The 262114-nt window shown below is 35.4% G+C and overlaps 3 protein-coding genes across 4 annotated transcripts; 1 reads left to right on the top strand and 2 right to left on the bottom strand.

Annotated features, from left to right (window-relative positions):
- The first annotated feature begins 24002 nt into the window (after positions 1-24002).
- Positions 24003-109340, top strand: LOC150096291 (heterogeneous nuclear ribonucleoprotein D-like). 2 transcript variants are annotated; one of them, XM_090409471.1, is made up of 7 exons: positions 24003-24317; positions 74251-74291; positions 80982-81109; positions 86887-87039; positions 92441-92681; positions 101104-101289; positions 109132-109340. In XM_090409471.1, exons 1-7 carry the CDS (start codon positions 24118-24120, stop codon positions 109209-109211), a joined length of 1029 nt encoding a protein of 342 aa, XP_090265597.1. In that variant the 5' UTR covers positions 24003-24117; the 3' UTR covers positions 109212-109340. The 2 variants fall into 2 exon arrangements, with proteins under 2 accessions (XP_090265597.1, XP_090265598.1); XM_090409472.1 differs by having other exon boundaries at positions 101104-101299.
- Positions 109341-111136: 1796 nt separating this feature from the next.
- On the bottom strand, positions 111137-161551 carry LOC150096290 (uncharacterized). The gene is made up of 4 exons (XM_090409330.1): positions 161426-161551; positions 132820-133361; positions 120395-120460; positions 111137-112008 (listed from the first exon to the last, which is right to left on the bottom strand). The coding sequence occupies exons 1-4, from the start codon at positions 161532-161534 to the stop codon at positions 111832-111834; spliced, it is 894 nt and encodes a 297-aa protein (XP_090265456.1). The 5' UTR covers positions 161535-161551; the 3' UTR covers positions 111137-111831.
- A 29078-nt stretch (positions 161552-190629) lies between these two features.
- LOC150096289 (small ribosomal subunit protein RACK1-like) lies at positions 190630-258847 on the bottom strand. Its single transcript, XM_090408819.1, has 7 exons — positions 258636-258847; positions 236489-236660; positions 224437-224584; positions 209141-209236; positions 205470-205580; positions 197068-197208; positions 190630-190846 (listed from the first exon to the last, which is right to left on the bottom strand). The coding sequence occupies exons 1-7, from the start codon at positions 258742-258744 to the stop codon at positions 190670-190672; spliced, it is 954 nt and encodes a 317-aa protein (XP_090264945.1). The 5' UTR covers positions 258745-258847; the 3' UTR covers positions 190630-190669.
- Between the last annotated feature and the right edge of the window lie 3267 nt (positions 258848-262114).

Raw genomic sequence — 262114 nt, 5'->3', positions numbered from 1 at the left:
TACATCAGCTTGATTAATTATTGCCCAACTTTGCATCATTGGCAACTTTGGTATCTGTCAGTTATCTAATTTTTGGTATTTTAGTTATCTTATTTAGAGTATCATATTCTTATCTACCAATTCCCGAATTATATCTTTATCCAACTTTTCTAATATTTTTAGCACGATTCCTGAGATGGTGATTTTCTACTGTAATTTTCTACTGCAGGTTTAGACCCACATTTATGCAAAGGAATCGAGCGGATACACCATCCAAATTTACAGCAGTATTTGCATTTGAATTCTGCAATATCCTAAGTACCTCTGATTCATTAACTTCAATTCTCATGTCAGTTATTGCTACATGAGTCACAGAAATATCCTCAATCGGGTGATAGGCTTTTGAAAAGTGGTCACTCAATAACTCTACTATTACATCTGACAGTCACCTCGATACGTACTAAAGTTATTCCTCCAAAGTCATTCTTCCTTTTACTTGCCACTTAGCGATAGAATTATTTGGAATTTCCTTTGCCTTACTTGGCTATGTTTTGCTCATAATCTGATCGCCTTTCTCCTTGTAAATCCTCCATAACATTTTTTTTTTGCAGATCACGCCTAATACTACTACTACTCATCCATTCCACACCTATGTTATTTATCTTTCTGACCACTGGAATACATTCCGATATTGCGTCCTTCAGATACCCGTTAATTATAACCCATGTACTGCTAACATCTTTCCTCTGCAATTATATGCCAAGAGGCGGTTATAAGCTGCCTCCGAAGCTTGTTATAATTACCTAAACCTGTATTTTGGTATATACCCTTTCTTAAGAGAGAAATCCACAAATTTTGCAGCCTCCCAAGTCAATAGCACATGATCATAATCACTCCCACTAATCGGAGGTAACATAGACCTATGACCAGATCCACCACTCTCACACCGTGTCCCTTCAGTTATTATAAGCTGTTTCAAGTATTTATCTCTTAGAAGGAATATGAATTCCATTTCATTTTTGCCACGTGATCCTCTTTCAAATCGATATCACAATAGTTAAAATACCCCATAATAATTACTCACCCTGCACTTATTGCGCTATTTCGCTGATGCATGGCTTCTGCATCACCCCCCAGACCTATAGCAGCAAACAACTGTATATTCCGTTCCGGTGGCTATTATTTCATGCCAGATCGCCTCAAATAAACTAACATTCACACGTCTATCTTCTTAGTAACCTATGTTTTTGGCTGTAGCTCTTCAACTATCATCAGTAGTACTCCTTCCCCTGTTCTACCTTCTCTATCCTACCTGAAAATACTGCACCAATCACATTCAATTCCAATAACAACATCTCCTGTCAGCTAAGTTTCACTAATGCCTATACCTTTTAGCGCGATGGCACTTGCTAATGCTAAAACCCTCCCCTCTTATTTGGAATGTTATACTAATGCTTCTTGCATTAGTATACAAAAATTGTAGATTCCTTTTATACCCCCTTTGCGACTGATATACATTCTACTAATTCAGTATTCACAATAACCCAATACCGATTTTTATCCGGTCTATTCTGTAAATTATTTCGCTATAAACAATCACCAAACACACATTCCCTACATATGCACCTCTCTACGACTCTCGACCTTTTCAATTTTAGTTTCCCTGCCCAAATACATCAACGTGCTCCGAAGACAGCAACCTCTTCAAACGCTTATGGCCTTCTATGTTCAGATGCAAACCATTTCTGTCATACAGCTCTATTTTGCTTTCAAACACACTCCAGACATCAACATATCCGAGACTTCTTTTTGTGCATATTCTTGCAATCATGACATTCATTATTATCGCTCATATCACAACAACATTATTATCGCTCCTCTACTTAATATTCATAATTATCAAAACGGGGCAGCACGCACGCACGCACGCACGCGCGCGCACACACACACACACACACACACACACACACACACACACACACACACACACACACACACACACACACACACACACACACACACACACACACACACACACACACACACACACACACACAATCTTCCATTTGACACTTTTCTATTTCACGATATCTAGCATTGATCTTAAATCCTTTGCCAGCCGATTAATATTACTCTCAGGTTATTTGTGCCCACCATCACTATCATCTCTTCTACATCTTGCCCTATCTTTATCACTAAAGTTACTCTCTATCTCTATTGTTCCACCAGACAAGTACTTTTCAAACATTCTACTGTCCAAACTCTTATTCATTGAATCACCATATATTATACTACTATAATATATAGTGATTCAATATAATCCATTCTAACATATTATACCACTAAACTTAATTCATACCCAAACAAACGTCTCTCACACCCTCCTTTTCTACACTCTTCTGCGTCACTCCCCCAGATTCACGACTTTCCCTCATTATTATTTTTCTTACTCCCACACTCTCACATCTCAGTTTCTCTCGACTTCGTGTGCTTTCATTCTCATGAATTCTTATCACTTCCGTTCTCTTTATTACTCTCTCATTCACAAAATCCTCTCTCTTACATAATCCTGTTCTAGTTATATCAGCTAAAGTAATCTCAGTGATCCTGACTACTCTATTGATAGCTCTGAATACAGTCTTTACACCATGCATCTTCTTACTGAGCACTTCGAGTTTCTCTTGAAGGAGATGAAGTTCGTACATTTTAGAACCTGAAAAGAACGGTAAGGTCTTCTTACTGAAATCTCGATCTCTGATAAAAGTTCGAGAAGCAGAAAAATCAGAACTTGCTGAAGAGTTAACTGGTACACCACTTTTCTTCAAGCTAGAAAGCAGAGTAGACACGATAACTGATTTGTGACCAAGTATCAATGATTACGCCTTCTCTGTGCCAACATCGAATTCGTTCCAGATGCCCATTAGTGGCACGTGGGACTGAAGTTGCTGCTTGTTGAACTGACGTTCACCGGAACGAGGTACAGAAGGCAATCCATGTATATGTATTATTCTTTATCTTAGAACGAGCACCATGTGAAGAACAAGCAAGGGAGATGCAGGAGAATTTCCACCAAATGACAAGGCATCATTGATATCAGTTATATCTCGTGTAATATTACATAACGGATGCCTGGGATGACATAGAACTATCAATCAAAGATTATGCATCATCACTAGAACTTGGTATTCCGAGCAAAGACTAAGTGTTGAATAATCCAACATTCGTAGAAAGGGATAAGCGACTGGTAACTGGAGCTAACGTAGGACCACGGCACGATTTTTTATGGGATATCGGTATTATGTCTGTTACTGCAGATTGCATCTTTTTAAATATCGGATTATCACACAGTAATTATGACACGTCCGCTGTCGTCGTATTCTGTATACATGGAGCGAATTCCCGAGATATAGTATGATGCTCACTTGATTGAGGAAATGAGTTTGTGGATGAGTTGGTGCTGATAACATCCACTTAAATTGATTTCCGTACGACCTTATTTCCCTACTAATATCTTCAAATAACGATGACACTGGATCTCTGATATCCCACAACTGGTTCTCAACGTTACTCAGATTTAAGTTACCAAGAGATCTTTTACGGACTCTTCTCTGTAAAAGATCTCTTGGTAACTTAAATCTGAGTAACATGTGGCATTATTGCCCTACTTTGATAAATATTGATGATAGCACAACGACTCTTATTATTATCCTATCACAGTAGATCAGAAACACTCCAGTCGTTGCCTATGACCTCAATTAAACGATACACAACTTTAGGCCCTTGGCTGTTGTCACCATTGTACATAAAGCTTACAATTGCTTTCAGATCACTGAATGCCATATGCAAAGTAACAATGAAATGTTTCTAAGGATTTTCAAGAAATAAGCTAAAAAATAATGGACTTGACGCAGTCTATACTATTTATGAGCCTTCAGAATAAAGCTCTCAAACAATAATGTAATGTTACATCCATTATAGTTTCATTAGAAAATAATTGTGCAAATATTGCTAACATATTCGGTTGATGACTAGTCCGTTTGAAACTAATTTGCTGCAATTCCATATTTTTCGTTTAAATTCAATTAATCATTTCCTTCTAAGTAATCTTTACAAAAGATACAAATACTTTAAAGCTCATATCACCATAATCAACATTGGGATAGTGAGGTAAAATTCACCAAACTTGTATAAAATTACTTACAACTCAGCAAGATGCCTATGAAATTCAAATGTAACAATTTTTAATAAATCAGTGCCGATTAAACCATTATTTTTATTATTATTATTTGACACCTTCAGGGAGTCCAAGGACTCGTCGAGGGAGGGCACCTGCTCTACAACTCTGTCTCCACCACTCAATCCACCAACTGACCGCAACTACCCCAACGCCACATACCGCGGACCACCACCACCACTACTATTTCCACAGACAATCACAAACATCCATGCCCATGGCGGGATTCAAGTCCGCAGCCCTTCGGCTGTAGAGCGGATACGCTAACCACTCGGCCAGCCAGTCTTGCCGAGTGGTTAGCGTATGATTTATTATTAGCGGGTGGTTTATTATATTCACCAAAATATCAAAGCCTGAAAATTCGCCACTTTCTTCAAACACATATCCGGGAATTCCATATCAGGGAATCCCAGGTATCCAACTTAGTAAATTATTCTGAATGTTCACTCAAGAATATTTGTTTTCTACTTATATAACAGTACATCAAATATAAACGAATTAACATGCGCAATCTGAACGCGCTTATAATCTATTTTCATAGTAATGCTTCTACTATGGAAGGTAACCCTTTCATTAGCCCTTTTATACTGTGACTGGTATGTAATCCTTTCAGATAAAGCCAATATCATGTTGTGTGTCCGTATGTATATATATATATATCAAAATCAGCTAACGCCTTTTTATTCCCGTATACGGGGAGTGGGCGAGGCCATTTAGCCCTATCTAACTTGGAGATTGAGTGGGCAGTGCAATCTCCACTGGTACCAATCAGAGATAGATGGCCCAAGGCTATCACTAATTAAGCGGTACTCAGTGAAGAGAGACGGCTCAAATGTGCCGCCATCTCGTGGTCCCTAACCTTAACAGAATATATTTAATGTCTGAAATAATGTGGGTTCTACGGTCGATTTTCTTGAGTTTACAGGACGAAAAACCCGAGTTTCCGGGAGGAAAAACCTGCTTGCCCGTGCCAGAGATCGACTAACTCGGGAACCGGTCGAAAAAAGGCTTAGAAAAATTTCCTCTAGTCGCCGACTAGACACGAAACCAAGTCTTCCTTCGTGCGGCCAAGCGCCGTGGTTGGTAAACGCCACATCTTTTCCTTCGTTTTCGACATGTAAGAAATGGGCTGCCGAGTTTAAATGTGGCCATACCAGCCTTGAACATGATCCATGTGAAGGACGCCCAAAAAGTGTAACAACACCAGAAATCATTGATCAAGTGCACGATATGGTATTATATGACCGTTGAGTCAAGGAGCGTGAAATTGCTGAGACTATAGGCATTTCAAAAGAACATGTAGGATGTATTTTGTATGAAGAATTGCAAATGAAAAAGCTTTGCGCAAGACGGGGCTTGCTCACAGCAGATCAAAAACGCACTCGCATGAAAATCTCTGAACAGTGCTTGGAGCGTTTTATCAAGAATAAAATTGATTTTGGGCGTCGATTTAATACCATGGATGAGACTTGGATTCACCATTACGCACACCAGAATCGAAACAGCAGTCAAAACAGTGGAAAGAAGCCGGTTGTTCAGCGCCCAAGAAGACAACATCAGTTCCATCAGCAGGAAAGGTCATGGCTTCGGTGTTTTGGGATGCTAAAGACATTTTGTTTATTAATTATCTTGAAAAGAGTAAAACAATAATCGGGGCATATTATTCCGATCTTTTAACCTGACTAGATGAAAAAATTCGTGCGAAAAGACCTAGATTGCAGAAGAAAAATAGTCATTTTTAATCAAAGCAATGCACCTGCTCACAAAGATGTTTTGGAGCGTTTTTCTTTGAATCAGGAGGTCATTAGAGCTGTTTAGATGTATTTTGCAGATCTTCCTGAGAACCACTACAGGGACAGCTTAATGGCGATGGAGCTTCGCTTGAATAAATGTATTAGTCTTAAGAGAGATTATGTTCAAAAAGAAAAATAATTTTAAAATGAAAAATTCGTTTTTTCATTGTTAGGCCGAGAACCTTTTAGACCACCCTCGTATAGCATATCATATAATACTTAAATATAAAAGACCCAATAGGCTTCACTTCGGCGATATAACATTATTTAAATTAAGGGGATATTAAATCCAACATTATTTCAAAGCCGAATAAGAAACTCAAAGATCGGAATCAAAGAGTTTCATGCCGAATGTAGTAAACTATAAAAATTTTGGCGGATTGTAGCATAAGCTAAAGCACATAGTTCACTAGGGCAACTCGTTGCAAAGGTGCGTAAAGTTCTGTTCACTATTCTTAGTATTACCCATAATATAAAACACATCCCTAGGAGATGTATGAGGTTATACATTATGGTGGAAAGTTACTACCCAGACCGGTTTCGACCATTATTGAGGTCTCATCAGAGTTAGAATTACCAGAGTATTAACAAGAATTACCAGAGGAGTTTAGAAGATCAATTTTTTATCCCCATTCCAAAAACGATGGGAGTTTTAGTCTGTAATTATTTTAGAATGGTAAGTCTTATAACTCACACAGCAAAAATTCTGGCACAAATCAGTTTGGAGAAAATTAAGAGTAAAATAGAAAATGAAATGAATGAAGAACAGTTGGTTTACAAACCAACAGAGGAACTAGAGAGGCTATAACTTGTTTATGAATTATTGGGGAGAAAACATTAAACCATGGTGGAGAGGTGTTTTGGGGGTTTCTAGATTTTGAAAAGGCATACAGTGAAACATAAAAGACTTTTTGATATTCTAGCAAATATTGATATTGACTTGTATGATTTGGAAATCTTAAAGAGAATATATTGGACACAAACTGCGTCAGTATGTGTAAATGGAGATGAAACAGGAGAATTCCCGGTGGAAAGAGGAGTTAGACAAGGATGTAAGTTATCACCATTATTATTATTTAACCTTTATGGAGAACACATGCTTAGAGAGGCACTTCAGAATGTAGAAGAAGGAATCAAAATAAATGGAAGAATCATCAATAACGTAAGGTATGCGATGATGTAGTGGTGATGGCAGTAACGAAAATGGATTACAACAAATCGTTCAAAGAATTGAAAACTCCTATAAAGGGTACGGACTAAGGATTAACACAAAGAAGACCAAGATAATGATAATGAGAAGATAAATAGGAGATAATGCAAAGATAAGATGTTCAGGAAAAATTTCAATATTTATGTAGTTGGAGCTCAAAGAAAGGAACTCAGATTTGGGCATTAGAAATAGAATAGTTAAAGCTAAATCGGAATTTATGGAAATGAAGAGAATTTTAATAAATAAGAATATTAAAATAGGTGTGAGAATTGGAACAGTTAAAACAACAGTCTGGAGTATTGCAAGTTATGGAAGTGAGTCATGGACACTCAGAAAGAGAAATATGGAAAGAATTAATGCATTGTAAATGTGGTGTTATAGAAGGATGAGAAAGGTTAACTATACAGAGAGAATATCAAATCAAGAAGTTTTAAGAAGAGTTGGGATGGAAAGAACCCTGCAAAGAAAGACCACATTTGCAGGATATTCTCTGAGAGGTTCCTCAGGACATCTGACAAGAACTATATTACTAGGGAAAGTTGAAGGGAAGAGAGGACGTGGAAGGCCAACCAAAGAGTGGTTTAATGACATCGTGGAATGGACTGGTTTAAGAATGACAGAGGCAACAGACCGAGAGAAATGGAGAAGAGCTGCTCATCTGCTGCAACCCTCTTTTTAAGGATACTACCGGACGACGACGGGTTTCTAGGGGACTGGGAGGTAGTGGAGGGAATTCAGAAATCAGTGACCAAGCTGGTGAGAGGTTTGTGGATTGTTCCCTATGAGGCTAGACTCAGGATGTGTAGGTTGGCAGAGTTTAGCTGACAGGCAAGGGGGGGGGTATTATAGAAAGTTATAAGTTACTAAAGGGATTGATTCTATAAGATTGACACAGACGAAATTTTTGAATGCATTGGTAGGAGAAGGAAAACAAACGGTGGCAGGTGAAATTTTCTAAGTGTGGTTAGCTAGGGTGTGCAGGCTAAATTTTTTACTTCCAGAGTGGTGAATGAGTGAAATGAATTGCCAGAGGTGGTTTTGAGTGCCCTAACAGTGAATGAGTTTGAGATGTATGATAAGTATTGTGTTAATGGATAGTCTGGTTCTCCCACGATTAATCTTTTGACTGCGTGGAGTACCCGTATAAATAAAAATAATATTCTTCAATTGTGTAGCTCAGAGGAAGTGGCGTTTGCACTCTATGTCGCTTGACCTCACGACGAAAAGCTTTGGTTCGAATCTGCTTGCTGACTAATGGAACATTTTCTAAGCCTTTTCTCGACCGGTCCCCTAGTTAGTCGATCTCTGGCATAGGCAAGCGGATTTTTCTCTAAAGGAAACTCGGGTTTTTCGTCCCGTAAACTCAAGAAAATCAGCCGTCGAACCCACACTATGTTCAGACATTAAAAATATTGTGTTAGAGTTAGGGACCACGAGATGGCCACACTTGCTAGTCGCCTTCTTCACTGCATACCGATTAATTAGTGATAGCCTAGTGCCAGATATATCTGATTGGCTACCAGTGGCGATTAAACTGCCTATTCAGTCTCCAAAAGTTAGATAGTGCTAAAACGGCCTCACCTACTCCCTATGTGGGAACAAAAAGGCGTTAGCTGATTTTTTGATTCTGAATTTTATCACTTCTTACTATTATCATCTATAGATTTTGGTCTGTGGATGATAACAAAAGATAAAACTTATACCGACTTAATCAGTGTCGTTTATCTCTCGATGAGAAATCAACAGTACGTTTTGTGGAGATTGAACTGCCCACTCAGTCTCCAAAAGCTAGATAGGCCTCGCCTACTCCCTATAAGGGAATAAAAGGCGTTTGCTGATTTATTTATTTATTTATTTTTTCTATACATGATTTTCAGATGTCTCTCTATTTTGCTATCACGGAGATAGGATTGCAGGCATTTCTACCTTATAGGGATATTTGGAATTTAGCGTATGTAAAAATAGCGTTTCTAAATTTGGAGGCATCTCTGTTTATCTATAACGGAGATAAGATTGCTGATATTTCCATCTTATAGGGATATTTTGAATTTGGTCTGTGTAAAAGAGTTATTTCTAAATTATAAATCAATAGAATTATTTGTGCACTTCACAAAATTTCCTGTGTATTTCACAGGAGGCTGTGTTGCTCAGTGGAAGTGGCATTAGCACTTCACGATGCTTGACCGCAAGAAGTGAGTCGGGTTCAAATGTAGTCGCCGACCAGAGAAATTTTCTAAGCCGTTTTTCGACCGGTTCCCGAATTACTCGATCTTTGGCACGGACAAGCGGATTTTTTGTCCAGTAAACTTAAAAAAATTGACCGTAGAACCCATACTATTTCAGAGATTAAAAATATTGTGTTAGGTTAGTGACCTCAAGATGGTGGTACTTGTTAGCCGTCTTTCACTGCATTCCGATTAAATTAGAGATAGCCTTGGGTCAGTTATCTCCGATTGGCTACCAGTGCAGAAAACTACGCACTCAGTGTCCAAAAAGTTCGAAACGGCTAAAACGGCCTCGCCTACTCACTATAAGGGAATAAAAGGCGATAATTTTTTTTTAATTATTATAAATTATACATTAGATATACACAGATTAATAATTTCAAGGAGCCTGTGTAGCTCATTGGAAGTGGTATTTGCACTCTTCAGCGCTAAACCGCCTGAACATGAATTTAAGTTCAGGTCTACTCGAGAACATTTTTCTAAGCCTATCCGCTACCGGTTCCAAAGTTATTCGATCTCTTGTCCGGACAAGCGGGTTTTCTCCCCAAAAAACTCCGGTTTTTCTTACCGTAAACTCAAAAAATCGACCGTAGAACTCACATTATTTCAGACAGTAACATATTCTGTTAGGGTTAGGTACCAAGAGATGAAAGCACTTCTGTGCCCTCTCTTCGGGCACAGAAGTGCTTTCACTTCTGTGCCCGAAGTGAAAGCACTTCTGTGCTTTCACTTCTGTGCTGTCTATAATTAGTGATAAACATGGGGCAGCTATCTCCGATTGCCTACCGGTGGAGATTGAACTGCCCACTCAGTGTCCAAAATCTAGAAAGGGTTTAAAGACCTAGCCCACTCCCTATAAGAGAATAAAATGAGTTAGCTGATTTTTTTATATATATAATTAGGTCAGTTAAATGTCTAATTGGCAGTCCGTCCTCGTTCATTAAGTTCCCAGTAGATACATAGCAACAACTTATACCGTGAGATTAGGATTGGACTTTGTTAGAAGCTGGAATCTGTTATCATTTCCTAAACCTCTCTAATGTGTGTTAGTCTCATTTCAGTTATTCAGCGATTACCCTTAAGTGACCACTTAAAACAAAATGTTGCTTAATGATGCTGTTCATCTATGTAAATAATAAAATGTACCGTTCTTAATTTGAATAAATTGTTTTTTTATTTTATTTATTGGTTTTTATTTTTATTGATTTTATTAGTTTTAAATTGATTTGTGAATTACGTGTTATACTACGGATTAACTCGCGCTTGGCATAGGAGGTTGGTAATCGACATATGATTATATTCGTAGTTGGCTTCTGAGGCACACATATAATATGCTATATTTTAGTTGAAATTATTTCCCTTCTACCAAGTCCCCAGACATGCTTTCCACTTTATTCAGAATACAAGGGTCCAAATTAAAGTAATTGTATAGTTCGCCCACCATTTCTAGATCCATTCTTGGCTTGGTGCCAAGAATAGTCATTCATGCTGAAGGGGAGAAAGAAATGAAGGATATACGAATTTCGCCAACATGCGAAATCACGTGCTTTCTTGTCTGTCGCTGTACTATTAGCTTGATTTTTGTTGTTCTCTTTTTGCATTACTTTTTTATTATTAATTTGTATGATGGATCCAGTACAGTCAACAAGTTATATTGTTACACGTTTCAGTAGCTCTTGCAAAAGAATATTGAATAATGTGCTGACATTCTGCGAAAAAGAATCGTCAGAAGGCCGTCTTCTTGTTCCCCTTTCTCAAGTCATAAAACGTGCAAGTGCAATTGCGGACGTATCGGGGTCGACTGTTAAAAGAATTCTTAGGGAATCAAAAGGTGAAGGTAAGCCAAAATTTAAATCTCCTAAAAAAAGCGCCAGAGAAAGATAACCATAGAAACCGTAGCTTTGAATGATTTTGATGTAGACGTTATAAGAAAAGCTATTCACGAATTTTACGTTTTCGAGAAAAGAGTGCCAACTGTTCCGAAATTGATTCCTGTGCTTAAAGAAAAAATTAATTTTCCTTGGAAAAGAGAAACTTTAAGGAAAATACTTCATGAAATCGGATTTTGTTTTAAAAAGTCCCAGAATAAAAGGAAACTTATCATGGAGCCAAGTGACATTGTTTTATGTAGAACGCAGTATTTGCACGTATTAACACTCTACGTACATTTTTCCAACTGTGATACAAGCAAAATAGTTACACTTTAAAAACAGCAATGTTCGTAAAAGAAAAACTAAATTTTCCGACCTGTAATAATAAACAAACTCAGTTTGTTTATTATTACATCCCAGAAGACAGACTGATTACACTATTATCGGAATGGATTCTCCTTTTTCTGATATGCGCAGAAGTGTCGAGGGACCTCAAATCGGTGGGCGAACTATACTAAGGGTAAACTCGTGTTTGGCATAGGAGGTCGGTAAATACATACGAGTATACTCGCAGTTGGCTTCTGAAGCTCATATACGAACTACGAGTATACTCGTAGTTGGCAGCGAACGTGTTAATTATCCTTTACCATTGCTCTGAAGACCATGAAATGCCAACATCTCTTCCCACAAACGTCTATGCCAGGACACTGCTGAAGTTTGGACTCCTCAGCTTGTCATAATCACCAGTTTTGTAATTCCACATATATCATCTCGTAAGAAAAAATTCTGCATGTCTAGCCATCTGATAGAACGCATCAAGACCACATGATCCTTTTCTCCATTTGTAGGCAGTTTGAACAGATTGGTTACTGCTAAGTTTTTTGACTCTGTGACCACATCCAAACGTCTCGAACCTCATGTCCATTCTATTTCATATGCTGGTCAAGGTATTTTCATCTTTGCTGCTGTATAAATTTCATTCCCTTCCTTCTCTCTGACTATTCCTTCTTCAAGTCTATGTTCTCATATCCGCATACCCCTATAATAATTACTCCACCTGCACATGTCGTGCTCGTTTTCCAGTGCATGCCATCTACATTCTCATTTATTACCCCTAGCATATAGCAGTAACTAACTATATATTTTATCCTCTTAGCGTTTGAATCAGATAGCCTCACATGTACTGCCCTCTGCATGCATGTCCTCCTGATGTTCTGCTCCTTTTTGGCTTCGATTCTTTTGCTATCATGAACAACCTCCACATTCTGTTTTCTATGCTCTCTCTCTCTCTCTCTCTCTCTCTGAAAATACTACATCCCTTACATTCTATCCCAAGGAGTATATTATCCTCGGTCAATTCTTACTAATGCCCATAACATTTGGTAATGTTATGCTCACCAATACGAAAAACTCCACGCTCTTATTCTGAATACTTTCGTCATTAGTATTTATAAACTGCAATATCCTCTTCATCGTGCAACTTCCTTTACACCTTATGCTAATTATCCCACAAATGTTGATATTCTTGGACACTACATTCAGCATCATGCGATCATTTGCTAACACTTACATAACTCCTACATTGCTTGGATGTACATTCAAATGCATCCTTCTATCAATCAAATTATCAAACGCATCCCTCTACCATTTGTAAAAATACAAATGATTAAGGAGAGAAGCATTTAAAATTGAATCATTCTTTCGGAGCGCTTAAGCACTGCCACAATCACTCTCATGAAATAAACAAGTCACCACTTCACGGGTGCATATCTCACAGACACTGTTAACAGCAACTTCCAATATCCCTGTGGATATCAGAAAAATTGCTCATTGAAAAAATATGAATGTAATATATCACATTATATTGCTATTTTCAATAAATATATTTACGGAACTTTATGTACAGGGTGATCAAAATTAAAGTATCCTTGTTTAAGACCTTGTGGAGCGCCACCTAGCGATCCCAATGCTAGGAAGCTTTGCAGGAATATATTGTGTGGCAAGCACAAGCAATAACTGAGGGATAAAAGAAGTAGTTACAATATTCACCAAATGAAGGCATCGCAAACACAGAATGCATGGAATTTGTATATCACGCAACTTGTCAGGCGCCGAAAGAGTTTAAAAAGATGGAAATGGGATTTTTTTTACTTAAGTATAAAGAGCTAATAAGCTTCATTTCGGCAATGAAAACATTACTTAAATTTAGGGGATATTAAATCTCACATAGTTTTAAAACCGAATAAGAAACTCAAAGATTCTCTGATTCCAATCTTTGAGTTTCTTATTCGGTTTTAAAACTATGTGGGATTTTTTTTTTTTTTTTACTTTATTCTGGATATTAATAACGACCGCAGTGATCGCACTAACCTTGCTCTGACGTGCTTTGCTGGCGAAGCTGAACTACTTAAACAATTGCAATGCTGTTGCTGCACTTCGAAGACGCAGAGCAGACGACGAAGTCCTCTGCTCTCCGATGAATGAATAGTCGTTTTGAAGAAACGTGATCATTGGGAATTATTTAGCTATTTATTGTCTGAAATAGCTAAAGAGTCGGTTCTACCTCAATTTTCTTGAGTTTACGGGATGAAAATCCGGAATTATCGGGTGAAAAACCCTCTGGACAAGTGGTGGAGATCGACCAACGCGGGAACTGAGAGAAAAAGGCCTTATAAAAAGTAATCAGCGACTAGAATGGACCTTAAGTCTTACTTCGGACGGACTATAGCTCTAGACACACGCGCTACTTCCACTGAGATACAATTTAAAAAATGAAGAGCATGAAATTCGTTTCCATTTTTCATTATTTATGTATTTACTTTTGCAGGGGGATATGATATATCTCGTATGTCATATCATACCACACATCTCAGCAATATACAATATACGTGTATGGCTGCAGTACCTATCAAGCCATCAGTCAAAATGAAGTGCATTTCTGAATTATAAATGATAATAATAAACAGCTAATGTATTTTATTCCTTTATAGGAAGTAAGCGAGACGTTTTAGTTCTGTCTAACTTTTTGGAGACTGAGTTGGCAGTTCAATCTCAAACCGGTAGCCAATAAGAGATAACTGGTCAAAGACGCTCACTAATTATAAAGGCAAACAAATGTGGTAATTTTTTGGTACCTAACACTATCAGCATATGTTATTGTATGAAACAATGTTGGTTCTACAGTGGACTTTCTTGAATTTCTAGGGAGAAAAAAAAAGCGAGCATCCGGGATAAAAAAAAAAAAACCATTTGCTCGTGCCAGCGATCGACTATCTTGTGAACCGGTCGAAGATATGCTTAAAAGCAGTCGACTTGACTTGAACCCAAGTCTACATTCGGGCGGCAGAGTGAAGAGGATGCAAGTACGACTTCCACTGAGCTAAAGTAAGCAACCACTTAGTTAATCGCTTTAATCAGAAGCTGCTAAAGGTAAATTAGTGCATAGCTAGGGTTATAATGTTTTAAGAATATGCATATATATATATATAGCTTAGTGGTATACTCTAGGCATACCAGATGTGTCTGTTTTCTTTTCTTTTAGATGTGATATTTTTTTTTTGAAAATTATTGTTTATCCATAAAAGTGGAAAAATAAAATGTGAATTTAGGGACAAACTAAAAGAAGACTATAAGTATTTGAAAAGTCAAGATGAAACAAGAAGTCCCATGCACTATACTACTTTAGTCTAAGTTCTGATTATTTAGGTTGTGATTATTCAACAGAATACAAAGGAAGACATTCAAGATTTAAAAAAAAAAAAAAAAAAGCGTGCACACTGCTATGCTCAATATGCATCCTGAATAAGCTCAGGTCATATGTGATTGTGCGTTTTTGAGGTGTCAGAATGGACTGTTTTTTTAGGTTAGATTATGCTATTTTATAGAAATTTAAATTCTACTTCTCACATTGTTTGAAACAAATGATAGTTTTAAAATTTCCTAGTCATTTTTGATCAGTGGCGGCTCGTGGGAGGGGGGGGGTGCTGCAATTTTCGAAATATACGTAGACACTGTAAGTACAGTGTATGCATGTTTGGATAAAATATCAAATTTATGGTAAAAATTTTAAAAAAATTAAACATAAAAAATATTGTTTATTATCGATAAAATTATACAGTTTAGTATAATTCAAAATTACTTAAAAATTACTATAACAAATGTTATGTCTTTAATTGTAATGTCCAAATATTTATAGAGACGGACTAAACACGATAAGCACTACGAACACTCTACTACTGGCGCAAACTGCATATAAACAACAGTGGAACTGTGCGACGGACAGTGCCGCATTACGTTAATAGCTCGCATCTCACTATGACGTGCATATGCTTGCGCGCTTAGCAATATTACACTGTGGAAAACACAGTGCCGCTAGCGTTCTTTGCCTTGCTAAGTGCTACAAGATGGATTATTATTATTATTTTTTTTACAAAATAAGAGAATTGTATAGGATTGTTGATGATAAAATTAAATATATTACAAGCAAATATAAATAAATTAATAAATATATTTATATATCGAGAAAAATTGGGAGTGCTGCAGTTCTGCAGTGCCTATGCACTAGCCACTCCCCCTGTTTTTGATTATTTTTATTTTTTTGTGTCTAGATCTTTCTAGACTACTTCCGAGCGTTACATTGATTGAATATTGATTCATATCCTCCATCCGTAGCAAAACAGTTTAACACAGAACGGTCAGAGTACTGTCTCCATATGCTAATCCAGTTAACAACATTGTTGTACTATCACAGTAGTAAAGCTGCTATCATGGAAAATTTAACAATACATAGAGTTCTAATGGGCATGAAGGTTTTTTAACTCGCACATGTACTTATATTCTAAATTTATTTAAAATTAATTATAAATAAATTTAATTATTTTATTCAGTAGCGCCTGTTTAGCTCAGTGGAATGTGGCATCTGCCGACCTTTAGACCACCCGAAAAAAGGGAGTTGTAATTTCAATTCTAGTCACCAACTAGAGGAACTGTTACTAAGCCTTTTTTCGACCAGTTCCGAGTGTCAATTTCTGTCAAGTTCAAGGGAGTTTTTCTCCGGAAACTCGAGATTTTCATCACGTAAACTCAAGAAACTTACCGTAGATCCCACACTATCAAAACGTAGTGTTAAAATTAGGGACCACGAGATGGCGACACTTGTCAACCGCATCTCTTCACCGTGTATAATTATCTTCAGCCAGCTATCTCTGATTGGCTACTGGTGCACACTGAACTTCTCTCTCAGGCTCCATAAGTTAAATAGGGCTAAACGTCCTCGCCTACTCCCTGTAGGAGAATAAAAGCCGGCAGCTGATTTTCTTTTGTTGTATTCAGATTTTATTGACGTTTAAATTAACAAAACCACTACGCACAATTTCGATATGCAAGATGATCAAATCGTTCAGATAATGATCTCCCGTATGACATTGTACATTTATACAAAACTTGTTCCAGGTTATAAATAAATGAATCAAGTAACAGCTTTGATTTTCTACAGGGAGTAGGCATGACCCTTCAGTTTTCACTAGAGCGTCATGTGCTGGGTTATATACCGTTAATGTAATTGTTGTATCTTTTGGATATGCAACATATTGTAAACTTGGTTGTGATTTTCGCTTGGATTTCGTTTAGTGTAAAGATAGTATTCTTCAAAGAAAATGCATGTGCACCACGTTTTATTTCAATGTAGAAAACTTATTGACAATAAAACTTTTAAGATATGACATAGAACAATGAACAGATCTCGGTAGCTATCTGCTATCTACAACTTAGCTATCTCAGTTGGATTATGACAAAGAGTTTTGATTGGAGATTTGGTTACACCTAACCATTCCATTTTATTTATTCAGAAATTTCTAGCTGAAAACTATCTTATTCCCAGGTTTTGCACTCTTCAGCTCTCTCTCTCTCTCTTTGATTCTTTTCAAAACTGATCTTGGTTGAAGGAATGATTTAATTAATTCATAGCAGTAAAAACAACAACACATAATGCATTTGTTCTTAGTTCAAAGCACGAAAGCATATTACTGCAGATGTTATTCACGATTGGCATGCTGTCTCGTTGTAACAAGTTGCAAAAAAACTGCTTAGAAATGAACAATATGGACTAGCTGTTGCGTATTATTATGTCAGAAAAAAAACATAGATTTATTAATTATGCTTTGTAGTTTGTTGTACCGAGGTTAAGAATATCCTTTGAAATTAAAGAAGTAAGTATCAGCTTAAGCATAAAATTGCAACATAACTTGAATTCTGGAACTCTTCATAATTAGATTCTTGGCCAACACATTCTTAACTTCGAGGGACTGGATAATTTTTTTAGGTCATACTTCATTTTTCTGAATGGTGTTTCAATTCACAAGGAGGGTTACGAACATGCTCTATATCAAAATATATACTTCCTAAATATACCTCACTGTTTGTCTCTGGTTATCACAAAGAAAAAAGAAATAAAAGAATTCTTTTGTGTCAATTAAAGACAAAATGGAGTTGTTTATATCCTTTTCAAAATGGAGATAATGAATCCCATTTTATCTCTTTTTTAAAGTAATGATGCACCTTCCAGTGTTACTTTATTTTATGATTTGTTGGCATAAGAGACCACGTTAAATGTAACATCTGTAAATATATCTGTTATCTGGTTAACGCTTATTCAACTTCAAAAAATTACTTTTCAGATATGAACACTCTCTCCCTCCCGTTCTTCTCGAGATAATCAGATTTCTGAATAAGTTCTAGGTATAGTATCATGGACGTAAGTAAATAGGTCCTAATCCAGTCCAGTATTTTATGTGTTGAGAGTTGAGATGACAATATGAGATAATTTTTTATGGATATAACAAGGGAAAATTTTATAACTGCTAAGATTTTCATAGATGTCTGTGTGGCTCAGTGGAAGTGACGTTTGCGTCCTCTACGCTTGGTCGTTAGAAATTTGACTTAGGTCTAGTCGTCGACTGGAGGAACTTTTTTCTATTCCTATTTTCGACGGTTTCCCGAGTTCGTCGCTCTCCAGCATAGTCAAGCGGATTTTTTTCTCCCGGAAACCCAAGAAAAGCGAATCTAGTACCCACATTATTTCAGACAGTAACATATCCTGTTAGGGTTAGGTACCAAGAGATGGCAGCACTTCTTTGCCAGCCTCTTCATCGGTGGCTGCCCATAATTAGTGATAGACATCGGCCAGCTATCTGTGATTGGTTAGTTCAATCTGTGACTGGGTAGTTCAATCTCCGCTTACCAACGGAGATTGAACTACCCAGTCAGTCTCAAAAAGCTAGATAGGGTATAAAGGCGCCTCGCCTACTCCTTTTAAGGGAATGAAATACATTAGCTGATTTTTTATCACCTTATTTATTAAAAAAATAAAAGATCATAATTCTTAATACACTTCCATAATATTCAATTAATATATTTAACGATTTTCATTTTATCATTCTTCGGTCACATCTAAAAATTCATCCATATCCTCTCTCATACTGAACTTATCGCTAGTTAGTCGTTCGTACCTGTTAGAATTACGAACAGTTTTACTTTCTTTTCTGATTTAAAGTGTGTTCTATGTGCTATATTTTTAATTTGTATTCATTCCAGGAATACCTGAAGTTATAATGCGGTTACTAATGGCATATTTTATGAAGAAGTCACGAGAACAACTGGCATTCCTCTTTCTTACAATCGATTTTATCGATCTGATCCTTATGCACTAACTTATCTGATTCCATGATTTTGTTGTTTCTCATTTGCTGCTTAACTCTCCATGACTATATTCCTCTTGACTGTAATTATAAATAGTTATAATAATGGCTAGTCTTGTGTAGCTCAGCAGAAGTGACGCTTGCCTCCTCTGCGGTAGGCCGCCCGAAGAGACTCATAGTTAAAGTCGAGTCGCCGATTGGAGGAACTTTTTCTAAGCCTTTCTTCAACAGTTTCCCGAGTTAGTCGATCTTTCGCAATGGCAAACGGTTTTTTTTCTCTCTGAAACTCCGGTTTTTCTTCCCGTAAACTCGACAGTAGAACCCACATTATTTCAGAATGGTAACATATTAGGGTTAGGTCCCAAGAGATGGCAGCAGTTGTTTGCCAGTCTCTTTATCGGTGGTCGCCTATAATTAATGAGAGACATGAGTCAATCATCTCTGATTGACTACCTGTGGAGATTGAACTGCTCACTCAGTCTCCAAAAACTAGATAGGGTTTAACCACCTTACCGGCCATTATGGATCAAATACGCATCCTCGTATGCTTCGTATCCATCATATATTTCCTTAGCGTGTACTGTAAGACCACTCATACAGGTCGTAACCTGCATTTCTCGTCATTGCACTGTATATCACAAAAATAGGTATTATAATACCCTCAATATAAGGGTGATCTCTATTATAAGAGATGAAGAAAAAAATGATAAAAGCATTACAGTCTCTACTCCAACTACTGGTGAGTAATGGGTATTTCTAAGAAAATGGTATAAAGAATACTATTCTCTACAACTGTTCCACAACAAATTCCCGCCATTCGCCACAGAAGCTAAATCTCATGAATTAAGAGTAGCTTTCAAACGCACTATGACTATACCAGCTTTATTCCGTTTACCTAATGACCTACAACCCTTTAAACGAACATCCTGGAGTTATAATAGTACATGTTCTTGTGGCCCTTCTTTCTTTACATATGGCTGACATCTAAACGTTTGGCAATAAGAGAAAAATAACATATTTGAGATGTGAATAATATCAGAGAATACAGCTCGCTATCTAGCTTTTCATTCCTCAAGCTCACATCATAACATTGAATGGGACAAGAGCTCAATTCCTTACATGGAGGCTAACTTCAATTCCCGCAACATCAAAGCATCTACAAAGGTTATCCACTCAAAAGACACACTAACCAGAAACCAAGAAATTATTCTATCTGATATTTGTGGAGTCTCTTATTAGTTTTTCCGCAAGTCAGACTTTTCACTTTTTTGCCAACTATCGCGCACGCTTAATGAATAATTACTGACCCGTGCCAACTTCGAAAGTTCACCTGTTTTCTGTTTTTTTTTTAACTTTTGCATAATGGTTTTCAACATGTTATGTTTTTCAGTTACCTTTACTGTAGTTCACCTTTACCCCTTGTACTATTTTTTTTTGTTCTTCCTAACCCAGAAGAAGCCACTAGCATATGTATCGAAACTAGTCATCATAAACATTTATACTATTATGGCCTAATAAAACCCAATGTTAGTTGTTTTACATCACATTTTTTTTTTGGTCGAAAATTTTACATACTGATCATAAAGTTCTGTATTTGGTCTTTTGAGCAAGGTCTCCAGATTACCTATTCCCCTCTCCGCCAATGCTACTAATATTAATGTACGATACATTGATTTTCCATGGGTAGAATTTGCATAAATAAATGAAGACACACACTCACGCGCACGCACGCACGCACACACACACACACACACACACACACACACACACACACACACACACACACACACACACACACACACACACACACACACACACACACACACACACACACACACACACACACACACACACACACACACACACACACACACACACACACACACACACACACACACACACACACACACACACAGAGTCAGAATATTTTGACCACGAAGTGCGTTTCTGGCCAAATCAGACTGCTGGCAGTTGATATAAACAGGCTGGTTATGGATGTATTCTGTTGTGAGATTAGTTTCATGTAGATATCTCAGCCATAGGAGGTTAAGTACACAATTTGCTTGGTGATTATCATGTTCTGGCTAATGAGTGTATGTATAGTATGCACTCCATGATATTTATTATTATTATTGTATGAGCATCACCATGGAATCCGAAGACTCATCGCATGGGATCCTTGAAACCCATTAACACACAAAGGGCTAGCAAGTGACACTGGTAACACATTCCTTTTATCCACAAGCCTCCAAGCAAAAATCTAGTCCTCACATCCCAATAACCACACCTTTACTCAAATTTTAGGGTTTATCCCTTGTTCTGACCGCTCCAGCCAATTGCTGAAACATTTTCCCTGCATCAATCCTGTAAAATCCATTAAGCATTTTAAACATTTCTTTCACATCTCTTTTTCTCCTGTCAACTAACTTCGCAAATCTACACACACACAATTCATCTTTGTAGGGAATATTCCACAGACCACTCATCATTTCGGTCACTCACCACTTTCTTATCCCCCCCCCCAACAAACCCAGGGAACCAGACTTGAGTACAGTAATCCACACGTATCACGAAGAATAACAACTTCCTTATCTCTACTTGTTAATGTTTCCTTCAATAACTTAGTAATGTTATGGGCTACATTAGCAACCTTTGGAATATGCCTTCTAAACTTTAACTCTCTATCTACCGCCATCCCCAAATTTCTAGCTTCATCTCTTTTCAGGAGACAGTGCCATCAAAGTGATACAAAGCTTGTAATCTATTTAACCCCAAATGCTTAACTTTACATTTCTCCACATTAAATTGATACACATTACCTTTTGCCTATATTGACATCTTATTTAAATAGTCCCACAACTATCCACATCGCATCGATTAACTATTACTTTACTTAATTTCACATCATCATCAAACAAGGCAAATGTTTCCTTTCAGGTTATCATTTATGTGCAAAATAATCAGCAATGGTCCCACCATTGACCCTTGCTGCACCCTACTAGTTACCGATTTTCGCCTTGACACTGCCTGTCTATACATCACTTTTTGGTATCTGTTCAGCAGCTCCTTACTCAGTGTTATGTCCATCCCCTTTTGTTCTAATTTCCGTAACAGAGTACCATGTAGCATTTTGTCAAATGCCTTAACAAAATCCAGAATAATCATCGTGCAGCAATTTCCTTTATCCACCTGTGCTGTTACTTTATTATAAAAAAGATAGTAAATTACTGAAGCAACGTCCCTTCACAAAGCCATGTTGCCCCTCATACACTATCATATTTTTATTCATTCATTGTTGAATTCTCTTTTTGACTAATTGTTCCAGTACTTTTTCCAAAACCCCGAGATACTGATTTGTCTAGAATTTTCTACTGCAGTCTTAGAACCTCCATTCTGCATGGGAATTATTTTGTCCTCTTCCCACTCCCTTGGAACTCCACCACAGCTGACACATTAAAGCGCCTAGTTAGAGGCATTACCATTTCCCTTGCAAATTCTCGTAAAACCCCAGATGATATCCCATTTGATCCCACAGCTGTATTTACATCGAGATTCTGCAATAGTCTAAGCACCTCCAATTCATCTGTTTCCACATTAGTATCTGGCACATATGTTAAAGCAGTTACCTCATTAGGATGATATACTCTTGCAAAGTGGTCACTCAGTAAATCGACTATTTTATCTGCTTTTCTCACCTCATTACCTTCATCTCTCCTTAAAGTTAATCTTTCATAGTCTTGTTTCTCTTACTAGTCACAAAACGAAAGAACTCTGTGGGATTCCTGTGGCCTGTTCGTTTTCCTCTCTTAATCTGATTTAACTTTCCTTGTCATGCTGGTCATCCCTTTTCTTACCTGAGCTCTCTTATCTACTGTTCGTGAGTTTTCTGGTCACCTTTCTCTTTATATACTTCAACAGCATTTTCTTCTTCTGCAACTCATGCTTAATGATATTACTCATCGATCCATCTTCTATCTGATTAATCCTCCTCACCTAAAGGTATACAATTTAATACTACTCCATCTAGATAACCCACAGGCAGTACGAATATCCTTAACCATGTAGTGTTTTATGTCATAATATCCTGCCTTGTAGTTCCACATATATCCCTTCTCGATAAAATATTTCTCATGTTCTACAATCTCAAGACTGCATGGTCACTTTCGCCAATCGGAGGCAATGTGGTCACCTTGGTTATAGATAGCTCTTCTGAGTCTATAACCAGATTCAACACCCTCCATCACATGCTACCTCAAGTAATTATCTCTCAGGAGTTCCATGAATTCAAATTCCTTCCTGTCGTGTGATCTTTCTTCTTTCGAGTCTATATCTCCATAGTTGGTGTACCCCCATAATAATCAGTCAGACTGGATTCATTGTACTAATTTGCCGATGCATTTTGCCGATATTAGTATAGTTCCAGGGATGATCTGAATTGCACTGAATTGTACAACAATCAACTGTATATTTTGTCTTACTGGCTTTAATCTCACATCAGACTGCTTCAAATGAACCGCCACCTCTCGCCTATTTCCTATTCGTTTGGTTGCAGTTTATCCGCTATCATCCCTCTCCTCATCAGCATCCGTCTCCCTATCCCATCTTCTCTATTTTACCTGAAAATATTAAACGCTTTACATATTATCATTCTCACGCTTACTCTCCTGTTGGGGCCTTTTCACAAACTCACCTGCTTCTACCTTAATTGCTTAAGTTTTCCTGAATTTGCACTTGGTATTCGGTGAGTATGCTTGGTAGTGATTTCTAAAAAAATAGCTGCACTTTAAAAGATGAATTTTATGTAAGGAATTTAATCCACACATATATTAAATCTACGACGTAATTTTTAATGCATGCCTGAATTTGAACAATAAGCCTAAACAAAAGGAGCCCATTTGGGGATTTTTTTTTATTTGGCACATTTAGAATGTTCCTTTCTTGCTAAAATCTAACCAATCACGTCTTCCTTCGTCTCACGTGATTAAAAGCTATATTAATGACGTCCATACTTGATGTTTCCCTCCGTTGTCTCACTGTGTGACAAGAGTTCTAGAGTATTTTTGTTTTATTTTCAGTTTATTTTTTCTTAGCGATATCTGTGTTGTCTCACAATGGCTGAAGATCAGCAGCACTATGCGGATGGTGATTATAGCGAACAGCAATTTTATACCGACGCAGATTATACAGAAACCCAATATGCCCAAGATGGAGTGATGGAAGAAGCTTCTGAAAGTAATCTAACCGCTATGAATGGTAGTACCGGCACTAGCGATCAGTTGAATGTGGTGAAAAGTACTACTGATGAAGACAGGTAAGCAGCCAGTTTCTTTCTTTCTTTATTATTTTTCTTTTTTTTAATTTGTATGTTGTTCATTTTTGGACATCACGGAATATTTAACGTGATTATAATAGTATGAATATTAATTGGTAGCATATTCGGTGGAAAGATGCTTGAATATTCTAGTATAAGTTCCCTAATTGTCTCCTGAAGAAGAAAGTTATATTTGAAAAGATTACACGTGGGCTAAAATAACTTCATGCACTTGCTATGTATTATGTTGCGTATTACTTACTCTTCGATAACTCATTTTTTAAAATTTTTTTTTTTTATTTCTGTCAGCAGTATTATAACATAATTTTAATTTTTGATTATTGCTTATCTTGATTTTCTTTAAATATTTAAGTTATCTGGATCTTTTTAGTATTGGAATGTAAGCGAAGTAAAAAAAAAAAAATTAATTTTTTTTAAAGAGAAATTAAAAATTAGTAGATAGAACAATAGATGCTATTTACATGATGGCATCTCATCAAGAGAACTAGATTATTATCATTCCTAATCTTCTATGGAGTCATACTCATCGTGGAAGCCCCCTCCCCAAAACACACACACACACACACACAGCTCATCACACTATACTTTAAATACATTCACGTTCTCTGCATACACCACACTCAGGCTGTACATTCCAATCGTTCATCACTCTCTCCATGCAAAAATCCTGCTCCCTCCTTATACAGCTTCCAGTGATCACCTCATATTCTCCTTCCTTCTCTCAGCATTCTAAGAAAAACCTCTTAAACATTAATTTGATAAGAATCTGTAACCAACTTATATGTTTATATCATATCACCTCTTGTATCCTCTAGATTATAAATTGCATCTGCTCAATCTTTCTTCATACCCAATCTTCCTGAAACCAACTTAGTCAATTGCTTCTGGACCCTTTCGAATACCTCTTCATCCTTTTGAAAACCAGGTGACCAAATTTGTGCAAAGTAGTCCATTATGATAGTGCTACATGAAAAGCTTACACCATTACTAACTTCTGATCAACAATTTTCCTCCAATTTAATCTGTTATCCATGTGTAGAGGCTTAAGTGCTGTGAGACTTCATGTTGGAGGCTTAATGGATTGTATACAGCACTCAGAAAGGATTAAAAACAATTTACTTTTTCCTATATTTTGTCTCAGTCCATGAGACATCTTCATGGATTACAAAAAAAACTAATGTAACATAAATTAATGTAACATTTTATGTTACATTAGTTTTTTTTGACTAAATTTAACAGGTGAACCACAGTAGTAGGTTTTTTTTATTATGTAAATATTTCGTCCTAGGCATCTTTTAGGACATCAGTACAGTTCATTAATACTAGGAATGACACAAAGGATAGGGCGCGTACGAACAATGGAATCCAAATTGTTTGCCGTGGCGCATTGTGGCCTGAACTTAAATTAGATTAAATTGAGTTAAATTAAAATTAAATTACAATTAAGTTATGTTTACACATTTTTGTATGACAATTTCCCATACTTTAGGGATAGCAAGAACATCATTGCAGTTTAGATTTGGTCTGTGAAATAGGGCTTCAGCACTATCTTTATATAAGTTCATATTTATATGAAGATCTGTGCAGGAGTTTCCCAGTGGATCTTGTGGTTTGGGTTTTCAACTCCGTGTTGAGCGAGGCCTGATTTTTGTGGTTTGATGAGGCGGATATGGTCTTGATGTTCTGAAATAAGTTTAAAAACTGATCTGCCTGTCTGCCCATAATAAGAGAGAGTTTACAGGAGCATGGAACCTTGTATACACCAGGTAGTAGCATAGGTGAAAGTTTGTCTTTGGGCAAAGGTAAAAAGTTGTGGATCTGGTTGATGGGTTTATAGGTGACAGCGAACTTGTATTTCTTCATAATTTTCAAGAGCCGTTTGGAGATGCCTTTGATATAGGGTATTGGAATCCTATGGCCTTGTTCTTGTCTAGGTTGTGTAGAGAAGTTGCTGATGATTTTTTGAGTTGTTTTGAGATTGTATCCATTTAGAGTGGATGTGTTTTTGATTATTTCCAATTCTTGTTTTAGAGAATCCTTGCAGGAGCAAAATCTGTGCGCTCTGGTTACCAATGATTTAATGATGCCAAATTTTTGAGAGGGATGATGAGCAGAAGTATGGTGAATGTAGCGATCTGAATATGTCGGCTTGCGATAGACAGAGGTGGAGATGGAACAGTCTTCTTTTCTTTGGATATGTAAATCCAGAAAGGGGATGCCCTGTGGGGATTCCTTTTCTAATGTAAATTTGATGCGTGGATGAAGAAGGTTGATTTTATCTAAAAACTGAAGTAGCTCTTGTTTGGAATAACTCCAGACTGCGAAGATATCATCGACAAATCGAAGCCAGAGTTTTAGTTTTGGTTTAAACGCAAGAATTTTTTCTTCAAGATGTTCTATAAACAGGTCTGCCAAGTTGGGTGACAAGGGGGATCCCATTGCTGTTCCCTCCTCTTGCTTGTAGATTTTTCCTTTCCATGTGAAGTAACCAGAAGTGATAACAAATTTGAAAAGTTCAACAATATCCAATGGAAATTTTTGATTTAACAGGTCTACAGTTTCTTTATGGGGGATATTGGTGAAGAGAGAGACAATGTCGAAACTAATTAGCATGTCAGTTTTCAGCAGTTGAAAGTCTCTTATTTTGGCATGAAATTCTGTGCAATTTTTTATTGAAGAGGTTGAATGGCCTATGTGGGGACGGAGAAGGTTGGATAAGAATTTTGATAACTTGTAAGTCGGGCTGCTAATTGAATCAACAATAGGTCTGAGTGGGACGTTTTTCTTGTGAAGCTTGGATAAACCGTATGTTCTCAGAGGTCTAGCATGATATGTCTCGAGTTTTTTTGAAGTTTCTTCATCTGAAGACTTTGTTTCATTGAGTAACTTGTTCAGTTTCTTCAGCTGTCTTTTTATGGGATCATAGTCAAGTTTTGCATGAGTATTTCGGTCTTGGAGTAATAGATTTATTTTTCGGTCATATGAAACAGTATCAAGAATCACTGTGGTATTTCCTTTGTCAGCTCTGGTGATGATTATGTTTTAAGGAAATAAGAGCCTTCAGTTCTGAAGGTGGAATGTTTAAGACTGAAGATTTGGCATCGAAAATTATTTTTGCTATTTCAAAACGAAGTTTGTTGGCTTCAATACTGGGAACGTGGCTGATGTTTCTTTTAATGTTGCGTTATTATGGACAGACAGGCAGATCAGTTTTTAAACACATTTCAGAACATCAAGACCATATCCGCCTCATCAAACCACAAAAATCAGGCCTTGCTCAACACAGAAAACCCAAACCACAAGATCCACTGGGAAACTCCTGCACAGAACTTCATATAAATATGAACTTATATAAAGATAGTGCTGAAGCCCTACTTCACAGACCAAATCTAAGTCGCAATGATGTTCTTGCTATCCCTAAAGTATGGGAAATTCATCCAAAAATGTGTAAAAATAACTTAATTGTAATTTAATTTTAATTTAATTAAATTAATTTAAATCATTTTAATCTAATTTAAGTTCAGGCCGCAATGTGCCACTGCACGCAATTTGGATTCCATTGTATGTACGCACCCTATCCTTTGTGTCATTCCTAGTATTGTTCTACTGTACTGATATCCTAAGATACCTAGGACGAAATATTTAAGTAATAAAAAAAGCCTACTGTTGTGGTTTTCATGTGTGTTAAATTTTGTCATGAATTCTCCACAGGTTTCTCTATATAATCATTCGTTTTTTTTGTAATCCCTGAGATGTCTCATTGACCGAGACGAAATATAGGAAGAATTAAATTCTGTTTTTAATCCTTTCTGAGTGCTGTATACAATCCATTAAGCCTCCAACATGTTAAACTGTTATCTCTCAAGGTTCCAACGTTTTCAGATCTTATATTTCTGTCTTTTAACGCACTTTTTACTGCATCAATCCATCTACAGCTTCCTCTGGGTCTTTTTCCTGCCAACCTAGCAGAGAACAAGTGTTCTCTGCCAACCTTTCTAATCGCCATTCTAATCTCAGATGGTATGGTCATTACCATACCATCTGAGATTAGCTCTACTAACAGAGTTCTGAATGCTAACAATGGCAGGTTATTTCTTAATATCCTTATTTTTAATGTGATACTGCCACTGATGCCATTTGACTTCAGATCTTTCTCAGAACTCACATCAGCAGTCTCTAGTCTTTGGTCAAGTGTTTTATTTCTAACCTAGCTCTCTGATCCATAAGTTGAAATTGCTTTGAACGCTGTCTTGTATACAGCTAATTTAGTTAGTTGACTAATTTCTCTCTTATTCCATATAAATTTATTCAGCTGACTTCCTACCATACTGGCTTTGTTGATTCTGTTGTCTATTTCCATGTTTAATTTTCCATTTTCACTGAAAATTGTGCTAATAGCTGAAATGTTTTAAAATTTTTTTTTTTTTCTACATGTTCACCCATTCAGGATACAGTTGATGTTTTCAATATTTCTGCCTATTTTCATTGTCTTTGTCTTTTTATTGCTGATTTTCATACCAAATTTATTACAACAGTTATTCAGTGTAGTCAGGAAATCTTGCAGACTTGCACGGTTATTCTGAAGTATAACATCTGCATGAAGTGAGATTAACATCACCAATTTTGATATCAGATTTAATACCAGTTTCCTTCATAATGTGATCCATATGGATAGGGAATAACAGTGGAGATAACATGCACTCCTTGTTGCACAACTGATTTTATACCTCAAACCATCTCTCTGCATCTCCTTCAAGTCTAAATAAAGACCTATGTATTGTTTGATATTTTGTCTATCTGCCTAATTCTGGGCCATCCTTTGGATCTTTTACCTTCTATCGTTGTATTCAGGGCTTTAGATGGTAGTCTTTCTCTTCCCATTCTGGTCACATGGCCAAACCATCGCAGTCTTCTTTCTTGGATTTTGTCTTGATTACCTTGATGGACCCGTGTTTCTCTCAGGATTTCTCCATCAGTGCAGGTCACAAAGATGCATCTGACGATCTCGATCCTCTCCCATGTTATACCTATAGATTTCACTAGTGGATCTTCCCGTCTTATAGGTGGTCTTTCTGGTTTTCTCTTTATTTTTGGTTGCCAGTTGAGTATTCTATATGTCCATTTGTTACCCTTGAGTTTGGCTATGTGACCTGCCCATCTCATCTTGCTTTCATATACTGCAGTTACCACATCTTTTATGCCTGATCTCTTTCTTAGTTCCGTGTTTCTAATATGTTCCATTCTGCTGATGTTACAAATCCTGTGTTCTATTGCACGCTGAGTTATTTTGAGAGTCTCTTCTTCTTTTCTTGTCGTGTTCCATGTTTCTGATCCATATGTGAGTGATGGTAGAATATCACTATTAAATAGTTTTGCCTTTGGAAAGATGTCAAGATTTGGATCAGTGTTTCTTTTAGTCTGTTGAATGATAGCCATGCAGCTTTCTTTCTTTTTGCTAGTTCTTCAGATAAATTGTTATTCATTTTTATTGTTTGTCCTAAGTACTTGTATGAGTAAACTTGTTCTATAGGGATGTTATCAATACATAGGTGACTGTCACTCGTGTAGATGTTTTTGATCCATTTTGTTTTTTCTAGATTAATTTCTAAGCCTATCTTACTGCTGTGTATACTTTTTCACCCATTTCTTCTGAGTCTTTTGGGTTGTGGGATATCGATGATCTAGCAAACAAATTCTTATTTTTGCTAGATCATCAGCAAACATAAGAATTTGTAGCTTTTCACCATCTATGCTTATTCCTTTGTTTAGGTCTATTTCTTTTTCAGAATGTATTCTAAAGTGCTGGTAAATAGATTTGGGGAGATAACATCGCCTTGGCGGACCCCTCTCTTTATATCTATATAGGTTGATCAAATAGCGTTATTTGTGTAGTCTGATTTTTGTTAATTTCTTTTATCATGTGGTTATAAGTAGGATCCACATTTATTTCCAGTAAGGCACTGATGACTGCATTGTGTTCTATGGTATCAAATGCTTTTTTAAAATCAATAAAGAGGAAACATAAAGGGATTCGGTATTCTCTGCATTTTTCTGTTGTGAAATGGCCTGGATATGATCTATTGTGGAGAAGCCTCTTCTGAATCCTGCCTGCTGGAGTTTTCTTCTAGAGTGTTTTGGATTCTGTTCATTATTACTCTGTTCATGTTTATATATGTGAGAGAGTAGACAGATTGGACGATAGTTTTTTATGTCCTCTTTGTTCCCTGTTTTGAATAGAAGTATGGTTTTTGAGGTTTTCCATTCCTCTGGAATCTTTCTTTCTTTGAAGTACCACGTGAATCTGGCAGCCAAGGCTTTGAAAATAATTGGTCCACCTTGTTGGATTTCTTCAGACTTAACATGATCAAGTCCTGAGGCTTTTCCTTTACTCATTTTCTTAAGAGCATGTTCTATTTCTTCTGGAAGTACATCTGGTATATTGCTTGGTTTTGGAATGATAGGTTCTGAAACTTGGCACTTAGTTGCATAGAGATCATTATAAAAATTCTGCACAATTTCTTATATCCTTTTTCTATTAGTATGTTTTTCTCCATTTTGATCATGTAAAGCAGATGGGATTGACTGTTTAAAATTTAAGTCTTTCTCTATTTTTTTTCAGGCTGGTTTTTGCCTGCACTGCTTCTCTTAATTTTTGTATCCTGAAAGCTTTGTAGTCTTCTGGAATTCTTTCCTTAATAACTTACAAATAATTTTGTATTCTAGAAAATTTTCTTCAGATTTTTTCAGTTCTTTTCTTTTTTTCAGTAGTTCTATAGTTTGAAGTGAGAGTTCTCTCTTTTTTTTTTTTTTTTTTCCACAGGAATTTCTGATTTTTTTCTTGCACTCAATTGAATTTATTAATAAAGTCAATATAGTCATCATTTATGTAACAGTTTTTAATAGTCCATTCGGTTGTATTTCCTGAACTTGTGGTAGTCTATTTGTTTGGGTTGTCTTTTATAGTTTGATGTTGCCCTGATATGTTGTTCTTTTTTGTTGTCTGTTCTTATAATGGCTCTGAGGAGTCTGTGGTCAGAATCTATGTTGAAGTATGTTTCGCCTATTGTACCAACATTTTGTACCAGTCTTTTACAGTCTGTTAAAATGTAGTCAATTTTATTTTTTGTCTCCATTTGGTGATTGTCAAGTCCATCTTCCTAGGTGTTTGTTGAAAAAAGTGTTCATGATGTTCAGCTGCAGCAAATTCAGCTAATCTCTCTCTCTCCTCTTCTATTTCTTTCTCCTAGGCCATGTGGTCCTATAAACTTTTCATCTTCTTTTCCACATCCTATTTTGGCATTAAAGTCACCACCAACGAATGTGTATGTTGACTTGTAATTTAATGCCTGTTCAAGATTCATGTAAAAATTTTCTGTTTCCTGATTATCAGCTACAGATTATTGTTATTTCTTGTTTTAGTCGTTTCCTTACGTCTTCATTTCTTAGTCGATCCAGCAGAGATACTCCAAGTAATCTTCTTAGCCAACCCATTTCAGTAACTAATAATTTTTTCTTCAGCCTTTTTGAGATTCCAGCACTTCCATAGAGGAGTATTGGGAGGACCATTGTTTCATAGATTCTTACTTTTGTTACTTGTTTGATGTCTCTTGACTTCCATATTTTATTAAGTCGTCCAAAAGTTTGGAATGCTTGACTGATTCGTCTGTTTATATCTTTTATAATTTCACCATTGTACTTGATAACTCCTTCAAGGTAGGTGAAGTTTTCTACCTGCTCTAGATTCTTACTATCAATTTCAATTTTCAGATTGGTGCTTCTTTTTCCTATTTGCATAATTTTTGTTTTGTCTATATGTTTAATCCAGATTTTATACACCTTTATTTTATCAGAAATTTGCAGATTTTCTTCTGGGCTTGCAAGTAATGCAATGTTGTCTGCAAATTTTAAATGTGTCACATTTTCCCCATATATTTTGATTCCGGAATCTTCATTGTTTAATTGATTGTTGCTTCTTCCAGTGTAAGATTGAATAGGTCTGGTGACAGATTGCATCCCTGTGTTACTCCACTCTATGTGGAACCAGTTGGTTAAGGTGTCCTCCATTCATACTGCACTTTTCAGATTTCTCATACAGATTCTTTATTATTCTTATGGTTTTGTTGGGAATTCCAAATTCTTCTATAGTTCTCTTCTACAGATTGAATCAAATGCCTGATGAAAGTCTATGAAATTTATGTAGCAACTTGGGTTGTACTCTAGTGTCTTTTCTATTAGCTGTCTTAAGGTGAATAGTTGATCAGTTGTGCTTTGCTCTGGTCTGAAACCTTGCTTGTTCTTCTCCTAGTGCCAGTTCTATATGTACGGCGTAATTTGTTTTTGGAGTACTTTTGTAAAAACTTTACTTGGAATACTGAGGAGGCTAATGCCTCTGTAATTATTGCATTCTGTTTTATCTCCTTTTTTGTATATAGGAGTTATGCCTGATTTGGTCCAATCAGTAGGCACTGCTTCATTTTTGTAGATCCTTTCAAATAATGTTTTTAATGGTTCCAAAAGTTGTTCCTTTCCTGCTTTTAAGAATTCTGCATGTATTTCATCAATGCCAGGTGCTTTCCTAGTTTTGAGTTTTTCTATGCTGTGTGCTATTATTTCTTTGGTAAAGATATTTGTTTCCTCTTCCATTTCAGTGGCTGGAATCGTAATATCCTGAGAGCTGTTTTTATTATATAAATCTTTGAAGTATTCTTCCCATCTGGCCATTCTTTTTGTTTTACTTTCAATTAGTTGTCCCTCTTTGTTTTTGATCATTATAATTTTTGTCTGTATCTTGCTAATTTGGTCTATTTGTTTATATAATCCATGAAGGTTATTTTCTTTTGATAGCTTTTCTGTCATTTTGCATTTTTCTTCTAACCAGTTATTCTTGTCTCTTTTAACTAGTTTTCTAATTTCTCTGGTTAGTCTATTATATTCATTTCTGTTATAATTCTGTTTTAATTTCATGCTTTTCCTTTGATCGCTTAACCTTTTTATTTCATTCGAAATCCAATCCTTTTTACTTTCTCTTTCTGTGTAACCTATTGTTTTTTCTGCTGAATTTAATATTATTTCCTTTAATTTGCACCAATGTTCTTCGATGTTTATATTCTGTTTTGGTAGTTCCTTCAGGTTTTTATCTAGTTCTAGTTGTTTTCTTAGAATATTGTTGTCTTGTAGTTTTTTTACATTCAGTCTCCTTTTGACTAAAAGTGTTTCCAGATTTTAAGTTTATTCTTAGGTTTGCTAATACTAACTTATGGTCTGATCCACAATCTGCAGAGAAGGATTTGCAGTTTAGGATACTTGATTTCCATCTTTGGTTTACAATAATATAGTCTATCATATTCTTGGTTTGTCTGTTTGGTGATATCCATGTCCATTTTCTTTGGGGTTTTGGATGTTTAAAGAGAGTGTTGGTTATTGTTAATCTATTATTTGAGCAGAAGTTTAGCAGTCTTTCGCCACGTTCATTGCTTTCTCCATACCCGAACTTTCTGATTATTCTTGGCCAGGTAACCCAGTCTTTGCCTACTTTTGCATTTAAGTCTCCCATTACAATTAGGAGATCTTGACTTGATGTTTGCTGTACTGCTTTTTGCAAATCTATATAGAACTCTTCAATGTCTTCTGATGATGTCGAAGTTGGTGAGTATACTTGAATAATAGTTAGTGATCCGATTGATGTTTTAAATCTATATAGAACTCCTCAATGTCTTCTTCTGATGATGGCGAAGTTGGTGAGTTAATAGTTAGTGTTCCGATCGATGATCTTGCTTTAATTATCCTAGGTGAGATAGGATTGTAGGACAATAGAGTTTTGAGCCCTTTGGTTTTAATATAAGTGCTACTCCTTCTTGGTGTTTGTTGTCCTCCCTGCCGGAAGTTAGGATTTTGTACTGTCCATGGTGGAATTCTCCTTTCTAGTCCATCTGCTTTCACAGAGTCCAATCACTTCCCATCGGTAGTTGTCTAATTCATGCAGTAGTATTTCCAATGCTCCTTCCTTCCTGGTGAAGAGTTCTTACATTTCATGTTTCTTTGCTTGTTATGTTTTTCCTATCTATTAGGTGATGTTTTGTTCCAATAGCATATTTTTTGCCTTCACTATCTTGGTTCCCTAATAGTGGGTGTGACCCTTGTTTGACTGGGTGACGGTTGAGCTGGCATGTATCTTTAGGTTGGTTAGAGTTCAGTTTCAATGGTTAAGTTTTAGTAGATAGTGGAAACTACAGTTTGAGAGGAAAGAGTCGCCCTCTCACCCTCGAGTTGCTCTAATAGCACTTGGGGGGGGGGAGTAAGAAGTAAGAGAGTAGAGGGAAAGAAGAGTAGAAGACCAGTCTCCAGATGTGATATACCAAGTGTGTATTGTATGAAGTAAGATCAGGTCTAGCTTGGGTATCTTGGGTTTGCCATGCCTGTACTTGCCAATTAGTGTTGAATACTATGGCTATTTCCTCTTTTCCCTAAGGCTGGCCAAGTAGTTAGCTTATCTGCCTCTCCAGCCAAGGATCTGCAGGTTTGAATCCTGTAAGGGCATGGATGTTTGTGATTGCCCTACTAACCAGTTACTATATGTACTGCTGTGGCCTGTGTCATGGTGCAATATTGTTGCGTCATCCTATCTTGCTAATTGATCCATTTATGTTGGTTAATTGGATCTATTCTTATTTCTTTAAATTCTGTTTTTATTTTGTTAGATGCTGAATGATACTGATCTGAATATAGAGAAATTTATATTATCCTGCGACCCCCTATATTCAGATTAGTCTATATAATATAGTGGAATCAATCAACTAACTTTAGCAATCTCACTTTTCTACAGGCCAAGTTTAAAATAAATATTTAAGGCTTCCGCAAGGTCTGATAAACTTTATGAGCAGTGCAATGAAGAAAAATCAGGCAAACAACAAATTGAATCCAATAAAATAAACATTTAATACAGGATTATAGAACATGTACATTTAAGTAAAACTTTAAAAACAAGATAATGCAAATCAGCTTAGTCCAAATACTCATAACAAACATAAAACATTAGGCATCGCACATTCAGCTGTCAATACTATATTCATCCGAATAATTGAAGATAGTCCACACAGTTCAATGTTACAGAATCTCACAGTAATTATTCTTAAAGTAGAATTCTCTAATTCTCTCTTAGTCAACTAACAGTTAATTTAATTATGAGACAGTTATCACTTCAGGGGGGGGGGAACACTTTAAAGCTCCATACTTCGGCTATTTTTAGTAGAACGCCACAGTTAATGTTAAGATATATCAGGTGGAGCTAACTCTTAAATCTTCACACTGAAATATAAAAAAAAAAATGGACTGCTCTTACTGGGTTACACATTGGATTCACTATAGGCACACTTAAATCTGTAGTTAACTATCACTCTGAAGTAACACTATTCAAAAGAAATATTCACTATAATAACTGAAATGTTAAACATAGAGCTTCATAAGTCATGATGCACTCGTATTAGGTAATCTGCATATTCCTTATTTATTACTATGCATTAAATTCAGCCTTGCACTATTCTTCCTCAAAACAATTGGAATTCGACGTAATTTTAGAATTCCATAGAAATATTCCTAATTGCCTACTAATTTCCCGGTCCCTTCTTAATTTATTTATGGCATTTCTAAATTCCCGTTACTTCACTCCATGCTGTCCTAAATTTTCTCCCCTTTCTTTCGTTTTCCAATAAAATACCTCCAATCTTCCCACCAAAATCCAGTTCTAGCCAGTTAAGCTCATATCAACTCCTTCTCCCTTCGAATACCATAGCTCACACTCCACGCATGTACTATTTAAAATTAACTCTGTTTCCTTGACAACAGCCAATCAAATGCATTCAGAAGAATTAAATAAAATTACTTTCTCTTTCAGTAATGTTAATAAAAAATATATATATATATATATATATATATATATCACAGTTCATAATATACATTTAAATTTACTTACACACAGTTTCTTACAACATTTACACAGGAATTAATAAAATAAACTGAATGATATTTTAATACAGAGTCCTATCAGTACCAATACATATTTTAGATTAATTAATTAAACAATAATAATAATAGACTCCAAGTAATTATATGAATAATAATTTATAAGTAAGAGACTAACAACAAATGATATTTACAAGTCTTGCTTATAACATGGTGGATTATGTTAAATGTGAATGAAGAATTAAAACATACAAAATAATTTCATTCACAATTTAACAATATGACTCTTGATGTCTTTGTGCCATATAAAAAATAAGATCTTTTCCCTGATTGTTATTGCTAGAATATAACATTCTGTATTTGTTGCTTTTTAAGATCTTGTCTATTTTTTGTCTTCTTTGTTTCAGTCATACCTATTATGTTTATCTAGTATTTATCCATTTCTTTTCCATTGACAGTAGTTCATATGTGGCCTAAACATGGCCTTATAGAATGGGACCGGAATCTCCTTACTTCTACAAGCCTGTCCTCAGCATCGTTGCCAGATTCATTGTTCTCCTCACAATTTTAGAAACGTGTCCACTAAATTTTGGATCCCTATCTACCATCACACCCAGATGTCTTATTTCCTCAACCTCCTCCAGTATATATATCCCTCATCAAGTGTGCTTTCCACATTTTAAAACTTTATACTTTGCAACATTGAACTAGCAACCCCACTCCTCTAACCATCACTCAGTCTAATAATGCTCTCTTGTAAAGCCACATCTCCTCTACTTCTCAGTTTTTTTTCCAATTTTACATCATCTACATAGCTGAGTATCCATATTCAAACCTTCCCCAATATCATGTTAAAAAGCAATGACCCTAAAACAGACCCTTGAGGCACACTAGTGACTTTCCTCTTCTGGAATTTCCTTTCCCTTCTCCATACACAATTTGCTAATACCTGTCAGAAAGCAATAATCGACCCTATCTGTTCTGTTTAATTTATCATGTGGCACTCTATCAAAAGACTGTAAAAACTATGTATACTACTGTGTATCCATCTCTCTTGTCCAATGCATCTTCACTTTATTGTGATAAGTAGATTACTAAAAGATAACCATCCTTTAGCAAATCCTTGCTGTCCATAAAAGAGCGTCAATCTTGCCAATACAATTCCAGATCCTGGTTCTCACTAACCTTTCCGACACTTTAACCACCACACTTGACACACAGATTGGTGTATAATTTGAAGCTCGAGTTGTCACCTCCCTCATGAAGTGGTACAGTTTTGCATTATTAAGAACCTCCAGTAAGTCATAACTCATTGATATCGTTTTAAAAATTAGTATGCGACTTGAAGTATTTTTTGCTTTGCAGACTTTTTTGAAGTCAAAAGATTAAATGGAGGAGATCAAACACTCGCAGACTACAATAGCTATTGCACCTTGCCTTGAAAGTATTCAGCATTGGAACATTCACCATCCACTCTGGCAGTGCATTCCACTCATTCACCTTTGCCATTCTAAAAATACGTATCACTTCCACGTGTGGCATTTATAGTTTCCAGGAATGATCTATCATTCTCTCATCACCTATTATGCTGTGTAGTTATTCTCATATATCAATCTGATAGGCTCCTCTCTCACTAACTTGTGTCTGTCATATTACCTCAATCTGCACTCATTCTCAACATTTCCAAGGTCTGCAGACAGTTATTTGCTTTGAACTCAGTTCAGTTTGAAGTAAAAGTGCAACAATTTTCTGGATAACTTATTACTTATGAAGATAAACAATAAACCTAGTGTTGTAGGTTCTGTGACCCTTCATGTGGGGCACAGTTTTTAGTGAAAATGGTTAAATATGGAAATAGACAACAGAAATAAGCAAAGATAGTATGGTGGATAGCCAACTGAATAAATTTATATGGAATAAGAGAGAAATTAGCCAAAACACTAAACTAATGGTATACAAGTGTTTAAACCTGTTTTAAGTTATGGATATGAGAGTTGGGTTAGAAATAAAGCACTTGATCAAAGTTCTGAGAAAAATTAGTGAACAGATGGCATCAATGGCAGAATCATTAAAAAATGAAGATATTAGAAAAGAACTTGAGATTATTAGCATTCAAGAATGTGTCAGCAGAGCTAATCTAAGGTGATATGGCCACTTAGAGAGAATGGGTGAAGAAAGGTTAGTAAAACAGGTATTTGATGTCAAGATTGCAGGAAACTGACCCAGAGGAAGACTAAGGTCTAGGTCAGTGATGGTGAACCTATGACACATGTGTCAGCACTGACGCACCTTGGATGTTGAAAGATATTGGCATTCTGATGATAAATCGTGTAAGATCGCTCTCAGTTAAGGCAAAGGTCGGTTTCGGTTCATTGAAAGAATTATATTTTATAGTTAGCCTATTTCTATTTCATTTTGTAACTAGCCTATAAACAATGAGCGTTTTAAGTTTACATTTTCTTTCTTAATCATTATAAATTCCGCATAGTCATATGATATAAAAACTTATAAATACGTGCTTTATATATTATACAATTAAAATTTTCATTTGACTTCTGGGAAATTCCTTCATACATGCATTCCAAGTCTCTCAACTGAGTAATACAAGTTCTAAACATATTTAAAACCACTTTAGCAGAAAATATAATTCACAGCATTAAATATTGAATTTATCTGTGTAAATAATGAAAACATTTTTATAGCTGCAATAAATTCAATAAATTTTGTTAAATAATGCAAATAGTAACAACTTACAATGATGTTGCAACAAAACCTACTAAATAGCTGCTATTTAGTAGCATGATAGAGAGTAAAATGTAACAAGGTTGCAACGAACGTACCGGTAATAAATCTGGCAAACCAGCTGAAAGAAATAGTGGTAGTCTTGCATGGTCTGCAACTTAAATAATTTGAGTTGCTGGTGTATAATTCATTTCCAGTAATTTGAGTTGCTGGTGTGTAATTCATTTCCAGCCGCTGTATATAATTGTGCTCTCTTTTTAATTTGTGAACCCTTTTACAATGGCAGCTAGCACTAATAAAAAACTAAAATTATCATAGAATCATCATCAAATTCCTGACATGTACCCTCAAGCAGTGTACAGGATATGATAGTACATGAAAAATTTACATCATTACTAACTTCCTATCTACAATTTTTCTCCAAATCAGTCTGTTACTTGTCAAGATTCCAACATTATCAGATCTTATATTTCTATTGTCTAAGGCACATTGTACAGTATCAATCCACCTATATCTTGGTTTTCCTTTGGGATGTTTTCCTGCCAACCTGGCGGAGAGCACTTGTTTTTGCTAATCTTTCCTCGCCCATTCTGTCTAACTGACCATACCACCTGAGATTAGCTCTGCTAATGCATTCGTGGATGCCGACAATGTCAAGTTCTTTCCTAATATCCTCATTTTTAATATGATATTGTCATTGATGTCATCTGTTCACGCCTCTAATCTTCTCAGGACTATTGTATCTGCAGTCTCTAGTCTTTGATCAAGTGTTTTACTTCTGATCCAGCTCTCAGATCCATAAGTTAAAACTGGTTTGAACACTGTCTTGTATACAGCTAATTTAGTGTTCCGACTAATTTCTCTTATTCCATATGAATTTATTCAATTGACTTCCTACCATATCTGCTTTGTTGATTCTGTTGTCTATTTCCATATTTAATTTACCATCTTCACTAAAAATCGTGGCTAAGTAGCTGAAATGTTTTACTTGTTCCACACGTTCCCCGTTCACAACACAGTTGTTTTCAACAATTCTACCTATTTTCATTGTCTTTGTCTTTTTAATGCTGACCTTCATACCATATCTATTACAACAGTTATTCAATTTAGTCAGGGACTCTTGCAAACTTGTAGTGGATTTATTTAGAAGTATAACATTGCCTGCATAAAGCAAAGACTTGACATTAACATCTCCAATTCTGATATCATGTTTAATACCACTTTCCTTCATAATGTGATCCATATAGATAATGAATAACAGAGGGGATAATGTACATCCTTGTCTCACACCAGATTTAACATTAAACCATCTTCCTGTACTTCCTTCAATTCTAACTGCCGACTTACAACTCAAATACAGACTAAGTATTGCTTGATATAATGCCCCATTGACACCATATAACTGTAGGGTATTGAATAGCTTCTCTCTTGGCACCTTGTCATATGCCTTTTCCAGATTGACAAAACTTAAATACAGATCTTTGTTATATTTCCATAATTTCTCAACTATTTGTCGTAAAGTGAAGATCTGATCCTGACAGCCTCTATTTGGCCTGAATCCAGCGTGTTCTTCACCAAGCTTTTCTTCCACAATTCTTCTCAACCGTTTCTCCAGTATGCTTGCATAGATCTTGCCAGGAACACTCAGTAGGGAAATACCTCTGTAATCTTCATATTTAGTTTTATTTCCCTTTTTTATATATGGGTACTATTAGAGCTCTGCTCGAATCATCGGGAATTCGTCCCTCTGTCCAGGCTTTCTGAACTATTCAGTGGCAGTTGCTGTAAGACTTTTATACCACCATATTTCAGCATTTCTGGTCAAATATCATCTACTCCTGCTGCCTTTCCACATTTCAAGCCTTTGATGGCTTTTTCTACTTCAAGTATCGATATGTATTCCTGACTGTATGCCTGTTGAGTGTTTTTTACCCACTGTGCTATCACTACTTGTTTCATTTAGCAATTTTTCGAAGTAATTACTCCATTCTTCAAGGATATTTTTTCTCCTGTTTTCATGTAACCTTTATCATCTCTAACTCCTAAGTGTTGAATACTATGGCTACTCCTTCTTTTCCTTGATTGCCATTGCCTGAATATAACATTTTGTATTTATTGCTCAAAAAGGTCTCGCCAGTTTTTGCCTTTTTTGTTTCAGTGCCCCTGTTATGTCAATCTGGTACTTATCCAATTCCTCAGCTAGCTCCATTTCTTTGCTATTCAGACTTCTTATGTTGATAGTACTGATCTTTAACTCTGGTGACGTTGAGCTAGGGATGGTTTTAGGATTTGTTCCAGTATCTGACTTTTCGCTGGTTACCTGGCAAAAACAATTGGGGGACCTTGTTTAACCAGGCGACCCCCCCCATCCGGCATGACATTGTGTCATGTTGTACCATCATTTTTTATTTTGGTTTAAGCGAATAAGAATACATACAATTTGGTTTGCTAAATCCCAAATTGCCAGCCCATCCTCGTTCATTCAGTATCCAGGTAGATACTGAATGAAATAAGATGGTGCACACTGGATATTAATTGGACACGAGGTCAGAAGCCATGATTGGTTTGCTGCATTCCTTTAAAGGCTATGTGGAGGTCTCCTCTCAGTTTTATAGCTTTGACCCGTTTTATATATTTCTCAGTAAGCAATAGCTAGGAAATACCAAATCTCTTCTGCTATAATGACATTGTTAAGTAGCATGAAATTTACTTTAAGAGAAAAGCAACAAAATCCATATCACTAGCAAATGCTTTTGCTGAATAAAATGACAGATAATGCATATTCTAATTACATTTATAGAATTTTGAGCACTAAATAATTATTTTGTATCTATTTTTGAAATTTCCCAATCTCAAAAACATTCCTGGTGATATTATACTCCTAAATAATAATCATTCAAAAATATTGCTATTAAATTATGATCTCAATTTTGGTGGAAGAAAACACTCCATGGACACAGTTGCATGTTAAATTTACATTATGCCAATAGTAAAGCCCTTGCTCTTAAAATGCAGTTCTAACAACATAATGCAGAAAAGAAAGTTTTTTTTTCTTATGTGCTCTTTGGCTGTTTATTTAAGCACCTTATCTTATGTTAAGAATTCATTAATTTCATTTGAACAATATATTTAATTAAAGGTTGCAATAAGAAAACAGGTATAACCAGAATTTTTGATGCTCAATACAAATACATACTTCCACAGAAAGGAAGTGGAAAAAATTTCTAAGATGCTTGGACTGAACAATATGGTGTTATTGATAGAGGCGATAAAGTTCTCTGTAAATTGTGTGGTGAGCTATCTGTGAGTAGAACTTGGAATGTAAGAAGACATTTTGAAACTAAGCACAAATGGCTCCTAGAAAAAAACTTTTGAAGAATGCAAAGAATACATATCACAACATCTAAAACTGGCAGAATCACAATCGGGGACTTTAATTAAATTTGTTTCAGGACCTTCAAATTTAGTAGCCGCAAGTTACTGTATTTCACATACTATTGTTGAACATGGGAAACCACTTAATGATAGTGATTATATTAAAGAAGCTTTCGTAAAGTGTGCACCATTTTTATTTGAGGACTTTCATAATAAGGAAGCTATTGTAAAGCGCATGAAAGAGTTACCATTAAGTAAGAATACTATTAAAGACAGAGTTATATCAATGAATGCTAGTATAGAAAATCAAATACAACCAGACTTGAACTCATGCCATTGTTTTTCCATTTGTCTCGACGAAACTACAGATATTACATCATCAGCTGAATTGGCTATTATTACAAGGTATGTTCACGGTGATTCAATGCACGAGGAATTGATAGTTAGAAAATTTATATCAAAACACGACATGCGACTGTGTTGTTAAAGTGTTCTGTGAGAAACAGATTTATCAAAAATATTTTCGATTACAACTGATGGCGTGCCTAATATGGTTGGCCGTGATGTCAGTTTTATCAAACAATTTACAGAACATGTTGGTCATCCCCTAGTTTGTTTCCATTGTATTGTACATCAGGAGACACTGTGTGCGAAATCAGTCTTAAAGGATTTGGATGATGTGATGAGAATTGTGACAAAGGTAACTAATTTTATTGCTGCCAGGGCTTTAAACAAAGAAGAATTTAATTCACTTTTAAGCGAAGTTGAATCGGTGTACAATGGTCTGTTAACGTACAATAATATTCTATGGTTGAGTCGTGGCCAAGTAGTGGAATGGTTTGTTGAATGTTTAAATGAAATGAAATTATATTTAAATATGAAGCTCATGGAGCAGAGCACGAATTTTCTCAGTTGAACGATTCTGCTTGGCTCAGTAAGCTGATGCTTTTCACAGATTTTTCATTGCACCTGAATGAACTTAATATACAATTGCAAGGTTTTGGAAAATCTGTCGATGTTATGTTTGAAATGATCAAGAGCTTTGAGAATAAACTCAAAATCTTTCCAAGTGATTTAGAAAGTAACAATTTTAAGTATTTCCCAAGAGTGAAAATTTTTTTAAACGAAACCAGCCCCAAAAATCGTGAACAACATATCAACCAATCTATCGAAGTTCTAAAGTCAGTAACTGAGCAGTTTTCTTCTAGATTTGAGCAATTTCGAATGTTGGAACAAACAATCCAATTCATAAAGTATCCTGATGAAACAGGATTCATGGATCTTAAATTGGATGGCTTTAAGTGGTTGGATTTAAAAGATCTAGAAATGCAACTAGCCGACTTCCAGTGTAATCCTATCTGGAAAAGAAAGTTTATTGCTCTTAGAAATGAATTAGAATAACTTGAGCAGGAACGTCTGCATGAAACCGCATGTAAAAATTCAGACTGTGAAATTCTAAGCGTGTGGGATTGCCTTCCTGAAAACTTCCATGCTCTTAAAATCTTTGCTAAAGCTCTTCTAACAATTTTCTCTTCTACACACCCTTGTGAAACTATTTTCTGCCTTAAATAATATCAAATCGAAAGGGAGAAATAGATTGAGCAATGATTTGAGCGCTGCCTGTGTAGCATTAAAATGTACACACTATAGCCCTTCTATAAAGCAACTTTCTACCAGTACTCAGCAACAGAAAAGTCATTAAATGTAATGTAAGTTTGTAATTTCAATTGTATAATATGAATTCATAGATTTTATATCAATGTCCCATTAAATAAATAGCCTAATATGATGTGTGTAAGTCACCATCTATGATTATGTAGTTAAATCTATAATGCATGTATGCAAGTGGCACATCAACGTCAATATTTAAAAAAAAGATGTTTGACACACCTGGGTAAAAAGGTTTGCCATCACTGGTCTAGGTGGATTGATTTGGTCAGAAGTACCTTTAGAAGGCACAAAATGTTAGATACGACAATATTGGAGTGCTTATAAGTAATAAATTGATTTGGAGGAAAATTGTTGATAGATGAATAATAATGTAAACTTAATCATGTAGTGCTGTCATAGTAACCTGGACCCTGGGGGGGGGGGGGGGTACATATCAAGAAATTGATGATTATTGTCTAGATTTGCATGGTGAAAAGTATCTTTGTGATGAGTCCTTGGACTCCTAGAAAGTGTCATTAATTAAAAAATGTACTTTGAATCGTGAAAAGGAGTTGGAGACTATTAACAGGCTGCTTGCTTATGCACCAATACAAAGAGTATTAGGAATACGGATGAAGAGTTGTGGCCTATTAATAATTAGCCTGCAAATCATTGGTGTCAGTAAGACATTAACAAAGAGCAGCAATTTTCTGGATAACTTTTAACAAAGAATGGTGTAATTCATCGTTTCCCAAATTTTTCCTATGATGGAACACTTCACAAATCCTGAAATTTTAATGGAACATTTTGGTTAGAGTCGAGTATCATCGGTCTCGTATTCAATATAAAGCTAAGCACACGCTATTGTCGAAGCAGTCTGTATCGCATTGCCCTTGCTTGTGACCGCACGTTTCCTAGAATAGATGCCTCTGTACTTCACTTGTGCTCGGAGGTGTCGACAACAGGGGTGGCTTAATCATCTTTGATTTCTTTTACAGTACTCTTTCTTCCATTTCTAAGCTTTTTCAACAGCCTCCAGAATATCTTGCCACCTTCTTGATATTTATTTTCTATGTTTTTATCAAAGTCTTCCCATGACTTTTGTTTAGCTATTTTTACACATAGATTAGCTCTCACATTTTTGCTCTATTCTTTTAAGGCATCTGCCAACTTATATGCTAGGAACTTTTGGTATGCTTTCTTCTTTTCCAGGCTGCTTCTTTAACTTTTTGTATCTACCATGATGTTCTTATTTTTCTATCCTTGTAGACAACTTATACCTCTGTAACGTATACCTCTCTAGCTGAATCAATCAGTGTCTTCAGAGTTAGCCAGACTCCAAGGTTTCGTTCTTGCTTTCAGTTTGTTTCATTTTTTTCTTGAATAATGTTTGTATAGTTGAGTTTACAATTGACTTGTAAAAAATTCCTCAACTTTAATTATTTTAAAAACTTTCTTACATACTTTTCTTTTCAATGTGATATCCACTTTTATCCTGCTTACTACTGAGTAATGATCACTTCTTATTTCAAATTCTCTGTATGTTCTTCTAATGAGATATACGGAGACTTCCTCTAATCTCACAAAAATACTTTTGATTCCCTCACAGCGAAATCCTGAACAAGCATGAAGATATCACTATCAATGATGACAGTCATGAGGCTTTTCTTATTTCTTGTATATTTATTCTCTCCATGTAAATTGTGTGCATCTTTATGTTGAAACATTGTATTAGTAATGACTAGTTCTCTTGAACAGAAGTCCAGTAAATACTTACCATTATTATTAACTTTGCCCTTTTCTCCAAGTTTTCCCAAAATGTTCCTATATGTCTTTTGGGAAGTCAGCTTCAGATAAGTTGCAGTAATTTTTCTTAATTACTGCAACTTATCTGAAGCTGACTACACTCAAGTGCAGGATCCACTCTCTTCCCTCTGTTCCAGCCACTTACAAGGCTCCTTGTTCCTACAACTTATATTATGGTCACACTAGGAGATCTGCCAACATCTACTGCCACAATTGTTGCAGGCACAAAACTGCATCAATGTAGCAAGTACAAACTTGAAGACTTTTTTGAATCATCAGTAGATTTAAAAAAACCACCTGAACTAAATAATATATTTGTGTTAATCCAAGATTTGAGAAACTTTAATTCTTAGGCCTCCTGCACAACAACGTTCATAGTGGGCACTCCTTCATAGGAGTTCAGGCTTCTAGTCTAAATTCTTCCACTTATTGTTTGGTGTGTTTAATATTGTATCCCTAATGATATCTCTGTGACAGAGACAAAATATAGAATCAATTAAACTTGTGATTATTTTTCTCTGCTGTATTCATTCTTTTGAATTTTATTATGAGAAGTAATAGTGTAGTTTTTTCTCTTTCACCAATTAATGCAACTCTGATTTATATATAGTGTTCAGTTCAATATTACTGTTTCCAGATATTAGAATTTTGAAATTTAAATAAGCAATTTAACAGCATGTGCAGCAGAAGATTCATCAGAATTTAATGAACGATATGTGGGTTTTACAGTTTATATCATTCTCAGTCATTTAGAAGAAAATTCAGATTTCAAATTATAAATATTCACATAAATGCAAAGTTCCAAGAGTCAGTGTTATCTTACTGTTCCAAGAGCCAATCAGTGTTATCAGATTCGTTGTGATTTGTTATCTTCTGCAGATTGTAATTCATTATCAATTGGATATGAAAATGAAATAAATCATGTCAGCTGTGCCAGTTACATTAAAATTCTTACTAGCTGCACCATTTATGTTAATCTTTCTGAAGAGACTTTTTTTATACTAAGTAAATATACAAGAGTTCAATCCAACTGGTGCAGTGACTTAACTCTATTCCCTTTAGAAACCAGGAAATGATCGATTCGAGACAAATAAATATATATATATATATAAAATCATTCTCTCACTGACTTCTATCAATAGTATGCTTTACGAGCTTAATCAGTCTACCAGACTGAGCAGTTTGTTTTTCACAACAATTTCCTACAAAACAAATGTTCATTAGTCAGTTCATTTTCAGATCTTTTCTCAAAATATAAAACTTCTTAACTTCCATTATGCAGTGTTTGCTTATTTAGCATATATTTTTCCATTCATACTCACTGTTTCACTGGAGTATAAATATTATATCAGTCAATTTTATTATAAGCAGCACAAATTCTTGACCAGAGAAAAACTTTCTTTTACTACATTATAAACACTGTATTAAAGTAGTGACTCTTCATTAAGGGCACTTTATAGTTTCAGATTTTGCTAAATCCTTGTTTCAATAAAATAATATCACTGGCATTCTTGAGAAAGAAAATGAAACTTTCCAACTTCAAATTCTTCAAAGATTAAAATAGGACAGACATTTACTTAACATCCCCTTTTATTTACTATTCATTTACCATCATCACCAGGGTTTCTGTTCCAGGAATTCCACATAAATTTTCTAATCTTTCTTGAGTCCCAGGAAAAATAGCTTGAGACGTGATACCTTTTCATAACTTTAAACTTATAAATCTGAAACAGAAAAGTTATCGTAGTTTATAATTTTAATAAAACGAGTATTGTATTAGATTATAGATGATTAAAATTTTATTATGAATGAATGAAACTTTAACAACTGCAATAAATATGTTATTTGTTATTTTATACATCTGTTTCTTTTAAATATAATACAATATCATTATGATTTATGTTACTATAAATCAAGTGAAACAAAACAGCCACATGGAACATACATTTTTATTATACTTAGCTACAGCTACTCTGAGTCAGTTTGCTTGCAGGCTGTTTGTTAAATGAACACACACACACACACACACACACACACACACACACACACACACACACACACACAGTCAGTCACTACCTGTAGCCAATGGACTTACTTTACTGTTCTGTAGGATGTAATTATTTTTCATTTTAAAATTTGGATCTTATTTGCTAACTTGTTGGTGAATAAAAATGATTTTCTAATTTTAATTTTTCTTAATTTTATAATTTTAACATTTTCACTTTAGATTCAAAATGAAAACAAATAAATCCATAGTTTTGAACCACTAAGAAATGTAAAAATTAGGAAGCAAGTCAGTACAGTTATTCGAAACAATTTCACGTAAGGAGTTGAACACTAGTAGACTAAACTTGAATGATGAATCATTTTCAAAAGAATGGATGAGGAAAATAAACCTTTAAATAGGTTAAAGAATTCAAGCTGATAACTTTAAAATGAGAAAATAGTCAGATTGCATCTAAATTGGCTACCCATAGATGGCATCTTAATTCGCACGGTTGCTGATAGTTTTTTTTTTATACACAAATAAATTTCAAAGCAGAATTATGTATTACCAAAGAATGAGACATACTTAATTTTGCACTGCTTTGAACCTAAAAAAAGAAGAGCATATTTCAGTATTGTTGTTCATTCAGATCATGCAAAAATTTTTAATTGAAGATAGTTTGCATACCCGGAAAATGTTCTTAGTTGGTATTTCAAGTGTTATGGACTTATGAATGGAATAATTTTGAAAAATATATTGTGACTATAACAACTGATTTAGTGAGGTGATGGACTTTATGATGAGATAAGAGTTCATTCAAAAATTTACTATGCCTTAATCATGTCATTCATTTAGTAGTTGTTGATGTATTTTATAACATTTTATAAAACCATAATAAATATATTATGGTTTTATAAAAAATATATAATTTTTCATGAATGAAATTGTATAATATCAGAAATTTCCCCAGACATTAGAAAAAAATGTCTGAATCTCAAGAACAGAGAAATAGCAGATACTCAGAAATCCTACTACTCGTCTTGAAAATCTGTTCCTCACTCTTGCTATGTTCATACATATTCATTTCTAAGGATGGTCCTCCAGTTATCCTGCATAATCCTTTGAAGAATGAAGGGATTATACAAGATAACTGAATTATGGAGACAAAAACTCATGCTGGAATAATTGTTTTACTTATAATTAAGAAAATAACATTTGATGTTTCGATCTCTGTATTAAGGTCATCATCAGGAAAACATACATATGCACAGGAGCTACGTGACACTACACAAAAGTAAGATAAATATAAATGCTTTGTTAATCGTTTACCATAGGCTGATCTCAGGTGGAAAAAAATAAAAATATTACTAAATAAAATATATAGAAAAATATAAATTCACAAAATAAAAAACTTTCATGCATATTAGTATAATAATATACAGATTATAAAAAAATAGTGGAACTACATTAAACAATTTCTATAGTCCTCTCCTGTTAAGGTTTTCTAATGTTTGGGGTTCTGGATGCTATATGATGGATCTTCCAGATTTTTGGAATTATTAATTCATCATTCTTGTTTAGATTCGAATGATGTTTCAGCATCTCACAGGCTTCTTTGAACTTTCTTTCAAAGCAGGTTTTGGTGTGGTGTAGGGACTTGGTGCCTTTCCAGTTGATCTTTTTTCTATCTACAAAAAGAAGGTATGGCCATGGGCTCACTACTTTCTCTCAATAGCTAACTTTTATGTGGAAGACTTTGAGCAATGAGCGCTAGATTCAGCAAGCCTAAAGCCCAAAGTCTGGCTCTGATAGGTTAATATTTTTGCTATTTGGTCCCACAGTCACTAAATGTTAAATATGTTCCTAAGCCACCTGAACAAACAACACAAACATATCCAATTTGCTATCGAGATTAAAACCAATTCTTCCTTTTCTAGATACACTCATCATACATCTTCCCTCGGGCTGCCTTTCTTTCATAGTCTGCAAACCTACACACAGGTCAATACATATATAAAAATTCATACCACCATCCAACACAAATTTAGAGGTCATCAGCATCCTCATAGTCCTAACAATTTGTTCCAATAAACAGCCACTGAATAAAGAATATGAAATTATTAGCCAAACATTTATAAAAAAAAAGAAAAAAGGCTACAAGAAAAAAAACAGTCCACAAAAATATCATTAAAAGTAAAAAAGATTACATGAATGTCATAGCCATACCATACAGTAGGGGCATATCAGAAAAAAATAGAACAGTATATAAATCCAAAAATAAGGCAACCTTCAAACCTGCAAAATTAAGAAATGTACTCAGCTCATCCAAAGATCCCTCTTCTATACATTGCCCACCAGGGGTTTACAAAATTCATTGCACCTTCAATCTACCCTACATAGGGGAAATAGAGTGCACCATCCCAATAAGAAAAGATGAACATAAACACAACATTAAATTCTTCTACAATGGTAAAACAGGCCTCTCAGATCATACACTTCAAACATGTCACAGAATCAACTGGAAAGGCATGAAAATCTGGTCGCCTGAAAGAAAGCTCAAAGAAGCATGTGAGATGCTGAAACATCCGAAACTAAAGAAGAATGAATGGATTAATAATTCCAAGAATCTGGAGGACCCATCTTCAACCCATACAGCATCCAGAACAAACACAAAACCTTAACATGAGGACTACAGAAATTGTTTAATGTAGTTGCTTTTTTATTGTTATCATTTGTATATTATTATATTGATATGTATAAAAAGTATTTTATTTTGTGAATTAATTTATAATTTCAGGCTCCGGTAAATGATTAACAAAACATTTAGATTTGTCTAACTTGTGTAGTGTCATGTAGCTTGTGTCCTGTGCATGTTTTCCTGATGATGACCTCAATACAGAGATCGAAATGTTGAGTTATTTTTTAAAGTAATTACTCCAACACATGTTTTTCGTCTCCATAAATTCTTCACGAATACCGACCATTGTAATCTTAAAAGAAAGAACTGTATAATCCTTTAACTTACATTACTATCATTCCTTCTCTTTTGCTTTCATCCCACACACATTTCAATCTTTTGTTTAACCCTATTCAGCATTCCGTTGTGCTAATATCATTTTAGTCATTTATCTCGGCATTCTCCTGATTCTACACTTCTGAAATCCAGGCAATCAGACTTATGCACAGACCTAGACAAATTATGCAAAATCCTACTTGCCATGAAAAAATAATATACCCACATAAGACCCTTAGTTATTATCTCCAATGAGCCAATGGGAGTTCTACAAAGAGATTACTGATGCAGTGTGTTGTTGTTTGGAGAACATTTCCTTTGACCTTTTCATGCCATTCCAAGAAAGGAAAGTCAATAAATAATAAGAATAGGAATTCATTTCAGTAAATTATGGAGACTACAACCGTGTTAAGAATAATTACTTTACATTAAATTTAATAATTATGGTAAATCTTGCTTTTCTGATCATGCCCTGAACTGCATAGAATTGACTGGAAAGGCCACTGTTCTTTACATCACAATGTTAAGAATCACGTCTGCTTGAACAGTTAAAATTCTATCAGCTGCGTCATTTATGTTGTATCTCTGTAAGGAACCTGTTTTTACACCGAGTGTTAAGTAAATATACAAGAGTTCAATCCTATTGGTGCCGTGATTTTTAACTACATTTCTTTTAGAATCCAGAAAATGATTGACGCGAGACTCGATAATATATATTTAATAAAACTATATACATCATAAATAAAATTAAAAAATAAATGTTAGGCAGTTCTTTATCAGGCTTTTTCTCAAAATATAAAACTTATTGACTTCCCTAGGACTGTGTATGTTTCTTATTTAGCATTGTTTCATTCATCCTCATTGTTTCACTGAATATAAACATTCTTACCTAAGGCAATTTAATTACAAGACTCACAATTTATAACTTCTTTACCAGAGAGAAGTTTTTTTACTATATAAAGGTGTAGAGACAGTTGAAGATGTCCTCCCGCGATGAGTCTTCGGACTCCTTGGAAGTATCAGGAATAATAATAATAATAATAATAAACGCTATCAAGTAGAGCCTCTTCATTAAAGCCACTTTACTGCTTCAGATTTCACTAATTCCGTCACTTGTTCTGATATAATAATTAATATCACGAGCATCCTTTGAGACTTCATTTAGCGTTTCTTCGAACGTTGAAGTTAAGATTCCCTTTTCGGAATCCTCTATTAACATATTCCAGCTGTCAAGTTTTCTTAAACCTTTCTAAAACAAATATCTCTGGTCTGTGTTCTCAAACTTTCAATTTCCTCCTTTATTTTTTCCCCGTTACCCCGGTACCGAACCCCCTGTCAACCGCCAATCTCCTCCTGAGCATGCGTACTTGTTCCTTTAAGCCGCAAGCGAGAAGCTATTAATGGCCGACATGTTGCCGTCGTTGGCGAAAAGAGAATGTCTTTTCATGAACAACAGATATCGCCACATTTAACAGTTATGAATTACAATAAGGACATTGAAATTATTATAGCTATCAGAATATGGTAAGGACATCAATCTTAAATGGTTTGCATTTCATTTTAACATAAATATCAATATCGGCATATTGGAAGTGCTGTCAATTATGTGGTTACGAAACCAAAACTAAAATACTAACATAGAGAAACAGTTGTAAAGATTCATAATTGTACAAACTGAAACGTGGCATGAGTGCAAATTCAAAGATGACTGAAATTCTAATCTTAAAATTGTCCTAATTCCAAGAATATGAATGGCACATACTCTACCCACGGAACCTTTTTGTTCTAAGAGTTAATTATAAATAGAACTGTATAATCTAGGATCTTAGCTTTACTATAACAAACACTTATGTTAAATTATTGATTAGGCCACCAGTATTACCGTATTAATATGAATATTAATATAGCTTTGTAGGTTTTTTTCCACCAGAAATCAGGCCAGTAGAATAATGGTTGATCAAATTGTTGTCACTTTGGCATACTCGTTGAAATGTCATATAGCTTTTGTGTGTGTGTGTGAACATACTCCAGATGACGACCTTAAAATGATGGTTGAAATGTATTTCTTACATGGTTGTACTCTACCCACTGAATCTTTTTGTTCTAAGAGTTAATTATAAATATGACTGTATAATCTAGGATCTTAGCTTTAATATAACAAACACTTGTTAAATTATTGATTAGGCCACCAGTATTGCCGTATTAATATGAATATAGCTTTGTAGGGTTTTCCCACTAGAAATCAGGCCAGTAGAATAATGGTTGATCAAATTGTTGTCACTTTGGCATACTCTTTGAAATATCATATAGCTTTTGTGTGTGTGTGAACATACTCCAGATGACGACCTTAAAATGATGGTTGAAATGTATTTCTTACATGGTTGTACTCTACCCACTGAATCTTTTTGTTCTAAGAGTTGATTATAAATATGACTGTATAATCTAGGATCTTAGCTTTAATATAACAAACACTTGTTAAATTATTGATTAGGCCACCAGTATTGCCGTATTAATATGAATATAGCTTTGTAGGGTTTTTCCCACTAGAAATCAGGCCAGTAGAATAATGGTTGATCAAATTGTTGTCACTTTGGCATACTCTTTGAAATATCATATAGCTTTTGTGTGTCTGTGAACATACTCCAGAACGACCTTAAAATGAAGGTTGAAATGTTGGGTAAATAAAGTATTTCTTACATGGTTGTAATCTCCATAAATTATTGAAATGAATTCTGAGTATTGTGTAACATTAAAAGAATAAGAATAGAGGAAAGAACTGTAAAAGCATCATTTGATTTTTTGGAAAATATGATTTGTTACATTAATTTTTGTTACCAGAATGGCTTCTGTTATGCATATTCTCTTGTGTTTTGTTAAAGATAAAAAAAAATTGTTTAGAAAGGCATTTTTCATTAAATATGAAAATATTCTATTTTGTCCAATTTGCAGCTACTTGCCACCTGGCAAAATTACTTGCCCCATGTGAGTGGGCAATCATATCTGTTGAGCCCTACTTATGCACGTTAGTTTAGGTGAAGTCAGAACAGGTTTTCTTCTCATAAGGAACATTATCCTATTCCTACTCATTTATGTCCTTCTCAACATAGCAGTTATCTTATCCTTTGTGTGATCTTTATTACTTCATGATCTTCACCTATTCTTTGATTTCCTCTCTATCACCTTGATCTCATTCTTTGGTCTTTTGAAGCATATTCTCATTCACTCTAATGCAAGATCTAAACTTTGCAACATTAAACCTGCATCCATTTTCTTTATCTGCTCTGCCAATCCATTCAGCACTTGGAAGTAATACTATGTGAAGTGTCATTTCTTATTGTTCCTCCTGTTTTGCATCATTATTAGCAAGCAACTCTATATTCCTTTTGAAACTACAGAATATCATTAATAGCAGTGGCCAAAGGATAGAATGGCAATTTATGTTGTATATCACTTTAAATTCTCTTTGGATGTTCCTCTGTATAATTTAATAGTGCTGATGCGATTGGCCAAATTTCTAACAGCACATTTCAAACCTGCATTAGATTGGAATTCTGGTATGGAATGGAGATTTAAGATTCTCTTTGCTTGGTGGTGGTAATATTTCTGGATGCTGTAAGCTTAACAATGTTAATCTATCATTCTGAAAACTGACATGCCTTTAAAAGCTTCAGTAAGTCAACTCTTCCCATATTCAAATCCAAAAGCATGTGTTATTACTGTTGCTCTTTTTGAAGACTTTATTAACTGTTCATATGTTCATTCATGACCTATAGACCAAATTTGTCCACAGTTTTGCTTGTGATAGCACATTCCATTCCTCCTGCTTGTTTAACAAAACATGCAGTGCTTGAATTCCCCACGCTTCAAGATCTGTAACCAATGCCTTAAATGGATTCCCCCCCCCCCCCGGTAGCTCTACACCTCTGTATGTAGTTATGCAGGAGAGGTGGTGTGGAGTGAGTTTAATGGGCAAAAGGACTTATACAAGAAGGTTTGCATCTGAATGGATTTGATGTTCAGAGACTGGAAAAAGTTGAAGTGAAATTGGATGTGCAGAATCAGAGAAACGAGCTTTTTTGGGGGGGGGGGTAAGTTGTTGAGTGGACATGCAGACATCAGTGAGGTACCTGAGTGTAAGAATGTGTATAATATGCCAAAGTTAGTACCACTGGTTACAAACCAGAATGGGATAGTTAGAAAGTGACAGGATAGCAGTGGGCCTAAGGGGCTTTTGCACTTTATGTACACTAATGCCAGGAGCATTTAGAACAAGCAGGGGGAATTTTTCATTGGTTGGCTCAACTTTGCCAAAGGTTATTGGCATTAGTGAGACATGGCTAACAACACTCCTCACCTCATTCTTTTCTCTCTATCCCTGAATATGAAGGGTATAGTGTATTCAGGGAGGATAGAGAGAAAAGAATGAGGTGAGGAGTGTTGTTGATGATAGCGATGAACTGCAACCAAGAGAGTTGATCAACTGCTGGACAGTGGAAATAGCACATTTGAGGCTATCTAGTGTGAGATTGAGGCCAGCAGAACAAAATATAGTTGGATGCTGCTATAAACCAGTGGATGGAAAAGGTGATGGAGATAGTATGCATCTGCAAATAGACCCAATGAGTTGCAGAACAAGCAATTATAGGGGATTTCAACTATGGTAACATAGATTGGAAGGAGGAGGAGAGGATACATGGGAGGAAGGAAATGGATTTTATGCAGTTACTGTGAGATAATTACCTGAGACAGCATGTAATGGAATATACTAGGAGAGTGCCTGATCTAGTAATTGCATCTGAGGATTTGTCTATAACGAATATGACAACTTTGCCACCAATTGGTGAGAGTGATCATATGGTCTTGACCTGGGAGGTGGCTAAATGTGTGGAATTTTCAGTTAAGACAGGGTATATGTGGAATTAGAGGACTAGTAAGTGACAAGCTTAGGAGAATGCTTGTATCAGTGCTATGCATGTAAAACTGCAAGGACTGGATGTTGATAGTGAGGTAATAACAGACTGCATACCTAGAATCAGGAGAGTAAATTGAGTGGGAGTTAAATGGATGAATTTCATCAAGCTGGAGCTGGAAGAAAAAAAAATTGTGGGGGGGATTTAAGGAATAAGGTGAGCTGCAGGCACAGGCTACAAGGGTAACTAGTGTGGTAAGAAAGGCAAAAGCAGATTATGAAAGGAAGTTAGCAATGCAGGCTAAAGAGAATCCCAAACAGTTCTTTTGATATGTTGTAAGCAAAAGAAAGAATGTATATGGCAGAATGATTTTACGGAATGCCAATGGTAGGGTGGTAATTGAATCAGTCGAAATAGTAGAATTACAACACTTTGCAAGTGTATATCATCCAGGTGGAATGAAGTGAAATATTGCAGTCAAGAGAGAGCCAAAGGCTTATATGGGAACTGAGGTAATGAAATGGATGTTCATAGCATACTACAGAACCTTAATGTGAACGGTATACCGTCTCAAGTTTTACCTGTAGCAGTGAGGGAATTGTTAGTGCGCATGACCATATTGTTTAATCTCAGTCTCAGCTTTGGTCCCAAGGGGGATTGAAAGAGGAGAAAATAGTTTAATTTCATAAAGAAGGCTTCAAGACTAATGTAGCAAATTACCAACCAATCAGCATATCAGGAGTTGTTAAAGTATTGGAGAAATTGGTCAGAAGCAAAATACAGGAATGTATAGATGGAAATGAGATACTGTACGGGGGAAGCATAGTTTTGTGAAGGGTACGTGATGCTTCAGTAACTTGCTTTGTTTTATAATACAATGAGATCTGAGTTGGATGAAGGGTGTAATGGGTTTACAGTGATACTGCTGGACTTTGCAAAGGCCTTTGACAGGATACCACATGGAATTCTAATCAGTAAACTGCAGCACATGGGAATGGATATAGGGCTGGTGAGGTGGATAGGAGGGTGGTTGATGGAGAGATTAGAGTCCAAAAGAAGGCCCATGACTAGTTATCTTCTTGAGCTGTTACTGCTTATTTTGTTCATTAACGATATAGGAAAGGATCGGAGAGGAATTGTTCAGTTATTTGCCAATGATGCAAAGTTGGGTAAAGCAATAGTTAATACAGATGATGTCAAAATTTTCCAGGATGATTTGGGATAGATTGGCAGACTGCTCAAAGGTGAATAGATGTTGGTTTAATGTGACAAAGTGTAAGGTTATGCATTTTGGGTTGAAAAGATTACCGACTCTATACCACATTGGTGGAACAGTACGAAAGGAACTTAAGACGTGCACTCAGGCAATACATACAGTAAATGAGGACGAAGCAGGAAGCTATCATTTCTCCTAAAAGTCCTGATGTTGCTCCCTAGCAGGCTATGTAGGTATTCTTGGCCATTGGGCTGAAGGTTTTATGATGTATGTCTCCCAAATTTGAGGCATCTCATGCAACCAAATTTGTTGAGGTTTGACATGTTTCTTAGGACTGGGGCTGATTCCATGAAAGGTCTTTCAAACTTGAACTTGCTACGGTGTATTATTGTGGCCTTCTTCCACCGTATTTTGTAGCATGTATACAGAGAATGGTCTGCAAGACCAGAGTGGCTATACTGGTGAAAATGGATGTAGTCCTTGTGTTCTGATATTCGCTGTCCTGCCTATTTGGCCAAAGTAGGACAGCTTACAGCTGCAAGGGACCTGGTATATACCAAGTAGGTCTAGGAGAAGTGGTTTGGTCTATAGTGGAGCAGATAAGGGATGCCAATTTTCTATATGGTCTGTAACAAGTGGTAAAGTCATGTTTTCTTAAGATTTTGGTAATTTTTTCCAGGGTGCCTCAGATGTAGGGAATAGTGATGGATTTAGAATCCTTGTTGTGAAGGGGGTGAGGGTTGTGGTTTACTGGTTTCAATATTTTTTGGATTTTTTTGGGGGGGGGGGGGTAGCCATTGGCCAAGAAAGTGTTGAGGATGTGATTTAGTTCCTCAAGGAGAGGAGTGTGTCAGAGCCATGTGACCAAATAGCGAACGTCATCATCAACGTAGCGAAGCCCTATGGTTGGTTTTTGTGGGTCGGCATATCAAGAAATTTGAGAAATTAAAAAAGAGCTTGACCTCCGAACCAAAACTAGTCAACCTTTCTTCGTTTATGTTGAAGTCCGCAGCACTCATCGCACTATCACGTGGCTACAACTTCGGCATTGCTCCCGGGAAAATACCAGCCGAGGATATAATGATCCAGATCGAACGCGGGATCAGCCACCTTCCATACCACATAGCCAACAATATTAGACTGGATGTAGCTTGTGTTCTCACCAAAGCAAGACCACCAAAAACCAACATATTCAATAGTGAATATAAAGCTCTGCAGGAATTGAAGAGAAACAAAGAAATAGTAATCACCAGAGGGGATAAGGGGAAAACGCCACTGTAGTACTCAACCAAACGGACTACAGAGGTAAGTTTAATGCTCTATTATTAGATCATGCTACTTAACTTCCCCATTGAATACAATCCCACTAACTCACAAATTAGAAAACTCCATAGGCTCCTTAAGAAGGTCATTTCGTTACTGACAAATTAAAACTCGACTCCCCCCCCCCCATATATATGGACTCCCAAAAATACATAAAGAAAATGTGCCATTACATCCCATAGTGGATGGCATTGATTCCCACACATACAAATTAGCTAAACATTTGGCCAAAGTGCTCACACACTATAATGGTAACACATCATCATCACACAAAAAATTCAGTCCACTTCAAAGCGAACATAGAAAACATTACACTCCAACATACTGACATAATGGTCAGTTTTGACATCTCCTCCTTATTCACTAATGTCCCACTCAAAGAAACATTAGAACTAATTCAAGCTAAATTTCCTCCCGATATCTCAGTCCTATTTCAGTTCACAATGAACTCAGGCTATTTCGTTTGGCTGGGAAAATTCTACAAACAAATAGAGCGGACAGCCATGGGTTCACCAATCTCCTCACCCTTGGCCAACTTCTTTATGGAGACTAAGTGAAAGCCTTAAACTCTGCCCCACAAAAAACCAACCATATGGCTTCGCTACGTTGATGATGTGTTCAATATTTGGCCACATGGCTCTGACACACTCTTCTCCTTCTTAACACTTAAACAACTAACACCTCAGAATCAAGTTCACCCTGGAGAAAGAGGAAAACAACAGCCTCCCTTTCTTAGACACTAGTCACCCGCCAGTCTGATGAAACCTTGGTTTTTCTCTGTTTATAGAAAACCCACACATACAGGCAGATACATTCACCAACAATCCCACCACTCCTCCTCACAACAATATAGAGTTATTAAGATACTATACAACAGGGCTAAACTAATCTGTTTCAAATGACAATGCCCTAACCACTGAACTAAATCACAACACTTTCTCAGCCAATGGCTAACTCTCCCCCCAACAAAAAAAAATCCAAAAAAATATTGAAACCAGTAAACCACAACTCTCGCTCCCTTCACAACAAGGATTACTCTAAATCCATCACCACACCTTACATCTGAGGCAACTCAGAAAAAATTACCAAAATCTTTAGAAAACATGACTTCATCTCTTGTTACAGACCATATACAAAATTAGCATCCCTTATCCACTCCACTAAAGATCAACCACTTCCCCTAGACCTACCTGGTGTTTCCCAGGTCCCTTGCAGCTATAAGCTGTCCTACTTTGGCCAAACAGCCAGGACAGCGAATATCACAATTTCAGAACACAAGGACTACATCTGTTTTCACCAGTATAACCACTCTGGTCTTGCAGACCATGCTCTGATACTTGCCACAGAATACAGTGGAAGAAAGCCACAATAATACACATAGCAAGTTCAAGTTTGAAAGACTTTTCATGGAATCAGCCTCAACCTCTAAGAAACATACCAAACCTCAACAAATTTGGTTGCATGAGATCTTCATCCCAATGACCAAGAATACCTACATAGCCTGCTAGGGGGCACTATCGGGACTTTTAGGAGAGACGATAACTTCCTGCTTCATCTTGATTTACTGTATGTAGTGCCTGTGTGCACGTATCTTTATTGCAAGTTCCTTTGAAAATGGCATCGTGATGTTGCCGAAATATTGGATATATATATTAAAGTTTAATTTCATTTATATTCTATTGTACGTTGTGAATTTCTTAAGTCAATTAATAATTATGTATCACTAGTGTATAAGCCTTTCTACAAGAATGTACTAAAGGAAATTGCAAAAGCCAGAAACTTAGGAGTGTTAATGAATAGGGAGTTAAAGTTTATTAGGCACATAGCAAAAGTGGCTAAAACAACTCATCAGAGCACTTGGTTACTGAAGAATACTTTGACGAGTAGAGACAAGCAGGTTATTTTTCTTCTCTTTTTGAGCCTTGACAAGACCCCATCTTGACTACTGCATGCAGATCTTGGTGCCAGGGTTTCTTGGTGATGAGGAGGAGGTGGAGAGGATCCAGAGGCGAGTGGCAGGGCTATGGAATGAACCTGATGAGAACGGGTTGAAGATTTCTGGGTTAAGAAACTGGTTGATAAGCAGAAAAGGGGTGATATGATTGAGACATACAAATCACTGAGAGGTTTTTACACAATTAATTCAGAGGAACTTTTTCAGAACTAGGGGCCATCCATGGAAATTGAGTAAGAGTTTAGTTAGCAAGGGTGTTAAGAACTAGGTTTTTTGCTTGGAGAGTAGTGAATGAGTGGAATAGGTTTCCAGAGTCTGTTGTGGGTGCTGTGACTGTGAATTCTTGAAATGATATTTAGGGCTTCCCTCAATGAGTCTAAGGACTCTTTTCAGTTGCTCATAATAATAATAGATTTCTTCCCTCTCTCTCATGTTTGGACACACACACACACACACAATAATAAAGAATGGAGAAGAATAATAATAATGCTGGGATTTGTAGAACTCCACCGTCACACATGGTAGTCCTTACATAAGTCAGGACAATTTATTTGCATTTTGTGCCAAGCTCCCTTAAATGTTTTAGAGATCAATCAAGCACAACCACTTGAGTATTCCCTAAACTTTTGCATGACATTTGTTCTAAGATAGGTGACAGGGCACAAATTTGAAATTTGATTCTGCTGTAGTCATTCAGGCGAATGACTGTGGCGTAATCCATACCGGAAGTCATTTATTGGTTAAGAAGTTTGATTGTTAATGGTTACTTTACGAGTAAAACACACCCCAACTCAATATCACCAGAGTTGAAGATCGGTACTATCAACATAAGAAGCCTGAATGGCAAAGAAATGGAGCTAGCTGAGGAATTGGACAAGTACAAGATTGACATAATAGGGGTGACTGAAACAAAAAAATACAAAAACTGGTGAGATCTTTTTGAGCAATAAATACAAAATGTTATATTCAGGCAATGGCAATCAAGGAAAAGAAGGAATAGCCATAGTATTCAGCACTAAATATAAGGCTAATCTTCTTGAATGGCAGGCATTCTCTAGTAGAGTGATGTGGGCAAATATCAGAATGGGGAACTGGACAATGAGACTTGTGCCTATGGTCCCACAGAAGGTTCTTCTAAGGTAGAAGTGGAGGAAGTTTTTGAGGCTTTACAGAAAGCAACTGACACAATGGAAAAGCAAAAGTTCATCCTTGTTGGGGATCTAAATAGCAGAGTAGGAAATGATTGTTAGACAAAAATATTTTAGGAAAATTTGGAGAAAGATCAAAGCTAATAATAATGGGAAAATACTTGTTGGATTTCTGCTCAAGACATGGATTAGTTATTACTAACACCATGTTCCAACATAAAAATATGCACAAATTCATATGGAGAGAAGATGCAAGGATTAAGAAAAGAATGTTATTGATGATAGTGATGTTTTCTCCCTGGTGCAGAACACTAGCGTGTACAGAGGATTTGAAATTCGAAGTAATCGCCATTTAGATTTGAGTAGGATAAAATTGAATTTTTTATTGAAAAGAGCATGTGAGAAAATTTTAATGCAAATAAAAGTTGAGCAGCTCTCAGATGTGAACTGCATATACAAACATGATCAAAGAAAAAATGAAAGAGTTTGAGTACAGGAATCCAACCTTGGAGATTCAGTGGAAAGCCCTGAAAAAACTGATTGAGTCAGAGAGGTATGTGGTGACGTCTGCAAGAATAGAAAAATCAGAACTCCATGATGGACAGAAGAAGTTAAAGAGGCAGTGAAGGAAAAGAAGAAGCATATCAAAAGTTCCTGGCAAATAAGTGAGCATGTGCTCTTAGAGAATACAGAGAGAAATGTAAGAAAGCTAAACACTGTGAAAGTGGTATTAAACCTGATATCAAAATTGGAATTGTTAATGTCAGCTCTTTGCTTTATGCGGATGATGTTATACTTCTAAATAAATCCGCTACAAGCCTGCAAGGTTCCCTGATTAAATTGAATAACTGTTGTAATAGATATGGAATGAAGGTCAGCAATAACAAGATAAAGACAATGAAAATAGGCAGAAGCATTGAAAATATCAACTATATTGTGAATGGAGAACCTATAGAACAAGTAAACATATCAGCTACTTAGGCACAATTTTTAATGAAGATGGTAAATTAAATATGGAAATAGACAACAGAATCAACAAAGCTGGTATGGTAGGAAGTCAACTGAATAAATTTATATGCAATAAGAGTAAAATTAGTCAAAACACTAATTAGCTGTATACAAGACTGTTCAAACCACTTTTAACTTATGCATCTGCCAGCTGGGTCAGAAGTAGAACACTTGACGAAAGACTAGAGACTGCAGATGAGTCCTAAGAAAAATTAGGGGCATGAACAGATGGCATCAATGGCAGTATTATATTAAAAACCAGGATAATTGGAAAGTACTTAACATTGTCAGCATTCAGGAATGCATTGGCAGATCTAATTCCAGGTGGAATTGGATCTGCTTTCCTTGCCATCCTCACAGAATGGCAAGGAAAGATTAGCAAAACAGGTGTTCTCTGCCAGGGTGGCAGGAAAAAGACCTAGAGGAAGACCAAGGTTGGTCAATTGGTAGAGCCTCTGCTACTAATGACTTAAGCAAGTTTGAGCACGGTAGTTGATGGGGATCAGTTGTTCAATGCTATTGGCACACTCTCCATCGATGAGTCTTTGGACTCCGTGGAGGTGTCTAATAATAATAATAAAGATATAGGTGGATTGATACAGTAAAAAGTGCCTTAGAAGATAGAAATATAAGCTCTGATAATGTTAGTCTTGACAGGTAATAGACTGATATGGAGGAAAATTGTAGATAGAAAGTTATTAATGATGTAAATTTTTTAGTATAAGTAACCTTTGTATAACGCGGATGTTAGATTCGATAGAAATGCCGTGTTATGCGAGACTCAGATGACATACAAGAAGTAGGGTAATGTTCCGAAATCGTTTTTTTTTTTTTTTTTTTTAATTATATTAACAACAATGACATCCAAAAAAAATATTTTTTTCTTTAATTTAGGTAATTGATGTAAGTTAAGAAAACATATAAACTATGAGACAAATACATAGTATAAAATTATAAAAATTACAAATTGTAATTAAGCTTCATTGGGCATAAATGTTTTAGTCAAATTAAAATAAAGTGCATATTTTAATCTTTCATAGGACGAGAATTTGAGGATTGATTAATAAACATTGGTTTTGTCATGTAATCACCTGATGCATTACTACAAAATAGTGAAGTAATTCTATCTTTGAATCCAGGAGCTGATCTTTCATTTTTCGAAATATATATTCAAAGTCCTTGCAACAACTGTTTTTTCTCCATTTTTCATCCGATCCATGATTTTAATTTTTTTTCTTAGAGAGAAATTTTCTTTTCAATATTGATTTTTTCCTTTTCGATGCAGTTTGTGGCCATTACTATAAAATTTTTTTACATAAAAAAAAGCATTACATATTAATTATGTAACTCACCAGAAAATAAAGTGCTCAGCTTGAGATTAACATACTTATGATTTTTAATGCGCCTTCCTGGCAGAAAACGAAGACAATTTTCAACAGTAAACACTTTATACGGTATACATTTGACGTACATGCATGCTCAAGGGTATATCCCTTAATACAAATTCGCTACTTGTAACGCGTTACTACATGCATGATACGAGCAGAGACAAATTTAACGAAGATAAAATTTGATTTTTAAGTTGCGCACTGAAAATTATATGAAAAGATAAAGGGTTTCTACAATTTGTAGACTGTTTTTATCAAAACCACATTGTATAAGTACTGCATTATATCGAAACTGCATTGTACAAGTGCCGCATTATACGAGGGTTACCTGTACATCCCTTGAGGGTTCATAGCAGCAATTTGCTGGTACTCCTCCAATTCTTGTGCAAATTCGATTTCCTTTCCATTTAATACTCCTTATGTTGATGGTTCCTATCTTCAATTCTGATGTTGGGTTTATTCTTCTTCTAGATGTTGAGTTGGAGCTTGTTTCAGTAGCTGACTTTTCACTGTTTGCCATGGTTCCCCGATGAAAACAGTGGGGACCTTTAACCGAACGATGCTCCAGCCGGCATGAATCGCGTGTACCATCATATGCATTTGTAGTTTAGGCCAATAGTGAGTAAAATTTGGTTGGCTAAGTTCCAAATTGCCAACCCATCCTCATTAGTTCAGTAACCATTAGACACCTACTAATGTGATGTACCACGTGCAGGTGAGCTTTGGTTAGGTCAGAATCCCCAGTTAGTTCTCTGGTCTCCTCCCTGTTAATTGATTTTGACCCTTAATCAACCTCACCAAGTTTAATTAATATGTTTAAAAAAAAATAGTTTCTCATCACTTGGAATATATGTAAAGTAACATAGTTATGTGAAAATTTTTTATGAAAGTGCATTATTGAGATAATTAAAAACATTCATTTTATCTAAATTCTACAAAAATAAAATGAAATAAAAACCTAGCATCCTGTAAATATCAGTGAATTTGCAAAAATGATCATGCTTGCTAGCCAGTATATGTGATACATTGTTCAGTGTTAAAGTAGACATGTTTATTGATAATTCTACACAGCAAAATGTATGTGGCCTGGAAATTGAGAAGGAACCTGCTAGTGTTTTTATGGAAAGCTGCATGTCAGTTTTTGCAGGACTGTGTAGCAGTCCTGCAAAATTGTTACACAGTCAATTCCATGGAGTCTGTAGACTCATTCAGGGAATCCCTAGACATTATGCCAAGCAATATGCAATATCCATCATACTTTGCTTTGAATTCATTCACAGCTTCTCGAGCAAATAATCTAGCCCTCAAACTTTTGTTCACTTTTAAAGGGTATTCCTAATTCACCCACCACAAGATCAGTTTTAAAAAGTTTCCTTTGTATTAATCTTTTAATAATTTGTTTCAATCATATCATCCCTTTTCTTTATATCAACTAATTTCTGTAACCCACGAATCTTTATCTACCCTTAATGATATAATCACGTAATCACAAGAAAGATATTTATTTAACCAAATATTTCGGTCTGGAAATAGCAGACCATCGTCGGTGGTATTACAAGAACAGTTTAAAAAATATACAAGCTAGAATACTAACAATAGATCGTTGAAATTAGAACATGCCGCGTGATGTTATATCACTAAGTATGAAACGAAATATTTTGAAGTAGAAACATGATTGAATTTGCTATTAAAAAAAAAAAAAAAAAAAAAAAAAATTAATGAGTAATCTTGATTAGGCTTTCCCAGATTTTTGATATAGATATGCAGTCATTACGATTCAGGTTGGGATGATGGAGCAAGGCCTCCACGCTTTCCTTGAACAAACGTTCGAACCTATAACGGGATCTATGTAAGAGGCGCGTTTTGGACCAAAGGATGCTGTGGTCAGTTTCAATCCCGTGTTGAGCCAAACCAGACTTTTCAGGTTTATTGTGAAGAATGGATGATTGATGTTCTTGGATTCTTTTTTCAAGAGAACGTCCAGTCTGTCCAAAGTAAGAGAGATCACAGTTGCAAGGAATTTGATAAACTCCAGGAAGAGATAAAGTTGAGCGTTTGTCTTTAGGAGAAGGAAATTGAGAAGACAATTTGTTAATAGGAGAATACGTAGCTGTTAAATCATATTTCTTTAAAATTCTTGCGATAGGTTCTGAAATACCGGAGATATAAGGAATAGGTACTCGACGTATTGAATCTTTGTTGTTTTGTGGAGGATTATAAGATGTAAGAAGACGTTGAATACTTTTTTCAGAAAAGCCATTGAGTTTCATGTGTTGCTGGATAGTAGAAAGTTCTTTCTGTAGATAATCAAAAGTAGAACAATTAGTTTTGGCTCTTTTGATGAGACATTTTATAATTCCTGTTTTATGACATGGATGATGGGCTGATTCTTTCAGAATATAACGACCTGTGAATGTTGGTTTCCTGTATACTGTAGTTGTAAGAATATTTGAAGATGATCGGATGAGGAGAACGTCTAAAAAAGATAACTGGTTGTTTTCTTCTAATTCCATAGTAAACTTTATGCGATGATGTAAGGAATTAATACTGTTTAAAAAGGAAGATAAAGTGTTTTTACTGTGAGGCCAAATAGCAAATATGTCATCTATATATCTTACCCAAAAAGATGGTAGAGGGAAACTAGATGTGAAGAGGACTTTTTCTAAATGTTCTAAATAAAAGTTGGCTAAAGCTGGAGAAAGAGGACTTCCCATGGCTGTTCCTTCTACTTGGCTATAAAATTTGTTTTGACATATGAAATAACTAGAATGTATAACGAAATCGAATAGTTTTATAATATCTTGAGGAAAGATGTCAGCAAGTAGTTTTAAAGTTTCCTTAAGAGGTACATTGGTGTATAAAGATTCTATATCAAAACTAACCATAAGATCTGTAGGTTGTAATGAGACATCTTTTAATTTTTCTAAGAAATCTGAGGAGTTTTTTAAAAAAGAACTCGAGTTGCCAATGTAAGATTTATCTTTATCTTTATCTTCCAAAAAAGATAAACACTTTATCTTCCTTTTTAAACAGTATTAATTCCTTACATCATCGCATAAAGTTTACTATGGAATTAGAAGAAAACAACCAGTTATCTTTTTTAGACGTTCTCCTCATCCGATCATCTTCAAATATTCTTACAACTACAGTATACAGGAAACCAACATTCACAGGTCGTTATATTCTGAAAGAATCAGCCCATCATCCATGTCATAAAACAGGAATTATAAAATGTCTCATCAAAAGAGCCAAAACTAATTGTTCTACTTTTGATTATCTACAGAAAGAACTTTCTACTATCCAGCAACACATGAAACTCAATGGCTTTTCTGAAAAAAGTATTCAACGTCTTCTTACATCTTATAATCCTCCACAAAACAACAAAGATTCAATACGTCGAGTACCTATTCCTTATATCTCCGGTATTTCAGAACCTATCGCAAGAATTTTAAAGAAATATGATTTAACAGCTACGTATTCTCCTATTAACAAATTGTCTTCTCAATTTCCTTCTCCTAAAGACAAACGCTCAACTTTATCTCTTCCTGGAGTTTATCAAATTCCTTGCAACTGTGATCTCTCTTACTTTGGACAGACTGGACGTTCTCTTGAAAAAAGAATCCAAGAACATCAATCATCCATTCTTCACAATAAACCTGAAAAGTCTGGTTTGGCTCAACACGGGATTGAAACTGACCACAGCATCCTTTGGTCCAAAACGCGCCTCTTACATAGATCCCGTTATAGGTTCGAACGTTTGTTCAAGGAAAGCGTGGAGGCCTTGCTCCATCATCCCAACCTGAATCGTAATGACTGCATATCTATATCAAAAATCTGGGAAAGCCTAATCAAGATTACTCATTAATTTTTTTTTTTTTTTTTTTTTTTTTTTTTTTTTTTTTTTTTTTTTTTTTTTTTTTTAATAGCAAATTCAATCATGTTTCTACTTCAAAATATTTCGTTTCATACTTAGTGATATAACATCACGCGGCATGTTCTAATTTCAACGATCTATTGTTAGTATTCTAGCTTGTATATTTTTTAAACTGTTCTTGTAATACCACCGACGATGGTCTGCTATTTCCAGACCGAAATATTTGGTTAAATAAATATCTTTCTTGTGATTACGTGATTATATCATTCAGTCTTATGTCGCAAGTATCCTTAAAACAACAAATTTATCTACCCTTATAAGGTGCATTACATAAACCTGCCACCATCTTGGTTACTCACCTCTTTGTATATCACGAAACTCGATGACTGGAACTGTACAACAGTCAAGATGAGGTCTTATCAAGGCTTTATGAAGTATAATGAACTGCTTATCTCTGCACATCACTGTTCTTCAGTAATCAAGCAATCCAATGAGCTGTTTTATAGACTTCTGCAATGTGCCCTCTAAACTTCAACTTCCTATCAACCAACACTCCCAGATCCCTGTCTTCATCAATTTCCTGGAGTACAGTTCCATTAGTGTGGTACGCAGCTGGTAATCTTTTTACTCTAAAATGCATAACCTTTTGCCACATTAAACTTGTATCTTTTCTCCTTTGCTTGTACTTCCAGTAGTCTGTTCAATTCATCCTACAAAATTTTATCTTTGACTATTGATCTACTCAAGTTTGTATCATTAATATACAAATTAAATAGTAATAGTCCAAGTACAGATCTTTGGCATGGCTGTAGTCACAGGTCTTCTGCTAGCCTCTACTCCTGAATGAACTATCTAATATCTCTCCATGCGGTTTCTTCTTGCCCACTTCACTATCTTCATATCTATCCCTGTTGGTTACAGTCTATTTATCCGAATTCCATGCAGTATCCTGTCAAAAGTCTTTGCAGAGTCCAGTGGTATTACTGTATATAACCATTATTGCTGCTTTGCTCTTGCTATGCTATAAAAGGTAAGTTACTGAGGCCTATCCTTCACAAAGCCAAGTCCCCCTCCTGCCCACACACACATACAGTACCCTATTCCTCTAGCCATTCTTGGATTTTTTCCTTAACCAACTTCTCCAATATCTTGATTACCACTCTGAAGTGCTGACTGGTTAATAATTTGGCACATTGGTTTTGGAACATCCTTTATGAAATAGAAATTGCCCCTCTTTCCAATGCTTTGTGACAGTCTAATGCTGAGACTTAAACATTGTGTTCAAAGGTATTGACAATTCCATAGCACTTTCTCACAATACTTGAGTATTATTAAGAGAGACCTCCAGGAAGTCAGAGACTCATCGAGGGAGGCCACATACTACACACACACATACTACACACACACACACACACACACACACACACACACACACACCATCATACTTATTCTTGAATTCATTCGCACTGCTTGCACTCACAACATCCAATGGCAATCCATTCCAGTCATGCACCTAGATTTTTCTCAGAGAAAAATCTAGCCCCCACACCCTTCTTGGCCGCCTTCATTCTTAGCTTCCAAGGATGCCCTCTCGTCCTTTCCCCACCTTCCATAAACTGAAAAATTCCATCAACTGAAATCCTGTATGACCCTTTCAGAATTTGTAGACTACATCTCTGTAGTCTACAAATTCTCAATCTGTCTTCATAATCAGTATTCCACAATCCTGATATCATTTTTAACACTCCTTTGTACTCCAATATATCAGAATCACAACAGAAACAAGGAGACCAGGCCTGCACACAATAGTCCAAGTGAGATCTTATCAAGGCCTTGTAAAGAGGCAAAATGACATGTGAACATTCGTTTCAGCATTGCATTTCTCTTTTGAGTTGTATTTCGATCTTTGCCGCATGGCCCCTGAACTTAAACTTCCTATCTATTAACACTCCAAGATCCCTAGCCTCATCAGTTTCTTCTGGCCTAATCCCACCAATATAATATGACATTGGATATCTAATCATGCCGAAGTGAATGACTTTACATTTACTGACATTGAACCGACACCCATTTTCCCATGCCCACAATTCCAGCCTATTCAAATATTCTGCAACAACTGCACATCAGCAGCATTCCTGATTACCCTACCTATCTTTGTATCATCAGCAAATAACTGTGTCACTCGTCAAATCCTTCCCAATATCATTAATGTACAGATTGAATAACAGTGGACTAAGCACTGATCCTTGTGGTATACCACTTGTTATTATATATATATATATATATATATATATATATATATATATATAATATATAGTATATATAACATACACTAAGGGGCTCTGCCCCTGATGCCTATGCCCCCCCCCAGTTCCTATGGCACTCATATACCCCCCCCCCCCCATGTTTCCGGACTGGTAGGCCAGTTCTCCTTGAATTCCGATGACTCGAATTTTGAAGGCTATACTCAGGGTAGCCCCCGAGTTTCAAAATGTTTCAAATAACTTGACAAAAACATTACAGCCAACGTCGCATCTGTTTCCAATTTCAGCTTATTTTATAGTATAGAGCAGAATCTTTGTACTGGTTATGGGCAGTACTACCCTTACATTACGTCCAGACTTGATATAGGCCTAAGCCTTTAGAAGTGTTTTACCCTATGCCTGTTCTAGTTATCATTGTGGTCAATCTCTGGTGGCAACACCATGCCACCAGTGTGCCTTGTAAGGTCCTCAAGGAAAGAACTTTTATGTCCTTCTGCATAAGCCCAAGCTGTTTTAAGTCTTTATAACTATCTGCGCTCCATGCGCCATGTAAAGAGATGGTGGCACCAGTAAACCTCTGAGTTGCCCCATGCTCCTCCCTTATCTTACTAACTAGATCTTGGTTATTCTTATAATAGTTTACCTTATTACTATGGCTATAGGCTAGTGGTCGCCCTGTTCCTGCCACCTGGGCATCAACTACCCAACCATCACCATCTTTATTAATCACTAAGTCTGGCTTACGCAAACCCGTGGAAGTCCTATAATGTGGATTCCACCGCGGTCTTGCAACCTTTGTTCTTAAAGTGGTTGTTCAGAATGGAGACCATTGCGTCATGCCTCTGCAAATGACCCCATGGGTGCGGAAGCAACACTGGGCTATATGAGACAATGTCTCGCTGTAATGGCAGCCAGCCTTACAGTTTGAGTCGTCACTACCCCATCGGGCTATGCGGGCTCGAGTGGGTAGGGCATTGATTGTTGTCATGATAAGATCAATATACTCAAACCCAGGGAGGAGTCTGGTGCCATCCCTTACCCAATCATGCTGGGGAGACACCAGATACGACTGCATAAGCATGCAACAGCCTTCCGTGCAGGGAAAACGCTTTAGTCTCGACCTTGAGCTTCTTGTCACAACCAGAAGGGACAAGAGCTAAAGAGCAGGGCTTCTCTACATTAATAGAAAGGCCTTGAATAGAGAAAAAGTGAACTGCCCGATCAAGGAGTTCCTGCAAGCTACGTTATTAGAGGCTACGAGAATAAGATCGTCTGCAAAGGCCATAGCATTAAAGGAAGAAGCGCCTAGAGAGTAGCCTATATGACTGGGAAGAGAGTGAAGAAACTCATCTATGACACAGTTAAAGAAAAGGGGAGATAGAGGATTTCCCTGGTGAACACCCCACACTACCGGAATAGAAGTTGCACGGGATCCTGTAGTGATAGTGATGGAGCTCCATGACATAGGAAAGAAAGGGTTCTGGACATCCAGCAATAGACATCGCTCGAAGAAGAGCAGGAAAGAGACTCTATCAAAGGCCTTTAGGTCCAGCGATGCCATATATAGAGGCTTAAGGCGGCATTGGGAATCAGAGAGAAGAGAAGAAAGAAGATATATATTCTTGGCACAGCCGTCCGAAGGGACAAAAGCTCTCTGTCTATAATCACATTGTATATGTTGCTGAAGTCGTTTAAGATTTTATGATAGAGTCTAAGTAACACAGGGGAGATGGTAATAGGTCTAAAGTCTGATGTACAGCTTGAAGTTTCTTTCTTCGGAATGAAGATCTTGAAGTGCGTAGGTATGGTGGTATTGCTTTACTGGAAAGGAGAACGTCCAGTAAGTCTGATTTTTGTTATTTCCTGACTTACCTGTTTACTTGCTTTGTTGTTTCTTATTTCCTGTTCATTTTTCTTTTTCTCCATATGCTCATTTAAACTTCTCTCAACTTTTTGCAATTCCCATGTTGTCTCTCTGATGATGTGCTTCAACTTTGCTATTTTAGCGGTTAATTCATTTTCATTAACCTCCTCCATGTGCACAATAACCTGGTTGGCAGGGCTAACTTTGTTCTCGCCTGTGGTGCTTTTTTTAGCATTATCTTTCTTGCCCTGTTTTGGTGCCATTTTAAACGTATACTAAATATTAAAATATCTTAATAAAAATATATGATAAAATATTAAATTCTACAATAGTATACTTCAAAACACTAATTTTTTAAGGGAAAACACACACACACACATACACACAAAAAAAAAAAAAAAAAAAATAGACCAAAATCATCACCAACTTTACAGGAGCACTAAATTTGCTGACCTATGTATCCTCGAACCAAAATTCCTATGTTGGTATTCCTAATATCCAAAATTCCAAGAGCTATGAAATTAGATGGTATTCCATCTAATTTCATAGCCCTATTCATATCAAGGATCTGTAATATCCTATTCACCTCCAGTTTATCTTCTTCCTTTTCTCTAGTGAAATACATGCTCACTGCATTTAAAAAAGCGAGAGATTGCTCTCAAAAATAAATTATATAAAGACATCTAAATTTCTTTTTAATGTTACATGCCGAAATCAGTCATAAGAAAATAAGATATCATATACAGTAAATGAATACAATATTTTGAATGAAACAGATCCATTTAATTTTGATATGTATGAGCTGCAAGGAAGGCACTGTTGTTGCCAGTGGACATACATTAGTATTATATTAAGTCAAGTTATATTGATTTGAGATAATAACTTATGAAACAGTAGTCATGGGCAAATAAATAAGCTAAAACAATTAGAAAACAGAACTGTATGTTAAATGATTTCTACGTAAAAACTTCTATTTAGGCTTAGGAGCTGGTTTAAGCTTATCTTCAGGTATGGAATGAAAACGGCACAATTAGATAATTAAACACGTTTTCATCTGTCACAGAAACATAATCTTGGATACAATATAAAAATCAATAAATATCAACAAAAACACTTAAGTGGAAGATGTTAGACTAGAAGCCTAGAATTGCGAAGACTACTGGGAAGTCCAAACATTTCTGTTTCCAAAATATTGAGAACTTTTGCACAACACATTTATTTAGACTGGGCTAGTTTTTAAATCTGCTTGGGGGGGGGCTTCGAAGTTTGTATATGCCAAACAGTGAAGCATAGGTTCCCATGCACCTGATTCTGTGCAAGGTATGGTCTTGAAGAACACATACATGTGCTTTGACTTACGGTTGTATGTTATTGCAATTTTTTTTTTTTTTTTGCATCCCAGGTGTTGTCTCTATGACAGCTGAAATATTGGAACAATTAAACGTGTATATTTCATTACTTTGAGCTATTTTCGTTTCTAAACCAGAAAATTAGATTTTACATGAATACAAAAATAAAATAAATGACTGCATGTCCCTTGTAAGTTCAGTATTCTGATTTCAAAATTTTAAATTTAATTGCACAAGGAAGGGCAAAAAAAAAAAAAAACTAATTGACAAAGAAGAACATAATTGAAATTCAGGTTTATTTTCTTATCTTATCACAATAAAAATTGGAAGCATTTTAACTAATGCTATTTTATATATATGTTTGGCCAATCTCAAAACTCACAAAAATACATTCTTGGGTTTATTTTTGCTTATTTTAAAAATATGGTTGAAAAAAGTTGCTGTAAAATTACTAATGTTTTATATGTTTTATTTAATATATATATATATATAGGTCTATGTTACCAGCTATAACTTGATAGTGAATCAGAAGAATAAATTTAAAATATATTAATTTAAAATGGATTTTCAGCAATTAGAGTATCGTAATATTAAATTATTAACTTTTACAGATCTAAGCCTTCAGGTTCTCAACATAAGTTCTTATTGAAGAATAAACAATAACCCATCTAGGTGATCTATTCTTTAAAATATTCCTTTACTTATGTTGGCTTTATTTTCAACAGGTTACTCCCTGTCGCCTTCCAATGGACTTCAACGCAGCTGAAAGCAATGGTACATGTGCCAGGCTTTTCTTTATGTGATTATTGTGTACCACAGCTTTTAATGATTACATCAAATTATTGTATTTTAAAGTAAAGTGCTATTATCTTAATGAGAAATTTCATATAGCAAAATTCAGTACTGATTTGTTTTCTTCCGAAAGAATCTTAATTTTCAGATTCTATCTTAACACTTAAGTGCAGAATGTGGTTCTTCTTGAATAATTGCAGTAAAGGTAATGTGATTAAACTATATTTTTGTGAAAGACAGTATGTTCTGTTATTGTATTTTCTACTCTAATGTCTATTTTATTTTTAATAGAAAGTTGTTTATTGGAGGTATCAGTTGGGATACAGAACAAAGTAAGCACTTTAAATATTCTCTGTACTTTTTTTGTATATTAAATTGTGTATGAACTTGAACTGTTTTAACATGCTTTGTAAAAGAAATTATTGTAGCTATATAATTGGTAGATGAATTTCATTGATTGGTATAAAACAGTCTTGCTTGTTTTGGAGATATATATACTGGCTTAAAAAGTTCCATGCTTAATGTTTAGAGCAGGATTTGCAAATTATCTAATCCTTACCCCATCCACACTATCAGTACTAGTGTGCTAGAGTTTATCAACATATAGTGGCTAGCATTTCAAAAACTAGTAGGCCAACCAACATTTAGGATATCAGAAAATAAGGTATATCTTTCTGATATACCTTATTCTCAGGTTGCTCAATTCTTGCTGACCAAGCTGCTATGCATACTCATAACAGAGAATGTGAGAAAAACTATTACTCCACTAAAGTGAATATAAGTATGAAAGACTTTCTTGAATTCATCTTAAGAATTTGTCAAAAAAAAAAAAAAAAAAAAAAAAAAAAATGCAGAACTTGCTTAAATGTGGATGCATTAAACTGACATCACACTTCTGGGGAAACACTTATCCTTAGGTGTTTAAATCCTTAAATGTTTATTCTTAAAGGTTTCATTCATCCTAACAAGGTGCACAACAAGGTGAGGATTGGACATTAGGTCTAGAATGTTTTTTTATGTTAATGTTAAATATCATAATCTGAATCTTGTATTTATATTAACCTTCTTAATATTCATTGTCTTTTATCCTTATTTAAACAGTCAGTCTGTTAATGCCAGTGGACACATAAGCTGCTTTATAGATATATATTCCCAACCTTTTTTCACTTGCATACCCCTTTAAAACCCATTTCTATAAATTGTACCTCTTGTTTTTAAAATAGCTATTTTTAAATACTGACACTTTTGTTCAGTGCCTATCTTAATGTAAAATAGTTTACTTTACTTGTTTTTCCGCCATTAGTGATTATTTTTTGTGTGCCCCCTCAATGGTCCAGCACGTATCCCCAGGGGGTATGCATACCACCGGTTGGTAACCGAATCTAACCTGAATGATTCCATAATCCTATCTAATACAATAAAAAAATTTATATCAATTGATTTATAGTATTTGCTAATCAGGTTCCTGATACACATCCTCGGGTGTGTACCAGGATATTATAATAAAACCAGGACTACATGGAAAAGTTGCATTATTAGTAATGTCTGATTAACAATTTCCTCCAAATTAATCTTATCTGTTAATTCCAACATTATCAGATCTTGTCTTTCTGTAAGACAGAAATTACATTTCTTGCAAGACACTGTTTTACTGTATAAATCCACTTATATCTTCGTCTTCCTTTTGTGCCTTTTTTCCTGCCAACTAGCCAAAGAAAACTTGTTTTGCTAACATTTCTTCTCATTCTGTTTAAATTATTGTACCATCTCAGATTAGCTCTGCTAACAATGACAATTATTTCCTAATATCTGTAGTCTATGGTCTTTGATGAAGTGTTTTACATAGAATCCAGCTCTCAGATTTAGATTAGATCCATGATATAAAGTTGGTTTGAACACTGTATATAGCTAATTTAGTGTTTTGACTAATTTTTCTTATTCCATATAAATTTATTCAGCTGACTTCTTATCATGCAAGCTTTACTAATTCTGTTATATATTTCCATATTTAATTTGCCATCTTCACTAAAAAATCGTCTAAATAGCTGAAATGTTTTACTTGTTCTATAGGTTCAGATAGAGTTGATGTTTTTAATATATCTGCCTATTTTCATTGTCTGTCTTTTTATGGCTGATTTTCATACCAAATTTATTACAGCAGTTATTCACTTTGGTCAGGAAATCTTGCAGACGTGTATGAGATTTATTTAGAATTATGACTATTTACTTTATCTCTATAAAGTAAAAAGCTGAGATTAACATCTAAAATCTTGATAACGGGTTCAATACTTTCCATCGCACTGCAAATATAGATGATGAATATGAGTCTAGATAATATACACCTCACCTGATTTAACATCAGACAATCATTCTGTACATCCTTCAAGTCCTAAGTTACAACTGTAATATACACTAAGTATTGCTTGATATGATGTCACATTTACAACAGAAAACTTTAGTATTTTGAAGAACTTTCCTGTTGGTACCTTGTCATATGCCTTTTCCAGATCTCATCATCAAATTCCTGACATGTACCCTCAAGGGGTGTACAAGATATGATAGTACTACATGAAATGTACATCGTTACCAACTTCCTATCTACACTTTTCCTCCAAATCAATCTGTTACCCATCAAGACTGAACATTATCAGATCTTATATTTCTATCGTCTAAGGGTCTTTTTCCTGCCAACCTGGCAGAGAACACTTGTTTTTCTAATCTTTCCTCTTCCATTCTATTTGATAAGTAAGTGACCATACCACCTGGAATTAGCTCTGCTAATGCATTCCTGAATGCTGACAATGTTAAGTTCTTTCCAATTATCCTGGTTTTTAATATGATATTGCCATTGATGCCACCTGTTCATGCCTCTAATCTTTCTCAAGACGCTCATATCTGTGGTCTTTGGTGAAGTGTTTTACTTCTGACCCAGCTCTCAGATCCATGTTAAAATGGGTTTGAACACTGTAACTAATTTATTGTTTTGACTAATTTCTCTCTTATTCCATATAAATTTATTCAGCTGACTTCCTACCATAATGGCTTTGTTGATTCTGTTGTCTATTTCCATATTTAATTTACCATCTTCACTAAAAATCATGCCTAAGTAGCTGAAATGTTTTACTTGATACACCCTCTGTCCAAAAAGAAACCAAACTTTTCAAAAATAGAAGAAATAGTGGTGCCACCTGTTGTATCTTTTTGTTGTCGAAAGCAGCAACCTTCATTAGTTTGTGTCAACTGTTTGACATTTGTTTCATTAGAAGTCGTTATAGTGCCAGTAGAGATAGTGTGTTTTGACGAACGGTCGGTCATCACAATATTCATGCCGTCCGTGACAAATTCTCGTTATCAATCTCTTTAAAACTTCAAGATAAAACTCACCATTGACCGTTTGACCAGGTGGAATGAATTCTTTGTGGATAATGTCCTTAGAATTGTAGAAACAAATCAGCATTGTCTTTACTTTTGACTTCTCCAATCGATTTTTTTTGGGTTCCTCTCTTCTGAGAGGAACTCAGCACCCTGTTTTGGGCTCATGCTCAAAACACCATTTCGTTTCAAGGAAGTTTGAGTCCTCGAACGGTTTTAATGAGGTCCTTGAAGTGTTCAATTCGATACATTTTAGGTCATCGGTCAACTTGTGGGGAACAAATCACAAATTCAATTTACAAAGGTCCAAACTCTCAGTCAAAATGTTGTGCACAGTTGATTTTGGAATCCGCAATTCATCTTCAATCAATCTCTTGGACGATTTTGTTTTCTTTGAAATCATGCACTTTTTGGGTATTAACTTTGCTCAGTCCGGCTTTTCGTCGTCCTCAAGCATCTCACGACCACTTTGGAATCGCTTAAACCACTTATAAACTTCAGAATGGGATAAGCATTCATCACTGTATGCTTTTTGAAGCATTTGATGCATTTCGATAAAACCTTTACCAAGTTCAACACAAAAGTCAATCACTGTTTGAGAACAACTCATTTGAAAACAACTCATTTTCCAACCGTTCGTCAAAACACGCTGTCACTCTTGGCACTATAACTCTGCTTCTAATGAAACAAATGTCATAAACAGTTGGCACAACACTAGTGAAGGTTGCTGCTTTCGACAACAAGATACAATAGGTGGCGCCACTAGTTTCTATTTTCGAAAGTTCAGTTTCTTTTTGGACAGAGAGTGTATTTTCAATGTTAATCACTATTTCATTGTCTTAGTCTTTTTAATGCTGACCCTCATGCCATATCTATTACAACAGTTATTCAATTTAGTCAGGGAATCTTGCAGACTTGTAGTGGATTTATTTAGAAGTATAACATCATCTGCATAAAGCAAAGACCTGACATTAACATCTCCAATTTTGATATCAGGTTTAATACCACTTTCCTTCATAATGTTATTCATATTGATAATGAATAACAGTGGGGATAATGTACATCCTTGTCTGACACCAGATTTAACATTAAACCATCTTCCCGCACTTCCTTTAATTCTAACTGCTGACTTACAACTCAAATAAAGACGAAGTATTGCTTGATATTATGCCCCATTGACACAATATAACTGTAATGTTTTCATTAGCTTCTCTCTTGTCACCTTGTCATATGCCTTTTCCAGATCCACAAAACTTAAATACAGATCTTTGTTATATTCCCATGATTTCTCAACTATTTGTCGTAAAGTGAAATCTGATCCTGACAGCCTCTATTTGGGCTGAATCCAGCTTGTTCTTCACCGAGCTTCCCTTCCATAATCCTTCTCAATTTTTTGTTAAGTATACTTGCAAAAGGTAGAAGTAGAGAAACAGTTGAATACTATAGAGAAATGCCTCTATAATTCTTACATTCAGTTTTATGTCTCTTTTTATAGTTCAGAAGGCCTGGAATTTGTCCCTCTGTCTAGGCCTTCTGAACTATGCAGTGCACCCACTGTAAGACCTCCATACTTGTGCATTTTTGGTTGAATATCATCTACGCCAGTTGACTTTCTACATTTCAGGGTTTTGATGGCTTTTTCTACTTCAAGTATGTGGTCCTCATTATATATCTGTTGAGTGTTTTTTACTACTGTGCTGTCATCACTGCTTGTTTCATTTAGCAATTTTTCAAAGTAATGACTCCATACATCAAGGATATCTTTTTCTCCAGTTTTCATGCCACCTTTATCATTTCTAATTTCTTTCACTACACTCTTTCCGTCATTTCTGAGCCTCTTCTACAACCTCGGAACATATTGTTGCCTTCTTGATTTTTCTATATTCTTAACAAAAGTCTTTTCTTGACTTTTGTTTAGCTAGTTTTACACACCGTTTAGCTTTTTTACATTTGTCTGTATTCTCTGAGTACAAGTTGACGTATATGCCAGGAACATTTGATATGCTTTCTTCTTTTCCTTTACTGCCTGTTTAACTTCCTGTGTCACTCATAGAGTTCTGATTTTTCTCTCCTTGCAGACAACCTCACTACGTGCCTCTCTGGCTGAATCAATCAATGTTTTTTTTCAGGGCTTGAAATTCAATCTCCAAGATTTGATTCCTGTTCTCAAACTTTCATTTTTTCTTGAATAATGACGTTTGTTTATTTTAGTCTATAGTTCACATATGAGAGCTGCTCAACTTTTATTTGCTTTAAAACTTTCTTACATGTTATTCTTTTCGATATGAAATTCAATTTTATCCTGCTCAAGAATAAATGGTTTATCACTTCGAATTTCATATATGTCAATTCCAATTTAATATATAAAATTCAGTTTTATCTTGTATTTAAAAGTATTTGCTAAATTTAGTAATTTTACTGTATTACCATATTTGTCATTCCTCTCAGACCATATCCTTAGCAATCATCATCACTCATTTCATAGATTTTGCCTAGAATGGCCTGCTCTGCTCATAGAATTCATCATTGAATCTCTTTACAGGATGACCTGGTTTTCTTTTTCCTGGTGGTTTGTAATTTAATACTTGGTTTGGTAATCTTTCTGTTTTCATTCTTTCAACGTGTTCCATGAATTTATTCTTATATTTTTTTTTATTAGTGATTCCTGGTTTAATTCTTTTATAATTTTTTCATCTTTTTTTTTTTTTTTTCCAAACATTTCATTTGTTATTAATCTTTGTCTTTGTTTTATTTTCCAAATTTCACTTCCATACAATAGTACTGGTAGGGTTAGTGTATTGTATACTTTTAGTCTGGTTTGTTTTTGAACTAGGTTAGGTTTAAATATAGAGTTAATCACACCTGTTATTTTAAAATATTTTGCAATTTTTGGGTATATATCATTTTCATATGTAATCATACATCCTAGGTGAATTCACCTGTTCTAAAATGTTATCTATTACTATTTTAGTTGTTATTGGATCTTGTCCTTTAAAGGCCATTGTTTTTTGATTTTTCTGTTCATGTTATCATTCCATAATTTGTGGCTGTTTCATTTAAATTTAAAATATCTTTCTGTAAGTTATCTTCAGAATTTGTAATTATTATTTGATCATCAGCAAAAACGAGTGTCTAAGTTCACTGCGGGAGAAAGTTTAATAAATTGATGGAAATTTTTATTCCATTTTATTATTTCATTGAAATAAATGAATATTAAAAAGTTGCTGTAAGGGAAACATCCCTGTTGGACTTCTTGATTTATCTCAGATATGATAGACGAAGAATTTCCACAATAATTATAGAACAATATTCCACGATCATTGCTGTAAGGATTTTCACTTCCATATGTGTGAGAGTAAATTTCCATCTCATTCATATTTAGCTTGATCAGTGTTTCCAAACTTTTCATAACTGACTATAAAAACATTCTGACCATGACTTAAGTGTAAAGGGGGGGGGGACAACTGTCAGTCTGTTTACTAGCATAGACAAATTGGTTAATAGTAGGCTAGTTGACATGGCCATGTAATGTGCAATGATCCGGCATTCAAAAAGCCTGAAATGCATAAGTGTTTTGACATTGTTTATTCTTTTTATTATCATTATTGCTATTACTGTTTTTAATTTATGCTTTATATCTTTGTTTTCAGAGGATCTTAAAGAATATTTTACTAAGTATGGTGAAGTTGCTGATGTAACAATTAAAACTGATCCAAATACTGGAAAATCCCGTGGATTTGGATTTATTACATTTTCTTCAGAAGAATCTGTCGAAATAGTGAGTTCTATTTGTTTATGATTATATTTTTAATTTCTACTTAGAATAGTTATGAGAACACAATCAGTTAGTCTCCTTGTTGCCATTGATTTTTGCATTAGTTTTGCTTCATCATTGATGAATTCTGTGAAAATTTGTTCTGGATTCGGCTTGAGATTTGTGTGTATACATGTAACAATTGCTGACATAACACAAATTCCTACATCTGTGGTCACTAATTTTGCATGGATCGATTCATTTAGTTTATTGGATAGTGTAATGTTTTAGGAAGCTTGTGGTTCATCTAGTAAATAATGTTATTTCTATTTTTGCTTAGAGGGAGGATTAGTAGCAGTGTGTAAAGGATAGGACTGAGACCATAATTGTTGAGTTGAGTGAAATGCTGTATGCATATGGTTCATCAAAATACATGCATTACTACATAATCCATATCCCTCTCAAGTTTCATATTAGTTTATCAAGGAAAACTATAAATGTTAAAAAAAAATTAATTGCACATGAAATTAATAAAACTATCATTTTTAGTTGTAACCTCAGTGATACCCATTCCATCTCCATTCTTCCAAAAGCATACCTATTTTATTTTAGCAGTAAAAATTCGACTTTATTCAGTTATTCACGTTCCTTTTTCCTCGTTTTTTTTTTTTTTTTGTCTTAAAGGTTGCTATTTGTGCATATATTCTATGTATCTCATGTCAAATGTTCAAACTTAAAATCTCCCTTTTTTGATGTGTCAGACCTCTGGCTCATTCTGTTCCTGTTCTCATGTCACCAGTCATTTTGATTTTCTACATCCTAGGTTTCTTAATAGTGAAGTAAATCTCGGTGATCTCATTTGTGTATATGGAGTGAAACCACTGAGAATGGATTAAAAATGTTTAATTCTTCCAAAATTTCATCTGTCATTAAGGTATTGCCAAGGAGTACAATATGAGACGTAAAACACACACAGACACAAAAAAAAGCAACACAAAACTAAGTGAAATGTGAATAAAAGACTAGTCCTAATTAGGTTGCTGCCCTCTGTGGGCACCTGTTGATGGCCTAGGCTGTAAACTGTGATCTTCAAATATTAGTAGTGTTTCCTATATTTTAGGAAGTTCCTCGACCTTCTCTCCAAGAAGCATTTTAGTAATGAATCGTCATTCACTGTGTCTGAGGCACTTCAGAAAAAATAATCAGAACCTTAAAGATCTCTGCATGGCTTTCAAGCCCCATTAAAATTTGCTACCCCTATACATTCTACTAAAGATCAGGTTCCTCTCTTTGTGTCTGGAGTATATAACATGCCCTATTGCTGCATTGTCCTGTTATGGATGGACAAGATCAGCCAACATCCTGGAAGAACACAAAAAATCATATCTGCAGTCATTGACTATGGTTAATTGGGCCTTATGGACCATGCTTTAGATATGGCTCAGAGAATCAGTTGGAAAAAAGATTACCATGCTCCACCAAAGTAAATTTAGAAGAGGAAAAACTTTTTAGAACCTGCTGCTGCTGCTCTTAAAAAATTTGACCTCATCTGAATAAATATGCTTGGTGAAACTTCCTAAAATATTTCAAGATCCCAGTTTACATCGTAAACCACCAACAGGGGCCCACAGAGGGCATCAATCTAATTAGGACCCTAGTCTTTCATCCATATGTTTCGCTTAGTTTTGTGTGTGTGTATGGTATTGTGTGATAATCCTGACCATTCTCCAAGGTCATTGAGTAGTGCTGAATGCTGTGTACCCTTGAAGCAATTCAACTCACAATGAAGTATTGATCAGAAAACATTCACATAATCATTCTTACTCTTGTATTGACTGACATGAGAATGACAACTAGGATTCTCTTTGTGATTTATTTGTTCACCATTCCACTTGAAATTATTGTCACTTATCTAAGCTTTAATTCTCTGGCTGTGGAGAAAAGAAATCCTGTTTCAACTGCTTTTCATCAAATCTGTTTGCATTTTCTGTGTTTTAAATTTCATAAAGTCACATTCAGATTAACATATCTGAAACATAGGACCAAACGTAGGAATCCTTGATGCCCAAATGAGTCATGTATTTGTCCTTTCCACTTTAGTAGGCCTAAATTTTTTTCCAACCGTGAATCTGCTGCTTTGTACTCTGGAAAGAAAAGCATTTATCCAATTTCCTATTCTTTCATTGCATTGATGAATTCAGTAAAATATTCTGTCTTATTTGCAGTGTTCAGAGTGTTCTCTTTAATTTTTCACAATAGAGACAAAATAGTCTTATCTGCTGTGCATACTAAGAAGCCATCCCGTTCCTGGTTTTTTCAATTATTCTGAAGAGTTGACTTGTGTTTTGTCATTTTTTTAAACTTTCCTATTACTCTGCTGTTTATTCAGGTAATTTAAAATTTAGCCTGCATTCAGCTTATTCTTAGAAATAATGATGCCTTTACAAAGTATTGCTCCTGTTGTTTTCACTTTAGTTTTTTCTAAAGTAATGCAGAAATCTAAAATTTTTTTTTTTAAATGTGTATACAATTTACAATATGTTATGTTCCACAATATTTTTAAATTCTCATCATGTGGTCATGCCGGAATTTGGAAGAACACCTTCTGTCTGTCACTCACCATTTTGCTTAGCTATTTTAACTTATACACAAAAGCTTCTTTTATCAATTATTTGATAAAGATTTTTCAATTTTATCAATTGAAGATTTGTAGAAATGGGTACAATGATAATATGCAAAATTCAAAAAATAATAAATCCAAGTGAATTTACAATGTAGTCATCAGCTTAAACAAAAGTAAAGGGTAGGTGAGTGTTGGGCGATATGTAGGAAAATAATTTGGTAGAATAATTGGTAATAATTTAGTAGAAATAATAGATACAGGGGATCTCTGTATTAATACTTCTGTATAAAACTTGATTTTCCTTGGTATATACATAAAATAAGTATTGCTTCTTCAGTATCCAATAAATCAGATTTCTTTTTTTGCCTTCTGCTCGGAGTGAAAGAGGTGGCCTAAATTGTGTTTCATAGGTAATGGATATACTACACACCTACAAATCATGTGTTGTTTGACAATCCTAAGAAGCTACATATCACCTTATACTGATAAACATTAGATTCTCATATCCTCTACTCAATACATAATTGAATAGGTTTCAAATCAGAGTATTAAAATTGGAATTTCTTTCTCAAAGATAACCACTTTTCAATTTCCTGAATGGTAAAAAGTGTAAGGATGCTATAGCAGACATAAGTAGAGTGCAGCAAAGATTTGCATCCCACTTAAATCATGGGCAGTTAAAATTTGTTGCCTTGTGGTCTTGATTTTGTAGTATTAGGTCAGCATGGTATTGCACTGTGAATGTTATGTTTTTTCCAAGGAAAGTCAGACCCCAAAACAAAGGTGAAACTTGTGTACAAAGTTGAGCTTTATCAGGGTGAGGGAAGGAAGTGCCCAATATTTCCATTGCTTGCAGACTTATTGATATTTAAGATCATAGTGATATAGGCAGATTTCTTCACTTAGCCACAGATCCAGAAAAAACTTATTTGAATCAACAATAAAGATGAGAATTGTAGATTCTTACTTGTTTTTTACTTCAACATTTGTGGAACCTAGCACACTGACACTTGATTCATGCATACTTGGTCATGTGAGATGGAACTGGTCCAGCAGCTGTATGTCCACTAATTATTCAGTGATCTTCCATCACAGACTTCTGCATGTGATCAACCATTTCCTCATGGGCTGACTTGCTTTCCATTCATTGTATATGTTCATTGATCAATCTTCCATTTTATTTTCAGTACAGTTTCACAAACTTAACACGAAAGAAACTATAGTGAATTAATATGATGAAATTTAGTACAGATACTGCTACAATTAGGTTGTTATACAAAATTCAATTTATCATAAATTGGGAAATATTAATTTGAACATAGAGAAATTTCAGAAAAGAAGATCAGAGAACATAAAGATAAACTTCTGAAATGGTGATATGAGCAAATTTCAGAATGGGAATTTATACTTATGGTTTCATGGAAAATTCTAGCATGGAAGAAGTAGAGGTATTTTTCCAAAAGAGGACACCTGACATAACAATGGAAGCTTTGTCTTATTCAAGAGACCTAAACAGTAGAACAGGAAACAATTCAAAAAGATATAGATATGCATTGCAAAAGCTTAGCAAAAAGTGCAAAAGTAATAATAATTAAAATAAAAAAAAAAGGCACCTGCTGGGTTTCTGTTCAGAAAGTTAGTAGTTACTAGGTATTATGTTTCAATATTAAAAGTTTGCATAAATTCATATGGCAAGAATGCATAATCTCATGTTAATAGTGATATCTTTGGTTCAAGATTTAAGAATACATAAGAAATTTGAAACAGAAAGTGATTTGGTTTTGAGTAGGATAAAATTATCACATTGAGGAGAGCAGTGTTTTACATGTGAATTGTAAATGCAAATATACAAATTTAAGAGAAGTTTTTGAAAACAAAAGTTTAGACTAAGTGGCAAATCATTTACTGAAGTAACCATTCAGTGAAAGCATGTGATGAGTTTTTGCAAAGATTTAAAAAAAAAAAAAAACTTAACTCGAAATCATACTGATGAAAGTTACTGACAAGTAAATCACCATGTATACTTAGAAAATTAAGCTATATGTAAAAGTAGCTAAACATCAGATTAATATCACAAAAAATATTAATCAAGATATTTGTTGACTACTAAGGAAGCTTAGAAATGGATTAAGGAGTATCACAAAAGATAATATAAACCCTGCAAAATAATGATATTCTAGATATCTAAATATAAGCAGTGCGTTTTATTTCCATCTGATTTTTAGAGATATTGTAATACCTATCTAAAAAAAGAAATGTAAGAATTGTTAGCAAGTTTCCTGCTGTGTGTTTAAGGTATGATTCAAGTATGCTTGAGAAAGAGGCTAAGGAAAATTAGAAGAGAAACTTGGGGAATAATTTTCCAGGTTGTTCAGACTAAATAGGATATCAAAATCAGATGTTTACTTTAAAACAAATATTCAAGAAATCATGAGAATATTGAGAGGTGCTCTATTTAAATTTTATGGGTCTGGTAATGGCATATAAATACTAGCAGTTAGAATTCCAGGAAGATGGTTTGAAGAAAAAACAAGTCTAAGATAATTGGGTTCGTGCTATCTGTGTGGATCTTATGGAAACTAGCATGAAAATCTGGATTCAAATTATATAATATTCAACTTATCTGTTTATTTTATGCCCTGAAGTAAGTCCTCTATTTCCAGAACACTGACTGAATCGAATAATTGCTTTAAAAACTTGGTAATAAAAGATAAATAGGCAAGAACATGAAAAACATCAACTGCATTCTCAATGGAGAACCTACCTATAGAAAAAGTAGCATTTTAGCTTAAAAAAAAAAAAAAATTACTGAAGATGGCAGAAGAAAATTAAATTACAATTAAATATGGAAATAAATAATAGTATAATAATATCTGTGTAGTTATAGAAAAAGTATTAATTCATATATTTGATTGTGACAATTGAATGATCAACTGAATTTTGAGTATATGAAAGGATGAGACCTGAAACAATTAGTGTAAAAGAATAAATGAGAGTACTTTTGTTTTAAGTTTTTCCGAATTCCCTAGACTAAATGTGTATTTTTGAAAGAATAGTTATGTAATTTTTTTTTTTTTTTTTTTTTTTTGAAATATGTGATATTGGCTAGTTTTTTTGTTTGATATGTGTATTAAATGTCAGAGATATAAAATTGTAAAGAAATGTAATTATTTTAAAGGTTTTAAAGAATATCCCACATACAATCAAAGGGAAACAAGTTGATCCCAAACGAGCAAAAGTTAGACCAGGAGTGAAGAAAATTTTTGTTGGAGGACTTGAGGCAGACTTGCCTGAAACAGACATCAAATCTCACTTTGAAAAATATGGGAAGGTAAGTATTTGAAAGTGGGTAAAAAAAAAAGTGTGTATTGGGATGGGAATTGGGGAGGAATCACTTAAAAGAAATATATTCTAGTAGTATATTATATTCTAGAAGTATATCAAAAATTAAAGTCTTGATTAATAATGGGTTGTTCAAATTGACATTGTTCATTATGAAGTTTGAGGAGTGCAGTTGTTCCTGCAATGTTATATTCCTCTCCATTTGGAACTTGTCATAATTCTCATACTTGATTAACCATAATAGATAATAGTGCTTAAAATGTTTTAAAGCAGTTTTGAATGCATATTGTTTATAGAGTCAATTTCTTATTTCCTCGTTTTCCCTTTCAGTCGTTTCCGACCGTACGTGACTTTGTAGGCATTGCCTACAATTCCTGTTGAGATTTTTACAGGTGGTTCGCCAATTCCCCCCCCCCCCCCCCATTTTATCCGGGCTCAGGACCGCCACATGGCTGGGAAGTATTGATGACTGTAATCCATGTGTGTTCATGGGGCCAGTTTACCTGTTCTGGGAGACGAAAAACCAGTTACCAGGTGAAAAAATCCCCTACCTCCATATGAGACTGGCTAACTGAATGAGACCAGATAAAGGTTCCTCACGTCACTGATGGGAATCGAACCCAGATCTTTCCAATCAGAGGGCTTCGTTTATACTGACTGAGCTATGGAGGCTCTATTTATATTTCTGAGTATTTTAAACTTTCTTCATAACTGTTACCACTTTTGCATGGCATTGCAAAAGTGGTAAGATTTGGGGCCCACTCTCAACAGTGTATATCATAAGCAAAAGATTTAAGCAGAGATTTGATGCAGTTATCAGCCTGAAAGATTTCAGTGAGTGCTAACTTATGCATATACCAGTATAGCTTACCTCATTAAAATGACTGAAGGCTGGACAATTTATAAAATTGTGAAATAGAAAACTACTTGATATGAAGTGGTGGAAATAGAAAATTAAATTTTAAGATGTTTTAAATATGTTTTTCTTTTTTTACAGAATTTTCCTTCCTATAGTGTACAAGTCGATCATTAAGGCAATAGTTTAACTTGAATAAAACATTATACATAAACTGCATTATGTATAATGGTATTGGCTCTCAGTGCCACAAAAACAAATAATTAGATATTGTTTCTAGGAAATTTTCCATGTTACTCCTCTAAATTAGTATTAATTTTTATGGCTATTTTGCCTATTTTTCTTTGGGAGTACCCTTTTATGATGTCATTGGCTTTTTACTCAATTTTTAGGCCATTACTAATGTTTTAGACAATAGATACATGGAGAATGTAAGGAAGGATTAATTTTGGATGTATCTTTGTAGGGTATTCATGGTTGTCTTCTTCTTTTGGAGTGACATCAGTAAAATGCAAAGATGGGAGCAGGTATTTAAGTAAATATGTAAGCTAGGTTTCAGATGGGTAGGCTAATAATTGGTAATTTTAGATTTAAAAAAAAATGCTTAACATCTTTACTACCAGAATGATTAAAAAAAAAAACAGCTACACAATTTTTATTGAACGAAATATAAATGTACATAAAATATACAAGGGCTTCCATAATTCATTCTGTATAGGTGATGCCTTTCGGTTGGAAAGAACTTGGGTTGAATCTGTCTACGATATTGTTATTATTATGCGACACCTCTAGGGAGTCCAAAGACTCATCGTGGGAAAGTGTCCCAACAGCATCGAACGATGCTGTTGGGACACTCTCCCACTTCCAACTATTAACAGCTCTCAAATTTGCTTAACTTTTTGCTGAGCTGTTAGTAGCAGAGGCTCTACCGATCAACCAACCTTTAACAGTGTTTATCTCAGCCTTTCAACTGAAAGTGCGTTAGCCTATTTCATATGGAAGTGGCAGGGTTTTTCATTCTGCAAAATAGGCCAACATATCATAAAACATGATCTACAGACAATGCAGACAGGATTTGCCCTGTTATGTGGCATCAGGTTTCTAAAAGCCAAGTTCTTGGCTGTGATAGGTCACTGAGACTAGCATGACAGAGAATATGGGAGAATATCAGATTTTATATTTCTATCTTCTAATCAATCCACCTATATCTTGGTCTTTTTCCTGACAACCTGGCAGAGAACGCTTGTTTTGCTACTTTTTCCTCTCCCATTCTGTTTAAGTGACCACACCACCTGGGATTAGCTCTGTTAACACATTCCTGGATGCTAACAATGTTTAGTTCTTTTCTAATAACCTTGTTTCTAATATGATATTGCCATTGATGTTATCTGTTCATGTCTTTAATCTTTTGAAAGACAGATATCTCTGGTCTTTGGTCAAGTGTTTTACTTCTAACCCAGCTCTCAGATGCATAAGTTAAAATTAGTTTGAACACTGTCTTGTATACAGCTAATTTAGTGTTTTGGTTAATTTCTCTCTTATTCCATATGAATTTATTCAGTTGACTTCCTACCATACCAGCTTTGTTGATTCTGTTGTCTATTTCCATATTTAATCTACATTAAAAATCGTGTCTAAGTAGCTGAAATGTTTTACTTGTTCTATAGGTTCTCTATTCACAATACAGTTGACATTTTCATTGTCTCTGTGTTGTTATTGCTGACCTTCATACAGTATCTGTTACAACAGTTATGAAATTTAGTCAGGGAATCTTGTAGCAGATTTATTTAGAAGTATAACATCATCCGCATAAAGCAAAGAGCTGACATTAACGTCTCCAATTTTGATATCAGATTTGATACCACTTTCCTTCATAATATGATCCATATAGCTAATGAATGACAGAGGGGATGATGTACATCCTTGTCTGACACCAGATTTAACTTTAAACCATCTTCCTGTACTTCAATTCTAACTGCTGACTTACACCTCAAAGACTAAGTATTGATTGATATAATGACCCATTTACACCAACAACTATGGCATTTTGAATAGACTTCTCTAGATCTACAAAACTTAAATAGAGATCTTTGTTACATTCCCATGATTTCTCAACTATTTGTTGTCGAGTGAAAATCTGATGCTGACGGCCTGTATTTAGCCTGAATCCAGCTTGTTCTTCACCAAGCTTTTCTTCCACAATCCTTCTTAACTGTTTCTGAAGTATAGTTGCATAAATCTTACCAGGAGCACTCAGTAGGGAAATACTTCTGTAATTCTCACATTCAGTTTTTATATCCCTTTACATGGCACCATGAGCGCTCTATTCTAATCATCTGGAATTTGTCCCTCTGTCCAGGCCTGAACTATGCAGTGCAGCCACTAAGACTTCTACACCTCCATGCTTTCTATTTCTGGTCAAATATTATGTATTCCTGATTACATATCTGTTAAGTGTTTTTTTATCACTGTGCTGTCATCACTACTTGTTTCATTTAGCAATTTTTCAAAGTAATTACTGCATACATGAAGGATATATTTTTCTCCAGTTTTCATGTCACTTTCATTTCTTTATCATCTCTAATTCCTTTCATCCTGCATTTCTGAGCATCTTCAATAACCTCCAGAATATCTTGCCACCTTCTGATATTTATTTTCTCTGTTCTTACCAAAGTCTTTCCATGACTTTTGTTTAGCTAGTTTTACACAGCATTTAGCTTTCTTTCACATGTCTCTGTATTCGCTAAGAGAATAAGCTGACTTATTTGTCAGGAACTTTTGATATTCTTCTTTTCCTTCACTGCCTCTTTAATTTTCTGTGTCCACCATAGAGTTCTGATTTTTCTATCCTTGCAGACAACCTCATTACTCAGACTGCCTGCCATTCAAGATTAGCCTCATATTTAGTGTTGAATAATATGGCTGCTCCTTCTTTTCCTTGATTGTCATTGCCTGAATATAGCATTTTGTATTTATTGCTCAGAAAGATCTTCCAGTTTTTGCCTTATTTGTTTCGGTCACCTATATTATGTCGATCCTGTACTTATCGAATTCCTCAGCTAGCTCCATTTCTTTGTAATTCAGGCTTCTTATTTTGATAGTATCGATCTTGCACTCTGGTGATGTTGAGTTGGAGTTTGTTTTAGGTTTTGTTCCAGTAGCTGACTTCGCTGTTCGCCCTAGTTCCCTGGCGAAAACACCAGGTCCTTGTTTAACTGGGCAAAACCACAACCGACATGAAATTGTCATGTTGTGCCATCATTTTATTATTGAGATTCTTAAAATTAATAACTGTGTGAGAAAATGTGGAGATTGTCGAAAGTTAAGAGTATAAAAATTAGAGGAATAAGTTAAGTTACGAAATTTACAGTAAACGTTTGAATAAAAGACTTGGACATATTGCAAACAATTTACTCTCAGAAGAACAAAATGGTTTTAGTATTGGAAGATTGTGTATAGACAGTATTTGTTTTAAAACAAATTATTTTTTTAAAAAAAAGTTTAATTTAGGAAGTCATTTGGCCTTTTTTGGATTATGATAATACTTTTGACATAATACACAGAAAAATTATGGAGTATAATGAAAAAACTAGGATATCCATTACATACACAAGTTTATATAAAGATACAAAAATACACTTAAGTAGGCAATAAATTAACAGAAGGGATTGAAATTAATCAAGGTGTTAGACAGGAATGTACTTTATCTCCAGCTTTATTGACTATATATATTGATCAGATTATAAAATGTTATCAATACAATGCTGTTTGCAGATGATCGGATTATATTACAAGACAATGAATATGACCTTCAAAAATAAGATTATAAATTAAAATAAGCCAACAATAAAATTTCAAAATTTTACAAAAGAAATCAAAAGTCATGCCATTTAAAAGTTAGATCATGTTAGATCAATAATAGTCATAGAAAATAAAATAATAGAACAGGTAACACAATTTAATTATTTAGGCTGCATAATAAAATGATATATTCGATGTTTCAGGGAATATAACTGAAATGAAATGTTACTGGATATAAATTTGTGATATAAGTAATGTTTATTTATTTGATAACACTTCTAAATCTTTAACATAATTATTTTCATTGCAAGCTTTTGAAAACAGTGCAGAAATAATTTCCTTGTGTCCTTTAAAATGAAAGGATCTGGATAAAATATCACATTCTGTTGTATTGATCTAATATCACATTTTTGAAGTATAACAGACTTTTTCTTCTCATATACTTTCAAAATGTATAAATAATGATATAAATTCGTTTTTACATTTGTTGTGAACAATGTTTAGCAAAAAATTAAAAATATTATGAGTGTTTCTGATACGTGAATTTTCTCAGTAAAGGAGTTTGCTTGAAATCAATTAGTCTTAAAGGTTAATCTCTGAATCACACTTATGCCATTAAGTTATAATTTATTTTCTTTGAGAAGTTTTGTAAGAAAGTTTTCATAAAAGGTATGAGAAATTTCATTGCATAAATAAATTTTATATCGTAAATTTGTCTTTATTTTTGCTACAGGTAGAAAATGTGGAGTTGCCATTTGATAAAGTCAAGAATCAGAGAAGACAGTTTTGCTTCGTTACATTTGAGACAGAAGAATCTTGTGATGAGGCATGTAAACAAGCAAAACAAAAAATTGGTAACAAGGAATGCGATATTAAGAAAGCTACTATGAAATCTGATCCCCGTTCTGCACGTGGTGCTTGGGGTGCTAATTTGGGTACTGTTCATGGAAGAGGAAGGGGACGTGGAAGAGGAAGTTAGTATTAAAATTTTATGAATTAGAATAATTTTTGTAACATACTAGGAGTATTTCATTTGGTAATAATATATAATTAACAGAAAACCATTTGCATGTGTTATGAGTAAATAAATCAGAAGGGTGGGGTTTCAGTTTAATCATAGTCATCAAATTCCTGATTTACCCTACCCTTGTGGTGGTGGGGGAATTGTACAGGAAAATTATGATGGTGCTACATGAAAAAGTAACACCATTACAAACTTGCAATCAATAGTTTTCTTCCGAATTAATCTTATCTGTCACTCCAACATTATCAGATCTTATATTTCTCCTTTGAAGACACTTTTTACTGTATCAATCCATCTACATCTTGGTTTTCCTGTAGATATTTTTCCTACCAACGTGGCAAGGAACACTTGTTTTGCTAATCTTTCCTCCCATTCTGTTTAAGTGACTACCATACCATCTGAGATTAGCTCTACTAACAGTCCTGAATGCTAACAATGGCAAGTTATTTCTTAATATCCTCATTTTTAATGTGATGCTGCCATTGATGCCATCTGTTCACTCCACTAGTCTAGTGTCACTAGTGTCTTTGATCAAGTGTTTTATTTCTAACCCAACTCTCAGATCCATAAGTTAAAAATTGGTTTGAACACTGTCTTGTATACAGCTAATTCAGTGCTTTGACTGATTCTCTCTTATTCTGCGTATGTTTATTCATTTGACTTCCTACCATATGAGCTTTGCTGATTCTATTGTCTGTTTCCATATTTAATTTACTATCTTCACTAAAAATTGTCTAAATAGCAGAAATGTTTTACTTGTTCTATAGGTTGTCTATTCAGGATGCAGTTGATGTTTTCAATGTTTTTACTTATTTTCATTGTCTTTGTCTTTGCAAATTTTGCATACATTTTTATGGAAATTTATTGCAACAGTTATTCAATTTAGTCAGGGAATCTTGCAGACTGTACTGGATTTATTCAGAAGTATAACATTATCTACAATAAAGTAAAGAGCTTAGATTAACATCACCAATTTTGATATCAGATTTAATATCAGTTTCTTCATAATGGTATCCATATAGAGTTTAATCATTAGTTTTTTTAAGGGAGTCCTGAAGCACTTACTCTGCCCAAATTTAAATCAGAATGACGCTGTTGCCCAGATAGGGAGATTCCTTCATTAATGGCAAGCAGTGGTGTTCCTCCTCCATTTTAATTATTTTTTAAAAATTTAATTTTATTTCAAATCACTTAATTTTAAATTTTGGCCTTAACTGTAATATTTTATTGTACCCACCCACCTAGGTGGCATTCTGCATGTGGCTCAGCTCTGTAAATAGGATTAACATTCTTTGTTGTATCTTCATCTTGCGATTATACTGATGATGATGATGACTGCTTAGTTTCTGATCAAAATATTTGCAGTAATAAAAAGACTATATATTCTTGTGAATATGTATGTCTAATAAACATTATCATGCCACTAGTACTGTTAAAAAAAAAAAAAAAAAAGTCATCTAATCATTGGTTTTATTTACATAATGCTGATTATGTGACATTTTTTAAATGTTGTAAATAGTTCATTTTACTTATTGCCTTTGTTGGGGCATACCAGTTATTACAAATGCCTGCATTATTGTTGATTTTGTGGTTATTCAGATGTTTTGTGTGTGTGTGTGTGTGTGTGTGTGTGTGTGGTGTTCAGGTATACAGTGAAGTAGCCAATTGTGACATTGTAATCTAAAATAGATATGCTGCAGATAATGGTAATTGGCTTATTTTGTACCCACTGAGGGAATCTGCACGATTTGAACCATTATTTAAGGGATATGAAAATTTAATATTTATCTACATAATGTTTCCTGAGAGACCAAACATTGACTTTATTTCAAGTCACTTCAGGCCTTCAAGTAGCCATAGTAGTGATGTTGTGCTAGGCATTGAAATTCATCTCCCTCCTGGAACCAATCAGAAACAGCCCTTTCCTCATCGGGATTCAAGCCTGCAGAGAACAACTAGACTAGCTACTTGACCAACCAGACCCTCAAATTTCTTATGGTCTTGTGTCACTCATGAAATGAAAAATATCATGTCGCATAATAAACTGATAAACATGTTAATGATGATATGTATATATATATATATCATCATTAGCAATAATCATCAGTGTGATGATTTATCATCGCACTGATATTTATTAAATAAAATTTAGTCATATTATTTAACAAAATTTGGCTGTATTTTGAGTAAAAGTGATCAGTTAGTATTTTTTTGTTTGGAAAAAAAATAGAAAAAATGATAAGATGGAAGAAGTATGTTACAGAACTTTATGGAGATGAAGATCATCTGGAATGTGATCAGATAGAAAATGATGATGCTCTAGAAATTAAGGATTGGGAAACTGAAGCAGCCATTAAAAGAATATAGGACAGGAAAGTTCCAGGAGTGGATGATATTCAAGGAGAATTACTGAAGGCATTGGAAAAGGAAGGAATAAAAAAACTTCTATCCATGATCTTTAATAGAAGTCTAGAGGAGGATATAATACCTAAAGACTTTGTGAGATCTATTTTTTATTCCTATTCCCAAGACTACAGGAACAATGGATTGCAACAAGCACAGAACTATCAGCTTGATTAGTCACATTGCAAAAGTCCTAATCAACATAGAAGAATAGAACAGGTGATAGAATGGAAATTAAATGAAGCACAATTTGGTTTCAGGGGAACCTATCACAACACTACAGAAATTGGGGGAAAGAATGATCGAGTGCAATAAAGATTTATATCTATGCTTTGTGGACTATGAAAAAGCTTTCAATAACATTAATCACTCTGTTTTATTTGATATTTTGCATAAAATAGGAATAGATAAAATTATGAGAATTTTGTTCAGAATATACAAAACTCAAGAAGCCAGGGTCAGGTTTGAAAGAGGGGATACTTAATGGGTCCCCATAAGAAAGGGTGTGGGATGTCCCCACTCCTTTTTAATGTCTATAGTGGATGGATGATGAGGGAGGCCTGGAAGATCTGAAGGGTGGAATAAAGATAGACACCTGATAAATAATATAAGATATGCAGATGACATTGTACTTATGTATAAAATAGAGGAAGGCTTGCAAAGAATTTTGAACAGACTGAACAGGGTTGGAAATGAGATCATCATCATCATCATCTTCCTTATACCCTCTTTTACCTTGCGGTGTCGAGGGTCAATTGATCATCGGACCTCACTCCGTTTACAGGATAAGGTGGTCAGCCTTATGCCCCGGTGTATCCTATGGCCTGTAGTGTTGAGTTCTCAAGGCCAGTTTGCCTGCTTTGCGGGATGAAAAACCCCAGAATAAACTGGGGAAAAAAACCTGCTGTCCACGCCGAAGACTGGCTAACTTGGCTATGGCTGAGGAAGATCCTTCAGCTCCTCACGTCACCGATGGGAATCGAACCTAGGACACTCCTTCCCCAGGCATATGGTTGCGAAGCGCATAGCCACTAGGCTAACTGCGCGGACTGGAAATGAGATATAAAATGAAAATAAACATTCAGAAGACAAAAATGATAAAGATTTCAAGGAAAGGAAATGATGGGATGGAATCACTTTGAACGGACAAAGAATGGAAAATGTAAAAAGTTTTGAATACCTTGGGAGTGGATAACAGAAGACGGTAGATCTAATTATGAAATTAAGAACAGAATTAAAAAAGCAAAAGCAGCATTTTTCCAAATATGCCACACATCAGGAAACAGAAATCTGAACAAACAGTTAAAAGTAAGAATCCTCAAGACAATGATCTGGAGCTTGGGAACGTATGGATGTGAGTCCTGGACGATCAATAAAGAGATGAGTGACCGATTGAATGCATTTGAAATGTGGTGCTTGAGAAAAATGGATCATATCAGCTGGACTGAAAGAGTGAGCTACGAAGAGGTTCTTATAAGATTCAAAATGAAAAGAGACTATCTCTAGTATCCCAAGAAGAAAAATAGCGTTTGCAGGACATTTGATGTGGGGGATTCTTCTGGAGAGTTTCCCAGAATAGTATGGCATGGGACGGTGGAGGGAAAGAGAGGAAGACCCCGACTGCGGTGGAAAAACAACATCAAAGATTGGATGGGGAAGAATCTTACAGAAGCAAGAGATAGAGAGGCATGGAAGCAGACTGTTCATCAGCTGTAACCCTCTTAAAGATGAGGCCACAGGATTAGATTAGATTTGACTGATACTGTGATATGTACCATATTGCTAATTACCCATATGTGTAATGCCTATTCATATCCCTTTGCAAAGAAACAAACCAATTTCATGTTTTTTTTTTAAGTAATTCTACATGTTTCATAAAATTTTATAGTAACTATGACCTGAGAATATATTTTGTTCACTCATAAATTGACCAGGTTGAATATGCAAATGTGATATATAACACATACAGTTAACAAACACTATTGGCGAGTTGTGTGGTATAGAGTGCCTTCCCATGATGACTCTGTAGAGGTGTTTTATGTAATATTAGACATTTGTGATAGTGTTGACTGACACCTGGCTAGGGAGATATTTCTCTGACCAGTGAGGACAAAAATTTTTCAATCCTTATATATGTAATACCAAATAATTCATTTAAATGCAACTCATCATTCCAAAATAGTTTTTTTTTTTAGGTTCAAGAAGAAATGTAGTGAAGTGACCTTGTATTTTGATTAACTTTTCTTTAGTCACCCTGTTAGCAGATATCCACCTAGATACTAAATGAACAAGGATGTGCATGTGCTTAGCCAAATAATTAGCTAACCAAATTCTAAAAGTACTCGAGGAAAAACAGGATTCATGCCAAATAGCAACTTAAGCGTTTATTTCATTTAGATTTGGAGTGGAGGGGGTTATAAAACACTAAGAAAAAAGCTATTCAAAGAAAACAGGTTATTCTAACTGCTGACCTTCCCATAGCAATCTATGGGAAGGTCAGCAGTTAGAACTAAAAGATATAAAATTTCAGTAATAAAATGAAAATCTGTAAACATAAGCAGAAACATGAACTGTATTCTCAGTTGAGTCTTACGTTATAGAATAAGTAAAACATTTTCGTTAGGCACAGATTTTAGGGTAGAAGGAAAATTAAATATGGAAATAGATGACAAGACTCAAAGCTGGTATTATAGTAATCTACTATTTATCCACCCATATTTGGAAGGCAACTAGCCATTCTAATAATTCAACTACAGTTACCTGGTGCTGTATCAGAAGTCTGTTGACATGCAAGAGTCAGTTAATTGAACGATTGTTGTTTTGAAGATTGGATAAATTGTAGATTACTGTAGTGCGAAGAGTCTTCAAACCATTTTAAATTATGGCTCTCAGCATTGGGTTAAATATTTTTAACCAAGCAAGTGATCAGAGACTATACCACATACATGGAAAATTCGGAAGGAAATGAGGAAACTGAACAGATGACATCAGTGGAGAATCTTATTATCCTCATAAAAATTGAATGAAGTCATCCCTCAATTTACGTTGAGGTTCCATTCCATCCGGCAGGGTGTAAGTTGATACATCAGTGATTCCCAACCTTTTTCCACTTGTATACCCCTTTTAAATCCATTTCTATAAATTGTACCATGTTTTTAAAATAGCTGTTTTTAAATACTGACGCTTTTGTTCAGTGCCTGTAATTAAGATAGGCACTGAACAAAATTACTGATTGTTTTTCGTGTACCCATGAATGGACCAAAATTACTGATTATTTTTCGTGTACCCCTAAATAGATCAGTATGTGTAACACCCGTCGGGAACCGATGCATTAAATCAAGTTATAGAGGTTAGGGACTTAACTGTAATAAGTTTACAGTCATTTTAATTTTTAAACTTTATAAAACTGTACTGTGTATTACTGTCACTATAAGATAGGAGAATAATGACCCAAATCTTCCTCCATGATTAGCAAAGATTAGCGAAACAAGTGTTCTCTGCCAGGTTGGTAGGAAAAAGACCCAGAGGAAGACCAAGATATAGGCGGATTGATACAGTAAAAAGTGCCTTAGAAGATAGAAATATAGGATCTGATAATGATAAATTTAGTTTAATCCTTTATCCAAGTGTGAGCAAACAAAGTTTGCGCCTGAAAGTATCTTCAGAACTGGGTAAGGTGGTTCAACACCGGGCAACTCGTTGCAAAGGTGGAGCAAGCTAACATCACTCCTGTCTCAGTATCTCCCATAATGCAAAACACGTCTCCTTGCAGATATGTATAATGTTATGCATTAAGAGAAGGGCCACTAACCAGACTAGTTTCGACCTTCATTGAGGTCTCTTCAGTGGGAGCCAGGCCCAGTGGAGATATCAGGCAGAAGCATTAGCAAGGTCATCTCTACCTATAGGAGTTGCCAAACGGTGTGCCACCTTTTTATTAAATTACTGTAGATTTAGAGAAAGATGTTGAAAGTTTATTTTTCACTTGGTTAGACTATAATAAATTTAGTTTAATCCTTTATCCAAGTGTGAGCAAACAAAGTTTGCACCTGAAAGTATCTTCTGGGGTAAGGTCATACAACACCGGGAAACTCGTTGCAAAGGTGGAGCAAGCTAACATCACTCCTATCCTAGTATCTCCCATGACCCACCTTTGCTACAAGTTGCCCGGTGTGCTCATAGGGAATACAGAGAATAATGTAAGAAGGCAAAGTATTGTGTAAAATAGCTCAACAAAAGTCATGGGAAAACTGTGGTAAGAACATTGAAAATAAATATCAGGAAGATGGTAAAATCTTCTGGAGATTATTGAAGAAGCTCAGAAAATGAGGAAAGGGTGCTGCAAATGGAATTAGAGACTATAAAGGGAGACATGAAAAGTGAGAATAAAGATATCCTTGATGTATAGAGTAATTACTTTGAAAGATTGCTAAATGAAACAAGCAGTGACAGCACAATTGTAAAAGCCTGAAATGTGGAAAGGCAGGAGAATAGATGATATTTGACCAGAAATGCTCAAGTATGGAGGTATAAAATCTTGCAGTTCAGAATGCCTGGACAGAGGGTCGAATTCCAGATGATTGGAATTCGAATAGCTCAAATTTCCTTTGAGCTATAATATGAACACTCGTAGTACCCAGCTATAAAAAAAAGGGAATAAAGCTGAATATGGGAATTTCTCTGAGTGTTCCTGGTAAGATTTATGCAAAGTATCCTTAAGAAAAATTGAGGACAAGCTGGGTTCAGGACAAAGGTTGTCAGGATTGGATTTTCACTTTAAGACAAATAGTTGAGAAATCATAGGAATGTACCAAGGATCTGTGTTTTTGTAAATCTGGAAAAGGCATATGACAAAGGTCCCAAGGGGAAAGCTGTTCAAAATGCTAGTTATGTGATGTCAATGGATCATTATATCAAGCAATACATAGTTTCTCTTTGAGTTGTAAATCAGCAGTTAGATTTGAAAGAAGTGCAAGAAGATGGTGTGATGTTGAGTCAGGTGTTGCAACAAGTGTACATTATCTCCATTATTATTCACCATCTATATGGATCACATTATGAATGAAAGTGGTGTTAAACCTAATAAGGTATGCATACAAGCAAAATTCAATTCTGTACACTTGATCATTATCTGATTTTTATTATTTAAATTTTTTTTTTTTTTTTTTTTTTTTTTTTTTTTTTTTTTTTTTTTTTATGGCTCCCACCCACACAAGACGATTGTAAATCTATAGTATTTTGTATTATGAGTGGGCTGGTTTTTTTTTTTTTATTTATTTATTCCAGAAATCTTGTTCTAGAGATCAAACATGAAACATTTTCAAGCCACTTTAGACTTCCCATGTGGCCTCCCTCGGTGAGTCTCTGACTAGAGGTCTCTCTTAATAATAATAAGTTGTGATGGAAAGAAAATGAGAGTGGAACTGCTGCTTGGTCTAATACTTGACTGGAAGATGATTATGGCGACAATACAATGTAGGTTTCATGTTAGGAGATCTGGAGATATTGAAGAAGAAACAAATTTAAAACTTTTCAGTAAGCTTTTCATTTAGTTTAGAGTATGTTTGACAAATGAAGGTTCAAAAATAAGCATGTATCTTGTACTCATTCCACGCATGTTTTGATGGTAATCCTACAATGTAGGATAATTGCAGATCTGGTTTGTACCTGCCAAATACGAGTGGTTAGAATATTTGGTATTATAAATCTATGGTATAGAATTGAGGGGGGGGGGCAATGAGTGTCAACTTTAGTTTCCATTGATTTTCACTAGAAAAGCCTGGAAGATATATGCCTTTTCTACTAAGACAATGCATGAATCCACAAATTTCCTTTGAGCTATAATTAAAAATTGACCTTTGAAACAAATTATCTGGGAAAGGAAAAAAAATTACGTGGTATAAATCATATTTTATAGTTTCACAGAGATGGGCATCTCTTCATTTATGTCAAATATTTTATTTTTGTAGGTGTCTATCCCCAGCCCCAAGGATATAGTGGTTATAGTCAAAGTTATGGCTATGATCAGGCTTATGGAGGCTATGGTAGTTATGGTTATGACTACAGCAGTTATGCTAGTGGGTATGGTGGAGGCTACAGTGGCTATGACTACACTGGGTGGAATTATGGTCATAGTGGATATGCCAGTGGTTATGGTAAGAAGTAGTAAGTTAATATTAGCTATGATTTTTGATAGTTTTGTTTAAGATTTAGAAATGTTAGACTTGTTTCTACAAATAATGAAACTACTATATATTTTAAAGTCATAAGAAAATTATCTATTAGGGATTTTCATATTTTAGCATGCTTGCAAATGTCTCCCGTGTGAGTGGGAGAGGTGTTTTTATAAAATGTTTTTATCGGTCTCATATAAAAGATTACCATCAGACCAATGAAATTTTTTCTGTACTTTTATATCATGTTCTAAGAATGAAGATAATTTTATGAAACTGCTCATCTCTAAAATTAACCAGATATCCTTAATAGTATAAAAGTTATAATATATACCTTGTATATTGGTAATAGTATACAAATTGCACCATAGCTTGAATTGCTTAAACACTAATATAGCAGTCCCACTCAAAAAGTTGAAGATTTATAGTATATTAATACCATGAGTGAACTATTATGTAAAATATTTTATTTTTGTAGGTGTCTATCCCCGGCCCCAAGGAAATAGTGGTTATAGTCAAAGTTATGGCTATGATCAGGCTTATGGAGGCTATTATTTTATTCTGTCTGGTACCATATTTAATTTGCTATCTTTACTAAAAATTGTTCCTAAATAGCTGAAACATAACTATCACCATATAATCTGGATGCTCTTGGAATCTCAGCAGAATAACTAGTTGGTAATTGGCAAGAGCAAGTTACTTGATTTACTTAAACAGCATCAATTACGAAGATAACATTAAGGTTTCTGTTTGCTTGACGTCAAAATAACGATCTCTGATGCGATATCTTTATTCATCATACATTACTTTTCATTTCTTACAAGATTTCCCAGAAGATAGTCCATTGATTGTAAATATAAATAAGTGGACTTCTGTTTCAATTGGCAGAACAAGCTAAAAATTGCATTTTTTCGTGTTTTCTGTTTTCTTGATTTTCCTACACGCTGTTGACAATGCAAAGGTATGGACTATTATTCACTAGGAATTGCTTATATCGCTACGTTGATTTTTCTGTAGCTATCCGGCAGTGCTAATTATCAAACTGTGCAAATAAGAAGTTAATCGGGCAACATGCAAATTAATAAAAAATTTAACATTTGTTCGATCTGAGTGCCCTCTATTGGCATACTGTCAAAACACCGTATAATTCACGTATACTGTGTTCTCTATCAATCGCCCATTAAATTATGCTCTATATAACGAAAATTACTTTAATTCACGCAAAACACTCCAATTGAAGCATTTTTGTGTAAAAAAAAAAACACACGAAAATAACGCGCTTGTGCACTTTGGCTAAAAATTGCATTTATTCGTGTTTTCTGTTAGGGGAAAAAACTTCCATTTTCCCACATAATGTCGAAACACTGTATAATTCACGTATACCGTGTTTTCTATCAATCGCCCATTAAATTATGCTCTATATAACAAATTACTTAAATACACTCAAAACACTCCAATTGAAGCACTTTTGTGTAAAAAAACGTGAAAATAATGAGTTTGTCCACTTCTAGAGTGTTTTACCATTTTATTATCATTGTTTTCTTAATCTCACATATGGTTTTGTTTTATGGATGATATCTTGAGAATCTGGTAACACTTGGACTGAATTACTAGAGTTAAAATAAAATGAACTCCATGTAACAATTATATCAAATTGAACACTGAATATGAATCAAACAGCCACTTTCCTTTTCTGGTTACTTTAATAATGAATACTTCTGTTGGTTCCATTCAATTTTTAATCAGTCAGAAAGAGAATTGCCAATAGATTGAATTGAAAGTTGAAAATAGAACTTGGTCTATTAGATTTGATATTCCTTTAATTATTACGTTATTATTATTATGTTATTTGATGCTTTGAACACTAATAGTGTTTTGTCACGTAGTTGTGACTGAGAATCAAGACAAAATAAAATGTGAGAGTCATTATTTTACAAACAGGTCTGGCAAAAGTCTCCTTAAACTGTAAATTAACCCTGCAGAACGTGCCACTGATCTGACAGATACAAATTTTTTAATATAAATATTCTTACATATATCCAATGTATAGCTTGGAGGCCATGACTAGCTACACGTGTGTATATTACGAGTGATATTCCACACTGTTTATACCGTCAGTTTGGCTTAACATGTTATGTAAAGGTGTGTGATATTTGATAGTAAATTGTATCTGAGAGATACTGCAAACTCCGATGTCAGTATAGTATATGGTTTAGTTGTTTTTTTTTTATTTACCGTTGAAAATGGCTGGGAAAATATATCTTGGATAATTCATCAGATGTTCAAGAGATTCAGCGAGTGATAGTCGAATGCAAAGATGAAAGTGATTTAGTAAATGATTATGTGAAAGTTCATTCAGAAGATTCGGATACCGAAAAGGATATTTTTAGTGAAGATGAATTAGACACGAATGAAGAGTATTTTCTTGGAAAGGATAAAGAATCAAAATGGATGGAAAATCCAATAAGAAGACAGCCACAGAATATTTTGTGTCAACTTCCGTGAGTTCAGCCAAACACAAAAAATGCCAAGACAGAACTTAACTTGAAATTGCTTTATCACAGATGATATTTTAGATCTAATCTTATTATATACAATAAATACATCAATTCTATTTCGAATTGGTATTTCAAGAGAGAGATGCTAAACGAATAGACAAAACAGAATTTGAAGTATTTTTAGGCCTCTTATATCTAGCTGGTTTACATCTCCAATCGTTCAATAATTTCTAGATCGTAACTGAAAATGAACCATCAGGATTATATTTCCAATGTTTTTTTTTAAAGTTTTATCACATTTCATCACATACTAGTAATGAATGTATCGCTCAGATTCATGCAACCTAAGCTGCAATTTTTTTGACCGTGAACCTGCAAGGTTAAGAATTTATATGTAAGTTCTGTTTCTGTCATTTTGCACTATATTACATGAAGATATTTCAAACTGCAAACATTTCTTGCTGTCTGTTAAGTCAACAAATACTCTCACTGTCAGTCTCTCAACAACTGTATTTCTGAGATTGATTCTGCTCATGCATTCGTAAATGCTGACAATGTTTAGTTCCTTTTGTAATGTGCTTCTGATATTGTTGGTATCTGTTTACCCCCCCCCCCCCATCCTAATTTTTCTTAGAAATCATGTTTCTAGACTATAGTCTTTGATCAGCTTGTTTTCTTTTAAGCAATGTCTCAGATCCATAAGTTAAAATTGACTCTAACACTGTCATGTACACAGCTACTTTTAGTATTTTGACTAATTCTTATTCCTTATGAAGTTATTCAGTTGAATCCCTATCATCTCAGTTTTACTTATTCTGTTATCCGTTTCTATATTTAACTTGCCATCTTCTAGAACTTTCTAATTAGTTGGACAAATTTTTTTAGTGTTTCATAGATTTTCTGTTCATGTTCTGTAGTTTTCCATTCATGAAAACTTGGTTAAGATGATGAAGTCATATCTGCAACTGAGGACTGGTTTGTGGAACAAGGGAAAGACTTTTTTTCTCAGTGGATTGCGAATGATGTAACAGCATTGTAACAAGTATATAACACCTCATGGGGAATATGTAGAATAATGTGTAAACTGCGTGGATCTGCCTCGATTCCTTCATGGTGATTATCACAAATTTTCAGCACACCTTTGTACAGGACGGTATTCAAACCAGTTTTAAGTTATGGATCTGACAGTTGGGTTAGCACTTGATCAAAGACTACAGATATAAGGGTTCTGAGAATAATTAGAGGAGTGAACAAGTGGCATCAATGGCAGAATCATTAAATATGCAGATATTATTAAGAGACCTCCATGGAGTCAGAGACTTAATGAGGGAGGCCACATATATGCACACACCGGCTATTATACTTATTCTTGAATTCATTCACATTCATTTGCACTCGCAACATCCAATGGCAATCTATTCCAATCACGCACCACCCTATGAGAGAAAGAAAGTAGCCCTCACTCCCCTTCTTAGCAGTATCCTTGAAAGCAGAATGAATACCCTCTTGTCCTTTCCTTAACTTCTATAAATTGAAAAATTCCATTAACTGAAATCTATATGACCCTTTCAGAAATTTGTAAGTCTCAATCATATCACCTCTCTGTCTGCAGTCTACAAATTCTCAATTTGTCTTCATAATCAGTATTGCACAATCCTGATATCATTTTTAACACTCTCTCCAATATATCAGAATCATAACGGAGACCAGACCTGTGCACAATAGTCCAAGTGAGGCCTTATCAAGAGGCAAAATGACCTCCTTATCTTCACATGTGAACGTCATTTCAGCACTGCAATTATCCTCTGAGTTGCAATCTTTGCTACATGGTGCCTGAACTTCAACTTCCTATCTATTAATACTCCAATATCCCTAGTCTCATCAGTTTCTTCAAGCATAATCCCACCAATATAATATGACATTGGATATCTAATCATACTGAAGTGCATGACTTTACATTGAACTGACATCCATTTTCCCATGCCCATAGTTCCAGCATATTCAAGTAATTCTACAAGTACTACTCAGCAGCATTCCTGATTACCCTACCCATCTTTGCATCATCAGCAAAAAGCTGTATGTTGCTTATAAAATGCTTCCCAGTGGTGTACCACTGATTACCTTAAATCTTGCAGACTCACATCCCTCATATACTGCTATTTGATATCTGTCAATAAACCATCCTCTTATCCATGCTAATATTCTATAATCCAAACTCATTCTCCAATTTATGCAACAGTCTGCCATACTGTATTCTGTCAAAAGCCTTAGCAAAATCCAAAAGTATCATGATGTATCCATTCCCCTCATCTAGTTCAATGGTTACATTTTATAGAATCTGAGCAAGTTGCGAAAGTAAAGCCATGTTTCTCATTACAAAGTAGAGATTCACTGTCAACCTATTTCTGAATGAGAAATTTTTCCAGAATCGTCACCATCACCCTTGTGGAATGGAATTATCATACATTCTTTCCATTCCTGTGGAATCTTCCCTGTTCTGAGACCCATATTAAACAGCCTGGTCAAAGGAATAGCTAGTTCAGCTGAACACTCTTTTAGCTCATGTGCTGATAACCCATCAGTCCCTATTGCTGAATTCTTATTCAGTTTGTTGTCCTCGTATACCTGAGTTTCTTCATCTGGTGAAGAGGTAGCATATTAGAAAGGAACTCAATATTATCAACATTCAAGAATGTGTCAGTAGAGCTAATATAAGGTGGTATGACCACTTAAATGGAATGGGTGAGAAAGGTTAGCAAAAACATGTTTGCCAAGATGGCAGGAAAGAGACCCAGAGGAAGACTAAGGTCTAGATGGATTGATTCATTCAGAAGTGCCTTAGAAGTATGAAATGTTAGCCATAACGATAATGGAGTGTCTGACAAGTAATACTTATTTGGAGGCAAATTGTGGATAGGAGATTAATAATAATGTGAACTTAATCATGTACTACTGTCATAGTAGGCTGAACACCTATTATGGGAAATTGATGATGATAAAATTTAGAAATCCTTGTTTAATGATAGCTGATGAACTGTAACCAAATAGAGTAGAATTTCAGCTGCAGGCCAGTGAAAATAGCACATTTTGAGGCCAATCAGGTGCGAGATAGAAACCAACAGAGCAAAATATAATACGGTTGGATGCTTCTATAGACCAGAGGATGTAAAGAATCATAGAGATAACATGCATCAGCAGATAAGCTCAATGAGTGGAGGGCAAGTTGTTATTATGGGGGACTTCAACTATGGGAACATAGATTGGAAGGAGGAGAAGAAACATGGGAGGAAGGAAATGGAATTTATGCAGTTACTAAGGAATAATTACCTAAGGCAGCATGTGATGGAATGTTCTAGGAGTTTGAGAGTGCTAGATCTAGTAATTGCATCAGAGAATTCGTCGATAACAAACGTTGAGCACATTGCCATGAATTGGTGAGAGTCGAACTGGGAGGTGGCTAAATGTGTGGAATTTTCAGTTAAGAGAGGTTATATGACAAACTTAGGAGATTACTAGGAGAAATAAAATAAAGTGGGAGTTAAATGAATGAATACCATCATTAAGCTAGAGGTACAAAACAAAATTGTGGAGGGAATTTGTCTTATTGAGGCTTATATCTATTGTAATTATTCTTTTGAAAAAATAATTACAATAGATGTAAGCCTTAAAAAACAAATTATTATTAACTAGTTGCGACCATCGGATGATCCCCGTTCTCACCACACAATCTTTCTTTGGCAATTTTTTAAAAATATCTTCTTCTATCTGGTAAGAGACTTCCATACAACAGTTGAAACTCTTCTAGCCTGCTCATAATTTTGAAAACTGACATCCTTATGCAAGGTATTCCTGATATATTCAAGACTGGAATGAATGATATCCATGTGAAAGATGCAACGATTACTCACAACAGGCATTGTTATGAGGGTTAGAGATTAGTGGTGTGATGAATTAAGAAAGGGGAAAAAAGAAATATGAGGTTTGTTTTCTGGGAGGTAGAATTGTGATTGGGGCATTGGATATGGACAGTAAGTAAGCTTGTAGTGGTAATCAGATGACTTGATTGGAATTTATTTTTGTACCAAGCCACTTCACAATAACTTTTTTGACTGCTTTAATATACTTAAAAAACCATGATTTGGATACTTAAGTGGGAATTTTGAACAGTGTTAAAAAAAGGAATTCCAACATTTTTTATAACTCCTGTGTTGTCCGTCTCAGGTCTCTGATAAGTGGGGTTGATGGTTTCACACTGGGTGATAAAATTCATCACACGAGACAATCATATGTATGCCATGGAAGGAATTCAAGCCTGCAGTCTGTTGGTTAGAGAATGGATATGCTAATCACTTGAACCAGGCACACACAGATATCTGGCTGATGAAAATAGTCATTAGACCATAGAAAGGAGGACAAAAGTTTGTGAGTAGCCAGGCAGGAGGACCTCAACCTTGTAAGTAGCCGGGGTTATGATAGTTAGTGGTACGTGATCTGATTTGGCCTGCACAAAGAAGTCTATGTTGTGTTTAGTTTTATCTCTCTCCCAAGATTATTAAAAAAAAAAGTATGGTGTTAAACTCCTCCTTCTCCACTGGACTACCATGCATTTATACTTTGAAGCGTTTTTGGAGGAGAATCTGTAATGGCATTTTTTTATTATTAAAAAAATTCAAATTTAAGTTAAAAATTAGAATACAGTCTACTCTAGGTATTAAACGGATTTGTTCCCTATATCAAACCAGAAAAAGTCTTGATCTGTGAGATCTTTGTGCACTGTATGCTAGTTTCCTTGTAAATTAACAAGGAAACTAGCAGTCATATGAGGACTTCTGGTAGTGGGGGGGGGGGGGTAGCTTCACTATACACAAAGAAAATTGCCTATCACTTCTTGGAGCATCCCATGCTCTATTGGAGTTAAGCCCCAGCTTATTTGGTTGTAGAACTAATGTGATATCTACTTGGCTGGCCAGGCCCAGCTGCTTTAATAAATTCTGTTTAGTGATTTTGTATGATTTCATGAAATTGCTATATGCCTCACTAGGGGATGTACATACAGAAAAAATCCATAGGTTTTTATTTTAAGATATAGTACTACATGAAAATATACTTTCTGTTGATAATTTTCCTCGATGTTGATCTTATCTGTCAAGACTGTAATATCACCAGATATATTTGTCTTTTTCCTGACAATTGTTATAATTCATCTAGTACATGATTTATAGTATTTTTCTCTAAATAAGTATGTATTTCGGTTAGAAAATTTTAACACAAATTAAATGGAATTGTTTAATTCATATTAATTAATTTTCTTTCTTTTAATTTATAGGACAGCAGCCAAGCAGCTATGGTAAAATTCCCCGGCGCGGTGGTGCTATTACGGCTGGATATCACCCCTATACACAATGAACACACACTTGAACAGTCATGGATAACTCCATACATACTGTGAATTAAGTCATCCATAATACATGTGCATGCTGTGTTCACTGTATATATTATATATATATGTTGTCTCTCAATAAACGTTTCATAGTATGTCGTAGAAATGATTTCTTCAAAACATGTCACCGTTATTGCATTAATAAGTTTGCATAAGATTTATTTTTTCAAAAAAAAAAAAAGCCACATGTTTCAATTTTTTTAAGACCCATTCTTTAACCTGTTTATTTTTGCAAGGGGAAAAAAAAAGCTTGGTACTCCTTTTCTAACAATATTTCTCTTCTCACATTTTGATAATGCACCTTAGAGTGCTATGATTATATCCAGAAGACAGCTATTTGCTTGATAGATGATCCCTCTCTCACTGACTCCTTCCACTCACTTTTCTCATATGTGCTTTTTCTGCATTTTTTAGCTAATGCATTTTTATTCCCATATATATAGGGAGTAGGCAAGGCTGTTTTAGCCCTATCAAACATTTCGAGAATGAGGAGGGCAGTTCAATCTCCACTGGTAACCAATCAGAGATAGCTGGCCTAAAACTGTTTTACTGTCTGAAAATAGTGTGGGTTCTATGGTCAATTTTCTTGGTTTCCAGGAGGAAAAACCCCACTCACCCATGCCAGAGATCAGTCAAAAAAAAAAAAAAAAAAAAAACTTAATAAAAGTTCCTCTAGTCAGTGACTACAATCGAACTTGCAACGCTCTCTGCATTCTTTTCTATATTTCCCTAGGTGCTGTTCACCACCACCAGACAAACATTTCTTAGCAGTAGCTGTTTCGTCATTCAAACAACCTTTGAAATTACCACTATTTTAAATGATTTGTGTAACATTTGAAATGTTACAAAATGAATTAAAAGTAATGCTGTTCTGTGCACATGAACAGTAGTGGATTTTGGAATTATTAAAAGTTTACTCAACATTGTGTTAAAGTGTGACAGAATATACACCAGTGCAAAGAAAAAAAAAAAGGGGGGGGGGTATTTGTCATTTATAGGAATAGAATAAATGAGATGTTTTATTGGCTTAAATAGGAACTTTGTAATTATCAGTAAAAACATGTCAGAATGAAAAATTTAATTTTTATATAATGCATGTAAATTTCAACTCAAAGTGGGAGGAAGGCACCTATAACCAGAGGAATTTATCATTGGATATTGATTCCTGAGAACATAAAATTGTCTAATAAATAAGTGTAGCTAATTTAAAAGTATGCTGAAATGTTAACTTTGACCTGAAAAGAGTGCATTACTTGTTAAAAGAAAAATGTTGTTGGAATACTAGTCCAAAACCATAAAGAAGTCCTATTTATGTGTAGCTGACACATTATCATTGTTAAGTATTTGGACTTGAAACATAGTGAAACAGCACTTGATAATTGGGTGAAAATTATATATTAAAATTCTAACAGAACTGATCATTGCCTTAATTTTTATGCGCAGTAGTCATGACATTTTTCTTGGTCTTCTGTATAATGATCACTGTAGCTACATTGTGTGTAAACTGTTTCAGGAGATCTTCCCAACTAACTTTGACTGCTCTAAAAAGCAGCAATGAAAGCTATTTTACATATCCACTTCAATAACAATTCATTACTTGTTTTTAAGAACTGTTTCTAACACTTAACTGGCATTTTTATATTTAATATAGTGCAATCAATTAATTTTATACCAGGTGGTATAGCTACCACTAGTACATTATATTTTACTCGAGAATTAACAAAATTGAAAGTTAAATTACCAGAGAAGTGTTATCAGATATATATTTGATAAATATAGGTAAAATGAAGAAACAGTCTCTTTATTTATAGGAAGAGTTGAGCTGCAGTGTGGAAAATTAGGACTGATTACAAAAATACTTAATTTATGACATCCATTTGGAACAAATATCTGATGTTTAAAATTTCATTTTTATTTCTGATTTTATACATAGAATACTTAGCAATTATAAAAGAATATTATTATCTTTCATTCTAATTCACCTTACTACTCATTAATCAAAATCATTTTAAAATATGTACCATAAAATATTAGAGTACATATTTTCTGTTGTGAATAACAGAAGCATCTATTCTCAAGTGAGCATTCCTCTGTCCTAGAAAAGGTACAGTACAAACTTTTGAAATGAAGATATAAATGTATTCCATTTTTCAACTAGCTTAAGTTTATTTCACATTGTTAAGTCTTAGAGAAGGTATAGTAATACATAGCCCTACTTAATGTTCTCAAACAGTATTTCAAGATGCAGAAAGAATAGATAAAGGGAATTTGAAAAAAATATATTTTACAAGTTAAATATACAAACAGAATATCAGAGATAGAATTCATATGCAATGGGTGGGGAGGGGAGTATCAACACAGGCACAAAACAGGATAGCATAACATTTGTTAGAGTAATAAGAAATAACAGCACCCAAAATAAAAACTATCTTGTGAGTTATTACATTCACGAAAAAAGAAAAACTAATCAAGGCATCGATCACATTGTTGGAACATCGCAATGTTTCAACAAGGGCAAGATTTTTCCCCCCCAAAGGAATTAATGGATGCCATTACTAGATTTTCTCATTATTACATATTTCCATCTCATCCTTCACTGAAAACATAAAATATAACTAAGCAAAAAAGATATGTTGCAAAATCTCTCCCAAGTTCACAAAAAATATTCCATAATGTTGTTATCCTTATAACAACGCATGTTGGAATCCCGCAGAGAAGCAGACTTGTGTAAAATAATGTTTGGGATGGGGGCTTGGCAATGATCTGCAAAGTAAATGAAAGTAATTAGTTACTATAATATGGAAAATAGGATAACAATTTAGAAAAACATTGCATAATATTTTAATACCTTGGGGACATCACCACCATCATGAATCAATAAATTTAAAACTGATGTACCTACTTACACATGGACTAGCTGGCCAAATACATCTCTTATGTTTAATAATAATATAGTCATTGAGGTTCATAAAGTGTCTTTAGATAATCAGCTTTGTAAATCAGAAATATTAAACACAAACTTAAGTGAAATAAATTGATTAGCTATATAATTAATGAAGCACAGATGATTTCTACCTACTAGGCAATCAAAAGTTTTTTTGGTCGCCAAAAGCACATCAGATATATATATATTAGGGCTAGTATCTCTACTCATATACAACTTATGCAAAGAAATGATTGGCCTTATTAAATATCGAAGTCAATTCTCTTTATAACTCCATTTCTGAACTTGTAAACATCTTTTTACATATATTTTTGAATTCCTATAAGAGTTTAAAACTTGCAACTCTTTACAGAAATTTAATTTACTAGTCAACCACTTTATATCATTCTAGTAATATTACAGACATGGAGAAATTAGTAAACTTATCAGGATGTTTTCTTACTCTTGGGACGATTCTCAGTTTTGGCTGAAGGTCATAAATATGCCCTATTATGGACTGTTTATCTTGTAGACAAAGGCTTATGTTAATTTCCTGCTGACACTACTAACAAAGTTCATTTTCAATCAGCCATGATTCTTTTTAGAGTAAAACTACCACCTTCTAACTCCATCAGATTCTCTAAAAAAAGAATAATTTTATCATTACTCAGGAGGACAAAGGCAAAACAGTAGTCCTCACATCAAGAACTCCTTAGATTTTAAAACAAAAGTCTGCAATCTACCTTTAGAATCTTCAGACATTTTATTTACAATGCTTGGAAAGAAGTCAATGAACACCATAATGTGAGGAACAAACAGCCAATGGTACTCATCTTAATAAGAGGTAGGATCTCCTTTTGCTGCAATAATCCTATAGGATGCATTTTTCACAAGCATAAGATATCAATGGGAATTCTGGACCATTCTTACTGCATATGTGCAGGAAGAATGGTCCAAATGCAATGAAGTTGTAGGGCAGATCCCTTGACCTTGTCCAACACTCTGTGGAGGCCAGTCAAGGAGTGACATTCATATCCACAAACCATGCAGTATCAGCATCATCATGTTGAAAGGGACAATGGTCAGTTCTGCAGAAATGCCACAAAATAGGAAGCAATGCATTGTCTAGATACCTTGAAGTTCAATGTTCATGGCACCACAAACAGCGGTCCAAGGCCAAAGCAGGATAATACCATCACACTGCCATCTCCAAATTTTATAGCTGGGATGCATTCTGGTAAGAGACGTTCAGTAGAGGATATAGCGTGATTCATTGCCCTGATATACAACACAGCTTTCCAAGCTTCCACTTTTATGAACATTGTAGTTCTCCCATTGCCACTGAAGATGACACTGCATGTTGGTTCAGGTTTGGTTGTTTCTGTGATGGGTTGTCCTGTAGGCAGCACTTGCAGCTGAGTTCCCATCTCAATATGGTATCATATTGAGATGTCATTTTGCTTGCTCTCTACAATTTTCCTCCAAATCAGTCTGTTACCTGTTAAGACTAATCTTATATTTGTCTTCTAAGGCACTTTTTACTGTATCAATCCACCTATATTTTGGTCTTCGTATGGGATTTTTTCCAGCCAACCTGGCAAGAGAACACTTGTTTTGCTAATCTTTCCTCTCCCATTCTGTTTAAGTGACCATGCCACCTGAGATTAGCTCTGCTAATGCATTCCTGGATGCTGACAATGTCAAGTTCTTTCCTAATATCGTCGTTTTTAATATGATATTGCCATTGATGCCATCTGTTCAGGCCCCAAATCTGCGTTCTCTAGTCTTTGGTCAAGTGTTTTACTAATGACCCATAAATTAAAACTGGTTTGAACACTGACTTGTATACAACTAATTTAGTGTTTTGACTAATTTCTCTCTTATTCCATATAAATTTATTTAGTTGACTTCCTACCATACCAGCTTTGTTGATTCTGTTGTCTATTTCCATATTTAATTTACCATCTTCACTAAAAATTGTGCCCAAGTATCTGAAATGTTTTACTTGTTCTATAAGTTCATCATTCACAATGCAGTTGATATTTTCAATACTTCTGCCTATTTTCATTGCCTTTGTCTTGTTATTGCTGACCTTTATACCATATCTATTACAACAGCTATTCAATTTAGTCAGGAAATCTTGTAGCAGATTTATCATCTGCATAAGTCAAACAGCTGACATTAACATCTTGATATCAGTTTTAATACCACTTTCCTTCATAATGTGATCCATACAGATAATGAATAACAAAGGGGATAATGTACATCCTCGCCTGACACCAGATTTAACATTAAACCATCTTCCTGTACTTCAATTCTAACTGCTGACTTACAACTCAAATAAAGACTAAGTATTGCCTGATATAATGCCCCATCAACCATATAACTGCAGTGTTTTGAATAGCTTCTCTCTTGGCACCTTGTCATATGCCTTTTCTAGATCTATAAAACTTAAATTCAGATCTTTGTTATATTCCCATGATTTCTCAACCATCTGCCGTAAAGTGAAAATCTGACCCTGAATCCAGCGTGTTCTTCCACAATCCTTCTCGACCGTTTCTCAAGTATACTTGCCAGGAACACTCAGTAGGGAAATACCTCTGTAATTCTCACATTCAGTTTTATTTCCCTTTTTATATATGGTACCATTAGAGCTCTACTCCAATCATCTCGAATTCGTCTTTCTGAACTATGCAGTGCAGCCACTGCAAGACTTTTATACCTCTATACTTAAGCATTTCTGGTTGAATATCATCTACTCCTGCTGCCTTTATACATTTCAGGTATTGGATGGCCTTTTCTACTTAAAGTATGGATATGTACTCCTGACTGCATGCCTGGTCAGTGTTTTTTTACCACCGTGCTGTCATTTAGTAATTTTTCGAAGTACTTACTCCATACTTCAAGGATATCTTTTTCTCCAGTTTTCATGTCACCTTTATCATCTCTAATTTCTTTTACCACACTCTTTCCTCCGCTTCTGAGCTTCTTCAACAACCTCCGTAATAGAGCTGGCCTGGTTGGCAGAGTGGATAGCATTTCGGCTCTCCAGCCAAAAGGCTGCAGGTTTGAATCCCGCTGTGGGCATCGATGTTTGTGATTGAATAGTGGAGACCGAGTTGTAGAGCTGGCGCCCTCCCTCGATGAATCCTTGGACTCCCTGGAGGGGTAAATAATAATATCTTGCCACTTTATTGATATTTATTTTCTATGTTCTTACAAAATTCCTCCAATGACTTTTGTTTAGCCTTCTTACATTTGTCTCTGTATTCTCTAAGACCACAAGCTGACTTATTTGCCAGGAACTTTTGATATGCTTTTTTCTTTTCCTTCACTGCATATGTCCACCATGGAGTTCTGATTTTTCTATCCTTGCAGACAGCCTTCCAGCTTGCCTCTCCTGGCTGAATCAGGGCTTGCCACTGAATCTCCAAGGTTTGGTTCCTATTCTAAAACTCTTTCATTTTTTCTTCAATTTGTGTATTTTAGTCTGCAGTTCACATCTGAGAGCTGCTCAACTTTTATTTGCTTTAAAACTTTCTCACATGTTCTTCTTTTCAATATGAAATTCAATTTTATTCTGCTCAAGACTAAATGGTGATCACTATCAACAATAACATAGTCAATGAGACTTTCCTATTCCTTGCCTCTTCTCTCCATGTGAATTTGTGCACATTTTTATGTTGTAACACGGTGTTAGTAATAAGCTGTCCATGTCCTGAGCAGAAATCCAACAGGTATTTGCCATTATCATTAGCTTTGCTCTTTTCTTCAAATTTTCCTGAAATATTTTTGTATGTCTGACAATATTTCCTACTCTGCTACTTAGATCCCCAACAAGGACCAACTTTTCCCTTTTCATTGGGTCAGTTGCTTTTTCTAAAGCCTCAAAAAATTCCTTCACTTCTACCTTAGTGGAACCGTCTGTGGGACCATAGGCATAAATAAGTCTCATTGTCCAGTTCCCCATTCTCATATTTGCCCACATCACTCTACTCCTTCTTTTCCTTGATTGTCATTGCCTGAATATAACATTTTGTATTTATTGCTCAGAAAGATCTCACCAGTTTTTGTCTTTTTTATTTCAGTCACCCCTATTATGTAGATCTGGTACTCCATTCAGGCTTCTTATATTGATAGTACCGATCTTTAACTCTGGTGATGTTGAGTTGGGGTGTGCTTTCAGATTTGTTCCAGTAGCTGACTTTTCGCTATTCGCCCTTGTTATCTGGCAAAAACAATAGGGGCCTTGTTTAACTTGGCAATGCCCCAGCTGTCATGTTGTACCACCATTTTTCATTTTGGTTTAAGCCAATAAAAATAGTTTGGTCGGCTAAATCCCAAATTGCCTCACCTGTGCAGTATCCAGGTAGACACCTAACAGGGTGCACCATGAGAAGGTGAGGATTGGACATTAGATCAGAAGCCCTGGTCGGTTCTCCACATTCCTTTAAAGGCTATGTGGAGGTCTCGTCTCAGTTATATAGCTTTGACCCTTAAGCACCCTCCCCGTAGATGTCACTTAATAATAATAACTGCTGAAATTTACAGGTTATTTTTGATTTTAATGGTAAACGCCAAAAATATTTAGCCTAATATGAAAATTTAAGATTAGAGTAACCATCCAATATTTAAACATTAATTCTGCATTTTCTTATGTTTAACATTAGTGTTAGAATCTACTTTTTCTTGTTGCTGTTTTTGTCCTTTGTGCTTAGTTCCTGCAATGTCCCTTGCATTTCGTTATCATTGTATTATTTCCTGTAATTTCCTTTGTTCTATTTCTCACCATTCCCTCTGTTTTAGGAATTGGGGGGGGGGGTCAATATTTTTCTCTAAATTCACTATAGTGAATTTTGCACTTTCTCTGGTCATTAGAGGGGGGTTAATAATTATCATAAATTAATATCATTTTAAGTCATCAGTAGTTCTGATTTTTTTGGGTTAACCTAATATTATTCTTGCAATATCAAGTTCAGTCACACAATTTTAGTTATATTTTTACAAGCTTCCTTTCTCTAAAATGACATAATATGAAAATGACTACTAAATAAGCCAAGTGGAAAAAGCTACTAAAGAATCGCACTTAGATATTTTGCTTTATTTTCAGTCACTTGAATTTGGAAATGTTAAAAGTGGCAATGAGCAGGTTTTTTTTTTTTTACTTCAGTTTCTCTCTTTCACAACATACTTGGTTTCATACTTGTCTTGCAGGTAAAGAATAAAGATAAGCCAGAAAAGAGCAAAGATTTTTGTTCCCACCCACACACTCTGAAGAAAAAACTTTCAGAGTATCTATAAGAGCCCCCCACACCCACACAAAAGAAAAAAAACCTTGGGGTGATTTGAAATACTGCTACAAAAGATAGTTTCTTCACAAGGTTGCATAAATTGGAATTGACTAAAATATGAACAATGGTGATTTCACCTTTTCTATGTATTCTATGGAGTTTAAAAAACATTAAAAAGGACAAAAGCATTTAATACTGAGAGCTAACAAAAACTCAACGGTTATTTTGAACTCCACAGAATACATGGAAAACATGAAATCACTCCTAGAAGACACAAACAGTTATGGAAAGCTAGAACAAGATCCCACAGTATGTTTCTATAATAAAACTAATAATTTAATAAAAAAAATATGCTGAATTGGTCTGAAGAAACAAACAAACATGGAATCAAGACATCCTCTTGTACCTAGAATATATGGAGTCCCTAAACTGCATAAAGTTGTAGTTGGTGGAGACAGAGAGTTGTACAGTAGGTACCCTCCCTTGATGAGTCTTTGGACTCCCTGGAGGTGTTACATAATAATAATAAACAAAACTTTGCCATTGAAGCCAATTGTTGATGCAAAATTCTCTCCAACTTCTTTATTATCCAAACATCTGGCAAACCTCACATCAGGCAAACATCCTCTTATGTTAAGAACACCATACACTGCATAGAAAATATCAAAAGCATCACATTGGCTCTTACTGATATAATTGCAACCCTGGACATAGTAAATCTTTTCACAAATGTTCCAAGAATAAAAATTATACAAATACTTCAGGAAATTTTCCCACTCGACACAGTGAACCCTTTTAAACATTATGTTAAGAGCACTGTTTTTTCAAATTTGAAGAATTTTTTGAACAGAAAGAAAGATTAGCTATGGCTCTCCCTTCTCTCTTATTCATGGAGTGGTTTGAAAAAATAATCCACCAGTATCACGGAACAACCAAAAATACACTGACCATATTTTTATCATCTGGCCCACTTCTCCTACCCAATTAGATTTTGTTACCTTCCTGAACAACATTCATCCCGAAATCAAATTCACAGTTGAATTAGAAAGAATAGGTTTTTGGAACATTAATGAGATATTTGAGCAAACACACTCACCTTCTCAGCCTACAGGAAACCAACTAACACAGGATGTTATCTTCGCACAACTGCTCATCAGCACCCAGCACAAAAAATAGGCATCATCCATTCTTTACACAATACAGCCTACAGAATTTCCATGAATACAGATAAAGGAAACCAACAGCTACAGTAGTTTAATTCTGTCTTTCCAAAACAAACAGAACAACAAATAAACCAAGAATATAAAGGAGCAGTGATTTTGCCATATATACAATCAATCAATCACGGATAAAAATAGCAAGATTCGCCAAAAAAAAAACTAAAAGTTTTCTTCTCAATCAACAAAATCTCCAATCATCTGCCACTTAAAAAATCAAGTGTCTACAAGATCAGTTCAGTGGCGAATTCTCCATGCTTGCTGCACAAGCTCATTAATTGAGAAAGAAGTAATATTTATTTGTTAATAAATGCATTCCATTTAGGCTTTTATTTTTGTAGACAGAAGTCTTAAGCTTGTGCAAAAATAATTGAGCTTTGCGTTGTGTATTGAAGGCCAATTGCTTGTTTGTCAAAGCTACCTTGGCTTGCTTGGTTGTAGGAGTTTCCAAGTCCTCGCTGCAGCACTGTGATTTCATGTGTGCACATAGCCATATCTGCTCCCTTCACGTTGTCTTAAACATAAGGCCATATGCAGTCAAAGTAGCTCTAGCCAGTGAACTTCAGCCAGCCTTTACAAATGCGCGTGTTGCTTAGAAAATTAAGTTACAACTAACTTTTTATGACGATGTTATTCCAGTTCCAATTCAAAAAGAAGAACCGTAGGGTAGAATTTGTATTCAAGTAGCTAAACTGAAAAAGACAGATATCATTTGTAAATTAAATGTTGTATTTGTATGATTAAATGTACATAAATTTCTAAATATATAGTTTTAAATGGTCAATAATTGATTATTCTGCTAATCAGACTTCAATCACACCTGTCACTCCCTGAATGATAACAAGATCAAGCGTGAATTTCAAGACCAGCATTCGCCCCTGGATCAGTTGCAGTTGTGGGCCACACTACATAGGACAAACTGGCAGATCCGGGGATATGGAAACATATCAAGGATGTTGAGAATGAAAGAAAGCACAAATCAGGGCTGGTAGATATAACAGATACAAAGCAACAAACTGAAATGCTCCACATTGATTACTGCTTTTACTCAAGGGCATTCAAAGAATCAGCTAAAATGATGAAGTATCCTCTGCATTGTATCAAAAAAACAAGGAATGATTTTACATCAAATCTGGTCATCCTTAATCCATCAAGACACACTTGTATCTACCAGCAGCATACAAACCCACAAGCCAGCGTAACAGCGAATGCATGCTTTCCATTTTTTAAATGTTTTCAAATATACTTAACTAGAAATGTTAACTGTTATTACTTTGCTTGTAGCTTAATTTATTCATGCTATTTTCTGATAAAGTGAAACAAATTTTATCATGCAAGTTGAATTAAAACATAATTTCTTTTTGACTTCTCTGTGAGTGGTTTAATACCAGTGATTCTAATATGTCCTTTCTCCAAAGAAGCTTACACAATGAGATAACATGACAAAAGCATGATGGTCGCCTGCCCTGCTCATCATCCATAGACTACAAACTGTTAGTAGCTATGTACTTAGCTACCAGTGATGACAACAGATTTCAGCAGTGCACTGATATCCAAAAGTATAGCTAAGAGTTGTGTTCCTGTGGGGAATAAATGGAATTTTTTTTACATACATTTAACATGGCAATACTTTATAAAGCAAGAAATGAGCAAACAGATCAGAGGATTATAAATTTATTTAAATAAATTATAAATTAAAAATTATAATATATGCATACCTGTGAACCCCAGTTCAGCCACAGGTGAACACCAAGTTCAAGCAATAAAAATGGAAAAAGTCTATTCTGAAATATAAAAAAATAAAAAATTAATCTGATAAGATTGGGAACCTCTAGAAACTCAATGTGGATGAATCAATAATATAATAATTAACCTACATATTATGTGTGGTTGAAATATGAATTTTATAAAAATTCATATTTCAACATTATGTCTTTCTTCTAGCATAACTATATTAAAAAGTTATGCTAGAAGAGTATTAGCAACTGTAAGACTTGATTTAATATCAAAAATATATATCCAATAACATTTCAGTAGAATCACAGTCGCTTTCATCTTTAGTTTTAAACTGCAAAGATGATTTTTTTTTGTTTAAATTTTTGTAGAATTCCAGTAAAATACTGTATATAGAATCTGCTTCAGAAAGTGGATTATAAATTACTCCATCTCATTTTCTACTGGCTTTAAATATTTCACAAAGCATATATTTGAAATTTATTACTTCTTTTTATTGCTCTGAAAAAAGAAAATAATATTGCTTCTAAAACTGGACTATTTCAGCCACTACCTTCTTTTCCATGAGATGCTCAGCTATTTGCGGAAATTAATTTAAATTTTACAAATACACAGGTTGATCAAAATTAAAGTATCTCTTTTTAATGCAGCTGTGTTCTGCTGCTGAACACACACTGTGCAAAGGATGTAGTTTGTGGCATACTGGGAAGGATAGCACACTGAACAGTACAGCCTGTGAATGCATAATGAAAATGAATAACATTGTGTTATTTATGCTTGCGTCACCGCGCGGTTAGCCTAGTGGCTTTGGGCTTCGCAACCATATGCCTGGGGAAGGAGTGTCCTAGGTTCGATTCCCGTCCATGACGTGAGGAGCTTAAGGATCTTCCTCAGCCATAGCCAAGTTAGCCGGGCGTGGGCAGCAGGGTTTTTTCTGCCAGTTTATCTGGGGTTTTTCATCCCGCAAGCAGGCAAACCGGCCCCGTGAACACACAGGTTACAGTCATAAATACTTACGGCAAGGAAGGCAACGGGAAACCACCTTGCTCATAATCATCTCTCCCTAGAATGGTAGCATATAGCTACCCTCCCGCGGCCGTATGGCAGATGGGAACCAGAAGAAGAATGCTTGCGTCACTTTTCTCCTTCTTACATATGCAAAAAACTTACATCTACATTCAGTACATCATACAGTGCCCCTAGTGGTGAATTTTGGAACTACTTTTTTCTGATATTGCTTCCGCATGATGCACAATGCATTCCTGCAAAGTTTCACAGCATTTGGATGACTGGGTGGCACTCCACAAGGCCTTAAACAGGGATACTTTAATTTTGATCACCCTATATTTCCATGCTATATTTTCACTATATAAAAATGATCTATATTTATGCCACAAAGGCATGTTAGAGTTTTTGTTTTTTTTTAAAGAAAAAAAAATCAAAGTCCTGAATTAAATCAAAAGCAGTTAGTAGCTGGAAGGGGACCAATCGTTCGATGCTGTTGGCACTCTCCCCCTTGATGAGTCTTTGGACTCCCTGGAGGTGTCATATAATAATAATAATAATAATAATATGACTACTGATTGCAATTTCTGATATAAGCTATGCCTTAGAAATATCCTAATTTCCAATGTTGATGAAATCAGATTTCCATATAGTATAATGCTGCTATACAGGATTCTTTGAGTAATTTATACTGTATAACTGCATTCTATTATATGGAATGGAGATAGGATACAAAAGTTACAGAAAGGGGGGGGGGTGATAACAGTGCTATTCTTTGTACTTATTTAAAATTCTCACAATTGACTGACTAGTTTACTGGGCTGCTATACATGGTGTCTATGTGATGTGCGCTTGCTTAATTATTTATATCTGCAGTTGATGGTCATCCCTTGATTTTGAATTACAGCAATCCCTCGATTAGTGTGCCATTTTTTTTTTCCTATACCTAAATTTGATTAGTGCGCCTATATACATTATTTTTTAATGGCATACCACACTATTTGGTGGTATGCTATTAATAAGTGTGGAATTTATATCGTCTACTAATTACATAGCATTTTGCTGATAAAAACAATTGCAAAGGAGGCATGAGATTTCCTTATTTTTTTATTATTTTAAACGATTTTCCCACCTTTCATCATGAGTAAAAGAATTAGTGAGCAAAAAAGTGGAAGCATGAAAATGATTCAAAAAGTAATCTCATTGGAAGAAAAACTTGAAATAATAAAGAAAAATGAATAAGGCAAGTCCAAAGCAAAGATAGCACAAAAACACACAAATGGATGACTCAACTATAAGAGCAATTTTAAGCAAAGCTGCTGATTACAAAGAGAAAGGCTGCTTCAAGTTCATCCTGCACGCACTCAAAATCAAAGTATTATAATGACTGAATTAGAGAAATTTCTTTCTACATGGATCAAAGATTGTAACCAAAAACGGATCCCACTAAGAAAAGAAGAATTCCATGCTAGTGCTGGGTAGTGTGAGTTTCAAAAAGAGAAACAGCCCTAATCAAGCTGCAAGTGCAGATAAGGAGGTGGCCACAAATTATGCAGAGATTTTGAAGAAAATTGTGGAAGAAGGGGGCTACTGTGACCAACAAATATTTAATATCAATGAAACCAGCTTTTTTTTTTGGAAGCAAATGCCTTCCAAGACATTTCTGGCCAAATCAGAGAAATCTCAGCTTGGTTATAAAGTTGCAAATCGAATGAAATTACTGCTAGCAATATGCGAGCCATTTTGAAGCACATTGTGCAAATGATTTTAGAGGCTTTTCAAATGAATCTAAGTTAATTAAATCTCATTCTGAGAAATTGAGTGATTCCGAGCTGCTAAATTTAAATGCACAGCGGGAAGATCCTGAAGAATATGATGAAAATTTAATCACTTCCAAGCCCAAAGAGATTTCACAGAGATAATTTGAAAATATTTTACAATTGAAGTTTTTAAGCAGCAATGCTTAGAGGCTGATCCTGATGAAGAGAGAAGCAGTAAAATTTGCAGAAGCAGGAGAAGCAGCAATAGGGCCATAGTATCAGTCGTATGAAAAAAAAAAAAAAAAAAAAAGAATTCCCACCAAACTACGTTAGCTCAATTCTTTGTTAAGAAGTAGAATAATAAATTTATATTCTGAATATGTTTTATTGTCTTTCAGCTTCATGTTTTCCTTTAACTAGGCCCTGAGATATACCCTAATTCTTTTATAAAAAAATTAAAGGTCAAAAAAGAAATTTGAGGAATGAATTATACTTTTTCCCATAGATTATTATATTTGATTAGTATGTTTTCAATTAATGCGCTTGTTTTGAAGAACGTGTTAGGCACATTAATCAAGGGATTGCTGCAGTCTTATTTTCTATTTTTCTTGGCTTATTTTAGTTGCATTTAATCCTATCTATGACTTCTAAGCAAGGTCCAGTTCATGATGGCAGTGTCAAGTACAAGCACTTCATATTAATACAAGATAAGGTAGAAGTGTTGAAACAACAACCATTGTATTTCTGTGTAGAAACTATGTGATATGTATTAGGTCATTGTATCGATTTGTCAACTGTTTATGATATAAAGAAACAAAGGGACAAAATACTGCAATTTGTTTTACAGACAGCAACTCCAAGAAACAAATGAGTTAGAAAAACTATGAAAAATGGTAAGAGTATCAAGCACGTTTGAGTTATGATGAAATGGTTTCAACAACACTGAAGTGATGGTGATAGCATGTTAATAGACCAGGCTAAGTTATTCTATAAAGAACTTAAATTAGAACAAGATGGCTTCAAAGGTTTAAGTGTAATGGAATTTTTATCCATAAAGTATGTGGTGAAAGACAGTCTGCAAATGATGTAGGAGCTAATAATACATAAATGGTTAAACTTATAGCTGAAAAACTGAAGCAAAGCGACAATGTCCGCAATGATTACACATTTCAACCTGTGTAAGCATCATCATCATCATCAGTTTTCTGATATGTATCCACAAGGGATGTTCAGGTTATAATGACAGCACTACATGATTAAGTTTACATTATTATTAATTTCCTATACAACTTACCTCCAAATCAACCTATTATTTGTGAGCACTCTAATATTGTCATACCTAACATTTTGTGCTTCTAAGGCACTTCTGATTGAACCTACATCTTGGTCTTTTCCTCTGAATCTATCTTTCCTGCCATCATACCACCTTTGATTATTTCTGCTGACACATTCTTGAATGCTAACAATGTCAAGTTCCTTTCTGATAACTTCATTTTTAATATGATTCTGCCATTGAGGCCATCGGTTTACTCCTCTAATTTTTCTGGGATCTCTAGTCTTTGATCAAGTGCTTTATTTCTAACCCAACTCTCAGATCCATAACTTACAATTGATTTGAACACTGTTTTGTATACTGCTAGTTAGGTGTTTTGGCTAATTTCTCTCTTTTCCATATAAATTTATTCAGTTGGCTATCCCATGCCAGCTTTGCTTATCCTGTTGTCTATTTCCAGATTTAACCTGCCATCTTCACTAAAAACTGTATCTAAATATCTGAAATATTTTATTTGTTCTATAGGATCTCCATTCAGAATGCAGCTGAAGTTTTCTATTCTCCTGCCTATTTTCATAGTTTTGGTCTTTTTATTGCTGAATTTCCATGCAAAATTTATTGCAGCTGTTATTCAGTTTAGTTAGACTTGCACTAGATATGTCAGGGGTAGAACATAAACTGAATAAAGTAAAAATCTAAATTTGACATCTCCAATTCTAATATTAGGCTTGATGCCACTTTTTTTCATAATGTAATCCATATAGATGAGGAATAATAGTGGAGATAATGTGCATCCTTGTCTACCCCTGATTTTACATCAAACTATCTACTATTTTGAACCATCTACTACGTATTTTCTTCAATTCTAACTGCTAACTGACAACATAATATAAACTATGCATTGCTCTGTACAAGGTCCAGCACACACAAAAAAAGAAACTAGCCCTATAGCTGTGGAACGGAGAGTGGGAGGAGAGAGAGACAAAGAGATGGTAATAGAGCACGTTTTAACCTGTCACCAAGAGACAAGGCTCAACTCCATTGCTTTACTCAGTACGAGTAGATGCATATTAAAATATAGACATTTTCTTACCCTCGGTCGGAAAATATTGGAGTGCAAGAGTGAACAGTAAGTTAACATTGTTTCTTGTGAAACTGAAGAATTCTGCAACAGAAACTTTTCAATTTTTGACCGAGGCTTACGGTGAAATGTGCATGTCCTGTGCATATGTTTTTGAATGGCACAAAATTTTTGGAAGGCAGAGAAAGTGTGAAAGATGATGATCGCCCAGGCCACCCATGCACAGCAGTTACCAATGACAACATTAAAAAAGTGCGAGACGTGATTCGAAAAGACAGAAAGTTGGGTGTTCAAGCTGTAGCTAAGAAAGTTCATTTGGAAAGGGGAAAGTGTTCGACGCATTTTAATGGAAGAATTGAACATGAAAAAGGTTTGTGAAAAAATGGTTCCAAAAATGTCATCAGATGAACAAAAAGAACGTCAAAAGGAACTGTGTTTGGATCTTTTGCAAAGATTAAGGATGAATTAGATTTGTTGAATTTGGTAATTACTTAAGACGAACCTTGGATATTTATGTATGATCTGGAAACCAAGTGACAATCAATGCAGTGGAAATCAGCAACATCTCCAAGACAAATAAAAAAAAAAAAAGCATGCACCAATCGTTCGAAGTTCAAAGAAATGTTGATCGTTTTTCTTTGATATCCAGGGTATTGTAATGGTAGAGTGGGTTCCCAACATCTAGACAGTAAATCAGCAGTATTACCGTGAAGTCTTGACGAAATTGCACAAACGTGTGAGAAGGAAATGACCAGAATTGTGGAGAAGAAGTTGGATTTTGCACCATCATAACATGCCAGCCCACAACACTTTATCTGTGAAACAGATTTCAGCTAATCACAACATCACTGTGCTTGAGCACCCACCCTATTCACCAGACCTGGCTCCCTGCACTTCTACCTTTTCCCAAAGATCAAGTTGGTGCTCAAAGGAACCCATTTTTTGTTGGTAGAGGATGTGAAAGCAAAAACGACAGAGATCCTCAACAGCCTTTCAGAAAATGATCTGCAGAATTGCTCAGAAATGTTGTCAGCATCGTATGCAGCTGTATGTCAACTCAGAAGGAAACTATTTTGAAGGAGATCATAGTTGATTTTCTCAATTTATTAAATAAAAAGAGACACAGGCACAGTCTCATTTTTTCTGTGTCAAACCTCATATAATCTTGCATTCACCCTAAATAATTGTATTGTTTTGAAAAGCTTTCCTCTGGGCACTTTGTCGTATGCCTTTTCCAGATCTACAAAACTTAAGTGCAGATCCCTGCACTTAAGTTTCCCACGATTTCTCAATTTCTATGTGTCTTAAATTTTTTGTCTAAACTTGTTCTTCTCCAAGTTTCTCTTCCACAATCTTTCTCAACCTCTTTTCAGGTATGCTTACATAAATCTTACTTGGAACACCTAGTAGAGAAATTCCTCTGTAATTCTCACATTCAGTTTTATTCCTTTTTATAGATGAGTACTATGAGAGCTCTAGTCCAATCATCAGCAATTCGAGCTTCTGACCAGGCTCTCTAAATTATGCAGTGTAGCCACTGCATAATTCAGAGAGCCTGGTGACTCCACTCCATACGTAAGCATTTCTATATAAGCACTCCGATCCAATTCCATTTTCATTTGCACATTAGGCTCAATGGTCATGGGTAAGTAACTTGTCATCTTAGAAACCTGATCATTGTTTTCTGATAGGACAGGCAATTGTATTTCAGCACTGTCTGCAAACTGGATTTCTTCTGATCTGTTTGATTATTTTGCAAGATGAAAAACCAGAGTTTCCAGGAGGGGGAATCTTGCTACCTCTGTATGAGACTGGCTACTTCAGCTTAACTTGAAAATTCCTAATAACAGTTCTTTGTGCCCTAAATGGGATTTGAATACAGGTTATTCCAACCCAAAGATATCTTGAAAAGATTGAGCTACTGAAGTTCTTTGTGTAAATACTATCACAGTGTTATTTTGCCAATCTGTTTGTAAGTTACCAAAAATTACGCTAGAATTACACAACAATTTAATAAAATTTGATATTTGAAGTATTTGACAAATGATCAATAATTTTGATTTAAATGAGACTATTTCTTCAAAATTAGGCAAAACAATTTGGAATGATAAAAAAATTATGTATCAAATGACAAACTAATGCTATGGTACAAGGACCAAAAACAACTTGATGTTTTGCTGTGGACAAGGAAGCTATTATAATGTTTGTTAATTCAGCTGAACACACAGGGTTTTCAACCTATCGAATGGGTAACTAGCCAGCAGAACCCACACAATTAACTGACATAATACAGTGGCCTCATAGCTTCAGCTGCTCTGGCCAACAATAGCATCACAATATTATCTCTATACAACTGACAGGTTTTCTCCATCTTGTATGTGTTACACTATAACACTCCCATATCTCACCTATTCCAAAAAAAATTCCCTTCCAAATAATCACTTCTTGAGTACTCACATCTACTCTCGAAACCATCATCTATACTGCTCACATAGCATCCTCCAGTGTACAGTGACTCCACCCGTTTCCCTGTCCATCTCTCACTCATTCTCTTCACTCTTATCGATCAACTCTCCTACCTCACTTTCATAATATCTCTTGCTTCCTCATGCCTTCCATTCCATTCAGTCATTAATTTCTGTTATAGCAATAGTTTCTCCAGTAGACTCACACCAAATTCATTTAAATGTAGCTCATTTCATTTATTCAGCTCTATCCATCCTTTAAATTCATCACACACATTCACAAAATGAACTCATTTTTCTTCACCCAACTCTGCTAGCATACTATTCATAATCTTTGCTTCATTATAATACCTAGGCAACATGCTGACTATCTTACCTACTACACTCTTATCTTTCACTCTCCCTAACAGCATCATGACATCCGGCCTTATGTTCTCCTAGTTCCAGTCAAATTATTTGTGCCAACTACCACTACCAACTCTTTTAGTCGTCTACTTCTCTTATCCAATGCTTCAATCACCCTGCTCATTCTACTTCCTGGAAAACAAACCTTATGCTCCTTTTCACTCATCACACATCTAATCACCAAATCCCAATACACTGCTACTCTCAAACCATTTGATATTTCTTTCAAATCTTTCATCCCATTCTTCCTTATATTTCCATGCAAATCCATAATTCTTTTGAGTTCATTCCTCATATATTTAATCTCATACTGCATCTTTATCAACTCTGCTTTTCATCTCTTCAATTACTTTTTCATTGCCAATTATGCCATCCCATTTTAACTAACCTTGCATGTCTGCTGTCTTACTGCTCACTGCCACTAACTCATTGCAAGCTATGCTTGCACTCTTACTGCTGCTAACTCACTACCAATGCTTTCGCCTGCTGTCTTACTGTCATTGCTCAAGCACTGAACTGTATCATCAACTCTGCTTATTCCCATAGCTACATCCACGATCTTTTGCCCGTTACTGCTCACATTTAATGATATATCATAATCCATAAGCATGCCACACTGCTTGCACACCCTAACTCTCTCTCATCTCTCCTATTAATCTTCTCCACATAAATATCTTCAATATCTCCCTAAGCATACTGCATTCATGGCACTTCACCGTTTTTGAGAAATCGATGCCACTTGCATTCATTTTTCGCACTGGCCTACATCTCACTGACATTTTACTCATGCTCAAAGGCACACACAAGAAACACAAAGAAATTCAATAAATACAGAACTTTAACTACACTGAACACCACTTGCCAATCACAGCTATCATACATCAATATTTAAATAACAAATTATCACTATTGTCACACACAGTTTTAAAATTTAAGCTTATCTTTTCACAGTGATCTCAACAAAGATGGCTTTCTCTGTCTTGGGCAACCTAGTGGCAATCAATTTGCATTCATTTACTCATTTTTATTAAATTATTACCATAATTTACTGATATTCCCCCCCCCATCCCAATGTATGTGTATCCTTTCTTTCATGCTTACACGGTGATCAGAATACATTATGAAACGTATGGATACAACTACCGACATATGTGTGGTGATGCAAAAAATTTACTTCTCATTCCCAAGGAGACTAAATAATTTGCACATGGTAGTCTCTAATAGGCCTTAAATGGCAAAACAACTACTTCTTCATTTTGTTTATCAATATTTTGTAGCAATTTTGTCTGCCATTCTCACAGCCTTTAATGTTCTCCCTCTTCCAAACTTCATTAGTTTATTCATTAATGCTTTTCAAAACTTATTCATCATCTGCTTCTTGAAGAGTAATACTCAAATATGCTCAAAGCAGTGTCCTACCATTTCATTCCACAAAATAACATCTTGCATTACCAATATTTACTTGATACTTACTCCCACTCATCCTCCCAAACTTAGAGAAACCACTGAATAACCTCTTCACTTGACATTCACATTAAAGTGGAGTTTCCACTTATCCTTTTCTAAGTACTTAATTTACTTTCTCATCCAACTTGATACTTATCATATCCAAATCTATTATTAATCCATAAGTATTTCTAATATATATATAAAAAATAAACATAAATAAGCTAACACTCTTTTATTCCCTTATAGGGAGTAGGCAAGGTCTTTAAACCCCTATCTAGCTTTTTTGGAGACTGGGTGGGCAGTTCAATCTCCACCTGTAGTTAATCAGAGATAGCTAACCCATGTCTATCACTAATTATAGGCGCACTGATGAAGAGATGAGCAAACAAGTGCTGCCATCTCTTGGTACCTAAGATACTCAAGAAAATTGACTCTACAATCAATTTTCTTGAGTTTATGGGATGAAAAACCCAAGTCTCCAGGAAAAAAAACCTGCTTCCCATGCCAGAGATCAACTAACTAGGGAGCCAATCGAAGAAAGGCTTAGAAAAAGTTCCTTCAATCAGTGACTAGACTCAAATTTATAAGTCCATCTTCGTGCGGCCAAGCACAGAGGATGCAAGCGCCACTTCCATTGAGCTACACAGGCCTCTAATATATACTGTACACACACACACACACACACACACACACACACACACACACACACACACACACACACACAGTAAAACCCCTTTTTTACACTTTTCAGGGGACTGATGGAAAAAACTATAAATAGCAGGAAATGTAAAAAAAAAAAACATTTAAAAAAAAGGCTAAAAGATGACTTGCTGCTAGTATGTGAGTCTACATACTTGATTACAAAATTTAATAACTGAAAATAAATGAATTTAGAATTACTTGCATTTATTTATTTAAAAAAAATCTTTAATTGTTGATTGTTTGTTTTTGCTTTTCATTTTTTTTTTTTTTTGACATAGCACCAGATTGCTTTGCATTGAGTTCAATGCTTGACCTGTTTTCTACTATCGTGTTCAAAGTGGACACGGAGAGTCCAAGATCTTTTGCTAAATGCATACGTGTTCCGGCATGCCAATCTGCATGACGCAGAATTGCCATCTTTTCTTCTACCGAAATACATTTTCTTTTTTTTCCCCCTCTATGTTACTAACATGGATAATCCACCACCGCAACTTGAAAGCAACTTTCAGATGCTAAATTACATAACAGAAATTCTGCAAGATCAATTCATACTGTGACTGAAAAATCACGGTATCGCTCATCACTACATTACTGCTTCAAGCATGCAAGTCACTGTGATGGCGAAAGCGAAACTTACAGCTGAAAGCAATGCCATCTGGGAACAGAAATGCGCATATTTCTGCAGAAATCGATTCGAAAATCAGTATTGCCACCGGAGAAAAAAACGCAAATCGGGAAATAACGTCCACATCAAGTTGTTAATGGCGGGAAAACAATATATCGTAAGAATAGGCCTTACGAAGGGACCAACGGAAAATGACGTATATGACAGGAAAACGTAAATTGTGGGAACGTAAAAATGTAAAAATATTACAGACCAATTAGTATCTCTGGAATGGTGGTACTGGAAAAGTTGATTAAAGGTAAAAATCAGGAATAGGTGGATAGGAATATGATACTCTATAGGAGGCAAGCATGGCATTGTAAAAACTAGGTCCTGCTTCAATAATTTATTCACATTTTATAATAAGGTGACAGCAGAATTGGAATAAAGTAAATGGCTACACTATGATACTGCTGGACTTTGCAAATGCATCTGAAAGAATACTGCATGGAAAACTATTACAGAAGTTAGATCAAATGGGAATGGATATCAGGCTAGTGGAATGGATGGGGCTGATAGACATCAGAGGGTAGTGTATGGTGAAGTGGAATCAAGGCAAATGAGGATGACTAGTCAAGTGACCCAGGGCTCTGTACTAGGACCATTACTCTTTAATTTGTACATTAATGATATAGCAGAAGATTTGAAGAGGAACATTCAGTTGCTTGCAATGATGTAAAACTAGGGAGGCAATAGTTGATAAAGGTGATGTAGATATCTTACAAGATGATTTAAATAAATTGACAGTGTGGGCAAAGGACAATGGTTGTAAAATATATGGTAATGCACTTCGGGATGAAAAGCTCATACACTTCATATCATATTGATGGTACTAATTTACAGGAAATTGATGAGGCTAGGGATTGGAAGGTGATGGTGGGACAGAGATTTGAAATTCAGAGAACATATTGCAAGAGTTGGCAAGATAGTTCAGACGATTACTTGGATGCTGAAGAGCACACTGACAAGTAAAATTAGGCAGGTTATTATCCCTCCTTATAAAAGGCTATGATTCGGCCACATGTTGACTGTGCAGAGATTTGGTAACTGGCATTTTTTGGGGATCAGGAGGTGGTGGAGAGGATTCAGAAACGAGTGACCAAGCTGGTGACAGGTCTGTGGAATGTTTCCTATGAGGACAGATTGATGATGTGTGGGTTGCAGAGTTTAGCTGATAGAAACTTATAATTTACTAAAGGGATACCGTAAGATTGATACAGAAGAAATTTTTCAATACATGGGGGAGTAGAGGGAAAACAAGGGGGTCACACTTGGAAGCTGTGTAAGAGAATGGCTAATAAGGGTATGTGGACTAGGTTCTTTTCTTGAAGAATAGTGAATGAGTGGAATGGATGGCCAGAGGTGGTTGTGCGCAACCCAACAGTGAATAGGCTTAAGGAGATGTATGGTAGGTATTGTGTTAATGGATAGAGTGGGTCTCCCGCAATGAGTCTTTTGACTCCATTTAGTGCCCAATAAATAACATAATATTAAAATCTGAGTAAAATAAATAATTTATTTTTATACATTTTTATAAATATATCAGCCTTCTTTGTCATTAAGAAATTTTCAACAGCATGTACTAGAAAAACAAAAGCACAATACCTGAGGTAATGGCAAGCTGCAACCATTGCCTAAAACAATGCACACAATAACTGCACCCATAATGACAATCCAAGGACGAACAGTTGCCTTGCTTAGTGATGAAAGTTGCAGTGTTTCTATTAACTGTGTGCAGCTACTACTACGACGGGTGTCAACTCGAGTTCGGCCATACGAACGTGTCTCAGCATCCGATACTTTCTTAGGAAAGGCATAAATGCTAGAGGCACTTGCCCGATGTTGTACTGTTCCATTAGTTGAAGAGTTTTCTATTTTATCCCCACTCAAGTCTGAGCTAGATTTCACAATCCTGGATTTTCCCACAAATTTAGCTTGATTTGCACAGTCAAGTGTAGGTGGCAAATTTTCTAAACTTTCAAAACATTCATTCTGTTCATTCTGCAATGTAGGTTCCGGTACACAGTTTAATGTATTAGAAAGTTCAGAGTCACTGAAAACAGAACGAATCTTAAAATTATGTTTTACTTTCACTGAACAGTCTTCAGAGGTAAACATTTCAGATATGGATGATCTCTGCTCTATAACTAAAAGAAAAATAGAGAAAAACAAAAAGCATTTATAATAATTACACTGAGCAACAAATTGAAATTTTTTGTTTTGCTTTGAAATAAAAATAGGTGAATTGAACATTAATTTTAATGTTCTGAATATGAGCTTAAAATTAGCATATCACCCATCCATCAGTATTTTCAGGAATCAGAATTATATTTAAAATAGAATAAACTTTGACCATGCACATAAAAGGTCACTGCAGATGTTTCACCTGTGTTCATCATAGTTAATTATTTAAGAAGAAAAAGCCATATTCTCATATTATTCCTCCATATGGATAGCATATGGAGGAAGCGAATGTTGTATAGAGATTCTTTAGTAAGAGGTGTGATAGATGAGAGTTTGACAAAATCGTACCAACCAGATGCGAACGTTAAGGATGTAAGCGAGTCAATAAGAATGCAAAAGCAGAGGGTGAAAGAATTGATAGTAGTAGCGGGAACGAATGATTTGAAAGGAGACAAAATGGCTATGAGAGAGGATTTGAAGGAATTACTTGAGGTAGCAAAAGAGAAGAGTGAGAGAGTTAGGATGGTGAGTCTGTTTCCGTGGTATGACAGTGAAGAGTATAGAAGGAGGGCCAAAATTGCTAATGACTTTATGCGTGGATTATCCAGGAGGAGTGGTGTGGAATTTGTGGATGTGTGGAGTGAGTTCGATGGGCGAAAGGATTTATATAAGATGGATGGTTTACATTTGAATGGATTTGGTGTACGGAGACTTGAAAAGTTGTTAAATGAAGTGGAAGTGGATGTGCAGAATCAGGGAAACTAGAGTCACTAAGGGGGGGGGGGGTAGATATGCAGACTTTAGGGAGACAGTAGAGTGTATGAATGTGTGTCATATGCCTGAGTGAGTATGAAGGACAACAAATCAGAATGGGATAGTTATTATAAGGCATCAAAATAGGGATGGGACAAATGGGCTTCTGCAATTCACGTATACTAATGCCAAAAGTATTAGGAACAAGAAGGAAGAATTTTTGGCCTTGGTTGGCACTTCCAGGCCACAGGTTATTGGCATTAGTGAAACATGGCTGACAGAAGATGATATAGCTAGTGGGATTGAATGTGAGAAGTATGGTGTGTTCAGGAGTGACAGGGTGAATAAAATGGGGGAAGGAGTATTACTGATGATAACTGATGAGCTGCAGTCAAGGAGAATAGAAGTGGAACTGCAGGATAGGGAAAAGAGCACATTTGAGACTATTTGGTGTGAGACTGAGACTAGCAGAACAAAATATACAATTGGGTGCTGCCATAGACCAGGTGATGGAATAGATGATGGAGATAGTATGCATAAGCAAATAGAAGAAATGAGTGGAAGGAGGGAAATTATTATGGGGGATTTCAATTATGGTAACATTGACTGGAAAGAGGAGAGGGCACATGGGAAGAAGGAATTGGATTTTATGCGGTTATTAAGGGATAACTATCTGCAACAGCATGTAATGGGGAATTACTGAGCGAGTACTTTGCACGAGAGTATCATCCAGGTGGTGACACTGCAGTAATGAATGAACCAATAGCTTATACGGGAATTGTGGTGAATGAAGTGGATGTGAATAGTCTATTACAAAACCTCAATGTCAATACATCTGTGGGATTGGATGGTATACCAGCTTGTGTCGTACGTGAAGCGGCTAAAGAATTGTCAGTGCCCTTGACCATTTTGTTTAACTTGAGTCTCGGATCTGGGTTAGTCCCGAGGGGGTGGAAAGAGGGGAAAATAGTTCCACTGCATAAAGGAGGTTCCAAGACTGCTGTTGTAAATTACCGACCAATCAGCATATTATGAATCGTTGTCAAGGTCTTGGAGAAAATAGTCAAGAGGAAAATACAGGATTGGATAGATGAAAATGGGATACTGTATGGGGGACAGCATGATTTTGTGAAGGGTAGATCATGTCTCACTAACTTACTCACGTTTTATAACACAGTGACGGCTGAACTGGATAAGGATAATAGGTTTACAGTGATTCTACTGGACCTTGCTAAGGCCTTTGACCAGATACCACATGGAATTCTAATCAGTAAACTGCAGCATATGGGGATGGATATAGGGTTGGTGAGATGGATAGGAGGGTAGTTGATGGAGAGATATGAGAGAGTGGTTTATTCAGGAGTAGAGTCCAAAAGACGGCCTGTGACTAGTGGTGTGCAGCAGGGTTCTGTTCTTGGACCACTAATATTCAATTTGTTCATTAATGATATAGGAAAGGATCTGAGAGGAACTGTTCATTTGTTTGCTGATGATGCAAAGTTGGGTAGAGCAATAGTGAGTGCACAGGATGTCAAAATTTTGCAAGATGATTTGGATAGTTTTGGAGGACTGAGCTAAGGAGAATGGATGTCAATTTAATGTGGCAAAGTGTAAGGTTATGCATTTTGGGGTGAAAAAATTAGCAGCAGTATATCATTGGTGAAACTGTACTCTGGGAGATTGACAAGGCCAGGGATTTGGGAGTGTTGGTGGATAGGGAGTTGAAGTTTAGGGGGCACATCTCAAAAGTGGCAAAATCAGCTCATCAAATCACTTGGTTACTGAAAAATACTTTAACAAGCAGAGACAAACAGATTATTATTCCTCTATATCGAGTCTTGATAAGACCCCATCGAGACTACTGTGCCCAGATATGGGCACCAGGGTTTCTTCTTGGTGGGGAGGAGGTGGAGAGGATCCAGAGACAAGTGACCAAGATGATAGCAGGTCTATGGAATGAACCTTATGAGAACAGGTTGAAGATTTGTGGGTTGCAGAAATTGGTTGATAGGTGGAAAAGGGGTGATATGATTGAGACAATCAAATTACTGAAGGGTTTCTATAAGATTAATTCAGAAGATATTTTTGAGAATAGGACTGGTGGTGGGAGGACTAGGGGCCATCCATGGAAGCTGGGCAAGAGTGTGGTTAGCAAGGGTGTTAGAGCTAGGTTTTTTACTTGGACAGTGGTGAATGAGTGGAATAAGCTGCCAGAGTCTGTTGTGGATGCCATGACTGTGAATGTTCAAGGCGAGGTATGATAGATACTGTGCGAATGTCGAACAGTTGTTCTTGACATGATGTTAGGGCCTCCCTCGATGAGTCTATCGACTCCTTGGAGTTGCCCATAATAATAATAATCATCATAATAATATGTTACTGGAATAGAGGAATACTTATTTCCAGTCCATAGAAGTATGGTCTTCGAAGTAAGGTTTGATGCATCAATAAACAAGGGCCATTTCATCAGAATTGTTTCCTTTCCAGTGTTTTCATGAATTCATTAATATCATTGCAAAACACATGATCATTACTCATTGAAAAAAAAAAATTTTGAATTCTGCTGATGCTTTTGAAATCAGGTGATCATCATGTCCTGTATGAGGAAGTTCTCACCTTGTAGTCTAAACCAAACTGTTTGAGTTACCAAATGAGTGATTTGCATATCTGGCATCTGAAAATCTGAATCTGGCTCACAAGAATAATGCTACACTTGTGGCTGTATCAAGAGAGCTGTCTTCATCCATGCTTCAGGTGGTTTACAAACTGGAAGCTTAATGGAGTAAAACAGCAGTGAGAAAGAATTAAAAATAATATTTAATTCTTCCAATATTTCATCTCAGTCACAGAGACATCTTTAGGGAGTACAATATGGGAATTGTAACACACACACACACACACACACACACACACACACAAAAAAAAAAAGACAATACAAAACTAATTGAAACATGTGGCTGAAAGACAAGAGTCCTAACTAGGTGGAGAACCTCTATGGACACGTGTTGGTGGCATAGGATGTAAACTCAAAATATTAGTGTTTTTCATATTTTGAGACGTTTTAAACAACCATATTTATTTAAATTAGGCTGATTTTGGAGAGCAGCAGCTAAAAACAGTGTTTCTCTTCTAAGTTTACTGTGATGGAGCATGGTCATTTTCCAATTGATTCTATGAGTCATATTCAAAGATAGTCTGCAAGGTCCAATTAATCATTGTCATGATTACAGATCCATTTTTTTTTTATGATCATCCATGCAGATGGTGGCTGACTTTACTGCCTATCATTAGTAGACCAATTTACAGGACCAGGAAACTCTATATATACCAGAAACTGAAAGAAGAGGGAGTTGGTCTTTAGTGGAGTGGATAAGAGTAGCTAGTTTCAAGTGTGGGGGGGGGCTTGAAAACTGTGTAGAGGTTGTATTTTTTTAAGATTCTGGCTGTATTTTCTGATGTGCCTTGGACACAGGGAATGGTGGTAGCATTACTAAAATTTTTCAGAAGAGGTCATGGATTAAGCAAAGGACCATTTTTTGACACTATGGGAACTGTACCCATTAAACAGAAACGTGTGGTATATATGAGTGAATTCTACTGGAAGAGAGGCCTCACTGGAAAAAAGATTATAGGCTCTATTGGTTAGTGTTTTAATGATACCAAATTGTTCGGGGTGGGGGGTTGTGAAATGTATATGCCTGTGTAAATGAGTTTCCTGCATTCTTGGTATTAGATGTTACCAAGTTGCCTAAAAAGGTCAGACTACTATTTTTCTTTTCCACTGTAAACTAGATTCTAAAGTTCAGATTACTGAGGTAAAAGAGGAAAGAGTCTAATATGTTGAGGTCATGAAGCCAAATAGAAAATACATCCTCCACATATCTTAGCCAAATAAAAGGTTTCAGAGGAATTGAGTCAAGAGCTTGTTTTTCAACATCTTCCATGAAAAAATTGGCAAAGGAGGAGGGGGGGTGAGAGAGGAGAACCCACAGAGATACCCCTCTATCTATTTATAAATTCATTTCTTCCAAGAGAAATATCAGGTATGGATTGCAAAGGAAAAGAGACCTGTGATATCAAGAGGCAAACTTTTTTTAAAAGTAATAAAGTGTCATTTAAGAGAATGTTGTGAACAGTGAAGTGATGTTAATTAGGAAAACTATATTATTAACAATTAGATTTTCAATAGAAATTTTAAATGGGCAGAGTTTTTTTACAAATGATATGGTATGGCCAGTAAGAGGACAAGAGATTTTGATGATTTATAGCATCTACTATGAGTCTTAGGAGAGAATTGAGTTTGTGGATTTTAGGCAAGGTGTATATGAGGGGGGGGGGGAACTGAAAGATTTAAGGGTTTTTTTTGTGATGTCAGGAGGCTAAGAAGAAACTTATTTGAGTAAACTTTTTAATTTCTTGATAAATTATCAAGAAATCAAGTGTTACAATTCCCATATGGTACTCCATGAAGTTGTCTTTGTGACAGATGAAATAATAGAAGAATTAAATATTATATTTAATTTTTTCTCAGTGCTGTCTTATTCCATCAAGCTTTGAACATATTTCTCCCAGCACTTAAACCTTAACACACAAAAACTGGGAGCATACTAACATGAGATACTGGTCGGCTTAGTAAGTTTAGATATTTCAACTGACTGCTTAACCAAGAAAGATGTTGTTTAAACAGAAACAATCACCTGCAAAGTACCTGGACTCCTATAACATTAGAAAAGCAAATAGCATTGACTGATGTGTGCTCATCCATCCTTTTAAATAACATGCAACCTGCCGCTCTATGTGAGCTTAGCCAAGGTGGGGTTGTTATCTCCCACTCTTTACAGATCAAGTTAAGTATAGATGATCCAAGTGAATGTGAGTCCTACTTGGCAGAGTGGTTAGCATATCAGCTCTCCAGCCAATAGGCTGCAGGTTCAAATCCTGCCATGGGCATGGATGTTTGTGATTGTCCTAACTCTGTGTGGAAAGAGCATCTGCAATCATATCACTTTCTAGTAAAAGTTTCACCTCTCAAACCCTACGGGGTATGGGAGTGACCATACAGCATCTACAGACGTCAAATGTGTGAATAACTACAACCTAGAGGAGTGAAAGCATGTTATTATTATTATTATTAAGAGAGACCTCGAGGGAGTCAGAGACTCATCGAGGGAGGCCACATACTACACACACACACACACACACACACACACACACACACACCAGCTACCATCATACTTATTCTTGAATTCATTCACACTGTTTGCACTCACAACATCCAATAGCAATCTATTCCAATCATGCACCACCCTATGATAGAAAAATCTAGCCCTCACACCCTTCTTGGCGGCCTTCATTCTCAGCTTCCAAGAATGCCCTTTCCCCACCCTCCATTAATTGAAATCCTGTAAGACCCTTTCAGAAGTCTGTAAGTCTCAATTACCCCTCTTTCTCCTGTTTGCTAGTGTCTGCAGTCTACAAATTCTCAACCTGTCTTCATAATCAGTATTCCACAATCCTGATATCATTTTTAACACTCTCTATTGCACCTCTCTCCAATATATGAGAATCACAATGGAAACAAGGAGACCAGGTCTGCGCACAATAGTCTAAGTGAGGTCTTATCAAGGTCTTGTAAAGAGGCAAAATAACATCCTTATCTTTATATGTGAACGTTCATTTCAGCATTGCAATTATCTTTTGAGCTGTCTGCAATCTTTGCCACATGGCCCCTAAATTTCAGCTTCCTATCTATTAACACTCCAAGATCCCTAGCCTCATCAGTTTCTTCTAGCCTAATCCCACCAATATAATACGACATTGGATATCTAATCCTGTCGAAGTGAATGACTTTACGTTTACTGACATTGAACTGACACCCATTTTCCCATGCCCACAATTTCAACCTATTCAAATCATTCTGCAAAGACTGCATATCAGCAGCATTCCTGATTACCCTACCTATCCTTGCATCATCAGCAAATAACTGTATGTCGCTTGTCAAATCCTTCCCAATATCATTAATGTACAGATTGAATAACAGTGGACTAAGCACTGATCCTTGGTACACCACTTGTTACCTTAAACCTTGCAGACTCAGATCCCCCGTATATCACTTTTTGATATCTGTCAATCAGCCATCCTCTTATCCATGCTAATATTCTATAACCCAAATCCATTTTCTCCAATTTATGCAGCAGTCTGCCATGCTGTATTCTGTCAAAAGCTTTAGCAAAATCCAAAAGTATCATGGTGTATCCATTCCCCCTTTGTCTAGTTCAATGGTAACATTGTTATAGAATGTGAGCAAGTTGCTAAAACATGACCCATGTTTTAGCAACCCATTAATAAACCCATGCAACTCATTTGCATGGGTTTACTCATTGCAAAGTAGGATTCACTGTCAACCCATTTCTGAATGCAGGTCTAACCAAATTTTCCAAAATCTTCACCACCACTCCTGAGATACTAATTGGTTGATAGTTGGATACATCGGTCTTTGCACCACCCTTGTGCAATGGAATTACCATACATTCCTTCCATTCCTGCAGAATCTTCCCTGTTCTGAGACTCATATTAAACATCCTGATCAAAGGAATGGCCAGTTCAGCTGAACACTCTTTTAGCACACGTGCTGATATTCCATCAGTCCCTGTTGCTGAATTCTTATTCAGTGAGGCCAAGGTATTAGAGCACAGCTCTAATACCTTGGCCTCACACATGCGTGTCTTCATCTAGTGAAGAGGTAACAGTGAGCTAAATGTTGCGTTCACCAGGTTGATAGCTTTTAACGAAATGGGCACGCATTAACTGAACAACCTCTTCTACATTTGTAACCCTCATGCCATCTGGATTTAGAATAGTTATTCTTTCATATTCGTTCTTTCTTTTACTTGCAGCATATCGATAGAATTCTTGGGTTGTCTTTAGCATGCGGATCCAGTTTATTTTCATAATCAGACTTTGCTTTCCATACAACAGTTGTGACTATTTTAGCCTACTGCTTATAACGTTCATAACGGACGTCATCCTTATGCAAACGGTATTCCTTCCACATTGTCCTTTTCTTACGAATCTCTTACTTAATAAGATTACACATCCATTTGACTCCTACTCTATTTATTCTTTGAACTCCCGGGACACATTCTGATATCTCATCATTTAAGTATTGTTTAAATGCTTCCCATGCACTATCGATATTCTTTCCATCCGGCAACCGATCCCATTCCACTGAACTCAGTGTACCCTTCAGTTGGTCATAATTTCCTGCTTTGTAGTTCAGCATGTAACCTTTTCTGAATGGAACATTCATAAACTTAGTCACTTCCCAAGTGAGCACCGCATGATCACTGTCACCAACTGGAGGCAGAATAGTACGTCTTTAACTAAAACGCCTTCTGCCACTATAATCAAATCTAACACTCTTTGACCTCGAGTTCCTTCTATCACATGCTGCTTGAGGAAGTTGTCCTGCAACAGCTCAATAAATGCATTTTCATTCTTCTCAATAGATTCTACTGCTACCCAATCAATATTTTGATAATTAAAGTCTCCCATTATGATAACTTTTTTTGCGCTCACCTTTTCTATTTGGTGATGCATTTCTTCATCATCGGCAACTGATCCACCAGGTCTGTAACAACACCCCACTATATAATTTGTCTTGTTAGATTCCACCTCACACCAGATGGCTTCAAACTTACTGCCACACGAAATATTGTTAGTAGTATTACTACATTCATAGGTCTCAACTCTAACTGGATTTAAGTCATCCAATATCATTAGCAGCACACCCCCCTCCTCTCCTATCCACTCTATCCTTCCTAAAAATACTGTACCCATGACACTCGATACCAGTTAGTATGTCTGATTCTGATAGCCAGGTCTCACTAATTCCTACAATATGAGGCTGCAAAATATGTACTAAGGCAACAAACTCTACCTTTTGTTTCTGATACTCCTAGCATTCGTGTACAGACATAATAATCTACCTGCATGTTCTTTTGTATACTCTTGTTTGCACTCTGCCTGACACAATTGTCCAACTGTGTCAGGCACTTAACACACCAAACAATGACCAAAATCATTTGTGTAATAAGATCAAACACGAAAAACGGCAAAATCTCTATTCTTCTCTAATAGAAGGTTTCACCTCTCAAACCCTACGAGGCATGGGAGTGACCATACAGCATCTACAGACGTCAAATGTGAATAACTACAGGAGTACATGCATTCACTCCTAGAGGAGTGAATGCATGCTTCATAGATTTTAATGTCATGTTACCATATAAATAACAAAATAAATTTGCATTATTTGTACACTTAACACACCAAACAATGACCAAAATCATTTGTGTAATAAGATCAAACATGAAAAACGGCAAAATCACTTTAACACACCATAGTTAAGAGGAAAATATGCCAAAAAAGAACTTTGGTGAGCTGTTCCTCTTTCCCCTTTTTCCAGACAATCAATATCTTTCAGAATGCTTATCATTTAGCATTTTAAAGAAAATCCAGTTAAATATTCGCAGTTGCAGTGCTAGTATTGCAACAATGAAATTTTTTTCTCTTTACAGTAGTTGATAAGCATATGAGTGAAGCTATCATTGCAGACCTGGAGTGTCAACTTTCAATAACTTAATGTTTCCTTCCTTTTAATCCAAAATTTCCTAAGCAAAGTGTGAGTAAAAAGAATATGGATGTTACTTAGCCCATACAATTATGTTAAAATAACCTACTTTTGCCTAAAGTCAAATTCTACTGTTGTACAGTTACACAAAATATGCAACTATTATTCTATACCAATATAACAATATTGTGTATATAATAAATATTTTAAATACAGTTAAGTGAGATATTTATTTTTGGTGGCAATGATTGCAGTGATATATTAATTAGCAGATTTCCATCAGACTCATACAATTCCTAAAGACAAAGCTGGCCTGGTTGGCTGATGATTAATTAGTGCTTCTGTTCTTCAACCAGGTTGTAGGTTTGAAATTCTACTGCAGACATAGATGTTGGTGAATGCCATTAGATGGCAGATGAAGCTGCTGCAAAAGAAGACCACTGAAGCCTGAAGTGGTTTGAAAAAGTTCCATTTTTGATTTCCATAGCAGAAGTCTGAATTATTAAAACTATTCATCCATCGTCAGTCCTAATGCAATGTAATGTACAATATATTTACAAGTGGGAGTGAGATTCATATTTAAAAAAATGTATTGTGGAAGTAACGTTCTTTGTAACCACTGCTTAAAAAGAGCAAACTGTATACATTTCAATAATAAGTACACTGTTAAGTTACTTGCAATTGAAATGACAGGATATTTTCAATGGGAGTTGGTTATGCTTCTTGAACAAAATATTCCATGTCTGTAGAATCCTGTGTTAAGCACTCATCCCTTTTCACACCTAACCTAGGGGATACCATATTTCCTCTCCAACCAACAGGCTGTGGGTTTGAATTCCAGTGTGGGCATGGATGTTTGCAAATGTCTTTAAGGTAGGAGATGAATTTTCATTGCATAGCATAAGTCTCAATTATTGGAGGCCTCAAATGACTTGAAAAAGTTCAGTGTTTGATCTTGAAAACAGGGTTTCCTAGACTGAATGGAAAACAAATAATAAAATAAAAATTAAAAAATACCATTGTTCAATTTGTATATTAATGATATTGGGTTGGGTTTAACTACTGATATCCAGCTGTTTACAGATGATGCAAAATTGGGGAGAGCAATGCACAGTCAGGCCGATGTTAATGCCTTACAAGAGGACTTGAATAGATTGCATGAATGGACAGGTAAGTGGAACTGTCAATTCAATGTTGCCAAGTGTAAGGTTTTCAGATTTGGTAAGCAATTATGGGATGCAAAGTATACACTTGGTGGGGAAACTTTAACAGAAGTAGAGGAGATGAGAGATCTAGGAGTGATGGCAGACAAGGATCTGAAATTCAGAGGCCACATTGCACAAGTTGTGAAGACATCACATCGAATAATGGTAATGATGTGGAGAACCCTGGCATGCAGAAATAGAGAGGTTATGATTCCACTGTATAAGGCCTTGATCAGGTCTCATGTGGATTATTGTGCACAGATTTGGTGGCCGGGTTTTATTGGTGACTAGGATATGTTGGAAAGGGTACAGAGAAGATTCACAAAGGTAGTCACTGGTCTTTGGAATGTGGAGTACGAGGACAGATTGAGAGAATGTAAGTTGCAGAGCCTCGTGAATAGGAGGAAGGGGGCGGGGATATGATTGAGACATATAAGCTGGTCAGGGGTTGTTATCAGGTAGACATGGAAGAGATTTTTCATAGAATGGGAGAGGGGGGGGGGGTCGAACAAGAGGCCATTACTGGAAACCGTATAAGGAGAGTGTGAGCAAAGGAGTGAGAAGCAAGTTCTTTGCATAGAGGGTGGCTGGTGAGCGGAATGCATTGCCTGAGTGTGTCGTGGATGAGCATTGTATGCAATAGTGAGTACCTCCCATGATGAGTCTGACTCCATGGAGTCAAATGTTAATAATAATAATACTTGACCCACCCATATATGGAACTAATGTACTATAGGTTTACAACCTTTCATGGGTGGAACTCGCATAAAAAAAAAAGAACTTTGATGAGCTGTTCCTCTTTCCCCAGACAACCAATCTTTCAGAATGCTTATCATTTAGCATTTTAAAGAAAATCCACTTAAATATTCACAGTTGCAATTTGAAGAATAAGAAAAATGCAATTTTTCTTATTCTTCTTATTATCACACCCTCCATGGAGTCAGCAGACTCATTCTTCAACTTCGTTGTTGTAGTTCAACTTTGGAACTAATGTTTCTGATCACTATTATACCAGCAGGGATCTGCCAAGATTGACAACTCCCAGAATTCACTGTTATTACCATATCTTCCTCATGGTGAAGAGGCTCATAATAGGAGGTCTGCTCTGAAAAGCATTCATACTACAACTTGACATTTAGCTGCACGCATCACACTTTCTAAAATGGCATTCCCATTCCAATCACCTGTAGTTTTTTTTTTTTGATGGGTTATGAAATAAAATGTACTCGACATGTTTGGCAAGAAATTCTTGTTTTTATCTAAGTCACAACTGTGACATTTATATATGAAGGCAGATGACATCACACCGATAATATATAGCACAGTTCCTTTTGGATGTAAATACTGCCATGCATTACGAGAAGTGTCACTAACCAGAATTTTCAATCTTTACTGAAATCTCATCTGTGGGAGCTAGACCTATGGAGTTACTGAAACAAAATCAATGATAGAGATCATATTTCCATATAGATGTAGGAAAATGGTATATCACAATATCAAAATCAAAATTAGAAATCAGAAGACTCACTGTGGGAGATTAAACACTCACATACCACAATAACTATCATTATCTTCCCTTGAACACATTCAGCATTGAGCACTCGCCACCCATCCTGGCAAAAAATTCCACTTATTCACCACCCACCATTCAAAAAAAAATCTTTTCACTTCTTTACTCACATAATCTTTGTATGGTTTCCAGGAATGATCTCTTGTCCCAACATCAATTACCCTATGCAATCCCAAGATCAATCTGATAAGCTCCTTTCACCAACTCATAATATCACCTTTCCTCTTATCTTCTGCATTATCTTCTTTCTCTTATCTTCCATAATGGTGGCAGCAAATATATTTAAGTTCTTCAAGACAGATGTTAGTAGGGCTTCCAGTTTCTCCATAACACAAGCTGCAAGAACAAGGAACCTTGTAATACAGCTGGAACTGACAGGAAGGGAGCTGTTCTTTAGGAGAGGGGGATAAGGGCAGGCAGCTTCATATGGATTTGAAAGCATACAGAGATATTTCTTTAAAGTCCTAGCTATTTTTTCTGAGATGCTCCAGATACAGGGAAAAGTAATAGCATTATTATAATCTGTATGCTAAGAGAGATGAAAAAGGAGAGAGAAAGAGGAATAAGCGATTTGTAATTTTTTTTTTTTTTGGCATAGTAGCCACTGGTTAATAAGATGCAAAGAAGAAAATAAGCTCAGCTGTGGAAGAAGTCTGGTTGGAACAGAGAGTGGTGAATTTGTTAACAAGAGTTTTAATGATACCATATTGCTAAGAATGTGGGTAGGTTTTCTGCAAACTGAGAAAGAAAAAGTACTGTTAGGAAGATGTGTGATTCAAGTGTCTAAAAATAAAAAATACTTTTATTTTTTATTTTTATCCCAGAATCCAGTTCACTATAGGAAAATAATAGTGAACTGGAATCTGGGACTGACTATTAAGGTGAAGGAATGACTAATGTGTCTAAGCCATGTGCTAAATGGATACATCATCAATATGACCCAGATAGAAGATTTAGAATGGAAATATTAAAAACATGTTTTTTAATATTTCCATTCTAGAGAGGAGCCCATTGCTGTATTCTCTGTTTATATTGTGTCCAACAAAGTGAAGTAACCTGTATGAATGACAAAATGGAAGAGATCAATAAATGTTTGGGGAGGAGATTTAAATAATGCTAAGATAGTCAGATAAAGGGGGATATTGGTGAATAATATGAGTTTCATACAGCCTTAAGTCTAAATACATAATGGACACTAAGATAGGAATATAATAAATTTAGTTTAATCCTTTATCCAAGTGTAAGCGAACAAAGTTTGTACCTGAAGTATCTTCAGGACTGAGGCAACTCATGGTAAAGGTAGACCAAGTTCTCATGACTCCTTGTCTTAGTATCTCCCATAATGCAAAGCACATCTCCTTGTTGGATGTTGGATAAAGAATTCTTGGATAAATGATTAAACTAAATTTATTATAGTCTAACCAAGCGAAAAAACTTCCAACATCTTTCTCTAAATCCAGAGTAATTTAATAATAAAGTGAGACACCTTTTGGCAACTCGTATAGGTAAATATGACTTCTCCATTGCTTCCACCTTAGTATCACCATCTCTGGATCTGGCTCCCACTGACGAGACCTCAATAAAGGTAAAAAAACAGGTCTGGGTAGTGGCCCTTCCCTTAATGTATAGCATTATACATGTCCACAAGAAGATGTGCTTTGCATTATGGGAGATACTAAGGCAAGGAGTGATGAGGGCTTGGTCCACCTTTACCACGAGTTGCCTTATTCCAGAACATACTTCAGGTGCAAACTTTGTTTGCTTACACTTGGATAAAGGATTAAACTAAATTTATTATAGTCTAACCAAGTGAAAAAAACTTCCAACTAAGATAGGAAGCTGATCAGAAATAAGCATGCCCTTCCTAAATCAAACATCTTGGTCAGTTGCCCTTTGTTTGGAAAGATATAGGTTCAAATCCTCTCTAGGACACAAAGATCCTTTATTAGGGATTTTCAACTAAAGGTGAGCTGGCAGGTCTCATATTACTATTACTATTATTACGGCCAACTCCAGGGAGTCATTAGACTCATCGAGGGAGGCCCCAAATCATATTCATCACAACTATTTGACATTCATACAGTATCTATCATACCTCGCCTTAAACTCATTCACTGTCACAGCATCCACCACAGACTCAGGGAGCGCATTCCACTCATTCACTACTCTAAAAGTAAAGAACCCAGCTCTAACACCTTTACTAACCACACTTTTGCCCAGTTTCCATGGATGTCCCCTAGTCCTCCCACAACCAGCCCTGTTCTCAAAAATATCTTCTGAATTAATTTTATAGAAACCCTTCAGTAATTTGAATGTCTCAATCATATCTCCCCTCCTCTGCCTATCAACCAATTTTTGCAACCCACAAATCCTCAACCTGTTCTCATACGGTTCATTCCACAGACCTGCTATCATCTTGGTCACTCGCCTCTGGATCCTCTCCACCTCCTCCCCATCAAGAAGAAACCTAGGTGACCAAATCTGAGCACAGTAGTCTCGATGGGGTCTTATCAAGGCTCGATACAGAGGAACAATAACCTGCTTGTCTCTGCTTGTCAACGTATTCTTCAGCAACCATGTGATTCGATGAGCTGATTTGGCCACTTTTGCAATGTGTCCCCTAAATTTCAATTCCTTATCTACCAACACTCCTAAATCTCGTGCCTCATCAATTTCCTGGAGCACGGTTCCACCAATGCAGTAAACTGCCGCCAATCTTTTCACCCCAAAATGCATAACCTTACATTTTGCCACATTAAACTAACATCCATTCTCCTTAGCCCAGACCTCCAATCTATCCAAATCATCCTGCAAAATTTTGACGTCATCTGCATTCACTATTGCCCTACCCAACTTCGCATCATCCGCAAACAAATGAACTGTTCCTCTCAGATCCTTTCCTATATCATTTATGAACAAATTAAACAGCAGTGGTCCAAGAACAGATCCTTGTGGCACACCACTAGTCACAGGCCGTCTTGTGGACTCTACTCCTGAGTAAACCACTCTCTGATATCTCTCCGTCAACCACCCTCCTATCCATCTCACCAACCCTATGTCCATCCCCATATGCCCCAATTTACTGATTAGAATTCCATGTGGTATCCTGTCAAAGGCCTTGGCAAGGTCCAGTAGAATCACCGTAAACCCATTATCCTTATCCAGTTCAGCCGTCACTGTGTTATAATACGTGAGCAAGTTACTGAGGCATGACCTACCCTTCACAAAACCATGCTGTCCCCGATACAGTATCCCATTTTCTTCTATCCAATCTTGTATTTTCCTCTTGACTATTTTCTCTAAGACCTTGATAATGATTCCTGTTATGCTGATTGGCCGGTAATTTTCAACAGCAGCCTTGGAACCACCTTTGTGCAACGGAACTATTTTCCCCTCTTTCCACCCCCTTGGGACTGACCCAGTCCTGAGGCTCAAATTAAACAAAATGGTCAAGGACACTGACAATTCTTTGGCTGCTTCACGTACGACACGAGCTTTTATACCATCCAATCCCACAGATGTATTGACAATGAGGTTCTGTAATAGACTAGTTACCTCTACCTCATTCATCACAATTCCAGTATAAGCTGTTGGTTCTTCCATTTCCACAAAGTCACCACCTGGATGATATACTCTTGCAAAGTGCTCGCTCAGTAATTCCACAACATCGACTGATTCAGTTACCTCCCTACCCTCAGCATTTTTTAAGATCATTCTACCATGAGCATTTTTCCTTTTACTTGCAACATATTGAAAAAACTGTTTGGGATTCTCTTTAGCCTGCATGGCCAATTTCCTTTCGTAATCTGCTTTTGCTTTTCTTACCACCCTTGTTACCATCCTGGCCTGAGCTTTATACTGTTCCTGCGCCTGATGGTCACCCTTCTCCTTAAATTTCCTCCACAATTGTTTCTTTTTTTGCAGCTCAAGCTTAATAGTGTTATTCATCCATTTAACCCCTAATTGATTTATTATTCGGACTCTTGGTATACAGTCAACCATTGCCTCCTGCAAACAGTTCTTAACCACCTCCCATGCACTATCAACATCCAGCCCTTGCAGTTTTACATGCCATGGCATTGAGCCAAGCACACACCTAAGCTTGTCATACTTACCAGCCCGGTAATTCCACATGTACCCTGTCTTAATTGTAAATTCGACTCCTTTAGCCACCTCCCAAGTCATGACTTTATGGTCACTCTCACCAATTGGTGGCAACATGGTCATGTTCATTACAGCCACATTCTCGGTTGCAATTACTAGGTCCAGCACTCTCTGCCCTCTGGTATTTTCCAATACATGTTGCCGTAGATAGTTGTCCCTTAATAACCGCATAAAATCCAATTCCTTCCTCCCATGTGCCCTCTCCTTTTTCCAGTCAATGTTACCATAATTGAAATCACCCATAATAATTACCCTCCTTCCACTCATTTCTTCTATTTGCTTATGCATACTATCCCCACCATCCACTCCATCACCCGGTCTATAGCAGCACCCAATTGTATATTTTGTTCTGCTGGATTGTATCTCACACCAAACAGCCTCAAATGTGCTTTTTTCCCCATCATGCAGTTCAACTTCTATACTCCTTGGCTGAAGATCATCAGCTATCATCAATAACACTCCTTCCCCCTTTTTATTCACCCTGTCACTCCTGAACACGCTATACCCGTCGCATTCAATCCCACTAGCTTTATCATCTTCTGTCAGCCATGTTTCACTAATACCGACAACCTCTGGCCTGGAAGTGCCAACCATGGCCAAAAACTCTTCCTTCTTGTTCCTAATACTCCTGGCATTAGTGTACATGAATCGCAGAAGCCCATTTGTCCCATCCTTACTTTGATGCCTTATACTAACTATCCCATTCTGATTTGTTGTCCGTCGTACTCGCTCGGGCATAATATACTCATTCATACACTTAACTGCCCCCCTAAAGTCAGCATATCTACTCCCCCCCCTCTTAATAAATCTAGTTTCCCTGAGTCTGTACATCCACTTCCACATCATTCATCAACACTCTTTCAAGTCTCCGTACACCAACTCCATTCAAATGCAATCCATCCATCTTATATAAGTCCTTTCGCCCATCGAACTCATTCCACACATCCACAAATTCCACACCACTCTCCATGCATAACCCATGCATAAAGTCATTGGCAATTATGGCCCTCCTTCTAAACACTTCACTGTCATACCGCGGTAAGATACTCACCATCCTAACTCTCTCACTCTTCTCTTTTGCTACCTCAAACAACTCCCTCACATCCTCTATCATTTCCATTTTGTCCTGTTTCAAATCATTCGTTCCTGCCACGATTATCATCTCTTTCACCCTCTGTTTTTGCAGTCGAATAGATTCGCTGACGTCCTTTATGATCGCACCCGGCTGGTACGACTTCGTTAAACTCTCAATTATTACGCCTCTTAATAGCGAATCCCCATACAGCACTCGCTCCTTCATTTTATTGACGTTTGCAAACATTCTATTATTTGCCGTCACAGACTTTCGCCGGTTATTTGTCGTTACGTTCAACACACATTTTTCCATACGCTCCAGTTGTCTTTTAGCTCTGTGTATGGCACCATTCAAACGGGCAATTTCGCTACTTGCATTTATATAGGGGCGACCAAAACAAAAAAGGCAAAAACTGGTGAGATCTCTCTGAGCAATAAATATAAAATGTTATATTCAGGCAATGACATATGGAGGTGGTGGGGTTTTTCTTCCCAGCAAACCAGCCATAAAATGCACACAATTAAGAGAAAGTGTCTCTTTTAATATACTGACCTCATAGCATGAGTTGCTTCAACATTAATCCAAAATAGCCTAAGTCAAAAACAGACTGACTTTAATGCTCGTGGTACTTTTGACACTCAGGTATGCCAGTTTGTGCTTGGATGAAATAATAATAGTTGTTACTTTCATGTAAGGTCTAAAAGTGATGTGTGAAAATTATAATTATGAATTAGGGGATGTGTGAATATACATCACTTATGTAGATTTACGAATATAAGGGGCAAAAAGAGTACTCAATATATTTTACAGAGTTGGTAGCCACTGGCTAAAAATGTGGAACAGGTAACTGAGTTAAATGAAAAATACTGCTATGCTCAATGCATTAAGAATACCATAGTGATGGACTTGATGGTGGGGTTATTGTTTGTATTATCTAACAGCATCAATGAGTTTCCTGCCAGAATAAGATAACTGCATATTGGGAAATAATATGTTTTTTCACGATATATTAGAAACTAATAATTAAGGGAAAAATCTGAAAACACACCGCAACTCAACATCACCAGAGTTAAAGATTGGTACTATCAACAAAAGAAGCCTGAATGGCAAAGAAATGGAGCTATCTGAGGAATTAGATATGTACCAGATCGACATAATAGGGGCGACCAAAACAAAAAAGGCAAAAACTGGTGAGATCTCTCTGAGCAATAAATATAAAATGTTATATTCAGGCAATGACAATCAAGGCAAAGAAGGAGTAGCCATAATATTCAACACTAAATATAAGGCTAATCTTCTTGAATGGTAGGAGGTCTCAGTAGAGTGACGTGGACAGATATCAGAATGGGGAACTGAACAATGAGACTCATTTGTTACTATGGTTCCAGAGAAGGTTCTACTAAGGTAGAAGTGGAGGAATTTTTTTTGAGGCTTTAGAGAAAGCAACTGACACAATGAAAAAGGAAAAGTTGGTCCTTGTTGGGGATCTAAATAGCAGAGTAGGAAATGATTATCAGACATACAAAAATATTTTGGAAAAATTTGGAGAAAAGAGCAAAGCTAATAATAATGGCAAATACTTGGATTTCTGTTCAGGACATGTCGGAACATGGTGTTATTACTAACACCATGTTCCAACATAAAAATGTGCACAAATTCACATGGAGAGAAGAGGCAAGGAATATGAAAAGTCTCATTGACTAAGTTATTGTCGATAGTGATGTTTTCTCCCTGGTGCAGGCCACCAGAGTGTACTCAGGATATGAAATTGGAAGTGATCACTATTTAGTCTTGAGCAGGATAAAATTGAATTTTATTTTGAAAAGCAGAAAATTTAAGAAAGTTTTAATGCAAATAAAAGTTGAGCAGCTCTCAGATGTGAACTGTAGATTAAAATACACAAAGATTATTGAAGAAAAAATGAAAGTGTTTGAGAATAGGAACCAAACCTTGGAGATTCAGTGGTAAGCCTTGAAGAAAACATTGATTGATTCAGCCAGAGAGGTGGTTAAAGAGGCAGTGAAGGAAACTAAAATAACATATCAAAAGTTCCTGGCAAATAAGTCAGCTTGTTCTCTTAGAGAATACAGGGACAAATGAAAGAAAGCTAAACACTGCGTAAAACTAGTTAAACAAAAGTCATGGGAAGACTGGTAAGAACATAGAAAATAAATATCAAGAGGGTGGCAAGATATTCTGGAGGTTATTGAAGAAGCTCAGAAATGGAGGAAAGAGCATTGTAAAACGAATTAGAGATGATAAAGGAGACATGAAAACTGGAGAAAAAGCTATCCTTGAAGTATGGAGTAATTACTTTGAAAAATTGCTAAATGAAATAAGCAGTGATAATACTGTGGTAAAAAACACTCAACAGGCATACATTCAGGAATATATATTCATACTTGAAGTAGAAAAAAAGCCATCAAAGGCTTGAAATGTGGAAAGACAGCAGGAATAGATGATATTAGACCAGAAATGCTGAAGTATGGAGGTATAAAAATCTTACAGTAGCTGCACTGCATAGTTCAGAAGGCTTGGACAAAGGGACGAATTCCCAATGATTGGAGTAGAGCTCTCATAGTACCCATATATAAAAAGGGAAATAAATCTGAAATGTGAGAATTACAGCTGTATTTCCCTACTGAGTGTTGCTGGTAAAATGTATGCAAGTTGAGAAACTGTCAAGAAGGATAGTGGAAGAAAATCTTGATGAAGAACAAGCTGGATTCAGGCCAAATAGAGGCTGTCAGGATCAGATCTTCACTTTACGACAAATAGTTGAGAAATCATGGGAATATAACGAACATCTGTATCTGGAAAAGTCGTATGACAAGGTGCCAAGAGAGAAGCTATTCAATACGCTACAGTTATATGAGTTGTAAGTCAGCAGTTAGAATTGAAGGAAGTATAGGAAGGTGGTTTAATGTTAAATCTGGTGTTAGACAAGGATGTACATTATCTCCTTTGTTACTCATTAACTATATGGATCACATTATGAAGTTAAGTGGTATTAAACCTGATATCAAAATTGGAGATGTTAATGTCAGCTTCTTTGCTTTATGCAGACGATGTTATACTTCTAAATAAATCTGCTATAAGTCAGCAAGATTCCCTGACTAAATTGAATAAGTGTTGTAATAGATATGGTATGAAGGTTAGCAATAACAAGACAAAGATAATGAAAATATGCAGAAGCATTGAATATGTCAACTGCATTGTGAATGTAGAACCTGTGGAACAAGTAAAACATTTCAGCTACTTGGGCACGATTTTTAGTGAAGATAGTAAATTAAATATGGAAATAGACAACAGAATCAACAAAGCTGGTATGATACGAAGTCAACTGAATAAATTCATTGGGAATAAGAGAGAAATTAACCAAAACACTAAATTAGCTGTATACAAGACAGTGTTCAAACCAGTTTTAACTTATGGATCTGAGAGCTGGGTCAGAAGTAAATCACTTGACCAAAGACTAGAGACTGCAGATATAAGAGTACTGAGAAAGATTAGGGGCATGAACAAATGGCATCAATGGCAATATCATATTAAAAACGAGGATATTAGGAAAGAACTTGACATTGTCAGCATCCAGGAATGCATTAGCAGAGCTAATCTCAGGTGGTATGGTCACTTAAACAGAATGGGCGAGGAGATATTAGCAAAACAAGTGTTCTCTGCCAGGTTGGCAGGAAAACGACCCACAGGACGACCAAGATGTAGATGGATTGATACGGTAAAAAGTGCCTTAGATGATGGAAATATAAGGCCTGTTAATGTTGGAGTCTTGACAAGTAACAGACTGATTTGGAGGAAAATTGTAGATTACTATTATTATTATGTGACACCTCCAGGGAGTCCAAAGACTCATCGAGAGAGAGTGTGCCAACAGCATCGAATGATTGAACCCCTTTCAACAACTAACCGCACTCAAACGTGCTTAACGTTTTTGTGAGCCATTAGTATCAGAGGCTCTACCAATCGACCAACCTTCGCTGGCAGAGGAAGATAAGAAGTTAGTAATGATGTAAATTTTTCATGCAGTACTATCATATCCTGTACACCTCTTGAGGGTACATGTCAGGAATTTGATGATGATGATAATTAAGGGGAAAATACTTGTATATTTGATTGGTGTATTTAAATTAGTAAAAGCTGTATATATGTGAACCATACAAGAATGACTGGCAAAAGTAAGGGAGGCAAGAATAGAGTGTGAATAGAAATAATTTCATTAGAAGCATATGAATTACTAATAATTTATCACATCTATGTCTAATAAGCTGTGGGGCAGAACAAATTATGTCATCTTATAATTCTCAAATAAATAAATTCCCAAATAAATGCATTTGCATTTATTTGGGCATAATTTAAAATAAAAAAATAAAAAAACTTATTGGGATAAAGAAAAAATATCTGTTTGCAAAATGTAAATAATTAATAATAAACATCACCTGTATATACTGGTAGCTTAGTAGATTATAGGAAGTGGTATACGTATTGAACTACCAATGTTAATTAGATGATTCTATAAATTAAAGATGCCAAGAAATTATATTCTTGGTTTAATCCTTTATCCAAGTATAAGCAAATAAAAATTTGCATGGGAAGTAGCATCATGAGTGGGCTACTTGTACAGGGTGTCCCAAAATTCACGCAAGAAGTAATTTTGATAGAAAACACAGGGTTTTTAATTAAAAATTGTAATTTCTTATTGATTCATAAAGTATACAGTATAGGGTTATGCATGGAATAGCATATCGGGTAAATGGCCTCCACGGCTTTGCTGGCACATACACACTCTTTTGTCGAAATTTTCCATGACCGTTTTGCATAAATGTGGCTGAATTTCATTGATACAGTGCTCAATTTCCTCCTTCAAGGCGTGGGTGGTCGTGGGCTTGTTGGCATAAACCTTAGATTTCAAAACACCCCAAAGAAAAAAGTCCAAGTGTTAAGTCACATGATCTGGGCGGCCAATTCTGATCACCAAAACGGGAAATTACACAACCAGGAAATGACTCATGCAATAATTGAATTGTTTCTCAGGCTGTATGGCATGTGGCGCCGTCTTGTTGAAACCACATGTCATCCACATCCATATCTTGCAATTTAGGCACAAAAAACTGGATTATTATGTCACGATAGCAAGCACCATTAACTGTCATTGCCTTACCAACCGCATTTTCGAAGAAGAATGGACCGATGATGCCTCCAGCCCAAAATCCGCACCAAACAGTGACACGTTGTGGATGCATTTGTTTCTCAACAATCACTCGTGGATTTTCTGAACCCCAAATGCGACAATTTTGTCGATTAACGAAGCCATCAAGATAAAAATGAGCCTCATCGCTGAAGATGATTTTGTTCGAAAAATAAGCATCCACTTGTTGTTGTTCCATAATCCATTCAACGAACTCTCTTCGCTGTGTGTGGTCAGTAGGCTTCAGTTCTTGAGTCAATTGAACTTTGTAAGCATAAAGATGCAAATCTTTCGTGAGAATACGCTGTAGAGAGCTTCTTGAAATGCCCAATTCAAGACCACGGTGCCCAACTGATGTTCCTGGACTCTCAGCAACACTCTCACGAACTGCTTCGATGTTTTCTGTTGAATGACTTATTGAAGGAAGGCCAGAGTGTATAAGATCACTAATTGATTCAGTTTCCTTGCATTTTTTAATTAATCTTTTCACAGTTGAAGTTAAATCACTATTCCGACCATATTTTGTACGAAAATTGCGAACTGTAAATGCCAAACCTTCATTATTTTTAAAATATTGCTCAACAATGAAAATGCGTTGTTCTTTCGTGTAGCGCTCCATTTTTAATAACCCTGAATTGTCAGCTGTCATGCTGTCTTTTTTTCCTCGTTGGCAACACTTTACCACACAAATGGCGCTAAATTTAAATCTTGCGTGAATTTTGGGACACCCTTTATATAGAGGCTAATGACTTCACATTAATTGCCTTAGTATCCTATAATGCCAAGCACATATCCTTAAGGAAGGGCCACTACCTAGACCGGTTTTGATCTGTATTTAGGTCTCATCAGTGGGAGCCAGACCCAGGGGTGATACTAAGGGTGGAGTAATGAAGAAGTCATATTTTCATATATGCATTGCCGAAAAGTGTCAGACCTTATTATTAAAATATTCTGGATTACAGAAAGATGTTTGAAGTTTTTTCACACGGTTATAGTAGAAATTAAAGATGCCAAGAATTGATGTTCTTGGTGTAATCCTTTATCCAAATGTAGGCAAACAAAGTTTGCACATGAAAAGAATACAATTGAAGATGCCAATAAATTGACATCTTCAATTTATAGAATAACCAAGTGGGAAAACTTTCAACATCTATCTCTAATCCAGAATATTTCAGTAACAAGTTGCACCATCTTTTCGGCAATGTGTGATTCAAACATGATTCGAAAATAGTGGGATTCGAACCCGCAGCTTTTTGGCTGGAGAGCAGATACACTAACCACTCGGCCAACCAGGCCAGCACAGCATTATAGATGTCCATAAGGATATGTGCTTTGCATTATGCAATACTATACTACAGCAATTAATGTGATATTATTAGCCTCAATATACAAGTATGCTTATTAAATAATTTAAGGAATTTACAACATACACAGGATATAAATTAAATTAAACTTTAATCTATATTTCCAATATTTCAGCAACGTCACATTGCCATCTTCACAGAAACTTAAAATAAAACACGTGCACGCAGGCACTACACACAGTAAATGAGGACGAAGCAGGAAGCTATTGTTTCTCCTAAAAGTCCTGATCATGTCCCCTATTGAGCTATGTAGGTATTCTTGGCCGTTGGGATGAAGGTCTTCTATGTAAGTCTCCCAAATTTGGGGCAGTCTCATGCAACCAAATTTGTTGAGGCTTGGACTGTTTCTTAGGGCTGAGGCTGATTCCATGAATAGCCCTTTCAAATTTGAATTTACTATGGTGTATTACCGTGGCTTTCTTCCACCATATTCTGTGGCATGTATCCAAAGCATGGTCTGCAAGACCAGAGTGGTTGTACTGGTGAAACCGGATGTAGTCCTCGTGTTCTGAAATTCTGATAATCGCTGTCCTGCCTGTTTGGCCAAAGTAGGACAGCTTACAGCTGAAAGGGACCTGGTAAACACCAGGTAGGTCAAGGGGAAGTGGTTGGTCTTTAGTGGAGCAGATAAGGGATGCTAATTTTCTATGTGGTCTGTAACAAGAGGTCAAGTCATGTTTTTTTAGGATTTTGGTAATTTTTTTTTTCCCAAAGATGCCTTGGATGTAGGGAATGGTAATGGATTTAGAGTAATCCTTGTTGTGAAGGGGGGGGGGTTTACCGGTTTCAATATTTTTTTTGAAATGTGAGTAAACCAAGGATTACTCTAAACCATTACTATTCCCTACATCCGAGGCACCTCGTAAAAAATTACCAAAATCCTAAAAAAATATGACTTGATCTCTTGTTACAGACCACAGAAAATTGGTGTCCCTTATCTGCTCCACTAAAGACCAACCGCTTCCCCTAGAGACCTACCTGGTGTTTACCAGGTCCCTTGCAGCTGTAAGCTGTCCTACTTTGGCAAAACAGACAGGACAGAGAGTATCAGAATTTCAGAACACAAGGACCACATCTGGTTTCACCAGTACAGCCACTCTAGTCTTGCAGACCAAGTTTTGGATACACGCCACAGAATACAGTGGAAGAAACCACGGTAATACACTGTAGTAAATTCAGATTTGAAAGGCTATTCATGGAATCAGCCTCAGTCCTAAGAAACGGTCCAAACCTCAACAAATTTGGTTGCATGAGACTGCTCCAAATTTGGGAGACTTACATCAGAAGACCTTCAGCCCAACGGCAAAGAATACCCCCTATAGCTCGATAGGGGGCACCATCAAGACTTTTAGGAGAAACAATAGCTTCCCGCTTCGTCCTTATTTACTGTGTGTAGTGCCTGCGTGCATGTGTCTTTATTTTAAGTTCCTTTGAAGATGGCAACATGACAGTGCCGAAATATTGGAAATATAGATTAAAGTTTAATTTAATTTATATCCTGTGTACGTTGTAAATTCCTTAAATTATTTAATAAGCATGTTTAATGTCAAATGTCTAAGCCTTTCTACGAGAAATATATACAAGTAGCCCAGTCATGATGGTACTTTGCACACAAATTTTTATTTGCTTACATTTGGATACTAATCCTTTTGGAAAAGGATTAAACCAAGAATATAATTTCTTGGCATCTTTAATTTAGAGTATAACCAAGTGAAAAAACTTCAAACAATAATCAGATGATTCATCTAGAGGGTGGAAAAATTATATGAGTTGATGGAGAGGTAATATGTTATGTGTATTTATTTCTATTTCTTATTTTTTTAAAATTTATATTTCACTTTTTTGCTTTTTAAGAAGTATATTCTTTTGTTTGGTAATATCGTGATATTGATTATCACTAACACAATCCTATATTTTACATGAAAAGGACTGCATCTGGGATGGGACTTTTTCATTCCAGTCTTCGGAAAGAATAGACATTGTGAGCAAAAATGCATTTATTCCGGTGGAAAAAAAGTGATGCCCTATAGTGTAAAACATCCTCCAACCTAACAGACACTATACTGCACAGATATAATTGAAACAAAACAAAGTAGCAGTTATATTGTATTACTAAATACAGTATGGAAACAATTAAATCCATGTACTATATTTAGTGTAATTAAAGACTAGAATGAAAATAATCCTGTACAGTAAAAAAAAAACCTCTCCTCCTACAGACACTATACTGCACATACAAGCAAAACAAACAAGTTTTACTGTTGTGCTAAATATAATATCTAAATGACTCCAATGTACTAACAACCTATTTCAAATTTTCAGTTGCAGAAAATATAGTTATCTGTTCATAATAGTTATTAAGTATGAAAACTAACCAATTTATGTAACACAAATTTTTGTTAAATTGTCATAATTAAATTTGTTTCTGTCTATTTTTCCTATGGGATCAAAATGTTAGGTTTAGTTTATTTCTAACTGTGCTTTGTATTTTCTACATCTTTCAAATTCCAGTAATAAATTACATGAAAATGAGAGTTTAAAAAATTTATCTTTATCATTTCTAGTTATCTTAATATATGTTGTATTCTGTACATTCTTTTGTTTTTCTTGGTGTCACTGTAGTTCTTGCTGTCAAGAACTACAATGCAAAGAAGAAACACTACCAACACAAGAACTTGCATTGGTAGTGTTTCTTCTCTCTGTTGTCTTATTGTCCTTTTGCTTGATACTTTTGCAGTCAACAGTTTGTTCCAAAATCCGCACAATATGTTTAAGTGTTAGTTGCCTTCTTGTTTTTCTTTTATAAGGTGGTGTTATGGCTAATATTTTTTACTGCATGTTTGCTATTTCATTATGCTTATTTTTGTTGTTTTGTGTCATTGTGTTCTTTTTATTACTGATTTGTGTATTTTATACATTGTATTTTTTAGTTAGTTTTTTTTTTGAAATTTAATATTTTTTTACTTATCTGCATATTGGTGTCTTGTTTTCTGCATTGCAGGTGTTACCTAACCAATACATCCAATGACATCAATCATGTGACGTCTATATAGGTCAAGTACTTTTGATGATCTCTAGGTTATCGATGAGAGTAATTCTCATAAAGCTTTTCCCTGAAATAAGCCCAGAGTCAAAATGACACCAATATCAACATTACACTTACTACATAGATCAAATGTTTCCTTGATGTTTCAAATATATATATATTGTTCAATGAAGAAACATCCATGCTACAAAACTAATAATGCAGAGTCCAGTGGACACAATGAAAGTACTGGAGTGAAGATTCCTGCTGGGAATCACTGTGCTCCTATGGTGCCTCACTCAAAACTTACTCCTGAAGAATACTCAATATCATAGTTACACCAGTAGTACTGTTGTATATGTCAAATTCAATGTTTGCCATACATATATATGATGCATATCCATTACTTACTGTATTCATAAAGCAAACAGGCATTTACTACGAGTTGACCAAATATATATATATATATATATATATATATTTTATCTAACATACAGAATTGTTAAAGAAATGCAGGCAGAAAGCATAATTATTTTCAGCATTTTTTTTTAACAAGGATATAGAGAGGTATTTATAAAAAAAAAAAAAAAAGAAACATAAGATTAGCTTGTTTACCCCCCCCCCCTCCCAAAATGCCTCTCCATGTTCTCTTGTAAAAAAATGTCTGAACTTCCTACTTTCAAATTGCAAATTTTTAATAATCCTGCATGCTTTATTGAGGGTCCTCTTACTAGATCAATGAGTCATAAATAATGTCCAAGCAAACTGTTTTTTTTTTTTTTTTTTTTTTTATTGTTTTTGTTTTGTTTGGGGCAACAATTTAATCTTAGTATATAAAAACATTCAATACTTTGTGGCAATATAAAATTTATAAGATGCTTACTCTCTCAATAGGAGTCCAAGATCATTAATAATCACTGAGGGAAATTTATACTGAAATCAATTTTTTTCCCTGTAGTAAGGATAAATGCTGTAGATAGAAAATAAGCTACGATAAAGGGTATGATATAAATAAGCAATAATAATAGTTAAATCAAACCTGGCTTAGTCTGTTCGCGTCCTGTTATCTTTCTCCATCTTGCTTCAGTATTTTCCAAAATTTTTCGTCGCCTAACATCCCGGCGCAAACATTCATCAACATCCGCCATTGCACAGCTGTGTAAGCAACACGGACACCACCGCAATGAAATTATTCTAATTTCTGTTCACTACTGAAAAATAATTACTGTACAGTAATAACGATGAAGTTATTTATTACAAATAAATAGTAAAAACAAAAACATATGGTTAGAAAATACTGAATATAAACTCGAGGAAAAAAATACAATACCCAAACAAACTTGAGAATTTATTTAATTTAAGAAATAAACACGATTAGCTTCAGACATTTTCTTCCTAGGCTTCCTGAAAAAAAGATTGTTCCAAGTTTGATTCTAGTTGCTAACTAGAGGAATTTTTTCTAAGCCTTTCTTGGAACGGTTCAAGAATTGGTCGATTTCTGGCAAGTGTATATCGATCCTGGAAACTCGGGTTTTTCGTCCGTAACCTCAAGAAAATTGACCCGTAAAATCCACATTATTTCAGACAATAATATCTTGTGTTGTGTTAGGGTTCTCCAGATGGCGATAGTTGTCTGCTGTGCTCTCTTCACTAGATGCTGTTTAGAATAAACGATAATTTCGGACAATTATATCTGATTAGCTAAGAGTTGGATATGACTGCTCCTCAGTCCCCAAAAGTTAGATAGAGATGAAACGACCTTGCCTACTCATTTTGGAAAATAAAGTACAGCAGATTTTTTACACAGTTAGAGAAGATTAAAACACGAACTGTGGAAATTGTATCAACACATTTACTACAGCAAAAGTTGCCATCTATATCATATAGAACAAAGTAACCCGAACAATAAACTGGAATAAAAAAATAAAGAAAGAAAACATGATAAATTGGTTAATTCTACTGCTTCAGAGATGCTAACTTTAGCTTCAAAGTCTGTGGATTACTCTGCCTCTGTGCCATCTTTCACTTTTCATATTAGTACCAGCTCACTTCATAAAATATTCACATACACACACACACACACATATGAAATATTAAGAAAATTGTGTTATATATAAAACATTTTCTTTTATTTTATACTCTCAGATCATACTTCGAATCAAATCAGGTAACCCTTTTATTCCCTTACAGGGAGTGGAGAGGTCATTTTAGTTCTATCTAGCTTTCAGAGACTAAGAGGCCAATTCATTCTCCATTGGTAGCCAATCAGAGATAGCTGGCCCAAGTTTATCACTAAGTTTATGCAGCACTCAGTGAGGAGACAGCTAACAAGTGCTGCCATCTCGTAGTTCCTATCACTAACAAAATATTTTTAATGTCTGAAATAGTATGCAGGGCTGCATTTACCATAAGGGGAATTAGGCACAAGCTGGGGACTCACTCTCTATGGGGCCACATTTTTAAACCTTACATTTGAACAAACATTTGAAATTTCGCGAAAAAAATTCTTCTACATTGTTAGTAAAGTGAAAGAACGAAGTTTTCTTTTTCTGTTGCACTGATTTGAAGAATAAAAGCAGCAAATCTACTATTACTAAAGAGATTCATTGCAAAGGCTGATAAGTTTTCTGGTAATTTCAGGTTAATTATTTTCGCATATGTGAAATTCGTTTTTATTTTTGGAAAGAGACACAATAAATAAATTGTGCAGCAAAAAAGAGTGAAATATTGTAGGACAGTAAAGGGAATTCCAAGTAATACAGTACACATAAAGATAAGTGACATGAAGGTCACTCCACCACAGTTAATCCGTTAACGGCTCTAAACTCACCATTCAGGGATTACTGATGGGGGGGGGTAATTGCATTATGAAAGGAAGAATGCTGATGAAGTTTTGATCCATGAAAAATGCCTTGGTGGTCTGGCTATTTCATCCACCTTGCCTAGTAGAAAGATTAAGTGTCGTTGCCACCCATGCGTAAGAACTGATAATTTAGTTACAGTTATTTGGCTAATATTGTAAAGCAGTATACAAATGTATGACACCTCCAGGGAGTCTAAGTACTCATCGAGGGAGGGCAGCTGGTGTACAACTCTTCATCCACCCACAACAACGAACTGTCATCATCATCATCTACACCAACACTATATACCGCCATCACCACCACTAGCATTTTCACTGAAAATCACAAATATTCATGCCCACAATGGGACAAGAACCAGCAGCCTTTTGGCTTGAGAGCAGATATGCTAACCACTCAGCCAATCAGATCAGCAAAAGAAACTTGTGCATTTCCTCAAACAGAATTCCAAGAAATGACATGTTTAGTCATGAGTCGCATGTCTGGTTTCTTGCCACACAATCGATAAAACTACTAGTCTGGGCTCCATGCAGAATTGCCATTACTGTCAACAATTTTTATTAAGTATTTCACATGCACTAATAACTAATCTTCCTTTAAATTCTTTCATCCACTGATATATGGTTAAATTAATTATCGCAGTCTGTAAGAATATATGAATATATTTTCCAATGAATTTATTACAGGCTTGTGTGTAGGTGCATGCATCTTCTGCTCTAGGCCACCCAAAAATAGACTTCAGTTCAAGTCTAGTCTCTGACTGGAGGAACTTTTTCTAAGCCTTTCTTCGAACGGCTCCCGAGTTAGTCGCTCTCTGACGGGTTTTTTCTCCCAGAAACTCAGGTTTTTAATCCCATAAACTCAAAAAAATCGACCGTATATCTCACATTAATTCAGACAGTAACATATCCTGTTAGAGTTAGGTACCAAGAGATGGCAGCACTTGCTTTTGCTGTCCACTCAGTTTCCGAAAACTACATAAGATTAAAAGACCTTGCCTACTCCCTATAATGGAATAAAAAGGCATTAGCTTATTATTATTATTAATTATTATAAATTTATTATTTTTATTTTACTGTTACTCGTTTATTTTAGCAAAACCAAGAGACCACTGTTTCTAGTTTTGTATTTTTTTAGCTTTTAATGTAATTATTTATTTATTTTTATTTATATGCTTATTTTGGATTTAATCAAAGTTTATTTCGCTTTTGTAAGGCCTGTGTAGCTCAGTGGAAGTGGCGCTTACGTCTTCTGCGCTTGGTCGCTCAAAGTTAGAGACTTAAGTTCAAGTCTAGTCGCTGACTGGAGGAACTTTTTCTAAGCCTTTCTTCGACCGGTTCCCCAGTTTGTCGATCTCTGGCACAGGCAAACGGTTTTTTCCTCCCAGAGACTCGGGTTTTTCATCCCGTAAACGCAAGAAAATCGACCGTAGTACCCACATCATTTCAGACAGTAACATATCTTGTTAAGGTTAGGAACCAAGAGATGGCAGCACTTGTTTGCACTATTCATCAGTAGCTGCTATAATTAGTGATAGATATAGGCCAGCTATCTCTGATTGGCTACCGGTGGAGATTGAACTGCCCACTCAGTCTCCAAAAGCTAGGTAGGGTATGAAGGCCTCGCCTACTTCCTATAAGGGATATAAGGCATTAGTTGATTTTTTTTATTATTATTTCGCTTTTGATAGGATAATACACATAATGATGCCAAGAAAGTTTGAATCCGGAGCTAATAAAAGAAAAATTTATCTGTTTTTCCTTTTCAGGGAAGAGGAAAAACAGCTAAATACTCAAAATCGGATAATTTTTTCCTTCTTACGTTCTGAAAATGCAGGTGGTGAAAAATATCATAGAACTGAAGTTGTACCTCAAACTTCTCGGAATGAAAGCGAAACATTGTTGTCGGTATCAGACGGAGACAAAAGTGAAAATGAAGGACATCAAAATAATGTGGAAAACATAAGGAGAGAAAGAAGTAAAAGTAAATGAAACAAATCAAGAGGGTCTTGAATAAAATTCAATCAGAGTCTGTACTTACCAGCAAGCAAGATATCTCTTATCCTACCGATATAGAAGTCTGGCCAATTAGCATTAATGAACAATTTATCGAGCATATATTAATAAATACTCCCCAGAATGTTGGCAAAATGGAGGGGGGGGGGAGAGAATACACAGAACGCAATAGAATATATGTCAGAAATGTAAATGAATAACATTTTACTGTGAAAAGGCGAATGGAACAAAGGAGAAATGAGAATGGCTAATTTTTTTCAGAAATCAGCAAACACAATTTACTGCTTTGTTTTTAAATTGTTTTCCAAGTCAAATAATGGCTTAATGAAGGATTTTAACGAATGGAGAAATATGAAACAAGCCGTATGTGATTACGAGCGTTTTACTGAGCATATACGGGCGATGTGCACATATCACAAAAGAAAATCAAGTTCTGTAAATAGTCAAATTGATGAAACAAATATAATCTGAAGAAAATTATTAGAGACAGGTTTAAAAAGGAATAATAGCTACCATTAAGTTGTTGAGTAAGATAGGGCTAGCATTTAAAGGAAATACAAATGTTATTTTTTTCTGATTCTTGCGGAAATTATTAATCGTGTTTAAATTATTTAAGTGAATATGATGATTGTTTTAAATATCACATGAAAATGTACGCCAACTATCGTTTTGGCAGATCAAATTATCTTTCTTACCACACTTGTGAATTCATAGCATTAATAGCTAATAATAATACAAGAGAAATATTAATATCAGAAATTAAGGAATTTGCTTAATTAGCAATAATACTCGATTCAACGCCAGACGTTTCCCATAATGACCAACTTACTATTATATTTTGTACATTAGCGCGTATTCTGACATTAGAGAAACATTTATCGGATTCATCAGTATTACACAACATAATTCCTTATATTTAGAAGAGGTAGTATTTAAAAAAATTAGAAGAATTATCTTTGGAGACAAAAATGTGCAGAGGCCAAAACTATGATAACGCTGCCAATATGAATGGTGTCTACACAGGTTTACAAGCTAGGCTGAAAAAACATAGTCCCTCTGCACATTATATACCATTCTCTAGTCATTCCTTAAATTTATTTGGGAACTATGCTACTGAATCTTCTACGTTGGAATATTTTTGTTTTATTCAAAATGTATATAATTACTTTTCATCATTAACAAGAAGATGGGGGAATACTCGTTAAACATTTTAAAAAAATCTTTAACAGTTAAAATACTAATAAAATAGTATTTTAACTGTTAAAATACTGGCTTTGGAACGCAGATATAAACAAATTAAAGAGGGATAACTTAAACTATAAATTTCTCCTCATGAAAAAACCTATTTCTAAATTAGAGAGCTCATCATTGGCTGAACATTTTGACAATTCAGAAACAGCAATTTTAACAGTTGTGTGATACAAAATTTTACAACGATAAATGCTACTAGTAAATCTCTATAAGATCCCAATATGGATTTGTTGTTAGCTAATAATTTGTTACGGTCTTTGGTTTTATTTTAGATGTAAGAAATGGTTTTGTTGCTTTTAATGAAGAAACGAATTTATTAACAGATGAGAAGGAAAGAGTGAAAAACGAAAAAAAACGTGTCACGAAGTTTCACAATCTAACGATGAGATTACATCTCATGGGAAAGAAAATTTCATCCTGATTGTGCGACCACAGATGCGAGAACGATCGACACTTCTGCGCGTGGCAGAAGAACGTGAATCCATTCCGATAATAAGATAATAAATGCGATTCATGGGAGTAGTGTTTATTATTATAAGTCGGAAAATTTGCTTTTCTTTTATGAAAATTCTAGTTTTTAAGGCGGTAACTATTATGCTTGTACAAGTTGAAAATATTTCACGTTGAAATATTTCAACTTGTTGAAATATTTCAACTTGTTGAAATATTTCACGACTAAAGCATGCGATTTAGCGTGTTGATAATGAATTTGTACATCGCCTAATTCCTCTCTCATCATCATGAATTGACTCTTCTTGGCACACTGCCAGCCGAGGGTCTCGTATCTGTGGTCGGACAGTAATACTTTTGTTATTTGCAATAAGCTATTGGAAATTAATGAAAGAGCAGAAAGCTATTCATACACATTAGATATCTTTGACATTTTTTTGAAGAAAGATTTAGATCAAGACAATTACAAGACTGGTATTATTAACAAAATTTTACAAACTTATGGGATTGATACTGACTCAGAAAAATTTATTGATGAAGTTAAGCAATTTTTAAAAATGATAAAAGAAGAAAATTCTTCAATTAAAAATATGTATAAATTTATAAGCGATGGGTTAAGGTCTACTTTTCGGGACGTAGAAACAATTTTAAAAATATTTTTGACGATGCCTATTTCAAATGCAAGTGCTGGACGTGGAAGCGGGATTTTCAGTGTTGAAACGAATAAACAATTATTTAAGAAGCAACTTGCACCAAAATAAAATAACGCCAAAATAAACCAAGTGATCTGTCGTTATCATTCACTGAATCGATGTAACGGACTCGATTAATTATGATGACCTTATAGATATATTTGCTAAAACCAAAGCAAGAAAAAAAAACTTTTATTTATTATTATTTTTAATTTAAATTTGAACTGATTTATTTTTATACTTTTATTAAATGCAAATATATGTATACCAATGTTGTGCTATTTTTATTTTATTAAAATGAGTTATTATGGAAATGTAGCTCAGTGGATGTGGCGTTTGCACACCACGGTGCTTAACCGCATGAAGGAAGACCTCTTTTTCGAATCTAGTCGGCGACTAGAGGAAATTTTTCTGAGCCTTTTTTCGACCGGTTCCCTAGTTAGTCGATCTCTGGCACGGGCAAGCGGGTTTTTTCGTCCCGTAAACTCAAGAAAATCGACCGTAGAACCCAGATTATTTCAGACATTAAATACGAGTGTTATGGTTAGGGACGAGAGCCTGTGTAGCTCAGTGGATGTGGCGTTTGCACACCACCGCGCTAGGCCGCACGAAGGAAGTCTTGGTTTCGAGTCTAGTCGGCGACTAGAGGAAATTTTTCTGAGCCTTTTTTCGACCGGTTCCCGAGTTAGTCGATCTCTGGCACGGGCAAGCAGGTTTTTCCTCCCGGAAACTCGGGTTTTTCGTCCTGTAAACTCAAGAAAATCGACCGTAGAACCCACATTATTTCAGACATTAAATGTATTGTGTTAGGGTTAGAGACCACGAGATGGCGGCACATTTGAGCCGTCTCTCTTCACTGAGTACCGCTTAATTAGTGATAGCCTTGGGCCATCTGTCTCTGATTGGGTACCAGTGGAGATTGAACTGCCCACTCAGTCTCCAAAAAGTTAGATAGGGCTAAATGGCCTCGCCTACTCCCGTATATACGGGAACAAAAAGGCGTTAGCTGATGTAAAATGGTTAGGGACCACGAGATGGCGGCACCTCTAGAGCAGTTTCTCTTCACTGCGTGCCGCTTAATTAGTGATAGCCTTGGGCCAGCTATCACCTAATGGGTACCAGTGGAGATTAAACTGCCCACTCAGTCTCCAAAAGTTAGATAGGGCTAAAAACTGCCTCGCCTATTCTCTATATACGGGAATAAAAAGGCGTTAACTGATTTTTTTTTTATGTAGACTCTTATTTTCAATAAGCTAAAAAAATGCATATAAATTTGATTAACTGAAATAGACTTGTTTTTTTTGAGGCCTCATAATGATGTTGCACCTAAGGTCTCCAAAAATATAAATGCCGCCCTCATATTGTTAACAGTTAACCAAATTAATGGCTTTAGCATAGAATGTAGTTTGTAAAGTAGCTTGCTTCTTTGTGTGTGTGTGTGTGTGTGTGTGTGTGTGTGTGTGTGTGTGTGTGTGTGTGTGTGTGTGTGTGTGTGTGTGTGTGTGTGTGTGTGTGTGTGTGTGTGTGTGTGTGTGTGTGTGTGTGTGTGTGTGTGTGTGTGTGTGTGTGTGTGTGTGTGTGTGTGTGTGTGTGTGTGTGTGTGTGCGCGTGTGTGTGTGTGTGTGTGTGTGCATATACTACAGACGATAGCCTTGATTTGAAGGTCGAACAAGTGTTCTCTGCGAGGTTGGCTGGAAAAAGATCCAGAGGAAGACCAAGATATATAGGTGGATTGATACACTAAAGAATGCCTTAGAAGATAGAAATATAAGATCTGGATAATCTTGGAGTCTTGACAGGTAACAGATTGATTTGGAGGAAAATTATAGATAGGAAGTTGGTGAGGTAGGATTTTCATGTAGTACTATCATATCCTGTTCAGCACTTGAGGGAACATGTCAGGAATTTGATGATGATAAACATCGGGTGATTATTTTGGTTTATATTAAATTCAAAATTTACTATAATACAGTAGTTGTTTCCATAATTTTTTAATAATGGATGATTAGCATTGTGTAGCTATGAAAGAAATGGATAACTCCTAGTTTTTCCTACACTAGAGGTGTACTGAAAAAGTTCTTTGTGTCAAACCTATCAAACCACCTAAGCACATGTCGCTATTCGTTTTCCCATCTACACCCCATATCAACCAGCATATGTAACCGACGAATCTTCAGTGTGTTCTCATATGGAGCATCCCATTCACCTGCCACCATCTTTCGTTACTCGCCTATGAATCCCTTCAACATCTCCAAGAAATCGATGTGACCATGTCTGTGTAAAAAATTCTAGATAGAGCCATATAATATAATAACCAGTCTCTCTGCATGTGATTTCCTTCAACTACTTTGAGCCAAGTACGAGCGTGGTCAGAAAAGTTGTCGGCCTCGACCATAGATGAAAGCACAATTTTCATGGCATGATTTTTTTTTTTTTTTTTGTAAGTTGGTACATCTGTCATAAGCATCCATGTGAAATTGCAAGTCATTCTATCAAGTAGTTTGCTTAATGGATAAAATTGAGTATCGTGTGGTTATAAAATCCTTTGTAAAATACGGTTTAACGTCAAAAGTTGATTCGAAGTTCATGAACGTTAATGGGCACTCTTCTTCGTTTTCGACAATTAAGAAATGAGCTGCCGAGTTTAAACGTGGCCGTACGAGCCCTGAAGATGATCCATGGGAAGGACGTCCAAAAAGTGTAACATCATCAGAAATCATTGATCAAGTGCAAGATATAGTATTGGATGACTGGCGAGTCAAAGCATGAAATTGCTGAGACTATATGCATTTCAAAAGAACAGTTGCTCACAGCAGATCAAAAACTCACTCGAATGAAAATCTCTGAATAGTGCTTGGAGCGTTTAAACAAGAATAGAACTGAATTTGTACGTCAATTTATTACTATGGATGAGACTTGTATTCACCATTACACACCAGAATCCAAACAGCAGTCAAAACAGTGAACAGGAGGCGGTTGTTCAGAGCCAAAGAAGACAAAGTCGGTTCCATCAGCAGGAAAGGTCGTGGCATCGGTGTTATCGGTGTATCCTTTTCAAGATAATTAATAAACAGAATGCTAAAGACATTCTGTTTATTAATTATCTTGAAAAGGATAAAACAATAACCGGGGAATATTATTCCGATCTTCTAACCGGATTAGACGAAAAAATTCGTAAGAAAACTCCCGGTTTGCAGAAGAAAAAAATCATCTTTTATCAGGAAAATGCACCCGCCCACAAAGGTGTTTTGGCAATGGGAACATTAAGTGATCTGCAATATAAATTATTCGAACATCACCCTATTCCTCACATTTGGCTCCATCTGACTTCTATCTCTTCCCAAAACTAAAAACTCTTCCTTGCTGGTCATCATTTTTCTTCGAATCAAGAGGTGCAGTTCTTACTGAGAACCACTACAGAAACAAGATAATGACACTGGAATAAATGTATTTGTCTTAAAGGGAGATTATTTTGAAAAATAAAAATAATTTTGAAATTATAAATTCGTTTTTTCATCGTTAGGCCGAGAACGTTTCACACCACCCTCGTACTTCCATGAACTATTTTATCCATGTTTGTAATATCCTTGAACTTTATGTAGCATCCCTAAATCTCTAGCCCCATTAATTTGTTTGAGCCCAGTTACGCGTGTAGTACATAAATGTACTATCTCAAAATGAATAACCTTATACTCAACTACTCTTCTTGTTGGCATGAGATCACCTGGTAAGTTTCAGGTGCCACCTCTTCCTTGGCCTTCCGATTCTTCTTTTTCCACTTAATTTATATTTGTATAATATTTTCGGTAGTGTGCTGTTGTCCATTCGATTTAAATGTTCCGTCCATTTTGTTTGTACTGTCTTATGTAATAATTAATTGGTTTTGTAAGGACTACTCATCTGCATTAAATGATAACCATGCTTTGTTGCTCATACTGTCAATCTATATAAATAAATCATCTTGTATGATCTCTGCAGGATTATTAACAACTGGTGAACCAGTTATACATCATTGGCAAATAACCGAATATTTTCGCCTCAGATAATTTTCTACATCATTGATTCCGAACTGAACATTTCTATAGCTTGTCTTGCATCATTCCAACATGTTTTGTTAATGGAATAGAAATTATTGGGGGATTGAGAATGATAATAACTGATTTAATAACGAATTAAGTGTGTGTGTGTGTGTGTGTGTGTGGCAATGAATTACATATGAATTACAATGAAAAGCAATGAATTACATATAGATTACTGAGCGATGTACAAAAGAATAGACGAACAGGGACAAACACAAGCAGCAGTGGGTGTAAGGGGCATGAAGATTAAAAAGGGGAAAAATGTATGGTACTGTATGGGAGGTTTATAATTAAAGGTGTGAAAGATGGTAGTTCTTTCAGCATGTTATTCAAGGTTAAATTAGGACTACAACTGAGTATGTGATGTTACAGAGGGATAGAGTGAGTGAGATTGTAGTTGTGGGGATATATGATCTAGGTAGCAAAAGATTTTCTAGTTAACAGGATTTGAAAGACGATAGCAACAAATGCAAAGAGAGAGATCAGAAAGATCTTGAGTGTGCTACCAAGATTCGACATTCATGATTTAAACAGAAGAGCATTATTATAGAAAATGGAATGTCAAGATTGTGCAAAAACGTTTGTAAAGATATGAAACTGAATATTCATTTCATGAATGTCTGGGATGAATTTGATAAAAGGAATTTTATCAAATACATCCCAGAAAATAGTTTCACTGAAAAAGATTGGTACATGGCATGTATATAGGACATTTATCGATAAACGCTATAGGGAAATGGGATTTGTAAGGGGAGACACATGATAGTCAACTGTTAATAGTACTAAAGTCAATAACTGCTGTGAATACAGGATTAAATATTGTCAAAAACTTGTATACAGAGTGGGATAATTCAGACAGAGAGGCTCTGGGAAGGAATATTGAGTTTATATAGATAAATGCCAGAAGAATTTGGAATTTTTGGCATTAGTACAACTTGGCCAAAAATTATAAAAATTAGTGAGTCATAGTTAACTTAACTGACTTCCTATAATTATGTTGGTGGCTTCAGTAAGATTAGTTGCTTCATACGCACACCATCTATCTCATTAATGGTCTACCACTTCTTCTTTTTCCAGGAACTTTACCTTCTATTACTGTTCTGAGAAGTCCTCCTTCCATCCTTTCAATGCGTCCAAAATATTTTTTAATTTATAGTATAACCAAGTGAAGAAGCTTTCAACATCTTTCTCTATTCCAGAGTATTTTAATAATATGATCTGACACCTTTTATCTACTTCTACACGTGAAATATACGACTTCTGCATCATTTCAACCTTGGTAATTTTTTAGAGTCTGGCTCCCACGGATGACATCTGGGATTTTTAGCAAGATAAGTACTTTGAATTTTTTTTTGTTTGTTTTTCACTCCGATTTTATTTTACTGGTGCTAGAGGTGGTTTCGCTCCTCACTAGCACTGGCAATATTGAAATAAATATTAATACTGCGGGTAGTGCAGATAATATTTATTTGAATTATGGATTACTTTTGGTGGTACCACAGCTGCAATTTCATGGTAGCTCAAATAGAGTATTTGGTAGTGTAGAATTGTTTCTATGGAGCCTTAAAATTCTACTGATCCTTTCTAACACCCATTCATTTGTATGCCTTTCAGTATATATATATGATATCCTCAACAGCCTTCTGTAACACCATATCTCAAAAGCAGATATCCTTTTCTTATCTGACTTCTTTAGGTTCCAAGTCTCAAATCCATAAGTTGCTCTTGGAAAAACAATTGCATCCAAAATCCTCAACTTTGATCCCATGGAGACAGATCCATCCATCCATCCAGATTTCAGATAAACCTCTGACTGTTGTTTTAGCCATTCCTAACCTTCTTCTGAACAGCAATTCTTCTAATTAATAATGGATCCCAGGTACTTAAACTTGCTGACTTCCATTAAAAAGAAGTACCATATCATCAGCATACCTCAGATTACTGATCAATCAACCTCCTATCCTAATTCCTGTATCGAGCTTATCCAATGCTTCACGTATGATGTCCACCGTAAATATACTATACTAAATAAGTGAGGAGAAAGTAAATATCCATGCCAAACTCCTTTATCAACCTGAAGCCATCAGTCAATCTAACACCTGTTCTTACCCTGGCTTCTTGCTCCAGTACAAGTTGGCTATCAACCTGGTGTGTTGAGAAAAACCCATTCTTTTCATTACTTCCCAGCTTCACATGCTGAACACAGTCAAAAGCTTTAGAGTAATCTAATCTAAGAAACACATTACCAGAGGGAGTCTGAATTCTTTATATTATTCTATTATCTGTCCAAGGCAAAGGATCTGGTTTCTGGTGCCCTTAACTTTCCTAAAACCTGCTTGTTCCTCGGTCATCTCTGCTTCAATCCTATGTAGCATGATATTCAATACAATTTTGCTTGCATGATATATTAAACTAATAGTTTTTGCATGCCTTCATATCACCATTCTTATGTAGTGGTATGAAAACAGACTTCTTCCAGTCTCGAGGCCATGATCTTGTCTCCCATATCCTTGTAATCAATCTATGAAACACTCTTGTCCCTCCATCCCCTGTGGCCTTAACTCTGCTCGGATTTCTTCTGCACCTGGGGCCTTATTGCTGGAGATAATATACAAGAAATGTTACAGATTTATTTCTAGATATGTTAGGTTGATAACATCTTCAGAATGGTTTACAAGGATATAGAGATTTAAAATATGAAGTAAGCATCATTTAGTTTTTGAGAATGATAAAAATGAGTATCCCATTGAAAAAATATGAAGCTTTTAAAAAGAAAAGTCAAAAAAGGCATGTTGAAGTTTGAGGGAATCATGGAAAAGGAGGTATAGTATTCAAGTTTCTAAGTCAGCATGTGCCCTGAAAGAATGAGAAGCAAAATGCAATTTTGCTTCGTATTCTTACTTAACTCAATAAAGTTGTGTAAAATCAACTAATCAAGTTACGAGAAGTATAAGAAATTCAACTTGAAGATGACAAAACATCCTGAAGACTATGGAAGAAAGTGTTGTGTAAAAGAAAAAAAAGCATAAGATCATAATATTCTGGAGGTTTAGAGTAGTTACATTGAAAGATGTGTTAATAGTTATGCAGAATAGTACTTTACAGCATAAACAACATGAGAACAAGACTGATTTTGATTCAAAGCGACATAAGTGGTTGATTTATTTATTACTATGTAAAATAATTTGTCAGTTTTAAATTATCTTAGAAAATTTGTTTTACAATATGTTAGTGCTGATACATGTTTTTACTGAGTGCAGTCAAGAAGAGAATTTTTTTCTTTTATAGTGTAGTGTGTGATTGAAATGGGTTATCCTTGGAAATGGCAAGTGCAGATGATGTGGCCTCCCTGAATGAGCATAACTCCAAGGAGGCCTCTCTTCAAGATTAAAAATAAAAAAATTCTAAGTATGTTAAGACACAGCACCTAATTAACTAATTAAGTGCTGTTTTCCACAGTTGTGATCTGCGATGCTGGGATGAAACCCAGAAGCAGTACAGAAACGAGGGTATGAAGTGTCTGTGGCAAGTTTCTAACTTGCGCTCCCCCTAACCCAACACAAGTGTCTAACTTTTCCCCCCACCCCACAAGTATTTAAAGTATTCAAATAGTAAGTATTTAAAGTATTGCATTTAGTAAAATTTAAATGTAACAAGTTAAATTTTACTAAATGCAATACTTTAAATACTTACTATTAATCACATCAAAATGAGTTGCAGAATTTGTCTAAAGCGGCGTATTGCCGAAATTTGAAAATGCATTATAAAATAGTGGACTTTTATATCTATCTATTTTTTTTTAATGTTTTGCACCCAAAACCTAGGTGCGCCTGTGGCGGAAGCCTCTTTCGCAACACCCTCCTAATGGCACTGACGAGAAGTATTAGTATCTCAATAAATTTTTTGTGTTATATCATAACGTACCATGAATATATATAGCAAAATGGTTGTTTGGTGCCAAGAAAAATATCACAAGGAAAACAAATCATGGTGGATCAGTTCAGTTGCTGGGGATAATATACTTGCTTCCCAAGTGACGGGCCAGTAAATGGGAAATTTGGTGAACACACGCAATTCTAAGAGTGGAAACATTAATACTACTCTTGAAAGATGAAATAAATTAGACATATCTATATTGTCACCCATCCTTTATGTTAACAAAAATGCGTGGATGCAATCTATTTAGGTAAACTGTCCTTTGCTGATGACACTACTTTGATTCGTAATGAAACTTTTACTATACACACAACCTATTATTAGAAGACATCAATCAAGTCATGACAAAATTAAACAAATGGTTAAATATTTTATATATTTTATAATGGCTTTCGAAACAAGGATTAAATTCAAATGTGTGTGTATCAGAGGCGAATATTCCGGGCGTGTGGTGCTCATCCACGAAATATCAGCATCACCGATATTATATTTTTGCAAACTTTTCTTAACGGTATATAGAAACATATTTATTTTAGTCTTCGGAAACAAAAGACAGTAAAATCCAAAAACAGTTTTTTCCCACGTTCTATGCAGAAGTATTCAGTTATCCTACAATTAATTGCATTGGACCAATATGCGCTATGCCCTGTGAAAACTTTCATACATCGATAAAATACAATCACACTATAATGGGCGTCAGCAGGGGGGAAGGAGGGACGGGGCACTTCCCCAGGATCGATTAGAAAAATTCCAAATTATAATCGTAAAATTAATTGAGATATGTAATCTTACACCCTCGACCCTGGGAACGCTTTGTGCGTCTTAAAATTTTATTATGGGTTGGCCAGTTTCATCCCACGGAAGGGGTAGCCATTAAACACGTTTTATTGTAGCAATAAAACATGTGTGGTGTTTAAGGGTCAAAGTTGTATAACTGAGAGATCTCCACATAGCCTTTAAAGAAATGCGGAGAACCGACCAGGGATTCTGACCTAAGGTCCAATCCTCACCTTCTCGTGGTGCACCCTGTTGGGTATCTACCTGGATACTGAACGAACGAGGATGGGCTGGCAGTTTTGGATTTAGCCGAACAAATTGTATTCTTATTGGTTAAACCAAAATACAAAATTATAGTACATATCAAAATTTCATACCGAGTGGGGCGTGACCCGGTTAAACAAGGGTCCCCATTATTTTCGCCAGGGAACCAAGGCGAACAGCCAAAAGTCAGCTAATGGAACAAATCTCAAAAAAAAAAACCCAACTCAACATTACCAGAGTTAAAGATCGGTACTATCAACATAACATAGCAAAGAAATGGAGCTAGTTGAAGCATTAGATAAATACCAGATCGACATAATAGGGGTGACCGAAATAAAAAAAAAAGACAAAAACAGGTGAGATCTTTCTGAGCATAAATACAAAATGTTATATTCTCAGGCAATGACAATCAAGGAAAAGAAGTAGCCATAGTATTCAACACAAAATAAGGGTATAATCTTCTTGAATGGCAGGCAGTCTCAAGTAAAGTAACGTGTGCAAATATGAGAATGGGAAAACAATGACTTATTTGTGCCTATGGTCCCACAGAAGGTTCTATAAAGATAGAAGTGGAGGAATTTTTGGAGGCTTTAGAAAAAGCAACTGACATAATGAAAAAGGAAAAGTTGGTCCTTGTTGGGGATCTAAATAGCAGAGTAGGAAATGATTGTCAGACATACAAAAATATTTTGGAAAAATTTAGAGAAAAGAGCAATCATGATCATCATCAAATTCCTGCCATGTACCCTTAATACCCTCAAGGGGTGTACAGGATATGACAGTACTACATGAAAAAAAAATGACATCATTACTAACTTCATATCCACAATTTTTATCCAAATCAGTCTGTTACTTGTCAAGACTACAACATTATCAGATCTTATGTCTATCGTCTAAGGCACTTTGTACCGTATCAATCCGCCTATATCTTGGTCTTCCTCTGGGTCATTTTCCTGAAAGTTGGCAGAGAACACTTGTTTTGCTAATCTTTCCTCGCCCATTCTGTTTAAGTGACCATACCACCTGAGATTAGCTCTGCTAACACATTCCTGGATGCTGACAATGTCAAGTTCTTTCCAAATATCCACGTTTTTAATATGATATTCCCATTGATGCCATCTGTTCACGTCTCTAATCTTTCTCAGGACTCTCATATCTGCGGTCTCTAGTCTTTGGTCAAGTGTTTTACTTCTGACCCAGCTTTCAGATCCACAAGTTAAAACTGGTTTGAACACTGTCTTCTATACAGCTAATTTAGTGTTCTGACTAATTTCTCTCTTATTCCATATGAATTTATTCAATTAACTTCCTACCATACCAGCTTTGTTGATTCTGTTGTCCGTTTCCATGTTTAATTTACCATCTTCACTTAAAATCGTGCCTAAGTAGGTGAAATGTTTTACTTGTTCCACAGGTTCCCGTTCACAACGCAGTTGACATTTTTAACAATTCTACCTATTCTCATTGTCTTTTTAATGCTGGCCTTCATACCATATCTATTACAAAAGTTATTCATTTTAGTCAGAGAATCTTGCAGACTTGTAGCGGATTTATTTAGACGTATAACATCATCTGCATAAAGCAAAAAGCTGACATTAACATCTCCAATTTTGATATAATGTTTAATATCACTTTCCTTCATAATGTGATCCATATAGATAATGAATAACAGAGGGGATAATGTACATCCTTGTCTCACACCAGATTTAACATTAAATCATCTTCCTGTACCTCCTTCAATTCTAACTGTTGACTTACAACTCAAATAAAGACTAAGTATTGTTCAATATAATGCTCCACAGACACCACATAACTGTAGCATATTGAATAGCTTCTCTCTTGGCACCTTGTCACATGCCTTTTCTAAATCGACAAAACTTAAATACAGATCTTTGTTATGTCCCCATGATTTCTCAACTATTTGTCGTAAAGTGAAGATTTGATCCTGACAGCCTCTATTTGGCCTGAATCCAGCTTGGCCTTCCACAATTCTTCTCCACCGTTTCTCAGGTATACTTGCATAGAACTTGCTAGGAACACTCAGTAGGGAAACACCTCGGTAATTTTCATATTGTTTTATTTCCTTTTTTATATATGGGTACTATGAGAGCTCTACTCTAATTATCGGGAATTCATCCCTGTCCAGGCTTTCTGCACTCTGCAGTACAGCTACTGTAAGACTGTTATACCACCATACTTCAGCATTTCTGGTCGAAAATCATCTACTCCTGCTGCCTTTCCACATTTCAAGCCTTTGATGGCTTTTTCTACTTTAAGTATGGATATGAATTCCTGAGTGAAGTCTGGTCAGTGTTTTTTTTACCACTGTTCTTTCATCACTGCCTGTTTCATGTATCATTTTTCAAAGTAATTACTCCATACTTCAAGGATATCTTTTTCTCCAGTTTTCATGTCACCTTTATCATCTCTAACTCCTTACAGCACTCTTTCCACCATTCCTAAGCTTCGTCAACAACCTCCAAAATTTGCCACTTTCTTGATATTTATTTTCTATATTCTTGCATTTGTCTCTGTATTTTCTAAGAGCACAAGCTGACTTATTTGACAGGAACTTTTGATAGGCTTTCTTCTTTTCCTAGACTGCCTCTTTAACCTCTTTTGTCCACCATGGAGTTCTAATTATTCTATCCTTGCAGACAACTTCACTACATTCCTCTCTAGCTGAATCAATCAGGGCTTTCTTCAAGGCTTGCCACTGAATCTCCAAGGTTTGATTCCTGTTCTCAAACTCTTTCATTTTTTCTTCAATAATCTTTGTGTATTTTAGTCTACAGTTCACATCTGAGAGCTGCTCAACTTTAATTCACATTAAAACTTTCTTACATGTTATTCTTTTCAATATGAAATTCAATTTTATCCTGCTAAATACTAGTGATCAATGTCAATGAGACTTCTTCCTTGCCTCTTCTCTCCATGTGAATTTGTGCACCTTTTTTATGTTGGAACATGGTATTAGTAATAACCAGTCCATGTCCTGAGCAGAAATCGAACAAATCATCATCATCATACATATCAAGGATTTAGGCCTAGTATGGCCTGTTCCGGCCTTAGAAGTCATCGTTGAATCGTTTAAGAGGACGTCCTGGTTTTCTTTTTCCTAATGGCTTGTACTTTAAGGCTTGTTTTGGTAATCTTTCTGTTTTCATTCTTTGAACGTGTTCCATCCATCTATGTTTATATTTTTTTAATTTTTTCAATTACTGGTTCTTGGTTTAATTCTTTCATAATATCTTCGTTTCTTTTGTGATCAAATAGGGTATTTGCAGTTTTTCTCATAAACTTCATTTCTGCTGTTGTTAATCTTTGTCTTTTTGTTTTATTGTCCAGATTTCGCTTCCATACATTAAGACCGGTAGGGCTAATGTATTGTATACTTTTAGCCTGGTTTGTTTTTGAACTAGGTTTGGTTTAAATATAGAGTTAATTACACCTGTTATTTTTAAATATTTTGCAATTTTTACATTTATATCTTTTTCATTTTCATATGTGATCATACATCCTAGGTAGTTAAATGAATTCACCTGTTCTAAGATCTTGTTATCTATTACTATTTTAGTTCTTACTGGATCTTGTCCTTTAAAGGCCATAGTTTTTGATTTTTCCGTTGATATTATCATACCATAATCTTTGGATATCTCATTTAGATTTAAAATAGCTTTCTGTAAGTTATCTTCAGAATTTGTAGTTATTATTTGGTCGTCTGCAAAGAGGAGAGTGTTTAAGTTAACTGTAGGTGAAAGTTTAATTCCTTGATGTAAAATTTTACTCCGTTTTATTATTTCATTTAAGTAGATATTAAAAAGAGTTGCTGAGAGGGGACATCCCTGTCGGACCCCTTGGTTTATCTCTCTTGTATATGATAGCTCATGATTTAATCTTATTTGTATTTGATTATTTTCATATATACTTGTGATAGCTTTTAGGATATTATTTGGTATTTTTCTTTCTTTTAATATGTTAAATAATATGTTTCTTTTAACTTTGTCAAATGTTTTTTCAAAGTCAATAAATGCAATATATGTTTCTAAATTATATTCTCTTCTTTTCTCTATTATTAATTTTAGGCAGAAGGCTGGGTCTATACATGATCGTCCTTTTCTAAATCCATTTTGTACCTCTAGAATAAAGTTTTCGGAATATTTCATTAGTTTATTTTTCTTTTATTGAATTTTTTGGTCTTTCCTAAGCTTTCATTTGCTGCTGCATTTAGTATCGTTTTTATATTAAGCCATTCTATTTTTATTTCTTCATTTTGTTTTATTTTATCTAGATACTGGTTAATTCTTTGTCATATATAGCCATTGTACATTTGTGTCATTCAATAGTCTAGTTTTATAAACAAATGTTTCAATTTTTCTTTCTGTTCTTACTTTTAGCCATTTAGGTGGTAATCTTAATTTTATTTTAACAAGGAAGTGGTCACTGCTTATTTCATATCGTCTGTGAACATCTAGTGAAAATTTTGATATCTTTTCATTTAATATGAAGTAATCTAATATTGATTTCCATCCTCTTGCTGCCCAAGTATATTTATGTATGTCTATGTTTATAGAAGGAATTCATTATTTTTAGGTTATTATAAACTACAAAGTCAATCAATTTTTTACCATTTCTGTTTAGAGTGTGTTCTCCATGTATTCCTATATTATTAATTTTCGTGTTTCCAATTCTTGCATTTAAGTCTCCTGCTAAAATTATGTAATCATTTTTATTTATTTTATTATATGTTTTGTAGCTGATTATAAAAATCAATATTATCCTCTGGGGCATATAAACCAATTATTGTTAAATAGCCTCTATCTATTTTTATTCTAGCTTCTATTATTCTTTCATTCCATAATATATAATGTTTTAACTGTTTTGAAAGGGAGTTATGAATCCAAATCATGACTCCTGCTTGTGCTCTTTGGTCTCTGTCGACTCCACCGTATATCACATTAAAATTCACCTTTTTATGTTGGAACATGGTGTTAGTAATAACCAGTCCATGTCCTGAGCAGAAATCGAACAAATATTTGCCATTATTATTAGCTTTGCTCTTTTCTCCAAATGTTCCTGAAATATTTTTGTATGTCTCAAAATCATTTCCTACTCTATTTAGATCCCCAACAAGGACCAACTTTTCCTTTTTCATTGTGTCAGTAGCTTTCTCTAAAGCCTCAAAAAATTCCTCCATTTCTATCTTTAGTAGAACCTTCTGTGGGACCATAGGCACAAATAAGTCTCATTGTCCAGTTCCCCATTCTCATATTTGCTCACATTACTTGACTAGAGACACTGCCATTCAAGATTAGCCTCATATTTTGTGTTGAATACTATGGATACACCTTTTCCTGGATTGTCATTGCCTGAATATGAGTTGGTATTTATTGCTCAGAAAGATCTCACCAGTTTTTGTCTTTTTTGTTTCAGTCACCCCTATTATGTCAATCTGGTACTTATCTAATTCCTCAGCCAGCTACATTTCTTCCATTCAGGCTTCTTATGTTGATAGTACCGATTTTTAACTCTGGTGAGGTTGAGTTGACTTTTTTTTTTTTTTTTGAGATTTGTAACAGTAGCTGACTTTTCGGTTCCCTGGCATAAACAATGGGGGCTTTGTTTAACCGGCGACGCCCCAGCCGGTATAAAATTTTGTCATATTGTACCATGATTTTCTATTTTGATTCAACCAATAAGAATACAAATTGGTTGGTTAAATCACAAATTGCCAGTCCGTCCTCGTTGGTTCAGTATCCAAATAGATACCCAACAGGGTGCACCACGAAAAGGTGAGGATTAGACATTAGGTCAGAAGCCCTGTCGGTTGTCCACATTCCTTTAAAGGCTATGTGGAGGTCTCCTCCCAGTTATACAGCTTTGACCCTTCAGCACCCCCGAGAAAAGAAAAGAGCAAAGCTAATAATAATGGCAAATTCCTGTTGGATCTCTGCTCAGGTCATGGACTGGTTATTACTAACACCATGCTCCAACATAAAAATGTGCACAAATTCACATGGAGAAAAGAGGCAAGGAATAAGAGTCTCACTGTTATTGTTGATAGTGATGTTTTCTCCCTGGTGCAGAATCCCAGAGGATTTGAAATTGGAAGTGATCACTATTTAGTCTTGAGCAGAATAAAATTGAATTTCATTTTCAGAAGAACATTTAAAAAAGTTTTAATGCACAGCTCTCTGATGTGAACTGTAGACTAAAATACACAAAGATTATTGAAGAAAAAATGAGTGTTTGAGAATAGGAACCAAACCTTGCAGATTCAATGACAAGCATTGAAGAAAACATTGATTCATTCAGCAAGAGGCAGTGAAAGCATATCAAAAGTTCCTAGCAAATAAGTCACCTTGTGCTCTTAGAGAATACTGACCAATGTAAGAAAGCTAAACAGTGTAAAACAAAACCTGTCACTTTGGCAAGAACATAGAAAATAAATATCAAGAATGTGGGAAATATTCTGGAGGTTGTTGAAGAAGCTTAGGAATGGAGGAAAGAGTGCTGTAAAAGGAGCAGAGATGATAAAGTTTACATTAAAACTGGAGAAAAAGATTTCCTTGAAGTATGCAATAATTACTTTGAAAAACTGCTAAAGGAAACAAGCGGTGATAAAAAACACTGACCAGGCATGCAGTCAGGAATACATATCCATACTTCAAGTAGAAAAAGCCATCAAAGGCTTGAAATGTGGAAAGGCGGCAGCAGCAGTAGATGGTATTCGATCAAAAATGCTGAAGTATGGTGGTATAAGTTTTACAGTGGCTGCAATGCATAGTTCAGAAGGACGAATTTCCGATGATTGGAGTAGAGCTCTCATAGTACTCATATTTAAAAAGGGAAATAAAACTGAATGTGAGAATTACAGAGGTATATCCCTACTGAGTGTTGGTGGTAAAATTTATGCAAGTATAAACTGTTGAGGATTGTGGAAGAAAAGCTTGGTGAAGAACAAGCTGGATTCAGATCAAACAGAGGCTGTCAGGATCAGATCGTCACTTTACATCAAATAGTTGAGAAGTCATGGGAATATAACAAAGATCTATATATAATATATGTTTTGTAGATCTGGAAAATTCATGACAAGGTGCCAAGAGAGAAGCTATTCAATATGCTAGTTACATGGTGTCAATGGGGCATTATATCAAGCAATACTTAGTCTTTATTTGAGTTGTAAATCAGCAGTTAGAATTGAAGTATAGGAAGTTGGTTTAATGTTAAATCTGGTGTGAGACAAGGATGTACATTATCCCTTCTCTTATTCATTATCTATATCACATTATGAAGGAAAGTGGTATTAAACATATCAAAATTGGAGATGTTAATCACTTTGCTTTATGCAGATGATGTTCTACTTCTAAATAAATCCATTACAAGATTCTCTGACTAAATTGAATAACTATTGTAATAGATATGGTATGAAGGTCAGCAATAAAATGACAATGAAAATAGGCAGTATCATTGAAAATGTCAACTGTGTTGTGAATGGAGAAACTGTGGAACAAGTAAAACATTTCAGCTACTTAGGCAAGATTTTTACTGAAGTTGGTAAATTAAATATAGAAATAGACAACAGAATCAACAAAGCTGGTATGGTAGGAAGTCAATTGAATAAATTCATATGGAATAAAAGAGAAATTAGTCGGAACACTAAATTAGCTGTATACAAGATGGTGTTCAAACCAGTTTTAACTTATGGATCTGAGAGCTGGGTCAGAAGTAAAACATTTGACCAAAGACTAGAGACAGCAGATATAAGTCCTGAGAAAGATTAGAGGCATGAACAGATAGCATCAATGGCAATATCATATTAAAAAGAGGATATTAAGAAAGAAATTGACATTGTCAGCATCCAGGAATGCATTAGTAGAGCTATTCTCAGGTGTTATGGTCAGTTAAACAGAATGGCAAGGAAAGATTATCAAAACAAGTGTTCTCTGCTAGGAAAACAACCCAGAGGAAGACAACATATAGGTGGATTGATACGGTAAAAAGTGGCTTAGACCAGAGGTCTCGAAACTACAGCCAGCGACATGATTTTATCTGGCCCACCAATTGGACTCATTTTTCAATAAGAATCCGCAAAAAAAAAAAACAGGGTGTCAATAGATTTCAAATGCACTAATGAAAATTGTGTTCAAAATATATTCCCGAATAGCAAAAAGTAACCGTAATCCAAGTTACGGTCTTTCTGACTGTAAAAGGTCAGAAATGGACTAACAAAAAAAAAAAATTTTGAATTTTACAAAAATTTGTTTGTAAATTTATCTCTGTATCTTTGTGAACAAACTTTTTCCCGAAAGAAATATATCAAGTCAAAATAGGGCAAATTTATCTGATGAACATTTGAAATCGCTACTTGTAATTAGCACTTCAAATTTTGAACCTGAGTTTAATAAGATTTTAAAAACACATAGTTACATCATTCACATTAATGGTTTTATTATAATTTGTGATAAAAATATGAGAATTTGCTGTTAGTGTTCGGTGTCATTAATATACGATAATTTAATCTCACATACTCTGTAATCAGTTTTTATCTGCTTTCAATAATTCATATATCTTGTTCTAGTTGTTTTTTTTTTTTTTACTATGGCCCGCTGAACAATGCTATAGTACCCAATTTGGCACTCACGGCAACAAGTTTGGAGACCACTGCTTTAGACGATAGAAATATATATAAGATCTGATAATGTTGGAGCCTTGACAAGTAACAGACTGATTTGGAGGAAAATTGTAGATAGAAAGTTAGTAATGACGTAAATTTTTAATGTAGTACTATCATATCCTGTACACCCCTTGAGCGTACATGGCAAGAATTTGATGATGATAAAACACTTGTTCCTGTTTTTGGTTCATCTTTTTCTGATTTGTTAACAGCGACTGGTTAGTTTACACTGTGCCTAGTGAGTTACAGAGTGGAATGTGAATGTGAATTGTAAATTTATAGAAACAAATTTAAACACAAAAATACATTTTTAAAAGGTGTATGGAATTTAACATTTTACTTGTTGGTTTTATGATTTTTTGCTTTTAAACTGAAATAATTTAATTTAGGATTAATTAATTAGTTGATTTTTAACAAAATATGCCAGTCAATTTTTTTTATATATGAAATTGTGCTAAAAACTAATTCTGAATACCCTTTCCCACCCAAGAATTAAAGATCATTAAATTAAAATCGATGCAAAATGAAAATATATTTATAGTTTACATCGACAAATAATTATATAAAAAAAGGCTAAAAGACGTTTATTGATGTAATTAATTAATTTAATTATAAAAAATATCGATGTAATTATTCGTCTACAAGCCTTGCCCCCACCATCCCATGAAAATTTTCTGCAGACGAAAGCCCATGCATGCGGTCAAATTGACGTGAAATTTGTAGCGAGGGTTGCATAATTCACATGACAGCACACCCAACCGAAATGAGCATGCGATGCCACTGATGTATATGTATATATAAATTGATAAGATATGCATGTTTATACAGGGTGTTCGGGATAAATTTGACATATTTATAATTAATTATATTTTTCCGTAAGTTACATGTATTAACACACACTTCTCTTCATTTAAAAGTTTGGACCCTTCTTCATTCATATACAAGATGTCAGAAAGGATGGATAGCTGGAACCCACCTGAATCATGGAAGAGAATAACTTGTATCATGATGATTCGTGCCCGCCATCAAAATAAGGATATTACGACTGCTGCCCAATGCTCCCTGAATACAGTAAAAACAATCAGGCATGAACTAGAGACTTGCAATGGTGACTACGAGGATGTAGCAAGAAGAAAGATCCCTAGCAGACGATCTGATTGCGTTCGTACAGCAGAATTCCTCGCAAATCTGCAGGAACAGGTGTTGAAGAACCCTGGCATTGGAATTCGGGCTTTGTTCGTGGAGTTGCTAACTGTAGTCAAGCCCTGGATAACAAGGGTAGCCAATGGTAGGCCGTATGTATGGCAGCAGGATTCGGCCCCTTGCCACACCTCTGGGAAAAGTCAAAAATGGTTGTCTGAAAATTTCTACGACTTCACCAGTCCAAATCTTTGGCCTCCAAACTCCCCAGACCTTAACCCCATGGATTATTTTGTATGGGGCGCAGTTGAAAAAGACACCAATCGCACTTCCAGTAATACAAAAGCCCAGTTAATGGATAAAATTAAAACAGTTTTTGCGGCCCTTCCCAGGGAGACTGTAGCATCAGCTTGTTCGAGGTTCCGAAGCAGAATTGAAGCTGTGATCGATGCTAATGGTGGTTATTTTGAGTAAATCTTGTTGATAGTATTGTAATTAACTCTGCCTGTAATGTTTTTTTGTCAATTCATTAAATTTAATAGATACAAAGAAGATTTTCTTTTTCCTTACGAAACTGTCAAATTCATCCCGAACACCCTGTAGATGGTCAGCGACCTGAAGTGGACCTCAAATGTCACTTTTTTTTTTTTTTGACAAATAAAATATCAACACAACCTATTATGTTAAATAATTTTTCAGTATAATTTCTAAGATGTTTGTTCTACTCGTGGATAATTCCACTCTTCTCTATCACTTGCTGCAGGTGGAATTCAATAGAGCCAACTTTTGTATAACTGAAATGATCATGACAAGTAAATTATACTGTGTGCATGTCTAATTCCTATATACAGGGTGTTCGGGATAAATTTGACATATTTATAATTAATTATATTTTTCCGTAAGTTACATGTATTAACACACACTTCTCTTCATTTAAAAGTTTGGACCCTTCTTCATTCATATACAAGATGTCAGAAAGGATGGATAGCTGGAACCCACCTGAATCATGGAAGAGAATAACTTGTATCATGATGATTCGTGCCCGCCATCAAAATAAGGATATTACGACTGCTGCCCAATGCTCCCTGAATACAGTAAAAACAATCAGGCATGAACTAGAGACTTGCAATGGTGACTACGAGGATGTAGCAAGAAGAAAGATCCCTAGCAGACGATCTGATTGCGTTTGTACAGCAGAATTCCTCGCAAATCTGCAGGAACAGGTGTTGAAGAACCCTGGCATTGGAATTCGGGCTTTGTTCGTGGAGTTGCTAACTGTAGTCAAGCCCTGGATAACAAGGGTAGCCAATGGTAGGCCGTATGTATGGCAGCAGGATTCGGCCCCTTGCCACACCTCTGGGAAAAGTCAAAAATGGTTGTCTGAAAATTTCTACGACTTCACCAGTCCAAATGTTTGGCCTCCAAACTCCCCAGACCTTAACCCCATGGATTATTTTGTATGGGGCGCAGTTGAAAAAGACGCCAATCGCACTTCCAGTAATACAAAAGCTCAGTAAATGGATAAAATTAAAACAGTTTTTGCGGCCCTTCACAGGGAGACTGTAGCATCAGCTTGTTCGAGGTTCCGAAGCAGAATTGAAGCTGTGATCGATGCTAATGGTGGTTATTTTGAGTAAATCTTGTTGATAGTATTGTAATTAACTCTGCCTGTAATGTTTTTTTGTCAATTCATTAAATTTAATAGATATAAAGAAGATTTTCTTTTTCCTTACGAAACTGTCAAATTTATCCCGAACACCCTGTATATAACTATGTTGGTTGTTTCAGTAATTTTTCAGTTATTATTCCACACTGTTTTCATATTGATTTCTTTTTCTTCTTTTTTAAGAAATCAAAGATAACAATATTCAACACACCCAGTTATTGTTAAGTCTAATCATATTTCGTGTATTATTTCCAAATTCACACATAACAGCTTCTGTTCATTTTAATATCAGTATATAAGTTGACATACTCAGAAAAATTAAACATGGTAACCAAAGCTTAAATGAAATAAATTTAACAAGTGTAAAATTTTTCCCTATTTCACATGTTTTAGCATCCATGTTTAATTTTTCTAATCTTTTGTACATATTTCTCACAGTACAGCATGAGATATATGTACAGGGAATCACATAACATGCTTTTTTGGGTGAGTGTCAATTGATATTTCCTTCAGTTTTGTCATTCTTCAAGGTCTAGTTCTTATGGAGCAGTTTATAGTAGTTGAGTGAATTTGATTCTTTTCAGAAGTTGTGTACTTTTTCTTTAAAATGCTTATTCATGTTTCTTGTTCAACACTAGATAGTAATCAGTTCCAACTGCAAAACTCTCACATTACTATGAAGATACCCCTATCAACACTAATATGACCAATAAGTGCATGTTAGTGGACAGCTTCCACATCATGCAGGCAAGCTGAACTGACAGAAAGTTATAGCATGTTAGTTCCAACTCTTTGGCAGAATTTTACCACTGCTCCTGCATCCAGCGGCCTCACTAACACAGTTTATGCAACATGTCAGCTGAAACTTTTTTTTTTTTTTTTGGTAGAATTTTATTTGAAGTTAGCATTTGATTTGTCTTAATGACATCGAAAATTTCAAATGCAACCAAACAAACACTTATTTCAGTAACTGAAAATTTGGACCACAAAACAGCATCAAGTTAGATGATGTGTTTGGTGGTACAACAAACAGTTTTGCTTAGGTCTATGCAGCAGTTTCTGTGGCAGGTGATGTTTCATTAGGTAGTGGTGTCTTTATCCCAGTTGTCTCTAACTGCACTATTTGCTGACAAATATATTATATAGACTGCAAATGTCTGTAACTTTATTCAGTCAAACAAAAGTACTGATTTTTCTTGTCTGCAGTAAGTGGATTTAGTGATTTATATTCCACAAACGAATCCCTTTCCATCATAATTTTTTTTTTTAAATTATGCCCATCAATGCAAATATGAAAGTATGAGCACCTTCACCCCAGATACTTATAACACAAGCACACATATATCACAGATGTAAATTATTCATAATCCATTTTAGTACTGAAAGTATTTTTATTCACACCTATTCTTTCTCTTCCTTATATTTGCTATTCTTTAATTATTGTTTAATATATTCTGAAAAGAACATTCATTTTTACCTATCCCTCTCTCTCCTCAATGCAGGATTAGTTGCAACTGAAGAAACTATTACGAAAAGTAGTGCATCCAACAAAAGGCAGGAAAGAAATTGCTGGTAATTTCACTCACTTCACCAGATGGTTAGGTTTGCAGCGAGCAAGGTACTACCGCACCGATGTGAATGTGTTAAGCATAAATGTAGCAAGTACTTATTACTATTTAGGCTCTTTCAATTTAGGTGGTCACCAACAAGAACTTGCCTTTCAAATAATTAAAAATTTATTTTCTTCTTCATTACTGGAGGATTTGATGTGATAATATGCATAAATAGGTCTTTCAAATTTCTTGTTTTGAAATGTATTCACATCGTATACTTTTTAATACATTTTGATTGGAAGTCGCAAATTTCCAGATGATTCAAATACTAAGAGAATTGATGAAGCAATTAGCCTCTAAATACAAGCAAGTAGGCTATGTGAAGTTACTTTATGCACAAACTTTGTTTGCTTACACTTGGATCAAGGATGAAACCAAGAATATAATTTCTTGGCATCTTTAATTTGTAGTATAACCAAGTGAAAAAGCTTTCAATATATGGACTAAAATGAAGGTGAGTTAGCTAATCTCATACAGTGGTAGCAGTTTTTTCTCCTATAAACCCAATCAGCCAGAGAGGGTATGCAATTAAAAGACAAAAATATATAGTTCATGGCAGATAGTTCAGTGTAGTGTGGCATATAGTAACCTCCCATGAGACAACCTCCCTCAGACTATGGAGGTATAATGTAATATTCTCTTTTGAGATTACAGTGCATTACCTTTCTGAGACCTACTTAAAAGAATTAAGAAAGTAAATTAATAATTTTTCAACTTTTGATTAAAGGTTGTCCACTAAAATAAATATAAGAAGCGTTATAATACTGTACAAATAGTGCAGTACATGAATAAATTGTTACAACAAATAAAGTCGACCACAGAAACATTTTCCCTTATTTTATATCATTAGTTCTTGAGCACATTAACGTGCACTAACAGAAACATGCCACACTCTGATGCAATTATCAGTATAACCAGCAAATAATGCCTGTCCATCAGCTGACCAAGCCATGGAAATACACTGGGGAGGTTCTGCTTTCACATTACTGGTGATTACCTCAGGGCGTAATTCATCAACCATATTTTTACCTTCTAGATCCTGTAAAAGATAAGACCAGTCAAGTTAAAATAAGGTAACAAGCATCATAAATTACTTTCATAAATACATTGATTTATACAAAGTGAACTGAAGTAATGTAATCTCAGATAATTCAATATAGCATTTAATCTACAGTGGATTCTATTCCCCTACCTACAAAATAATTACACATACATTTCAATTTATTTTGAGATTTTTTTTTCTTTTCTGTCATGCTGAACCAAACAAAAGCTGTCTCTGCTGAAAATTTTGATTAAATTGAAACTGACAACTTCATAAACTATGCTAGTAAAAATCACTTTCCTGGATTTTTCTTTATTCTCTAAAACACAGACTTCAATCTTTTCATTGATCTAATATCTATAATTATCAATTGAACACAGTGAATGGAGAATAACTTTTAATATGACATTAGAGATGTCATATTAAAAAATAAACTGGGAGCACTTTCACTCTATCAAGTACACAAAAGTGTGCTTTAATGACTTTCAAATAATTTTTGATTATTTTGAATCCCATGACAAAATAACTTTATTTTGACATGGGATTAAATCAACATTCCAGAACTTGGATATTTTATCACTAGCACCTGCTGGTAAAATAAACACAATTGAAACTGCTGTTAAATAACTATCACAGGTATACATAATTCTATACTTGGGTTCTTTCTTCCTTTTGTATTCGTTTCTGGTAGTCTATATTTTTTGCATTCTATACAAATGCACCTTCTATTTCTACCTATGTTTCCTTCAACTTTTCATTCAAACTATAAATTAACTCTTCTAATATTTCTTTTTTATACTATCTAATTTTTGCATAGTTTTAGATGTTCTTAAAAATCTAATTTCTATTGCCTGTTTTATCTACCTTAAGTGTACATTTATGAATGATAAAACAATTGGTGGCCATTATCTCATAATTTAAACTGGGTTTCTTTCTTTTTTATTCAGTGCCTTTTTAACTGCTCTGAAGATTTTCTGAATTTTTTTTTCCCTTTTAGGTATCATCAGCAGCTTTCTTCAAGTCCACTGCTGGATGAATGCCTCTCCATGCTTCTTCCATATTGGCCAATCATATACATCTTTCCACCACAAATGTTCATAATCACGAGCTATCATATACAAGAGAGATAAACCAAGGGGTCCGACAGGGATGTCCCCTCTCAGCAACTCTTTTTAATATCTACTTAAATGAAATAATAATAAAATGGAGTAAAAATTTACACCAAGGAATTAAACTTTCACCTACAGTTAACTTAAACACTCTCCTCTTTGCAGACGACCAAATAATAATTACAAATTCTGAAGATAACTTACAGAAAGCTATTTTAAATCTAAATGAGATATCCAAAGATTATGGTATGATAATATCGACAGAAAAATCAAAAACTATGGCCTTTAAAGGACAAGATCCAGCAAGAACTAAAATAGTATTAGATAACAAGATCTTAGAACAGGTGAATTCATTTAACTACCTAGGATGTATGATCACATATGAAAATGAAAAAGATATAAACGTAAAAATTGCAAAATATTTAAAAATAATAGGTGTAATTAACTCTATATTTAAACCAAACCTAGTTCAAAAACAAACCAGGCTAAAAGTATACAATACATTAGCCTTACCGGTCTTAATGTATGGAAGCGAAATCTGGACAATAAAACAAAAATTAACAACAGCAGAAATGAAGTTTATGAGAAAAACTGCAAAGTATACCCCATTTGATCACAAAAGAAACGAAGATATTATGAAAGAATTAAACCAAGAACCAGTAATAGAAAAAATTAAAAAATATAAACATAGATGGATGGAACACGTTCAAAGAATGAAAACAGAAAGATTGCCAAAACAAGCCTTAAAGTACAAGCCACTTAAACGATGACTTCTAAGGCCAGAACAGGCCATGCTAGGGCTAAATCCTTGATAAGAATGATGATGATGATGAGTTATGACATTTTTTTGTCAGGCTTAAGGTTTCAATACTAGTGTTATTGTTGCAAGCACATAGTGGTTGTAAATCTTTCTAAGCAGTTTGGTAAATTGCTTTTAAATATATGCCTATAATGGTTAAAAACTTTCCACCCTGTTTTTATTCTAGGACAAATCATTACAAACTCACTATTTCAATGTCTGATTTATTTCAATTCATTTTTGTTCTGGAGCATTTTCACTATACATTATTTTTGATTTATCCATATTTATTTGTAGACCAATCTCTAAACTTATTTCATTTAATTTGTAAAATCTTGTATAGAAGGAATTTAGAATAAAATTTTTTCTATACCGAATTTAACTTGGGAAATGAAATCAATATAATATACTTGTAATTTGATTAATACTTAACTCATTTTGCTGTAATGAACATGAAAAAAATGTTAGAATAAATTGTAATAAGAAAATTGTACAAAGAAATACCTCAGATGGGATTAAAAATGTAAGACCCAAGGCTATCGAAGCACGCAAAGTACAGGGTTTCCCACCTTAACTCAGAGATCGCCGGGTGGCTGAGAGGACCCCTTCAAGAAAATCCAGGCGATTCAATCTGTAGGAGTTCCAAAGGTTGAGAGAGCAGAATAAAAGGGGCTTTTCGGCGCTAGGTATTTTGTTCCGGCTTGCTGTTCCTGCTCTCACTAGAGGAGATTCCAGTGTGTCCCACTGTTATAAGGACGGGGATCCACGTCCTGCCAGCCGATGATAGGAGGTTCGGAATAGCAGTGACGGTCTACTCCAGAGTTCCCACTGCTAAGTTCCTTGACGATCTCCGCGTGTGAAGTATCATCGACATTGTAAAAAGTGCCAGCGTGAATTTAACTGGAAAGCAGAAGGTGTCAACGATCTCTAGGATCTTGTGTAATGAACTGGATGACAAAGTAGCAAGTAAGACTTTTGTTTAGGACTTTCCTAGATGAGAAATTTATAGCAAGGATTGCTGAATTTTTTTAAATTTGTTAGCATAAAGAATAGTAGTAAAAACGGAAAGCCGTTTTGTTAAATTAAATGTGAAGTGGTTTGCAGTTTTGAGGAATTAGCTAATATTATATATTGAAGAGGGAATTGTATGTGAAAGTAGTTAAGCTTAATAATATTTAGTCTGAGTTAAATTAATGTAAAGCATATACAAGTCTGCTTCCGTGTCTGATTTATATGCGAGCGTATTTATTGCGTTAGTTATTGAGCTGATAAGATAAATGTTTAATTAATGTAGTGGAGAACCAGACACGTGAATTTTATATTATTTCCATGTCATTTTATTGCGTGAATTTGAGTTGGATTATTTTAGTATGTGTAGTGTTACCCTTTATATGTACTTTGATTTAGTATAAATAAATTGTTTTGTCTGTCAAATAACTGCCTGACCAATGCACTTCTCATAAAAAGATAGAACTAGTATAACCTTAAGAGTAAAAGTAGCCATGACTGATGAATAGTAGATTTATGCGTTGCTTGACTTAGAGATAAATATTAGAGACATTTCTGTGTTTGTGCTGGGCACTTTTCTTGCATGTATTGGAAAGATATACAAGTCCTCTACAAGATCTCCAATGGAGCGGTCGTAAATACAAATAAATTTTCAGAGATCAGTGTGAGAAAAAGCATTTAGACAATGGAAATGGCTCCAGCCAGAGGCAATTCCTAATTTCTAAAATACGTACACGTGAAGTAGCATAGTCATGACCTTGAAAAAGGGGTGGGTGGGATTAAATTGATAGACTGAAAGGATTAAAGGAGATAGACCAGTTCAAGCAACGAGACTACAACTCGGAGTTACGACTGTTAAGTTAAAGACAAGTAAAGGAAAATATTGAAGAAAAATAACAAATAAAGTACAATATAAAAAATATCATATTATTACAAATTCAATAATCTTATGTCAGCCAGTTCAATTTTCTCATAGCATATTTCCGCGCGGTTAGCCTAGTGGCTATGCGCTTCGCAACCATATGCCTGGGGAAGGAGTGTCCTAGGTTCGATTCCCGTCGGTGATGTGAAGAGCTGAAGGATCTTCCTCAGCCATAGCCAAGTTAGCCGGTCTTGGGCGTGGACAGCAGGGTTTTTTCCCCAGTTTATTCTGGGGTTTTTCATCCCGCAAAGCAGGCAAACTGGCCTTGAGAACTTAACACTACAGGCCATAGGATATACCGGGGCATAGGGCTGACCACCTTATCCTGTAAACGGATTGAGGTCCGATGATCAATGGACCCTCGACACCGCAAGGTAAAAGAGGGTATAAAGAAGATGAGATGAGATATTTATGAGCTGCAGAAAAGTCTCCCTGTACGACTCCTTTTTATTTCTATTTGTTTCTTTTCCATTTAAATTTATTACTGCCAAACTCCTTCTCACATATATAATATGGTAATACAAATATTGTCTATTTCTACATTAGGCCTATGCAACTCAGTGGAAGTGGCATTTGCATCCTCTGCACTAAGACATCTGAAGATACTTAGGTACAAGTCTAGTTGCTGACTAGAGGAACTTTTTAAGTTTTTCTTTGACCAGTTACCAAGTAATTCTACCTCTGGCATGGGCAAGTAGGTTTTTTTTTTTTTTTGTCCCATAAACTCAAGAAAATCAACCAGAACTGCATTAATTCAGACAACAACATATCATATAAGGGTTAGGCACCAAGAGTTTGCAGCACTTCTTGTCGGTCTTGGGCCAGCTCTGAATGCTACCGGTGGAGCTTGAACTGACCATTCAGTCTCAAAGCTAGACAGGATTAAAAGACTTCGTCTACTTTTATATAAGGGAATATAAAAGGCATTAGCTGATTAGTAACTATTCCTATGGTTTAAAGCTTCAAGAATTTTACGTCTATTGAGTCAAAGGCTTTTTTTTTTTGTAATCCACGAAAGCCTAAGGAAACCCCCGCCCCCATTACTTGATTTAAGGCTTGCAAATGTTCTGAAGTTGAGAAGAATGTTCTAAAACCTGCCTGTTCTTTTGGTTGAAGGAAATTTAATATATTGTTTACTGTGCCATCTATAATTTTTGTGAAAAGCTTATGAAGGACTGGGAGAAGGGTTATAAATTTAAAATTACTTATGTCAGCTTTATTACCTTTCTTATATAGAAGGATGATTTTTCCAGTGTTTCTTCCTGTTCTTAAATGATATATTATTATGCAATCTAAATAAGTGTGTCATTTGTTCTGTTTATAATCTAGAACTATTTTTGAATTAATGATATTTACTTTTAAATACCATGATCTTTTTTTCTTGTAAAATATTTAGAATCTGTTGTTAAGCTTATTAAATTCATAAGCTCATTTTTGACTTATCTTCATTATTTTGTAATAAAAATCTGCACACAATCAGATTAACAAGTTATTAGTACTGTTGCATTAACAATAACTATTTTTGTTAAATGGATACCCTGTATTACTGTTGTTTTCCATGTTTATATTTTTCAATCAACATAACCACATCAGTATGTAGCCTTACATATACAGGCATACCCCAGTCATATGACACATTAGGTTCCAGACTATCACTGCATAGTGAATCACTGATTTAATTTACTTTTTAACTTTTCACTTGTGGATGCATGTAATGGTTCAATAACATGTTTTAATAATCATATATGTGCAAAACTGACAAAGCATTTAGTTATGTCAGATAATCAAATGAAAGTTATTCTAAAAAGATCGACTTAAGTGGACATGTGAACTTGACATGTCCACTTAAGTCAATCTAATTAAAAGATTTTTTCCATTTCGGCGAGAAGATTTTCACATTTACGGATAACTATAGCATTAACTAGTGTAGGACTTTTCACTTCGCTTAGAATTTTATTTTTGTTTCTAACAAGTGTAACAAAGTAATGCAAGGTACATTTAGCCTGCAGCCTATCAGTTTGCTCAACACACAATTAAATACACAAATTTAATAATTTTAATCTTAGCATGTAATATTTACATGTCTTCTTTTCAGAGGAAGCAATAGCACCCTTACTTTGAATTTTATCTGACCTTAACAGCAATAAAATAAAATTGCTATACATGATATTGTTACTTGCTACTTCTGTGGTGTTTTAATATAAAAATGCTTAAAAATGAATTCACAAACACTGTGCATTCACTGATTCATAGCAGCATCATGTTAAAACTACTGCACGAGCAAATTCTGCATCATATAAATGTATGAGTAGATAGCCATAAAACTACTAAAATAAAATATTAAATAAATATTCCTTTTCACTATTAAATTATAACCTACCCAAATCTTGATGCTGGGTCCCGTAGCAACACAAAGCCAGTATCGATTTGGGCTGAAGCATAATGCATTAATGATATCAGTGTGATCTAATGTATACAGATGCTTTCCTTCATTCAGATCCCATAACATAGCTTTACAATCCTGAAATATAAATACATTATGTATTCAAACAAAGCAAATTCAAAATCAGTCTATAAAAATATAATTTCACTACTAAATAACATGGTCAATCTAAATTAAAAGATTTTTTCCATTGTGGGGATAAGATTTTCATATTTATGGATAGCTGTAACATTAACAAGCATAAAAGTAACATAAATAAAAAAAAAGTTTAAATAATCCTTTAGATTTAGTACAGTTAGTTTACAAAGACAACACATATGCTTACTATTTCATATAGACATCATGGTCATAATATAAAGAAAAATTAAAAAACATTACCTCTAATACATTAATGCCATGAGTAGTAATGGTTAAGAAGAAAGAAGGAACATGTAGATATGATATTTAGACTTGAGATCATAGTTAGGGAAAATTGTATAAGGGAAGACTATTCCAAAAACACAGAGGTAGAAGGTATGCAAATGGATAAGAACTTGGTTAGTACATCTGGAGCTAGACAGTGAGTAGATGCTGACCAGTATGCTGTGCAATGTTGAAGGAAAGTAAAAGAATAGACCAATTCAGTGGGAAGGGTGTTAATGCTCTTCAGACTTGTTCTAGAACAGTAACTATCAGTATTATTTATGCTTCACAGATCACTGAATTTATCTTGCACTTTATTCCTTGCCACACACCCACTGAGGCATACCGATGAACATTTTCAATTGGCATGTGTGTGCATGCATGCATGCATATTGCAAGATCATATTTGATTTATTATAGCAAATTTTTCTTTCCAGTGTGTTGTAGTAATATTAACATCCTGTTTTAATCTAAACATTCTTATTTTTTGTGTTCATGGATGTTAATATATATAAATTTCCAAAGATGTGGGGAGAGAGTACACATGTACTTCTCTCACACACTCCTGTACACCCCTTGAGGGTATATATCAAGAATTTGATGAACTGCACAGCTCCCTCCTACTCCCTGGGCAGCTGAACCCTACTAATGTCCTAGTTTCTTCAAACTTCCGATCGAGTCCAACCATCATGCTGTCATTACTGCTTTCCAGCATTGGGTTTGAAATGACAGTTCCTTCATCTTGACCAACTTCTCCAATACCTTGATATGGGGTATGGGGGGATAATAAGGCGACTCCTGACGGTCAACTCATTTGGAAGAAAACTGTCTATAGGAAGTTGGTGATAATGTAAACTTTAAATGTTATACAATTGCAGTGTTCTGTACAGTGCCTTCTACATTTCAAATTTCCAATAGTTTTTCTACCTTGAGTATTGAAGTGTACTCCTAATTGCATTTCTTGTGTATATTTTCTGTTCTCCATTTAATAATTAAGCTCATTTAATCATTTCCGATAATACAGCAGTAACTTCAGCTTCCCTTGTCACAAACGACAGTTGTTTATATATAAGAAACACTGCAACACTTGACAGTTTATGCAAAATTATAATTTGCTTGTAATATTTAATCCAAATACATTTATCTTATAACTTGGCTACTGAAGTCTTAGTAAGACTTTAGTAGCTAAAATATTAAAATAACATTTCAAAATGGCATGCTAATAACATAAAAAAATGAAACATATTTAACTAACTGCGTTTATAAAATGCCTTATTACTAATTTCTAACTTTAATGAGATTACTAAGGAAGCTCAGAAATTAAGAATACTACAGAATTAGATGATAAAGATGACATAACTAAAGATAAGAATATGCTAGATGTCTGGAATAATTTGAAAAATTATTAAATGGTGAACAGAAAATATACATGAGAAATGCAATTAGGAGTACACTTCAATACTCAAAGTAGAAAAGCTATTAGAAATCTGAAATGTAGAATGCACTATAGAACACTGCAATTGTATAATAACGTTGAAGATTTGTGAGTTGCAGAAATTAGTTGATAGGCAGAAAAGGGGTGATATGATTGAGACATTCAAATTACTGAGGGATTTTTACAAGATTAATTCAGAGGAAATTTTTCAAAACAGGTCTGGCGGTGGGAGAACTAGGGGCCATCCATGGAAACTGAGCAAAAGTGTAGTTAGCAAAGGTGTTAGAACTAGGTTTTTTACTTGGCGAGTGGTGAATGATTGGAACAAGCTGCCAGAGTCTGTTGTGAGTGCCATGACTGTGAATGAGTTCAAAGCAAAGTATGATAGATACTGTGCGAATACTGAATAGTTCCCGACTTGATGTTTACGGCCTCCCTTGATGAGTCTAAGGACTCCTTGAAGTTGCCTGCAACAGTAATAATATCACATATATTCAATCTTCAGCTTCCAAGATCTAAGGGAAAAAATAAGTTCACATATATAAAATTTAGTCTTCGTGTGAATTTTTCTTGCCTGCTGCCAAACAAACCTTTCCTATTCTGAAGTGACCATATTGCATGAGATTAGCTATGTTCACACATTCCTAAATGTAACATGTCAAGTTAGTTTTTAATACTTTCATTCAGCTCATATAAATTTACCCTGTTGATTCCAATCATCAGCTTGCTGTATTTCCACATTTAATTTGCCATACAGTATACAGGGTGTTCGGGATAAATTTGACAGTTTCGTAAGGAAAAAGAAAATCTTCTTTGTATCTATTAAATTTAATGAATTGACAAAAAAACATTACAGGCAGAGTTAATTACAATACTATCAACAAGATTTACTCAAAATAACCACCATTGGCATCGATCACAGCTTCAATTCTGCTTCGGAACCTCGAACAAGCTGATGCTACAGTCTCCCTGGGAAGGGCCGCAAAAACTGTTTTAATTTTATCCATTAACTGGGCTTTTGTATTACTGGAAGTGCGATTGGTGTCTTTTTCAACTGCGCCCCATACAAAATAATCCATGGGGTTAAGGTCTGGGGAGTTTGGAGGCCAAACATTTGGACTGGTGAAGTCATAGAAATTTTCAGACAACCATTTTTGACTTTTCCCAGAGGTGTGGCAAGGGGCCGAATCCTGCTGCCATACATACGGCCTACCATTGGCTACCCTTGTTATCCAGGGCTTGACTACAGTTAGCAACTCCACGAACAAAGCCCGAATTCCAATGCCAGGGTTCTTCAACACCTGTTCCTGCAGATTTGCGAGGAATTCTGCTGTACGAACGCAATCAGATCATCTGCTAGGGATCTTTCTTCTTGCTACATCCTTGTAGTCACCATTGCAAGTCTCTAGTTCATGCCTGATTGTTTTTACTGTATTCAGGGAGCATTGGGCAGCAGTCGTAATATCCTTATTTTGATGGCGGGCACGAATCATCATGATACAAGTTATTCTCTTCCATGATTCAGGTGGGTTCCAGCTATCCATCCTTTCTGACATCTTGTATATGAATGAAGAAGGGTCCAAACTTTTAAATGAAGAGAAGTGTGTGTTAATACATGTAACTTACGGAAAAATATAATTAATTATAAATATGTCAAATTTATCCCGAACACCCTGTATTTGTCTAAAATGGTTTTGCTATTTAGACATAATAGCTTTTTATTGCCAATTTTCATAACAAATTTGTTCTAAAGGGTGTCCCAAAATTCACACAAGATTTAAATTTAGCACCATTTGTGCAGTAAAGTGTTGCCAATGAGAAAAAAAGACAGCGTGACAGCTGACAGTTCAGGGTTATTAAAAATGGAGCGCTACACAAAAGAACAACGCGTTTTCATTTCGCAATTTTCGTACAAAATATGGTTGAAATAATGATTTAACTTCAACTGTGAAAAGATTAATTTAAAAATTCAAGGAAACTGGATCAATTAGTGAGCTTATACACTCTGGCCTTCCTTCAACAAGTCGTTCAACAGAAAACATCGAAGCAGTTCGTGAGAGTGTTGCTGAGAGTCCAGGAACATCAATTCGGCACTGTGGTCTTGAATTGGGCATTTCGAGAAACTCTCCACAGAGTATTCTCACGAAAGATTTGCATCTTTATAATTACAAAGTTCAAATGACTCAAGAACTGAAGCCTACTGACCACACACAGCGAAGAGAGTTCGTTGAATGGATTATGGAACAACAACAAGTGGATGCTTATTTTTCGAACAAAATCAACTTCAGCGATGAGGCTCATTTTCATCTTGATGGCTTCGTTAATCGACAAAATTGTTGCATTTGGGGTTCAGAAAATCGAGTGATTGTTGAGAAACAAATGCATCCACAACGTGTCACCGTTTGGTGCGGATTTTGGGCTGGAGGCAATTGAGGAAATTGAGTGCTGTATCAACGAAATTCAGCCACATTTATGCAAAACAGTCATGGAAAATTTTGACAAAAGAGTGCGTATGTGCCAGCAAAGCCTTGGAGGCCATTTACCCAATATGCTATTCCATGCATAACCCTATACTGTATACTTTATGAATCAATAAGAAATTACAATTTTTAATCAAAAACCTGTGTTTTCTATCAAAATTACTTCTTGCATGAATTTTGGGACACCCTGTAGTAGTTATTCGATTTAAAGAATATGACTTGTAAAAATTTATTTAAAAAAGCATATCTACATAAGTACAGAGCTGAGATCACCATCTCCCATTCTGATATCAGGTTCAATGCTACTTTCTTTTATAATATGATTTCAAAGAATAACAGTGAAGATAGGATGCAACCTCAAACTGCACGATTTTACATCATCTTCCTGTAAACCTTCTTCAATTCTAATTTCTGGCTTAAATGTAGACTGCATTGCTCTGCATACTGTCTCCATTTACGCAATTATAATTGTAGTGTTTTTATGAAACAGCTTTTCTTTTGGCACCTCGTCACATGGCATTTCAGATCCACTTTTTTCACTTTTCTATCATGCGTGAAGATAGAAAAGTTAAAAAGGAAGGTGGAGTGTTATTGATGATAAAAAAGAGTTGTGTCCATATGAGGTAGAGATGCAAGAGAGAAATAGTAGCAGTGGTTTTCAGGCAGTATGGTGTGAGATAGAGGTGAATATAATCTGATATAACCACAAGAAAGAACATACCAGTAGCAGAGTTATGAAGGTAACTTATGTTCTTATATCTTTGTGGTTATATCAGTTTGTTTTAATATCATTTTTGATCTAGGTGTTATCAGAACTTTCCACCCTTCCCTCCCCCCTCGTACAAGCTACCAGCATATACAGTGAAAGTTTTTTCAGAAGCCAGAAAAAATATTTCTGGCTTCTGAATCTTTCCTTCAATCGTTTTCCGAGTGAAAACGGTTGAAGACAATCGTTTTCACTCGGAAAATCATGTGCACTGTGTTTTGGGACAGACAAGGAATTTTGCTCATAGACTTCTTGTGGCTCACAATCAATGTGAATATGTACTGCCAAACCCTTAAGAAACTGTGCCATGCAATCCAGAATAAACTATGTGGCATGCTTACCAGGGGCGTTGTTTTGATTCATGATAATGCCTGTCCACACATGGTCAGCGTAACACAACAACTTCTCGCCACCTTCGGTTGGGAACAATTCCATCATTCCCCATATAATCCTGACATTACGGCAAGCGACTTTTACCTTCAAACATCTGAAATCTCTCCTTGGTGACCGACAGTTTCAAGACAACAACAAGGTCAAAGAAGCAGTCAATACATGGTTTGCGTCAAAGGCGGCAACCTTCTATGGCGAAGGTATGCAACTCTTGGTGCCCTGTTATGAGTGCCTGAACAATGGTGGAAATTATATAGAAAAATAGTGAAAGATGTCTACTTTAATTTCCAATAGTTTTTTTTTGTAAGTATATTTTTTTCTCTGACATCCCATCAGAACTTGCTTTCTGGACGTCCTTGTATTTAGGTTTCCTCTTTAAAAAAATCAATTTTAAACATATTTAATGCAGTGCATAGATCTTTGTCATCCTAAATATGTTTGGCATTGTTTAATTTCTTGTTATTTAATTCACAGTCATCCTTTTTTGGCTGGGTTGGGAATGACGACTTACTGGGAAAGACCCGAATTTGAATCCTGTCTGGGTATAAAGTACCTTTATTAGAGCTTTTCAACTGATGATGAGTTATAAGTCTCATGTGGCAGGGTTTTCCCACCTTATTGAATGAAACCTGCATATGGTGTTGTACTGAGATTACGTGCAGTTGTGACATAAGTTGAGTAGATAGCTGTACATCTTTTAGAACTGTATTTTTTCTCCTTTCATAGTATTCATTAGATTAATATGAAGCCATCTTATATGGCTGTGGTGACTACACTGTGGTCATGGCCTAACACATTAAAGAAAAGATGATTATGATGATTCCAGTCATGGAGGTTGTTGAAGAAGCTTAGAAATGAAGGAAAGAGTGCTGTAAAAGGAGGTAGAGATGATAAAGGTTACATGAAAACAGGAGAAAAAGATATCCTTGAAGTATGGAGTAATTACTTTGAAAAATTGCTAAATGAAACAAGCAGTGATAGCACAGTGGTTAAAAACACTCAACAGGCATGCAGTCAGGAATACATATCCATACTTAAAGTAGAAAAAGCCATCAAAAGCCTGAGATGTGGAAAGGAAGCAGGAGTAGATGATATTCGACCAGAAATGCTGAAGTATGGTGGTATAAAAGTCTTGCAGTGGCTGAACTGCATAGTTCAGAAAGCCTGGACAGAGGGACGAATTCATTCCCGATGATCAGAGTAGAGCTCTAACAGTACTCATATATATAAAAAGGGAAATAACACTGAATGTGAGAATTACAGATGTATTTCCCTACTGAATATTCCTGGCAAGATCAATGCAAGCATACATGAGAAACAGTTGAGAAGAATTGTGGAAGAAAAGCTTGGTGAAGAACAAGCTGGATTCAGGCCAAATAGAGGCTGTCAGGATCAGATCTTCATTTTACGACTAATAGTTGAGAAAGCATGGGAATATAACAAAGATCTGTATGCAAGTTTTGTCGATCTGGAAAAGGCATATGACAAGGTGCCAAGAGAGAAGCTATTCAATATGCTGCAGTTATATGGTGTCAATGGGGCATTACATCAAGCACTACTTAGTCTGTATTTGAGTTGTAAGTCAGCAGTTAGAATTGAAGGAGGTGTAGGAAGGTGGTTTAATGTTATATCTGGTGTGAGACAAGGATGTACATTATCCCCTCTGTTATTCATTATCTATATGAATCACGTTATGAAGGAAAGTGGTATTAAACATGATATCAGAATTGGAGATATTGATGTCAGCTCTTTGCTTTATGCAGACGATGTTATACTTCTAAATAAATCCGCTACAAGTTTGCAAGAGTCCCTGACTAAATTGAATAACTGTTGTAATAGATATGGTATGAAGGTGAGCATTAAAAAGACAAAGACAATGAAAATAGGTAGAATTGTTGAAAATGTCAACTGTGTTGTGAATGGGGAACCCGTGGAACAAGTAAAACATTTCAGCTACTTAGGCACAATTTTTAGTGAAGATGGTAAATTAAATATGGAAATAGACAACAGAATCAACAAAGCTGGTATGGTAGAAAGTCAACTGAATAAATTCATATGGAATAAGAGAGAAATTAGTCAGAACACTAAATTAGCTGTATACAAGACAGTGTTCAAACTAGTTTCAACTTATAGATCTGAGAGCTGGGTCAGAAGTAAAACACTTGACCAAAGACTAGAGACCGCAGATATGAAAGTCCTGAGAAAGATTAGAGGCGTGAACAGATGGCATCAATGGCAATATCATATTAAAAACGAGGATATTTGGAAAGAACTTGACATTGTTGGCATCCAAGAATGCATTAGCAGAGCTAATCTCAGGTGGTCATGGTCACTTAAACAGAATGGACGAAGAAAGATTAGCAAAACAAGTGTTCTCTGCCAGGTTGGCAGGAAAATGACCCAGAGGAGGACCAACATATAGGTAGATTGATATGGTACAATGTGCCTTAGACGATAGAAATAAAAGATCTGATAATGATAATATTGGAGTCTTGGTGACAGACTGATTTGGAGGAAAATTGTAGATAGGAAGTTAGTAATGATGTAAATTTTTCATGTAGTTACTATCATATCCTGTACACCCCTTTAGGGTACATGTCAAGAATTTTATGATGATGATGGGTTTGTTAATATTTTTATTTTGCTACTTAAGGAAATAAGAGAAATCTTTCTCATTTTTTCCTGTTAATAAATGTTCCTTATAAAAAGAAGTTATTAAATTTAAGGAACAAAGAATTTTGTTTTTGCATTTTTATGTGGTTATGTTAGTATTAGCATGAATGTTTGTAAATCTTTTATAAAATTGATTTTCAATGAATTCTTTCTTTTTTTTGGGTTTCATTAACAATGATAATAATCAACTTACCTTTCCTCCAGATGCACACAGTGATCCATCAGGTGACACAGTTACCGTATTTAAATAACCTGTATGACCAATGTGGTTAGTCTTTAGTCTACAATTTGTAAGATTCCACACCTAAAAAGTAAAAACAGTTAATATAAACAGCACTAAAAATAAGTTTTATAACTGACATGAAAGGATACCTTCATTTTTACTTTCATGCCAACAATGACAGTAATTGAAAAAGCATTTTATTTATCACTGAAAACACTGATATTAGTTTTTAAATTAATGAAAACTTTAGAAAAGTTACATTCTGAAAAGTTTTAATTTTGCACTTTTCAAGATGAAATATTATTGACTTACAATTTAAATATAGGCTACATATTGCTCTGTATAATATTCCATTTACCCAATGCAATTGTAACATTTAGAAAGGCAACTTGTCATAAGCCTTTTCCATACTAGGTCATTGTTATATTTCCTGATTTCTAAACTATATGTTGTAAAGTGAAAATTTGATCTTAATCTCTTTTTGGCCTGAAATCAGCCTGTTCTTCTCCAAGTTTCAATTCTACAAATTTTCTCAGCCTCTTCTCAAGTATACTTGCATAAATCTTACCTTGAGCACTTATGAACATATTCGTTTTTAATTCTCACATTTAGCTTTATTTCTCTTTTTACAGATCATGAGATCTACTCAATCTGATATTCTGACCAGTACCCCAGAAGTGCATTGTATCAAAACTTACATATCACCAATATTTAAGCATTTCTGTTTAATCACCTAATTCAGCTGCATTTCCACAAGCAAGTTTTTGATGGCTTTTTCTACCATATGTACTCTTCTGCATTATTCTTGAATATTTTTTATTACTGCTCTGTCACTGCTAGTCTTGTTTTCCTCTAGATATCTAGGATATCATTATCTTCAGTTTCATTATCACCTTTATAATCTTTAATTACATTTACATCCAGAACATTTCAAAATTTTCCTGATATTTATCTCCTATATAAGTAGTATGTGGCCTCTCTCTCAATGAGACTCCCTGGAGGTCTCTCTTGATAATATTCTCAAGCTTTCTGTAGCTTTTGTTTAGTTACCTTTACACATTGCTTAGCTCAATTGCATTTTTCTCTGTATTCTTTTTGGGCATCTGCCGACTTATTTGCTAAGAGCTTTCTTCTTTTCCAGTGCTGCTTCTTGAACTTCTTATATTCACCATGTGTATTGCTTGATATAATGCCCCAATGACATCATATAACTGCAGCGTATTGAATAACTTCTCTCTTGGCACATTGTCATATGCCTTTTCCAGAACAACAAAACTTACATAGAGATCTTTGTTATATTCCCATGCTTTCTCAACTATTTGTTGTAAAGTGAAGATCTGATCCCGACAGCCTCTATTTGGCCTGAATGCATCTTGTTCTCCACCAAGCTTTTCTTCCACAATTCTTCTCAACCGTTTCTCAAGTATACTTGCATAGATCTTGCCAGGAACACTCAGTAGGGAAATACCTCTGTAATTCTCACATTCAGTTTTATTTCCCTTTTTATATATGGGTACTATGAGAGCTCTACTCCAATCATCGGGAATTCGTTACTCTGTCCAAGCTTTCTGAACTATGCAGTGCAGCCACTGTAAGACTCTTATACCACCATACTTCAGCATTTCTGGTCGAATATCATCTACTCCTACTGCCTTCCCACATTTCAAGCCTTTGATGGCTTTTTCTACTTCAAGTATGGATATGTATTCCTGAATGCATGCATGGTCAGTGTTTTTTACCACTGTGCTGTCATCACTGCTTGTTTCATTTAGCAGTTTTTCAAAGTAATTACTCCATACTTCAAGGATATCATTTTCTTCCGTTTTCATGTCACCTTTATCATCTCTAACTCCTTTTACAGCACTCTTTCCTCCATTCTAAGCTTCTTCAACAACCTCCAGAATATTTTGCCACCTTCTTGATATTTATTTTCTATATTCTTGCCAAAGTCCTCCCATGACTTTTGTTTAGCTAGTTCTACAGTGTTTAGCATTCTTGCATTTGTCTCTGTATTCTCTAAGAGCACAAGCTGACTTATTTGACAAGAACTTTTGATATGCTTTCTTCTTTTCCTTCACTGCCTCTTTAACTTCCTGTGGCCACCAGGGAGTTCTGATTTTTTTATCCTTGCAGACAACCTCACCACATGCCTCTCTGGCAAAATCAATCAATATTTTCTTCAGATTTTAGCACTCATCTCCAAGGTTTGATTCCTGTTCTCAAACTCTTTCATTTTTTCTTCAATAATCTTTGTGTATTTTAGTCTACAGTCCACATCTGAGAGCTGCTCAACTTTTATTCGCTTTAAAACTTTCTTAGATGTTATTCTTTTCAATATGAAATTCAATTTTATCCTGCTCAAGACTAAATAGTGATCACTTCCAATTTCAAATCCTCTGTAGACTGGTGTCCTGCACCAGGGAGAAAACATCACTATCACCAATAACATAGTCAATGAGACGTTTCTTATTCCTAGCCTCTTCTCTCCATGTGAATTTGTGAACATTTTTATGTTGGAACATGGTGTTAGTAATAACTAGTGCATGTCCTGAGCAGAAATCCAACAGATATTTGCCATTATTATTAGCTTTGCTCTTTCCTCCAAATGCTCCTGAAATATTTTTGTATGTCTCACAATCATTTCCTACTCTGCTATTTAGATCCCCAACAAGGACCAACTTTTCCTTTTTCATTGTGTTAGTTGCTTTTTCTAAAGCCTCAAAAAATTCCTCCACTTCTATCTTTAGTAGAACTTTTGTTCCAGCAGCTGACTTTTCGCCCTGGTTCCCTGGCGAAAACAACAGGGGCCTTGTTTAACCGGGCATTGTCTAGTTCCCCATTCTCATATTTGCCCACATTACTCTACTGAGACTGACTGCCATTCAAGAAGATTATCCTCGTATTTTGTGTTGAATACTATGGATAATCCTTTTCCTTGATTGTCATTGCCTGAATGTAACATTTTGTATTTATTGCTCAGAAAGATCTCACCAATTTTTGTCTTTGTTTCAGTCAACCCTATTATGTCGATCTGGTACTTATCTAATCCCTCAGCTAGCTCCATTTCTTTGCCATTCAGGCTTCTTACGTTGATAGTACCAATCTTTAACTCTGGTTATGTTGAGTTGGTTCTTTTTTTTTTTTTGAGATTTGTTCCAGCAGCTGACTTTTCGCCCTGGTTCCCTGGCGAAAACAACAGGGGCCTTGTTTAACCGGGCAACGCCCCAGCTGGGGCATTGCCCGGTTAAAATTTTGTCATGTTGTACCATCATTTTTTATTTTGGTTTAACCAATAAGAATACAATTTGGTCGGCTAAATCCCAAATTGCCAGCCCATCCTCATTCGTTCAGTATCCAAGTAGATACACTGAACAGGGTGCACCATGAGAAGGTGAAGATTGGACATTAGGTCAGAAGCCCTGGTCGGTTCTCCCATTCCTTTAAAGGCTATGTGGAGGTCTCCTCTCAGTTATACAGCTTTGACCCTTAAGCAAACTGGACTTATGAATTGATTATGCTATCACAACCACATGCTAAGAAAAGTAAATTAAACAATTCAACCTTAATTTAATTTTTTAAAAAAAATTATGAAATTATAAAAGAATTACACTAATATACTTGTCAAAATCATTTATACAAACCTTCACATATTTATCCCATCCACAAGACACAATAATTGGATTACTGTTATTGGGAGAAAACCGAACACAGGAAACCCAGTCAGTATGACCTTCTTCCTAATAAGAATAACATCACATTAATAATAAAAAAATTTATTCTACTTATTTTATATAATAATACACAGTGTAATTTCAATATAGCCAACCTACTGTAGAAAACTTGTACAGGACTTTTCCGTAGTTTGCTAACAAAAGTGACAGTTTGTTACAGCAGTGCTTGGTACAGCGAGTTGGTTATATAATGATGACATGAAGAATGAAATTCTGAAAATAGTTAGTAGATAAGCATTACAGCACACCAATATATAAGTATGGTATTTTCTATATAAACCTATTACAGAATTCCACTTTGTCTTCCATGATTTTTTTCTAATCTCTCTATATATTTTTTGTATTTCTTTTTACATAATTCTAAAACCCATTTCTAGAGACCAAATAAGCTAGGAAGTGGTCTCATACCAGTCATAAAAGTAGCAATAATAGACAAAGAGCACTGTACATTCTTAAACTGATCGAAATGAAAATTTTATTGCTGCATTATAGTATCAAAAATTATCCCCACACTAATCATGTGCAAAGAGATCATGTGGTAGCATTTAACAGGATAAAAGGCAAAAGATTGTACTAAGCAAATTGTATTTAAAGGGGGTTCTTTTCGTGAAGGAATAAAGTTGAAAACTTCAATGTCTTGTCATGTCTCAAAGACATCTAGATGATTTCAAGCAGGAAAGAATTCTTGAACAGCTTAAAGAAGGCCACAGGATCACTGATATTGCTAGTTTGGAATCTCACATAGCATTGTATCCAGGCTCTGGACAGTGTTTCAAACCACTGAAATGTGTTCTAGACATTTGCTAAAACCCTTCCGCTATCACAGAGGCATGAAGACATTTTTAGTTATAAAAGCTAAATGTAATTGCCATAATACGGCAGGTCAGCTCGATCCAAGCACAGGTACACAGATATCGTGACAAACTGTGGCAAGACACCTGCAACAAATAAGCCTATATCCCAGAAGGCCTGCTGTCTGCATCCCTTTATTCATATCTAATTGTAGAACATGTTTTCAGGGTGTTGTGTACATAAAAATTGGACAAGACACCAAGGAGCTAATGAGTTGTTTTAGTCTTTCCTCCAATGCTAGGCAACGCTTGATCTGATGTGAAAGTGGTACCACTTACAGATATGGTAGTGCTGGGGGTCATGCGTTACGTCTTATGGATGCACTGAGCTACAAGTGCTGGAAAAAGGGACTATGTTTGGCAAACGGTATTGCAACGAAGTTTTTCAACATCATATTTAAATGTTCTGGTGCTGTAAGAGAAGAATTCATTTCATGGATGACAATGACAAACTACATTGTACATGAGCAATGGACACTTTGGGAGACTGAGGATATTAATTGAATCGAGCGATCAGTACTCTCCCTAAATCTGAGCTCCATAGAACCTGTTTGGGAATAGGGAGATGCAATGCAACCTGAAATTTCCCTCCAGAAAACAAACATGACCTTATCCTAGCTCTGAAGGAGTAGGCCAGTTTGCCTCAAGAATTTCTCAGTCACCAGCACGGTACAACACTGTGAGAGCTGCATCTCAGTTGGGGGCGGGGGGTAGTATAGAATATGCTTCTCTACATAGTTTTCTGTAAGCAATGTATAATAATCCCTTAATTACATCCTTAGGAAATTTGTAACGTTTGCCAAAAATGTGTTGTAATTAAATTTGCATGAAATTTATAACATTTTTGTGTATAGTTCGCCCACCGTTTGTAGGTCACTGCTTCGCGTCTTTCCAAGAATAGTCGATTTATGCTGAAGGGGAGAAAGAAATGAAGGACATCCGAATTGGTCGCCAACACGCGAAATCACGTGCTTTATAGGTAAAATTTTCCAACTGTTATACAAGCAACATAGTTAACTACAATAATCATAAAAGAGAAGTAATTTTCCGACCGGTAATAATAAACAACTCATCCCACAATACGGACTGATTACCCTATTATCGGAATGGATTCTCCTTTTTCTGGGATGCGCAGAAGTGTCGAAAGATCTCTAATCGGTGGGTGAACTATAACATAATTTATTAGTATGCCGGTGATAAATTTATGTCCACATTTGGCTGTAGTCATGAATTACCTGTGTTCATATATAGCTATTAAAGTCCGCACGGTTAGCCTAGTGGCTTTGCACTTTGCAACCATATGCCTGGGGAAGGAGTGTCCTAGGTTCGATTCCCGTCCACGACGTGAGGAGCTTAAGGATCTTCCTCAGCCATAGCCAAGTTAGCCAGTCTTGGGAGTGGGCAGCAGGGTTTTTTCCGCCAGTTTATCTGGGGTTTTTCATCCCGCAAGCAGGCAAACTGGCCCCGTGAACACACAGGTTACAGTCATAAATACTTACGGCAAGGAAGGCAACGGGAATGGTAGCATTTAGCTACCCTCCCACGGCCGTATGGCAGATGGGAACCAGAAGATATATAGTTAAAATGTAGTTTGTCCTTAGCTTTCGACACCAGTCTTAGTAACCTTAATCAATTAATAAAGTCTTAAATCAATACATTTTTGACTTTCTTCAGGAGAAAAGATGAAACCTTCAACAATACTTACAATAAAAACTATTTCACTATTTTACTTAATTTTTTTTAACATGAACTTGAGCAACATGGCTTTGTAGAACATGCACTGAACTAAACCATCTTCTGAAAGAAAATTAAAGTTCTAGACCAGAAGAGTTGAGACATTAAATTACCTTACTTTTAATGAGCCTAATGGACTGCATCAAAATTTTTATCTTTATCATTCATTATTTCAATTTTACCCCCCCCCACCTATATTTACATTACACTATGTGGACTTCTGTATTAACTAATCAATGTTGCCCCATGAATCAGTATTTGAAATGGATTCATTTCAAATTATGAAATGAATCCAGTCATTTCATAATTTGGTTTCTCTGTGTATTCTATACCTACTTTATACTTTTAATGTACATGTAAAAATATTTGAAGATGTTAGGCTCAATCTTATTTGGAAGATGAAAACCTAGAAGAAAATCAAATTCTGCAGCTGAAACTAATTAATTTCCAGGAAGGAGGAGGGAAAAAAAAAAATAGCAGTTGAGTAATCGCATATCAGATAATTATTACATAAATCTATAGTCTATTCTCCATCCATGCCTATTTAATTCTTTTGTATAGCTACATATATTCACTGTCTATGGCAAAATTGGAAGGCTAGTTCCCACATCTTCAATTCAAAAATAATGAACCTATATATTGGTTTTTACTTCATTAACTTCTGAAAGAGCCTGGCAGTGATGCATAAATTTCTGCTATGTACTCCATGCATTTCCTGATCTCACCCTCTCCAATTAGATAATTATCAACAAATTACAGCTAAAAGCAATTCTTGCAATCATGATGCAATTATCCCACTCAGTGCATCTTCTTCAAATATTGTCAGTTCTCTTGGCATCCACTAAAAATCTGGGTTAAGTCACAATGCGAGCCATAATTGGATATTCAAAAGGATTTAAAAACTTTTATGCTGGCTTACCAATCACAAAGTACTATAGTCATCTAATAGACCACAGATGTGTTCAATTTCAGAGGAATTTCAAGTTCTAGGCAATTCACTAATTACATATTAGAGTGCATCAGTAATACATGACAAACAATAAAGAGGTTCTCTTTATTGTAATCAGTATGTAAAAATATGTAATTAAATCTGTACTGTAGTATAAAAAACTAATACAAATATCATTGACAACACAAGAAAGCGAACTTCATAATTATATCATAATACATAATTTAAAATATTTCGATGTGATGAGTCTACATTAATATGTACAAAATGATGAAAAAACATTTATTTAGTGTCTTTAGAATATAAAGTATATGTTTTGGGAAAATGAAACACCATTTTAATGTTCACTATTAATGGTTCAAATTTTACACATTCCATCAACCGGAATGAAACACCTCTTGACATTATTCCATTGCAACTAAATCAGTGATAATCTACAAAACTGGCAATTGTAATGATCAGCATGTCCCAGCAAGTTAAAAATACAAAAAAAGTATTTACAACATAAAACATGCCATGGAAGTGAAATTACACCAAACAACATTCTGATTTTTTTTTTTCTTGTCAACTAAAAATTGTTACTTTTGTCAATGATTCTTGACTTGATAAGAATTCAAGCTTCCTACAGCTTGTCAGTTATTATATTCCTTCCAAGACACTATAAAAAAAAATCTTACTAATTTCACAAGGCAATCAACATGCCTATCTGGTTCATATTAACCACAACATTGTGATGTGTTTAGCCCTCTAAAGAATGCAGAAAACAGACTAGGCATTTAATTTAATGTCCAATCCCCACTTTCTTGTGGTACACCCCCCATTAATAGGCATCTATCTGGATGATACAAACAAAGATAGACTAACAATTTGGTATTTTTATCCAACTAAATTCTATTCTTATTTGCTTAAACCAAAATAAAATGATGGCACAACAAGATGGAATTTCATGCCAGCTGAACATCACCTGGTTAAGAAATGCTTTTTTTTTTTTTTTTTTTTAATATCAGGGAACTAGAACAAACAGCAACCAAAAATTCAGCTACTGGATCAACAACAGCAGGCGGTTCATTTTAACCATCACATTGCAACGTGTGTATGGGGAGGAAACCTTAACAGAGATGACTTGGATAATACTAGATCACTATAATAGGTGCTACTGAAACAAAAAAGCCAAAACAGATAGCATTCTCCTAATTAGCAAGTTCAGACAATAAAGATCAGGAAAAGAAGAAGTAGACACATTATTCAACATTACATACAAAGGTAATCTTGAATGGCATGGAATATCAAGTACAGTGATGTGGACAAATTTTAGAATGAAGAAATGGACTAAACACTTATTTAAGCAAAGAAATGATGTAATGAGTAAATTTGGAGACGAGCAAAGCTATTCATAATGGTAAGCACCAGCTGGATTTCTGCAATAATGATAACTAACATTATGTTCCAACATAATGTTGGAATGCACAAATACACACGAAGAAAAGATGCAAGAAATGAGAAAGGGCTCACTGACTATATTATTATTGATAGTGACATCTTTATGCCAGTTCAAGACAAGATTGTACACAGGATTTTAAATAGGAGCCAAATAAAACTGAATATCATATTGAAAAGAAAAGTCTGTAAGAAAGTTTTGAAAATAATCAAATTTGCAAAGCTTTCATACATACATACACTCAAATACAAAGATATTATTCATGAAAAAATGAGTTTGAAAAGAAGAACTGAGTGATGGAGAATAATTGGCAAACTCTAAAGAGCCATAGGAATTTGTGAGATTGTCTGCAAGGTCAGAAAATTCAGAAGTCCATGGTGGACTTTGGATGTTGAAGAGACAGTCAAGTTCTAGATGAGTAGAATGATTACTCTGAAAGATTACTATATGAAACAAGGACTGATAGCACAGTGGAAGAAATCATCCAAGAAGAAGAATGCAATCACATCAATACTTGAGGTAGAAAAAACCATAACCCAAAATGTGAAAAGAGAGATAGAGTAGATGACATTCAACCAAAAATGCTCAAATATCGAAGTTTTACAGTGGCTACACTGTATAATTCAGAAGGTGTAATCAGAGGGTCGAAATCCTTACATTGGAGTATAGCTCTCATAGTAGCCATCTATAACAAGGGAAATAAAACTGATAGATGTAAAAATTTCTCTACTGAGAGTATGCAAGCAAACTTGAGAAAAGCAAAGAAATTCCCAGGAGGAGAAACTTGGAGAACAAAGTGGGTTAAGGACAAACAGAGGTTGCAAGAATCAGATTTTTACTTTAAGACAAAGGTGAGAAAGCACAGGAATAGAACAAGAATTCGTATCCATTTTGCAGATCTGGAAAAAGGAATATGACAAGGTGCCAAAAAAGCTTTTTGAAAAATTAGTTATATGGTGTGAATGCTATTATATGGAGCAATATATAGTATATATTTAAATTGTACGTTAGCTGTTAGTACTGAAGAAGAACAAGAAAATGGTTTCATGTTAAATCATTTTCCTTCATAATGTGCACCCTTAAAAGGTTTACATTATGAAATAAAGTGGCATTAGGCCTAGTGTCAAAATTGGAGATACCGAACTTGCTTTTTACTTTATGCATATGTTATACTCTTAAATAAATCCATGATAACTAATATTTAAGGAATTGACAGCGTATACTAGAAATATAGATTAAATAAACTTTAATATATACTTTCCGATATTTCGTGCGAACGTCACGTTGCCATCTTCTTGGGAACTTACTACAAAGACACGTGCACACAAGTACTAATAACAGCAAATGAGACTGAAGCTAGGAAGCTAGCATTTTCCTAAAGTCCTGATGGGCTTTAGGAAAACCCCCTGGCGGGCTATATTGGTAGTTCTTGGCCTTTGGGCTGAAGTTCTTCTGATAAAAGTTTCCCAAATTTGGGGCAGTTTCATGCATCCAAATTTGTTGAGATTTGGCATGTTCCTAAGGGCCGAGGCTGATTCCATGAATAATCTTTCATACTTGAACTTGCTGCGGTGTATTACTGTGGCTTTCTTCCATCTTATTCTGTGGCGAGTATCCAGAGCGTGGTCTGCAAGCCCAGAGTGGCTGTACTGGTGAAATCGGATGTAATCCTTGTGTTCTGAGATTCTGATATTTGCTGTCCTGCCTGTTTGGCCAAAGTAGGACAGTTTACAGCTGCAAGGCACCTGGTATACACCAGGTAGGTCTAGGGGAAGTGGTTGGTCTTTGGTGGAGCGGATAAGGGATGCCAGTTTTCTATGTGGTCTGTAACAAGTGGTCAAGTCATGTTTTTTTAAGATTTTATTGATTTTTTCCGAGGTGCCTCTGATGTAGGGAATAGTGATGGATTTAGAGTAATCTTTTTTGTGAAGGGGAGGGGTGGGTGGGTTGTGGATAACTGGGTTAAGTATTTTTTGGATTTTTTGGAGGGGGTAGCCGTTGGCTGAGAAAGTGTCACGGATGTGATTTAGTTCAGTGGTTAGGGCTTGATCATTAGAACAGATTATTTTTGCCCTGTTGAATAATGTTTTAATAACTCCATATTGTTGTGAGGGGGGGGGGATTGTTGGTGAATGTATCTGCCTGTATGGGTGGGTTTTCTATAAACTGAGAAAACCAAGGTTCCATCAGGTTGGCGGGTGACTAGTGTGTCTAGGAAGGGGAGGTTATTGTTTTCCTCTTTTTCCAGGGTGAATTTGATTTTAGGGTGTTGGTTGTTCAAGTGTGTTAGGAAGGAGAGGAGTGAATCCGGGCCATGTGGCCAAATAGCAAAAACATCATCAACGTAGCGAAGCCATATGGTAGGTTTTTGTGGGGCTGAGTTTAAGGCTTTCTCTTCAAACATCTCCATGAAGAAGTTGGCCAAGGGTGGGGAAAGTGGTGAACCCATGGCTGTCCCCTCTATCTGTTTGTAGAATTTTTCCTGCCAAACGAAATAGCCTGAGTTCATTGTAAACTGAAATAGGGCTGAGATATCGGGAGGAAATTTAGCTTGGATTAGCTCTAAGGTTTCTTTGAGGGGGACATTCGTGAATAGGGAGGAGACATCAAAACTGACCATTATGTCATTATGTTGGAGTGTAAGGTTTTCTATACTGGCTTTGAAGTGGACTGAGTTTTTTATGTGTGATGGTGTATTGCCAGTATAGTGTGAGAGCGCTTTGGCTAAATGCTTGGCTAGTTTGTAAGTGGGGGAATCAATGCCATCCACTATGGGACGTAATGGCACATTTTCTTTGTGTATTTTTGGGAGCCCATATATGCGGGGGGGGGGGGTCTAGAGTTATAGGGTTTTAGTCTGTTGGTAATCTCCACAGGCCAAGAAGTGACCTTCTTAAGGAGCCTATGGAGTTTACTAATTTGTGAGTTGGTGGGATTGTAATCAATGGGGAGGTAAGTGGAACGATCTAATAATAAAGCCTTGAGCTTACCTGTGTAATCTTTAAGATTGAGTACCACAGTGGCGTTTCCACCAAAGACCAACCACTTCCCCTAGACCTACCTGGTGTATACCAGGTGCCTTGCAGCTGTAAACTGTCCTACTTTGGCCAAACAGGCAGGACAGCAAATATCAGAATCTCAGAACACAAGGATTACATCCGATTTCACCAGTACAGCCACTCTGGGCTTGCAGACCACGCTCTGGATACTCGCCACAGAATAAGATGGAAGAAAGCCACAGTAATACACCGCAGCAAGTTCAAGTATGAAAGACTATTCATGGAATCAGCCTCGGCCCTTAGGAACATGCCAAACCTCAACAAATTTGGATGCATGAAACTGCCCCAAATTTGGGAAACTTTTATCAGAAGAACTTCAGCCCAAAGGCCAAGAATTACCAATATAGCCCGCCAGGGGGCACCATCAGGACTTCAGGAAAACGCTAGCTTCCTAGTTTCAGTCTCATTTGCTGTTATTAGTACTTGTGTGCATGTGTCTTTGTAGTAAGTTCCCAAGAAGATGGCAACGTGACGTTCGCCGAAATATCGGAAAGTATATATTAAAGTTTATTTAATCTATATTTCTAGTATACGCTGTCAATTCCTTAAATATTAGTTATCATGTTTAACCAGCGTATAAGCCTCTCAACAAGAATAAATAAATCCAGTATGAAAATCAGCAATAAAAAACAAGTTATGAAAATATGCAAGAACACTGAAGACATCAACTGCATGCTGAATGGAGAACCTATAAAATAAGCAAAATATTTTCACTATTTAAGCAAGATTTTTAATGAAGATGGCTAATATAGAAAAACAGAATTGGCAAAGCTGGAATGATAGGTCAAATTAACAAATTCATAATTCATATGGAAAATTAGTCAAGAAACTAAACTAGTTATATACAAGAGAGTGTTCAACCCAATTTTATCTTAAGGATCTGAGAGCTGGGTTCTAAGAAAAAGCAGGGAGGTGAACAGATGGCACCAACGCCAGAATCATCAAAAATGAAGGAACTAGAAAGAAAAAATGTTTGCATTCAGGACTATGTGAACTGAACTCAACTAATCTCAGGTGGTAACAAACAGAATGTTAAAGGAAAGATTGGCAAAATGGGATTTTATGAAAGGATGGCAGGTAAAATACTCAGAGGAATATCTAATAAATCTCACAAACTATTTTTTTTTAAAAACATAAATATTAATTTCTTATCAGGCACATTGTAAGTGCTGATTATATGTGTAAAGAGGTAATTATAAAAATTCATAATTTAAATTATTATTTTTATTTGTAAAAATAATTTACAATTAAGAATGTGCTTCCTGTAATTAAATTTCCTGAGATAAGAATATTTATACTCAGTGAAATAGTGAGGATGAATGGAAAAATATATGCTAAGTAAGGAAACTGCATTATCCCATGGAAGTTAAGTGTTATATTTTGAGAAGAGGCCTGGATAAAGAATTGACTAATGGAAGTATTTTATCATTATTATTATGTGACAACTCCAGGGAGTGTGCCAACAGCAAACGGTTGATCCCTTCCAACTACTAACCATGCTCAAATTTGCTTAACTTTTTGAGTGAGCTATTAGTAGCAGAGGCTCTACCAATCAACACCTTTTAGCAATTTGTTGTGGGAGAGAGAGAGAGAAAAAAAACAAAAAAACCCCACCTTCAGCCTGGCACCTTTAGAAGATTTCAAGGTATAGTTTTTATTTAGAAAGCCTTGAATACAGATGCTTTTTATAGTTATTAATTTTATTTTATTTACTATGTATATAGTTAGCCTATTTAAATATATAATTTGTATAGTCTGAAGTCAGTCATTTTTTTTGTTTCTAAAAGAAATAGTTAAGTCATTGCACCAATCAGATGAACTCTTGTAAATATACTTAAAACTCTATGTGAAAACAGTAGGTGCATCTGTAAGAATTGCACCAAGTGTGCACAACACATAAACACAATTTAAACAGTATAGTCACTTAAACAGAATGTTAGAAAGGTTAGTTTTTTTTTTTCCTTTTGTCAGGATAGCAGGTAAAATACTCAGAGGATTGAAAATATAGGAAGTTGAAAGTTTATTTTTCACTTGGTCAGACTATAATAAATTTAGTTTAAACCTTTATCCAAGTGTGTTCAAACAAAGTTTGCACCTGAAAGTATCTTCAGGACTGGGGTAAAGTGTTACAACACCGGGCAACTCCTTGCAAAGGTGTTGTACTACCTTAACATCACTCCTATCTCAGTATCTCCCATAATGCAAAACACATCTCCTTGCAGATATGTATAATGTTATGCATTAAGGGAAGGGCCACTACCCAGACTAGTTTCGACCTTTATTGAGGTCTCTTCAGTGGGAGCCAGGCCCAAGTGGAGATACCAGGAAGAAGTATTAGCAAGGTCATCTCCTCCTATAGGAGCTGCCAAATGGTGTGCCACCTTTTTGTTAAATTACTCTGGATTTAGAGAAAGATGTTGAAAGTTTATTTTTCACTTGGTCAGACTATAATAAATTTAGGAGATGACCTTGCTAATGCTTCTGCTGGTATCTCCACGTGGGCCTGGCTCCCACTGAAGAGACTTCAATAAAGGTCGAAACTAGTCTGGGTAGTGGCCCTTCCCTTAATGCATAACATTATACATATCCACAAGGAGATGTGTTTTGCATTATGGGAGATACTGAGATAGGAGTGTTGGTAGCTTGCTCCACCTTTGCAAGGAGTTGCCCAGTGTTGTACCACTTTACCCCAGTCCTGAAGATACTTTCAGGTGCAAACTTTGTTTGCACACACTTGGATAAAGGATTAAACTAAATTTATTATAGTCTGACCAAGTGAAAAATAAACTTTCAACATCTTTCTCTAAATCCAGAGTAATTTAATAAAAAGGTGGCACACCATTTGGCAGCTCCTATAGGAGGAGATGACATTGCTAATGCTTCTGCCTTGGTATCTCCACTTGGGCCTGGCTCCAACCGAAGAGACCTCAATAAAGGTCGAAACTAGTCTGGGTAGTGGCCCTTCCCTTAATGTATAACATTATACATATCTGCAAGGAGATGTGTTTTGCATTATGGGAGATACTGAGATAGGAGTGTTGGTAGCTTGCTCCACCTTTGCAAGGAGTTGCCCAGTGTTGTACCACTTTACCCCAGTCCTGAAGATACTTTCAGGTGCAAACTTTGTTTGCACACACTTGGATAAAGGATTAAACTAAATTTATTATAATGAAAATATAGGAGTTTTGACAAATACAGATTAATTTGAAGAAAAAACTGTTGGTAAGGATATTAAATTTTCATGTAGTATCATCATAATATCATGCACATCCCTGAAGGTATATACAGTAGAATCCACTTATTGTAATTGTGGATAATATTATCAATCAACAATTGTTATCAAAATCAGTCAGGCCCAAAACACACCATTTAAAATTAATTAAAAATAATCTCTCTATTATAATCAATGTTCTGGTTATTGTTATCAAAATCCTTGAATAACCGTTTACATCTCGGAATGAAGAACTTTAAGGGTTAATTCAGGAGAAAATTTGACAAAGAATATTTGTTGAAATCTGACTTTTGTGTTGATCTTTTAATCTTATATCTTCCAGGAAAATGCAGGTGGGTTATCATTTTATCTTAATATTATTATAACCTTAATCTGCCTTAAATCTTCCAAGCAAATGCAGGTGGGCACAAATAGTTCTAATTGTAATTTTTTGAGTTCATTTTTGTGCTCTTTCAGTAAGTGAATTTGACTAAGTGCTTGTTAAAACAGTCATTAGCATTAAAGCAGAAGCAAGTAAAAAATGTAAAGATTTATCTTTTAAAGAAAAGCAAAGACTTTTTAGAGTGCTATAAGTTGCCCAAAATGAGTCAGTGTAGTGCAGCTGTACATTTAAAAACCACTCTCGTGTAAGATCTTAAAAAAACAGATCAAACATTGAACTTCAGCTCTTACCAATGAGAACACGGATCAGAAGAGGGTCCGATCTGGTAAGGATACTCAAGTACAGATATACCATATCAGCATTAAAAATTTGGTTTGGTAATGTCCGTGAAAAGAATGCTTCGATGCACCAAAAAGCAGAACTTGCAAAAACAATGAGCAAAGAAAATTTCACTGCAATTGATGGATGATTTAACAGGTGGAAAAAGTGAGAGAATATTGTGCACAAGTGTATTCACAGCAAAGGAAAAAACTGCTGATTTTTTTTTTAATCAGTTGATGCATGGATTAAGACCATGTGGTCAAAAATTATTGCTGAATATTCTCCCGAAGATATTTACAATGCAGACGAAACAGGACTATATTTTCTTGCAATGTCTGGGTATACTTATTTGTTTAAAAATGAAAGTACTAAAAGATTTAAATCTTCAAAAGAGCAAATGATAGTTCTTTGTTGTGCTAGAGAAACGAGAGCTCCTAGTGATTGAAAAAAGTAAAAATCCTCATTTTAAAGGTGTCAAAAGTTTGCCTGTTGACTACTGTTCAAGTGCAAATGCTTGGATGATGAATGCCATTTTCAAAAAGTGGTTAGTTAAGTGCGGTCATAAATTAAAGCAAAAAATTGTCGTTAGTAGACAACTGCATTGCATACATTGCATACAATACACAATTTATCGCTCAAGAACATCAAACACCTTGCCTTCGAACACTGCATTGTTAATTCAACCATGTAGTGTTCGTGGGCATCAATACAAGCTTTTAAAGCTTATTATCGAAGGGAAGTTCATGTGAGAATTACAGCTGAACTTGATATAAAAGACCAGTCTGATGCAAGTGCAAAAAAGATTTCCCTTCTTGATGCATTGCATTTGGTAGCAATGTCACGGAAGCAAGTCTCAGAGAAGACTATTGAAAACTGCTTCCAAAAGGTGGATTTTTTAAAACAAAATCTGAAACTCCTTCCAAAGAATTTGAATATCTCACAAATAAAATTTTTGATAAAACCCAAGACTGTTTTATCAAAATGTTTTTTATGTTGTAAAAAGAAGAATTTGAAATTTGATCGGATATTGATAACAACGTTGAAGTGGTGGCTATAATGACACTGTCAGAAATATGTCAAGCTACTTCCCATGAGAACTTTAAATGAGAAGAAGGTGAACCTAAAACAGATATAGAAGAACAAATTTTAGACACTCTTCCAACTAACCCCCAGATGCAAGAAGCTCTATGAATACTTCACCGTGGTGTGCAACATAGAGCAACAAAGTTAAAGGGAGATGGTAAATCCAGTTTTATTTTATAGCCGGGTACAAAACTCGGATCGAAATCCATCGAATCCATAGTTTCAAGCCAAAAAAACTATCGGCGAGCCCAAGTGTAAGTAATCACTTGGGTAGTACAACACCAGGGCAACTCCAAGCAAAGGTGGAGCAAGCTCCATCACTAACCTTAATATTCTCTCATAATGTAAAACACAGCTCCTATATATCTCTTTGTATATATACTGTTTTACATTATGAGAAGAGGTCACTACCCAGACCGGTTTCAACCTTTTTTTGAGGTCTCATCAGTGAGTATAGGAGTACACCAGTTCAGCAATTCTATAGTAGAGGTATATGTAAGTTCAGTTCACTTAAAACCTTGATATTCCAGGTCTACCTACTCACTGATGAGACCTCAAAAAAAGGTTGAAACCGGTCTGGGTAGGGACCTCTTCTCATAATGTAAAACAGTATATATACATCTCTTAGGAGCTGTGTTTTACATTATGAGAGAATATTAAGGTTAGTGACGGAGCTTGCTCCACCTTTGCTTGGAGTTGCCATGGTGTTGTACTACCCAAATGATTACTTACACTTGCGCTCGCCAGGTTTTTTCGGCATGAAACTTGATGGATTTGATCCGAGTTTTGTACCTGGCTATAAAATAAAACGGGATTTACCATCTCCCTTTAACTTAACTTATGTTGCCGGTAAAATAGCCTTTTGGCTTATTATCATAGAGCAACAAACTTTATGGCATTATAAGTATTAGCAATTTATCCTTGAACTACTATATTCAAACACACGGCAGACAACACTAGATAAATTTTAAAAATAAATTTTATGTTGTTGCTTATTAAAAAGTTGTTTATAACAATAAATTGAAATAAATGATACAATCTTTTATATCCTTTGCTCGATGTTATCAGCAAGCGGCTGTCCCAAAGTGATCACAATAAGTGGCATATACTGTATTATCAGGAATTTGACGTTTTTTTATGCGAAATGCTATCCACATACGGACAGTGTTATAGGAATATAAAAAATGCTAGCAAACTACCATCTTGCTAAAAATCACCATGCATTTTGACATTGGTTAGTGCAGTGGTTCTCAATGTGGGGCAATTAGAAAATGTACCTGCACATACTTGCTGACTATTATGCTAGAAGGGAGGGGGGCATCAAAATCTTTGAGACATTGAGGTGGGGCATGATCCAAAAAACGTTGAGAAACACTGGGTTAATGGAAATAAATAAACAGGAGAAAAATTATAAATAATGCCAACTTACTGCTTCTATATGATCTGTGAAGCATGAATAAATAAAGGCTAGTCTTAACAGAGGACAAGAAGTTTATAATGGTTTCAAAGGTTGAAATTTAGATGACTGAAGAACAGCTAAAGATACTGATCTTAAACATACTGAGGAATTTATGGTCAATTCCTTTGTAATTTGGATATCCATATGATACTCAGTCAAGCAAGATTAATGCAAGCATACAAGGTTAAGAAAAAAAAAAACTCTGCTGAACTGATGAATAAAGGTTCTGACAAAATGGAAACATATTCTTGAAATCATACCGAACAGAATGCACACTGAACTTCCTCTTTTCTATGGAAAATAGTTTCTACAGAGTCATATTATTTACTTTTTATTATTCAGCTTAATGTATGTCAATAAAATAAGCTAACATGAATGATAAAATATAATCCTTGAAACGGTACTGATTTGATCACTAGGATTGTGGTACAACGGTCGACTCATTATAGCAAACTACTGAAAAAGTGCAAATAAAATCCCAATAAGATAATTCGGTGCTTAAAAAAACAACAGTAGACATCCACTATAACCAGCTATTTATGTAGTCCTACAATTTTGCTAAAATGAGTCGACTGTAATTATAATGTAAAGATATAGCAGTATTGGCTGCTATATGTGAATTAAATTTGACAAAGTTTCATTATAAGTATCAATAATGGCTTGTAAAACAAAATAAGCTTATAAATATGCAATCCTACCTGAATGGTATATTTGCATTGGGCCAAAGTGTTCCACAATTTAATTGTTTTGTCTCTAGAACCAGACACAATCTGTCTATTATCAGCTGAAAAAGCAACACTTAGCACATCTTTTGTATGGTCTTCAAATCTCTTTGTAGTTTGACCTCTAAATATGAAAGAAAAAAATAAATAAAATAAAATAAAAACACCATCTTTTTTTTAATCTACAGATCAATGTGCTGAACAGATAATATACAAGATATCCAGATGATACTCAGTCTTGAGCAGCTTAGTTCATGTATTACATTAATGAACAATTTCTAAAAACAATAAGATCTATGATATACACTTAGGTTTCTGTTACCAGAAACTTTCCACAGAACAATAAGATTTGTTATATACCTGAACTTCAGATTCACTAAACTTTTTTTTCTTCATTCATTTATTCCTTCTATTTCTTATCTTAAGTAATTTAGAATTAACATTTGTTCTGTTACCTTCCATCCAAATATTGTAAACAATACTAAATATTCCTTTGATTGGACTGTTTATTTCTCAGCAAACCAACCAATTAACTTTGCATTTTGTCAGGGGATAAAGTTTTTATCAAAATGTTTGAAAAATTTTCTCCATCATTAATTGCAATAATCTTTTTTGAATACATCCTTTTTGTAACTAAAACAGTAAGCAGAATCTTCATTTTGGATATAGTTTCTGTACAGATATACTATGTCCACTGATTCTGAAACATCAGTCCACTTTAGTATTTAATAAAACCTACTGAAAGCAATTTTTCCATTTTTTTTCAAGGTTTTTTAATGGAGAACCCATTGACAAGAGACTGGATGATCTACAGACCATAGATAGGCAATTCATTTAAAGATATTTGAAAGAATTCAATTATTTTGTAGAACTTGTTCAATTTTGTAATGAGACAAATCATGTATGAGAATGCCACAAGAATGTTGTTTGGGCTGATTTCCATGATTTTATGAATTATTTCCTAGTTGGAAACTAAGGACAACCAACAGAATTCTTTTGATTGTCTTTAGCTTGCAGAGCCAGTTTTTTTTTTCATACTCAAACTTAACTTTCCAAACTAAGGACAACCAACAGAATTCTTTTGATTGTCTTTAGCTTGCAGAGCCAGTTTCTTTCATCATCATCAAATTCCTGCCATGTACCCTCAAGGGGTGTACAGGATATGACAGTACTACATGAAAAATTTACATCATTACTAACTCCCTATCTACAATTTTTCTCCAAATCAGTCTGTTACTTGTCAAGTTTCCAACATTATCAGATCTTATATTTCTATTGTCTAAGGCACATTGTACAGTATCAATCCACCTATATCTTGGTTTTCCTTTAGGATGTTTTCCTGCCAACCTGGCGGAGAGCACTTGTTTTTGCTAATCTTTCCTCTCCCATTCTATTTAAGTGACCATACCACCCGAGATTAGCTCTGCTAACGCATTCCTGGATGCTGACAATGTCAAGTTCTTTCCTAATATCCTCATTTTTAATATGATATTGCCATTGATGCCATCTGTTCACGGCTCTAATCTTTCTCAGGACTCTCATATCTGCGGTCTCTAGTCTTTGGTCAAGTGTTTTACTTCTGACCCAGCTCTCAGATCCATAAGTTAAAACTGGTTTGAACACTGTCTTGTATACAGCTAATTTAGTGTTCCGACTAATTTCTCTCTTATTCCATATGAATTTATTCAATTGACTTCCCATCATACCAGCTTTGCTGATTCTGTTGTCTATTTCTATATTTAATTTACCATCTTCAGTAAAAATCGTGCCTAAGTAACTGAAATGTTTTACTTGTTCCACAGGTTCTCCATTCACAACACAGTTGACATTTTCAATGATTCTGCCAATTTTCATTGTCTTTGTCTTTTTATTGCTGACCTTCATACCACATCTATTACAAGAGCTATTCAATTTAGTCAGAGAATCTTGCAGACTGGTAGCGGATTTATTTAGAAGTATAACATCATCCGCATAAAGCAAAGAGCTGACATTAACATCTCCAATTTTGATATCAGGTTTAATACCACTTTCCTTCATAATGTGATCCATATAGATAATGAATAACAGAGGGGATAATATACATCCTTGTCTCACACCAGATTTAACATTAAACCATCTTCCTGTACTTCCTTCAATTCTAGCTGCTGACTTACAACTCAAATAAAGACTAAGTATTGCTTGATATAATGCCCCATTGACACCATATAACTGCAGTGTAGTGAATAGCTTCTCTCTTGGCACCTTGTCATATGCCTTTTCCAAATCAACAAAACTTAAATACAGATCTTTGTTATATTCCCATGCTTTCTCGACTATTTGTCGTAAAGTGAAGATCTGATCCTGACAGCCTCTATTTGGCCTGAATCCAGCTTGTTCTTCACCAAGCTTTACTTCCACAATTCTTCTCAACCGTTTCTCAAGTATACTTGCATAGATCTTGCCAGGAACACTCAGTAGGGAAATACCTCTGTAATTCTCACATTCAGTTTTATTTCCCTTTTTATATATGGGTACTATGAGAGCTCTACTCCAATCATCGGGAATTCGTCCCTCAGCCCAGGCTTTCTGAACTATGCAGTGCAGCCACTGCAAGACTTTTATACCACCATACTTCAGCATTTCTGGTCGAATATCATCTACTCCTGCTGCCTTTTCACATTTCAAGCCTTTGATGGCTTTTTCTACTTCAAGTATGGATATGTATTCCTGACTGCATGCCTGGTCAGTGTTTTTTATCACTGTGCTGTCATCACTGCTTGTTTCATTTAGCAGTTTTTCAAAGTAATTACTCCATACTTCAAGAATATCTTTTTCTCCTGTTTTCATGTCACCTTTATCATCTCTAACTCCTTTTACAGCACTCTTTCCTCCATTCCTAAGCTTCTTCAACAACCTCCAGAATATTTTGCCACCTTCTTGATATTTATTTTCTATATTCTTGCCAAAGTCCTCCCATGACTTTTGTTTAGCTAGTTTTACACAGTGTTTAGCATTCTTGCATTTGTCTCTGTATTCTCTAAGAGCACAATCTGACTTATTTGCCAGGAACTTTTGATATGCTTTCTTCTTTTCCTTCACTGCCTCTTTAACTTCCTGTGTCCACCAGGGAGTTCCGATTTTTTTATCCTTGCACACAACCTCACCATTTCTCAAGTATACCTCAAGTATGCCTCTCTGGCAGAATCAATCAATGTTTTCTTCAGATTTTGCCACTGAATCTCCAAGGTTTGATTCCTGTTCTCAAACTCTTTCATTTTCTTTTCAATAATCTTTCTATATTTTACTCTACAGTTCACATCTGAGAGCTGCTCAAATTTTATTCGATTTAAAACTTTCTTACATGTTATTCTTTTCAATATGAAATTCAATTTTATCCTGCTCAAGACTAAATAGTGATAGCTTCCAATTTCAAATCCCCTGTACACTCTGGTGTCCTGCACCAGGGAGAAAACATCACTATCAACAATAAAAGTGAGACTCTTATTCCTAGCCTCTTCTCTCCATGTGAATTTGTGCACATTTTTATGTTGGAACATGGTGTTAGTAATAACCAGTCCATGTCCTGAGCAGAAATCCAACAGATATTTGCCATTATTATTAGCTTTGCTCTTTTCTCCAAATTTTCCCAAGATATTTTTATATGTCTCACAATCATTTCCTACTCTGCTATTTAGATCCCCAACAAGGACCAACTTTTCCTTTTTCCATTGTGTCAGTTGCTTTTTCTAAAGCGTCAAAAAATTCCTCCACTTCTACCTTAGTAGAACCTTCTGTGGGGCCATAGGCACAAATATAGATCCATATAGATAATGAATAACAGAGGGGATAATATACATCCTTGTCTCACACCAGATTTAACATTAAACCATCTTCCTGTACTTCCTTCAATTCTAGCTGCTGACTTACAACTCAAATAAAGACTAAGTATTGCTTGATATAATGCCCCATTGACACCATATAACTGCAGTGTAGTGAATAGCTTCTCTCTTGGCACCTTGTCATATGCCTTTTCCAAATCAACAAAACTTAAATACAGATCTTTGTTATATTCCCATGCTTTCTCGACTATTTGTCGTAAAGTGAAGATCTGATCCTGACAGCCTCTATTTGGCCTGAATCCAGCTTGTTCTTCACCAAGCTTTACTTCCACAATTCTTCTCAACCGTTTCTCAGGTATACTTGCATAGATCTTGCCAGGAACACTCAGTAGGGAAATACCTCTGTAATTCTCACATTCAGTTTTATTTCCCTTTTTATATATGGGTACTATGAGAGCTCTACTCCAATCATCGGGAATTCGTCCCTCAGCCCAGGCTTTCTGAACTATGCAGTGCAGCCACTGCAAGACTTTTATACCACCATACTTCAGCATTTCTGGTCGAATATCATCTACTCCTGCTGCCTTTTCACATTTCAAGCCTTTGATGGCTTTTTCTACTTCAAGTATGGATATGTATTCCTGACTGCATGCCTGGTCAGTGTTTTTTTATCACTGTGCTGTCATCACTGCTTGTTTCATTTAGCAGTTTTTCAAAGTAATTACTCCATACTTCAAGAATATCTTTTTCTCCTGTTTTCATGTCACCTTTATCATCTCTAACTCCTTTTACAGCACTCTTTCCTCCATTCCTAAGCTTCTTCAACAACCTCCAGAATATTTTGCCACCTTCTTGATATTTATTTTCTATATTCTTGCCAAAGTCCTCCCATGACTTTTGTTTAGCTAGTTTTACACAGTGTTTAGCATTCTTGCATTTGTCTCTGTATTCTCTAAGAGCACAATCTGACTTATTTGCCAGGAACTTTTGATATGCTTTCTTCTTTTCCTTCACTGCCTCTTTAACTTCCTGTGTCCACCAGGGAGTTCCGATTTTTTTATCCTTGCACACAACCTCACCATTTCTCAAGTATACCTCAAGTATGCCTCTCTGGCAGAATCAATCAATGTTTTCTTCAGATTTTGCCACTGAATCTCCAAGGTTTGATTCCTGTTCTCAAACTCTTTCATTTTCTTTTCAATAATCTTTCTATATTTTACTCTACAGTTCACATCTGAGAGCTGCTCAAATTTTATTCGATTTAAAACTTTCTTACATGTTATTCTTTTCAATATGAAATTCAATTTTATCCTGCTCAAGACTAAATAGTGATAGCTTCCAATTTCAAATCCTCTGTACACTCTGGTGTCCTGCACCAGGGAGAAAACATCACTATCAACAATAAAAGTGAGACTCTTATTCCTAGCCTCTTCTCTCCATGTGAATTTGTGCACATTTTTATGTTGGAACATGGTGTTAGTAATAACCAGTCCATGTCCTGAGCAGAAATCCAACAGATATTTGCCATTATTATTAGCTTTGCTCTTTTCTCCAAATTTTCCCAAGATATTTTTATATGTCTCACAATCATTTCCTACTCTGCTATTTAGATCCCCAACAAGGACCAACTTTTCCTTTTTCCATTGTGTCAGTTGCTTTTTCTAAAGCGTCAAAAAATTCCTCCACTTCTACCTTAGTAGAACCTTCTGTGGGGCCATAGGCACAAATAAGTCTCATTGTCCAGTTCCCCATTCTCATATTTTCCCACATTACTCTACTTGAGACTGCCTGCCATTCAAGATTAGCCTCATATTTTGTGTTGAATACTATGGCTACTCCTTTTCCTTGATTGTCATTGCCTGAATATAACATTTTGTATTTATTGCTCAGAAAGATCTCACCAGTTTTGGTCTTTTTTGTTTCAGTCACCCCTATTATGTCGATCTGGTACTTATCTAATTCCTCAGCTAGCTCCATTTCTTTGCCATTCAGGCTTCTTACGTTGATAGTACTGTTCTTTAACTCTGGTGATGTTGAGTTGGGGTTTGTTTTCAGATTTGTTCCAGTAGCTGACTTTTCGCTGTTCGCCCTGGTTCCCTGGAGAAAAGAACGGGGGCCTTGTTTAACTGGGCGACGCCCCAGCTGGCATGAAATTTTGTCATGCCGTTGTCATTCAGTTTCTTTTCATACTCAAACTTAGCTTTCCATACAATAGTTGGACTCTTCTGGCCACTTCCTTGTAATTTTCATAACTGACATCATCCTTATGCACGCTGATTTCCTTCCACATCTTTTCTGCCAAATATCTTGCTTAGTAAGATTACACATTCATTTCAATACTAATCTATTCTTCGAAATCTAGGGGTACATTCTGATATTGCATCATTTGGGTTTTTTTTTAAAATGCTTCCCATCCAACAGATGATACCATGGTGCAGAACCCAGCAAACTCCTCACATGGTCTCTCACTCAATCTCTACAGTTGCTAGAGACAAAACTGCATTACCAAATAAAGATGATGGGTGCAAAATAAGTAATCATAACAGGGGACTAATTATATGAACACTGATTGGATAGAAGTGAAATCTCCTGAGACATCATCAGTAAAGAACTGTCTGTTACCTGTCAAATCCTTCCCAGTGTCATTAATGTATAGATCGAATAACAACGAACCAAGGACTGATCCTTGTGTACACTACTGGTTGTCTTAGATCTTGCATCCCCCATATACAACTTTTTGATGTCAGTCAGCTATCCTCTTATTTATGCCAATATTTTATAATCCAATCTTATATTCTTCAATTTATGAAACAGTCTTCCATGCTGTATTCTGTCAAAAGCCTTAGCAAAATTCTAAAGTGCCAGTGTATCTGTTCACCTTGTCTAACTTAACAGTAACATTATAGAATACGAGCAAATTACTCAAACATGACCTTCTCTATCAACCCATTTCTGTATGTAATGGGCTACCCCTTATGGAATCTTCCCAGTTCTGAGACTCAAATTATACAGCCTGGTCACAGGAATAGCCAGTTCACTTGCACTTTTATGCTGATATCGCACAATTCCCTATTACTGAATTCTTATTCAGTTTGTGCAACAGGTTTAGTACTTCCTCCTCATATACCTGAGTTTCTTCATCCAGTGAAGAGATAGCAGTGAGTGCAATGTTGCATACACAAGGAGTTTTAAGTTGAGAATAAATGCAGTCAAGAAGGGTGGTGGATGATTAGAATGGATTGCCACTGGATGTGTGTGCAAGTAGTGTGAATGAATTCAAGAACAGGTATGACAGCAGATGCAGGTTGTATGTGGCCTCCCTTGATTCCTTGATTCCAACCAATAGAATTCTCCAGGAGTCCTTGACTTCCTGGAGAATTCTATTGGTTGTCTTTGGCTTGATCTTAGTAAATGTCCGGTCTCTTTGGCGATTCTGATACATTAGAGAGTGCAAAGGAAAGTGATAAAAATGATATCAGGATTGCAGACATTAAGATCTGTCACAATCTCTTTATCTGACATAAAGAGATTGTTCATAACTAATGAGTGCTGACTTCACTAAAAGCCATCAACCTTGTACATGCAACATTGCACTCACTGCTATCTCTTCACTGGATGAAGAAATTCAGGTGTATGAGGAGGAGATATTAAACCTGTTGCACAAACTGAATAAGAATTCAGTAATAGGGACTGATATGATACCAGCATGAATGCTAAAAGTGAAATGGCTATTTCTATGACCAGGCTGTATAATTTGAGTCTCAGAAATGGGAAGATTCCACAAGAGGTAGCCCATTACATGCATAAATGGGTTGATAGAGAAGGTCATGTTTGAGTAACTTGCTCGCATTCTGTAATGTTACCGTTAATTTAGACAAGGTGAACAGATACATTAGCACTTCAGAATTTTGCTAAGGCTTTTGACAGAATACAGCATGGAAGACTGGTGCATAAATTCAAGAATATGAGACCAGATTGTAAAATATTGGCGTGAATAAGAGGATAGCTGACTGACATATCAAAATGTGGTATATGGGAGATGTAAGATCTAAGGCAACCAGTAGTGTAACACAAGGATCAGTCCTTGGTTCATTGTTATTCAATCTACATGTTAATGACACTAAGAAGGATTGGACAGGTAACAGATAGCTATTTACTGATGATACAAAGATATGCAGGGTAATCAGGAATCCAACTATACAGTACTTGCAGAATGATTTGAACGTCACTGGAATGTGAGCATGTGAAAATGGCTGTCAGTAATGTCAAGTCATGCACTTTGCTGTGATTAGATATCACAATGCCCTATTATATTGGTGGTATTATGTTAGAACAAACTGATCAGGCTAGGGATCTTTTTAGTACACAGAAAGTTGAAGTTCAAGCGACATACAGCAAAGATTGCAAATACAATTCAGAGAATTATTGCAATGCTAAAGTCATGTTACCTCTTTACAAGGCTTGATAAGACCTCACTTGGACTAATGTGCACAGATCTGGTCTCCTGATTTCCATGGCAATTCTGATAGTGGAGAGAGAGAGAGAGGATCAAAAATGATATCAGAATTGTGGAATTCTGATTATGAAGATAGACAATGCAGCCTATATTTGTAGACTTCATACACTAGCAAACAGAAGAGGGGTAATATTGAGACTTAATGAAAGTCATACAGAATATCAGCAGATGGAAGTTTTCATTTCATGGCAGGTGGGGAAAGGTGAGGGCATCCTTTTAAGTTGAGAATGAATGCAGTCAAGAAGGGTGGTGGATGATTGGAATGGATTGCCACTGGATGTGTGTGCAAGTAGTGTGAATGAATTCAAGAACAGGTATGATAGCAGGTGCAGGTTGCATGTGGTCTCCCTTAATGAGTCCCTGACTTCCTGGATGGTTTCTCTCAATAATAATTTAGAAGCCAATGTTGCAGATCCTTTACAGTAGTGTTGAGGAGGAAATACATTCACCTTTGCAGTGATAAATGCACTTCCAATATATTCTGAAGATTTTCTAAGACATAAAAAAGAAGATACACAAAAGATGTAATAATTTGTGATTATGATTATCCAAAATCTGTTGTCAGATGTCCAAGTTTTTATTATCTCATCTTCCTTTTACCTTGCGGTGTTGAGGCTTTTATTAATCAACGGACCTCAAACTGTTCACAGGATAAGATGGTCAGCCCTAAGCCCCAGTGTATCCTATGTCCTGTAGTGCTGAGTTCTCAAGGCAGGTTTGCCTGCTTTGCGGGATGAAAAACCCCAGGATAAACTGGGGAAAAAACCCTACTGTCCATGGCCAAGACAGGCTAACTCGGCTATGGCTGAGGAAGATCCTTCAGCTCCTCACATCACTGACTGAAATCGAACCTAGGATGCCTCTTCCCCAGGCGTATGGTTGAAGTTTTTATTATCATTATTTGACCTCCATGGAGTCAGAGACTCATCGTGGGAGGCACACACCATTGTATACAATGCTCATCTAACCGTGCCTGAAACTGATTCATTGTGTCTACACCCACAACACACTCTACATGCAAAGAACCTACTACTCATTCCTCTCGCACCCTCTTTATACAGTTTCCAGAGATGACCTCTAGCTTATGTCTCAATCACATCCCCCCCCCCCCTTCTTCCTATTCATGAGGCTCGACAACTTACATTCTCTCAATGTCCTCACACCCCACGACCACCTTTGTGAATCTTTTCTGGACACTTTCCAGCATACCATCACCATGAAAACCAGGTGCCCAAATCTGTGCACAATAATCCACATGAGGCCTGATCAAGGCCTTATACAATGGTATCATAACCTCTCTATTTCTACATGTCAGAGTCCTCCGCATCATTGCCATTATCCGATGTGATGTCTTTACAACTTGTGCAATGTGGCCCCTAAATTTCAGGTCCTTGTTCAACCATTACTCCTAGATCTCTCATCTTGTCTACTTCCATTAAAGTTTCCCAACCAAGTGTGTACTTTGCATCCCATCATTGCTTACCAAATCTCAAAACATACATTTGCAACATTGAACTGACAGTTCCACTTACCTGCCCATTAATGCAATCTATTCAAGTCCTCTTGACTCTGCATTGCTCTCCTCAGTTTTGCATCACCTGCATATCACTAGTTAAACTGACCTCAATATCATTACCATACAAATTGAACAATAGCCCCAAAACTGACCTCTGCAACACACCACTACTGACTTTTGTCTTCGGGATACTGCACCCCCCCCCCCCCCCCACATACAACTTTGTGATATCTATCCGACAGCCAGTCACTGATCCAACTCAGAAGTCTGTTATCCAATCCTATCTGTTTCAATTTATATAAGAGCTTGTCATGTGGCAGTCTATCAAAAACCTTTGCAAAATCCAAGTACACCACTGTATATATATATCTCCGTATCCAAGGTATATGTCACCTTGTTATAGTATAAGTGTGTAAACTGTTACACATAAAGAAAAGCTTCACAACAATCTATGGGCTATAGTGAAACAGTCTGTGTAAGACTGAACAAGTCAATAATATGGATTCCTTCAGATTTATTCCATGAAAGAATGCGATTAGGATCTGTATCCAGGCTTGTCAACTCAAATTTCTTATTTTGAGCTTCTTATTAAGTTCTAATAAAACATAAATTAAGCATTAATAATGTTACAATACGATAAAAGGACTGGCTTTTAAAAGCCCGGCCTGGCTGGCCAAGTGGTTAGCATATCCGCTCTCCAGTCAAAAGGCTGCCAGTACAAATCCTGCTGTAGGCATGGATGTTTGCGAGTGTCTATTGAAATACCAGTGAAGGTGGTGGTCGGCAGTAGATGGCAGTGTAGTTGTGGTCAGTTGGTGGATTGAGCAGTGGAGACAGTTGTAGAGCAGGTTCCCTCCCTCGATGAGTCCTTGGACTCCCTGGAGTTGTCAAATAATAATAATAAAAGATTAATATAAAATAAATGAGTCAAGATTAAAACTATAAAAATAATCTTAAAAAACACCGTCGAAGGACAAAGCTCTGTAGATATGGTTAAGATCTATCTCAGTATTGTTTGAATGCATGTTGTTCACATATACTTGGATAAAAGAATATAATTTCTTGGCAAGTTTAATTTAAATCTCACGCATAAACAGAATACTAGAACAACAAATTAATTTCTGATTTTCTTGCAATTTCCAAACCATCTCTTATATCTCTATGCATGTTTTTACATAAACTAAACCATCTTTAGATTGATGAACCCCAAGCTCATTCTTTATAGACTGCATAGCAAATATTTCGACATTCTGCACTATTATACAATTCAGACAGAAATTTTGTTCAGTACATTCATTATTCATAATATATTAGTGTTGAAAATAACCTTAACAAAAATGTGAATCCCACCCACAAAACAAAACCCATTGTATGTTTATTACTATGGGTGGGCTAAGGGTTAAATAATTTTTTGTGCGTGTTCTAGAGACAAATATGGTATCTCAAGCCAAACTAAGAATCCAGTAAGCAGTGATATCACACTGGATGGTGAGAATTATTTACCCCCTAAACCTGATTTATTAAGCAAGACGCACTATTATAAAATGGTAGGATATTCATATCTTTTAAATGTTGATCAACAATTATTTTGTAATCTGGGATAAATGATGACATACTAATTGTATATTACTCATGCATCTGCAGAAAGCAATCAGAAGTGCTCTCTTAATAACGGACTTTTTTTTTTTTCACAAATTTCACTTTAGTATTCCCAACTTAGAAAGATTATTTTGTATAGAAGTCGTATTTGACAACTATGTCATGTGCGATTTACTAACAAACTTCCTACCCATTGCCACTGCTGCAATCTGGTATCAAGACTATGACAACTAATTAAAAATTCTCCCTATACAAATTTATTCAGAAAGACTACTAGTTACACCTGAATGTAAATCTCAGATAAATTAATCCAAATGTTTGCCAGCGAAGCACACAAAAGAGAGCATGCATAATTTAAATCTGAATTCCACTTTTCATATCTGCTGTCAGTATGTTGTTTATTAGTTCCTTCTGCACTTCTATTTGCTATTGTCTTATAAAGTGTTGTATATTTATCCATGCACTGGCAAAATGTACATTCAAATGTATGTGTGTACACAGAGATCTGATTTAATAATAAACACTGATATATATATATACACACACACACACACACACACATATAAAGTTGGTACATACACAGTCAAGTCCCACAGGCGAAGAGTTTTATCCCATGAACACGAAAGTGCATACTGGCCATCAGAAGACATCACAACGTCAGTTACAAAGTGCCCATGTCCTCTTAGACGTTTTTGAGGTATGCCATAATTTGTTTCATTTCTTGTTAGCTTCCACATAATAAGAGTCTTATCTATATTATAAAAATAGTAATACATTTTTTAAATTAACACAATTGAAAAAAGTACTGATCAAAAATACAGATGTTATCAACTCTAGAACTTCATATATTGTATAGCTGTCAAAAGCACAATCTCATTATATACAAAAACTTACACCTAGAGGAATTTGTAAGTATCTGAAACAAAAATCACTCCACAAATCAAAACATAAATAGAACATACAACTCATTTGTAAAGAAGAGTAGCTGTCACATTATTGGGTCAAAATTCAATTTTGATTTGATTTTAAGTACAAGTAACATTAATGGAAATAATGCAAAATCAGTTACATACTATGGCTATATAAAAATTCAGCAGTATAACAATAATGAAGAATGCATATGAAGCCTTAGTGAATTATTTGAAGAAACACCAGACATAAATCGACAATCACAAACAATGCGCCCTAACTGTATATTATTCCTAGTATTGTTTGAATTACTGTACTGAAGATGTCCCAAGATACTTGGGATGAAATATTTACATATTAAAACTAATCACTGTGGTTATACATGTGTTTTTAGTGATGAATTCACCACAGTATCACAACTTACATTTCTAGTACTAACATATTTCCTGGATTCATTGTATGTTTTCACTTATTCTATATTTAACGTATAGCAATATTTAATTTATGCTAGTTCAATGTGGAGGGAAAATAGTGTTCTACTGCTTTTAGGTTTACCATTTTTATTGCTTTAAAAAAAAAAATTAATACCTCAACAAAAAATACTGAAATTGTAGTGACACTACATAAGAACCAAGGTTTAAATAAGCTTGGAATCTTGCTTTCATATTCAAATTTTCTGCTTCCATTAAGCAAGATGGCATTAGGCCATGAGAACCATCTAAAATCTGGAATTCATTCCCCATGATGAATTTAATCATGGCTTTAAGATAAAGCTAATGATAAATTATGCTATATATATATTACATATTCACATTTAACTGTAAAAAATGATTTACTGGTATGGTTTAAATTACTCGGTAGCATTAAAAAACTGAAAAGTAATAGTGAATTAAAATACTTGTTGAGAAAGTTTTTCCCCACAGTTAGACTACAATAAATTTAGTTTAATCCTTTATCCAAGTGTAAACAAGCAAAGTTTGCACCTGAAGTATCTTCAGGACTGAGGCAATTCGTGGTAAAGGTGAACCAAGTTCTCATCACTCCTTGCAGACATGTATAATGCTATGCCTTATGGGAAGGGCCACTACCCAGACCGGTTTCGACCTTTCTTCAGGTCTTGTCAATAAAGGCCAAAACTGGTCTGGGTAGTGGCCCTTCCCTTAATGCATAGCATTATACATGTCTGCAAGGAGTGATGAGAGCTTGGTCTACCTTTATCACGAGTTGCCTCAGTCCTGAAGATACGCCAGGTGCAAACTATTTGCTTACACTTGGATAAAGAATTAAAATTCTAAATATTAATTTAAAGTACATGCACAAAGACAAATTAAAATTTTCCATTTTGTATTCAGCTGATAGATAACCCTCGGCCAGTGAAGCATAACCAGTCTAGAGCAGGGGGGGGCTTTATTATTATTATGTCACACCTCCAGGGAGAGTGTGCCAACAGCATCGAACGATTGATTCCCTTCCAACTACTGACCACGCTCAAACTTGCTCAACTTTTTGCATGAGCCATTAGTAACAGAGGCTGTACCAATCGACTAACCTAAGGCTACAGCAATAAAACAGATTTGGAAACAAGGCATTACATACATAGACAACCATGAGGCAGATCTGTAACTGGGAGACATCCACCAGAACAGATGGCAGTACAGTGATTAAAAGTCCTAACAAGAACACAATAGAGATGGAACAGTATTTTTGTGAAAATAAAAACAATAAAAAAGGAGAGAGTGCTGCTGCTGATGATTATAGACCTGGTAATGACAATGAAATGTATAAACACATTAGCCAAGCATACAGGAAAAGGGTGAACAGACAAGGAGGAGAACCAAGGTGCAGCAATTTGCTAATGAGGCAAAAAAATCCTAGGGAGTTCTTTCGATATGCAACAAGCAGATAAAATAATGATTATGGAAGAATGATACTGGTTGAAGAAAATGGTAAAAGGATAACTGGCACAGATAATATAATTGAGATATTACATGAGCAGTTCATAAAGGAATTTCATCCTTCTGAATGTAACGTGCAGAGTTTCAGAGCCATGGAAGTGGAGGAGGAGAGACCGACTGTGAATGAACAGGAGGTATATGGGGGATTGAGCAAACTCGATGTTAATAAGACCATGGGACTTGATATATCACATTGAGGGAATGCACCAGGAAGTTGACATCTGCCTTGGCATACTTATTTAGTATGAGTTTTACAGTAGGTCAAGTTCCAAAGCACTGAACAAAGGCAAGATTGTACCACTTCATAAAGGAGCAGACAGAACTCCAGCTTCAAGTTATAGGCCGCTCTGTAAGGTGTTATGTTGGAAAGGTTAGTGAGAACCATGATTCATAATTGAATTGACAACAGTGGTATTCTCTTTGATGATGGACAGCATGGATTTTCTAAAGAAAGATCGGGTTTTAGTAATCTGTTTATTATAAGGTTACGGGTGCATGTAAAGTAGATTAGTGCACTGGATCAGAGATTGGCTCACTGATGGATATCAACAAATTGATTATGAGGGAGAAATATCCCAGAAGAGGAAAGTCATTAGTAATGTGCCTGCAGTGTTTGTCTTAGCGTCATGCTTTTTAACCTGTATGCTGATAACACTGGGGAAGGTTTGAATGGAAATATTCAGTGTTTGCAAATGATGCAAAGTTGGGAAGAACAATGAGAATTAGAGCAGACGTAGCTTTAAGGGTTTAAAATTTGGAAAACAAAGATCGGATGTAGAGTACACTTAGTGTTGGATATATTGGATAAGATGTAAGAAATAAGAGACCTGGATGTGATGGATAGGGGTCTAAAATTTAAAGGATACATTTCTAAAATTGTGAATAGAGCACAACAAATTCTGGTAAAGATGTGGAGGACACCTGTGGAAATAAGATTCTGTTTCCATTGTGTAAGACCTTGATTAGGCCACATATACTGTACACAGATTTGACCATCTGGTTTCCAAAAGGATGAAGAAGTATCAAGAAGCATCCACAAGCAATTCGCTTCTGGTCTCTGGAATGTTGAGAATGAGGAAAGGTTGGGAAGATGCAATTAACAGTCTACTGGATAGGAGGAGGGATGATATGGCATGTATAAATTGGTTAGAAGTTACTATCAAATTAACTTTTGAGGTTTTTCATGGAAAGTTGGGAGAGGAAAGAACAAGAAGTCAATCCCAGAGGCCGTATTAAGGAGGATGTGAACAAAGACATGAGAAATAGTTTTTTTCCCCCATGGAAGTGGTGAATGATTGGAATGCATTGCCTGAGTGTGTGGTGTCGGCAGAGAATGTGAATGCATTTAGACTATGGTATGATGAGCCGTGTGCATGGCAGAGTGTGTGTGTTGGGGGGTTCCCACAATAAGTCTGACTCCATGGAGGTCTGAACACAAAAACATCAAATTCCTGACATTTATCCTCAAGGGGTGTACAGGATATGATAGTACAACATGAAAAATTTACATCATTACTAACTTCCTACCTACAATTTTCTGCCAAATCAATCTGTTACCTGTCAACGCTATAACATTGTCAGATCTTATATTTCTATCTTCTAAGGAACTTTTTACCATATCAATCCACCTATATCTGGGTCTTTTTCCTGTCAACCTGGAAGAGAACACTTGTTTTGCTAATCTTTCCTCTCCCATTCTATTTAAGTGACCACCTGAGATTAGCTCTGCTAACAATGTCGTTCTTTCCTAATATCCTCGTTTTTAATATGATATTGCCATTGATGCCATCTGTTAATGCCCCTAATCTTTCTCAGGACTCTCTCGTATCTGCAGTCTCTAGTCTTTGGTCAAGTATTTTACTTCTGACCCAGCTCTAGGATCCATAAGTTAAAATTGGTTTGAACACACTGACTTGTATACAGCTAATTTAGTGTTCCGACTAATTTCTCTCTTATTCCATAAATTTATTCAGTTGACTTCCTACCATACCAGCTTTGTTGATTCTGTTGTCTATTTCCATATTTAATTTACCATCTTCACTAAAAATCATGCCTAAGTAGCTGAAATGTTTTACTTGTTCTATAGGTTTTCCATTCACAATGCAGCTGATATTTTCATTACCTTTGTCTTGTTATTGCTGATCTTCATACCATATCTATCACAACAGTTATTCAATTTAATCAGGGAATCTTGCAGACTTGTAGCGGATTTATTTAGAAGTATAACATCAACTGCATAAAGCAAGAAACTGACATTAACAACTCCAATTTTGATATCAGGTTTAATACCACTTTCCTTCACAATGTAATCCATATAGATAATGAATAACAGAGGTGATAATGTATATCCTTGTCTGACACCAGATTTAACATTAAACCATCTCCCTGTATTTCCTTCAATTCTAACTGCTGACTTACAACTCAAATAAAGACTAACTTTGCATGATATAATGTCCCATTGACACCATATAACTGTAATGTATTGAATAGCTTCTCTCTTGGCACCTTGTCATATGCCTTTTCCAGATCTACAAAACTTAAATACAGATCTTTGTTATATTCCCATGACTTCTCAACTATTTAACGTAAAGTGAATATCTGATCATGACAGCCTCTATTTGGCCTGAATCCAGATTGTTCCTCACCAAGCTTCCCTTCCACAATACTTCTCAACTGTTTCTCAAGTATACTGGCATAAATCTTACCAGGAGCACTCAGTAGAGAAATACCTCTAATTCTCACAATCAGTTTTATTTCCCTTTCTATATTGGTACTATGAGAGCTCTACTCCAATCATCTGGAATTCGTCCTTCTGTCCAGGCCCTCTGAACTATGCAGTGTAGCCAATGTAAAGCTTTTATACGTCCATACTTGAGCATTTCTGGTCTAATATCATCTACTCCAGCTGCCTTTCCACATTTCAGACTTTTGATGGCTTTTTTCTACCTCAAGTATGGATATGTATTTCTGATTGCATGCTTGGTCAGTGTTTTTTTTTTTTTTTTTTTTATCACTGTGCTGTCATCACTGCTAGTTTCATTAGGAAGTTTTTGAAGTAATTACTCCATACTTGAAGAATATCTCTTTTCTCCAGTTTTCATATCACCTTTATGATCTCTAATTCCTTTTACAGCACTTATCTTGCCACCTTCTTGATATTTATTTTCTATGTTCTTACCAAAGGCTTCCCATGACTTTTGTTTAGCTAGTTTTACACAGCGTTTAGCTTTCTTACATTTGTCTCTGTATTCTCTAAGAGCATAAAAGCTCTCTGTATTCTCTAAGAACATAAAAACAAAATATACAAAAAATAAATTAACATGAATGAGCAGTTTATGAGAAGTATTATTATAATGACCCAGAACAGTGTGGAGCATGTCTTTTTTCCAGTACTCAAGTTCCACATGTAATAGATTAAAGGAAAGCAGAATGGATATCATGGGCTATGCTTATCCACACTGTGGGAAGCAATATTTCATAACACTGGCTGGTTGTTTTAACAGCTTTTTTTCTGCTATACAACTTGAAATACAATATCCTTCTATTAGTTGTGCTTGTAGTTGTTCAAGAGATGTTGAGAAAAAAAATTTATGAATAAAAAACATTTAAAATGAAATAAGTAATCAGTATTTAATTCTTATCAAAATATATGCTTCTTTAAATCATCTACCAAAAACTGTCAATAAATCCAAGTAGTGACTTCAAAAACCAGCAATTGCATCACCTTTACACATAAGATTTCCTATTGGTCAATGTAAATCAGACCAAATGACAACTATCTTGATTTTTAGAAAGAAATTGCATGATAAAAGATAGGACCACTAAGATCTTTCTTTTATCATGCAATTACCCTATATGACTTTTAATCCCAGTCATTTAACAGATTAAATGCAATGGAGATACTTTCAAGACCAAGACAAACTGTTTTACTGGGAATTATAATACTATATAAAAAACTCAATCTTACCTTTTCTGCTTTATACATTATGCAGAGAGAGGAAAAAAGGCATCTATAGCAGTTTAGCATACTGAGGCAATCTAATGGGATGTCAACCACTGTATACAAGAAGCCAGTCATGGAAATAGTTTACATGCAAACTTGTATGTTCACATATTATATCGACTTCTAAATGTGACATCACATCTAGCAATAAATTTCTTTGTTAGTTGATATACTGCAATTTGATTTTTCAAACTGATACAACTTGTTGGAACGTATTTCCTAGTTTTGAATCTGCCATCTTGTTGTAAAGTTGTTCTTAATAAAATCAATTAATTGCTGGTTGATTACTGCTACAAAGGGGTCTATCTTATTTTATTTCTATATCTTATTTTTTTCTTCTATCCTATCTTATTACTTTATCATACAGTAATTTACTGTTTCGCGATTCTATCACTTTGCTTGATTAAAACCTTACACATTCAAATCCTACCTGCTGCACCATTGTTATAAAAGGCTTCTTTCTTATTTATTATCATTTTATTATTACTAGCATTGCAAATGTCAATTCTCACATATATGTCTCTATGTTAAGTAGACTTGCGCTGTAGTTATGCGTTCCACATTAGTAATAACAAACTAAGCCTTATGTCGCGTTTCTTTTATGATTTTCTTACTTAACTTAATCTTCAGGGCCACCAGAAGATTATCCGTTCCCTGAATCCTATATATTATCCTTGATACTCAAACAAATTTATTTTTCGCTGCACCAGTTTGAACATTAAAGTTAGGAATAGACTCTAGCTTTAGGATAACTACAGAATCACAGGTGTTACTAGCAATATATTTAAACTTCTAGAGACTTGGAATCTCTGGTATAATCTTATTCTTGTTTGCAGTCGTGCCCTTACTTTTACTTGGGGTATTCCCGCCCACTCACACTTACTCAGGTTTGAATTTTATGAAGAGTCAGTCAACATGATCAGATACACATACATTTAAAGAATCAAACATTTATTTAAAACCAATTGAAAATACTACACAAATTAAATTAATTATTAAGTTCTAAGGCTAAAACACTATCTCTCATTTACTCTTTCAGATATTAATTTCAATGTTCTACCTTAAATATCAGCAATTCTATGTCTTAATGCTTCAGTACACAATATTACATAATACACTTGCGATTACAATCCAATATTGACACTAATCTCAGAATATGAGCAAAATTCCAATATCTCAATGACTCAGAACTCATTACACTTAAAGTTTGCAATTTACTTTATACATTAAATTCAATTTATCAGCAAAACTCAGTACCTCATTAATTCAGTATACGTTACATTAAAGTTTACAATTCATTTTTCTCATTAAGGCACTTTAACACACTTTTCGATTCTCTTAGAACAATCAATACAAAATCTCTATCGATTTAAAAGTTCCAAAAGTTCATCTCAGGAAAAACGTAATCATTTATATTCAGATCTAAGCCCTTTCACTCTTTCCTACTTATCTAATTCCTTTGTCCTTTGTTTCCGAATCTGGATTTCTCGATACGAATGCCTCGTGGTTCACACGTGCTCGCTAGTTCCTGCCTAGATTTTTTGTAGTATGGGCTTCTACTACGGCCAACGATTTTGTCTTGCTGACTCTACAACGATGCCATTGTTGGAACTTCCCGAAGGTCAGCTCTTAAAAATAAAAGCTGAACCACGGTGAACGCTTGTAGCACACAGGGAGAATACCGGAGCGAACAATATGGGGGGGGATTTCCTTCCGTGTTACGGGTTATATACCATCTTCAAGAGCGCCACCTTTTCGCATTTGAAACTTTCCACTGCTTCACCCATTGGTCTCTCTTAGGGTGACTAGACCGATGACCGATTTACATACGGGACTTTTTTTGGTTCAGGGAACGTATGAGTCAGCGTTCTTTCCAAGATATAGTGCCCTCAGGTATTTTCCTGACCTTACTGCATTTAGGGTGATCTTTACCCTATATCGTTGAAATAATTCGCACTTTCTTTACATTATTTTGTTAATAATTCTCTCTTATTCTGCCCTATATTTTTTTTCTAGACACCCAGGTATACGTTTCAAAATTCACAAAATCATTATACAGAAGGTGGTTACAAATAAAAAACACATTTTTCCTGCTAAAGAATAAGTATGTAATTTTAGTTTTATGTGAAATTGTTAGAGTCTGGAATGGTGACATCAGAAAATTCTGAAGCCGCCGATTTCAGATCTAACATTACTATTCAACATAAGGGGAAAATTTATATTTATACTGCGCCACCCTATATTTAGATTAGCTTATGTAAAATAGTAGAATAAATCTTCAATTAATTTAGCAGTCTCATTAATCATATAGGCCGAATTTAATATTTTACACTTAAGGTTCCTGCAAGATCCGAACTTTTTTTATGAACGGTGCAATGAAAAAGAATCAGGCACACACACAATATTGAAGTTAATATAACAAAACATTTAATACAAGGTTATATGACAAGTACATAAAATTATAATTCCGAAAATAAGATAATACAATTAACTTAGTTATTCAGATCAAAGCATTCACATAGAATCTAACATCATATCTTCAGTTACTAAATTCATAGTTCTCCTAATAATAAAAATTGTTCGTACAGTTCAAAACTTCAGAATTTCTTGGTAAATAAATTTACTAGTATCACTCAGTTGCATTCTATAATTTAACACTTAGTCAGCAAGCACTTATTGAATTATTAATGGCGGCAGTCATTAATTCAAGGGGAATTACTTTTAAACTTCTGACTTGGCCAAACTCAGCAAAACGCCACAATAAATGTTAGGATATTCGAGACAGAGATATCACTTAAACCTTCTGATTTTATTCTCAGCCGCCTATAAGTTTTCTCCTTGTCTCCGTAGTGTTCTGAATGCTCCTGCCCTTGAGTGTCCTCCTTTACTCTCACCTTCCGTTCATATACATTCCTTCTTCCCGCCTAAACCTGTTCATTTGTCCAACTCATATTAATTCCTTACTTCCAATTACCGCAGCTTGCGCTTTCTAATTTATTTCTGTCTCCATGGCAACGATAAAAACAAAACATAAACATAAGCATTACATAAGATTATACCTTTACACTCAGTAATGAAATATAATAATAAAAATATTAGTTACTTCATTTTTCCTTCACTTTCATTTACAATTATAATAAATAAAACATATGTTACAGTTTAGTGTCAATATTGGATTGTAATCGCAAGTGTATTATGTAATATTGTGTACTGAAGCATTAAGACATAGAATTGCTGATATTTAAGGTAGAACATTGAAATTAATGTCTGAAAGAGTAAATGAGAGATAGTGTTTTAGCCTTAGAACTTAATAATTAATTTAATTTGTGTAGTATTTTCAATTGGTTTTAAATAAGGCACATAAAAGTTACATACATAGAATATCTTATAATATTATTGAAGGACAAAGTAATGGCATTCACTAGAGTCCTTCCATTATCATGACATATCTTAAAATTATATAATTAAATAATAACTGATAAAATTCAAGGAAAATACATGAATAATAAATCTTAAGCAAAAGACTAACAAATAATATATAACAAGTCTTGCTTAGGATATGGTAGATCAGTGCTTCCCAAACTTCTGGATGTCAGGGCCCCCTTTGCAAAAATTAAAATATTTCACGCCCCCCCCTCGAAAAAAAATCGTAATAGAGAGATATATTATTATAATATTTATTGTATTTATATTCAATACAAAACATACACAGCGAATATTGCAAAAATCAAATACATATATTACATTTTTTGCCTCTTACCATTTGGTTCTGAAGACGATGCGGGCTGTTCTGGTAAAATATGAAATACTGTCCTTTTTTTTTTTTTTTTGAGTCTGTTTCTGCTTCTTCTGATTGTTCGCAGGATTTTTTATTAGCCACTTATCCATCTCAGGGTTAAAGTTTTTAACGTAGAATATATCAAATAATATCACCACTTACCGATACTGGCACACCACAGACTGATAACATGAAATTAGTGAATATTACCTGAATAAGGGAATCCCCGGACCAGGAACATTTTTCACTTTTGTGACTTTTCTCCCTTTACGGTAATTAAGCCTAACGCGAAACAGACAGCAAAGGCAATTATTAAAATGTGCGTATGATTGGTGCGGTATTAACAAAAGATCGCACAACCGAAATATAACAGAATAGCTGACAATTGAGTTGAAATGTTAACTCTCTTCAACCGAATTCCATATGTGAAACTGCCATAACATTCATTATATATATATATATATATTACTTAGTTTTAACACTTTTACGAATTTTAACACGTTCCGTTGAATTTTATTGCTGCCTTGGGAAATCGAACTCACACACATCTAATTAATAACAATAGTTTTTAGTTAGATACTGTGTTTGCCCATGCAACATATGTTTTGTTTCAGTCTATATAGCATAGTTTCTGCATGAGGAGACATGTGATGATTCATTAATTAGTGTGTTTTTATCCCGGTTGTCTCTAATTGCACTAGTTGTTGAGAAATATATTACACAGACTGCTCACACCTTATTCAGTGGCATAATAAAAGTACTTGATTTTATTGCCTCTGCAGTATAGTGGCTGTTAGGAAGGGGTGTTGTTTACCACTGCAAGCGATTTACTATCTCCCCACATGAACTTGTTTAAGCTTTTCTTCATGTGTGAAGTATATGCGAAACTTTTATTGGTAACAGAAAACTAGCTCGGATGACAGTGATAATATAAAACGAGTTTTGATATGTATATAAAGTCAATATCAACAGTCCCTGATTACGAATGCATGATGAAAGGGACAAGAAGATTTGGAGCTTCCCTGGAGAGCATTCGAAGTAAATACAATTAACCACTGCTTTGAAATGAAACATATGAATAAGCAATATTTACTAATATTCATTAAGTGCCAAAATACGCAGGAAGCAAAGTTTGTGAACCAACACCAATGTGTGAATTTTTCTATTAAAATATAAAAAATAACAAAAAAAGAAATAATAAATAATAAAAGTTAAATACGTTTCTTATAAAATAAAAAAAATCTACTTAGTCTTAAAACATTTTAAATTTGTTTTCATTATTTCACAGCCCCCCCTCAACAAAACCTACGGCCCCCAAGGGGGCCGCGGCCCACAGTTTGGGAAGCGCTGTGGTAGATTAGGTTAAATGTGAATGAAGAATAAAAACATACAAAATAATTCATCCACAGTTTAACAAACTCTTGTTTCAAACTGAAACAAGAATTTTATTTTTTTACAACTTTTTTTCAATATTCTGATTGCAGAAATTCTGTTTTCCAATGCTTGCAATGAAAATATTAAGATTTATGAAAAAATGTTTGACATAATTTGAACATTACTCCCTACCATTCTTTCACTGCAAAATATGAATACAGGCTTATGTCTAGGTTGCAAAGCTTACAGCAAATTGATGCTGCATGGGCCCAGGTTAAGTCTGTTGATATTCCTTTTAAAAAAAAATAAAATAAAATAAAGGAATCAAGAATATCAGCAACATTTACAACACACCGCACTATACTTTTGGTCTGCTAATGACGTGTTCTCTGGCCAGCCTGTCTGTTTTGTAGGAGGAAATACTCGACTTTATGAGCTAATGATTCATTACATTACTGATTTCAAGCTTTCAACTTTAGCTTAAACATGCAGTAGATGAATTTTTAATAAAGGATGCTCATTTCAGTAATAATATCCAGTGCTTAGCTACTATAAAATATATCTTGAAAATGTCTGAAACATTAATTCAAAATTTATGTTCACTCTGAAGTATTGAACCCCACCCTCACACACCATGTAGAGGAATTGTGTATATTTCAGCTGGTCTATTACTTCATTTTATCATATTTAAAAAAAAAAAAAAAAAGTCCTGCTGTCTGCTGAAAAATGTGTTTCTAACTGTTTTAATGAATAGAAACCAATGAAAATCCATCCCCAAAAAGAATACACTAGTGGCCAAAATTGTGGAAACCTTTTGGAAAAAGTCTATTTCTGAGGTTTGATGGCTCATAACATCACTTTTTTTTTTGGAGTAATACCATAAAAATATATATCAATGGAAAGATAATTTAATCAAGAATGCAATGCAATAACTTTTATGAAGGATTTTTTTTTATTAGAACAGCAGTTATAAAGAAGAAAAGTGAAACACATAGAAAAAATACTTAGTTGGGTAACCTTTAGCATTAATTAGCCTTACAACGCCTTCCCATGCAGTGAACCAAGATTTTTAGTTCTGCAGCTGTAATAACGTGAAAACAAGATTAAATTATTGCTTCTATTAATTGGGTTTTATTGATCAGTTGCTTCTGACTAACAAGTTTCTTAAGCCGGCTCCACAGATTTTCGATTGGGTTAAGATCTGGGCTATTCCCAGGCCATTCCAACAGTGGAATATGATTATCTCGAAACTACTTTTTGCACACAGCAGCAACATGACATGGAGCTGAATCCTGTTGAAATATAAATGCTTCATTATCTTGGAAAAGATCACGTGCAGAAGGCTTCAGTTTGGGCTCAAGTATTTCATTTATGTATTTTTGGGCATTATATTCCCATTAATCATGCAAATTCTGCCCACACCTTTTGATGTCATACAACCCCAGATCATAACACTAAGTGGGTGTTTCACGGTAGGTGTAATGTAATCAGGATGCAAATCTTCTCCGATTCTTCTCATTACATATTTTATGCCATCACTACCAAACAGGGGAGATTTTGGTCTCATCACTCCAAATAACACTGTCCCATTGTTTCGCTGTCCAGCTAACTTGGGTTTTAGCCCAGTTTAATCTTTTCAACCTTTGTTTGAGAGATAAAAATGGCTTTTTTTGTGGAATTCTAGCATTTAGACCAAATTCCTGCAGTCCTTGCACCCAACACATTGTATTGCACCATTTCATCTTGTATACACCCAGATGATTTTCTTCTGTCACATAGGCACAGTCTCAGTTCTTCTATCATCACTTGCTGTTGTGCACCTTTTCCAGTCTGGTTTTGTAGTGACTGAGTCTCCTTATACCTCTTCAAAAATTTAGAAATGCCACCTTTGGTTAAGTTTCTACCAATTTTTCTTCTAATTTCTTCATAACTGTAGCCTTGTTCATTTAATAGTACTATTTTACATCGCTTTCTGGGTGACCAGTCAACTCTTTGCACCATTTCTTTAATTTTCTTATGTTTTACAAGCTCACTAAATGAAAGAACACACACACACACAAAAAAAACCCAACTTGATAGCAATCACATAACACGCTAACAAATGTCCTCCTTTCAGCTCCAATACATGACATCAATAGCTGAATCCTACTGTGACCTTACTGGCTCATTGCCAAAACAAGATGACACCTGATTGGCTCTCTAAACACTCATGCTCAATGGCTACATTCAAATGAAGAAAAGCTACTTCATATCAACCTAAGCAAGTTGTGCTTCTTTTTTTCTCGTTATTTGGCTATAACTTTTCATAGAATTCAGATAATTGAACAAACTTTGTTCCATTATATTCTTGATTAAATTATCTTTCCATTGATATATAATTTTATGGTATTACACCAAAAAAAAAAGGTGTTATGAGCTATCAAACCTCAAAAATACACTTTTGCCAAAAGGTTTCCACAATTTTGGCAATTAGTGTACATTGACTAAACTAAAAATTATTTAATGAAACAATTCGTGAACAAACATTATGGTGTGCACTGCAAACCAAAATTGTAAAGAAACACATAACAAATTCCAGCTATGCATTATAACAGTAGTTATCCTTTATATGAACCTGTATATTCAAATGTGCATGTGGTTGATTGTAACTAACACTATTAGGGACCTAAAAAATAATAAATCGAATACAGTTGCTGATAATTTCAGGTTTAAGGCATAAATAGATCATCACTGAGGTTATTAAAGATTAGAACTATGTAGAAGAAAATTAGCAATGTTCATTGAAAGACATCCAAATTTGAAGATACTTCTATGCAGCAACTACAAACTTTGTATCATTCCAAAGAATCCTGTGGCCAGTGTCAATCTATGATTTACAAATTTGAGACAGGAATCAAATCCAGGTTTTTCCAAACAAACCATTTACAATCATTACCAACTGGGATAAGAAAGCTCAGCTGACAATAATGAATAATAACTTATTTAGCTACCAGACCAGTGAATTTGAATTACAACTGGCTGTCTGATAGGTGTGAAAATTGAGATATTTGCCTGTTCAAGTTATGTAGAGCTGGTGAGTTTATTATTATTAGTGCCAACATTATGACTCTTCATGAAAAACAGAACAAGCTAGGTTGCAAATGAATGGGATTTCAGTTTGATGTAGCTAAGTTGTTGGAAGTTTTTCCACTTGGTTATACTATAAATTAAAGATACCAAGAAATTATATACTTGGTTCAATCCTTTACCCAAGCATAAGCAAACAAGTTTGTGCCCGAACTATTTTCAGGAATGGGGCAACTTGTATAAAGAAGCTAGACTTAACATCACTTGTCTTAGTATCCCATAATGCAAACAATGTATAATGCTATGCATTATAGGAAGGGTCACTACTCAGACCGGTTTCTACCTTTATCAAGGTCTCATCAGTGGGAGCCTGATCCAGGTGATACTAACGTTGAGGTAATGCAGACATCACACATAGAAGAATAGAAGCTAGAGGTCTGGGTAGTGTTAGATCGTACTTTGGGGTGTTAATATTACTTAATTCTGAATGTGTCTTATAACTACTTTCTTTGTGGTCAGGGATTGTAGGATTTTCCCTGGGTAACAACCCTAACAAATTTATATTTCTACTGCGCCAGTTAGAGTTATTATACCTTAGATATGTCAGGGGGATCTCATAAAATGTTGCAGTCGTGGCCCCCTTCTCTTTCTATTTTTTATAGAAAGAGAAGGGGGCCACATTTCTTTCCCCTTTATCGCGGTTCGTGGTTTAATGAGTGGCAAATGTCGGTCTCAAACACAAATTTAATACCAGGATTTCAAATGACAAAACAAAGTTTTATTTTACACTAATAAAAATACATTAAACATGAAATAATCAATTCTTCTGTTATCTTAATTAGATTAAGCCACGTTCAAACAATATCACATGAAAATCTCACAAATTAACACATTTATCATTCCCCAAGAAAGGCATGCACTTGGGCAATTAATACAAATTTATCTAGACAAAAAATCTCAGGAAAAAGAGCTAAGGTAACATTTGCATACTAGATTGAGCAAGAATCACTTGACATGGCTCTTCAGATTACCAGTCCAATGTTCCTAAAGTTACTCCAACAAATAAATTAGTTTCAGTTTTCCTTTTAGCAACACTGCTTAACATGTTTTCCTTCAGTGCTCTCACTTGACTTTAGAAAGGACAAAATTGCCTTACCATTTCTGGCTGCTCACTGTTTCACTGAATCACCACGTGCGCATTCTGGTTGGATCCTTGTTCACACTGCAGATTCTTTTCCTTCCCATCTCATGGATTCACGCACATTGAAATTTCGCCGTTAGCTGGGAACATCTAAGGTGCTTGTCTGGGATTTCTGGATCCTTCAAGGGGAAACATCACGGTTCAGGTTTAACTTAGACCCGAGCTTTCCCTTTCTAGTCAGAGATCATCCTCACTTCCTACCTCCTTTTCTTTCCCTCTTTTCTCACCTTGTGTCCCTCACTCTCTGTCTCCCACCTTTTTCTTTCGATCATTCACCCTTTTCTTCCAAGGAGCTTACATTCACGGTCACATCAAATTGCTTCATTGCAAAACCCATGAGAGAGCTCCTCTCAGAGAATTAGCTAATCCTTGCTTATAAGGTTCCAATATGGGCTTGTCAAGTCATGCCCTTTAGGCTCTTAGTCATCACGTTTTCTTTGTTTGCCGATTTATTTCAATTTATACACATTTTCCTTCATTAAAATCACTCATTAAATATTTCACAATATTTCCCTTTCAATAAGTAAATGGATGTACACTTAATAATTAGATACACACTCAATACACAATTATATGATACACTTTACTTTATCCCCCCCCCCCTTCCTTATTTCTTTCCAATACAATTTTGACCAGCAGTACAGGTATTTTCTCTGGTTTAAAGCTCCTTTCATTGTTAGATCACGAATGAGTGTCTGTCTAGTAAAGGCAGGCCTCATTCACGATCTAACAGTAGTGACCCTTCCCATAATGCATCGCATTATACACGTCTGCAAGGAGATGTGCTTTGCATTATGGGATACCAAGGCAAGTGATGTGAAGTCTTAGCTTCTTTATGTGAATTGGCCCAGTCCTGAAAATAGTTCAGACGCAAGCTTGTTTACTTACACTTGGATAAAGGATTAAACCAAGTATATAATTTCTTGATATCTTTAATTTATGATGTAGCTAAGTGTTAAGGTTTTTTAACTATGGAATCCATCGATGAGAGGATGCATACTCTACTGGTGGAACTGTGGTAGAGGGAGAAACTTCCATGATGAGGGAAATTTTTTCACTAAATTCCAATCTACAATTTCTTGATATGACAAAGAACTATCATTAATGAAAAATGTTACTGGTAGTTCTCTGTCACATCTAGACTAAGCTTGACTGTTTTTTTCCCCTTCAGCTCACCCCCCACCCACTTCCAAAAATACCTCCAGACACATACATATTTAAAAAATATGTACAAAATGAACCAATATAATTTCGTTCATTATTCTTTATGGATCTTTTACTGTCAATCTGTATGATAATTAGCCAATGAAAATAAGATATATTTCTTGAGTGAATCACACTCAAGTTTCATAAAACTTAGCCAATGCATATTTCACAGTGAAACTAACAGTTCAGTATGGAACAAATAAGCGATTCAGAGAGACAGAATACAATGTAGATACAAATGGTTAACCCAATGATTACCAAAAGACTGCTACAAAATTAATGTGTATATATATATATATTTTTTTTTCTTTTTAATGAAGGATGTCAGTTGTTCGATTTTCTTTAGGGTGGATGTCATGTATTAGAAAGCACTGAATTAACCTGTGAAAGTGCTGCATACCAGAAGAATCTATGGAACATGAGAATCTACCAGATCTTCTAGACAGAGAGACAATCATTCTGATTTAAATTTGGATGGGAGAAACAGGGACTCTGAAAAGGCATTCATATTTAAAACTGCTTCTATGGAAAAGTATACTATATTACATTCGGGCCTTTGTAACTCAGTTGTTATAGACGAAGCCCTTTGGTCGGAAAGACAAGGGTTTGATTTCAGTCAGTAAACTGAGAAATCTTCATTCTGGTCTCTTTTGACAAAAGGTGAGTTACTCGGTCTCATATGGAGGGTAGGGAATTTTTTCACCTGGAAATTTCGTTTTCAATCCCCCAGAACAGGCAAACCAGCCACATGAATGCACGCCAATTAGTCATGAATATTGCCCTTAGGGGATGCAGCAGAAGAGTGACGAGCCAGCTGCATTACCAAATTTTGGTAATGCAGCTGGCTCTGTCTCGAGCTGGTGCTTACCAAATTTCCATAAGGAATTTGGTGAACACCAGCTAGAGACAGAGGTGAAAGTTTATCATTTGTAGCTGACAGGATTAGAAATTGTGCTGGAAAACATTTTTACCCTGTCGAAGAGTTCAAAAATACTAAAAATATGGAACTGGAACTCTGAATTCTACTACAGTATTCTTGGGTGTAAAAGTCAACTATTCTCCACTGAATGTGGAAAAGGTTATAGCCATTTGATGTCATTAAAGCTTCGACAGTGAGCTCCTGTTGCAAGGCTGAAAAAGAACAAATGTCATGTGCTGTTAGTTACAGATGACTATTCCAATTCTCTGATGGGAGTATAATGTCTATTAGAGCTTCGAAATTTAAATCACACTAGAGATTGGTTTTTGATATACACTGGGTGATAGAGTACCGGAAGTTGTGCAGGTAAGATTTCAGAAGGATAAACTCCTTTTCAATAGTGAACTGAATATCATGGAGATACTGTTTATTTCATGTAACAAAATAGTTTATTTTCAAAATGAGGCAAAATGGCAAATACATCATCTATATCACTGGTGTCCAACACATGACTCATGGATCATGGATCAGATATAGCCCGTGAATAATTTTTATAAGGCACGTGTGGAAAGTGAACTAGAACAGCATTTTAAATCTTGTTAATTATTTCAAGAACTGTGCACATTTGATGCTAAACTTAACAGGAGTAAACAAATTTAGAAGATTGCAGTACTCACTGCAACAAGTGTGAGTGATGAAGTTACAAAGGCACGTGTTGGTGCCATGAGTTGCTTTTGTCTCACAACTGCACATATACAGACATGCAAGTGTCAAGCTCCGGTGTGTGAAATGTGTACATGTAGTCAAGTGCAGTCATCATCATCATCATCAAATTCCTGCCATGTACCCTCAAGGGGTGTACAGGATATGACAGTACTACATGAAAAAATTACATCATTACTAACTTCCTATCTACAATTTTCCTCCAAACCAGTCTGTTACTTGTCAAGACTCCAACATTATCAGATCTTATATTTCTATCGTCTAAGGCACTTTGTACCGTATCAATCCACCTATATCTTGGTCTTCCTCTGGGTCGTTTTCCTGCCAACCTGGCAGAGAACACTTGTTTTGCTAATCTTTCCTCTCCCATTCTATTTAAGTCACCATACCATCTGAGATTAGCTCTGCTAACGCATTCCTGGATGCTGACAATGTCAAGTTCTTTCCTAATATCCTCATTTTTAATATGATATTGCCATTGATGCCATCTGTTCACGCCTCTAATCTTTCTCAGGACTCTCATATCTGCGGTCTCTAGTCTTTGGTCAAGTGTTTTACTTCTGACCCAGCTCTCAGATCCATAAGTTAAAACTGGTTTGAACACAGTCTTGTATACAGCTAATTTAGTGTTCCGACTAATTTCTTTCTTATTCCATATGAATTTATTCAATTGACTTCCCACGATACCAGCTTTGCTGATTCTGTTGTCTATTTCTATATTTAGTTTACCATCTTCAGTAAAAATTGTGCCTAAGTAGCTGAAATGTTTTACTTGTTCCACAGGTTCTCCATTCACAACACAGTTGACATTTTCAATGATTCTGCCTATTTTCATCGTCTTTGTCTTTTTATTGCTGACCTTCATACCATATCTATTACAACAGCTATTCAATTTAGTCAGAGAATCTTGCAGACTTGTAGCGGATTTATTTAGAAGTATAACATCATCCGCATAAAGCAAAGAGCTGACATTAACATCTCCAATTTTGATATCAGGTTTAATACCACATTCCTTCATAATGTGATCCATATAGATAATGAATAACAGAGGGGATAATGTACATCCTTGTCTCACACCAGATTTAACATTAAACCATCTTCCTGTACTTCCTTCAATTCTAACTGCTGACTCACAACTCAAATAAAGACTAAGTATTGCTTGATATAATGCCCCATTGACACCATATAACTGCAGCGTATTGAATAGCTTCTCTCTTGGCACCTTGTCATATGCCTTTTCCAAATCGACAAAACTTAAATACAGATCTTTGTTATATTCCCATGCTTTCTCGACTATTTGTCGTAAAGTGAAGATCTGATCCTGACAGCCTCTATTTGGCCTGAATACAGCTTGTTCTTCACCAAGCTTTTCTTCCACAATTCTTCTCAACCGTTTCTCAAGTATACTTGCATAGATCTTGCCAGGAACACTCAGTAGGGAAATACCTCTGTAATTCTCGCATTCAGTTTTATTTCCCTTTTTATATATGGGTACTATGAGAGCTCTACTCCAATCATCGGGAATTCGTCCCTCTGTCCAGGCTTTCTGAACTATGCAGTGCAGCCACTGTAAGACTCTTATACCACCATACTTCAGCATTTCTGGTCGAATATCATCTACTCCTGCTGCCTTTCCACATTTCAAGCCTTTGATGGCTTTTTCTACTTCAAGTATGGATATGTATTCCTGACTGCATGCCTGGTCAGTGTTTTTTATCACTGTGCTGTCATCACTGCTTGTTTCATTTAGCAGTTTTTCAAAGTAATTACTCCATACTTCAAGGATATCTTTTTCTCCTGTTTTCATTTCACCTTTATCATCTCTAATTCCTTTTACAGCACTCTTTCCTCCATTCCTAAGCTTCTTCAACAACCTCCAGAATATCTTACCACCTTCTTGATATTTATTTTCTATATTCTTGCCAAAGTCCTCCCATGACTTTTGTTTAGCTAGTTTTACACACTGTTTAGCTTTCTTACATTTGTCTCTGTATTCTGTAAGAGTAAAAGCTGACTTATTTGCCAGGAACTTTTGATATGCTTTCTTCTTTTCCTTCACTGCCTCTTTAACTTCCTGTGTCCACCAGGGAGTTCTGATTTTTTTATCCTTGCACACAACCTCACCACATGCCTCTCTGGCAGAATCAATCAATGCTTCCTTCAGAGTTTGCCACTGAATCTCCAAGGTTTGATTCCTGTTCTCACTCTTTCATTTTCTTTTCAATAATATTTCTGTATTTTAGTCTACAGTTCACATCTGAGAGCTGCTCAACTTTTATTCGCTTTAAAACTTTCTTACATGTTATTCTTTTCAATATGAAATTCAATTTTATCCTGCTCAAGACTAAATAGTGATCACTTCCAATTTCAAATCCTCTGTACACTCTGGTGTCCTGCACCAGGGAAAAAACATCACTATCAACAATAACATAGTCAATGAGACTTTTCTTATTCCTAGCCTCTTCTCTCCATGTGAATTTGTGCACATTTTTATGTTGGAACATGGTGTTAGTAATAACCAGTCCATGTCCTGAGCAGAAATCCAACAGATATTTGCCATTATTATTCAGTCAAGTGCAGTCATGTATGCTAAATACCTAAGTACATATCAATCTTTTCATATTGTGGAATTCTACTATTCTGATACAACTTGTTCATTGTACTAAATTACAAAATCATCTTTAAAAATGTTCTTAAAGAGGAAAGTTGACACCTGAGTGTTGCATAAACAATGAAAAAGCAGTGTTGTGCTTGGTTGTAAGGAGAATGTCAGTTTTTAAATAATATAATTTAAAATTACACTAATTCCGAGCATATACCATATGATCACCTAAAGGAGAGTTGGAAAACAAGTGTCCCAAGTTATAAAACTAATCAAGTGAAAACCAAACACCTCAGTCAAGAAATTTATCTGCTATAATTGTCGTTAAGTTGTACATTGGATGACGTCAACTTGCAATGAAAATGACTACTTTGTTTGGAACTGTATGATTGGCCACCTAAAGAAAGATTATTAAAAAAATTGACCAGAACTATCACTGTTACAATTATACATATGTTATCACTTAGGACCATGAGATGGCAGCAGCTGTCAGCCTACTCTTTCTTTTCCTGAGTCTTGGTTCACTGACAACTTTGACTCACATCAGGAAAGGATGGAAATGAAAATGTCAAATAATAATTTATATGCTCTCCTATCTTCAAAGGCTAAAAGAGCTCTCACATCCTTACAGGAAAAAAATCGCCTTAGAGGATGTATTTATTTTTTATAAGTCAACAACGTGTTCAGTCCAAAGCACTTAACATTAAACTGACACTAATTGTTATTTGTTCATGGTCTGTGTTTGTCAATATTTTATAAACTCAAGTCTTTCCGGTCGATTTTGACAAAAACATCTGGCTCTACATGGTATGTGATCCTATAACATGTACTACGTTATTTCAAACCCACTGCAGGAATCAAAATACCATCATGCCACCCATAATATTTAAATATTCTTCTGATAAATGTTTTTATCATTCGACACAATAATCTGCAAGTTCAAAATATAATTATAGATTTAATACTAAAATTACTAAAACATCACCTCACCTCTTGAAGAAGACAATATCATGTCAGGAAATTTTGGATTGGTGGCGATTTGCGAAACCCATCCGTTATGACCTCTTAAAGTACCCCTTAATTGAAGTTGCTCAGTCATTTTTTTTTAAATAGTCAAAACGTATAAAGAAGATGCAAATGGATCACGTTCTACAAGCAAACCTAACCGCAAAAGAAAACAAAACGTGATCCCAAAGAACTCCAAATGACGTTGCAGACACTAGCGCCATAGTACGTTTCCACGATGATTAGTGACCAAATGAAAAGTCATAGCCCAAAAATTTAGAACCAATCCCATAAAACTTCCATACAGTGTATTTTAGTGAAGGAACATACTAATTGGAATTTATTAGACAATGAATGTAATTTTTACATAATAATCATTATTTATATCACATTATTATACACTCATTATAACCAGTATAGCATCTTAAGGAAATGGATTTTTGTGAAGGTCTTTAAGTAGGAGATGCCCTAGAACTGCTATAATGAAACTAATAATTAAAATAAATACTGAATAGAATTATTATTATTATTATTATTATTATTATTATTATTATTATTATTATTATTATTATTATTATTAATATTAGCAGGGTTTTTTCTCCCGGAAACTCGGGTTTTTCATCCCGCATACATACAAATCGGCCCTTCAGAACACACGCAATTTATAGACAAAAATCACTAGTTGTGGTAGTGTTGGAGGTGGGCGGTAGATGGCGTTGATTCGTAGTAGAGGTAAGATGTAGAGACAGTTGAAGATGTCCTCCCGCGATGAGTCTTCGGACTCCTTGGAGGTATCAGGAATAATAATAATAATAATAATTATTATTACATTACTACATTGCATGTAATCTCAAAATATGCTGGGAACTACGCCTTAAACTATTGTTTTGTTCATTCCATTTATTCAGCATTCTCTCTGTCTTTCTCTCTCTCTTTGAAAAAAAAAAACGCAATATTTTTTCACAGAGACAGATAACTACAGTCATGCTTGACTTTTGGACATAGAGCTTTGTCATTTTTCTTTCTGTTCTCTCTCTCTCATCATGAAAATTTTTCACCTATTTACAACATCTCTCTCTCTCTCTCTCTCTCTCTCTCTCTCTCTCTATTACACTGATCATTTTACTTCTTACTAAGGTCTACTATATCTGTATATGTTCACTGGACATGCACAGATGCCGTATGGTCACTCCGATGCTCGGTGATACGCGACACCACGCCTTGCCATGTAGTCCTGTTGTTTGCTTTTCTGGAGACTTCAACTCTCTGAAGATTAGTCGCTCCACACACACACACACACACACACACACACACACACACACACACACACACACACACACACACACACACACACACACACACACACACACACACACACACACACACACACACACACACACACACACACACACACACACACACACACACACAATCCATCTCATTGATGGTCTATCCCTTCCTCTGTTTCCAGGAACTTTACCTTCTATTACTGTTCTGAGAAGTCTTCCTTCCATCAATGTGTCCAAAATATTTTAACTTTCTTTTGTCAATATCCTTAAGGAGCCTTAAAGTTCTACTGATCTTTTCTAACACCCATTCATTTGTACGCCTTTCAATATATGATATCTTCAACAGCCTACTGTAGCACCACATCTCAAAAGCAGATATCCTTTCCTGATCCGACTTTAGGTTCCAAGTCTCACATCCATAAGTCGCTGATGGAAAAACAACTGCACCCAAAATCCTAAACTTTGTTCTCATGGAGACAGATCAATCCTTTCAGATTTTAGACATGTCTCTGACTGTTGTTTTAGCCATTCCTAACCTTCTAATGACGGCTTCTGAACTGCAATTCTTTCCTAATTAGGAAAGAATTGCAGATCCCAGGTACTCAAATTTGCTGATTTCCTCAATTCTTTTTCCATCAAGGTACACTTGTTTCTCAAGAGCTTTCCTGTTTTTATTTCCTTTGAGAAAAATAATAATCTTTGTCTTCTTTTAATAATTCTTTTTTTCATAATAATGATTCCATACGTTAATGATGCATTGCCGAAAATTTCCACCTACCCCTGTAGGTATGCGTTGCACACTTTGAGAAACAGTGTTCTAGTATATAAGAAACTATTGCGGATCTCTCGCAAACCGTAGCCAATTTTGCATTTTCATTGTCACATTTGTGTTCAGAACCTCAAAATCTATAAGAAATTACTAAATTATTCTGGGAAAGGGGGATATGACTTTTGTAAAATTTTGTTGTCCAATGGAATAGCCCAATGGTTTATGGAAATTATTAAGAGAACCTTGATATGCAGAAACAAAGAGGTTATGGTGAACTTGTACAAGCCCTTGATCAAGTCACATATGGACCAATGTATATGGAGAGTTGGTCTTCTGGTTTTCAATGGGATTACCGTATGTATTAGAGATGTTCCAGAGAAAGTTAGGTTAGGTTAGGTTAAGTTTGGTTTCAGGTTTACTGAAGGTAGGACATGAGGACAGTTTGAGTGGATGTAACTTGCAGAAATGTGTGAATGTGAATAGAGGAATGAGTTGGAAGAGGCTATAATTGAGACATATAAGTTGTTGAAAGGTTATTGCCAGATTATTGTGGAGAGTTTTCATACAGTATAGGGACAAAAGGATAGAATAAACAGGCTCTTCCTGGAAGCAATATAAAAAGGGTTTGAGCTTCAGATCTTTATATGGAGAGTGGTATGTGAGTGGAATGCACTGCCTGAATGTTTGGTGAGTGTGGAAACTGTGAATAGGTTTAATGCACTGTGATCTTTTTGCATGAGGGTGTGGACCACCTGCGACAAGTCTTTTGACTACATGAAGGTTTGATGTGCATAATATAACACCAGGGTAACTCATTGTAAATGTGGGTAAAGCTCTGATCACTATTCTTAGTATTTTCCCATAATGTAAAGCACATCTCACTAAAAGATGTATACTGCAATACATTATGGGTGGGGGTCAACACCCAGACCGGTTTCAGTGAGTAGCTACACCCTAAATACCAAGGTTTTAGTAATACAGAGCCTTATCAACTTTGCCTATAGAAGTTGCTGCATAGTGTTTTTATTTTTAATAAGAATCTCTGGATATCAATATCCCCAAGTTAAAAAATTAATTACATCTATATCTCCTCCAGAGATTCTTATTAAAAATAAAAACACCATGCAGCAACTTGTATAGGTAAAGTTGATAAGGCTCTGTATTACTAAAACCTTGGTATTTAGGATCTAGTTACTCACTGAGGAGACCTCAAAAAGGTTGAAACCTGTCTGGGTAGTGACCCCACCCATATTGTATTGCAGTATACATCTTTTAGTGAGATGTGCTTTACATTATGGGAAAATACTAAGAATAGCGATAAAAGCTTTTCCCACCTTTACAATGAGTTGCCCTGGTGTTGTACCATCTTTAGACTTGAACTATGTTTCAGGTGCAAACTTAATTGT

This window comes from Typopeltis vanoorti, chromosome 19 (genome assembly GCF_054136105.1).
Source record: "Typopeltis vanoorti isolate ZY-2024b chromosome 19, IOZ_Tvanoo_1.0, whole genome shotgun sequence".
NCBI classification, from domain to species: Eukaryota; Metazoa; Arthropoda; class Arachnida; order Uropygi; family Thelyphonidae; genus Typopeltis; species Typopeltis vanoorti.
Note: the sequence above shows the minus strand (reverse complement) of the source record. Positions and strands in the feature narration are given on the sequence as shown.

Coding starts and splice junctions, on each gene's coding strand:
- LOC150096289 (XM_090408819.1), bottom strand. CDS start 258,744: ATGACTGAGCAACTTCAATTAAGGGGTACTTTAAGAGGTCATAACGGA. Junction 224,585..236,488: donor CGCCTGTGGGACTTGACTGT/GTATGTACCAAC, acceptor TTTCATATTTAG/AGGTCAAACTACAAAGAGAT. Junction 205,581..209,140: donor GATGGGATAAATATGTGAAG/GTTTGTATAAAT, acceptor TTTACTTTTTAG/GTGTGGAATCTTACAAATTG.
- LOC150096291 (XM_090409471.1), top strand. CDS start 24,118: ATGGCTGAAGATCAGCAGCACTATGCGGATGGTGATTATAGCGAACAG. Junction 87,040..92,440: donor ACTTTGAAAAATATGGGAAG/GTAAGTATTTGA, acceptor TTTTTGCTACAG/GTAGAAAATGTGGAGTTGCC. Junction 101,290..109,131: donor TGGATATGCCAGTGGTTATG/GTAAGAAGTAGT, acceptor TTTAATTTATAG/GACAGCAGCCAAGCAGCTAT.
- LOC150096290 (XM_090409330.1), bottom strand. CDS start 161,534: ATGGCGGATGTTGATGAATGTTTGCGCCGGGATGTTAGGCGACGAAAA. Junction 133,362..161,425: donor ACGCGAACAGACTAAGCCAG/GTTTGATTTAAC, acceptor TTTTTCTTTTAG/TTATAGAGCAGAGATCATCC. Junction 120,461..132,819: donor GCAGCTTGCCATTACCTCAG/GTATTGTGCTTT, acceptor TTTATATTTCAG/AATAGACTTTTTCCATTTTT.